The sequence below is a fragment of the Lagenorhynchus albirostris genome, chromosome 10, assembly GCF_949774975.1.
Source record: "Lagenorhynchus albirostris chromosome 10, mLagAlb1.1, whole genome shotgun sequence".
In the NCBI taxonomy this organism is placed as follows: domain Eukaryota; kingdom Metazoa; phylum Chordata; class Mammalia; order Artiodactyla; family Delphinidae; genus Lagenorhynchus; species Lagenorhynchus albirostris.
The window spans coordinates 90,779,765-91,014,380 of NC_083104.1; the positions used below are offsets into that span (position 1 = coordinate 90,779,765).

The window sequence follows — 234,616 nt, forward strand, 5'->3', positions numbered from 1 at the left end:
CGGCGAGGCGCGGAAGATGGCGGCGCGGCCGGGCCCGGGGCGGCCGCGAGGGGCGGCGGCGCTCTGCGGTCGGCTGGGCCGGCGCGGCTAAAGCGGCGCCTGGGCCCGGGCGGCGCGGCCTCCTCCCCGCCCGCCGCCGCCGCCGCCGCCGCCGCCGCGCCCCGCCCCGCGCGCCCGCCCGCGCGCCCGCCCCTCCCCGGGCCGCGGCCGTGCCCCGCGTCGCGCTCCCCCGGGATGGCCCGCGCGCCTCGGCGCTGCCTTACGGAGCATACGGCGGAGCAGCGGCGGCGGCCGCGCTCGGGGGGCGCGCGGCTGCGGCGGCGGCGGCGCCGCGCGTGAGGGGCCGCCTGGGGCCGAGCGGGCGGCGCCAACATGTCGGATACCAAGGTAAAAGTTGCCGTCCGGGTCCGGCCCCTGAACCGACGAGGTGAGGAGCTTTCCGCTCGTTTTCGTTTGTGGTCGGGATGAGGGCGGGGGCAACTTTGGAAACTGCGGGGCCGCGGGGCTGGAGCGGCGGGAGCGGAGCCGGAGCGCCGGGGCGGAGGCGGCGCCCGCACCGGCCGCGGGGACCCGGTGCGCCGGCTCCCAGCTCCGGGCTCGGCCGCCTCCCGGGGGAGTCCCGCGCGGCGCGCGGAGGCGGGCTGCGGGCACGGATGCTCGGCTTGGCAACGTTCGTTTTCCCTTTTGCTTTCAGAACTGGAACTGAACACCAAGTGCGTGGTGGAGATGGAAGGGAATCAAACGGTCCTGCACCCTCCTCCTTCTAACACCAAACAGGGAGAAAGGTAAAGCGGGTGCCGAGAGGGCGGGCAGGAGGGTGCAGCCCCGCTGCCTCCTGCAAGTTTGAGCCAGGAAAATGGGAGTGCTCTTGCCTATTGTTAGGAGGACGGCTTCAAGTTTGTCGCACGCTCCTGTCTGAAGCTGTTGCAAGTCCAAGTTCCTCTCTCTCCTCCCTCTGCCCCCCTCCCCCTTGTCCCCTCCCATCTAGAGCGGCATCAAGGCAGGGCACCCCGGCCTGAACCAGGACCAGTCCGCTGTGTCCCCGGCCGGCTTCGAGGGGGCCGGATGGGACCCTAGAGATGATTAGTCCAATAGCCACATTTTACAGATGAGAAAACTGAGGCCTGAGGCGAGCAAGTGACCACCCCAAGGCCTAGTTCGTGGAACCCAGTGCCCCTGGTTCTTTCCACCACTGCACTGTTTGCTTTACTTGGCAGAATTGTTAAGGAACTTTGTGTGTAAAATGGGGGGTGGGAGGGAACACCTCCGCACAATAAAGCAGAACAGTTTTGTACGATGCAGGCTCAGGCCTGGACCATTTAAGATCTATTTTTTTGTTGGTGCTGAGTTGAGATAATGCCTGAATGTAATGCGCGAATTTCGATTTTCAAGGAAACAAAAGTAGTGCCTGGAGCTGTGTAGACACTGGGGGGATGTTTAAAAGGGGCTGCATTTACTAGATGGCAACATTTGCATTTGAAAAGTGGTAACTGTTGGATCCTTATTAATTCTGCTCTATTCCACGCAACAGTATGGGAAAATGCCCTAAAATAATTTGAATATTTGGCATTTTTTTGGTAAGCCCCTGAGAAGAAAACGGTTGGAATTCATTTAGTATAGCAATGCAGTAGCTTGTAAAAATAGGAAAGAGAAATTAGGGAGATCTGACAAAATTAATTCCTCTCTGACGAGAGTTTGTGTTTCTAAAAGTCACCTGTTGATTGATGTGTTACAATTTAGTGATTTTTTTGTTGTTGTTCTTCAGAGATTTTTTTCACTAAAGAGAGACTCTGAAGTAGGGTTTATTACTTTATTGCTAAAGGAAGCAACTGCCTTCATTCTATAATCATGCGATGTTCAGGCATAGTTTTACTAAATTTGGGGGGGAGAAATTATCAGGAGGTAAGTTTGGGGATTCTTTGCTTTTTGTGCTGAGGCTAGAAATTTTTATCCAATGTGCAAACATTCTGCTTCCTGTAGCAGATTGTTATGGCTATTGTAAATAGCTGAGTTGTATTTAAAATATGTTAAATACTTTTCAGTAATGGATGTATCCTTGAATAATACTTTTAGATACATTTTAGAGATTTATAGGATTTTAGATACATTTATAGCAATGTAGTTGTGTATTTCTTAGTGATAGTAAGTAAATTCATTGAGTAAATTAAGATATTTACAGATTAAATTAGTCACCCACATCACCAACATTTCCCTCCCCCCCCCAACCTGAATATTGTTTGAGAAAAAAATTCTGCTGGGTCAGAGTCTTCAAAGCCGTCTAGGAAACAGGTAGAATGTTAACTCCTTTTATGTAGCTGTGGCTTCTGTTTCCCTTGCTGGTTTGACACCTGCTCCTTGTCACTCTTAACCATCAGGAGTGTTACTGTTAGCTACTATTTAATGAAATGAAGCTTTGTCATTTGTGGGCAGACACAGATTTAGTGTTGTGGAATTTGGATAGAAATTACAACTGTAGACGGTTGGAACTGCTAAATAATCAATTGATCATTTTTAGGGCCACCACTGCGGTTACTAATCAGCATCTTTTAAGTAATGATTTGAAGGGTGACTTTGGGATTTATCCATCTGCTTGCTTCTTGGAATAGCCCCTTATCTGGAACTATAAGAATAGCACTGAAACATGGGTGTTCTCTTGTTCTGACCTCCTGACAGATATGATTCTTTGAGTGGTGGATGGGCCCTTTCTGTGGGATTCTGCCTGGGTACCTGTCATTCAGTTTACAGACAAACTGGGAGGAGTGAACACAGCAGTGCTGCTTGCAGGTTAGGATTACTGTCTATGCAAGGAGGGAGACACCAAATGCATTTTGATTTTCATTAGGCAGTTTGGTTTTATGTTTCTCCAGTGGGTCTTCCCTTAAAGCAACAGTGCACATAAAAATAGAAACAGTTCCTCCCTTGGGTTCTGGGTTGATTAATTGCAATGACGCTTCATGTTATGTTTGCAGTTCATTTCTATCATTTGTTTTGGATAGAGCTCAGAGCAAGGCAAGACTATTATTTTTCTTACCTAGAAGTCCAAGGTTTGAAGTGTAAGAAGTTTTAAATTAATATTGGCAAACCTGTGTCAAATTGAAAATCACTATTTTTTCTGAATATTGCAAGAAATTACTAATGTATTAACCATGGTTGGAATTTTAAGTTACTGGGTGAAAGCTTCCATTCCTACCAGTAAAAACAAACAAGAGTGCATTGGTTTCCAGGAAAAGAAACAGATAGGCTTAGCTTTCATGATTTTCCCCCTTTATGGAATCAAAGCCAAAACTACATGTTAAGGACTAAAAGATCACAGGTCTTCTGAGGTTAAAGATGTTTGTTTTGGTTCTGAAATTCTAAGATTATAATACACCACAGAGGTCCAGGTTAATAGTTGATGTGTTTATCAATCACCATTCTGAAACATTAAGACATATACGAATGTATTTCTTAAAATACCATTGCATTACCATGCAGGAGACATTTATGAAGTTCAGATCATGCTGGTACCATGCTTAGCTCAGGGGATCCAAAGATCACTACAGACCCACTGCCTGTGCCAGAGACTCTCACCTTTGAGAGACGTGGGAAAACAGGGGAAAAAATAATTAAAATATAATGTGGTAGATCATGTAGATTACACTTTTCCCACTATGTATACCGTATCATTTGGAGATTACCTGTTTGCTCTTCTGTCTCCTCTCCTCTCCTTGAGGCTTTGAGATCTGGGAAGGCAGGTACCTTGTCCTGCTACTTTTGTGTCCCATGCTTCCAAACAGCATCTAGCACATAGCAGGCCCTCAGCAAATGTCTGCAGTGTGATGGGTTGCAGTGTGATGGGTGTGCTGAGGAGGGGCTGTGCATGTGACCCGGGGTCCTGGCATCCTGCAAAGACAGGTGGCATTTGTGCCTGTCACGTGGATGCTAAGAGTACAGGTTCACTTTTTCAAGATCGGGAGAAAGTCTTTTGTCAAAGTGAAAGCATACCTGCCTCAAATTACTTATGGGTGATTGTGTGTGCGTGCGTGCAGGACGTGGAATAGGGTGCGGAAGCCAGGCAGTTCATGAAGGGAGAATAGAATGAGAACCCCTAATTTGCCAAATAGGTAATAGGTTTTTTTTTTGCGGTACGCAGCCCTCTCACTGTCGTGGCCTCTCCCGTTACGGAGCACAGGCTCCGGACGCGCAGACTCAGCGGCCATGGCTTACGGGCCCAGCCGCTCCGCGGCATGCGGGATCTTCCCGGCCCGGGGCACGAACCCGCGTCACCTGCATTGGCAGGCGGACTCTCAACCACTGCGCCACCAGGGAAGCCCGGTAAGAGTTTTAAAATCAAAGTAGAAGCAGATGTACAGTGCAAAGCCTTCCTCTCACCCTGGTTGTCATCCCTACTCTTCCCATCCCCTCACCTGTCCAAAAAGTAACCACAGTCATTAACTTCTCATGCATATTTTCAAATACACACACACATTTTATATATATATAGTTCCACAAATATCTTTTCTATAATTAAATACCAGTATATTGACTCCTTCATTTTTTTTTATTTTTTTAATATCCTGTATGGGTGGTAGTAGTGGTTTTAAAAATATACATACCCATGTGTATATGAATCTGATCTTTATAACTTTTAAGAAGTGAAGCTTTATCATGAGAGTATAATGGAACTTGCTTTCTGCAGACGTTTTTGTTCTTATTTTAAATCATTTTAAAGTAAGTGAATTGTAGGGTAAGCATCCAAAGCAATGTGCATATATCAGTATAACCTAGCTAAGTTAAAAGAAAAATTGGACTAAATTTAGGGTTTTAGTAAAAGAGCATCAAAGTTTTAACTTGCCCAATTTTTCCATACTGCAAGGTGGGCAGTGTAGCTTTTAAAGTATATGAGTGTGGGTCAGTGGAAGAAAACTACATCTTGGTCGACTGCATCTATACTTTCTAGTTTATGCATTATATGTTGCAAGTTTTTGATCGTTTCTTCCACCAGGCTGGCTTCCACTGCTATTCCAAAGTCGTCTAGGATGATTCCTTCTGCTCGAGTATATCCGTAGACCGGAAATTTAAAAATTAGTTAAAATCATATAAAATGAAAAAGATCCATCACCTAAGAAGCAGTAATATTCCACATTATCTGATTGACTTTGAGTTTTATTGTGTTTTCTGTGTTGTTACTCTTCTCTCTGGTTCAAATGTTACAAAGTTGATTGTAAGAAAGCAGAGTATTTAGATTTCAGTAATATAGGAGTGAGCATTCTTCATGCACGATATCAGTGGCATTTTAAAGAGTGTCACGGTGGAATATTTTCATTAGCTGTCAACGTTTTCCATTTCTTTGCTTTACAATAAAGATAGATTGTCATCTCTCACTTTAAAAAACAGGACTAAAAGTAATTGTAATGCTGTATAGATAGTAATTTTAAAATTATTTTGTTCACAGTTAAACATACATTTTACATTATGCACTGTTGTGTGTACGTATATGAAGGTTCATGAAAAAATTTACTATGTGCAATGTCTCTGTTATTTTCTACCACCTTCTTTTTTTTTATAAAGGGAACTTTATTTTTATTTATTTATTTTTGGCTGCGTTGGGTCTTCGTTGCTGCGTGGGCTTTCTCTAGTTGTGGCGAGCAGGGGCTACTCTTCATTGCGCCGTATGGGCTTCTTATTGCGGTGGCTTTTCTCATTGTGGAGCACCGGCTCGTGGCGCGCAGTCTTCAGTAGTTGTGGCTCGAGGGCTCTAGAGCGCAGGCTCAGTAGTTGTGGCACATGGGCTTAGTTGCTCCACGGCATGGGGGATCCTCCCGGACCATGGCTTGAACCTGTGTCCCCTGCATTGGCAGGCGGATTCTTAACCACTACGCCACCAGGGAAGCCCTACCTGGTTTTGTTTTAATTCATTTTAGAAATGATGGTTGTGACTTACAGAATTAATTTCACAACCCGCTAAATGGTCACAAGTTTATAATTTGAAAAATACAAGTTTAGTGGTTAAGAGGTTGGGTTCTGCATACATATATTTGTATATATATTTTAAAATCAGTGTAATAGTTTGAAGTGTGAAGTAGTTTTATAATTTATAAAGGCTATGGTTTAAAAAGAAGAATCCTCTTCATTTTTAATCCCAGAGGCAGCCACATATAGTGATTTTAGCTTATTCTTTTGGGATTTCCCTCCATATTTCTGAGTAACATGCTGGTAGTGCTAGTTTTTAATTCGTTCTCTCTGTTTCCTTTCTGTGCCTTATTCTCACCCCATCCCCGAATTCTCCCCATCCCCCATTTTCCCAATATAGTTATATAATGTATCAGTATTTAGTGCTTCCATTATTTAAATGACTGTATAGAACATTATTTACAGTTGAGCCATGTCTCTTCCATGATTTCTCCTATCATACAACACTTTTTGTTTTCCCTGGAGTTAATAAATGTTTTAATTTTTTTCCTTTCTCTCTAATTTGCTTCTTTTTTATGTACTTACCCTTAATTCAACATTTAAATTATCTCTCCCTTGCCCACATCTCCTTTCAAGACATTTGGATATTATCAAGTGCTCTCTTGATTTCATCTTCTTAGAGACATTTCTCCTTGATCCTTCTAACATGTTCCTTTATGAACTGGTAACCTTCTCTGCCTGATGTAGCTGTCATCCTGGGGTTCCTGTCACATCATTCTGAGAATTCCTTTTATTTCTCTTCTGTGTGGAATCTGTTTTTCTGTTTCCTTTTTCTTTCTTGGTTTACTGTCTCAATTTTGTAGAGCATATCCTTTGGTAGCTTCCTGAGAAAGAATGTTTGGGAAGTAAGGGTTTTTAAAACCATGAAAATATCTTCATTCCACCCACTTACCTCGTTAATAGTTTGGATGGGTATCAAATTCTATTTTGAAGATATTGTTGCTTTAATGTCTTCTAGCTTCCAGTGTTTCTCTTGAGAAGTCTAAAGCTATTTGGATTTCTAATCCTTTTGACGTGACCTAGATTTTCCCTTTCTGGAATCCTATAGAATATTTTCTTCCCCATTTTTGTGAAATCACAATGGTGGGCCTTTTGGACCTGGAAACTTGCATCCTTCAGTTCTGAAAAAAAAATTATTGAATTAATTCATTAGCAAACACTTTTTAAAATTTACTCAGTTCTTTTCTGGAACACTTATTTGGACATGGGGTTTCCTGAACTGGTCCTCTAATTACTTTATTTTTCCTTTCTACTTTTTTTTTTTTTTTTTTTTTTTTTTTGCGGTACGCGGGCCTCTCACTGCTGTTGCCTCTCCCGTTGCGGAGCACAGGCTCCGGACGCGCAGGCCCAGCTGCCTTGGCTCACGGGCCCAGCCGCTCTGCGGCATGTGGGATCTTCCTGGACCGGGGCATGAACCCGTGTCCCCTGCATCGGCAGGCGGACCCTCAACCACTGTGTCACCAGGGAAGCCCTCCTTTCTACTTTTTATCTCTTGTTTTTATTCAACCTTCTGGGAGATTTCATCGACTTTATCTTTCAACCCTATGTTTAATTTGTATCATATTTTTCATTTCCAAGAACTCTTATAGTCTTTTTTTGTTTGTTTTTAAAATAGCATCCTATGCTTGTTTTCTGGTTGTGGCATTTTTTGTGTCTTTCTGAGGACACTAATGATAGTTTCCTCTATATAGTCAGTCTTTTTTTTTTTTTTTTTTTTTAGTGCATAGTTTTGTTGGTGTTGGTGTCTGTCTTTTATGTTGAATCTCAAATGTATAGATTTTGGGCTTTCTCTAGGACAAGGACTATATATGATTTATCTTTGTGTTCTTAGGGCCTAGATTCAAGAATGCCCAGCACACAGAAAGCATTTTGTAAATCCTCTTTGTTGTTTTAAAAAAATGAGTTCTGTCAACTCCCTTTTCTTTTTAGCTTCCAACAATAGAAATAAAAGTGCTTTTCTTTTTCTTAAGAGCACGTGTAAATGCTAGAATTAAAGGTAGTAGCTGCCTTATACAACTCTTAGCTACCCACATTAATGAAGATAATCAGTGTAGTCAGTACAAAAGCTGGAAAAATAAGAAAAATCCTGTTTTTGTATCACTATTGCAAAAATTTTAGTTAGGAGATGGTTTTTTTTTGGTCATCATTAATTTTAAAATATGTATGCTTGTTGGGCTGGGGAAATTTTTCAAAATGATACCAAACTGGCCAGTTTATCATCCTACCACTTGGCTTCTTCTGGCAAAATCTAGTTAGAGATAAGTGGATAACTTGGATTGTTTCCAATTTTCAATAAAATTACACATGCTGTGCACTCATATTTTAAAGAAATTTATAGGCCTTCCCTGGTGGCACAGTGGTTAAGAATCTGCCTGCCAGTGTAGGGGACACAGGTTCAAGCCCTGGTCTGGGGAGATCCCACATGCTGTGGAGCAACTAAGCCCGTGTGCCACAACCACTGAGCCTGTACTCTAGAGCCTGCGAGCCACATCTACTGAGCCTATGCACCACAACTACTGAAGCCTGCACGCCTGGAGCCTGTGCTCCACAACCAGAGAAGCCACCACAGTGATAAGCTCGTGCACCGCAGCAAAGAGTAGCCCCTGCTCACTGCAGCTAGAGAAAACCCGCATGTAGCAGCGAAGACCCAACACAGACAAAAATAATTAAAAAAAAAAAAACTTTATAAGAAAAAGTCTTTCACAGATAGTAAGCTTTCTGAAGACATCAAGGTCTCTCAGTTATTCAACGACAGTTACCCTTTCTCAAATCTTCCCTGGAGCTATTTAGAGTTTAAAGGAGTTTGGAGAACATTACTGGCAAATGAAACGGAGAAACCAACAAGACATATAGAAACGCTCAGAAAGAGAACTTTGTACCTTCACAACATAGGAAATGAAGTTTACTAACAACACAGCTGTCAATAAAGGAAGTATGCTAAAATTCACATTAAAACAATCAAGAGTTGATTTATATGGGATTCAAGAGCTATCTTTTCAAAGATTACACAGTATTTCTGGGAATTTAGATTTGCAAATATAAGAAGAAAATATGAGAAATTGTTCCTTGGAAAATTAGTTTATTTGGCATTTTACCACCCGACAACTATGTGGAAACTAAATAAGCATGGGAAAAATGTCAAGTTTTCACATCTCTAAAATTTTATTGTAAAAATGAGTAATTCTTATATTTGATTGTAAGATCTAAGGTTAAAAAAAGAAAAGTAGAGAGGAGAAATTCTTGGAGACTCTCAGAATTAGGTGGACAACCAGTCCAAGCCTCATCTTTTGCTTGAATGCAGTCTTGATTTCATTTTACTACGAGATGAACAATTCAGTGAATCATTGATGAAGCAGTAGAACTGTTTTACCAAATCATTCTTGAAACGAACTTTTCACGTCAAAGCGCAATTGTATCTTTTAAAAAGATTGCTTCCTTAGATACTCTAAAATGTTTTATAAGAAGCATGACAGAAATTTAAAAGGGGTGGTGGTGGCAGGGGGAAGGTGTCATTGTCTGGGCAAACCTAACAAATCCATTATTCTTATTTTTCTCCTTTCTTCATTTTGTCCTTGTCCATATAATATAAATATTTGTAATTACAATTTTGTGTTTTGCTTTCCTCGCATTTATATTTTGTCATGCAACATAGTTTTCATAATTATAATAGAGTAGTTTGTTGAGTTTCATAATTTTAAACCATATTTCTATATTTCTGGACCTGAAAGTTGTTCCTCTTAATGATTGTAAATAACTGAGAGCATCTTCGAGGAACTTTTTAAGAATCCTTTGCTAGTTGCAAGGCATTTCTTCCCAAGCAAGCTTGCTACTACAAAAATACATCTTTGAAATTGCATGACAACATATATTGCACGACATAAATTGCATGACAACATACTCCCTTATATTATAGTGGAGTTAAAGTTGATAAATTTCAGATTTAAGTATGAGCTAGGTCATGGAAAAAATGATTTTGTGTGGACAGTAACAACCCAGGGGTTCTCACACTTAAGAGTGCATCAGGGGACTTCCCTGGTGGTCCAGTGGTTAAGAATCTGTATTCCAATGAAGGGGATGTGGGTTCAATCCCTGGTCAGGGAACTAAGATCTCACATGGCATGGGGCAACTAAGCTCACATGCTGCAACTACTGAGCCCTCCTGCCGCAACTACTGAGCCCATGTGCCACAACTAGAGAAAAAGCCCACATGCCACAATGAAGAGCCCACGTGCTGCAACTAAGATCCGATGCAGCCAAATAAATAAATGTCAAAAAAAAGAAAAAAACAGTCCCACCCAAAAGGTTCTGATCCAGTAGCTTGGCTTGAGAATTTGCATTTCTAACAAGTTCCCAGGTGATGCTGATGCTGTTAGCTCCGGACCAAGCTTTGAGAATCACTGCTTTAGACCAGGACTGTCCAATAGAATTTTCTGTGATGATGGAAATGTTCTACACATCTGCTGTCCAATATGGTAACCACTGGCCATGCATGATTACTGAGCACTTGAAATGTGGCTAGTGCAACCAAAGAACTGAATTTTAATTCATTTTCATTAGTTTAAATTTAAACTGCAGATGGCTACTGTATTGGACAGTAGGGGTCCGGACATGGTTCTAAACTTTGGTTGCACATTAGAATCACCTGGGGGGCTTTAAAAATCGATGCCTGGGTCCTACCCCCAGAGTTTCTGGCTTAATTGGGCTGTAGTGGCACCTTAGGCATTGGGATTTTTAGCCGCTTTCCAGATGTCCCACTTAGGATTGTTGTTTAACAAATCATCCCTAAAGTTAGTGGTCTGAAACCACCATTTTTTAATGCCCCTGGCCTCTGTGGGTCAGGAATTTGGACAAAGTAGATATGACTTGTCTCTGCTTCTCATTGTCTGGGGTCTCATCTTGAAGACTAGAAGTCTGAGGGTGTAGTCATCGGAGGGCTTGACCGGGTTGGATGTCGGAGGTGGTTAACACACGTGGTTGGTAGTTGATTCTCATGTGTAGTGAAGGTTGACAAACACTGATCTAGTTTAATAAAGCAGGTTTTAAAGCCCTGTTTCACAGCTTGTCCTTTGGTTTATTTTACCATCCTGATTGTGATCATGTATGCAAATTCTCATAAGCATTAACGTTCTCAAAACTAAAGTCTGAAAGCCTCATAAAATCAGCCTAAATATTTACCTTATTAAGGCGACTTATGGAACTTTAATAGGGTCTTCGTATTATTATGAAAGTTAAGCCTCACAAATACTCCCCCATTTGAGAAAAGCCTCCTATTCTCTAGCCAGGTGTATTTAATCAAAATACCTCTTCTTATTTGTTTTTACTTAAACTGTGGCAGAGGGGGAAGGAATTACCTCGATTATCTAGATGCAGGGTACTTGCCTATCCTTCAGCTGACTCCTCCACCTGACTTCTTGGGAAGCACAGGTTTCTCAGCTTTCTAATGGCCTGTGGACCACAATTCCCTGCTTCAGGCCCTGGAACTATGTGGCAGTCCCAACCTCAACTCCTGAACCATTGCAGAGCCCTAGGGACCCCATCTGTGTGGAGGCTCAGGACGGTGTGATGACTGGATGGGAAGACTGGATGCTGCAGGGTCCTGCCACTAACGTGGTCTGTATCCTTGAGCTAGCCATGAACACTTCATCATCTGTCAAACTGCGGGCTAAACTAGGTAACCGGTAAGGCTTTTTAAGCTCTAAAATTTAGATTTATCCCAACTATACTTACGTGTAGAGTTGAATCAAATAGAGTAATAGGTAACACTTACAGGGGCTGAAATGGGTTGGGTTGTAATTTACTTCTTGTCAGAGTGTGAGGAAAACTGGGGAGGAAGGGTCACTGTTCTTGGGAGGCTCTGTTTGCCTGCAGTAGCTGATGCGAGAATTGAAGGTGTCAAGTGAAATAAGACAGCCACTAGCTCCAGATAGCTGAAGCCATTATCAGCTAGCCGGGGAGCCTGGGTTCCTTACAGACATTTCTACATGCCTCCTGTTTCAGCTAGGACAGCAGCTTTTATACGTGCCTACAGGGCATTATAAATCTTCTGATTTGGTCCTTTCAATTAGTTTTTATCTTGTACAGTTGTGTTCTTTTGGGGAACCAGTGATTTTTAAGCTGGTCTTGCAGGCATACAGCTGTTTTATGTGATAAGTCTGTATGTATGGGGGTGGAGAAATGACATTTCCAGAGCTGTTAACCTAAAACTTACTTGGGCAGTTTGTTTTGTTTCTGAGGGTTCTGTTATAACCTAACCAAAAGTGTGGTTAATTCCCAATATTTCTTATCTTCAACTGTGAGATGAATTCTGTTTAGTAAGAAAGAGAGAGAGAGAAAGAAAGGGGGAAAGAGAGAAAGGGGGGAGAGAGTGAGAGTGTTTCCTTTCGGGTTTGTGTCTTCTTACCCATTCTTTTGAAAGCAGAGTGGAGTTATTGATTCTCTCTGACCCTTTAGAGTCTGGTCTGTAGGTGTGATGAGCTTTGCTACTGTTAGAAGAGGTGTGAGGAAAGCATCTGTGCGCCGTTGCCTTGAGGGAAGAAGTTGGGAGCCTTGTTTTTTTAAAAGACAGGGAACAGGAAGGAAGGCTTTGAGGAAAGGGAAGCTTTACCCTTTGTTGTTGGCTCTTTGTATTGTCTTGAAGAGACACTCCCTAGATTGTACACCCACCATGAATGACCACAACTATTCATGTATCTCAAGCTGGGAGCCTCAGGGGAAAATCAGAAAGGGCAAAACCATGCTGAACTGCTCAGGCATTCTGTTGCAATATTGAGTGGATTTATCCCCAATTTTGGAAGGGTCATGCAGTAAAGCCTCATGTAGTTTGTTGAGCAGATTAATAAGCCTTTAAATATACTTACAGTTTTGTAGTTTAATAAAAACTACAAAATAAATAATTTTGTAGTTTAATAAAACCAGTCCTCAGAATTGATGCTTTGTGTGCCCACCTATCTATAATCCCAGCTCAGTAGAGAATGTGTCAAGATGTAGAGCTGAACTTGTAACTGCTCTTTTTAAAATTGGATAACAAACTGTTAGCGTTTTTTGTTTTGTTTTGTCTTTTGCTCTCTATCTTTAATGACTTCTATTTAGATTGTTAATTAAAGTTTAGTATTCCCTGTACAAATTGTAACAGGGGATGGTTACATTATCGTGTTAAGAAAGAGCCTTAAAATTACTGTTTCCAGGGTAATGCTTTGAGTAAGGAGGAAGGAGTGTGGTAGGGGAAGCTTATCAAGATAATGGTGTTAAATTTGAGCAGCCTTATCCAGTTTTAAACATCTGCCTTTTTGATCTAGAGTTACTGTAACAAACAGGTAACATTAGCATGGTAATGTAACTAAGTTTGTTTTTGTTTTTGAAGCCTTTAAGTTTAGCTGGCTTTGATAGTTAGCAATAGAATAGTATCCCCCCCACACACACAATGACAACTTAGTCTGCGTTTTTGTGATGAATTATGCAGTGGAAATAATTTTTCCCAATTGTTTTTCTTTTAAATACTGAACAAAGAGTCTTCCTTATTTGTGTGTATAAATGAATTTTTCTGAATGGCAGTGTACATCTTTGCTTTTGTAGTTTGATACATTGAAATAACCTCACCTATCTATTTAAAAGTTAGCCCAGATAAAGTTTAAATGTTCGTAAGTATGTGAATTACTTTGTTTTTTTTTTTTTTTTTGCAGTACATGGGCCTCTCACCGTTGTGGCCTCTCCTGTTGCGGAGCACAGGCTCTGGACTCGTAGGCTCAGCTGCCATGGCTCACGGGTCCAGCCACCCCGCAGCATGTGGGATCTTCCCGGACCGGGGAATGAACCCATGTCCCCTGCATCAGCAGGCAGACTCTCAACCACTGCGCCACCAGGGAATCCCTGAATTACTTTGTATTTGAGCCAGAGCTTTTACTCAATGAAAGGAAATTTTTTATTTGCCTTTCGTATGTTTCTGTGGCCATCCAGTTGGGTGTAAATATCTAGTAGTTTTGTAAAACACTATCAAGTATTGTGACAGAATGATGTAGTGGTCCAGAGCCACTCAGAGGACTTGGGAGACCAACTGCTTATATTTGAAACTGATTATGCAACTGACTAGCTGCAAAATGTCTGGCAAGTCCCTTAACCCTCTGTGCCTGTATTTCCTCATCAGTAAAATGGGAATAATAAAATTACAGACCCATAGCGGTTGTGAGGATTACCTGAAAAACTGGGTTCACCTCTTGGTGGGTGTCAGAGAGGGAGAAGGAGGACTTATTACTAAGTAATAAGGAAAACACCGGGATCTTTCTCAGAGCTGTGGCTCCCCAGCAGCAGAATTGGGGAAGTTTTAAACTAAGGGTACCTGCATATTCATGAAGGGGCTTGAGCCCAGGAGAATTCAGCGTAGAATTGGGGCAAAGGTCAACAGGGCCCAGGCTTTAGTTGATTGAAGTCACAAAAGGTCAACTTCATCATTCTGTCCTCCACCAGGGTGGGGACCTTATTTCCTACAGACTCAAAACTATGTATCAGATGACTGTGTATAGCCCTTGAGGAGGAACTAGGGCTCTGTTTATCGCTGAACTGTGTTTCTTGACTGCTTTCCCTTTGTTCCTGCATCCCCTGGCTTCATTTAAGAGCATTAATTACTGAGACCTGTTCAAGGGCAAGCATTGTAGCCAGGCTTAGATCCCCAAATGGCTTAGGTCAAAATGGCTTCTCTTCTGTCAAGGAAGCCGTGCCTGGTTCACTTCCTCCAGGGACCCCCTACCCCATCTGTTTATAATAGCAGGGTACCTTGCACAGGGCACACATTAAGTGTTGACAATTTAATATTTTTATTAACACGGAACACTTAAAGCTTGTTGACCTACGCTTTGCTTCTCATTCCAAGTTTAATGAATGAAGTTTTTTTTTTTAACACCCAAGAAGAGCAATTAAAGAAGGACGTCTCAAAATTTTTGCTTTTTATTGTTATGAATTTTCTGATTTAAATGTGGACACTTCATGCAGTATGTGGTGACACTTTGTGGTGTTAAATGAGACACTTGCCATGTCTCAGCTGACAGACCACAGGAGCACTGCTCTTTGGAGATGGATGTGTTGAATTTTGTTGAAAGGGAAATTCCTTCTATGACAGGTGTTCACCAGTCTGGTCATTTGGCAGTCATTCATTTGGGCAAAGAATATATGCCCATAAATTGTATGTGAACACATTGGGAAGTGTAATTTTTTGACAAAATTTTGACATGTTTGTAAAAGTATGTTTGGGAGGAATGGGGGGCTGGCGATGGGAGAGTGCACCAAAGCCCTGGGACAAGATCTGAGGGGGAAAACCCGCAGTGCAAAGAGCTTGCCCTGGAATTTGACGCATTGCCAAACTATCTGAATAACAAGAGAGCCTGTTTGGAGACCTGCATAGGGATGGGACCGTAGCCCTAATTGTGCAACTTCAGCGCTGTGTTCCAGGTAGTGGGTGTCCATCCATTGTTTCCTTAGACACAGTACGTTCTCAGTAAATGTCTGTTGTGCTTGATTGTATTTCTGTTAATTGGATATATAGTTACTAGGCTGTAGTTAGTATAGGAGATTTGTAGATGGTCAGTACTACCTAGTCATAGACTGACTTCTGAGGAAATGAACATCTGGAGCTACCGAGACATTGTATTCAGTAATATTGGGTTTCTATGCTTTTTTTTTTTTTTTTTTTTTCTTTCTGAGGAAACTGACTTTATTATCCCAGGTCCCCAGGCTGGTGATTCTTGTTTCCAGTGTTTACCATACTGGGGACATGGACTCAGGGCCTTTCTAAAAACTCAAAATAGACATACAGTTTTTCTTGTATATCTGGTTCTCTGGCGCCCCTTAACTGAATATGCATCATCCTGAACTCTCCTATTTATTTATCTGTTTGTTGGTAATCTTCTGGGTTTTGGTAGTCTTTCACTGACACACTAAAATTCAGAAAATATATTTAGACTATTTCACAGCAATATTCGAGTTTCCTTTGAACTTACTAGTCATTTTCTTAAACATTTTTTGCAAAAAGATATACAAATATGGAAACCTAAATGCATGCAGATTTGTGGGGTTTTTTAATACGGGAGTGATGTACGCCTTCTCAGAAATTTTGGTCAGATTATCCAATTTCCTGTGTGCAGAAATACACGAAAACTAAAGAGGAAGATAAAGAAAAATTCTGATGTACTAAATTCTTTGTACATTTACGTGGATGATCATCAAGCGTGTGCTTTGCTTTTCTCCTTTCTCCCTCTGCGTGTCAGGCACCTCAGCCAACATTCCCAGCCTGTGGGTTTGTAAGTGGGGAAAATACAGGCGTGTTCCTCCCGTTTGCCTCCCCCTCTCTCTGCTGTGTCCTTTGATGTCTTCCAGGCTCTGAGAGTTTGGTGCTGCTGCCCTTGTTCCACCCCTGGAAGTAGAGAACTTGATGGGGCGGTGGGAGGAGGAAGAATTAAAGGAATTGAATTGGCCTGGGCCCTGACCTTCCTGGCCCTCGTCAAAGCCGTCTCAGTGATCTGGAGTCAGCATTAGGCTGAGATTGGGGAGACAGGGTCAGACTACATGTGCCCCATTCCGTAGCTGGAATGTTTTAAAGTATCTGAGGTATGTATTAGGTATCTTCAATTTTCATTTGGGAAGATAAAGCCTTTTTTTGCTTGATTAGTCAACCTTCATGGTTAAATGGCTGTTAATCGGCACGAATCAGAGCCTGTCAGAAAGTGTCATTCCAGGTGGGACACTGAATGCAGAGGAACATTTTAATTTCAGGATTCTGAGACAGGGGATCTAATGACAACATGAAAGTGAAATGATTTCACATCAGTTACACGCTTACAGCAATTTGCCTGCTTCAGTTACTGGTGTGTGTGTGTGATTCTGATCAATTTCAATGCGGTCTTTGACTGAAAGTCTGGATCCTGGATAAGCCTGGCTCTGAAAACTCCTCCCTAAGCCTCTCATTTAGTGAATTCTTTCTAGGGATGTCACTGATAGGTCCTGGTAGGAGTGTTGAGCAGAAATAGGTTATAGCCGTTCAGAAGCCTTGAATCAGTTCCCCTGATCATTCTGGTGCCCTTCCTCCATCCATGTGGCCAAAACCTGTGGCCCTGAGTAAAGACAGAAATAAGTATTGCAGAATGCCAGCTTGTTCACATATGTTTGCCTACAGTGGGCTGCTGTGAACGTGCAAGCAGGTTGGTGGTCCTTGATCTGCTTTGGAGTTGGTTAAGTAGGAGTAATGTGGTATTTGTGGGGGCTACTGAAAACTCGTTAGGATTTGAATGTGTAGAAAACCAAACCAAAGCTATCTCTTTCTGGCATCTCCTCCTTGAGATCACCAAGCCCCTGGGTAGAATGAGGTAATTTTAGAGTATCCTCACTTGTGATGTTTGCAGTGCAAATGCTTGCTAGCCGGAGCCCCGTGGTCCCGTTCTTGAAGCCACCCGCTGCCCTGCTCGTCCCACAGGTGCCCCATGTCATTAGGAAGTAGCGGGCTGCCCTTTTCTGAGCAAGGTGGAATTGAGAGAAGCTGTAGTTTAGGAACTGGTGTGCATTTCGGGGCCTATACACTGGGAAAAAACAATACCGTTCACGTTTCTAGTTTTCTGAAAAGCTGTCTTTCGCGAAAGCTCTTCAGTTGCTTGTGGCTTCTCGCTTGCAGTATGTGGCCCTTTAATAAAGACTTGTGCTTTGACAGCAGGGTATCACATCAGCGCACACAGCCACGTGGCACTGGTGTCCTGACTGTAAGTATGTCCCTGTATGAAAATTGTCAGTGGGGGCAGAGGCCCTGGCCAGTATCTGGTGCCACCTGGTCTGGGGGCTGTTGCGTGGAGGCCAGCCAGGTGGGAACTGCCTAGTATCTCCTACACTCGCTCTGACGGGGGCGGCAGATAACAGGGCTCCTTGCTGTTTTGCACAGTTTAGTGAATGATCTTTGGGGTGTGTCAGTCTTCCGAACTTGAAGCACTTGTTTCTCATTTTGGCCAGGCTCTAGCCTTGACATTGGGCTGGACTTTCGGGAAGAAGCTTGGCATTTTATATTTTAATAAACTGTCCAGTCTTCTTTGTCTCTGTTGGTGGTTGGGGAGCTCTGTGGGTGGTGGAGAGGAGATAGAGCACATGTAGGCATCGTGTGGGTACCTTAGTCCAAGTGCTCTGACCACTTGCCACCTCCACCCCGAAGGTCAGCTGATCCCCTTGGAGGGTGGGCACATCTGGACAGGCCTGCTCTGAAGAGGCCGCCCGGGGCTTCTGGTTACATGGCTCAGGAACCCTAGCTCTGTGAAGAGCTATTCCAGGCTCCTGGTCCTTCTCCACTAGCTTCTAGAGTGTTTTACAGGTTTGAGGCGTGGCTTACTGTGAACATTTTGTTAGTGCATGTGTGCATGCTTGCGTACTTGCTTATTTGTTTATTTAGCTTATCTGCAAGCAGAATGATACTTGTAAAGTGCCTTGTGTTCGTTTACTGACAGTTCATTATAGCTCTGTGAGTTCTGTCATGGAGTGCTGAGTCAATGTTTCCAAATACTTGAGAGGAAGATAATAATAACCAACTTCATGGCCCTGGAGAATTTGTGCAAATGGCTTATTGCCCCTTCTAGATGTAAACTTAGGGCAGAACCCCTGGTTTTATTTATCTTCGGTTTCTTTGTTCCTTTCCCCCAGGAGCCAGCACATGCCTCGTACATAGTAGGCGCCTCCTAGATGTTTATGATTGGATACTGTGAAAGATATGGATGTGCATTTTACAAGAAGAGCTGTGCCTGGTCCATGAGTCTGTGGGTGGAGTGTTTTTATTTGATCCTCAGGCTGTGTCTGTCATGTCATTTGTGGTTTTGCCACTTCTAGTCTGGGCCCTATGAGACCTCTAATTTTTGCATTCTATTATTACAGAGTTATAGGCTCTGCACTGTTATGTGATCTGTTTGTTTGTCTTTGATAATGGCAGTACAAGTGTGGCCCTTGAGCCTTACAACTTTGACTACCACTGCCCGGGGCTGACAAGCAGAGGCCGTAGCTGCTTAGTATCACTTAAGTAAAGGTCGATCCAGCCAAGGGGTCACCCAGACTTTGACAAAGTTCACATTTTTAGTGTCTGCTGCGTAACATATGTGGCAGCCTCAGCAGCAAGCTCTGTACAGGTAACTAGCAGAAGAGAATCCTGTCCTGGGCAAAGTCATGAGCTTAGGTATGTTTCACCCCCTGTAGTGCTAGAGCTTTTGTCTGCCCCAGAGGTGGTATGCGGTCCCAGACTTGGGTGGATCCTAGAGCAAGCTGACTTGGTTGGCACTGATGTGAGTCAATATGAGAAGAGAGGAGGTGCTATGGGGAGAGCCGGGTGGGGGCACAGAACTGAGAGGAAGGGAAGATGCTGGAGTGGTGGGGAGTTGCCCATGCATCTTCCTCCACCTTCATCTGGAGTCCGGTGCCTGTTACCCTGGGTCAGCTCCCTGGTTTTAGGGGCTGCTGGCCCACTTACTCTTTTTTTTTTTTTTTTTTGCGGTACGCGGGCCTCTCACTGTTGTGGCCTCTCCCGTTGAGGAGCACAGGCTCCGGACGCGCAGGCTCAGCGGCCATGGCTCACGGGCCTAGCCGCTCGGCGGCACGTGAGATCCTCCCAGACCGGGGCACGAACCCGTGTCCCCTGCATCGGCAGGCGGACTCCCAACCACTGCGCCACCAGGGAAGCCCAGGCCCACTTACTCTTCTTCCTCCTGGTGGGTGAGGGCACCTCTCATCCTCTGGTTCCTAGGCAATTGGGTCGATACGGCATCTTTTACTTGTTCTCGAGGCAGTGTTTTTGTTGTTGTTTTAATTCTGAAGCACACATACCAAATGGTGCTCCTAAGATTGTCACTCTCCCAGGGATTCTTTGAGGGTGGTGGGCAATTTGTAGCGTATTGTCCAAGAATGCACACTGGAGTGGGAGTCATGTGAGAATGGCACTCTATAGGGATAGCGTTGAATCTGTTTTTATTTATATTTTAAAGTAAACTATTACAGACTTTATTAAGACTATACAGCCGTTGCAGACTTTATTTAATAAGCACGCTATTGACAGGTTACTTTTGATACATCTCACAGTGATTGCCAAACATTCACTAGTAATAGTCCCATGGCTGAGCTTGTTGGGTCCAGAAATCGGAGCAGGAAGGCAGAAGGCTCAGTGGGGAGCCAGCTGAGAGCAGGGGAGACCCCTCCCTGCAGGTCTTACCAGGGGGAGGTGAAAGATACGGGACACTTTACTGGGAATTGTTGCCAATAGTAGTTTGTATGGTAAGGTATTTCTTGACTCTGGAGAGAGCCAGGCATCCAGGCTCCTGTAACCTGCAGGCTTCTAGAAAAGCTTTGGAATTTGGGTAGTTTTCTCCGCTTTAGGCAAGTTCAGTTTTCCAATCCTTGAGCAACTGAGTGTGAGATGGACTCCTGCTGTCTTTCCTTCTTCACAGCACTTTTAAAATGACAAACTAACAAACAAAACAGTTCTACTTTTATTATTAGTATTTTTTAACCCAAGGGTCTGTGTGGCTGACCTTTTGGGAACTCAAGCTAACTTTTGCTTGCCTTAGGACTTCCAAATGCAGGGAAGCAAGAGGCATGTATCATTCTTTCTCTTTTTGAAATCTTAAATAACTTTTTAATATAATTTTGTTTCTAATTATAAAAATGATGCATTCACTGTTAAACAACTTAGAAAATATAGGATATTAGAGAGATGTAAAATAAAATTTGCTCATCATCCTATTAATATTTTGATGCAATTCCCTTTTTCTGTGCATGATATTTTATACTGCTGAACGAAGAACTTATTTCTTAAGGTTATGGAAGCACAGCAATTGCATACTGCGTCTAGGCTGTAACACTATCTAAACTTTTAGAATACTAACTTCGCTCAGCATTAGTCCAAGTCAGAGTTCTCACGGACATTTTGTGTGTGTGTGTGTTGCTTCATCTTTTTAAAAATTAATTAATCAGTTTTATTTTTGGCTGCGTTGGGTCTTCGTTGCTGTGCGCGGGCTTTCTCTAGTTGCAGTGAGCAGGGGCTACTCTTCGTTGTGGTGCGTGGGCTTCTCATTGCGGTGGCTTCTCTTGTTGCCGAGCACGGGCTCTAGGTGCGCAGGCTTCAGTAGTTGTGGCACGCGGGCTCAGTAGTTGTGGTGCACGGGCTTAGTTGCCCTGCAGCATGTGTGATCTTCCCGGGCTAGGGCTCGAACCCGTGTCCCCTGCCTTGGCAGGCGGATTCTTAACCACCATGCCAACAGGGAAGCCCTGTTGCTTTATCTTTAATATCTCTCTTCACCAAAGCTTTCCCCTCCTCAGACTACTTTTTCCTTGAGAAAGTGCTCAGCACCAAAGGGAATAGAATGTCTACTCAGCCAAGCATGGTCTGCGGAATATTTGGAATGTTCCCTCCCTCACTGGTGAGGCAGCCTTAGCGGCACTAGTTCTGGAATCCAGGCTCCCTGGGTGTAAGTCTCAGCACCGGTGCTTACTAGCTGGGTGATCCTGAGCAAGCTACTTAACCTCACCAAGCTATAATTTTCAGCTTGGTTTAAAATAGATAAAGCACTTAAAAATGATTTGTGGCACATGGAAAATACTAAGTGTTAGCTATTTTTATCAGTGCATTGTTTTTAATGCAGTAGTTGCATTGTTATTAATGCACTAGTAGGAACCATAAGACAGGGCTGATGCTAAAGTAGTTTGATGAATAATGACGATAAGAACAAAAATACTTTTAGATAATTTCTCAGTTATTTGATGGGAGGATGCAGTTGTTTAGGCCTGGTCTGTGTGGAAACAATCAAACATTGTACCGTATTTGGATTAGGTCTAGTTTTTATTCATACCCTCCATTTATGTAAATGCTCAAATTGTCACATCTTGACCAATCAGAATCTTCTTAATTGTGTTCTTTCAGCTGCTCTTCAGAACTTTTGAAAGTATTCTTGCTCACTGGCAAAACTATGTTCCAGAATCTTGAATACTTACTGTGTCAAGATATAAATCCATTTAGTGGAAAAGAACATTAGAGACAAAGTCCAGTTGGTGCACCAGGTTATATCTCGTATGTATTAAAGTTGCTATGTTAGGTCACTTTAGAGAGAGTTAAAAATATGCACATGTATAATTTTTATGAGTTGACATTGATAATTTTAATTTTAACCTTGCCTTTATCATACTACTTACCTATTTGAAAGTTTTTAACCCCACGGTTGTACTTCTTTTTAATTTGATGAGCTTGTGATTATTTCTTAAACTAAAATTGTGACTAAAGCTGATGTGCTCTTTATCACCACAAAGAGAAACTGAAAATAAAACAACAAGGTCAATATCAATCCTGATACTAAAGCTACTAAATAAGTAACAAGATTTAACATCACAGATGTCTCCGATGGCTGTGCTCTGAAAACATCTCACTAATGAAGCACAGTTAAATTACTTTGTTTTGAGTCATTTGTAATAATTTTTTTTCCTTCCTGCTTCTAAAAAGAGAATGGAACTTTTGACTCAGTAAAAGCTATGTGAAATTTTGTAAGGACCAGGGAAAGAGTTTCTATGTCTGAACTGAGTTTCTCTCAATAACTGTTGAAATATTGACCAATAAAATGGTCTTTAGATTTGAATCAAATAGAACAAGAGCCTTATTTTTCCCCACCTATGATTTTTAATATTTGAACACTGTTCTCAGCTAGTCAAGTTTTAGATGCTTGTATGTCTAGCCTTAATGGAAACATTATCACCAAATTAAATATGTGGACAGACCATATCTAGAGATTAAACATGACCCAAACTAAAAACTATCAGAGAAAACTAATCCCACATTTTCAGTTGGGACACCTTAGTTTCCTTTGATTTTTTTTTTTTTTTTTATAAACGTTTCAGAATTCTAAAAATATTTATCTGGAACGAAATCAAGTCAACTTTGAAGATCTTCAGATGGTGTTTACCCAAGTCTGTGAAAAATTTGCCAGGCTAGTATCATTTTTGTCCAATACACATTATTACCAAAAAAACAAAAAACAACAAAAACAAAAACCCCCAAACCAAAAAATACCCCAAACTTTAAACTTCTGTGTTTCTTTTCAAGAAAGCAGCATCAGGGTATGCTCAGCTTGACAGCATTCTACTTTTATTTTCTTCCTCCATGTAATAGAGACATTTTCTACTATTTTAATGATTTGATTTACTTCCACTTTATTAATAATGGGCTTCAATACTTATTATCTTTGCTTTTTCTACATTTGAGGGCAATAGGGAATAAGGTACAGTTTCCTGATGTCAACTTCTGAGAACCACAGACAGACTTATTAAAACATCCTTTTAGGCCAGTGAATCATCATAGCTTCTGACAAGTAGGAAAATGGACTTATTTGAACATTATTTGCATTTTGCCTACCATTTTTCAAATGTATTTTATGAGAATGAGTGAGGTGGCTACAATATGAGCAGCTAAAAGAAGAGGAAGAGAGTTAATGGAGCTGGTTTACTCTAAACTGAATGATTAGTTCCTGGATAACATTCTTTAAAATCAACTTTATTGAGGTGTAATTTACCTACAATAAAATGCACCCATTTTAAGTGTACACGTTCTTGCGTTGTAATAACTGCATACATCTGTGTAACCACCACCATTAAGATCCAGAACATTTCCATCATATAGTTCTCTTGGGTCCTCTTGCAGTCATTGGTAATATATAGTTCATATCGTAAAACTTTTTCTCCCCATGTTAATCCACATGCCACTCTTCCTCCTTCTCTGGATCCCACTTTTATTGGTCACAATGTTGAAAGGGAAGCAAAACCCTTTGATGTCTACACCCACTGGTCATATAATTATACTATATGGGATAAATGATTTTCCTTGTGAACTTGAAGTTTACAGTGCAGTAGGAGAGAGGACAGACAGACCTGCAGTCGAAATAATTGACTCAAATGCATAGATGTTAAGATACTTTGGGACTGCCTGAAAACATAAACTTCATCCTACTCATTGCATTGTCATTAATAAGCCAGAACTAATTGGAGAAATCATATTTTGAGTCAAGCATGAGGAAGATTCTAATTGAATGGAAAGATGTAGCGTGGCTGTGTTTATACCTACAACAATGGAGGCTCCAAGGGGAGACGAGGAGAAAGGGCCACAGGGAATTTGTCAGGTCAAATAGACGTTAAGAGTCTTGAGCTCGCTGTGGCTGAGCTGTCTCAGGGTCTCATTCAGGGTACCTGGGAATGACCTCCAGACTCAGGTAAACGTTCATTCAGCTCCCACACCAGCATCAGCTTTTCCCTGAGGGCAGGGCCAGGGTACCACGGCTCCGTCTGGCTCCACCTTCAGCCTCCTGCCTCTTCCTGGCTCTGCGCATCTCTGTAGTCAGTGTCTTCTGTTCGTTGCCTCCATCCCCAGGTGCCTTCACAGATCTTTCCTGTACTCTTCCCCTTTATGGCCTTTGTTATGGCTTACTGCTTGCTTCTCTCCTGTGTCTCGGCCTTTGCAGGAAAAGCCTGACCTCTTACGGCTATTTCAAGCCTGTACTTCAGTTTATTACCATATTTTCTCTGAATCAAAAATGCTATCTGTTGTAAGACTTGTCAGTAGTGAGGTGCCACAAAAGAAGGAAAAACTATTACTAATTGAGCCATTAAACCTTGATTTTAAGATGTGTCCCAATTCCCAAATGTTAAAATGTGGATAAAAAGTAGTATCACCAACTAAACACTGAGCACTCCAGAGCACAGACTGGAACACAGGGCTTGGGGAGGATATCCAAGGTAAAAGGAGAAGAAGAGAAATAGTTTGAAACTAGGAGTAAGATGCCCAGTGTACATTGTAAAGTCCATGTAGTTTCTGGAGGTGGACCTCATATTTGGCTGGAATATTCTAGAAGCCCATGCAAAAAGAAAAGCACTGTGAGTTATATGTCTATAAGAAGACAACAAACCAGTTGCTCAAAAGTAAAATAGCTATTGCTGTTACTAAGCCCTGGATGAAACATCTCCATCTCCTCTTTTTTTTTTTTTTAAATTTTTATTTATTTATTTATTTCTGTTTGGCTGCCTTGGGTCTTTGTTGCTTGGCGCGGACTTTCTTTTTTAGTTGTGGCGAGCGGGGGCTACTCTTCATTGTGGTGCACGGGCTTCTCATTGTGGTGGCTTCTCTTGTTGGGCACGGGCTGTAGGCGTGCAGGCTTCAGTAGTTGTGGCATGCGGGCTCAGTAGTTGTGGTACACGGGCTCAGTAGTTGTGGCTCACGGGCTCTAGAGCGCAGGCTCAGTAGTTGTGGCACATGGGTTTAGTTGCTCCATGGCATGTGGGATCTTCCTGAACCAGGGCTTGAACCTGTGTCCCCTGCATTGGCAGGCGGATTCCAAACCACTGCGCCACCAGGGAAGCCCCGTATCCTCATACAGTGTCATTTAGTGAACAGTATCCTCAACAGCATCTTTACTATCAATGCAATCACGTTTCCCCCTCCACTAGCTTTATTGAGATATAATTGACATAGGACATTGTGTAACTTTAAGGTATACAATGTGTTGATTTGATGCACTTGTATGTTGCAAAAATAATCACCACCTTAGCTTAGCTCACACCTCCATCACGCCACATAATTACCATTTCTTTTTTGTGGTGAGAGCACTTAAGATCTGGTCTCTTAGCAACTTTCAAGTATATGATATAGTAGTACTAACTATAATTGCCATGCTGTGCATTAGATCCCCCAGACTTTAAATGCAGTCACTTTGACTGGACTGTTTTTGTCTGTTTAATTTACAGTAGTTGGTTGGTAAAATATTGTAGTTGCAGTTTGTCTCTCTCGGTCTGACCTAATTAAGGGATAATATAAAGGGCTTAAAATATATGTGGTGCTTGTTAGGCCAATTTTATGGTGATTTCAAGTCCCTAACTTGATTCCTGGGATTTGGTTAGGCTCATGTCTTAACTTGCTTGATTATCTCCGCATCAATTGCTACTTCCCACCTTGGTAATCTCAGCTCCTTATCAGGTCCCCCCGCCACTCCAGCAAAGTCCTGCTCCTTACAGGTCCAGATCTTACGAAGTTGCATGTTGAAATTCTTACATTCTTATCTTCTCCAGTCTGAAATGTCCTTTTAGCCTCCTCTCCACGAACTCATGTTCATTAGTTCTTTTTAGATGATTCAAAAATCCATCCTCCTTTCTCTGACCCTTGTTTTAACTTCAACCCCCCTTAACATTATTTAGATAATTTTAACTATGCTATGAACTTGTTCATTTACTTTTTTATAATTAAAAAACAAAACCCAGATTGTAAGTTCAGCTTTTCTTAGATTCCACATATGTGATATCAGATAATATTTGTCTTTGTCTGGCTTATTGCACTTAACATAATGTCCTCAGGGTCCACCCATGTTGTCACAAATGGCAGGATGTCCTTCTTTTTCATGACTGACTAATATTCCAGACACACACCCACCCACACACACACACACACACACACACCCACCACACCACACGTCATCTTTATCCTTTCATCCATTGACAGGCACTTAGGTTGTTTCCATTTCCATATCTTGGCTATTGTGAACAGTGTTGCAGTAATCATGGGAGCACATATTTCTCCTTGATATCTTGTTATTTCCTTTGGGTATACACTCAGAAGTGGAATTACCTGATCATACGGTAATTCTGTTTTTAATTTTTTGAGGAACCTCCATGTTGTTCTCCATAGTGGCTGTAACAATTTACGTTCCCACCAACAACGTCCAAGGGTTCCCTTTTCTCCACATCCTTGGCAATGCTTGTTATCTCTTTCCTTCTTGATGACAGCCATTCTAACAGGTGTGAGATGATATTTCCTTGTAGTTTTGATATGCATTTCCTTAATGATTAGTGATGTTGGGAATCTATTTATGTACCTGTTGGCCATTGGGATACCTTCTTTGGAAAAAATGTCTATTTCATTCCTCTGCCAATTTTTAAATCAGATGTTTGCTTTTTATTATTGAGTTATATGTATGAGTTCTTTATGTATTTTGGGTATTAACTCCTTATCCCATATATGGTTTGCAAATATTTTCTCCCACTCTATTTTTGTCCTTTTCATTTTGTTGATTGTTTCTTTTGTTGTGAAGAATTTTTTATTTTTAATTTCCATTGACTCATACTCTTTTCTTATGATTCTACCATGTTGGTAACTTTTAACTCCTAACATTTCTCTACTGGTTGGGGAATCACAAATGCCATCCAGAATGAATGCATAATGCAGCTTTTCCTAGACTGACCACAGCCTCTTGGGGAGGGCATGTTAGTTGGTGGGAACTGAGAACTTTTAATTGCACGAGGAAACCTACCATTAGATGTCCCCGACGTTCATATTCATTTTGGGGGTTAATGTGGTGGTTTAATAAGTATAAATTGAAAATGACCTATTTTGCCTGAAGAGGAGTCCCATCTACTTCAGGCGGGGTAGACCTCTGTTTGCTGGGGAGAAAACTACTGATACAAAAGGTGTTAGAATCATCTTATTTTAGGATTGTTTAGTGACTGCCTGTTTCCAGCCAGTTTATTTTTCTAAGAATACATTCTTTCCTCTCCTGCTTTCCAACTCTTGACTTGTATGTGTTCATACAGAGAAACATCTGGTATTCCGAGAATTTTATTTTTGGTGGCAACTGAATATTACTGTACTTGCATTGTATCTAGTTCCCAAGCATAATGGAGCACGGTTAATAAAGAGCAATTTGCAAATGTACATAAAATTCAAGGTTCTGTATGAATATGGCTGAATATCCCATGCATGCTCTATGAACGTAAATGAGAATGTCTCTCTAGAAGCTCTCATGAACTTCAGGCATCATGTCAGTTTTACTCGTCATTGTGTACTTAGCAGAAAGGCTTACAGTAAACATTGAATGAGTGATAAGATGTATATAGCTCCTAAACAGTGACTTGTATGTAGCTTACCAACATATTAATTTTTCATTTAGAAATAAGTAACACAAAACCATTAGCATTGCCAAAATATGTTCATAATTGAATTTTTATCCATTCAAGAAAATAAATAGGGGATGAAGATCAGTTTAGTTGTTGGGGTGAATAAAACCATGACAGTGGGTTAGATGGAGTAAATGAAATTAAAATACAAGAATAAGTCATACACCAAGAATTAATTGAAAGTGTCACATTATACATTCAAGGTGACTGTGAAGCAGTTGAATAAAAGTTTGAAATTTGAAATACTATGAGGGTAGTAGGTGGGAAAAAGTAAATTGCTGTTAGAATATCCAATTGTCTTTGCCTCTCAAAATTCAAATAACAGCTGTACTACATTTATAGAGAATAGTCTTTACTATTTATAGCTTGAGAACCAATGTTAAAAGCAACAAACTATGTATTAGGATATTTATAGACATTTTACTTCACAATTTTAGATACTCAGAATTCTAATGTATCTGGTTTTCACCAGATACAGGGTTAGATGTATGCTGTGCAGAACCCCCCTATGCAAATAGAGGTTTTCTTAAAGAACAGTTGCAAGAAATTTTTCTGCTAAGAGGGGCCAGAGATAACATCTTCCAGGGAACAGTTTTTGCTAAATCCACACTTCAGTGGATTTAGAGTTTAGGTGATGTGATGGATCATCTGGAGATAGTAGATGAAATCAGTATCGCTGAAGATAAATTACAGTTGATTAGAATGGGTGGTGACTTGGTGGGTGCTTTGGTTAAATCCCTCATTGTGCACAAGGTATAATTGTAACTAGATGAAAGCATAGCGGCTTGTTGAGGCAGGTGTCTATTATATAAAAAGCTTTCTATTTCTGTGTCAGGTTATCAGACAGAAGGCTGCTTCAATAGCAGGGTTTGGTGACATTTCATGGTTGAAAATTTTCTCTGTGAGTATTTCCTGGAGGAAGACTGGTGCAAGACTTTAGAGTGTTCTTTAAAAGCTTTTTTGTAAAACTATGGGAGCCATCGTGATGGCCAGTTTCGTGATAGTGTGAACGGGAAGGAAAAAACCTCTACCAGGCTGTTAGATACTCCATACACATCATGTCTTCAAATATTGTGATAACCCTAATACTACCTTCACTAATTATTTCATTTAGGCATAACTTATCTCCCTAATTAGATTGTTAATTTCTTGCATATTGATATCCTGTCTTGGATTTCATGTTCTATCTTGGCTGTTCTTACAGTGCTAGGCAAGAAGTAGATGATGGGTAAGACTCTGCTACTTCATTTGCAAAGGCAGGACCACAAGCAGGTGGCACTCAGCAGGTGGCTGATAGTCTTTGAAAGAGTGTGCACACTCTGGACTTCTATGGACCTTCTTCACAGTGGACCCGTAGAGCAGTGGTTGTAGGCACAGACTCTGGAGCCAGACTGTCTGAGTTCAAATCCCAGCTTTTTCACATACTGCTGTGGGACCCTGGACAAGTTACCTGACCTCTCCATGCCACAGTTTTCTCATTTGTAAATGAGGATGACAGGACCTACTTGAGGTGGATGTAAGGATTACGTGAGTTAATGCTTGAAGAGTGCTTAGAACAGTGCCTGGCAGTGAATCTACAGCAGCTTGCTTTGTTTCTCCTTTACCCTCAAATTGCTGGACCGTAAGATTTAAAGTAATATTTACTTTAAAAAATTGTATTTATGATCTGAAACAGATGGAAGTCATTTCAGGCAAATCTGTACACAAGGATAACAGTCACTATCAGTGGTGTCATCTTTAACTGTAAAAGACAATAGTTGGTTGGTGTGATGAATAAATTTGCATTTATTTAAGCAATTATGTAGATGTGCGAACGCCAAGTTGGTATAAATTAACTGTACAGGTTAATGCATGGAAACAAACTGTACTGATTTGGTATAACCTTTTCCTGGGACTTTGCAAGAAGTCACACTAAACAGGGAATTGCCAGCTTATACATAGCACACAGCCTCTTTGGTTTAATAAACTGTGACTTTGCTTTCAGCTGTTATCACATCCAAATGGCCACATCATTAAGATTAGTTCCACTGGTGTACTGAAGTAAGATGAGATAAATTTTGACCCAGAAATGGGTGCTTTTTGTGTTACAAACAACGAGTGAACGCCTTTTGTTGTGTTTGCTCAAGAAAGGCACTTGTTCAAGTATATTTGTGGAAATTATAGGGAAGATTATTTTAGCCAGATGTCCAGATTGGTGTGCAGGGAGAAAAATCCACATGAAACTTTGTCCAGTCAGTTATTTATATACCTGAGTGGTTCAGAAATGAAAGAAAGCAGAGTGGCTGTTAAATGAATCGGTAGAATAGATCTGTTATTGTAGTTGTGTTTAAATAAAAACAGATGCTAGTCCTGGCTTGGCTGCTGACTACCAGATCCTGGGCAAGTAACTTAACATCTGCAGAAACAGCCCCAGTTTGTAAATTGAGGAGGTTGGACCAGATCATACCTAAGGCTTCATCTGACTCTCGTGTTCAGTGATTCTGAATTTAAAGAATTGTATAAAAGTCCTTGTAAACATGCATGTAATAACCAGTTGAACTTTGGTCATAGAATCAGTATAATTCTACCTGTTGTGAAAATGTCTTAAATGTAATGTAAAGGAAGATATAATATTGCAAAGCAGGCAAAATCAGGTAACTAGAATGAAAACTAAGAAAAGTTTTTCTGAAGAAGCCTAATACTGTATTTTAAATTATGCTGTATATTATACTTAAAATGTAATACTGGTAGCATGTTTAGTAAGCTGCATTTATTGAGCAGCTGTTCCAAACCTGAGGAATGATGGGATTTGTGAAGACCTTAGCCACCCCTCCCCCAAAAAAGGGGGGTAAGATGTTGTCCTTGAACCACAGGAGTTTATTACCTGTTCAAAAATACTGATCTAATTATTTAGTTTTAAGGACTTTTTTCAATTTCAGTTAAATGATACCTATCATAGGGGCTTAAAAATTTTTTTTTTTGCCTTTCCCCCTGGTTATTAAGAGAATAAATGATAAACAAGAAACCTCCCTTTTCCCTTTTACTTCCTAAGGGCAATCATTTTTAAAAGTTTGGATTGTATCCTTTGAGAAAGAGAGGGAATATGGATGTGTATTCAGGCACCTGTGTATGTATGTATATGCATATAATTTTACCTAAATCAGATCATATGAAGCGTTCTCTAAGTTGCTTTTTAATTTAACAGAATAATGCCTTCCTTTCCCTGTGAATGCATATGTGGCTACCTCATTCTTTTTAACTGTTTCTTTTTTAACTACATTTCATTGTATGGATGAATGATAATTTATTTACTCATTCTCCTATTGAGGATATAGCTGGATAAGTTTTCACTATAAACAGTACTCCAGTGAGCATCATTTTTTCTTTTGAGGCCAAAAAATGAGTTTATTTGGGGTTTGTTAGCACTGCAGCCCAGGAGACACAGATCCAAGAAGCACTTGAATTGTGTTCCACCAGACTACAAAATGGGTCAAGTTTATTCCAATGAGCATCATTATATATTTATCTTTGCCTTCTTAATTATTTCTTTAATATAAATTTTTTTGAAATTTATATTAGGTAAAAGGATATGAGCATTTAAAATTTAAATATAGACTGTCAAATTGCTTCTAGAAAAGCTGTATATAAAATATTTTTGGAAGTTTAAAACATTGTTTAAAAACCTATTTTTAAATTTAAAAAAATTGAAGTATAGTTGAGTTACAATATTATATTAGTTTCAGGTGTACAACATAGTGATTCAAAACTTTTATAGATTATACTCTGAAGTTGTCATATAATATTGGCTATATTCCCTTATGCTTAAAAAAATTTTTTTTAAGAAGGAAAGATTTGATGAAAATGAGGCCCTGAATGTTCTACAGCTGATGACTAGATAAATAAAATGTAGTCTAGGGCTTCCCTGGTGGCGCAGTGGTTGAGAGTCCGCCTGCCGATGCAGGGGACGTGGGTTCGTGCCCCGGTCCGGGAAGATCCCACATGCCGCGGAGCGGCTGGGCCCGTGAGCCATGGCCGCTGAGCCTGCGCGTCCGGAGCCTGTGCTCCGCAACGGGAGAGGCCACGACAGTGAGAGGCCCACGTACCGCAAAAAAAAAAAAAAAAAAAAAAAATGTGGTCTATCCATACAATGCAATATTATGTGGCAATAAAGAGAAATGAAGTACTGATGTGTGCTACAACATGCATGAGCCTTTAAAACGTGGTGCTAAGTCAAGGAAGCCCATCATAAAGGACCACGTATTATGTGATTCCATTTATATGAGAAGTCCAGACAGGCAAATCCATAGAGACAAAGTATGATTGGTGGTTGTCTAGGCCTGGGGGGTGGGGGTGTTGGGGGAAATGGGGAGACTGCAAATGGGTAAGGGATTTTCTTTTGGGGTGTTGAGAAGGTTCTATAATTAATTGTGGTGAAGACTGTACAACTCTGTGAGTATATCAAAACCCATTGAATTGTACACTTTAAATGGGTGCATTGTATGGTATATGGATTATATCTCAATAGTTATTTAAAAAAATGAAGTATATGGAGAATTGCATCAGAGCAGACATGGAAAGTAGATTCTGGCAGTGTGGCGCTCCTTTGGTGTGGGTTAGTGATAACCCACATATTTAGTTATTCACAGCCAATAGTATTCTTTTAAGATATTTAAAATTAAAAACTTTCAAGTCCTTCAGTAGGTAGAAGTTTTTCTAGGTGGATGGTTAAGGGATATTTATAATCTAAGTATTTTTTTAATGTTTCTTTTGGATTTGGTTAGGTACAATTAAAAGTGTACTTGAGGATTATTAGAGGAATAAAGATGAATTTCTAAGATGGAGAGATAGCTGTTGCTTGTGATTTTGCAAATGCTCAACTGTTGAATTAATGCTTTTGTTAAAATTCCATGGGAATTTTTCTCATCCAGAAAATAGGGTATAAGAAAGGGATGCGTGTTTGCGTGCATATGTTCTACTATCTGTTGGTCCTAAAGAATGTAAGAAGGTAAATTTGACCAGTGAAATCCATAATTACAGTGCTTTATTTGGTAATCCATTAATAAATTACTTTGTAACATCACATGTATTTGAGTAATTATATTTTTAATCTTCTGTTTCTTTAATCAGAAGTTAGGTTTGCACTCAGATTTGTTCATATCCCCTGTGGTTGTTAGAATTGAATCAGCTTGCTCACAGCCCTTCTTTTCCTTGTACATTAGGAAGCAGAGATTTGTAATTTTGTATTTACAGAGATCAACAGAAAAGATCAGATGACCCACACTCTGAGGCTCTGCCAGATGTAATTTACATTTGAACAAGGATTTACAAAAGAACAAGGATTAAGTTAAACAATTAGAGCAGTATGCTACATACTATATCCTAGGAAAACTATTTGGGTCAATAGTTTTTGTTTTCAACAGGCTCTTGCATTGTGAGTGCCCAATAAACTGGTTGTAATTAATAATTGTCTTAGTGCAAGTCTTTGTTTAGGAAGAAGGGAGCTAGCTAAAATTAGTTTGTGACTGCATTTTGTAGAAGTGTATCATTTTGGTTAATCAGTGAATTTTATTTGGTTAATGTGAATCATTATAAAACCATTATAATGATTACTTTTGAAGTCCACCAGTACTGTATTTGTCATTTCTTAACGGTGTTTAGTTTTGGCCTCCTAGTTTGTCATTCTTTAGGCATCCAAGCCTGAGTTGGCACTCTTTTTCCTCCCTCCCTCCCTCCCTCCCTCCCTTCCTCCCTTCCTTCCTTCCTCCCTCCCTCCCTCCCTCCCTCCCTCCCTCCCTTCCTCCCTCCCTTCCTCCCTCCCTTCCTTCCTCCCTCCCTCCCTCCCTCCCTCCCTCCCTTCCTCCCTCCCTTCCTCCCTCCCTTCCTTCCTCCCTCCCTCCCTTCCTCCCTCCCTCCCTTCCTTCCTTCCTTCCTTCCTTCCTTCCTTCCTTCCTTCCTTCCTTCCTTCCTTCATCGCAGTATTATGACAATCTGTGTTGTGCAGGGTATTTTAAACTGGGGTCAGTGAATCCCCTCCAGTTAGATGTAAAATGGTGTGTTTATGGAGGCATGTGCAATTTCCAAGGGTGAGAGTTCATATCTTTCATCAAAATTTCAAAGATTTCCGCAGCTCTAGAAAATTAAGAACACTGTTGTCAGGTATATTTTATGATTCTGTTTAAAAGCATGTTTTTCTTTTCCTATCCTAACTGGTTTCCTATCCCAACTGCACTAACAACAGAATACATTTAGAGAGCCAAGGTCTCCAGACCTTGGTCACATTGTTGTTTATACAAAAGTGCTGAAATATAACAGCAGCTGCCTGTTATTTCTCTAATCACTCAGTAGCCAGAATTAAAATGTTGTGGCTGGCTTTAACTCATAGCAGGAATACCTTTGTGGTTACTATCATATATATTAAGCAGGACTTTTTCCAAAAGCCATTGGTCACATGCTTTGTCTCACTAGTAATTAACTTATCAATGAGCTATGGCACACTCTGGTGATTTTTCCCTAAAAGATTTATACTTAACAGCAAACCAGGGCATGATAAATTTATCTATGCAAAGTGCCTTTTTGACCCAGAGGAGGTTAATGTAAATTTCTAATGAACTATGATGTATGGTGGTAGGCGAGTTTCAGGACCTCTGTTGAGATGTCATACACCCCCATCTCATCTGGTCTTATTTTTCCTTAAGTCATGTTGTATATTGTACATTTGACTTGTGTATTCATATTGAATATAATATTGTAAAGCAGGAAGCTGTTTATCGTTAGTTGAAAGGTATGTATTAGAGTATGGATTTTGCTTTCAGAGAGCTTATATTCTCTCCTGCACAGCCCTTCTGTACTGTGAAAGAGGACATGTGATTGAATATGTGTCGTTTGGGAACAAAAGCATTTCCCTTCAGTGTTTATGCAGCATAGCTTATGGTACTTTAGAAAATCCACAGTGCTTGGACTTCCCTGGTGGCGCAGTGGTTAAGAATCCACCTGCCAATGCAGGGGACACGGGTTCGAGCCCTGGGCGGGGAAGATCCCACAGGCCGTGGAGCACCTGAGCCCATGAGCCACAACTACTGAAGCCCACGTGTCTAGAGTCCGTGCTCCGCAACAAGAGAAGCCACCGCAATGAGAAGCCCGTGCACCGCAACGAAGAGTTGCCCCTGCTCGGCGCAACTAGAGAAAGCCCGCACACAGCAATGGAGACCCAACACAGCCAAAATTAAATAAATAAATAAATTTATTTTAAGAAAAAAGAAAATCCACAGTGCTTGAGAGGGTGAATTGATTTCTGTCACTGTTTTCAGAAGTTGGGAGACATTTGTCTTTTTGTATTTCTTAGTCCCCGAAGAAAGCAGTACTCTTTTTAAACAGAAATTTGTGAATCTACACCTCTCGCCAAGTGCCAGCACTTGCGGTGTCATAAGAAACCACTTTGCTACTGGATGACAATTTTAGGCCAGGACCCTTTAATAGTGTACTATCGGATGCTTCAGTCTGGTTATTCCAGAACCTCTTCATCTGAGACCAGTGGGAGGGAGCAGGTAATGCAGTTCTGTGATTCATTACAATCCAACGTGACTAGAATAGGATAGAGGCATAAAAAGGGTGTTCTCAGTATCCAGTGATGTTTCTTATGCTGACTTTTTAGTCTTTCCTTGGGCAAGAGTTAAAATTTTTTTTTAAATTTTGTAAAAATATCAAGTTGCAAGAATAGCAAGCTTCCACTTTTTAAGCCTTTGCTGCATTTGCTTAATCATATCTCTGTATATATATAACACATATTTTTATAAATATGTATATAAATTTTATCTTGGGGGAATTCCCTGGTGGTCCAGTGGTTAGGACTCGGCGCTTTCACTGCTGTGGGCGGGGTTCAGTCACTTGTCGGGGAACTAAGATCCTGCAAGCCGTGTGGTGCGACCGAAAAAAAAAATTATTTTTTTAGCTCTTTGAGAGTAGTTTGCATATATCATAGCCCTTTAGCCCTTAATATTTAAGGGTGTATTTTCTAAGATCATAACCCAAATTAGAAAATTTAATCAAATTTTGAAATTTTGAAGTTAAGGAGGAACCTGGAAACAAAATAAAGTAGCTAGCCTTAATTATTATTTGTTATCACATTTTGCTAAAATAAATTTGTTCTTTTTCAGTTGAGCTCTCTAAAACAGAACTATTTACATTTCCTTTATTTAAAAAAAATTTTGGAACATTGCATATGTAACAAAGGAGTATATCATTTATATGTTTGGTTTTAACAGTTAAGAAAAAATTGAAGTACCCTGTATCACTACCCAGTTTGTACTTTTTTTTATGCGGTATGTGGGCCTCTCACTGTTGCGGCCTCTTCCGTTGCGGAGCACAGGCTCCGGACCCACAGGCTCAGCGGCCATGGCTCACGGGCCCAGCCGCTCCGCGGCATGTGGGATCCTCCCAGACCGGGGCACGAACCCGTGTCCCCTGCATCGGCAGGCGGACTCTCAACCACTGCGCCACCAGGGAAGCCCCAGTTTGTACTTTTGAAGCCCCTTGTATGACTTTCCTGACTCCCTTCATTTCCATTGCCCCTGAAAGGAAATTACTCTTCAGACTTTTGTGTACTTCTTTCTCTTAATTTTCTTTATTAACTACATTTACTTCTATGTTTGCCTGGTGTTGATCTTTTTGTAAATGGATTGATTCTCTTTGCAATTTTTCCTCCATTTCATTTGCTCAACTTTTACGGGGGAGAGCTTTATTGAGGCATAGTTTGCATGTAGTAAAATTTACCCATATAGCATACAGTTTGGTGAGCGTTGGTAAATGCATATCATTGTGCAGTCATCTCCACGATCAACTTTTTTTTGGAGATATATTAGTCCATGTTGATGCATGTAGCTGCAGTTTATTCACTTTTGCTGTTGTGCAGTATTCTATTGTGTGAATATACTACAGTTTATCCTTTTGTTGTCAATGGCCATTTGGGTAGTTTCCAGGTTTGGGCTTTTATGAACAATGCTGTTATGCTCATTGCTGGATGTGTGCATGTTAAACTTTACCACATATGTATAAAATTGTTTTCTAAAGGGATTACATCACCATCAGTAGTATAGGATAATGATGCTACTTGTGCTAATGATAGTACTTAATATTATCCAACTTTAAAATTTTTATCAATTTGGAGCGTGTGAAATACTATCTCAGTTGTGATTTTAATTTGCATTTCCTACATAACTAATAAGATGAACATCTTTTCATATATTTATTGGCTATTGATTTGCTTTCTTTTTAAAGTGCTTGCTCATTTTGTGCCCACTTGGCTTATTTTTTGCCTTTTTCTAATTGAGCCCTACGAGTTATTTTCAGACTGTGCATATTACTCTTTTGTCATATACAAATATCTTTTCACCAGCTTGTGGTGTCTCTTTTCACTTGGTTTTAATTGCTTTTGATTATCAGAAGTTCTAATTTTAAAAATACTCAAATCTATTCTTTATTTTTATTTAAGGTTAATATTTTATGTCTTGTTTTAAAATGTCCTTTACTACCTGAGGGCCGTAAAATACTCTTTTGTATTTTCTTCTGTAAATTTTAAAGTTTTACATTTCACATTTAAATCTTTGATTTAAATGCTTGAAATCGATTTTTAAAAATATGGTATGAGGTAGGGATTAATTTTCCCTCTATATAGATAACCTGTTGCCCCAGCACTGTTTATTGACTAGCCCAGCTTTTCCCACTCATCTGTGATACTAGTTCTGTCATATCAGGTTTCCAGATAACCAAGGATCACTTTCTGAGCTCTTGATTCTGTTTCAGAGCTCTGTGTGTCTTTCCCCGAGTACTCTGTCCTCTGTATTACTGATAACCATAGGTCCAGCTTCCTCTCTTTGCTCTGCTTCAGGGTAGCTTGGTCCTTCTTATAGATTTCCATTAAGAAACTGTGTTGTTAGGTCAATCTCCCAAGGCCTTGGAAATAAAAGCAAAAATAAATAAATAGGACCTAATCAAACTATAAGCTTTTGCATAGCAAAGGAAGCCATAAACAAAGTGAAAAGACAACCTATAGACTGGAAGAAAGTATTTGCAAATGATGCAACCAACAAGGGCTTAATTTCTAAAATATACAAAAAGAAATTATGTTGTGATCACCTTAGGTGTATAGCTCAATGTGGAAAGAACTGACATCTTTACAGTACTGAATTTTCTAATCTGAGAATATGGTATATCTCTGTTTCTTCTTTAACAATAGAAAATTTAAATTTAAAAAGTCTTCATAAAGTTCTTACACAGCTTTTGTAAGATTTGCATCTAGGTACTTAAAAAAATTTTTTTTGGCTAAGTGGGTATCTTTTAAAAAACTTTTTATTGCAGTATATAATATGATATGTGCACTTTTCTATATGTATAAATGAACAGCTTGCTGAATTCTAAAGCTAAACACCAGCACCCAGATCAAAACCCAGAACATTAGCCGTTCCCTAGCAGCCATTCTCATCTTCCTTCCCAGTTACTGACGTCCCCCCAAGGGCTGCCACTGTCCTGAGTCCCAAAAGCATGGGTCAGTTTGGCCTGTTTATATACTTGTCATGTAAATGAATCAGAGAGTCTGTGTTCTTCTCTCACTGGCTTCTTTTGCTCAGTGTTATTTTTGTGATCATCTAGTTGTAGATTGTTCATTCTCATCGATGTGTAGTATTCACTTGTGTGAATATACCACAAGTTGTCATTTTAGGTTGCATTTTCTGAGTCATTTTGTTGTAGCTGAGAAGTGCTATTGACTTTAGTATACACAGATTTTTATAGGCAGTAACCTTGCTAAATTCTCATTAATTCTAATATCTCTTTGCAGATTGTTTTGGGCTTTCTTTATACTTGGTCATATTGTTTGCTAATAATGTACTGTTTCAGGTTTTTTTTTTTTCTGATCCTCATATCTTTCATTTCTTTTGATCAAGATAAGAGACAAGCATAAAACAAGCCAGATGCAAAAAAATCATGGGATAAATATTTTATGAATAAATTAGACAGGTTTTCCTTAGATTTTGGAAGAGAAATTGAGCTGGAATTTCTAGTGTATTTTTTAACAACTCTAAGGTTCTGCTACTGTCTAGTGCCTTGTGGTTTGAACAGGGGAGTCTTGTTTGGGAGGAGTGATTCCAGGGCCAGTGGCTTCTTTGCCCTTGGCCTCTGGTTCACATGTGTGCAACTGGAAATGAATCTCTTTCATGGGATCTTGACAGGCTGTCACAATTGGTTAATCTCTTCTTGGTTTACCGGTGCAGTTGGAGAGCCAAAGGTTGTAGGGGCAGTGGTAATCTGTGTTCTAGCATAGAAGTTTGTCACTTAATTGAATGAAATAGATTTGGGGCACACGGCACCCAGAAAGGCACAAGTAGATTCTACTCTCCTGGGTCTGCATCTGTAAGACTCTAGTGTATATGGATTAATTGAAACTCCGAGAAGACAGGGTGAGGTTTTAAAAGAAAGTGAGGGCTTCCCTGGTGGCGCAGTGGTTGAGAGTCCGCCTGCCGATGCAGGGGACACGGGTTCGTGCCCCGGTCTGGGAGGATCCCACATGCCGCGGAGCGGCTGGGCCCGTGAGCCACGGCCGCTGAGCCTGCGCATCCGGAGCCTGTGCTCCGCGGCGGGAGAGGCCACAACAGTGAGAGGCCCGTGTACCGCCAAAAAAAAAAAAAAAAAAGTGAAAGTCACAAAAATCTTGAATCACAGGTTGCCATGTGATTTCTCAGAAGATGACAGTGATAAAGACAGTAAGGCTCACCTATGAAGTCTCAACAGGGAATTTTTATACCTGCCGACTAAAACTGTATAGTAATTATAGCTTGAGATGCTGAGTAGTGAGAAAAGTCTTTAATAAGTATGTGATGATGAGAAAAGCATATTTCTAGCTCGTGCTTCTTTTCTCTTACGTGTTGAGGGTGGATGCAGGAAAGTGATAAGCATCACCCTAATGCTGTTGAAGTTTTCTTAAGTGATCTCCATTTAACCAGTTAACTGGTGCTCACAAATCAACTGATGTCCATGGTGGGTGGAATGTTCATGGACATTCCAGTTGGATCCCCAGGCATTTCCATCCCTCCCAATGGAGTTGTAAGGTACCAAGCATTAATAGTATTTGACCTTAAGTTACGGAATTTAATTAAATATTATGTAAGTCAGTGAAATATGAATGTAAAAAGATGAACTTCCATGAAATGTAGAATCAGTGAAGGTGAGATCTTAAAGTTTGGTTCCCAGATCAGCAGCATCAACATCTTCTGGGAACTGTTAAAAATGCAGATTCTTGGGCCCCACCAGATACCAAACCCTCCTGGTGATTCTGAAGCATGCTAACGTTTGAGAACCACTGTGCTAAAAAATATTGCAGTTGATCTAAGTACAGGAAGGAAGAGGGATTATAAAAGTACAGGAGCCTTCTGCACTCAGATTGTGTTTCAAAGATCTTTTAGTTCTTGATTGTCTTTAAAGAAACAGAAACCAAAAATTGATAACGGGTAATGGTGTAGTTTATGTAGAAAAAACAACCAGAACTCCATTCAGCAGACCATTTTCAAAGAAATGTCCTTTGCCTCACATCTAAAGATTGGTGAATGAATGAACATACGATATAAATTAACATAAAAGTGTTTAGAAGTACTAGTATCAGTTTTTATGATTCTCTGCTTTAATCTGTTGTTTCAACTTACTGTCCAACTGCTGAAGCGAGTCCATACGAGAGGAGAGCTTTGACTGTCTTTGATAAATCTAGTAACCAGGGCTGATAGGCATCCAGTATGTACTGGAAGAGCTGGTCAGCCAGAATTTGTTCTGAAACATACTGTGTCGTTTGATCCTTATCATAACTTTACGAAGCAGGTACCCGTTTTAGAGATTGGTGGGGCTCAAAGTTGAAGGTTACACAGCTAATTAAATGACAGCACCAAAATTTAAATCTAGATTGTTCTGCTGGTGGCATAGTCTAAATATCAGTGAACAGAAATATGTATATTGATATAGAGTACCTTGGCTCTTTGAGAAGAGAACTAGTAATTTGGTATCTATGGCAAGGCGTTCTAATTCTCACCACGGGCTCCCTGTGCCCCAGTGTTTCCAATAATAATGTTCCTAGTGAATAGCCTATACAACCCATATTTTCCTGAATCATACACATAGGGAGTATGGTGAGTTTCTGCTGTATTTCACTCTGAATTGAGAATCAAGGCAAAAAACAAATGTATTAGTTTGCTAGGGCTACTGTGACAAAGTGCCATAGACTGGGTGGCTTAAATAACAGAACTTGCTTTTCTTACAGTGCTGGAGGCCAGAAGTCTGAAATTAAGGTGTGGGTAGGGTTGGTTTCCTCTGAAGCATCTCTCCTTGGCTTGTAGACGGCTGTCCTCTCCCTTTGTCTTCACATGGTCATCCCTCTGTGTGCGTCTGTGTCCTAATCTCCTTTTCTTATAAGGACATCAGTCATATTGGATTAGGGCCCACTGTAATGACCTCATTTTAACTTAAAGACCCCACCTCCAAATCTACACATGTTCTGAGGCACTGGGGGTTAGGACTTCAACATAAGAGTTTGGGGGACACACAAGCCCATAACAACAACTAAGATGCTTTTGGTTAATTAGAGTTTTCCCAGGAGGTCAAGATCTTTTATTTGAGATTTGAATGTCCTTGACTTCTCTCTTTTTTTAAAATATAATTAGACCAGAGTTCACGGAACCAGGCTAATTTGAAATCCAGGTGAGAGCAAACCAGCTTCTTAATGGGTTTTAGGAGAGTAATATATTTGGGTAGCAGAATGGATTCCATCCTTCAAAGACCAATTAAACCTTCTTTGATGATTTAGAATCACATATGTTAATGCTAACCAATTAAAAGTTCGTCATAAAAACTGCTAACTACAGGAATTCTTGTTATGGGGGAAAAAAACTTGTAGGACTTGAAATGTAAATAATCCTGTTTTACATCAGGTTAACTACACAGCCATTACTACAAGTCCCGCCTTCAGCTGCATTTTACATATGTCCCTCCTGTGAGAGCTGCTTCTGAAAACATGTCAGCTTTGTCTGGTAAGGAGAAATGGGAGTTCTCGCTGAATTCTGCTGGTGCATCTTGAAAGAAGGGAAACAGTCATTGGAAGGAAAAAGTATACGTAGTATATGATTGAATTCTGACCCCTAGTTAGGTTTGAATCTTAGGTTCACTAACAGTATTTTCCTCCCATGTGTAAAATCTGTTAAACAGTAATGCTTTCTTCATAGCAAATAATTTCTGTGCCCTCATCTCTCATTACTCAGTGTGATGGTTGTTAGAAATGTAGAATCTCAGCCGCCAACCCCAGGTTTAGTGAATCAAAACCTGTATTTTAATAAGATTCACAGGTAAGCTGTAGGCATATTCAAGTTTAAGAAGCACTGCTTTGGATGGTGATAACAACAGGACTTTAATGGAATTTTTTTAATAAAAGAATGTCCTACAATGTGTTTCGTCTCTGTTTCCGTTCCATTGTTATATCCAGTTGGTCTCGGCAGAATTCTGGAGGATTCTCTGGCTTGTTACCAGCTGCATAACCTTCTTTTTCCTTCCATTTCCTCGTTTATAAAAGAAAATAAGACCTTAGTGTGGAAAGATTAAAGGAGTAAATGTATGTAGGGCTTTTAGAACAGTGCTGGGCACAGTGAGTTCAGAACCCAGCAACTTTTGTTGTTATCATTATTCTTATTAATTATTACTACCAGTCACCACTACCACTACCATAACCAAATCAAACAGCAATTACTTAGTCTAGTAAAGTGCCTACTACAGAAGTAATAAATGTCACAATTATTTTATGAAGAGCAATTCCTACCATGAATACAAATGTCATACCAACCTATCAAATAATTCACCCAAACTTTTAAACCCCTCTTTGAAACAAATACAAAATGACAACAAAATATTTAAAAGCTTGGTGGAGAAAAAGTGTGCATGAACCATCCATTTTTCTGTTGCCTGTCTACCATGAAGAAACTCAAGCTCGGTGTTTTGGTCAGGATTTCTTTGTTTTACAGAAATCGTTGTATCCTCACCAGAAAAGCTCTGAAGGCAACAGTTGTTGGGCACATGTATTTGTTACAACTGGCAATCCAGAAACCTGGGCTCTGGTCCTGTCTGCCACTGACTAGCCGTGCTGACCTGAGCAAATTACATACATGTGAAATGAGATTGAACTCCATCATCGCTAGTGTTCTGATTCTGAGAATCATGTATGTAACATGATTATTACATAACATGTATGTATGTAACATTCCAGTACAGTCTGTATGAGACTCATTTCCATTTCAAATGGTTAGACTCTCAGACCCTGATAGCAAAAGAGTTGAATGATAAGCTTCTGCTAGAATGGCCTTGAGGAGCTATTATAAATAACAAATCAAGTATAACTTATATCTCTTTGTTATGTTATGAAGAAGTATATCATTGCTGCTTTGCTGAATATTGGATTTCAGATGTACTAAAACATCTGTTACTAAGATATGCACCAGAATGTCTTATGTCTTCCTTGCAGGAAATGTTGTTTATAGGTGTCTTCTGTTGTTTTAGTGTTAATACGTAACAGATGCATGGGGAGGGGGAAAGCATCCTAGAGCACCTTTGAGTTTTTCCAAGATTTAAATTTGGTTCTCTTTGAATTTTTATTCTATTGAAACAAATAATGGAGGTCTTAAAGAAGAAGGAATTTGTGCCAACTTGCGTGCATAGCAATTGAGTATGTATTAGAGTTAAATGACTCTTGTCTTTATCATTGTGGGGTTTTTGGCATGCACAACTATAAAATTTCACGTGATTGGTTGACTAAATTGAACTGTTTTTACAGAATGAGTAAATAAAAATTAACTGAGTACATCCTACGTATTAAAACACTGCCTTTGCTGGTTAAAGATGTAGCCTCTACAGGAGTTAGGTTCTAAAGACTTTCAGTTCCAACATAATGGTTCAAGGAAGACCTACACATGGCAAGGAGATGGAGGAAAGAGATTTTTTTTTTTTTTTAGTATGTGGGCCTCTCACTGTTGTGGCCTCTCCCGTTGCGGAGCAGAGGCTCCGGACGCGCAGGCTCCGCGGCCATGGCTCACGGGCCCAGCCGCTCCGCGGCATGTGGGATCTTCCCGGACCGGGGCACGAACCCGTGTCCCCTGCTTTGGCAGGCAGACTCTGAACCACTGCGCCACCAGGGAAGCCCAGAGATTTTTTTTTTTTAAGTACCATATTGAATCCAATTTAGCTCAGAAAACTAAGATACTAGTTTCTGACATTTCGGTGAGACTTAGTTGCCAGATTTCGAAGGAAAGATATTTCAGTTAGTGCATCTTTATTCTTTGAATGGAATTTATTTTAGATCAAGTCATAAGTGTGTGTTTCAAGGCTGCCGTAATAGAATAAGCCCTATTCTTCATTAGGTGAAATGGTAGACTTACGCATTCCCTCATCTTTCAGGGCCAGGGTATATATTCCATCTTCCTGAAGACCTTCATGATTTCTTCTGCTGGGAGCAATGTATCCACCCTCCAAACTTCAGGATCACTTCATCCCTTTCTTATTGCATTGATCACATCTTATGTTATTGTACCATGTTTTTGTATGCTTGTTTTATTATCCTTCCTTCATTCCTTCCTTCCCCCCCATTCCTTCCTTCAACAGGTCTTTGTTGAGCACCTACTATGTGTCAGGCACCCTGCTTCCTGACACATAGTAGGTGTGTCCATTGGATTGCCATCCGTTTAAAAGCAGATAGGCTCTCATCCATTCCTACATTGTACAACTAATAGTCAAAGAAATATCAATGCTTGAGGTGCTGAGTCTATCTCTAGAATTTTCTAATTTCACTTATCAAAAGCCTGAATAAATCACCCCAGTTCTCCACTTAAAGGCACCGTTGCTTCCCATAACTACATGAAGAGACCTTTTGTCACTTTTCCAAACAACACAGTTAGACATACTGCGTCTTCAGGGCTATGGAGTAAGCTCTTGCAAGCTATGCTCAGCAGCTGCAAGAAACATCTACCGGGATGATGGAGTAAGGCAGTCAGAGGTCACTGCTACCTCGGAGGGTAATCCATACTGAGCATGCTTTCACTAGGATTTAGGGCCAGCCTGGAATTACCAGAGACTTCTAATTGCTGTTCTCGACGTTGGATTGTTGGTGGCCAGTGCAAAATCCAGACTCCTTATTCTTTTCCCCTAACAAATTTTCTAGTTGTCGCTATTTGTTTTTTTCCCCCCGAGGGAATGAGAACACATTGAAATGTAACACCTAAATCTGCTTCATAGAAATCCTACTCTGTGTGTCAAAATGAATGATATGTTTTTTAAAATAATACGTTAGTATTGCTCATTAATTTCACTTGTGAATACAATTGAGATTGTTGCCTTGCTGAATTTTAGGAGGTTTGTTAAGTTTCAGGAGCCTCATCTATGAACTAGGGTAATAGTAGTGACATCATGGGATCACTGTGCACAGATGAAACAATATGTGTGAAATACTTGGGATCACTGTGCACGGATGAAACGATATGTATGAAATACTTGGAATCACTGTGCACGGATGAAACAATATGTGTGAAATACTTGGGATCACTGTGCATGGATGAAACAATATGTGTGAAATACTTGGCACCAGGCCTGGCACATCATACTTCAACTTTTTTTTTTTAATTTTTATTTGCCTTTTCTTCTTACAACATAGCTTGGAACTGTGAGGCATAGAACAGTGCATACACTTAAGCCTCTCAAAGATGTGAGGCTCGTGTTTGGGGAGTGGGTGGGGTAGGGGGACATCTCACTGCCTTACTGAAAGTTTAGGGCAATGTGAAATAAGAAAGAATAAGAATTCGCCTGCCAATGCAGGGGACACGGGTTCGAGCCCTGGTCCGGGAAGATCCCACATGCCGCATAACAACTAAGCCCGTGTGTGCAACAACTACTGAGCCTGTGCTTTAGAGCACATGAGCCACAACTACTGAGCCTGCGAGCCACAATTACTGAGCCCGTGCACCTAGAGCCCGCGCTCCGCAACAAGAGAAGCCACCTCAATGAGAAACCCACGCACCGCAATGAAGAGTAGCCCCTATTCGCCGCAACTAGAGAAAGCCTGCGCGCAGCAGCGAAGACCAAACACAGCCAAAAATAAAATAAATAAATTTAGTAAAAAACAAAAGAAATATGTAAATATATTGGCCTTTGCCCAAGTTCCTGATGCAGAGATCCTGAATCCCTTGGAATTTTCTAGGTGATGGGGACATCTTTTGTTGTAATGAGGTGACTCTTGGTGGGCCCCTGGTTGGGGACTGTTCACGAGAAAGACCAAACCATAAATAGAAATTTGGAACCTTCAGCCCCTTTCCCTCTTCTCCTGAATGGTGATTGGAAATGCAGTTAATAATCGATCATGCCTATGTGATGGAGCCGCCATAAAAAAGCCAGAAGTGTGGGGTTCAAAGGGCTCCCAGGTTGGTGAGCAAACATCCCTGTGCCAGGAGGGTGGCGCCTCCCAACTCCACGGGGACAGAAGCTCCCGCACTTGGGACCGTTGTGGACCTCTCCCTATGTACCTCTTCATCTGGCTGTTCATCCATATCTTTTTTTTTCTTTGTTTTTTTTGCGGTACGCGGGCCTCTTACCGTTGTGGCCTCTCCCGCTGCGGAGCACAGGCTCCGGACGCGCAGGCTCAGCGGCCATGGCCCACGGGCCCAGCCGCTCCGCGGCATGTGGGATCTTCCCGGACCAGGGCACGAACCCGTGTCCCCTGCTTTGGCAGGCGGACTCTCAACCACTGCGCCACCAGGGAAGCCCCCATCCATATCTTTTATCATACCCTCTATTACGTAATAAACTGGTACGTGTAAGTGTTTCCCTGAGTTCTGTGAGCTTTTCTGGCAAATGACTGAACCTGAGGAGGAGGGTTGGGAACCTCTGGTGTGTAGATGGTTGTTCAGAAGCACAGGTGATAACCTGGACTTGCAGCTGGCATCTGAGGTGGTGGGGGGCAGCCTTGTGGGACTGAGCCCTTAACGACGGGGTCTGATGCTCACTCCAGGTAGATGGTGTCAGAATTGCTTGGTGGGGAAACTCACAGATCTGGTGTCAGAAGTGCTGTGAGTATGAGAGTAAAGGGCAAACGGTGTGTTTTTTTCTTGACAGGCAATGAAGAGGTAGCCCAGCCCTCTCTCCTCCGCTGGCTGATGAACTGTGCTAATAGTGTCAATTCAACATGGACTTTTACATATGTGATAAGAAGTCGAGATTAGTTATTCATATTCATTTGAGTTGGTTGTGTAGGGTCTTCTGTGTTACTCTCACTGAAGGAAATTTCTGTTTTCATTTTAAAAAACAACCTCTGCACAGTCAGTGCACTAAGATGAAAGGTGGTGAGGTTTAAAAAATAAGAGTCATTGTGGTTTTAAGATCTCTTTAAAGCCAAGTAAAGCAGCAGATTCTGTCTTAACTCAAGAATCGGGTTGGGGCTTCCCTGGTGGCGCAGTGGTTAGGAATCTGTCTGCCAATGCAGGGGAGCCGGGTTCGAGCCCTGGTCTGGGAAGATCCCACATGCCGGGGAGCAACCAAGCCCGTGCGCCACAATTCCTGAAGCCCACATGCCTGGAGCCCGTGCTCCGCAATGGGAGAAGCCATTGCAGTGAGAAGCCTGCGCACCGCAACGAAGAGTAGCACCCGCTCACCACAGCTAGAGAAAGCCTGTGTGCAGCAACGAAGACCCAACGCAGCCAAGGATAGATAAATAAATAAATAAATAAATATATTAAAAAAAAAAGAATCGGTTTGGAAATGAGTAATTTATCTTTTTAAAAGCCTCATTTATACCAATCGGTGTAGTAGAAACCAACTTTTGAATTTTGAAATGAGCCAGTTTTTTGTTATATTACCTGTATAAATCTAAGAAGATAAACATTTTTGTTTACAAGATAGTCTTATAAAACTGTCAAGGGTAGTCTTCCATCTCTCCCCCTTCCCCTCTTCTATAGATTAGGGTGAGAGTCCTGAATTTTGAGAGAATTGAAATGTCTTCTCCTTTTGGGGCTTGGTACTTGGAGGTTCATGGACCTGCTAGGGTAGTAATTCTCCATACCTGGCTACATGTTAAAATCACTTGGGTGCTTTTAAAAAAAATATTCTGCACGGCCCATCCCCAGAGCTTCTGAGCTTCTGATCACTTGATGAGGAGAGAAAGTTACAAGGTCGGGCGCCCTGAGGACCCAGCTTCGGGCAGGATTGTATGCCCAGGTTTCCCTGCACCCACTCCCCCCAGCAGAGTTGCAGCTGAGCCAGGGGTCAGGGGTACTGAATTGCCCTCATTGAGCCCCTGGGGACTTGGGGTTTTTCTGCTTCCTACTGCCTTGGGTCTCAAACTGGCTGTCCTTAGCAGGAAATGTCTGCGAAAGACAGGAGGAGGTTAGCAGGAACCTTTTTTTTTTCCCCTAAAGAGAATAAATGTTTCATCAGCATCTGCTTGTGACATTTATTCAGGAGAGTGACTAATTTAAAAGGAAAGATTACTAAGGCGTTAAAATGCTCATTGTAGAAAATTTGAGAACTGTGGAAAAGCACAAACAAGAAAAGAAAAAAATATCTGCAATCCCACCTCCATGAAGGAGAACCGCTGTTAACGTGTTGGTCTTTTAATGCCCTTTCATCTTGCCCAGGTAAATTAGGAAAATGACAAGAATAGCCAAAATTAAACTTTCATTTATTGAATATTCATTTTGGGCCAACAAATGAAGTTGCTGTTGCCCTTAGAGTGGGAAGAAACCTGTAGTTCGAGGTGTAAAGAAATTTGCTTCAGGTGTTGCAGCTGATAAGCCAATACAGGATCTACCTGGTTGCAAGGTGAGGGGTTCTATTCCCTGGGAGATGGAAATATTTATGTTTGTGTATTGCTTTAAAAAAAATTGGGTCACATTCTACATTGGACATTGGCCGTATTTATGACATGCAGTTAGCACAGGAGTATTATTTTTAGGTGTTGTCTTTCTATTATGACATTACTGGGGAGTCTGTGTTTATGATATTAGAATATTGCCAGAATATCTCATTTGACTTTCTGGCCGCGGAAGCATGTAGCATGGGAAGAGTTCAGGGTTCCTAAATTAGGAATGGGGCGGTGTTCAGCCTCCTTTTTCTCTAGTAAGCAGCTGGCCGATGTTTCTCCCATGACCACCTGCCAGGGAGTGAGAGCCAAAGCCTGGGCTCTGCTCTGACCCCACCGGGGTCACCTAAGGATTTGAAGGAGGCCAGCACCCTTTGGCCATTAGGCAGTCATGACCAAAATATAGCCTCCTTTGTAATTACAATGAAAATCTGTCCTGGATTTTATAAAAAAATTTTTCCCTCTTTTTATTCTTTTCCACTTATATGCTTGTTTCCTCCATTCTTTTGTTTGTTTGTTTGTTTCCTCCATTCTTTAAAAGATAAAATAAAATTGACCCTAAATGGTATAATTTACATGGAACTCAGTTATAAAAAGCAGCTCTTTTTGTTTATAAGAGAAAGTGTAACTCTAAGTCCTGTTTCCGTAGTTACATTGCATGGTAATAAGATAAAAGTCAAACTGAAAGAGAGATCCGCAAGGCACTCCATGCGTTGACTGAGATAAATGTGGTTATAAAGCAGCTGTACCAGGTTTTTAGTCAGGAGCTCGGCAGGCAGGTTGAACTGCCTGAAATCTCCCATTGGACGAAGGGCATTTCTAATGCTTTGTGTTTAAGGTAAAAATGGATCAAGGAAAGTTGGACCGTTCGTTGCTTCTGTGTTGGGGGTTTGTATTTTACCAATACTTAGAAACACGATTTACTAACTTTGTTCCTTTTGGAACTGTACATGGTATTTTCCCCCATGCAGGAAATCAATAATTAAAAGTCTAGGTTGCCAGCTTGATCATTCTGGTTCCTACTCCGTTTTAGCTCCCATTCATTTCATTGTTTTCTTTATTCCAAGAATCCTGGAGACTTTAGGCTGAGTATATATTTTACTGGGTTCAAACTTTTTATTTCTTTTATTCTGCCTATTTAAACGGCATTACCAACAAGGACCTACTGTATAGCACGGGGAACTATACTCAGTATCTTATAATACCCTATAATAGAAAAGAATCTAAAAAAGAATAGAGATATACATACATATATATAACTGAATCACTTTGCTGTACACCTGAAACTAACACATTGTAAATCAACAATATTTCAATAAAAGTTTAAAAAATAAATGGCATTAATTTTTTAAAAAATGTTGTTTAATGTGCTTTTGTGATTAGATTACTTGATGAGACCCGGAGTGGGAGAGGGGTGAGGAAATGGTACATGGTCCAAAAAATCCAATAATAATGTTCTCTATTTGAAGCGTTTATTATTGTTTTTTAACAGTAAAACTAGTGTGAAGTCATCCAAGTTGTTTGATATTTGCTTCATTTTCTAAATTTAATAGGAACTGAAAAAGGGTAGATTCAAGATTAGGTATAAAAATTTCAATAGTGATTAATAGTCTCCACTGTAGAGTTGTAAATTGCCTTTAACTCACTTTTTAATGGACCAGTGCAAATACACTGCTCTGAGAGTTGGTAATTAATGCTCGTTTTCATGACTCTCAGTAGTTTATAGATTAGCTTATGCTGCTTTCCGAGATTCATAGAATCTCTTTCTGTTTGACGTATCACAATTCAGCCTGCTGTGTTCAGTATATAAGAACGTAAAAAACTCTGAAGATGCTTTTGGAACTTGGAGCAGAACTTTAGATAGGCCATTAGTGGGATTTTACCATTCGTGAAGTTTCTGATCTCATCGATTGTCATTTCCTTAAAAATATGCTCGGTAGGAGAATAGTTATTCTAATTCACAAGAAAACAGACCCTGCTTTTTTTAAACATCCCTCTCCCCTAAGCCGGGGAAGGATACCATTTATTATCCATGTCATCAAGTTAAAAGGACATTTTAATAACATAAAATGTCTAAAGGTAAAAAATGGGGTTGGAAAACCTGATTGAATTACTCTCTTAAGAAGAAGACTATAAAATTTCTTCCATCCCCCTCTTTTTTTTTTTTTTTTTTTCCTGTGATTAATTTCAGGAAGTAGCTGCTTGGAGTTAAAACCAGAACTTTTCATCTTTTTCACATAAAATGTATTATATTATAAACCTGGTTTTATTTTCAGGGCAAGGGCCTAATTACTATGGTTCCATTCCTTTTAACTTTCTGTCATTCTTTTAAAGCAATTCTCCCTGTGGCTAATCTTGTTAGTTTTCTGCCCTTTTACTGTGCTTGTGTTACCAGGGATTGCTACTGAAGGTTGTCTTCAGGAGCCCTCCTCTTGTGAACTGTGTATGACATGTGTCTACTGCAGGAAAAACAGCCATTAGAAAAATGATTTTATTGCAGAATCAAATAAGATGGCTTTCCATGAATGAAACTTTTTTTTTTTTGAATGAAACTCTTATGGTCACATCACTTCCTGGTAAGAAAAGCAACCAAATTATGGATGGGGCAAACATTCATGAGAGAAGTTGTGTTCTGTCTTATGTTTCCTAGTTCCTTGATATGAGAAGTGATGGCTTCATTAAGTTTGGCCCCAACATATGGATTCTGATACACAAATTGCTATTATTATTAATACAGGTGACATGGTTAATTTTTAAAGAAACAAAGTCTGTAATTAAAGCAAAACAAAACATTTAAGACAGAAGAAACAGAGCTCTTTTTGTAACCCAAAGACAAAAAATATTTTGGTGCATGGTTTTTGTTTTCAAGGAGGGTGACCTCTGAGCAAATCTGTGAATTCTGTGGTTTGGCCTGGGTCTGGTCAGTACCTCTCTGCCTCCTTTGGGTCATCTCTGCCTAATGTAGGGTGCTTTCACCCTCCTGGTGCCTGCAGATCTTACCTACACTCTTCCTACATCAAAATGGAAAAAGGATGGATGATCTGATTCACTATTTTTCCTCCTTCACAGTCATTGCACTTTCACTGGACCTTTTATTTGAGGTATTTCCTCCCCTTTTAAGACAGCACCATTATTACTAACATTTATCGATCACTTGTTGTACGGCTGTTCCTGTGCTAGGTGTATAACAGTCTTGTAGGGTGGATGAAAGTATATCATTTTATGAGATGAGGGCCATAAATCTCAGTTTAAGCAATTTGTTGGAAGCCACATAGCTCAGGAGTGGAGGTGCTGGGGTTTGAACTCGATTCTCTTCTGACCTGTAGCCTTTTCTCTGAGCTACTTTGATCTCTACCTGTGGGTTGAAAAGTTGCCCTTTGAAAGATACTGCTGTAGTAAACAACAGGGTAGGTTCCGCGATATAGGACTAACATGCTCACTTAGCTGACCCAGTCCATCCCCGGCCTTTCTGGTGGCCCCAGGTCGTCTAGGTACATAGCTTATGGTTTCTGCCACACATGTTACATTTCAGTGGTACTTCCAGACCATAGCTACTTCGTAGCTTCTACCTGTTAATAACATCCAGTATGACTAACAATATTATTGATCATAATAATAGCTAAAACATACAGATAAGAAATTGTTTTATGTACTTTGCACAATCATTTAATCCTCACAAGACTCTGTGAATCCCATTTTCTAAATGAGCGAACCGAGGCTCAGTGGTGGGTGATTTGGGCAAGTCACCCAGCTGGTAAGTGGTGAACCTGGCACTCGGGCCTGGGCATCCTGGCTTCAGTCTGCAGGTTAACTGTTTCTCCACAACATCTTTCATCCTGTGCCTGCAATACCTTGTCTAGCTGTACTTGTGAAGTTTCTAACAAGAAGAATGTATTTGGAATGTATTTTCTTTGTTGTTGAGGGGAGAGAGGGCAAGCCAAAAAATCTTTTACAGATGCTGCAAAATCTTATACTCGCACTGTCTTGGGTTTCCTTTGTTGCCATCACTCGACAACTCTTAAGGTCACCTCCTCCAATCGTATCACTCTTATAGAAGAGGAAACTGAGGCCCAGAAAGATTTAACAGTGTGCCTAAGGTCACAAAGCTTATCTGTTTTATAAAGTAACAATGATATATTGCAGATATTTTTATCTTACCATGAACTGATTTCTTTTCCAGTTCAGTTTTTGGATAACCTTGAGCAAATAAAAAGCTTGACTTTTCCTCTGCTTTACCCCATCGTGGTTTCCCTGGAGCTGGCAAAGATTTTCGAAATGTATATGTTCCGGGACTCGAGAAATAACTTGGTGAAACTAAGCAAGGTCTTCGTGGGATGTTGGAGCTGCTTATTCCAGTCTTCTTCTCTTCCTGTTCTCACAGACTTCCTCCTTGCTTCAACCCAGTTATCCCACTCAAGGCCCCTGGCCTGTACATAGGCTTCCAGAGCTTGCATCGCTTTTCTGGAATTTGTGCCGTAGTGGTCTACGTCACAAGGATGTTTGGGTGACAGTTCCGGTGTGGGCAGACTGGTGGGTCAGGGAACTGTTTCTGGCCCTGGTATGTTGGAAAACAAAAGCAAGGTTCCTAAGTAACCCCAAAATAGATTCATGGACAGGATAGAGAAGCTATTACAGATGTTCCTTATTTCTTAAAAAAAGATCTAAAAACCTTATGAAACTACTTAGGGATTTTTTTAAAAGTGGATTTTGATAGGTTCGCACATTGCTAACTGACTTGTTTATTATTCAGCCATCAGTGTTTTAGTCTGGCTGACTCTGATGTTTAATTGCATTTGTTATATGAACCATTTTGTGATATTTTTCACTTTTACAGAAGACATTCAGGCATACAATAGAGTATGCAATGTTTAGTTAATTTACAAAATATAAGCTTGGTGCCCGATATGGGTTTAAAATTTTAAACAATGTGTATGTCATGACCCCATTTTGGGGAGAGAAATATGTGTGTGTGTGTGTTTGTGTGTGTGTGTGTGTGTGTGTGTGTGTGTGTGTGTGTGGCATATGTCAGAGGTTCTCCAACTTTGTCACACATCAGAATCATCTACAGGTCTCGTTAAGATACAGGTTGCTGGGTCCCACCCATAGCATTTCTTATTCAGTAGGTCTGGGTTGGGGCCTGAGAATTGGCTTTTCTAACAAGTTTCCAGATACTGATGCTCTTAATTGGGGACCACATTGTGAGACCCATTGTGGGAAAGAGAGGCATAGAAAAAAGTCTACAAGTATACTGCACCATAATGTTAACAGTAGTTACCTCATTTCTGGGTAATGGGATTGCAAGGGCTTTTATTTTTATCTTTATGCTTTTCTGTATTTCTCTCCCCCCCCCAATAACTGAGTATTACAGATATCATCAGAAGAAACAGCCTTTAAAAATTTTTTGGAAGTTCTAGTATTTCTATTCTCATGAGCACATGTAGTTTCTGTTCTCCATTGTCTAGTCTTTTACTACTGCCATTATTTTAAAAAAGTTCTGAGAACTCAGTGTTTTGTGTCCCTTGTTTTTATTTTGTCTTCCCAAGATGTGAGCATTTAGAAGGGTATATTTGTCACATGGAGTTCTTATTTCTGTTGTGGTGCTAAACATGAAGTGTTCAGTAGATTCTCAGCAGCTCAGTTAGTTAGAATATCAGATTCTTTTATGCCACATCACTTCTCTTTGAGACCCCACGGGATCCTATTTCATGAATACAGATTGTATTTGATATGCCTTTGATAGAGGAAGTTCTCCTCAGAATCGGAAAGAAGAGTAAAGAATTTATCTAAGGCAACCAAAGTAAGTCAAGACCACAATGACAATCCAACTCTCTTGACCTCAGAATAAATCAACCAGCCACCAACCAAAAAAGCCTCAGCACTGAACTATCACTTCATCATAAAGGCTCTCCATAGTTCACCCCTTTTTTTTTTGGTGCGGTACGCGGGCCTCTCACTGTTGTGGCCTCTCCCGTTGCGGAGCACAGGCTCCGGACGCTCAGGCTCAGCGGCCATGGTTCACGGGCCCAGCCGCTCCGAGGCATGTGGGATCCTCGCGGACCGGGGCACGAACCCGCGTCCCCTGCATCGGCAGTCGGACTCTCAACCACTGTGCCACCAGGGAGGCCCTCACCCCTTACAGTTTTAAAAATAATATGTGCATAACACCAAACATGAAAAACAAAACCTCAAGAATGCAGTGCTTTCCCATGAAAGAATAGCAAGGGTATTATGCATATATGTGAGTTTCATTAATATTTTAGGAAGGACCTCTCTTAATTGAAAATATGTTTAGATGTTGACTAGCTGAGAAACCACAGGACTTAGAATCCAGAGAACTAGTTTCTAGGTCTGTTAAATTTTAGGCATATTACTTAGCCCCTTGGATTAAGCCCTAGCGTGTCAGTGGTAATATTGACCCTCTGAATGCCATGGGTTTTTACTGTGATCAAGTGAGTCAACTCTCAGAAAACCTGGTTAGAAATGTTTTACAGCTCTAAGGCAGTGGTGTGATCTGAGCAGTGATTTCATCAGTGCCCCTTTCTCTTCCCCAACCCTGTGGTCTCCTGTGGAAATTTCCGTGACTCCTGGTCCTTGGGCTGTAGAGGACGTTGAGGCAATGTTTGGCAGGTCCAGCTTCTTCTTGTTCACCTTGCATCCTGCCCAGCCAATTTGGCAGGAGCATGGATTGGCCTTTGTATGACCTCTGAAGTCAGACGGCTTTAGGAAAAGCAAGACCTTTTCTGAAGGGTGTTTTTCCTGATGACACCATCAAGTTCCTTTCCAATTAAGATGTCTCCCGGAAGTTAAAGTAGTTATGGTCTCTATGGAAATCCATAAATCTGTTATATAAAAAAATGATCTGTCACCTGAGGAATTTGTTTGTCACTCCGTTGTTCACTGCCTCTCTTAGGAAGCTAAGGCACTAGGCCTTTGTAACCTCCCTTACAAGTTCTTACTGTTCTTCGCAGTTCCAGCTAAGTTTACACTTAATCTGTCTACTTCCTAAGTAAATACCCCAGAATGGTTTGATGTGTATTGACGAAAATTTCAAAATAACTTGTGAATTCCTAAGAAAGGGGTGATTTTGCTCTGCATTCTGGTTCCCATAGCACCCGGACAAGTTTGGGATACCTCTTAATTCATTTTACCCTTCGAAGAGGAGAAGGATAATACACTTCAGGAATGGTACCATCTTTTTAAGCATTGCAAGCAGACCGTAACCCCATTTATAGTTCCTTTTCTTTGCCTTAAGGGTTAGTGAGTCTCATGTAACAGTCTCCCCACTTGTCAGCTGTCCTTCAACTATATGCCGTTGACTGTTGTCTGTGGTCGTGGGATTGGTACTATCATGAAGGTTGGCTAAGACATGCATGTGTAGTGCTTCATTCCTGCTGGAGAAGGAGGTCAAAAAGGTAAAACCCGGGCTTCCCTGGTGGCGCAGTGGTTGAGCGTCCACCTGCCGATGCAGGGGACAGGGGTTCGTGCCCTGGTCCGCGAAGATCCCACATGCCGCAGAGCGGCTGGGCCCGTGAGCCATGGCCGCTGAGCCTGCGCGTCCGGAGCCTGTGCTCCGCAACGGGAGAGGCCACAACAGTGAGAGGCCCGCGTACCGGGGGAAAAAAAAAAAAAAAAAACCAAAAAGGTAAAACCAGGTGACTGGAATATGGTTTTTAGCCCAAAACATACTTTATTCTAATCTCTACAAAGCAGTTAATGATTTAGAAAATTAATTATGGGCGTCTTGCACCTTTTTCTTGAAGAGCTACTCTGTTTGTTGGAGAAATTCTTTTGAGTTACTGCTTATGACATGAGCTCGTTCTGGAATGCTCACATGATCAAATTATTTGTAATCTTGTGTTTAGCTTTTACATCTATTTATAGTGTCTGTGATCTTACCTTAAATTCTTTGTCAACATTTCCATTGCATACTGGTCTTTCTAAGTTCACCTTTAAAATATTAGTGTGACCCAAATTATTGTGAAGTTGAAGTTTAGGATTTGATGTGACCTCTATTAGGTGTTTTTGCTAATGTCTTCTTAAACATTATAACTTTCTGGATGGTTATCTTATGATGACATTTAACACAGTAGGGGAGGAAAAATAATTCTCCCTCTACCCTCTTGAGTTCATAGCTGAGAACCCTGTAATAAAATATTAACAAGAGAAAAATACACAAGTTTATTAACACGTATACATGAGAAAGACCCAAGCAAAAATGAGTAACTCCCTGAGGGGGCCTAAGCCACCACCTTTAACTATCATCTTCAGCTAAAGACAAAAGAAAGGGGTGTGTGTGTGTGTGTGTGTGTGTGGTGGGGCAGTTACATGAATTTACCAGGAAAAGAACAAGAACAGTATAAACAAGGGTAAGGGTTGTTAGATTGAAGTCCGTGCCATCTCCATTGAGTTTCTTGTGATTTACAGTCATCCTTCTTTTCCTGGTACAGAGAGGGATAATATTACAATGGTTATTTCCTTTATAAATGTAGATGTCCCTTAAAAAAGGGTAACTTCTCTGTTTTCTGAGCTTCTCCAATATCTGCTATTTCTCAAGTAATCCTTACGCCGAAGAAACATATTTTCGGGTGGCATAATCTGCTGTCCTTCAGCACACGTGGCCTTCCTTGGAGCAGGGAAATATTCCTTGCGTTGTACTGTTGTAATAGCAAGATGTCTTGGACAGCATGATACAGAGCAGCAAAGAAGAGGTATTTATAGTGAGGCGCTTACTGCTTTACAGTCTACTTGAATCATACGGATATGGAGGCCTGATTGTACTGTGCCATTTTATATAAGGGACTTGACCATCTGCGGATTCTGGTATCTGTAGGGTGTCCTGGAACCAATCCCCCAAGGATACCAAGGGATGATTGTATATAGCAGCATAAAATGAACCCTGAACTGTCGTTTCCTTTGTGGTCAGTGAAGTAGAACTAATTGTGGCCTCTGTTTCCCAAAGTGTCCTTTGGGGGTGGCCTCTGATATAGCAAGCAAATTGGTGTTGCCAGGTTCTAACTTGTTTCACCAAATCCCCAGGTTTTTAGCTACCTGGACCTACTGTCACCCCCCCCCCCCAGGCTTCCTAAGAGCATCCTGATTCCTGTTATCTATGCTAACTGGTGTGAAAAGATTCCTTTGAACTTCATCCAAGACTGGTTTGGAGCACTTCAAACAGTTTGAAGAATAAGAAACTCCAAGGTGGGGAGGGGCAGTATGGGGGATTAAGACGTACAAACTATTATGTATAAAATAACCTACAAGGATATATTGTACAACACAGGGAATATAGCCAATATTTTATGATAACTATAAATGGAGTATAACCTTTAAACATTGCGAATCACTATATGGTATACCTGTAACTTACATAATATTTTACAGCAACTATACTTCAATTAAAAAAAATGAAACTCCAAGAGTATGTTTACACGAAATACCCAAGCTGTAGAGAAGCATATAATATATACCCGAGTGGTGTTCATTTTGGTTCGTCAAACCATATTTTGCCAAGTCTGAGAGTGAGATGAGTTGGCCCAGCTCAGTCGCTCCCTGATCTTGGTTTATTTTCATCCTTAAACCAGCCTGGGAAGTAGAAACCTCAACTTTGGCAGGAGGTTTACAGCTTTCATACATTGTATTTTATCACAGCCTGCCCTTTTACCCAGTGTACCTAATAGGACGATTCTGAATGGCTTTTCTCTTTAAAGTCTGACTTTCACGTATCACCCGGCTGTCGATTATGAATAGTTAAGGTGTTGTCGCTCCTCTGACAGCGTCTGCCCCCGGGGTGTTTGGGGGCTGGGGCTCCAGCGCTGCAGGGGGGACGCACACTGCTTGTTGATACCGAGAGTCTTCTTGCCTGGGCCAGCCTCCCTTGGATGATCACCACCCTGTTCCTTCTAGGAGAAATCTTGCTTTTTTATTTGTCTCTGAACTCAGTGATTATGAAAGTAGGGAATTATCTAGACTCAGATTGTTTATTGGGGTGAAATATACATAACATACCATTTATCATTTAACTATTCTCAGTGCGGGTGATAGGTACATTCACAGTGTTGTGCAACCATCATCATTTTCAGAACTTTTTCATCATCCCAAACAGAAGCTAGTACCCATTAAACAATACCTTCCTATTTCTCCTTCTCCTGGCTCCTGGTACCTCTAGTCTACTTTATGTCTGTATGAATTTAAGTATTCTTAGTCCCTCATATAAGTGGAATCTTTCAATATTTGTCTTTTTGTTTTTGGTTTATTTCACTCAGCATAATGCCTTCAAGGTTCATCCATGTTGTAGCATGCCTCAGAATTTCCTCCTTAAGGCTGAATAATATTTCCTGTGTGTATATATCTCGTTTTGTTTATCCATTCATCTGTTGATGGACATTTGGGTTGTTTCCGTGTTTTGACTGTTGCCAATAATGCTGCTGTGCACATGGATACACAAATATCTTTTTGGGCCCTTACTTTCGGTTCTTTTGGGTAGATAACCCAGAAGTGGAATTGCTGGATTCTGATTACATTTTAAGGCACCACTTTCAGATCTGACTATAAGGTAGTCTTCCTCTGCATACGCTCTATTTTATTTAAGCATTCTCCAGTTATTGCACACCTATATTGCAAGTAATTTTTACATCAAAGAAAGTTTCAGTCTCCTTCTTCTTAGTCCTCTGCTTTCTCAGTGAGTGTGGAATTGGGGATATTGTCTAGTCAAGAAGCAGCTAGCTAAACTTTGTTTTGAATCCCAGGAAAACCATCTAAATGTGTTCTCAAATACACAAGGAGATAGACAAATTTAGGAACTCATGGAACATTATAAGAACTGAATTTCTTGGCAGGCTTATATTTTAACAAAAGATAAACAATGCTTTTCTTTTCAGAATTAATAGATACTTGGATGTAATGACCACTTCCATTACATGCTTGTCGGACATCTTCACTGTAAGATGAGCAGTTATCCTGAGAATGTCATCAATATGCTTGCCTCTTCGGTGCTATGGGCACAGCAGATCCTCATAAGAGTTGGGTTAGGGGCAGGGTAGAAATAACTGACATCTTTAGTAAATGTCACTATTTATACTACCAAACAGTTTTCCTTCTGATTTGCCTCTCTCCTATCCAAATATTCTCTTTATTTTAAGTAAGTAATTTCCAGAGCAAACTGACAGCTAAGTGTCTCTTTACTAAGTGTCCCTTTTCCCTTCTAAGAGATAACACTGTCTTTGTCATTATTCTCATGGCCACTCTCCATGAATGACTGCAGTTAATTGAACCTATTTCTTTTTTTTTTTTTTTTTTTTCCTGATACACGGACCTCTCATTGTTGGGGCCTCTCCTGCTGCGGAGCACAGGCTCCGGACGCGCAGGCTCAGCGGCCATGGCTCACGGGCCCAGCCGCTCCACAGCATGTGGGATCTTCCCGGACCGGGGCATGAACCCATGTCCCCTGCATTGGCAGGCGGACCCTCAACCACTGCGCCACCAGGGAAGCCTTGAACCTATTTCTTAATTAAGCGTTGAGGTGATGAACTTCACTTGAATGCAGTGGGCACATATGCACACACCATGGACGATCTACCCCTACCCACAGGGATGTGTTGTTTATGTGCTCTCCTAGGTTCAGTGCATGGGAAGTGTTCTGCTTTCTGTCGTGAAACTGTCTCTTTAAAGTGATGGAAAAACCATCTACACGAGATAGAATATAATGTCATCCAGGTGCGTAGCTTTAAGCATCATCTTTATTCTGACCTCTTGTGTATCTAGACTGCCTACTTGCCTTCTCCACTTAGATGTCTCATTGGCCTCTCAAAGTTAGCATGTTTAAAACCAAACTCCTGATTTCCCCCCCAAACTCGCTCTTCTCACAGTCTTACTGTTTTAGTAGAAGGTGATTCCAGTCTTCCTCTTGAACAGTTGGCTTTCTCATTGGTTCCTCTTTTACCCGCACACCTCACATCAGTTCATGAGCACGCTGAAAATTAAAGTTAAAACGATAAATGGTATGTTATGTATATTTCACCACAATAAACAGTCTGAGTATAGATAATTACCTACTTTCATAATCACTGAGTTCTGAGATAAGAGAGCAAGATTTCTCCTAGAAGGATTAACACCAAGATTTCTCCTGGTGATAATCCAGGGGAGGCTGGCCCAGGCAAGAAGACTCTGCTCTAACTTCAGAACACGTCCTGAAGAAGACCTCTTAACATCTCGGTCCCCAGACACACACTTGCCTCAGTGTTTTTGCTCTTGTCAGCCCCTCCAACTTGAATCTTCTCCTCCCAGGTACCTGATGGATGGATTTGAAGTATTTGTTGATTTGTTTTTTCTTTTGGAAAGCACGTTTAGAGGGAGGGGTGAATTTGATTTGATTCTAATATGGAGATCCTGTGTAAAGATAGTACACTTTCTTAAAGAGTATATCCAAATCTATCTCCTGTCTTAGCTATTGTACATCATAAGGTGTAGGGGAGGTCAGTTAACCCATGTTTTATAGGCATTTGTTGCTGTCACTTCTGAAGCAGCCCAGTGTTCATTTCATACCCACCTACAACCAGCAATAAGAGAAAAAAACTGTGCGTGGAACATAATAATTATAGTAAGTGTATTTCCATCTACACGTGGGAGACTTCGCTGCTTAATCTTCTTTGAAGATTCCTTTTTCTCTGGCTTTTGCCCTTTCTGATCCACATCTTCTCAGCTCACAGTGCTGTCCTTCCTATAACTCTTTGTCCTTGTTCTATTCTCTGTAAGGGAGACAAATTTTTTCTTTGGGCAGAGAAAGAATATTTAGTCCAGCCTAAATGCAAGCTTTATTGAAGAGAGTCTGTCCTCAGTAGAAATGTGTTTACTGCTTGTAGACTTTTCATTTCACCTGCCAAGTCCTATTACTCGAGTGACTAAAAAAATCTGCAATTTATTTATAAAAGTACTTTTATCGATTAATCCGAGAAGAAATTTAAACGTTTAAATCAGACAAAAGGACCATGAGGCACACTCACACATTGAACTGTAAATTAACAGCACGGAGAGCATCCTGTGGGCACATAGCATAACTTATTTCAAGTCCAAGACTGGAAGTTTTGCAGAAAACCCCTAAAATGTCTGTTGTAAGCAGCTCTAACAAGCACTGTAGCTAATGGCAGGAAAATATTCCAAATCAAATACAGGTCCTGCTGGAACCTACAGATGTGACTTTTCTAAGCATGTTAATATCTCAAATATTATGTAACTGGAAATATAATCTGCTCACTATGGTATCTTTCAGTTTTAACAGATATTTATTCAGTGATCATGGGGGTTTTTTTCCCAAAAGTTTTAAATAGAATTAATTTTTAAATTCTGGAGTCTTATTTTGAAGTACAAGATTTTTTTTTATTGCAGTACAAGATTGAAGTACAATTTTGAAGTACAAGTACAAGATTTTTGAAGTACAAGATTTTTTGAATCTACAAGATTCAAAGTGTACAAGATTTTTGAAGTACAAGATTTTTTTTTATTGCAGTATAGTTGATTTACAATGTTGTGTTAATTTCTGCTGTACAGCAAAGTGATTCAGTTATACATATATATATGCATTCTTTTTTTAAATATTCTTTTCCATTATGGTTTATCATAGGATATTGAATATGGTTCTCTGTGCTATACAGTAGGAACTTGTTGTTTATCCAGTCTATATATAATAGCTTACATCTGCTAATCCCAATCTCCCACACCATCCCTCCCCCAACCCTCTCCCCCTTCGCAACCACCAGTCTGTTCTCTATGTCCGTGAGTCTGTTTCTGTTTCCTTGATGGATTCATTTGTGTCATATTTTAGATTGCACATATAAGTGATATCATATGGTATTTTTCTTTCTCTTTCTGACTTACTGAAGTGAAAGATTTTTGAGCAACTCCATGTATTAGCTGTTGAAGTAGGTGCAGAAGATATTACAGGATGAGACATGGCTGACCTGACGAGCTTACTGTGTACATACCGGTGACTGTCCTCCTGGAGCTGCTATGCTAGATGACTCTTAGGGAAAGAGTTTTGAGAGTTTTGCCCTTCCTGCCACCTGAGGTCAGACACAAAGACTGCTGGCATATTCCCAGCTGCAATGTTGGTAAAAGGTGACTGGAGAATTGGGGGAAGTTTGGAAAGGGTTAAAGAGCTTTTATGTGAACCTTCAAGTGTAGCTCATGGAGGATTTGGGTCTGCTGCCTTTTTGCTGTCCCTTGTCATTTGTCTAAGTGGTTCATTTGAAAATTTGTGTCCATTAATGCCGTAATTGTGTGAGGAGGGTCACTCCTAATCACCGTATATTGTCTTTCCACAAAAATGAAAAAAACCTAGACTGCCAACTACCAAAAAAATGCAGGGGCTTGCGACTGGCAGCCTCCAAGTCTCTGGAACGAGGAAGATGTCATGGAATTTCCTGTTTTAATTGCAAAGACCAGTTGAGTTCCAGGGGCATTCTTGACCTTACCATGGTTGATGAGTCTCTCCTAATAGAAGTCTCCTGATTCATCCACTTCATTTAAAAAAAAAAATTTTTTTAAGACTTAAGGAGAGTCACTGTTTTTTTTTTTTAAATTTTGAAATATACCATATATACAAAAGTGTATAAAACATACATAAAGACTAATAATAATAAAAATGAACACCCACATACTCTCCATTCAGCTGAAGAAACAGATTACCTGTGCTTAAGAAAAGGAGAGTGGACGGAAGGCAGTATTGCTTTCAAAATAACCTCACTTTCCTGATTTTTGTGTTCATTGTATCCCTTAGCTTTTTTCTTTCTTTCTTTCTTATTTTTAAAAACAGTTTTACATTTAACTGTGCATCCCCAAACAATATTTTGTTTAGTTTTGCCCTTATTGGGGAACTTTACAGAAATGGAACCATACGCAATATATTATTTGGGGACTTGCTTCGTTCTCTCAGCATTTATGTTTTGGAGATTCATCCACATTGATGTGTAGCATTAATAACTGTAGTTCACGTTCTTGCACGGCTACAAAGGATTGCATTGTGCGGATCGCCACCATGTCTTTTTCCATTCTTCAGGTCTGTTTCTTTATTCGTTATTTGGAAAGCAATATGGACCCCAAATTCGGCAAGTCAACTTGCCATTTAAAGCTTCAGAGTTTGGCCCCTTTCTGGTCAAATTCCCTGAGTCTGCGTGGGGAATTTCCAAGTGGTTTGCTTTCATTTGTGGGAATACTGACTGTCCTCATTTCGGGAGACCTTCTAGAGAATGGACTTGCTTTGCCTTCTCCAGGGGTTGTTAGTTCTTAACCTGATTCTCCTAGGTCTGGAATCACAGCCCTGTTTCTGCAGGATCTTGTGTATGTGTCCTTCCCTGTGAAAACCACACTCCCTTTAAGGGCTGATCTTTTGTGGAGGTGGAGGGACAGCTAGAAACCCAGATGCTCTAGCTAGAAGCAGGCTAATCTTCAGAGCACAGGAAGATACTGAGACGTGTTCTTCTTCCTGTGCTCGGCTTTCCAAGGGCATTCTCCTCCCTTCCGCTCCCCTCCCCACCTTGTGTCTCCTCAGGGATTGGCAGGTGTTCTGTTCCGTTGTGCCCCCTACCGGGGGAGCCACTTTAGGGGCACTCCCATTGTTTAGTTTCAGATACCTCTGTGGAAATGACCAAAGCTCTAATAAAAAGCTCAGCAGGTTATATTTGTTTTAAAATTTAGAAACATTTTCTGGAAAGATTGTTCTAAGGAGTTACAGGTGTCATCGTTACGGTCCTATGACACTTTTGAAGGTAGGTCTCAGAGTGAGTAGGTTTTTCCTCTTTCATAAAGTGGAGCCTGTGAGTGTTTTTTTCTATATTAACTGGGTTTTGTTACTTGAGATTTTTTTCAACTTTCCTTGAACTGTGTTCTCCTGAACTGATATTAACGGTTGCCACATAGGGAAAAGTAATTCTGCAGTAAAATAAAGTTAAATCAGTTTCTTTGCTACAGGAGTTCTCAGAGCCTTCAATACACTTTTGTGCTTTGTGAATATTTAAATGGGGAGCTAGTAGAGACAGGAGTTCAAAAACATGTTTGATTATAGAATCCTCCCTCTTAGTGTATCTTGCAGTAATAATCCTCCCCTGAATACTCCTTGGGAAAGGCATCATTAATATATTTTCCATCGTTTACATTGGCTCCTTTTACGTAGATCTCAGGATTGCGGTGGAATCTTCTAGTACCTTAAGATATGTCCATTTGTCTTGAGGGAGGATGTCAACCTTTAAGGGCAAACTTATTTTCAGTTCACTTTTGATTTAGAAAGTGTTATGTATGCAGTGTTTATTGGCCAAATGATCAAATGTGTGTGTGTGTGTGTGAGTGAATAAGAGTAGGTCCAAGAGGGAGTTTTGTAAATTGACGAGAAGAATAAGGTCTCAGCTTTTAAAGGATATTCATTGCCCTGGGAATTATATTCTACGAAAGTAGCAGAGTAACAAAAAGGGCCCAAACCAAAATTATCTTTTTGTAAATGTCTCCAGGCAAAGAAAGATTTTGTGTATGAAAACACTGATGAAAATGATTGATCTTCCCAATGATTGTAAACAAAAAAAGTTTCCTACCTTCCTTCCTCTGTCCCTCCCTCCCTTCCTGTTTGGTGAGTGGGGAGAAGTGAAGATGATGATGCAAAGGACACTGAGTTATCTTTTTTTAAAAGACTTGTTTTATGACAGGTACAAGGTCTGCTGATTTGGGCACATTAGATAGATTTTATTTTGGGCCTTGTCAGGAGTATGTTTTCTTCTGTTGGTTACTGTTCTATATTCTCTTGGCCTTGAACATATAAAAGAGATGGAGACTGAAATGAAAACTGCATCTAATGACACGTCTTCTACCAAAATACTAAAACCAAAAGCAGAGAAGCTAGCTCAATTCTTATACATTTTATTTATTTATTTATTTGTTTCTTTTGTTTGTTTATTTATGGCTGCGTTGGGTCTTCATTGCTGCACGCAGGCTTTCTCTAGTCGCGGTGAGCGGGGGCTGCTCTTCGTTGTGGTGTGCGGGCTCCTCATCGTGGTGGCTTCTCTTGATGTGGAGCATGAGCTCTAGGCATGTAGGCTTCAGTAGTTGTAGCTCACGGGCTTCAGTAGTTGTGGCTCACGGGCTTCAGTAGTTGTGGCTCGCGGGCTTCAGTAGTTGTGGCTCACGGGCTTCAGTAGTTGTGGCTCGCGGGCTTCAGTAGTTGTGGCTCACGGGCTTCAGTAGTTGTGGCTCACGGGCTCTAGAGCGCAGGCTCAGTGGTTGTGGTACACGGGCTTAGTTGCTCCGTGGCATGTGGGATCTCCCCGGACCAGGGATAGAACCCGTGTCCCCTGCATCGGCAGGTGGATTCTTAAGCACTGTGCCACCAGGGAAGCCCAGAGAAGCTCAATTCTGAATAACTGAAAATTGGGTATAATCCTTATCTAAAATATTTATTCTGATAAAAAAAATTTTCAGCTCTCCCTGCTGCTTAGATTTTCCCACCCATAAGTATTTTAATATAAGTAAAATTTCCAGATAACTGACGCTTAACTCCTTCAAACGCCAGACCTTAACCATTTTGCTCTGCTTTCCACTCTGTCTTAAGCAGAGGCAGAGGTGACTGGACGTGATCATGAGCAGCTATTATTGTCCGTGTGATGAAAGGAGCTTGGGTTGCTCTGAGCTTCCCATCTCTTGTCACAGTGTTGGGTTGTCAGGAGACCAATCCCGCTGTCGCCTCCCTTCTTAGCCTTGGATGGTGGCTGTCCTGCCTGCTGTGTGCTGGAAGACTAGATAACAGAGCAGGTCGAATGGGAGTGAGTACGGCAGCCCCAGAATGAACGCCTAGTCAGGAGTAGAGGTGTGGCTGACCCCTTGGGGCTGTCGATCATCTCTTTCTGGTGCTCGTAGGCTTTCGTCTGGATACAGGAGGACTGAGGTCCTTGGGGAAAGGAGTGCTTCCTATCCTTAGTACCGTGTAAAACCTAGATGAGCCCTTTGGAAATTTATAATCTACTTGTTTGTTTCCCAGAACCGAATATGAATCCACCTTGGCTCGGACATTAATATAACTTTTGAAATTCTCCAATGGCCTTATCTCAGGAGCATTAGCTATTCCTTATCTGCACAAGGCTGGCCATGTATGGATACTTGTTGAGGGTGGGTTCATTGTATTCTCTTGTTATACGATGGATGTGGTGTGTGATGTTGCGTGATGCTGTATTATACTATCCCCTCTGCATTTGTATGTGTTTGAAATTTCCCCTAATAAAGCATTTGTAAAAACATAACACTGCATATACATTTGACTGGTTTTCAGACAAACCTCAAAGAGTGGAGTTACTCAGGGAAACATCACTTGTCTCAAATGGTACTAGTAACCTAGTGATGAGAGCCACGGACTTCCTATATCCATTCATTCACTTAACAGATATTTATTAATCTGGTGCTTGACAATGTTCTAGGCACTAAGAACAAGATAGAGGGAAGCCCTTACTTCCATGGATCTTATAACTGTTAGATCCAGGGGAGAAGGTCTGTAGATAAGTAACCAGGTAAAGGAGATGGTTTAAAATGGTGAAAGGTACCGTGAGGAAAAGAGCCAGTAACGCGAGGCAGCCTAGGTGAGGCGGTGCAGGCAGCAGCAGCGCTAACACGGGAGTGAAAGAAGGCTTCCCCGAGGGGAGCAGGCCGTGCGGGGGGAGGGCACCCCAGGCGGAGGGAGCTTCTGTGCAGGTGCCCTGGGATACGAACGCTTTCTTTGGGGGGCGCCTCTCACCTTTAGGAAAGCGGCCCCAGAGAACGTGCAGTCCAGCCAGTTTATCTGACACACATGCCCACTGACACCCAGAATCAATACCTGCAACTCTGAGAGCTGTCGAGTAATCCAGTAAATAAGCCAGTAAACATATCCTTATTAAGAGGACTTTCAAATTAGTCATTAACCAAAACAAAGCAGTCACTTTTCTGCAGTAGTAAAATAAATGTACCCAGTTACATGTATAAAAATAGACTGCCTTTCGGGTATGACCATCATAAATGGCCTTGTGGGATATCTGCATTCTTTTGGGATGTAGTTCTGAGGTTATTTTTTATGCGTGTGTTTGTTTCTTCAGTAAACATGTGTTCTGTCCTGTGTAGCAAGCACTGTGCAAACTGGACAGGACAGACCCAGGACGATTGTGACCCAGCCTCTGCCTGGGGGGCACTCAGAGTGGGAAGAGAGAGGTGTCTGTGATCAGGCCAAATGCTTATCAAGTGCCAGGTGTGGGGTAGGTGGTCGTGAGCAAAGCAGACCCGGGCGCAGTCCTGGTGTAGCTCAGCTTTAAGTGGACAAGACAGACAATAAAGCACAACACTGACAAAGTATGATGGGTGGAAAGGGATGAGGAAAACTGATAGTGAATAGCAAGGGAGTTCAAGATGGGGCAGTCAGGGAAGGCCTCCCTGGGGAGGTGGCAGTCAAGTCTAGTATGAAAAAGAACCAGGGGAGAGGACATTCCTGGCAGAGCAGCATGGGTGGTGGCTCTGAGTCAGAGAAGAGTTTTATGAGTTCATGGTGGTTAGAAAGAAGGAGATGGAAGGTGGGAAAGGTGAACAGAGGCCAGATCCTATAGATGACATTAAGGAATTTGTTGACATTCCAAGTGCGACAGGGAGTTATTGCAGGGTATTAAACCAGGAGAATGGTAGGAAATTTATTTTCAAAAGATCATTCTGGTTGCAAGGTTAGATGTGGTGTTAATGAAATACACCAAAAAGATCCTAATCCTAGTTTTGCCTGGTCTTAATCCTAGCTTTGCCATTTACTTAGTCTTGTAGGCTGTTTACTCATCTGAGAAATGGGGCTAATAAATTCCACCTCTTGTTGTGGGGAGGATTGAGTGAATAAGATAAGGTGTCAAGAATCGTGTAATGGCCAGAATATGGTCAATAACATCATTACCCTCCTTGTGCTCCCTCCTTCTCATAGAGTAAAATACAGGAGGAAAGTGCTCTGGAATCAGTCTCTGGTGGCCTTGGGGACAGCATCACTGGGCCCAGTGGCAGCGCTGTGAGGGGATGGGTCCCGTGTCCAGCTGTGGAGCATTTTGTCTTTCTGTTTGAGGTTGATCTGACCCATTCAAGAACTGGATTAGTAATAATGGCTTTATTAATGGCTTGTTCCAATTGAGATGATGAGTTTAGTCTAACAGATTTCCCCCTTTTTCTCGATACCTTCTGAAGGAGAGAAGTAAGTTGTGAACGCAGTACTACTATTGCTCCTTTACTGATAATTCTCAGAGTTCTATCAGGAGGATCTGCGAACCTTAATGCTTGTTTGTATCTCGCATGCTCATGTAGACTAAAGACACGTTCTTCACTTAATTTTCGTGGACTTTCTTGTTGTCTGGAATCTCTGAACATCTTCCACAAATGAGTTTTTTTTACAGTTCGGAGAACATTTAATTCTCAAGAATTCCATCATAATGGTCTTCACTGGGTTCCTATGTGAGTTTGCCTAGTGGGTAAAAGATTTGTTTTTTTAACCACGTAAATAGTACATGCAAAGAAAATGCTGTTCAGTGGTGTGGGCATAATACATATAATACAGGAAAGCAGCAGCTGTCCTCAGAGAGTCGGTAGTATGATTACAGCCTTGTGTTAATAATCCTAAACTTTCATGAATTGGTCTCAGACTTGTCTGTAGTCGATTCTGCTCTGGGATGGTGACGGCATTGTAGGGAGATTACATGTGGAGAGTGGTTAAGTAGTATTACTTTGTCTCTTGTTTTGTTTTTGAGAGGGTTTATTTGTTTATTCTTGCTTAGCTTAAAAAAATCTTTTTTAATAGAAACTTTTATTAGAGCCATTTGAGGTTCCCAGCAAAACTGAGAGGAAGGTAGAGATTTCCTATATACCCACTGCCTCTACTCATACAGAGCCTCCCCCATGATCAACGTCCTGCACTAGAACAGTACATTTCTTACAGTTGATCAGCCTACACTGACACATCATAATTACCCAAAGTCCGTAGTTTACATTAGGTAGGGTTCGCTCTTGGTGTTGTACATTGTATGTAATTGGACAAATGTATAATGACATATATCCATTATTGTACCATACAGGATATTTTCATTGCCCTAAAAATCCTCTGTGCTCTGCCTATTCATCCCTTCCCATCCTCCCAAACTCAGGCACCTACCCATCTTTTTACTGTGTCCATAGTTTTGCCTTTTCCAGAATGTCATATAGTTGAAATTATACAGTATGGAGCCTTTTCAGGTTGGCTTCTTTCACTTAGTAATATGCAGTTAAGTTTCCTCCATGTCTTTTCCTGGCTTGATAGGTCATTTCTTTTTAGTGCTGTGGTTGGATATAATTTAATATCGATCCATGGTTCCTGCCTTGAATGTTTTTAGATATACCTGGGCTCTAGAATCAAACTGTTCCTAGTTTGCTGTCCACAATGAAGGTTGAATTCTAATTTTCCTGCCTTCATGATTCAACTCAGTGTGACTTTGAAGTTCAGTGGCTCTGCACAGACGTCTTACAGCCCATGTGGGCTGCTGAGTCAGCGTGTCTTGACCTCACAGCCCTCAGGGAGGTGGGTCCTGCAGGCTCTCAAAGTCCACAGGCATCTGGTGTCAGCATCACAGCTGTTTCTATGGCAGATGGAAAGAAGGAGATTATGGGTAAAATAAACAGCTGAAAGTGGGAGCATTCCATTACTAGAAAGTGGTGGAGGCAAGAACAGAACCCCCGCAGTCTGGTTTCTGCATCCCTGCTCTTAGCCACGATGCTGGACTGGCTCTCTTTTTATTTTATTTTTTTAAACATCTTTATTAGAGTATAATTGCTTTACAATGGTGTGTTAGTTTCTGCTTTATAACGAAGTGAATCAGTTATACATATACATATGTCCCCATATCTTTTCCCTCTTGCATCTCCCTCCCTCCCTCCCTCCCTATCCCACACCTCTAGGTGGACACAAAGCACCTAGCTGATCTCCCTCTGCTATGCGGCTCATGCCCACTAGCTATCTATTTTATGTTTGGTAGTGTATATATGTCCATGCCACTCTCTCACTTCGTCCCAGCTTAGACTTCCCCCTCCCCATATCCTCAAGTCCATTCTCTAGTAGGTCTGCATCTTTATTCCCTTCTTGCCCCTAGGTTCTTCTGACCATTTCTTTTTCTTTTTTCTCTTTTTTTAGATTCCTTATATATGTGTTAGCATACAGTATTTGTTTTCCTCTTTCTGACTTACTTCACTCTGTATGACAGGCTCTGGGTCCATCCACCTCACTACAAATAACTCAGTTTCGTTCCTTTCTAATGGCTGAGTAATATTCCATTGTATATATGTGCCACGTCTTCTTTATCCATTCATCTGTTGATGGACACTTAGGTTGCTTCCATGTCCTAGCTATTGTAAATAGAGCTGCAATGAACATTTTGGTACATAACTCTTTTTGAATTATGGTTTTTACCAAATTCATTGATTAGCTCTAATAGTTTTCTGGTAGCATATTTAGGATTCTCTATGTGTAGTATCATGTCATCTGCAATTTGTATTCCTTTTATTTCTTTTTCTTCTCTGATTGCTGTGGCTAAAACCTCCAAAACTATGTTGAATAATAGTGGTGAGACTTGGTGACCTTGTCTTGATCTTAGTGGAAATGCTTTCAGTTTTTCACCATTGAGGATGATGTTGGCTGTGGGTTTGTCATATATGGCCTTTATTATGTTGAGGTAAGTTCCCTCTACGCCTACTTTCTGGAGGGTTTTTATCATAAATGGGTGCTGAATTTTGTCGAAAGCTTTCTCTGCTTCTGTTGAGATGATCATATGTTTTTTCTCCTTCAATTTGTTTATATGGTGTATCACATTGATTGATTAGTGTATACTGAAGAATCCTTGCATTCCTGGGATAAACCCCACTTGATCATAGTGTATGATCCTTTTAATGTGCTGTTGGATTCTGTTTGCTAGTATTTTGTTGAGGATTTTTGCATCTATGTTCATCAGTGATATTGGCCTGTAGTTTTCTTTCTTTGTGACATCTTTGTCTGGTTTTGGTATCAGAGTGATGGTGGCCTTGTAGAATGAGTTTGGGAGTGTTCCTCCCTCTGCTGTATTTTGGAAGAGTTTGAGAAGGGTAGGTGTTAGCTCTTCTCTAAATGTTTGATAGAATTTGCCTGTGAAGCCATCTGGTCCTGGGCTTTTGTTTGTTGGAAGATTTTTAATCACAGTTTCAATTTCAGTGCTTTTGATTGGTCTGTTCATATTTTCTATTTCTTCCTGGTTCAGTCTCGGAAGGCTGTGCATTTCTAAGAATTTGTCCATTTCTTCCAGGTTGTCCATTTTATTGGCATATAGTTGCTTGTAGTAATCTCTCATGATCCTTTGTATTTCTGCAGTGTCAGTTGTTACTTCTCCTTTTTCATTTCTAATTCTATTGATTTGAGTCGTCTCTTTTTTTCTTGATAAATCTGGCTAATGGTTTATCAATTTTGCTTATCTTCTCAAAGAACCAGCTTTTAGTTCTATTGATCTTTGCTATCATTTCCTTCATTTTTCATTTATTTCTGATCTGATCTTTATGATTTCTTTCCTTCTGCTAACTTTGGGGGTTTTTTGTTCTTCTTTCTCTCATTGCTTTAGGTGTAAGGATAGGTTGTTTGAGATGTTTCTTGTTTCTCAAGGTAGGATTGTATTGCTATAAACTTCCCTCTTAGAACTGCTTTTGCTCCATCCCATGGGTTTTGGGTCACTGTGTTTTCATTGTCATTTGTTTCTAGGTATTTTTTGATTACCTCTTTGATTTCTTCAGTGATCTCTTGGTTATTAAGTACTGTATTGTTTACCCTCCATGTATTTGAATTTTTTACAGATTTTTTTTCCTGTAATTGATACCTAGTCTCATAGCGTTGTGGTCGGAAAAGATACTTGATACGATGTCAATTTTTCTTAAATTTACCAAGGCTTGATTTGTGATCTAAGATATGATCAATCCTGGAGAATGTTCCATGAGCACTTGAGAAGAATGTGTATTCTGTTGTTTTTGGATGGAATGTCCTATAAATATCAATTAAGTCCATCTTGTTTAATGTATCATTTAAAGCTTGTGTCTCCTTATTTATTTTCATTTTGGATGATCTGCCCATTGGTGAAAGTGGGGTGTTAAAGTCCCCTACTCTGATTGTGTTACTGTCGATTTCCCCTTTCATGGCTGTTAGTATTTGCCTTACGTAGTGAGGTGCTCCAGTGTTGGGTGCATAAATATTTACAGTTGTTATATCTTCTTCTTAGATTGATCCCTTGATCATTATGTAGTGTCCTTCTCTGTCTCTTGTAATAGTCTTTGTTTTAAAGTCTATTTTGTCTGATATGAGTGTTGCTACTCCAGCTTTGTTTTCATTTCCATTTGCATGGAGTATCTTTTCCCATCCCCTCACTTTCAGTCTGTAAGTGTCCCTAGGTCTGAAGTTGGTCTCTTGTAGACAGCATACATACAGGTCTTGTTTTTGTATCCATTCAGCCAGTCTTTGTCTTTTGGTGGGAGCATTTAATCCATTTACATTTAAGGTAATTATCGATATGTATGTTCCTATTACCATTTTCTTAATTGTTTTGGGTTTATTATTGTAGGTCTTTTCCTTCTCTTGTGTTTCCTGCCTAGGGAAGTTCCTTTAGCATTTGTTGTCAAGCTGGTCTGGTGGTGCTGGATTCTCTTAGCTTTTGCTTGTCTGTAAAGGTTTTAAGTTCTTCATCAAATCTGAATGAGATCCTTGCTGGGTAGAGTAATCTTGGTTGTAGGTTTTTCTCCTTCATCACTTTAAATATGTCCTGCCACTCCTTCTGGCTTGCAGAGTTTCTGCTGAAAGATCAGCTGTTAACCTTATGGGGATTCCCTTATGTGTTATTTGTTGTTTTTTCCCTTGCTGATTTTAATATTTGTATTAAAATTTAATACAAATACAAATTTAATATTTAATTTAATACAAATTTAATATTTGTATTTGTTCTTTGTATTTAATTTTTGATAGTTTAATATGTTTTTTGGTGTGTTTCTCTTTGGATTTATCCAGTATGGGACCCTCTGTGATTCCTGGACTTAATTAACTATTTCCTTTCCCATGTTAGGGAAGTTTTCAACGATAATCTCTTCAAATATTTTCTCAGTCCCTTTCTTTTTCTCTTCTTCTTTTGGGACCCGTATAATTCGAATGTTGGTGCGTTTAATGTTTTCCCAGAGGTCTCTGAGACTGTCCTCAATTCTTTTCATTCTTTTTTCTTTATTCTGCTCTGTAGTAGTTATTTCCAATATTTTATCTTCCAGGTCACTTATCCGTTTCTCTGTCTCAGTTATTCTGCTATTGATCCCTTCTAGAGAATTTTAAATTTCATTTATTGTGTTGTTCATCACTGTTTGTTTGCTCTTTACTTCTTCTAGGTTCTTGTTAAACATTTCTTGTATTTTCTCCATTCTATCTCCAAGATTTTTGATCATCTTTACTATCATTATTCTGAATTCTTCTTCAGGTAGACTGCCTATTTCCTCTTCATTTGTTAGGTCTGGTGGGTTTTTGCCTCGCTCCTTCATGTGCTGTGTGTTTCTCTGTCTTCTCATTTTGCTTAACTTACTGTGTTTGGGGTCTCCTTTTCACAGGCTGCAGGTTCGTAGTTCCCGCTGTTTTTGGTGTCTTCCCCCAGTGGGTAAGGTTGGTTCAGTGGGTGGTGTGGGCTTCCTGGTGGAGGGGACTGGTGCCTGTGTTCTGGTTGATGAGGCTGGATCTTGTCTTTCTGGTGGGCAGGTCCACGTCTGGTGGTGTGTTTTGGGGTGTCTGTGGCCTTATGATTTTAGGTATCCTCTGTGCTAATGGGTGGGGTCGTGTTCCTGTCTTGCTAGTTGTTTGGCATAGGGTGTCCTGCACTGTAGCTTGCTGGTCCTTGAGTGGAGCTGGGTCTTGGCATTGAGATGGATATCTCTGGCAGATTTTTGCCATTTGATATTACGTGGAGCTGGGAGGTCTCTTGTGGACCAGTGTCCTGAACTTGGCTCTCCCACCTCAGTGGCACAGCCCTGACATCTGCCTGGAGCACCAAGAGCCTGTCATCCACATGGCTCAGAATAAAAGGGAGAAAAGAAAGAAAGAAGAATATAAAATAAAATACAAGAAAATAAAGTAAAATAAAATTATTTAAATAAAAATAATAAGGAAAAAAATTTAAGTAAAAAAAAAAAAATCAGACAGAACCCTAGGACAAATGGTAAAAGCAAAGCTATACAGACAAAATCACACACAGAAGCATACACATGCACACTCACAGAAAGAGAAAAAGGGGAAAAAAAAAATATATATATCATTGCTCCCGAAGCTCACCCCCTCTATTTGGGATGATTCGTTGTCTATTCAGGTATTCCAAAGGTGCAGGGTACATCACGTTTATTGTGGATATTTAATCCGCTGCTCCTGAGGCTGCTGGGAGAGATCTCCCTTTCTCTTCTTTGTTTGCACAGCTCCCGGGTTTCACCTTTGGATTCGGACCCCCCTCTGCGTGGAGGTCGCCTGAGGGCGTTTGTTCTTCGCTCAGACAGGACGGGGTTAAAGGAGCAGCTGATCGGGGGCTCTGGCTCACTCAGGCCGAGGGGAGGGAGGGGTATGTATGTGGGGCGAGCCTGCGGCAGCAGAGGCTGCCGTGACATTGCACCAGCCTAAGGCGCTCCGTGCGTTCTCCTGGGGAAGTTGTCCCTGGATCACGGGACCCTGGCAGTGGCGGGCTGCACAGGCTCCCCGGATGGGGGGTGTGGAGAGTGACCTGTGCTCGCACACAGGCTTCTTGGTGGCGGCAGCAGCAGCCTTAGCGTCTCATGCCCGTCTCTGGGGTCCGCGCTGATAGTCGCGACTCGCGCCCGTCTCTGGAACTCCTTTAAGCAGCACTTTTAATCCCCTCTCCTCGCGCATCAGGAAACAAAGAGGGAAGAAAAAGTCTCTTGCCTTGTCGGCAGCTCCAGACGTTTTCCCGGACTCCCTCCTGGCTAGCCGTGGTGCACCAACCCCTTGCAGGCTGTGTTCACGCCGCCAACCCCAGGCCTCTCCCTGGGATCCGGCCGAAGCCCGAGCCTTAGTTCTCAGCCCCTCCCGCCCCGGCGGGTGAGCAGACAAGCCTCTCGGGCTGGTGAGTGCCGGTCAGCACCGATCCTCTGTGCGGGAATCTCTCCGCTTTGCCTTCCACACCCCTGTTGCTGTGCTCTCCTCCGTGGCTCCGAAGCTTCCCCAATCCGCCACCCGCAGTCTCCGCCCGCGAAGGGGCTTCCTAGTGTGTGAAAACCTTTTATCCTTCACAGCTCCCTCCCACTGGTGCAGGTCCCGTCCCTATTCTTTTGTCTCTGTTTATTCTTTTTTCTTTTGCCCTCCCCAGGTACGTGGGGGGTTTCTTGCCTTTTGGGAGGCCTGAGGTCTTTTGCCAGCATTCAGTAGGTGTTCTGTAGGAGTTGTCCCACGTGTAGATGTATTTCTGATGTATCTATGGGTAGGAAGGTGATCTCCGCGTCTTACTCTTCCGCCATCTTGAAGCTCCTCCCTGGACTGGCTCTCATAAAAGGCTGTTATCTGTCTCTACTGTTCAGCTGATACTGCTACTTTCGTGAAGCTGTTGCATGTAGCGTGATGTTTGGTTTTGACTCCCTCATGTAGAAAATGTAAATATTGTTTATGTAATTAAAAGCATGGTATCATAAGTATATGCTATCAAGGTACAGACTGTCACGTAAGTGGAAAATTAATCCTGGAAATACGAGTAAAACCAGATAGTTAAATGTATCGTTCTTCCAAACAGCATATTAATTGGGGTCTTGTCTAGTAGTGGCAGCCGAGAACTGCTCTGAGAATGGCCTCACAGAGGTGCTTAATTCTAGATTTAAAATCAGGCATTGGTGCTTACTGCTGCTTTGCTTTTTTTTTTTTTTTTTGAGAGCTTCGCTGCATGGTACTTTTGAAGACACAGCAAGAAAATTGCCCAAGAACCATGTTTTCTCTGCTCAACTTTGTTTTGGTTCATCTAGTGTGAGTTATTGCCAGGCTCCCCCGTGCCACTGGGAAATGCAGCCGTGGCGTTGAGAGACTGGAGCTCCGTGCAGTGGCCTGGAGGACGCTCCACAGAGACCAGGGGCTTCTCAGAGGCCTGACACCCACAGCTGTAGTTGGCTGTGTTTTCCTTAGGGGGAGCAATTCAGGTATTTTCCTTGACAATATTAGGGAAAGAAAAGCCAGGGAAGCTATTATCAGTGGGTAGTAATTATGTAAAATAATGCCATAGCTTGCTAAACATTCTGTTTGCTTTGTGTACCCATTTTAATTTTGGAAGTATATATATACTGAATGAACATTATTATGTTGGGTTAATAGTTATTGAGGATATGCTCATGTATTCTACTCAAGTTTTGCATTTTACTGTAGCAATGTTTTTTTATTAACCAGTTTATTATGTAGAAATGAAAGTTTCTTACAAAACTTCTACTTGGCTTCTGGGCAGCAATGCTAAAAACAAAACTTTGAGAAGGATCGTTTCATTTTCCTTTTTAATTCCAGTCCATCACGGATGGATACTTTTGTAAATGTCGGAGGAGGGAGGCATTTTACCTCTAAAGGAAGGTGAGACTGGCCTCTAAAGGAAGGTGAGACTGGCCAGGACCTTGGAACAGATTCTTACCTCCTCCAGGACCAGTAACAAACTGGTCTGCCACCATTTGTAACATGGACTGCCTGTCACCAACCCTCAAACTACAATGTAGGGAGTGAGGGGCTGGGTGATATTTCCAGATTTCGTCCAGATAGTAACCACTGTAAAGGGGAAAATCTGTTTCAGTACTTTCAATACTTCTGGCCACCAAATGTGCAGGGGTTTTCCCACACCAACCACTTCTCCAATTCTCTGCAGACACCAGCGGGATGTCCTGCAGTTCAGTCCAATTCTGACACTGTCTGCCTGGAGTTAGCATCACATCCCACAAGTTAAGGGCTCAGTCCCACAAGGCTGCCCCCGCCGCCCCCACCGCCCTTGGATGCCATTTACAGTTCCCAGGTTGTTAGTTTTGCTTTTGACTGCTGGGCTATAAATGTGAGGTTCCCAAAGCCCCCTCCTTGGGTTTGATAATTGGCTACAGTGGCTCACAGAACTCAGGAAAACAGTTTACTTATTAGATTATTGGTTTATTGTAAAAGGGTACAATTCAGGAACAGCCAGGTGGAGAAGATGCGTGGGATGAGGTGTGTGGGAAGTGGTGCAGAGCTTCTGTGCCCTCTCTGGGTACCACACCCTCCCAGCACCTCCAGGTGTTCAGCAGCCCGGAAGCTCTCTGAAACTCATCTGTTAGCATTTTTATGAAGTTTTCATTATGTAGGCATGAGTGATTAAATCATTGGCCTTTGGTTATTGGTTCGGCCTCCAATCCCTCTCCCCGCCTCTGAGGTTGGGGTATTTAGAGTTCAGGCTCAACCTGAATGACATTAAATTTTTTATTAAGAAAAATAATTTTAGCATACAAAATTTTTATTAGAAGTGCATTTGTAGTTATTAGTGTCGTAGTAGAATAAACCTGATATTAGGAGAGATTGGTAACTCACTGATTGGCTGGTTGGGTCCTTTAACCAGAGCTCACTGAATACAAATTATTTGCAAGCCATTTGATGCACACCAAGAGGGCTTCAGTCAGTTTCAAGTAGACTGTCATCACTGTGTGTCCCTGCCTAGTCAGTGGAGATGGTATGGCCTATGTCTTTTTTTTTTTGCAGTATGCGGGCCTCACTGTTGTGGCCTCTCCCGTTGCGGAGCACAGGCTCTGGACGCGCAGGCTCAGCGGCCATGGCTCACGGGCCCAGCCGCTCCGCGGCATGTGGGATCCTCCCGGACCGGGGCACGAACCCGCGTCCCCTGCATCAGCAGGCGGACTCTCAACCACTGCGCCACCAGGGAAGCCCTGGCCTATGTCTTTAAAACTTGAGTCTTGCTGGGTGGCAGAGAGATTGTATATCTGTGCAGGAAAAAAATGATGTTTTTTAAAAATGCAATTTTATTATATTTATACATTCTTACAACCCTAGAACATTTTGGGGGGATCATCAGAGTTGTAAAATAATAAAATTAATTTATAAAACTTGAAGTGATTAGAAAACCTCCAGTGGGAATTCTAAGACTTTGCTCTTACTCACTTTATTTCAGAAGTTTTTTGCTTCTATAATAAAGTTGATACATCTTTATTGCAGAAAAATATTTTTGTAATTAAAAAATTTTTATTACTGCTATTCATATATTTTAAAACGCAGGTTTTTTAAATTGAGGTTTAGTTGATGTATAATATTATATAAATTTCAGGTGTACAACATAGTGATTCACAATTTTTAGAGGTTGTATTTCATTTATAGTTGTTATAAAATATTGGCTATATTCCCTGTGTTGTAAAATATATCCTTGTAGCTTATTTATTTTATACATAGTAGTTTGTACCTCTTAATCCCTACCCCTCTCTTGCCCTTCCCCGCTTTCCCTCTCCCCACTGGTAACCACTCATTTGTTCTCCATATCTGTGACTCTGTTTATTTTTAGTTATATTCACTAGTATGTTTATTTTTTAGATTCCACATATAAGTGATATCATACAGTATTTGTCTTTCTCTGTCTGACTTAACTTCACTCAGCATAATACCCTCCAAGTCCATCCATGTTGTTGCAAATGGCAACATTTCATTCTTTTTTATGGCTGAGTAGCAGTTCATTGTATATATAGCACCACATCTTCTTTATCGATTTGTCTGTTGATGGTCACTTAGGTTGCTTCCTTATCTTGGCAGTTGTAAATAATGCCGTAAGCATTGGGGTGCATGAATCTTTCCGAATTAGTGTTTTTGTTTTTTTTTCAGACATATACCCAGGAGTGGCATTGCTGGGTTATAAGGTAGTACTATTTTTAGTTTTTTGAGAAACCTCCATACTGTTTTCCACAGTGACTGCACCAGTTTAATTCCCACCAACAGTGTTGGAGGGTTCCCTTTTCTCCACACCTTTGCCAGCATTTTTTAATTGTGTTCTTTTTGATGATAGCAGAAAATGTTTTTGACAAAGACTAACAAAACGACACTTTTTTTTTTTTTTTTTAAATCACCTTGTCTCGCTCTTCATTTCAGTGGACTACAGTAGTGAAGCTTTCAAACTGTAAATGTTCTTCGTGGCCTATAGGGCATATCTTACTTGGGTAATGCAGTTCTGTGCTTTGGTACTCAGCTGAGAATTCAAGGTGTTATTTTGGGAAAGGGCCCAAAACTGTTTGCTCCTTTGGGTTCTGTTTCTAATGCTGACCCCTGACCTTTTTTTTTTTTTTTAACATCTTTATTGGAGTATAATCGCTTTACAATGTTGTGTTAGTTTCTGCTGTATAACAAAGTGAATCAGCTGTATGCATATATATATATATCCCCATATCCCCTCCTTCTTGCGTCTCCCTCCCACCCTCGCTATCCCACCCCTCTAGGAGGTCACAAAGCACCAAGCTTATCTCCCTGTGCTATGCGGCTGCTTCTCACTAGCTGTCTGTCTTACATTTAGTAGTGTATATATATCAGTGCTACTCTCTCACTTCATCCCAGCTTCCCCTTCCCCCTCCCCGTGTCCTCAAGTCCATTCTCTACATCTGTGTCTTTATTCCTGCCCTGACCTTTTTTAATGCCAGCTTTCCAAATCCTGAAATGGTACTTCTAGATTCTTCAGCTTCAGACTAGGAAAATAAATGACAAATTTAAAAATACTAGGTCATTTTAAAATAAAGGCTACCTTTAAAATTAAATCATTATCCCTGTGGTCACTTTGTCAGCTGTCGTGGGTGTAGCAGTGCATGGGGCCAGATGTCAAGTGAGATCAGCCCGATGATGTATGCTGAAGTGTTGGCCATTATGCACCTGCTCTTGGCTCTTTGCTAAAAAAAAAAATTAATATCCTAGTTTAGTTCTTATAAGGGTGTTCAACTTCATATATGTTTATCTAATTATTTCCAAGGTTTGTTTTTTCTCTCTATTCTTTTCCTTCCTTTATCATACGTGTTTTCTTAAAAACCTTTTTTTTTTCCCTTAAGGGAAAAAACCCCCTGTTTTAGAAGTGCTGTCATAGCCAGAAATCACTGTGTCATTGACAACATAGTGAGCGTTTTTTCCCTCACGAGTTTACTATTATACATCCCTTTAAGGTATGCCATCCCTGAAGGAAATAGAATGCAAGGCACCTTTCTGGGACTGGGGTCTCCTCCCGGTCCTGGGCTGCCGCTCTGTTGCTCCCAGGTGGTCCTCATTGCTGCCGACCCCTTCAGTCATTCCTGTCTTCCCAGCAAGGACACTCGAGACTCAGAATATTTTGTATTCACTTTTATGCTGGTGTATTCTTTTTTTCCTCTAAAACTCATTTCTGAACATCAAAACATTTTGAACATCTTGAACTTTTTTTTTAAAATAAATAAATTTATTTATTTATTTATTATTGGCTGTGTTGGGTCTTCGTTTCTGTGGGAGGGATTTCTCTAGTTGGCAGAGAGTGGGGGCCACTCTTCATTGCGGTGTGCGGGCCTCTCACTATCGCGGCCTCTCTTGTTGCCAAGCACAGGCTCCAGACACGCAGGCACAGTAGTTGTGGCTCACGGGCCTAGTTGCTCCGCGGCATGTGGGATCTTCCCAGACCAGGGCTTGAACCCGTGTCCCCTGCATTGGCAGGCAGATTCTCAACCACTGCGCCACCAGGGAAGCCCCTTGAACTTTTTTTAAAGAGTATAACACCATCCATATATCCGTTGGTGACGTTCCAACAATGGTCGACATTCAGCTGTCCTTGTTTGAAGAGCGTATTTTAAACATCATGTTTCTCTTCATTTTTATGAACATAAGTTTTCTCTGTTGCCAAAAGAAAGTGCTCTTGTTCTTCAGCTCCCAGTAACTTTTTCCTAGATAAAATTAGTTGGAGCTATGTTAACATTTTGCATTCGTTATCCAGGAGGGCTGTTTGTTGTAGCACCAACAATAGCATGTAACATTTATTGAACAGTAACTATGCGCCAGTGGTGTGTAGCATTATCCTGGCCACTGAATGTGGTCCTGAAGGGGTGCTTTTCTAGCCTCATTTTATTTTTTTAAATTTATTTTTATTTATTTTTTGTATTTTGGCCACGCTGCATGGCATGCAGGATGGTTCCCTAACCAGGAATCGAACCCGGACCTCCACAGTGAAAGCACCAAACCCTAACCACTAGGCAACCAGGGAACTCCCCTTCTTTCCCCATTTTATAAACACAGAAACTGAGGCTCAGAGGGGTTACATAAATGTGCCCCAAGTCAACATGGCTAGCTGATGGCACAGCTAGAGTTGTTTGGCTCCAAATCCTTAAATCATCACCACTATCCTGTCTTACTTCTTGCAGAAATTCCAGCCAAGTGTAGTTATGGTAGAAAGATGTAGTCCAAAATATACACCCTGCCCTGCCAAAATTAAGCCACAAGTCTTTCCACTCCGGTATCAGTTTAGTTCAGTTTTTCTTTTTGAGTTTTATTGAAAATGAGAGCAAGTTAAATGGAGTGGTAAATTTTTAAAAGAAGCAGTTCACACTGAAGGAATATTGGGATGATTGGGTTTTTTAATTGCAGATGCATTTGGAATTTTTAAACTCAACAACATATAAAATATGAAGATAATTGAAGCCATTTGTTCCTTCATTCATCTCATCAGGGCGGCTCCAAGGTCTGCAACGGAAGGACCATAAGAAGTCATTCCACACCACGCAGCGGTGGTTCCATCCTTGCAGATGTAGAGGGGAGGTCAGGTGGTGGGGCACGTCAGTCAACACATTTTACAGAATCTTCCTTCAAATCATCTGTTTGCTCTCTCCTTTCCATCCTACTTTTTCTCTTGCCTTTGCCTCTGTGCCACCTTACACACCACACAGGCTGCGGTCGTTGCCAAGTAGAGGGTCACCAGTACATCTCACTGCTGACTCTGTAGATGGTGTGGCCTCGATCACATGCTCTTAAAACTCATCTGGCCATGTTACACTCATTGCACAAACCATCCATAACAATTGCTTCTGGGAGATGTCAAAGTCTGAGTGGCACTCAGTGCCTCTGTACTTTGGTTGCTGTCTATTATTTCTACTTGATTGTTCTCAATCCCCTCTGTGTACCTGCTGCTCCCTGAGCATACCCTGTACTCTCCAACTTTGTTTCTGCTCTCCTCTGCCTGATGTTTGCTCCCAGCACATCTACATACACATTTTTGTGGCTTTATTCATAGCCCTCTCCAGGGGTGCTCAATTTTCTGCTCCCCCAGGGAAGGTGGTAGTTTGCCATCTTCTTCTGACTCTACACTGCCATGGAGCAGCCATTCCTCTCTTGCATGTAAGAGCCATTCCTCCTTTGAGATTCTCCTACACATTCCTGAAGGACCTCAACACAGAGCTAAGTGATGCCATTAACCACGTGGATGACCCATGTGGACACATGAGCCACATCATTGAACATTCACACAGATTGCTATCCAGGACCCTAGCCTAGGCTCAAAGAGCTTTCACTAAAATCTTCTAGACTCAAAAGAGGCAATGTACTGTAGCTGTTATGAGTGGGGGGAGGGAGGGGAGGGGGCTCTACAGCCAGAGACAACCTGGGCTTGAATCTTAGCGCTGCTGCCAATTTAACTGTGTGACTTTGAGTAAATCATGCCATCTCTGTACCTTACACCCAGTATTTTTCATCTGAAAAAAAATAATAAAGGGAACTTAATAGGGTTATCAAATATGTTAAATGAGTAAAATCAGGTGGAGCTAACAGAAAAATATAGTTAGAGCTCCATAAGTGTTAGTTATTAATTAAAGTGATGATCGTCCATTCCATTTCACAGACACACTGCTATGACCAGCTTAGAGTCTACCGTTCTGAAATACTACACCTCAATCATTGACTGCAACATCTTCTCTTGCTGCCACTACACCATCTTTGCTCTTTCACTTTATCCAGACCACGAGTTTCTTGCTTTCCCCCAGTCTGTCATCCTCCTCCTGACTTGACTTCCTTCTCGATCCAGCCTGTGCTCTATTGGATCTTCCCCTTGGACCGTCTCAGCCTCCGTCCAACCACAGGGATTTGAGTTCTTGGAAAGGACCACCGTCAGAAAAATTCATAGATAGAAAAATCAAAGTCTTCTAGAAAATAGGAGGTTAGGAGGAAAACAATATTAAACATACCTTAAACCCAGTAGATTCCAGAAGACATACTCTTCCAAGCAAACCAGATATATTGGTGTTAAAAGTCTGCTCTGGTTGGTAACATTTCCCCTTAAATGAATCAGCTTCCTATTTAAAAAGGATAACCAACGAAGACCTACTGTATAGCCCAGGGAACTCTGCTAAGTGTTATGGGGCAGCCTGGATGGGAGGGGAGTCTGGGGGAGAATGGATACATGTATATGTATGGCTGAGTCGCTTTGCTGCGCACCTGAAAAATCATAACATTGTTAATCGGCTATACTCCAATATAAAATAAAAAGTTAAAAAAAATGAATCAGCTTCATCAGTGTTCAGAAAATTTTGCTGTAGCTTCATATAAGCTTTATAACCTGCTGACTCTAATACCTCTTTTTAAAGGTTTTAAAACCAGGCTTTGTCATGGAATTTAATGCTTTTGGCATTTGCATTCTTCTTGTGGTTGGTTTCAGAGGCTCTTCAAAATATGTAATCCCATCTGCTTTTTATAACTCATAGAAGTGCTTGTTATATGTTTTAAATATATGAATATGTTCATTTGTTGGTATACAAGTATATAAATGTATCTTCAAACTAAAGTTAATCAACTGTCATTGAATATGAACCTTTATACCCACCTATCCAACCAGATCCCAACCCTGTATCATCCTGTGTCCCACTGTCTCTTTCTGTGGACAAACTACTGAGCTGGGTGACAGAACAGTCCTATGATGCTCTGGTCCTCAAGCGAGCTGTGTACTCCGATGCTTTTTGCACACACGGTTCTCCCTATTGGGTTGCCATTTCTTCACCCTGTCAGCTGGGTGCCTCTATTCAGCCTTCTAGATTTCCCTCTCTGAGAAACTTCTCTTCTTTCCCAGTTCATATTTCCCTCTTTGGGGCGTCTCTGCACATCACAGAACGTGTATAAGTTCCATTTATTGTTGTCTGAAAGGCAGCATGTCTAATTTATTTTTGTACCTCAACAAAGTAGCACACAGTATGTGTTTAAATATTTGTTGACTGAATATAGCTCTTTGTTTCTACCTGTGCTTTGACACTCATCACAGTCCCCTTGATGTTAGTTATTCACGTATGTATCTGTCTCTGTTACAAGGTGTTAAGCTTCTTGAGGTCAGAGATCATGCCTCATTCCTCTAATATTCCTCAGAGCACCTATGATGTGCAGTGTAGGAACTGGTACTCATTAAACGCTTGCTGGTTAACAGGATTACTTGGACTCTGTTGTGCCCCAATGTTTAGCTCTCCAAGTGGGAAGTGAAAATCAAGGGCTTTATAAAGTATATGTCCTTAGAGTAATCTCCAGGAGTCAAATGTCATTTAGCTCTATATCTTTCTGATATAGGTTGTGGCAGTTTCCAACCATCAATCAATGACATCATTAGCACATGGAAGAGAATTTTCTGTTTCAGAAGAAGTCACTGATCATTCATGTCTCTTGAAGCACTGACTGGGGTTAGGGCTTGCGGACATCAGGGTCTTTGGCCATCTAACTTGTAAGTAGCTCACTGTAGTCAGTAGGCTGTAAATAATGGCCAAAAGGCTCCTTGTCCCAGAAATCTTTCAGTGTGAGGTGTGAGGAAAGAACGACAGCTATATAGGATTGCTGTCATTGTAATATGCTATTTATACTGCCTTATTTATTTCACTCTCTTGTTAAGCTTTTCAGGTTTGTACTATCTACTAAATTAAGTACTGACGGTTCATTTCAAGACCTGGCCCAATATAGATCCAGCTTATCTTTACAGCCCCATTTCCGTGTGTGTGTGTCTCCTCTCCTTTCATCAGACTGAACCTGCATTTCTGAACCTAGTTGACCTACGAAGGTTTTGAGGGCTTGACCCTCGTTGGCATCCCTTTGAACTTCTCTGTATGAATGCTGATCTAGAGAAATAATTATTTTAAAACAAGACCTTGGAAACAGTCTACATTTTCTGACAATCCTTGACATCTTCTCTGCTATTAAATGCAAGCAATCTTGCCACCGTGGGAATTCCCAGGTTTGATCCCTGGTTGGGGAACTAAGATCCTACAAGTCACGTGGCATGGCCAAAAAAAAAAATCTTGCCCCCAAATTTTGGAATTGTGGGATTGAGGTGGTGGTGGAAGAAAATCCTCAAATCTAGATTATGTTTAACCCATTACTGTAAAAAATTACTTCTGAGTTCTTATAATGATTTCAGTTCTACATAAATATGTGGCATTGGGGACTGCGATCATGCAAGTAGCATGTGGCATAGCCTCTGCTTTCAAAGGGTTTAGGCCTTAAGGATACACGAGATTCCAATTCAGACAGAATCACTGAAGGCTGCAGGACTTTATGTGTGCTCGTGAGTGTTAAGCTGTTTTGTTGACCATAGGAATCCTGGGGTATCAGGGGTAGTGAAGGCCAAGGAGCTCTCAAACAATGGATGGGAATTGAGAGAGTGGAGCCTTGAGCTGGATGTTGGAGAGGAGAAAATTCTAGCGGGCAGAAGGGGGTGAAAGGCATGGAAATTACATGAGTTGTGTGAGAAGTGCACACAGTGTGGGTGACCTTGAGGAGATCCATCAACTTGCTTGTGCTGGGAGAGGAAGAAACCTTTGGAGTTTTGCAAAGGGATGTTCTTTGTAGTTCATTGGATGTTTGTTAGCCAGGAATATCGCCTCCTTCTCTGAGTGAGCCACGTAGGTATCAGCAATAGGCTGGACCTAACAGAGTTAGATGGAACTCTTTGTTGATAAGACTTTATTGATATAATCAACAAAGGCTGTAACTTAAGAAAAATGTATTTAATATTGATTATGTTTCTGATGGATTTTTATATTATTTATTTTCTTTCATAGATACATGTGTGAGAATTTTTATCTTTACATTGCAATATCACATTAGTTGTTTTTTCCCAAAGGATAGCATGCCATATTTGGTTGTAGTATCAGTATTACTCATGTTGGAAAAATGTTTCTTCACAGGCCCCCCAAAATGATATATAGCCTCTGGGGATTGGGGCAGTAAACTATGGTTTTGAATTAGGATGACTTAGTTGCTTATCACCTAATTCAAACCTCAAGAAATGTTTGTTTACCAATTAATGAAGTACAGTTGTGATCAACTAAATGACCTACTTTTCCTTCTGTAGCCAGGATCCTTGTTCTCAACTAAACGATGAGTAATTTGGGTAGTGGCAGTTTCACTTAGTGGCTCGCCTTTTTCCCATGCATCCCAGTCTCCCTTTATTCTTAACAAACCATCCTTAGAAACACAAAAGAAGGTAGCAGAATTACATTGGCATTCCCATATTATGTGCTATCTTTCTAAGAAAGAGGGATACACTTACAAAGTACTTAAAATGTTGAAATAGGACTGGTTTCCTGATAGGAATAAAGAAAACTGTATTGAAATGTCAATAAGGAAAGGATAGCTCTATTATTGGACAGTGAAGGAGGTCAGTGTACTACTGGCTACAAACCAGCACTTGTTCTGTGCCGCTGGTGACGGTTATTGTACAGTCCTGAAGCACATGAGAACCCTGGAGAAATCCCTGGGATTTCTGTTAGCATGTACCCCCATTAGATTACTTGGTTCATCGCAGCCTAAATGCAAAGCATATATTTTATTAATTTGGCCCATGCTGTTTCATATGGTTGCCTTATCGCAAGCCAAGTCAAGTGGCTTTTCTTTACCCTGTTAAACAAAGCCATGATTTAAATGGCTTTTAAAAAATCAAGCAAGCAAAATAAGAGAAGGCGTGAGGTTTTCATCATTGTTCTACCTGCTCAGAACAGATGCCTTCTAGAGCAGTTGTTCCACTTAAGGACATTTTCTTGGCAGAAACCTCAAGTTTTATGCACAGAGCAAAGACCCATGGCTTTCTTAGAATTAAAAACACTCGTACAATTTTATAACAACATCTATAAATGTTTATCTTGTTATAAAGGACAGATGCACAATGTTGAGACTTGCTTAATAGCAGCCAGAGATACCAGTTTTTCTAGGAAGTTTCTCTCTAAAACCTGAAGACAAAAATCACATTCCTGTTGTGCCTTCCTGGGGTCACAACATAAGGACTCATTTACTTTTTAGCTAATTTATGGAATTTCAAGAAGATAATTTTTTATCTTCATCATTATAAGAAATGTCATGATTTTCTTTCCCTAGATTTAAAGGTTAGAGTTATCTACCTGATTGTGGAATCCATGGAGTTTCTTTCCTTGATTCTGAGCTCTGGGTTTTGTGTGGGGCCCTCAAAGTTCTGTGGGGAGTATTAGACACAATGATGGAGAAAGAGCACCATGCTGTTTTTGCCTGTACCTTTTGGTTTCCATGCCCTCTGCCCTGGAAAATCCATTTCTTATTCTCATAATTCTGTTCCCTGTGAAGAAGGATTAAAGCCACTGGAAAAATTCCCCCATTTCTATTCAACAATAATTTTGCAGTTTCTGAATTGATGATACTGGAGGTTGATTAAGAATAAACCACATCAAGAAGGCCAAGACCCTGTGATAGGATTACACACCATAAAAATCATAGTTCAGCTCAATTTTGTATATGATCAAAACATTTACAAAGCAAGTAAGCCTAACGGTTTGTTACTTTGAAAACTATTTCCTTTTCCGAGTTTTTTCTGGATGCAGTTTCAGTCATTTTTGAATGCAAAAAATGAATGATAGGGCTTCCCTGGTGGCGCAGTGGTTGAGAGTCCGCCTGTCACTGCAGGGGACACGGGTTCGTGCCCCGGTCCGGGAGGATCCCACATGCCGCGGAGCGGCTGGGCCCGTGAGCCATGGCCGCTGGGACTGCGCGTCCGGAGCCTGTGCTCCGCAACGGGAGAGACCACAGCAGTGAGAGGCCCGCGTACCACAAAAAAAAAAAAGAATGATAGAGGATGCGTGTGTTGTTGGTGATAAGGAAGGATATAACTTGCTTTTAAATTTTTATTCAGGGTTGAAATATGTGAAAATTGTCATCTAAACCATGGTTTTTAATTGGGAAAAAATCCCATATTTATTATTTTTCAAAGGAAATATACATATATATTAAGGCGAATTTAACAAAAATTTAAATGTGAAAATTGATTTTGAAGTATTTGACCACATGCAGTATGATTGCAGCATCTTTCTTTATTCTGATGCTCTTTTTGTTGGCTTTTTAAGAATCATTAAAAATACCTCTTAATGACTGGATACATTCTATTAAACCAGGAAAGAAACTGAGGCCCACACTATATTTTTGAACAAATATAAAAGTTTATCACCTCAGGCAGTGAAGTGAATATGGCTCCAGATCTTTGTGAAGTAGAATATCTTTCAGATCACGTAATCAAGATGCTGAGTTTCCCTTGTTTTTTTTCCTTTCATTGCTTCCTTCTGACGTGTGGCTGCTGTGTTGACAACCCGCTCTACTTCTGCTGCTGAATGTTTTGTTTCCATCATTCAGGAAACCTCCCAAGGTAAGCACTGATATGGAATTTGGCATGCATGCTGGCCAGGTGTGCCAAAATCCTCAATTGTATCTATCACAATAACCCGTGTGAAACACCTCTGCTTTTGAGAAGACAAATTGGCATTCTAATGTAAAACTTAAACCGTGAGCGAACGATTAATGTTGGTAATGATATAAGATACGAATGGTCCTCTACATTTACAAAGCACTTTCATACATTATTTCATTCTGGGAATTAATGCTTGGGTCAGAACAAACCTGTTTGGTTACTGTTTCTATTTTATTGATGATGAAATGAGGCTCAGAGAGATGAAATAAAATGTCCCAATTCACAGATTGGGTAAGCGGAGAACTAGATAATATCACCACCTAGAAAATGGAAAAACAAAAACGGTAACATAATGATAGGTTAGTAACTATGGTTATTGACTGCACAAACTATCTTTTCTGGGTCCTACTAAGAATAATTGATATCATCAGAAAAATTCTCCAAACTTTTAGGGTTTCAGCCATCTACCAACTTTATGTGCTTTTTTTGGAATTTCTAGCCAATCACAAAGTCCACTCATTAGAGCTAGCCCCCTTGTTGTGGCCAGCCTTTGATGGCACGTCTGCCAGTGAGAAGCCCAAAAGTTAGAGAGTAGGTAGGAAAAGAAGAAAATGAGAAGCAGGGCATCTGAATGACCAACTCCTAAATAACTGAAGGCTGATTTTATTACTGGTGAGTATTTTATTGGGTATCCAAGGGACACTTGGTGCCAAAAGGAAGGAAAAATGCAACAAGCCCCTGACCAATGATGCTGGTTATAGATTTGTTTTTTGAGATGGGATCAAGTCAGGCTACACCCACACACATTATCTGGTCAGAATCTAAGGCATGTTGGGTGAGGGGAAGAAATCCAGAATAGATTAGGTTTACTTACCTCTGGGATTATGAAGGAAAATCTAACTTAGCTTTTGAAGTATTGAAAGCCACGAAATTGCTAAATGTTAGCCTTTATGTTTATTGAAGGCAGTATAGGAATGGTCCTTGGCACTAAGAGTTCCAGCTCCAAGAAGGAAGGCATACATTGAACAAATAATCCAAAATCTTTTAAGAAAGAGGAAATATATGATGTTTAGAAGTATCAGCACTGGCATCCTGGCCAAATCTGGGGGATTGGAAGGTTCTCCCTGAGCAATTATTGATGTGGATATATCCCTAAAATTTGCAATCAAAAATGTCTCTGCTACTCAGAAAGATGGGAGCTCCCCTTAAGTAGCTCTTCCTTCCCTTGCTGTTGGTTCCTAGAGGTTTCAGAACAGACAGTCAACCTTGTGATATATTTCATTCTTTCCCTACAGAAAAAGGCAATGAAATCCTGAGCAATTCCACATATGGTTACTTAATGAAGGAGAAACAGTGAAATGAAAAAGAGGCACAAAAACACGTTTTCTAAAAAATCGCTAATTGCTTTATACACAGAAAATGTTCTGGTTATTTTCTATCCAGTATCTATAGTATGGTGGTTTCACTAGGTATCCTACTGATAGTTCCTAAGAAGTGTCATGAAATTATCAAAATAAAATGAATGTTAAATCACCACGTTTAAATATGTATGTGCATGCCATAAGACACATCTGGAAAGTGTAAAGATCATCTTGAAATAAAATAAATGACATAATAGAGTCAGATTTTTTAAAAAGACACTAAAATAGATAAGGCCTTTTCTTGCAGAAACTGTAAATATTGAAAGCAAATGGGAAATGGAAAGATATTTTTAATGATTATATAAGCATGAAATTTTATTGATTTAAAACAATGAGATTTTGAACATGAATAATTAGCAAAAGCATCAAAGAAGACAGGTTGTTTCGATTTAACAAATATTCTGGGTAGGGGCCAAGTGCTGCATGAATCAGACCTGATCCTAGCATTCTAAAACGGTTGGGGTAAGGAACATATGCACAATATAAAATCAGTTGTGTTAAAGGCCACAAGAGGAAAATATTTGTGGAACTCATAGGATGAAGAGTCCTGTTCTGACTTCTGCAGAACTGGCAGCTAAGACTGGACAAAATATTAAAAACCTATACTTGTAGACACTGGAAAAATACCAAGTTAATGGACAATTACCAGACCAAGATCTAAGAGGAGGTGGAAATGTAGAGAGGTGAATCTGGTATTTGGGTGTTTGCCATTCAGACAAAAGTAGCTTAAAGGCAGAGCTGTGTTTCTGACAGTCTTGTAGGGTCTAGGGGACCTAGGGGGAAAAAGTTTTGGAATTCAGGGTCTTCCAGAGGTGGAATCCTTGGCAAACTTCTTATGGTTTTGGTTGGCAACATGGTTTGCAACCCAGCCTTGGGTGGGGTGTAAGGGTGAAACAGAAGTAAACCAGTCCTCACATGGATTGCTGTGTGATTGCAAGTTTCTTTGTGTGATCCAGGAAGTCTTGAGCACTAAAAATGGACCAAAATGATCCTAGAATGCAGGTCCCCATCTCACCTGGCAGGAAAGCAAATGTAATCCTGTCTCTAATGATTCTACAAGGCATTTAAATAATATAATGTGCAGCATCCTATCAAAGATAGAGGTGCATTGCAAGGTAAGGCAATGTGAACAAGAACTATGCTAATGTATATATATGGAATCTAAAAAAATGGTACTGATGGACCTAGTGCCAGGGCAGAAATAAAGACGCAGACATAGAGAATGGACTTGAGGACATGGAGAGGAAAGGGAAGCTGGGACTCAGTGAGAGGGTAGCATTGACGTATATACACTACCAAATGTAAAATAGATAGCTAGTGGGAAGCTGCTGCATAGCACAGGGAGATCAGCTTGATGCTTTGTGATGACCTAGAGAGGTGGGGTAGGGAGGGTGGGAGGGAGGCTTAAGAGGGAGGGAATATGGGGATATATGTGTGCATACAGCTGATTCACTTTGTTGTACAGCAGAAACTAACACAACATTGTAAAGCAATTATACTCCAATAAAGATGTAAAAAAGAAAAAAAGAACTAACAGAAATAATAAAGAAGTAGAATCACAGATACTTCAGATATTCAAATTGTTAGGCATGAACTTTAAAATAACTATGCTTATTATATTCAAAGAGATAAAAGACAAGATTTTAAAATGTTAGAGAGGACTGGAAATTATATAAAGTGACAAAACAAATTTGGAAAATTACCTAACAGAAATTCTTACCCTGACAAACCCCAAACCAAAATTAAGAACTTAGGGTTTAGCAGCAGAATAGGTCCAGCTGAAGAGAGAGTTAAATAATTAGAAGATAGGTTAGCAGAAAATATCAAAATGAAGTACAGAGGAGACAAATGGTGCTGGAACAACTGGACATCCACATGCACAGAAATGAACTTAGACCTTATACCCTTCACAAAAATTAACTCAAAATGGATCATAGATCTAAATATAAAATGCAAAACCATAGAACTTCTAGAAAATAACATAAGGGAAATCTTGGAAAACGTGGGGTTGGTGATCAGTTTTTAGATACAACATCGAAAGCCTATCCATAAAAGTAAAATTGATTAATGGGACTTCATTAAAAGTAAAAACTTCGGCTCTGCAAAGACACTGTTTAGAGAATAAAAAGAAAGCTACAGACTAGGAGAAAATATTTGTAAAACTAATCTGATAAAGGACAATTATCCAAAATATACAAAGAACTCTTAAAACTCAACAGTAAGAAAGTGAACTACCCAATGGAAGAAAATGGGCAAAAGACCAGAAAAGACCCTTCATCAAAGAAGATACACAAATGGCAAATACACACATGAAAAAATGCTCAACATCATATGTCACAAGGAAATTACACATTAAAACAACACTGAGATACCACTACACACCTATTAGAATGGCTAAAATCCAGAAATCTGTCAAGACCAAAGCTTGTGAGGATGTGGAACTCTCTGTTGCTGGTGAGAATGGAAAGTGGTGTAGAAAGACAACATGGAAGTTTCCTGTAATGCTGAACATATTCTTATCATACAACCAAGCAATCATACTTCTAGGTATTTACTCAAATGAGTTGAAAATTTCTGTCTATACAGAAACCTGCACATGAGTGTTTACAGCAGCTTCATTCAAAATTGCCAAAAACTGGAAGCATCCAAGATTCCCTTCAGTAAGGGAATGGATAAGCAAACTGTGGTCATGATCCTGATGCTTCTCTCAGGCCTGACCCCAAAGGGAAAGTGCCCACTGGACCTTACAAATCTCTCCACCAACTTGGATTCTCTTGTCATTAATATGTGTTTTCCTAAGGAATATCTTTTCATTATTCTCTGTGTGGGCAGTTATTGAAATTATGTCTAATTATATGATGATGGTAAATAATCATCACCTAACTGCAATATTTACTGTTTCTATTATGTGTAAGGATTTTGTACATTTTACTAAAAAATATTCTAAGGTAGAAGTGCTGATTAGGAGAAAGGAGAGGCTGTCATTTTGAAAATTTGGTTATCACTATTCCTACCCAACTGTTATGAAGGAAAAAAATCTCACATTCTTTATATCCATCCCTGGAACTGTACTCTTATAATGCTGTTTTCATTGTTACAATTAATAATAGCTATCTTTAATTCAGCACTTACAATATGCCAGGTCCACTTTATTTTTTATTTTATCTTTTTTGGCTGTGTCGAGTCTTAGGTTTGGCACACGGGATCTTTGTTGAGGCATGCAGGAACTTTCTCGTTACGGTGCGTGGTCTGCTTGGGTTTCTCTCTAGTTGTGGTGTGCGGGCTTCTCTCTAGTTGTGGCGTGTGGGCTCCAGGGCACGTGGGCTCTGTAGTTTGCAGCACATGGGCTTAGTTGCCCTGCAGCATGTGGGATCTTAGTTCCCCGACCAGGGCTCAAACCTGCGTCCCCTGCATTGGAAGGCAGGCTCTTTACCACTGGACCACCTGAGGAGTCCCTGCCAGATCCACTTTAAATCCAAATTAAAATTCAGTGCATACTTGGATGCCTTCAGAGAGGAAATCAGTAGTTGCCAGGAGGAGCGAGAGGAGAGGAGAGATGAATAAATAGGTGCATTACAGGATTTTTAGGGCAGTGAAACTATTCTGTATGATACTTCAAGGGTGGATTATGACATGATGCATTTATCAAAACTCATAGGACTGTACAGCTCAGAAGAGTGAACCTTAATGTATGGAGTTTAGTTATTAATAATGTATCAATATTGGTTTATCTATTTATAACAAATACAACACATTAATGCAAGTTATTAGTAATGGGAAACTGCCGAGGGGGTGTTCAAGAAGAGGGAGTATATGGAAGCTCTTTGCACTAGCTGCTCAATTTTTCTGTAAACCTAAACTCCTTTAAAAAGTTATTATGAAGAAAAAAAAAAGTTATTATAAAAAAATAAACGTAATTCGTACAGAAGAAAAAAGAAAAGCCATGTGATCATCTCAGTAGATGCAGAAAAAAGCATTTGACAAAGTTCAACACTTATTTATGATATAAACTTGCAGCAAGCTAGTAGTAGACAGAAATCTTAATTAAAGTGGTAAAGGGCATCCATTACACATCTTCAGCTGTCATCGTATTTAACTTTCTATCCAAGATGGGGAATAAGGCAAGGATATTGCTCTAGCTACCTCTATGCAACACTGACTGGAGTTCTTAGCCAGTGTAATTAGGCAAGAAAAAAAAAAAGAAATTCACCAATAAAGATGTAAAAAAAAAAAAAAAGAAATTCAGATTGGGAAGGAGGAAGCAAAAGCATCTTTATTTGTAGATAATAAGGTCATATATTTGAAAAAAATTAAGAAATCTCTAAGTAAACTTCTAGACCTTAACAAATGTCAACGAGGCAAGAAAAAGGTGAAAATACAAATTGTACTTCTTTACACTAGCATGAATAATTAGAAAATAAAAATTTAAAACAACCCAATAAATTACAGTAGCTTCGAGAACATTAAATACTTATGGATATACTTAGTGAAAAATGCACAAGACCTTCTTATTAACATCCCACATACGTTTGGTCATTGGATTGTAGACAGATGTGCCGAGAGATGGAGAAAATATCAACTGTATTCAGAGAATGACATAGCATAGAGATGGACTACTGGTACATGAAGGGGAGTCCTGGGTGACACATCCAGAAGGAGGTTGAGGAAATTCCCTGGCAGTCCAGTTGTTAGGACTCTGCACTTCACTGCCAAGGGCCCAGGTTCAATCCCTGGTCGGCGAACTAAGATCCAACAAGCTATGTGGTGTGGCCAAAAAAAAAAGAAAAAAAGAAGGAGGTTGAAACCAAATCCAACTGTGGAAGACCTTGACGCCAGGGTTGAACCTTGATACATTCAGTGTCTCTGTTGCCTATTTTGAACAAGGCAATGGCATAGTTCAGGCTCCCTTTCAGAAGGTTAATCTGAAAGCAGAGCATAAAATAAATTGGGTTTGGTCAGTGGGTGGGCTCGGGATGGTATTCAATAAAATGTGCCAGGAAGGAGGTAATGAGGGCCTGCACTGGCATGGTGCCATGAGACTGGAGAAGAGGAAGGGAAGAATGATCAAAACATTGCAGAACTAAAGTATCCAGGACTTGGGTGCTTATAGCATGTGGGAGAAGACAATACAGCAAGAGGAGTCAGAGTTCAGGTTTAGAGTGGGTTGAATTGGAAATGATGGCAAAGCATCTGATAGAGATACCTAGCAGGTTGTACAAGGTTTGTAGTCTGCCCTAGAAAGGTCAGGTAAATTCTTGTGGGAAGGAGATAGGAGGTAAAGGAAGAGGTATTGATTATGTTGTCAAGGAAGAAAGGATTAAATGGAATAGAAGACCTGAGAGTAGAGGCTAACACCCTGGGACCCATCCTGCTCTAGGGAATGGAAAGATGGGGAAGAACCAATGAAAACTCAGAAGAGAAAGCAGGTACTCATGTGGTACTGCTGCCCGTGATGGCATTGAGGACACATACGTACACTCGCCAAATTGTGTTTCTTTTGTTCTTAAAAGTTATTTTTTCTAGTGTTGTATTAGGACAGGGAAAAAAACATTCTTCTGGTTGACATTTAAAAGTGAGATTAAACATTTTTTTATATTGCCTGGGTATGTAGCATATTAGAATAGAACGGAAATTTTGCACAAATTTATCCTTGTATAAATTGTTTTGTACTATACATTTGGATTTTTCTCTTTGGTGTTACATTTTGTAAATTTGTACTCCAGAGCGGAGAAACATTTATTTTAGCGTGGGCTGAGTGCACACCTATTAATCTTTTTACCAGTAGCATATTATGCAGTGTTTATTGGAGTGTGTTCTACTTCCCTTAAAAAGAAAAATAAGCTTTAGACAAACATGGAGACACCTGCTTTATGCCTCCTCGTTAGTTTAAAACAAAGAGCCTTGGGACTTCCCTCATGGTGCAGTGGTTAAGAATCCACCTGCCAGTGCAGGGGACACTGGTTCAAGCCTGGTCCGGGAAGATCCCACATGCCACGGAGCAACTAAGCCCATGTGCCACAACTACTGAGCCTGCACTCTAGAGCCCATGAGCCACAACTACTGAGTCCATGTGCTGCAACTACTGAAGCCTGCACGCCTAGAGCCTGTGCTCTGCAACAAGAGAAGCCACCGCAGTAAGAAACCCGTGCACCGCAACGAAGAGTAGGCCCCACTCACTGCAACTAGAGAAAGCCTGCACGCAGCAACGAAGACCCAATGCAGCCAAAAATAAATAAATAAATAAAATAGAGCCTTTGTCTCATAATTTTCAGAGTTGAAATAGGTGTGTTTTTCCTTATTGGTCTGACTGTAGTTTTGAGTCTAAGGTTTTTGTCTTAGAGGTATTGCAGACGGAGGTAAAAAGGGGACATTGCTTGTTTGGTTAGCCACCTTCTTCTCACAAACATTGGATTTTGGCAGAGAGGTGGTACAGAGGGAGAAGACACATGTGTAAGATCTCTATCTAATTATGTGTTACGCATGCTTTATTGATGGAAAACAGGAAAATGTCCCAGTCACCGTAGCTTTGCCTTCAGAAGCCCAGTTCTGGATCTCCCCGATGGCCCTCAGAATATCAGGCATGTTCTAGGACCCTTCACTTTTCCTGCTTTTGTCATTTCTGGCACAAGTGTCTTACTTTCCCCCAGAGCCACACTGAAATACATGCAGAGAAAAACAAATGAATTCTTCCTCCTTTTTCTGTTTTCTTCTTCACCCCTCAGTGTTTACTGAGCACCTTCCATGTGCCACGTGAGCAGTTTGGAGCTGGAAGAAATTTCTGAACTCAGACTGTTCAGACCCTCTTCTTTAAGACCAAGGAGAATGAGGCTTAAGGAATGAATCAGCCAAGACTGTCCAGTGAGAGAGCTTTTTGGCCCCAGTTCTAGGCCTTCTGATTGCCGCTACTATCTGTACATGGTTGTAAAGTGTTTTTTCTATTTGTTGGGTTTTATGCAGTAAAGAAAATGGGAAAGAGTAAGAAGGAAGAGTTTGGGGAAAATGCAAATATCTGCAAGATCACTTTGTTAAGGATCATATCCCTTTTTACTCAGTTTGCTCGTTTTTAAAGTCATGATCATCGTTCTGATATCTCCATAAGCTAGGGTAAGAGCCATCTGAACAATTTGATCTTGTTAATTAAACTCACTTTAAACGTTTTTTATTTTATTTACAAGCATTGTTCGGAACTGCTGAACTTCAAGGTGTTTAATCCCTCTTCTAGTTACATAAATTTGTTGGCAAAATTGTGAGCAGGAGAAAATGACATCATAACAAAATAAAATTGTTACTTTTTGAAGGCAGTTTCCTTTAAAGAGTCATGCTGCCATACCAAAAACCTGCCTTTACAAAAATGACTCAGAAAAAAGTAGCGGGAAGTCTTACTCTGTACAGCCTGGGCCATCTGAAGGGCAGTTTCATTCAGACTTGTTTTACAGTGTGTGACCACCATCATTTTCATCGCTCACTTTGTGCATTTCTGAAAACTAAGTGTTGCCCTCAAACGAGATGAGTTCTAGACCTGCGCTGTCCAATACAGCAGCCTCTTAGCCACATGTGGCTTTCGAGCATGTGCTAGGTGGCTGGTCGAAATTGAGATTTTTGTAAGTTTAAAATACACACCAGACATCAAAGAATTAGTATGAGAAAAAAAAAGATAAATTTTTTAGATGTGTTAGGGTACATTAAAATATGATTAAAATTGTTTTATCTCTTTACTTTTGCATGTGCCTGTAGACACAATTTAAATGACATATGTAGCTTGGATCATCTTTCTGTCAGGCAGCACTGTTTCAGGCCAAACACATGGCTGAGTACGGAATGTCTTTTCGGCATCCGTCCTGAGGCTTTTGTTTATTTCTTTTACCCTGTTAAATACAGCCGCTCTGCTATCACCCCTTACATTTCTGCCTTTATATCTGAGTCCGTGAGTGTTGCAGCTGCATGAATTGAATGGCAACATAGCCTTCCTGCTAAACGTTTTCCCTAGGAAGCATTTTTACTTTATTCATTCAAAGGTCATTAATTAGACAATTATTAATTGAGAACGTTTGCAGGAAGTATTGTGGGGCTCAAGAGGTGATTCAACTAGTGGTTCCTGCTCTCTGGAATTCACAGTGTGGTGAGGAAGATTAAACATATACAGCACTGCAAGTAGTGGAAAATAGATTATGATGAACATCAACGTTCATTGTTGCAATATTTTGTGACTCCGGAGGAAGAAAAGCTTCCTAGCTAAAAGTGGATCTTGAGGAGGGCCTTCCAGTATGGGGAAGGTTTCAAAAGGCAGAAATGTGGTTTAGGAATCAAGATGTATGCCAGGAACAGAAACAAAGTAATTGATGGTAAAGGAAAACTTTCTCTGTTCATAACACATCTGACCCCATAGGTATGGGTTTTCCACACCAAGCAATTCTCTTTGGATACCAACTGGGTAGCCTACAAGTCACTTCAGTTCCAACAGTAACTCCCCAGAGCTGGCACAGACCCCATAGGTAAAGGGCTCAGTCCCACAAGACTGCGCTCCCTCAGACACTAATCGCAAGTAGTGGGTCTCCAGGTTAAACGCTTCTGATTTTGCTACAAATCAGGGCTTTCCAAGACCCCCTCCTCAGGCTTGATAATTTGCTAGAATGGCTTACAAATCTCAGGAAACACTTACTTAGGGTTACTGGTTTATGATAAAGGGTACAGGTGAGCAGTCAGAGGAAGAGGTACGTATGGTGAAGTCCGGAAGTGTCCCGAACACAGGAGCTCCTGTCCTTGTGGAGTCATGTCACCCTCCTGGCACATGGATGTGTTCACCAACCCGGAAGCTCTCTGAACCTTGTCACTGAGTGGATTTTTTTTTTTTTAAACATCTTTATTGGAGTATAATTGCTTTACAATGTTGTGTTTCTGCTGTATAACAAAGTGAATCAGCTATATGTATACATATATCCCCATATCCCCTCCCTCTTGTCTCCCTCCCACCCTCCCTATCCCACCCCTCTAGGTGGTCGCAAAGCACCGAGCTGATCTCCCTGTGCTATGCAGCTGCTTCCCACTAGCTAGCTATTTTACATTTGGTAGTGTATATATGTCAATGTTACTCTCTCACATCATCCCAGCTTACCCTTCCCCCACCCTGTGTCCTCAGGTCCATTCTCTACATCTCTATCTTTATTCCTGTCCTGCCCCTATGTTCATCAGAACCATTTTTTTTTAGATTCCATGTATATGTGTTAGCATATGGTATTTGTTTTTCTCTTTCTGACTTACTTCACTCTGTATGACAGACTCTAGGTCCATCCACCTCACTCCAAATAACTCAATTTCATTTCTTTTTATGGCTGAGTAATATTCCATTGTATATGTGTGCCACATCTTCTTTATCCATTCGTCTGTGGATGGACACTTAGGTTGCTTCCATGTCCTGGCTATTGTAAATTCACTGAGGGAATTTTAGGGAGGCACGATCGATTATTAACTCAGTCTCCAAGCCCTCTCCCATTCCTATAGATGGTGGGAGTGAGGCTGACAGTTCTAGGTTTCTAGTCAAGACTTGTCTTTCTGGCAGCTGGCCCCCATCCTGAGGTTATCTACAGTTCCGCAATAAGTCGCCTTATTTAGAACAAAAGAGGCTTCTATCACCTGGGAGCTTCCAAGGTGATAGAGCTCCTAAATGGAGCTCAGTGTCAGGAATAAAAGACTTCCTATCACTCACAAAAGCCCAAGAGCTTTAGGTGCTCTGTGTCAGGAACCAAACATATATTTCTCATAACATCACAGATGTCTTGGGAAGTGCAAATTTTGGTAGAGTACAGATCATCTCCAGCAGTGAACCCTGTCACCCTTTACAGTTTGATCTGACTGCACAATAAATGTTTGCAACCCCTGGACCACCTCAGGTGCTTCTGTGACCTGGGGCCTTGGAGTCAGCACAGCCTCCTCTACATGCTGGACCACCAGGCCTGGTGGTAGGCAGATGAGGTGAGGCCTTGGTCTGGAAGTTCTGAAGCAGACCCAGAGATTGCTCGTAGTAGGTGATATCAGGGTGACTCAAATTCGATCTGGGTTTAATTTTTTTTCCTTCTTAATGAGCAACATTAATCATTTATTGGAAACAATCTAGGATCATACAGTATATGCTTAGACATCTGCATCTGATCGTTTGGTTTGTTTTTGTCGAAGAAGAAATAGTCTGTGTGTGAAAACATCCCAATTACCTTTTGCATATGCTGTTGGAAGTTATTTGGGTGGCTAGTTTTTCTGAGGAGAAGTAACCAGGGCATGAAAGAACCATGAAAGTAATGCCACAGATTGTGTATTTGTGACACCACCACCCTTGCCCCTCAGCAACCAGTGAAGCAGATTTTAAAGCTGAATGATGAAGGATTAAACGTGGAAGGAATGGAGTATTTGAAAGAGTTGGAATTGAGTTAGTGCTAAATGGAAGCTCTATGCTCTGTCGAAATATTGGTATGGGATTTGGGAGAACTAGTTCCTATTTTCAGGTTTTTGAAACTCTGGAAGGTTTTCAGAGCACTTTTTCGGGGGTGCCTTTGTGCAGGGGGCTGTTTATATTCATAACTTTCAATCCATTCAATGGATGATCAAGCCTCGTTATTTCTTCCTTTAGCAGCTGTCATATTTATATATTTCTTTCTGCAGTAGTTGGGGGTCTTTCAGCTGAAAGTGACAGGAACTCAAACTAAATGAGCCATAAGATAGATGTCTTAGAAGGACTCTCGGAAGCATCAAAGAACTCAAGGGCAGGAAGTGGCTGGCGTTCAAATACAAGTACTTCTTCCTGTCTCCCCATCTCCTTCTCTGTCCCCACGTGTGTCCCTTTCGTTTCTTTCTCTCTCACTGCAGACCAGCTCTGTCTGCTTTTCTGGTCCACATGGTTAGAAACATGGCCTCGACATGTCCCAGATTTTACAGCATTAAGATTTTAGTCATTAAAGAAAGACTGGTTTGACTTTCTTAGTCGCAAATCCAGAAATCCCATCAGGCACCCACTTGAGACCAGTTAACCGTGGTCAAGGGATCGTGGGACTGTGAGTGGTCCAGCCTGAGCCCCTACGTGTGTCTTCCCTGCCTTCCCCTCCCCCACCCCAAGAAATCATATATATAACGTGTGAATTTATATGCCATATAAAAATATAGCAACGACCCATGGGAACCAAATGGCTGGAGTGCAGGTTAGTATAATTCTCCAAAGAAAAGGTGCTGTTTCTAGAATAAATGAGGAATGGGGTTCTGGACTAAAGAAAAGAGTGCCTGTATTCACTACAGCTCCTCTCTGCCCCCACTGAGCCTGGGTATTAGAAGCTTTCACCTTCATCACAATGATTTGCTTACTGGACTCTTTTTCTCCTGTTTTACACCAGTTCAGTCCATCTTCCATGTTGCTGCCACTGTGGTCATTGCAAAGTGAGAATGTGATCCTGTCATCTGCCAACAAGCTAAAGTCCAGCCTTCTTAATAATAAAGCACATAAGTCGTACATGCACTGACCTCAGCCTGTGCCCCCGTTTTTCTCTCTTTCTTCCCCTCCCAACTGCTCTTTGCACACTACTCCCATCACGCCCAGCTCCTTACCTCTGTTGCTTGGCTAGCTCCGCTTTTACCTGGACTGCTTTTCCTACTTGTCTTCTCAGTAATTGTCTTTCAGAATTCAGCTCAGGCTTTGCCTCCTCTGGAAACCTTTCCTGATCCTCGCCCCCACCCCCTGCAGTGTAATTATTCCATCTTTGTATTCCTGCCAAACCCTGTACAGTCAACTGTCTGTGTCCACGGGTCCCACAGCCAACTGCAGACTGAAATTTTCAGGGCCAAAAAAAAAAATTCCAAGGAGTTCCAAAAAGCAAAACTTGAATTTGTCACACTCCAGCAACTGTTTACGTAGCATTTATATTGCATTAGGTTTTGTAAGTAATCCAGAGATGATTTACAGTATATGGGAAGATGTGTATGGCTTGTATGCAAACACTACAACATTTTATGTAAGGGACTTGAGCATCCTTGGATTTTGGTATCCATGGCCGTCCTAGAACCAATCGCCCAGGGGTATCGAGGGAGAACTGTTCTGCGTATTGTACGCTTTCCTTTTCCTGGTTACTTTCCTCTAAAAGAATCTGAGAGCCTGATAACTAGTTGGCTCTTATTTCTGTCCCAATTAGCTCATAATACATACTCAGTAAATGCCTATTAAATGCACGCAAAGGTAAATTAATTCTTTGAAGACACACCGCTTCATGAGCCCTTAGAAATTTGAGCTGCCATATAGAATAGTACTTTCCATGACATAGTTGTTTCCTACAGCTGTGAGGTCCCTGGGATCAGGACCCATGCTGCCTCATTGCTGGTAGATGTGCAACAGATGCTGTCAGTTTGCTTTGAGTCTTTAAGATGCTTGACATCTTTACAGTTGGGCAATATTGACATTATTTGGTGTGCATATATAGGCAACTGTAAAGGAAATGATTGATCACCTTGCAAAAGGATAGCAGTTACTTGACAGCTTTTTAAATGTGAAGTTGGTGTCCATCAATAGAACTCACCAGTAATAAGAATGATCATTCTGGCTGGTGTCCCTTCTTTGATGCCCAGGAGCAGATATGCTCAAATACAGGCTGGAGTTAGCGCTGGCAGAGATGCTTTTGCAAATAGCAGTGATGAAGACAGTTCTGATCACAGAGGCTCTCCTTTCAATTTCAGTCCCGCTTCTCCAAGTTGAATGAAGCGTAACTCTCCTTTTTTTGTGACGCTTCACATCTCTGATATTAGGAGAAAGAGATGAAAAAGGAAAAAATGTTGAAACTTGGCGTTAAAGGGAAAATTTTGACGTGACATGAAATGTAGGACTTTAATTCCTTTTGGTCTGGTTCAGTTCTCATAATACAGTGTGGGGACACATGACCACATTTGGCATATGTCTTTCATGTTAATTGTACTCTTTCAAATGGACAAAATTGAAAAGTAACCACCAACAGGACATTGGCTCGCCGATATTTATAAAACCAGAGAAATAGTGTTTGTAGAGGGATCTCAGGCGCAGTTTCCAAAATCAGTAGTGGCCTGAACAGGCAGTTAAGTTGCAGCTGAGTCTGCAGATGTGAACAGTGGATGAATTGTATCCAGAGAAGAGGATGACAGGATAGCATGAGTGCAGAGAGACACACTCCTTCGTGCAAAGCAAAGCCAGCCCACATAGAGTGGACTTTTCTCCCCCACGGGAAGCCCTTTTGATTCTGGATTTGGGGGCTAGGAAGTACACAGTGTGTTTTGTTTTGATCCTTTTGACACAGAACTCAATGAACTATAGCAACTCTCTTGTCATGGCCATAGGAACCTTTTCGCCTTTTCATTTTTCTTTCTTCATTTGATTCAGCAAATACTGAGCACGTATCTACAGTGTCTATGCCTGTAATGATTAAAGAAATGAATTAGCACAGGCCCTGGCTCGGGAAACCTCCCAGCTTGAGCAGACTGTAACACACTTAGGATGGTGCCTGGTACATAATAAACACTCTATAAATGGCAGCTGTACTGTTAACTGGGGAGAGGATCCCCTCAGTAGATACCATCAAAACTGATAACAGTAGCTGCCGCATACTGAGTTTTACTGTGCACCAAGCATCGTATCAGTAGACACTTGGCTAAAATGCCCACAGTTCTAATTTAATATAAAATATGTGATTACATATGTAGAGTGTGTATTCGAGAGGAGAAGCTATCGACTGAGGCAGCACAGAGGAGGGAAGTCAGGGAAGCATTGGAGGAGGTGACATTTAGGCAGGTCTTGAAGAATGGCCAATGAGGTGAAGAGAAGCAGGGACTGCAGGAAGGGGAGACTTTCTTAGACTTCTACATTTTCTTTTCTTTTTTCCCCCGGACTTCCCACCAGAGGATTTCTTGGTCATTTGTGGAAGCTCTCAGAGCTGAAGAGATGGTTGACTCTTGACATAATATGTAGGTGAATAGGGGAGTTTGCTCCTGTCTTTTGGGAAAGGGGTGGGAATCCAGTAAACACATAAATATTGTCTGTATGGTGACACCTGTCTTGTCACTTCCACAGTTGAGTGGAAACGGGCTTTGACCAAGGACTGTTGTGTTATCTGCTACCCTGCAGCACTGTGGGAGGATTCACACTCACCCGTGTGGGCTATTTTAAGCAGCCATCGTGTGGGATAACACAGATTTACAAGGTTGTTTCAGTGAACGGTCATTCACCATGATGTTGCTTTAAAAAGTAAATTCTCAGAGTATTTTTGTTTGGTGGAATTATGGGCAATAAAATCATTAGGAAAACCAAGGTCTTGACCTCTCAGAATTAATTATGTAGGGCAAAGGGAGTCTCTCTATCTCTTTCTCATGCACATACACACACAATCTGGTCAGATAGATATGAAATTCAGAGTAAGAAGTAGTGTCCTTAAGAAAGGTTTCATAAGGGAGTGACATGTGAGATGATGCTGAAATAGTTTAATAAGGAGAAATTTGAAAGGGAGTAGTCTTTGACTCACTTGGCAAAATCTCTGATGTGTATGTTTGTAGATATTTCTTTGCCTAAAATTAAATTATCTTGAGAAAAGTATTGGGTTAATGACTTTCTGCCTGGAGAGGAGTTGAAGGGTATGAAAATGATTTTGGAAAAAAATGTGCTTCTTAATTTTCAAGAATAATTCTTTTATGTTTTCTCTTTGTGACTAGACCAAAAGTGACTAGAGGACAAAAATGCATGCCTAATGCATATTTGAGTTCCCTGTAGTACCTAAAACTGAGAGGGGGTGGCAACTACGTATTGGTTGAATGCTTTCTGGATGAAATGTTTTATAACTGGAGAACATGTTAGTGAAAGTGTGCAAGTAGAAAGGACGAATGAAAGGATACAGAGGTAAGGCAATTGAAAGTACCTTTACATTTGGTTTTTATGGATCAGGAAAATGATTACAGATCACATTTCTTAGAACACCAATGCCCTCTTATTCTTCAAGGAATATAGAATATGCTTTCTTTCTTTCCTTTTTAAAAATGGCAAGGTGAATTTTGCTGAAATGCCAATGAGATGGGACTTCCTGATAAGAGTGGACTTTCTCTGTGCTGCATCCTGCTCCTAAGTCCTGAGGCTCGTTTGCCTCAGAGTGTATATCACCCAGCACATTTGCCTTATTAAAACCAGCTTGTGATAACTTTACAGGATGTTCAGCAGTTCAGAGATGCAAAGCTAACATTTTTAAGAGTGTGTGGAAGGTGGGACAGATATGTACAGCAAGCTGCAAGGAATTAAGTGCTGGTCTGAATTTTACAAGTTGGAAACCGAGAGAAGGGAATGGGATTCTGAGAAGGTGGAGTTACATTTTATTGAAAACAGTGAAGACAATGACTTTCAGATTTTAAAAACAACTGGGGAGCATCTGTACCTTTGGCTCTTTTTCTAGTTGAAGGATCTTAGGAGCTGTGGGTCTCTTTACAAAAAAAGTTCTCACGATGTTGATTGGCATTGATGAAATATGAAAAATACTTGGTTTCCAAATTTGATTTATTTTTTTGCTCAGTTGTATGCATTAAGAAGTCCCCCGCCCCCACCCTTGCTCTTTGCAGGTCTGCGGGACTAAGCGTTGTGGCGGCACACTCATGGCAAGCATCGGAGAAGCAGGAGACAGGGAGGATAGGCTCAGGACCCAAGTCCCTCAGGTTCCCCTCAGTTGTTGGAAGTAGCATCCAAACTGAGTGTCAAAAGCCACTCCATTCCTCTGCTGTGGTGAGCCACCTCCACCCTCCATCATTACAGATTTCTCTAGACACCTCAGTGTCCCAGATTGTCTCCTATAGAGATGGGCATAAAGATCCTCCGCTGACTTAGAATTGTACTAGCTTAGCAAAACATGGATGTGTATTGAAGAAACTTAAAACGTAGAGGAAAGGGTCACCTTTGTGACCAGAGCCAACATTGCAGCTTGAACATCACTGAGCTAGAAGCCTGGGAGAGAGAAACAGGGTTAATCTTGATTAATGGTGGAACAAATTTTGGGCCTGTTGAGATTGAGAAGAGTGATTCCTTTGAGATCCTGATGGGTGAGATCAAAGCCACCTGTCTGCCAGAAAGGACACTGGACACTGGATCAAGAGAGACAGGAGACCTCTCTATTCATGTCTGACCCTACAGTACCAGCCAGGAGATCTCCCTGGGTCGGGGGTCAGGCCTGTGCCTCTGAGGTGGGAGAGCTGAGTTCAAGACATTGGTCCACCAGAGACCTCCCGGCTCCACGTAGTATCAAACAGTGAAATCTTTCCCAGAGATCCCCATCTCAACACTAAGACCCAGCTCCACTCAACGACCAGCAAGCTACCGTGCTGGACACCCTGTGCCAAACAACTAGCAAGACAGGAACAGAACCCCACCCATTAGCACAGAGGCTGCTTAAAATCATAATAAGGTCACAGACACCCCAAAACACACCATCGGATGTGGTCCTGCCCACCAGAAAGATCCAGCTTCATCCACCAGAACACAGGCACCAGTCCCCTCCACCAGGAAGCCCACACAACCCACTGAACCAACCTTACCCACTGGGGGCAGACACCAAAAACAGCGGGAACTACAAACCTGCAGCCTGTGAAAAGGAGACCCCAAACACAGTAAGTTAAGCAAAATGAGAAGACAGAGAAACACACAGCAGATGAAGGAGCAAGGCAAAAACCCATCAGACCTAACGAATGAAGAGGAAATAGGCAGTCTACCTGAAAAAGAATTCAGAATATTATAGTAACAATGATCCAAAATCTTGGAGATAGAATGGAGAAAATACAAGAAATGTTTAACAAGGACCTAGAAGAGCTAAAGAGCAAACAGACAGTGATGAACAACACAATAAATGAAATTTAAAATTCTCTAGAAGGGATCAATAGCAGAATAACTGAGACAGAAGAACGGATAAGTGACCTGGAAGATAAAATATTGGAAATAACTACTGCAGAGCAGAATAAAGAAAAAAGAATGAAAAGAATTGAGGACAGTCTGAGAGACCTCTGGGACAACATTAAACGGACCAACATTCGAATTATACGGGTCCCAAAAGAAGAAGAGAAAAAGAAAGGGACTGAGAAAATATTTGAAGAGATTATCGTTGAAAACTTCCCTAATATGGGAAAGGAAATAGTTAATCAAGTCCAGGAAGCACAGAGAGTCCCATTCAGGATAAGTCCAAGGAGAAACACACCAAGACACATATTAATCAAACTATCAAAAATTAAATACAAAGAAAAAATATTAAAAGCAGCAAGAGAAAAACAACAAATAGCATACAGGGAAATCCCCATAAGGTTAACAGCTGATCTTTCAGCAGAAGCTCTGCAAGCCAGAAGGGAGTGGCAGGACATATTTAAAGTGATGAAAGGGAAAAACCTACAACCAAGATTACTCTACCCAGCAAGGATCTCATTCAGATTCGACGGAGAACTTAAAACCTTTGCATACAAGCAAAAGCTAAGAGAATTCAGCACCACCAAACCAGCTTTACAATAAATGCTAAAGGAACTTCTCTAGGCAGAAAACACAAGAGAAGAAAAAGGCGTACAATAACAAACCCAAAACAATTAAGAAAATGGTAATAGGAACACACATATTGATAATTACCTTATATGTAAATGGATTAAATGCTCCCACCAAAAGACATAGACTGGCTGAATGGATACAAAAACAAGACCCATATATATGCTGTCTACTAGAGACCCACTTCAGACCGAGGGACACATACAGACTGAAAGTAAGGGGATGGAAAAAGATATTCCATGCAAATGGAAATCAAAAGAAAGCTGGAGTAGCAATTCTCATAGCAGACAAAATAGACTTTAAAATAAAGACTGCTACAAGAGACAAAGAAGGACTCTACATGATGGTCAAGGGATCCATCCAAGAAGAAGATAATAACAATTGTAAATATTTATGCACCCAACATAGGAGCACCTCAATACTTAAGGCAAATGCTAACAGCCATAAAAGGGCAAATCGACAGTAACACAATCATAGTAGGGGACTTTAACACCCCACTTTCACCAATGGACAAATCATCCACAATAAAAATCAATAAGGAAACACAAGCTTTAAATGATACATTAAACAAGGTGGACTTAATTGATATTTATAGGACATTCCATCCAAAAACAACAGAATACATATTCTTCTCAAGTGCTCATGGAACATTCTCCAGGATAGATCATATCTTGGGTCACAAGTCAAGCCTTGGTAAATTTAAGAAAACTGAAATTGTATCAAGTATCTTTTCCAACCACAATGCTATGAGACTAGATATCAATTACAGGAAAAAAACTGTAAAAAATACAAACACATGGAGGCTAAACAGTACACTACTAAGTAACCAAGAGATCACTGAAGAAATCAAACAGGAAATCAAAAAATATCTAGGTACAAATGACAAGGAAAACACGATGACCCAAAACCTATGGGATGCAGCAAAAGCACTTCTAAGAGGGAAGTTTATAGCAATACAATCCTACCTCAAGAAACAAGAAAAAGCTCAAATAAACAACCTAACCATACACCTAAAGCAATTAGGGAAAGAAGAACAAAATAAACCCAAAGTTAGCAGAAGGAAAGAAATCATAAAGATAAGATCAGAAATAAATGAAAAAGAAATGAAGGAAATGATAGCAAAGATCAATAAAGCTAAAAGCTGGTTCTTTGAGTAAATAACCAACATTGATAAACCATTAGCCAGATTTATCAAGAAAAAAAGAGGGAAGACTCAAATCAATAGAATTAGAAATGAAAAAGGAGAAGTAACAACTGACACTGCAGAAATACAAAGGATCATGAGAGATTACTACAAGCAACTCTGTGCCAATAAAATGGACAACCTGGAAGAAATGGACAAATTCTTAGAAAAGCACAACCTTCCGAGACTGAACCAGGAAGAAATAGAAAATATGAACAGACCAATCACAAGCACTGAAATTGAAACTGTGATTAAAAATCTTCCAACAAACAAAAGCCCAGGACCAGATGGCTTCACAGGCATATTCTATCAAAAATTTAGAGAAGAGCTAACACCTATCCTTCTCAAACTCTTCCAAAGTATAGCAGAGGGAGGAACACTCCCCAACTCATTATACAAGACCAGCATCGCCCTGACACCAAAACCAGACAAAGATGTCACAAAGAAAGAAAACTACAGGCCAATATCACTGATGAACATAGATGCAAAAATCCTCAACAAAGGGCTAGCAAACAGAATCCAACAGCATGTTAAAAGGATCATACACTATGATCAAGTGGGGTTTATCCCAGGAATGCAAGGATTCTTCAATATATGCAAATCAATCAATGTGATACACCATATTACCAGATTGAAGGATAAAAACCGCATGGTTATCTCAATGGATGCAGAAAAAGCTTTCAACAAAATTCAACACCCATTTATGATAAAAACCCTCCAGAAAGTAGGCATAGAGGGAACCTACCTCAACATAATAAAGGCCATATATGACAAACCCACAGCCAACATCATTCTCAATGGTGAAAACCTGAAACCATTTCCATTAAGATCAGGAGCTAGACAAGGTTGCCCACTCTCACCACTCTTATTCAACATAGTTTTGGAAGTTTTAGCCACAGCAATCAGAGAAGGAAAAGAAATAAAAGGAATCCAAGTCAGAAAAGAAGCAGTAAAGCTGTCACTGTTTGCAGATGACATAATGCTATATGTAGAGAATCCTAAAGGCTCTACCGGGAAACTACTATAGCTAATCAATGAATTTGGTAAAGTAGCAGGATACAAAATTAATGCACAGAAATCTCCTGCATTCCTGTACACTAATGATGAAACATCTGAAAGAGAAATTAAGGAAACACTGCTATTTACCACTTCAACAAAAAGAATAAAATGCCTAGGAATAAACCTACCTAAGGAGACAAAAGACTTGTATGCAGAAAACTATAAGACACTAATGAAAGCAATTAAAGATGATACAAACAGATGGAGAGATATACCATGTTCTTGGATTGGAAGAATCAACATTATGAAAATGACTATACTACCTAAAGCAATATACAGATTCAATGCAATCCCTATCAAACTATGAATGGCATTTTTCACAGAACTAGAACAAAAAATTTCACAATTTGTTTGGAGCCACAAAAGACCCCGAATAGCCAAAGCAATCTTGAGAAAGAAGAACGGAGCTGAAGGATTCAGGCTCCCTGACTTCAGACTATACTACAAAGCTACAATAATCAAGACAGTCTGGTACTGGGACAAAAACAGAAATATAGATCAGTGGAACAGGATAGAAAGCATAGAGATAAACCCACGGTCATATGGTCACCTTATTTTTGGTATAGGAGGCAAGAATATACAATGGAGAAAAGACAGCCTCTTCAATAAGTGGTGCTGGGAAAACTGGATAGCTACGTGTAAAAGAATGAAATTAGAACACTCCGTAACACCATACACAAAAATAAGCTCAAAATGGATTAAAGACCTAAATGTAAGGCCAGACACTATAAAACTCTTAGAGGAAAACATAGGCAGAACATTCTGTGACATAAATCACAGGAAGATCCTTTCTGACACACCTCCTAGAGAAATGGAAATAAAAACAAATATCAACAAATGAGACCTAATGAAACTTAAAAGCTTTTGCACAACAAAGGAAAACATAAGTCGAAAAGACAACCCTCAGAATGGGAGAAAATATTTGCAAATGAAGCAACTGACAAAGGATTAATGTCCAAAATTTAGAAGCAGCTCATGCAGCTCAATATCAAAAAAACAAACAACTCAATCCAAAAATGGGCAGCACACCTAAATAGACATTTGTCCCGAGAAGACATACAGATTGCCAACAAACACACATGAAAGAATGCTCAACATCGCTAATCATTAGAGAAGTGCAAATCAAAACTACAGTCTCACCTCACACCAGTCAGAATGTCCATCATCAAAGAATCTACGAACAATAAATATTGGAGAGGGTGTGGAGAAAAGGGAACCCTCTTGCACTCTTGGTGGGAATGTAAATTGATACAGCCACTATGGAGAACAGTATGGAGGTCCCTTATTAAAAATAGAACTGCCATACGACCCAGTAATCCCACTCCTGGGCATATACCCTGAGAAAACCATAATTCAAGAAGAGTCATGTACCACAATGTTCATTGCAGCTCTATTTACAATAGCCAGGACATGGAAGCAACCTAAGTGTCCATCCACAGATAAATGGATAAAGAAGATGTGGCACATATATACAATGGAATATTACTCAGCCATAGAAAGAAACGAAATTGAGTTCTTTGTAGTGAGGTGGATGGACCTACAGTCTGTCCTACAGGGTGAAGTAAGTCAGAAAGAGAAAAACAAATACCGTATCCTAACACATATAATTGGAATCTAAAAAAAAAATGGTTCTGATGAACCTAGGGGCAGGACAGGAATAAAGGTGCAGATGTAGAGAATGGATTTGAGGACACGGGGAGGGGCAAGTGTAAGCTGGGACGAAGTGAGAGAGTGGCATGGACTTATATATACTACCAAATGTAAAATAGATAGCTAGTGGGAAGCAGTCGCATAGCACAGGGAGATCAGCTCAGTGCTTTGTGACCCCCAGAGGGGTGGGATAGGGAGGGGGGGAGAGTGACGCAAGAGGATATGTATAGCTGATTCACTTGGTTATACAGCAGAAACTAACACACCATTGTAAAGCAGTGATACTCCAATAAAGATGTGTAAAAAAAAAAAAAGAAGTCCCCCGTCTGCCATAGTCTAATTAAGATACTAGTGACTTCGTAATGAATAGGTGAAATAAACATTTAGGAATTCTAATGAAATTAGTTAGAAGTCTTGAGTAAATATATTTCTCTAGTATAATGTGCTGGCTTTGAAGAAAATCATTTTATTTGAAGTGTTTAGTTTCTAAAGAATAACTCAAGAAAATGGTTTTGTTATCTCTTTTGAAATGTCAATGATTTTGTATTAGAAAATAAGAAAATCATGTCCTCTTTTGTTACAAATCTTTGTGATTAAATTATAATTAAATTTTTAGCCATGAAAAGAAAGATAATAGTTTGTGAATACTAGTTTATAGTACTAAGAAGATTGCAAGGGAAATGATTGGGCTACCTAAGACAAAGAAATTATTTTAAACACCTTTAACACTGTTTTCATAACAGTCATACCAAATAATTATTCTAGCAACAGATAATTGTTCTAATTCTGTGCAAACTACAAATTATACTTGATGTGGCCATTCTTGTTTATCCACATGAACCCTGGAATGATGGTGCTGAAGAGGACTCATCTAGTGACCAAAACTGTATTTGACCCTTGAAGGAATCAAGTTCCCCGAAAATGTGCATCTGAAAGTAATGCAACACTAAAAATCTATCTTGCAGTTTGAACTTCTACGTTTTCATAACAGTTTATCATGTTCATTGCGTGTTCTTATCTGCATTCCAACTTCTTCTCCTGGTATTATGTTTATTTATTGAAAAAATGTTACATACAGTGGCTGCTCTATATGAGGTACTGACCCAGGCACTAGCATGAGACACAAAGCCCCTGCCCCCAACGGGTTCACCTTTGAGTGGAGGTGAGACCCACACCAGTTGAACTAAGCCATAAAACAGGAGCACTTGTGAACTAGTGCCACGGGAGCTATAGAATGTTGTGGAATTTCATAGGAGGAGGGGGATCACTGGTAACCTGCATTAAATAAAAAAATGATAACAAGAATCTTTTCAGTTGCTTTGAGTTTTTAGGGAAATCCTTCAGATATCTGGTCTTCAACTTTCTTACTGATAAATGTTGAGTAAAAGCATAACGTGTACTCCATGACTGGTTTGAGGGAGATGACCATTCTAAAATGCTTGTGATCAAACGTTTTGAAATTTGAGACATAATTCAGTTCAGGGAGAGGCCAGTTTTTGGCAAGAAAAGAACAATTATGTCTGCCAGTACTATCAGGGCCCTTTCTCCTCTGCAGAGTTTTAACATTTGTCTGAATTTGGGAGGGTGAATGCCTAAAATGAAAAATTGTTATCTTCCTTTTTACGAGCAAAAACAACTTTAGACTATTAACCGTCTGTTAGAAATGAAAGTTGGCACAGAATTTGGAATGATTATTACTAAGGGTAGTTTTGGGGTGGATTTCATTTTATTTCAAGTAACATTACTGTGAATGTAAATCTCTAGCTTTCTAAGCTTGTATGCAAAATAGCAAGCTGTTAAATACAGGTTTTAGGTAGGTAGGAAAAATTAACATACAGTGAAATAAATTATTATTTCACTGTATGTAGCAACTACTAAGAGGAATTCATTGAGACTTTAGAGGGAAACAATGAACATACCTCGAAATTGGAAAGTAGCCTCTGTTGGCCATTTAAAGTAAGGAAAGTTGATTTAGGTCAAAAGGAAAGGAAAATGTCCTGGGGTTGAAAGTTAAGTGTTATAAGATGCCATTAAAGGGAGGTTGTAGAATCTCCTTTTCTGGAAATGTTTAAAAACAGGACAGATCTTCATCTCTCAGAAGTGTTGAAGTTCAGTCCTGCCTTGAGGCAGGAAGATTAACTGGATTACGCCTGCCTGTGTGGTCTCTCAAGTCTTTGGAAGAGCCCTTGAATGCAGTAAATATTTCACACTCTGTTGGCAGAAACTATTGTTTCATAGCTGTTCGTTTTAACCTTGGTTGTCATAAGACCAGAGTGAATGTTTGTATAAATAACAAAACTGAATTTGGATTTGACGTTGACGATGTAAGTTGTGTGTGTACCTGAATCAGTTTTAAAAGCATCAAAGTACATGTAGTGCTGAAACTATTCAGAGCATAATTTAGTCTTTTGATGATGTGGAAAGTCTCTTCTTTCTTGCAAGTTCTCAATGACAGTAATCATTTAATAAATAATTACAAAGCAACTACTATGAACATTGCAGGATACAAATATGAATTAGGTATGGTTCCTGCTTTTAAGGATCTTTGTTTACCAGGGGAGATAAAACATATGCACACATCATATACATGATAAGTGAAAAATAAAATAATCGGGATAGGAGTCACACCAAAAAAGGATTAAAGAGTGTTGTGAGAGTTCAGAGAAGAGAAAGCAAATTCCTTTGGGTTTAACCAAGGAATACTTCCTGGAAGAAAAATATATTGAACTGGGCCTTAAGGAGTATGAAGCATTCTGAAGGGTGGAAATAAAGAAAATGACAGAGGTGGAATTGTCCTTAGCAACTCCAAGGTACGGAAAGTTCAGCTGAAGCTTAAGGAAGTTGGGGGACAGGGACATAGGCTGGAAGGGTCTCATATGGCCAGTCTCAAGTGCCGGGTCAAAGTGCTTGGGTTCTGATTGCTCAGTGCTTACGATTCCTTGGCAATGATTAAGCATTAAAGGGTCTCTGTCCCTTTAGGATTGTAATTTACCATTAGAGTTGCAAGCGGGGGAAGGCTGTAACAAGGAACCTGTGAAAGTCACTTCTGAGTCACCTGAGCCAGTTTGCTTGAGGAGTATGCTGAGAAACACTAGTTTCAAGGCATGTTAATAGGTGTTACTCTCCTCACCAGAAGTAATTGAGAAATAAGAAAGTTACACAGGGCTTCCCTGGTGGCGCAGTGGTTGAGAGTCCGCCTGCCGATGCAGGGGACACAGGTTCGTGCCCCGGTCTGGGAAGATCCCACATGCTGCGGAGCGGTTGGGCCTGTGAGCTGTGGCCGCTGAGCCTGCGCGTCCGGAGCCAGTGCTCCGCAACGGGAGAGGCCATAACAGTGAGAGACCCGCGTACCGCAAAAAAAAAAAAGTTACACAATTAAATGGGTTTATTTGCTGGAGGACTTTTCAGAGACTTTAATATTGAGAATCGCATAGAAAATCTTAAGCAGGGTAAAATATGTACCATTTCTGGATGATGTAATCTCTATTTCATGGACTGTCTCATGAAACTGCTGTTCCTTGGTGTGCACTTTGGGGAACGTTGCCCGACGCATTTGCTAATGATGGCTGGAACATGAGTGGTGGTCATATGCATGGAAAACGTTAGATGTGTGTCCTTATGGAGGCAGCATCAGCCATTCCTAGTACATAGCAGGCATTCAGTAACTACTGCAGAAAACTAAAGCATGCGAGAGTGAATTATTGATTTTTTTAAAAAAATCTTATTCAATTTTTTTTTTTTTGGTGGTACGCAGGCCTCTCACTGTTGTGGCCTCTCGTGCTGCGGAGCACAGGCTCCGGACGCGCAGGCTCAGTGGCCGTGGCTCACGGGCCCAGCTGCTCCACGGCATATGGGATCTTCCTGAACCGGGGCACGAACCCGTGTTCCCTGCATTGGCAGGCGGATTCTCAACCACTGCGCCACCAGGGAAGCCCCCGAATTATTGATTTATTAACAATACTTGGCCCAAGACTGGGATTCCAAGATTTCCGGGAACGTGGGGAGTTTTGACAAAGTTTTGGCTATGCTAGAAATGGTAGCATCATGGAAAGTTAGAAGGAACTGGTTTAAATGAAAGTTGATCACTTTAGTGTTTCTTGTGAAGCCACGGAAGGTCTGGCTGGAGAGTTTCAGCAGATGCTGGAACCATAGACTTGGGAGAGAAGCCATTATTCTTTCTCACTAAATGTATCATTAAAAAATTTTGGCTAAGATATCTCCTTGTTTGAATTATGGATAAGTAGCAATTTCTATATGCAACTGAGTCTAATACAAGAAAATAACCATCAATTTAGTCTGAAAGAAACTTCAGGGTTAATAAAGCATCAAGCCTATGGTGTTTTTTCGCTTTTTTGGTTGTTTTTTTTTAATAAGACAGTATCAGGCACCCTCATCTTCATCAGTGAGTTTTTTTTCAGTCTGATTTACTCATGGAAGTTAATTAATTTTTAAGTTTAACGTTTTGTTCTTTCATTCAGGTATTTGCGTTTGATTATTGCTTTTGGTCCATGGATGAATCTAACACTACAAAATATGCTGGTAAGTTGGCTCTCTCTCTGCACTTGACGGTTGGGCCTCTGGCCCCTTCTTCCGTTATGTCTGTTTTCTTTAATTATTCTGGAGCTCTGATTTTCCCATAAAATTCGCACTCATTCTTTCCAGTTCTGGCATGTGGGCTTTGAAGTCAGTAAGATTTGGTTTTAGGATCTGGTTCAGCCATTTACTTGCTGAGAAGCCTCGGACAGGTTTTTTCCCAAACTCATTAAGCTTCAGGTTCTTTACCTGTAAAGGGGGTATGAAGTGTCCTCAGAGGTGTTCCAAGGATTAGAGATAACGAGGAACCACCTCAGGCCGTCAGCGGAAGCTGTTGTGGTTCTTACACGAAGAGGAGGTTTAATGTGCCTGTGCCTTCCCTTGCCTCTAACTTTCAGGGAAGGCACTGCTCCGCTTAAGCAAGCAAAGCGCAGATGCTGTTGGTTTCCAGGGCCCCCGCGCATCCTGAGTGTTCTAAAGTGGTCAGTGGTGATATGAACTAAAACTGTACGTTCCTCGGGGAAACATTGCCTCAAGGCCCCACATTTTGGTATTGTTCCTTCCTTGAGGCATTTTATCCCCACTCCATTAAATACAGAAGACTGCTCATTTTATTTGTGATCACAGGTGAATCTTCACCTTTCCTAGGAGTTAAAATTACTTTAGCTCAAGAGGGAAGCATTTGTTTTAGTGGAGGAAGTCTTTGTTCCTTCCCTTCTGACTGTGACCCCTTTTTCTTAGATATATAGTCTTAATGAGCATTTTCGCCTTATTTCTACTTATAAGAATGTCAGCTGAATGACTTTACCATTACGAAAGAGAGAAAGAAATATTGAAAGAAAGAGAAAGGAAGGAAGGAAGGAAGAAAGAAAAACAGTGAGGGGGTGATGGAGAGGATGTAGATCTTAAAAGATTAGAGGGTAAAAGAAGTTACTTGCTTATAGGAAGTTTTGTTTATTGATAGCCTTTTCCTTGCTGCATAAAGCAAATCTGTTGAGAAATTATTTGATGTATAGTTTTTTCAAAAGTTAATGGCTGGAGCTAGGAAGATTCCTTCCATTGCTCACATTGGGTAAATTAGCCTTTCTTTCCAAACATCATTCCTGCAACTTCAGCAATGTATTTTATTAATGTGAGTAAATAGTTCTTCATATTGGTTGTAATTAATTTGTCTTTTTATCCGTCCTTTGGGAGTCTATATAATAAATTCTACAGAGTCTAGGAGAGTCGGCCTTGACTGTTAGCACAGTATAATTTTGTGCTGGGTGTGTGCTTTTGGATTTAAATAAACAAAAGTAAAACACTTCATACTGTGGCAGAACCAGATGAGGACAAATGCTATGGCTATACAAAGTCCAGTCTCTCCCTCTGTTCAGTTGATATTATTCAGGATATAGTCAGGTATAGCTCCCCGTATTAGAACTCTTACACAATTGTCAGATACTTCAGAGGACTCCTCGTCCCTTATAGATAAAAATCTGTACTCTTTGGCTGACATTTAAGATCCTTTATTTTATAACCCCATCTACCTTCCCCACCCTCTGCTCCCTGACTCCCCACCACCCCTTCTATGCTCCAGCCCAGTGTTTCTTTTTATTCAACCTAGGAAGCCAGAAAGTCTCAGAATAGTTCCTTAAGTATTCATGAAACTTCTACTGTGTGTGCAGCCTCGGAAGCCCTTGAGAAATTATAACCTAAGTTGGAAAGCAGAAGAATGCATGACAAACAACAGTGAACATTTTGAGATATTTAAACTCTAAATTTTACAGGTTTTAAGTACTACAGAAAACCCAAGGAGAGGCAAAATGTGGAAAGACTGAAGTTGCCTGGGAAGGCATCATAGAGGAGATGGGACTGAAACTGGACATAAAAGTTTAGCATAGATTTAGCCGCGGGGCAGTATGGAGGGCATCCAGACGAGAGGAAGCAATACAGTGTCAAGGAAAGCACACGGACTCTGAACTCCACCCTGGGTTTAAGTCTCAGGAAGCTTGCTTTGGTTCTCTTAGACAATTTAATCTCTCTGAGTTACAATTTCTTTCCTGTAAAATGGGAAACATGGCAGTGATAATACCTATCTTACATGTTGTTATAAGGGTTCAGTAGGTAACTTAATGAGCTGACCAGTGGAAGGTGCCCATAAATGATAACTTCGTTTGGCTTTTCTGTAAGTGAGGATGCAGAAGTAGGAGTGAGCATGGTGTATAACACTGGTCTGAGCAAAAGATGCATTTTGGGGGGGAATCAGTGGGAGACCTACTTTTACATGTTAAGTGAGGCCAAATAATAAGAAAGTTTAAAAGCTAGACTAAGAAATGTAGATGATATGGGGAAAAATAGGGGAGGGGCTATTGGAGTAATGGGGCTAAAATAATGCTTTAGGAAGGTTGTTTTTCTCTTTCTTTTCCGTATCTCTACAATCACATCCTCCATTACTGCCCATAGAGACCATTCTAGCTTTCTGCAGTGTATCACTCATACCTCTGAATGTAGGACAAACTTTTTTTTTTTTACTAGAGAGAATTTTATTAAGCACAGATGATAAAACTAAAATGTGAAACTCGATTTCTGTAGCTCTTCATTACAAATAGTATGTGCCAAAGTATTTTAAAAGATAAAAATGATTTTTTAACATTTTGATAGCTTAAACTTTACTAAATTTTAGCTTGCGTGATCACATCGAATACCATGTTTCTGGTATTAACCCTGAAATAGGGTTCTCTTGGTCGATGGAGCAGAGTCTGTTTACAAAAGGTGAGGAGACAGTTTCTTACTCTTTAGGTATCGCCGTTATTGTACCAATTCTGTGACCACCTCAGCAAAAAGTAAAATTCTTGCTTATTATTCTTTCAGGGTTTTTTGCACTCATTGTAAATAATTTGCCTAGTGAATATATCACTAGTAGATTAGTTGATTGGTTTCTATACTAATATGATTTCCTTTCTCTTTTTTTAAATTTAATTTTTATTTTATATTGGAGTATAGTTTGATTTCCCTTCTCTTTAAAAAAAAAGCAATTCCTTCTTAATTGTGAATAGAAACATTAAGATAGAAGTATTCATTCTCTGATGGGACATAGAAGAAACGGAGAAGGGGAAGCACATAGTTCCTGAAACTGACCTATTTGTCAGACTCCATGAATAATGGCATCATTGATACTGAATCAGAGCTCTTGAGGCAGCTCTCAAAACTTGGGGGGCAGAGAGGAGGAGGGAGAGGGGAGAGAGACAGATGAGTGCATGGATTGAAAGAGCAAAGAGAGGCTCTCAGTTTCATGGGGTGTGTCAAATGTTAAATTCTCAATTATGTTTTATGTTACTCTACTCATTAAAAGCTATAGCAAGCAAGAGCTTCCACTCTCAGACTGATTTAGAAACCCATAATTCTATAGTAGGTGTAATGGCACTGCATTGGGTTGGGTGGAGTGGTGGAAGCATGTGGGCTTTTTAATTGAACTGCCTGGGTTCCAGTCCTGCCTCCCCCACCTTTTATCTATGTAAGGTCTGGTGAGTTTTGTTTCCTCTTAGGTTAAATAAGGCTGATAATAGTTCTGATCTCGTAGGGTTGATTTGAGGACTAAATGACCTGTTCATGTAAAGTACTTAAACCACAGGAAATGCTCACTTAATATTTATCACGGGGCTTCCCTGGTGGCGCAGTGGTTAAGAATCCGCCTGCCAAGGCAGGGGACATGGGTTCAAGCCCTGGTCCGGGAAGATCCCACATGCCGCGGAGCAACTAAGCCCCTCCGCCACAACTACTGAGCCTACGCTCTAGAGCCCGGGAGCCACGCCCGTGTGCCACAGCTACTGAGCCTGCACTCTAGAGCCTGTGCTCCGCAGCAAGAGAAGCCACTGCAATGAGAAGCCCACGCCCCGCAGCGAAGAGTAGCCCCTGCTCGCCGCAACTAGAGAAAGCCTGCATGCAGCAACGAAGACCCAATGCAGCCAAAAATAAATAAATAACTAAATTTAAGAAATATTTATCATCATCTTTATCACTGTCACGTTGTAGCAGTAGTAAGGATAGTAGCATCAGTCCTTTGGAGAGAAAATGCATTGTGTGTGCTGGTATTTATGAGACCTGGTTTTGTCACAAACTGCTAAACTTTGGGGATGTCTGTTTCTTCATCTGTGGAAGGAGAATGTATTGCCTAGAATGATCTCAGATCTCTTCCAGCTCTCAGATTAAACATGAATCAGACATTTTATGCTGGCCACACAGCTGTTGCAGTGGACTTTTCAGAGTCAGATCAAAGGCTTGTTTGTTAAGCCATTTGAATTGCATTGAATCATGCTTTGAGACATTTCACAATTTAAATATATTATCTCTTATTACCACCTTTTGGTTAGCAAGTCTGCGCATAATTCTGAATCTTTAAGCAAAAACCCTTGTGCCAGGGCTAAGAAAAAGCAGAAGTAACCTGCAAAATTAGGCACCCACAGCATGGGATTTCTACATAAATCCGTTTCCTCTCCCCAAGCCCATATATACATACACATAAACATAAATCAGGGGCTTCCCTGGTGGCGCAGTGGTTGAGAGTCTGCCTGCCGATGCGGGGGACTCGGGTTCGTGTCCTGGTCCGGGAGGATGCCACATGCTGCGGAGCAGCTGGGCCCGTGAGCCATGGCCGCTGAGCCTGCGCGTCAGGAGCCTGTGCTCCGCAACGGGAGAGGCCACAACAGTGAGAGGCCCACTAAAAAACAAACAAACAAAAAAACCCGTAGATCAACATTTAGGATTATAATGTTATTATAGTGAATACTGATAAACTTGAGAGCATCATAACAGATAATAGGCCTTTTAAAATGTTTAAATCACTACTAATTTCATTTAAGGCCTTCTCGATAATAAATCAATACATTTTTTATCACTGTCTAAAATGTGTCATGTTGGTTAAATAACAATGACTTCCAGTAACCTTGGTTTTGCTTTTCTTCCTAGCAGGAGAATATTTTTCATAAACCTGTTTTTCTATAAATCTTCATACCAAAAATAAAAATCAGTCTAGTGGTGGCATATCTGGGTATCTATATGGACAAGAACATTTCCTGACCTGAGAGATTCTAAACTGTTGACTTACAAATTATATGACAGTTCTCACCATATGGTATGTCGCTCAGATTTGCTGAAACCTGTGTTTTCAGGCATTGTAATACCCTGCAATTCAGGAGAAACGTTCTACGCCTGATTCTTGTTCTGCTAACGTTGCTTTGTACCGTGAAGGGACAGCTGAGTGCCTCCTAGCTATGGCTATTGCCGTGGGGAGAATAGCCATGTTTGATTCTGTTCCTATGATGGGAGCGTTTATGGGCTCAGAGGTAGAAATGGTTTCTGTTTCATATTGTTTAACTGTGCATCAAAATTTACATTCTAAAAGTTGACAGTAGCCAAAATAGAACCAGTTTTTTAAGCAGACTTCCAAAATATTTGTTAGAGCATATTGTATTGATTCATTATTTTACTATTCAAGTGTATATGAAGACCTCAGCAAGTGTCTTGTGTAGAATAAATACTCAGTAATTGTTAGCTGTTAAGTTTATCAAAACTGTGGAAGTTTTCCCTGTGGTTATGAGAAGCAGTAGTAGTTGACTATGTGAAAAGTTTGTTAGAGATTCACTATAAATGGTGCATGCCATCTTAAAAGACATTTATGAAACACTGACTGCAGAATCCTTCTAGATTTTTCTTTCTCTTTTACAGTCTTACAAATTCTTACCCATACCTAACCTGACAGTCCTGTAGGGGCTCACCTTTATCCAGTTGTTCCTCAGCATCCAGACTAGTTTTCTTAGAACCAGCAACTCTCTTTTTGCATTTGTTAGTTATGTAATTACAGAGAAGTGTAACTGACACAAACCAGTTCAGGAGCAAACACAACTGACCCTTTGTGAGAACCTAACTCAGCTGGTGGGAGTCCAGAGAGTTGTCTACCAGTTGGGTGATTTAGTGTGCAGTAAGCATGCGTCAGTGTATTTTACAGATGGAAGAGAGAATGTTAATTGAGAGAATCGGGTAAGGGAAGGTCAGTTAAGAAAAATTTCTCTGAGATAAAGTAAGCTAGGCTGACACTGTTAAATTTTTTACAAGAGTGTGTGTGTATGCTTCTCTTTCTTCTCACCTCTACTCCCAGATTTTTTAATCCCATCCAGCCCTGCCTTCTTCCACTTTCCTTTCTTTGTCGACATCTATTCCTTAGAGTATTTCTTGGCGCCCAGAGACATCACTTAACTTAGTTAAGTGTGTTTAGAGGGGTGGATAATAATAACAACAATAGACAATAGAGTTCTGAGCACTAGTTTCCCAGCACTGTGCTCATCCCTTTATCTGCAGCAGGTCATTTAATTGTCAAAACACCAAATTGGTAGAAACTGATATTGCCCCCGTTTTACAGATGAGGAAACTGAGGTTCAGAGAGGCCCTGCTACTTGTAAGAGAGCTGAAAGCAGTGGTAAATGTGGATTTGGGTCAATGACAGTTATGTGTGAAGATTTTATAGATTCTACTGCAATCCCAGGCTCTCCTCTCTTCTCTCTCGTCCCAACAAGAGGCTGTGCCTAGGGAATCATGTTATTGGAGTACTCTGGCTTGGAACCTAGCCAGGAATAATACTATTAACATTCTCCCTCCTGTCAGAAGTTCTCCAGAGTCCTGAATGCCTGTGTTTGGTTTGGGCTTTGTTCTCACCTCCCCTCAAGTGCTGTCAATCTTGTGCACCCCACAGTCCAGAAGAGATATTGAGTCAGGTCTGCCTCTGTGTCACAGAAACACAGTGGCAAACACTGTCGAGCAGGTAGAGGTGTTGTTATATGTGAAAGTACCTTCCTGAATCACTCCAAAATGCATTCTCTGTGAGACAGTCCTCACAGCTCTTTCATCCGGGGCCCCGACGCCTGACCCCTCCTCTGTGACTCAGCCACTTTATACGGCAACAAAGAAAGGAGCTGAGGTTCACTGCCAGCTCATGACTGGCCCCAGCGCTGTCAGGGGGTGGAAACATCCATCTGGGCGAGTCACCCAGGCCGTGCTGCAAGGAAAACTCCTGAGGACTGCAGTGCTGATAGCTCCCAGATGCCACTGTGGAAAATGGCCCCATGTCTACCTTTACCCTCCAGGCCCAGGTTCTCAGGGTCGTTTTACCAAGCCCCTTAATGGCAATCTTCTATAGTTTATTAAAACTTAAATCTCCTATCATCACGTCAAGCCTTTAAAGCCCTAGTTCCTTTATCTAAGCTCTGTAGTTTTTGGTCATTTAACTTAAACCGGGTTTAAAGTCACCACATGTGACAGTTTCTGAGAGTTGCACTGTTTGAGGGAGAGATTACCTGAAACCTCGTCCAGGTTCGGCATTCCTCGCCCCTTCAGGTATGTGTGAGGTGCCTGACTGGCCTTGCACTGTCCAGGTGCTCGGATTTAGAGCTGGGCCACCTGCCAAGTCCAGACTCATCACAGTCGCTAGTGCTGTCAGCCCGGTTAGGAGTGGAAAAACACCCTCCCAGACGCGCATGCCCAGGAACTCCAGATCATAAATATTGAGCTTAACCTTTTTTTTTTTTCACTCTTAACTCCAGTGAAAAAAGAGATGGGGAAAAGAAGGAAAACTGGGGATTCTGTTTAAAATGATAGAATCGGGTTAAAATCCCGGCTGCTCTTCCACGCCGCTACCTTAGAAATATTCTGTGCACATGTCACGTCCAGTCTTGTATCTCCGTATTTAGTGCTTTGATCAGCCATGATCTATGTGAGACTGCCTTGGTTCATGCAGATTGTGAATAAAACAAGGTTATGCCCTCTTATTTTGTTCTCCCATTTCCTAGAGCATAGCCCACTGTGATGTTTCACCCTGTTCCTCGTAAGCAGTCAAGTGTCAGCATATGCATGATATGCACTTTCCCTCCCATCCCTAGTTTCTCTTCTGTGCTTTGCTATCAGAGCCCTGCTGCAGTGAGAGAATTACCTTGGTTACTGAGCTCCCAATGCACACGCCTGGTAGCTTTGAGGCCATTGCTGCTATTCCCAGGAGGGACAGGTTACACACAAGTGTGGAGACTCAGGGTGTTAGCTTTTCAGAGAGCTCTATCATGTGTGACTCAGGGTTGGGTGGGTCAGGTCTGTGACTTTGCTTGCAGAAATTCCATATAGGAACCTTCTCTACTGTTCTGACATTGTGTTGTGGTTGCTTTGGGCATGCCTGGGTTTTAAGACTTGTCCACACAGCTATAGGAGTCTAATCATAAACCCCACAGAGGAAATTGGCATCTTTGTCATGGTTATGAACAAGTGAGACCCTGTGGGTTCCCCGTGCCAGGCACGTGGAGCTGACTTCTGTAGAGTGGCCATCTCCCCTCTGGCAGGGGTCCTGCGGAAAAGTCACAGGGTCTTGGGTTGGACTGTGTTGTGCCTTTGTGTGGTTTGTCTGGGATAGAAACAGATTCTCATAGGTCCTCTTGCTCCCCTCAGGACTTCTGAGCTTGCCCTTCCGTTTCCCTTCTGGGCTGGTACGTATTTCCCTAGACAAGTGGCACTTCGTCCCATTTGAGTGTGAACTGGAGTCGGGAAACATTTAGGGTAGGGATAGTGCATCTTTTATGGATTCCCTGATTCCCACTCTCCAGCATAAATAGCTCTGTGTGTGTGTGTGTGTGTGTGTGTGTGTGTGTGTGTGTGTGTGAACTAAGCTTCTAAAAGCAGTTGACAAATTGCTTTTTTTCTATGCCGAAAAAAGGGACTGCTGAGTTTAAAAAATAAAAAGGAACAAAGTAAAAAGAAACAAATAAACAAACAAAAACACCTTCAGTCTTTTGGATAAACCAGACTCTCCTTAATAGACTGTATAAGGGTCTTTGATGGTTAATATTTTCTGTCCATCACAGAGTGAAGTGTAGCCACTGTTCATGTTTCATGGAAAACTGGTTATGCTGAGGAGGACAGAAGACCGTATAGAGTCTACAGGGCATTTTTCGGCTTTGGTTGACAGTCTTCACTTTTTTCAAATAATCATTTGTTTTACCAGTGGTGGCTGAAAGTCAGCAAACCAAAGAATTGATTAAGTATAACCCCAGCCAGGGATTCATAGAGCTACAAAGGCACCAGAATAAAAAAATAAGGGGAGCTCTATAGAGTCTGTTTGCATTCAGTTTTATTGATATGATTTATTTAGTTGTTTTTTTCCCTCTACCTTTCTGAGATATCTTAATGTTATAAAAAAATGGTAAATATTTTTCCTCCACTGGACAACATGGGTTGGTGTATTCTGGCCCAGATAATAATTAATGATACTGTTCCTTCTTCCTCTTCTCATCATGACCCCCCCTACACATACACACACATTCACACACACACCCCCCTTCTTTCTGTCACGTGTGAGTATACCACCATTACATTTGGTCAGTGGAATTTTAAAGGTGGGACCACTAGAGGTGCTAGAGAAGTAGCAATAAATGATTCCTTTAATTTTTTTTTCTAAGAGTAAGTGTCTTTTATCTTTAAAATTGGATTGCCTCACAGAATTGTTGCAAAGATAGAGGAACTATTGAAGGAAAAATAATTAGATGATTACTTCCTTTTCTGCACCAAAATTAATTATAGTTGATTAAAGATTTAAGAGATGGTATTAATTATGGATATTAGCTAAAATATATTCTAGACTTTTAATGGCCACGCACTGTGGCAAGTGCTTTACTGTACTGCCTTATCTAATCATACCAGCAACCCAGTAAGAGAGCAACTATTATTCCTGTTTTACTAGTGAAGGAGATCTTGCCCAAGATTACATAGCTGATAAGAAGTAGAATTCAGATCTGGATATAAAACTGGAAAAACCAAAAACAAAACTAGAAGAAAGTATGGGTGAATAACTATGTAATTTGGGGTAATAATAATCCAGAATGATTTTGGAAGCATAACCTACACCATATAGATGAAAATCATAAAGGAAAAGATGAGAGATTTGAATATGAAAGACCAAAAGCTTTTGTATGACAAAGAACAACATAAGACTGAAAGGTAAATGACAGATTGGGGAAAAATATGTACAATATATAATAGACCAAAGGTTAATATCCTTAATATATGATGGATATTTTAAAATTAATACTTAATCAATTACTAAACCAATTGATTTATAAAAATAAACATAGCACCCAAATAGTCAGTTTACTGAAGAGTAAATACAAATGGACAATAACCTAAGGAAAGGAAAATTTAAATTTAACAACACAAAAGGCTTTTTTTTTTTTTTCTGTTAGTCAAAGCCAGGAAGAATGATAATAGCCAGTGTTGTTGAAGGTGTAGAAAAGATTCATGCATTGCTAGGAGAGTTAGTGATTTGATTTTTTTTGGAGTTTTGCCTAGTAAAGTCAATAGAAAAGTGTACAAAGATAAATGTGTAAGAATAAATATTGCAGAAAAAAAGAAAAAGGAAATAATCTAAGTATCTATAATAGGTTGTATCAGTTAATAAATTGCATGTTAAGTAGACAGTGGAAATTAAGCAGAGCTATTAAAAATGTTAATGTTGATGAATCTTTGTAGAGGTGGGAAAGTATTCATTATTTCTTAAAAGATAATAAATTCCCCTTGAGACATGAAGTCGTAGACAAAATGGATTCCATTCTCTCTAGAATCCAGTCTTGCTTAGATTTGTAAAAATACATGAACTTTACAATATAATTCTTTGTATTTTCCCTTTTATAAATTGTGTTTTGGGATAGCTATTTAAAGATGGAAAGGAGAAAAATTCTTTCCAGAAACACAATATAATTGTCTTCTACTTTTTCATATTCCATTTTGTGTTTCCCAGAATGTTTTCCTTTCCTAGTTATAACTAAAACTTTATTAAATACAGTAAATCTCAATTATATTCTGTCTGTCAAATGTAACCGTAAATATCTAACTAAAAGAACTTGACTTTTTGGAAAGCATATTTGTACATTTAGTGGAAATCAAAGAGACTGGTTTATTTTTTTCAGTCGTATATATTTTGTTTCAATGTCTAGGAGGTAACTATGGATGTCAGTAAAAGTGTAATATGTAATTTTTATCAAAGTTATTCGATTAGTTGTTACATATTATGTTGACACGTCTGTTCACACCCCAGGGCCTTATTTAACAAAGACTATTGTAGTCTTGAGGGGCTCATTAGAATTTTAAAAACAGCCATACTTTATCCAAAGTGTAAACCCTACAATTAACTTTTTAAGTTCAACCAACAATATTTTGATGCCTCCGTCATCACTAATGAGGAAAGGGACGCCCAATTAAATACACATTAGTCTAAAAACAGTAGTGTCACCAGAGCAATTCAGTAAATAAGAGTGTGTACTGTGTGCCAGGTACTCTGCTAAGATGCAACAGCTCCTGTTTTCAAAGGAGTTCACAACTCAGTGGTAGAGACAGACATGGGGGAAAAAAAAGAAATACTGCAGTGTGTTGAGTTCTGGGAGTTTGTTTTTTAAAAAAAAACAAACATACCACGGAGACCAGAGGTGGGAATAACTGATTCCCAGTGTCATGAAGCCTGAATCACTGATTATGGATGGGCCTCAGTCCATCTGGGAGTCAACACCCACAGGCCCTGCCACTCGCTGGTGGCCCCATCTTGGGCAAATGACTTACTCTTTCAGAGTGCTGCCCTCACCACCACCCCATCTCCTTATTGATCACAGTCCATATCAAGGCATTGCAAGGATTCAGCAGTATAGAATACGGAAAGTGCACTGCAAACGGGGCAGTTGACAAAAAAAATACTTTTTTTCTTCTTAGCAGCATACATAATAAAAGTATACAAGTTAAATAGGTTAATTCGTATCCTATTTAGTATCTGCAATAATTTGGAAACAGGCCAAGCTGAAATTCATTCTTGTATTTTTTATATCCTGGAGCATTCTTTGATCATTTTTTGTTTTTAGTGCAATTTTAGTATACCCACCCTGGCTGGTGATGGTGTTGGGTTTTTCACCTGACACATCATAAACCTATTTCACGTAGCTCTGTAGCATTCATTCTTGTTTTTTTTCAGTTAATGATCTTTGGTTTTAAAAGATGATTCCTACCAAGGAAAAAGAAGACTTGTGATTTGCCCTTGCAAAAACATTGAGAAAATAATTCCTCATAATTCCAGCCTACTCAGCATCAGAAGCAGAAACCAGAAAGTAATCCATTTCACTACCTGATAAAAGAACAGATATAAATCCTTGATTGGTTAATGACTTCAGGCTCTGTGAAGCCAGGGTGAAAGGCTCTTTGACCACAGTGCTTCTCTGCAGTTGAGTCCTTCCATCAACTCAAGCTCTTGCTTTTTTCCAAGTTACGAAATATGAATCAAAATCATGAATTACAGTCAGGATGTTGGACCTAGCCGTCTTAAAGCATCTTGTCCCCATCCTCACCCTACTCCCTTTATGGGGGCTGGTTAACCAGTGTGGAAGATCAAACGAGATTGCTCCATTCATCTCTTTGTGCCAAGAAAGTGGTGTTTTTTCAGTGCCTTTGATGGCATTTGGGTCCTGGCTGAGGACCACCATCAATTCTCACAAGCCTGAGCACAGGCTGTGTTTAATTCCCCATCATCTGCACTACAGGGCTTAGGTCCAGATTTAAGCCTGTGTTTTGGCATAGGCCTTGGGAATACACGTGGAATAAGGAAGGTCCTTTGAGAAAACACGTGAGAAAAGAATATCGATGTGTATCAAAGATCAGCAACAGGATGGGTCAGATATTTTCTTAGCACAAGACTCTATCATACTTAACTATAACATAAAAGCATCTTTTTATTGGACTATAGTTGATTTACAATGTTGTATTAGTTTCAGGTGTACAGCAAAGTGATTCCGTTATACATATACATATATCTATTCTTTTTCAGATTCCTTTCCCATATAGGTTACTACAGAGTATTGAGTAGAGTTCCCTGTGCTATACAACAGGTTCTATTAGTTATCTATTTTATATATTGTAGTGTGTATATGTCAGTTCCAATCTCCCTATTTATCCCTCACCCCCCTTTATCCCCTGGTAACCATAAGTTCGTTTTCTACATCTGTGACTCTACTTCTGTTTTGCAAATAAGTTCATTTATACCCCCTTTTTTAGATTCCACATATAAGTGATAATCATGATACTTGTCTTTCTGCATCTGACTTACTTCACTCAGTATGACAATCTCTAGGTCCATCCATGTTGCTGCAAGTGGCATTATTTTGTTCTTTTTTATGGCTGAGTAATATTCCATTGTATATATGTACCACATCTTCTTTAGCCATTCGTCTGTCAGTGGGTATTTAGGTTGCTTCCATGTCCTGGCTATTGTAAATAGTGCTGTAGTGAACATTGTGATGCATCTTTTTGAATTATGGTTTCTCTGGGTATATGCCCAGGAGTGGGATTGCTGGGTCATATGGAAGTTCTGTTTTTAGTTTTTTTAAGGAACCTCCATACTGTTCTCCGTAGTGGCTGTACCAATTTACATTCCCACCACATAAAAGCATTTCTGAAAGTGTGTCTTCAGTGGATAAGAATTTTGGCAATACTTTATTATCCTCCGAGTTTATGTGTGTGTGCACATACACACATATCTTTAGGTAGTCTTCACAACAAACCGTATTTTTAGGAAGCCTCTTACAGTTACACCCTTTTTAAAAAATCCACATATTTCACTAACATGTTTTAAATGCCTCTTTGGTAGAAGTCCATAGTTGAGAAATAATGTTATATAAATTTGATATATTTTCTTCTGATCCAGTTTTTTCTTTTTTTTACTTTAACACACATAGATATTATACATACTATTTGACATAAATTTTTACATTATATGTACAGTCTGAACATGACTTTTTTTTTAAACTCAACAATGTTTCTGAATTCTACATTGTTTACACACATAGATTTGTTTTGCTTGTTTTTTTAAACATGGTGTGTAATATTCCATCATATAAAATACATTTTACTTATCTACTCCCTTACTAATGGACATTTAACTTGATTCCAGCTTTCAGTATTATAAATAATGCTGCCATGAACATCCTTTTACAGGGGTCTCTTGTGGGAGTGAGTCTCTAGGGCAGATGCCTCACAGTGGGTCAGAGAGCCTGGGCATATTCCTTTTTCTTGGTGCTGTGAGGTTTTCCTTGGAACAGCTGCATTTGTTTATTCTCCCACCAGCAGCTTATGAAAATACCTATTTCTTCAATCCCGCTATATTTGATACTGTCAAGGTTGCTTTTTTTTTTTTGCCAACCTAATGATTGGAAATATTATTTCTTTTTCTTTTAAATTAAATTGATCAATTAATTTATTTTTGGCTGTGTCGGGTCTTCGTTGCTGAGCCTGGGCTTTCTTTTCAGTTGCGGCGAGCGGGGGCTACTCTTTGTTGCGGTGCACAGGCCTCTCATTGCAGTGGCTTCTCTTGCGGAGCACAGGCTCTAGGTGCACGGGCTTCAGTAGTTGTGGCACATGGACTCAGTAGTTGTGGCTCGTGGGCTCTAGAGTGCGGGCTCAGTAGTTGTGGTGCACGGGCTTAGTTGCTCTGCGGCATGTGGGATCTTCCCGGACCAGGGCTCGAACTCTTGTCTCCTGCATTGGCAGGCGGATTCTTAACCACTGCGCCACCAGGGAAGCCCAGAAATATTATTACTTGTTTCATGTTTACACTTTTAAGAGTCCCATTCTGCAACCATGATATGTCATAATATAACAAGAGACTGCTAAAATCAGATGCATCAAAGAAAAACATACCCAAAAGCTTATGTTCTATTGCTTTATTTCCAAACGTAAAAGGAATTGTCATTTGGATAAAAAGATTAAAGTGACTCATTCTTGGACAAACATTTATTAAGCATTTTGTACTAGGCACTAGGATTACAAAGATAAACAGATTATAGTCTGACATCCATCAGGGGCTTCTCATTCCAGTAGAGGAAAGAGGTACTTAAAGCAGTAGTTTCTGCACAGAGGAAGGAGAAAATCACTTTAATTGTCTTAATGGTGGGGACTGAATGTTAGAAAGGCAACAATTTCAAAGGGTAGTAAATGCCTCGTTAAGCGTTTAAAAAGATTTTCCCACCTTAATCTTTAGCTGGGCACTACCGTAGTATAGATGGTACATGACAGCACTCCCCCAAGAGCCACAGTGAGCTGTAGACAGGCTCACAGACGGGAACCTGTCCCCAGATCCCCTCTGGGAATACAGGTGAGAGGTGCCTGTGCTCAGCACATCCCCTCCACCAGCGGTGAACAGCTGCTCAGCGTCTGGCATGGACTTAGCACCGTGCTGGGGGCAGAGGTGCACACACATACCAAGATGGGGATGATGAGGTTCCTGCTCGTCGGAAGCTCAGAGTCCACATGGGGAGATAAGACAATCTGTGTTGAATGACACTTTCATACTAACTCAGGAAAAGAAACTAAACCAAATTCAAATGATGCTTCCATACGGCCCACAGACAATGGACAGGAAACTTGAAGGCCTAGAGAAATGTCTTAGAGGGAAACAGTGGGTAGAATCATGAACGGATCCAGGTACTGAGCTATAGTGTAGAAGAGTAGATAAGCAAAATTGAATACAATAAGTTCTTTAATCCACAGCCCTACACATAGTAGATATGCAATACACTTAACATCTTTTTGGATTGAGAGAATGTGTTAATGACTGGGGCTCGGTTATTACTACAAATATGTCAAGAAAAATCAGTCTTTTTAGTTTTTTTGTTTGTTTTGTTTTTTAGGTCAAGAAGTGGTTTTCAAGTGCCTTGGGGAAGGAATTCTTGAGAAAGCCTTTCAGGGGTATAATGCTTGCATTTTTGCATATGGACAGACAGGTAAGTAGCCACTTACAGTCAGAGATATTAAATGTGCATTTCTTAAAACATAGATATAGAAAACACTTCGGGAAACCATAGAAAAACGCTTCTGACTTCACGGGTTTGGCTGAATTAGATGATCAAAAGTAATCTTCATTTTGAAGGTTTGACAGTTGTGGTAACTGAGTAATTTTAGTGTTAATGAGCAAAGCTAGTTTTAAACTATTAAGTGTCATTTTCCTAAATTATAGTTTTAACCTGTATTTGAACTAAGAAAATAATTACCAGTTTCTCGGTATAAATGTTATAGTGAAAAACTGTAGAAAAACTCTTAGTATCATCCTCTTAGTATCATCTAGAGGACTTCACCAGGATATTAAACAAAAACAGGCTAGTGGCTCAGCCATTAGCCCTCTGAGCCACTATCATTTCAATTATAAAGTTGGAATAAATCAATAAATCATAACAATACTGCCTATTGTCACATCACAGGACAATTAGGGGAATATATGTCAAAGCACTTTCACAAATGTGAAATATTGATATTTTGTGGGTAAAATACTGTTAATGTTACTTGATGGTGATATTTGATATTTACCATGTGTACTTTTAAAGATTACATATTTGTAGTGCTTACATTTGTACGTATCCATCTGTAAGAGAGGTGCCCTCTGGGTCTCACAGTGAAAGTCAAACTGGAGGCCGTGAGTATAATAGAAAGAATAGTAGCCTTGGTGTCCAAGGGACTGGCCTTTGGGGGCCAAATTGTCCGCTTCTGCTGTGTGACCTCGGCTGCTGTGTATGAAACACTTGTGTAGCTGAAGCATTACAGTTTGCTTCCTCTTCCATCCTCCTTTCTTTCTGCTTGCCCTTCTCCAGGCTCAGGAAAATCCTTCTCCATGATGGGCAATGCTGAGCAGCGGGGCCTCATTCCAAGGCTCTGCTGTGCTTTATTTCAAAGGATCTCTCTGGAGCAAAATGAGTCACAGACCTTTAAAGTTGAAGTATCCTATATGGAAATTTATAATGAGAAAGTTCGGGATCTTTTAGACCCCAAAGGGTAAGTTAGTGGTTGAAATTAACCTTGTCGTAGGGGTAATAATTTTAAGTGATCCTGAAGTTAAAGTTGCAGGTGAGTGTATGTAATTGTGCCCTTGGTCGGTACTCTAGTGTCAGTTCATTTACTGAGAAATCATCAGCTTCTCAAAGCCGGTTGGTATATCTGGTATTCATAGTTTATCCTATATTCGTGTATAAAGTTGCTTACATATGCCATTTAAAAGGATGTTTTTACTATTTTGTTATTTTTGCCACTATGGTTTATTCATAAAAATTGAGTTAAAAATGACACATTGGTCCTTCCATTTATGTTGGAAAGTAGCACCTCTAAATTGGAGGCAAAGTGGTTGAAGGTTTCAAATGACCCAGCCTAAGCAAGTCATTCTTTTCCAGGGATGTACGCTGGAATCACTTGGGAGGCTTTTTAAGGATACACTGGCCTGAGCCCCCGCTCTAGTGCTTATGATTCAGTAGACCCAGGGAGAAACCCAGGCATCTGTATTTTTTAAAAGCTAGGTGATAAAAACCAGATGAGTTTGTTTCGTAGAGGAAGGAGAGGGCCATTTACCTTTTTATTAATTAAAATTTTTATTGATTTAAAAATAATATATATAAAAATTTAGAAAGTAGGTAAATGTAAGAAGAAATAAAAATGACCTATAATTCCATCACTCAGAAATAACTGCTGTTAACGCTTTGGTGCATTTTGATCCTGTGTTTCAAATCTATGGGGTGGATGTGTGGTATGCGTGTTTAGGTTCTTCTCTAAATACAATTCAATATCCTGAATTTTTTATATAACATGATGAAAATATTTTTAAATGTTTTTAGCAGCTGTATAATCAAGGGTATAATTAGAGGCATAAGATAAAAATTATAGATGGAAAGGAAGTGACCCAACCATCAGAAATAGTTTTAGTTATTAACTGTTTAACGCATATGAAAGAACGTTTACAATATATGTAAGGTTTAAAGAATAATAAAATCAATGACTGTCCTATTCACCGTTTGGCTTAATAAATGGAACATGACTGATATTTTTGAAGCCACCTGTGTACTCCTCTTTGATACTGTTTCAACTCCTACCATTCCTACTATTACGAATTTTTTTTTTTTACTATTACAAGTTTTATGTTTCTCATTATCTTCCTCCTCTTTAAGAGTTTACACATAATTTTGCACAATTTTTAACTGTGTGTAAGTGGCGTCATAATACATGTGTCCTTCGGTGACTTGCTACTTTTCCCCTCAATGATTCATTCGTTCTGATATATGAAGTAATAACTTATTGATTTTTACTGCTCTTTAGTATTCCACTGTATAATTATACCATAATTTATTTATTCTGTCTCCTGTCATTTGTGTGGTTTCCACTTTTTACCACTACTGTGCTGCTCTGAGCATTCTTGTACTACATTCCTCCTGGTGTACAAATGCAGGAGTTTCTAGGGAATACATCCAGAAGTGGAATTGTGGGTCAGAAGCTACAGCATCTTCAACTTTGGTACTGCAAACCTGTTTTCCGAAACGGTTGTACCAGTTTACACTCCCACCAGCAGTGTACAAGAATCCCAGATGTTAGACACCATCAGAAGCACTTGATATTGTGCTAGATTTATTTTTTCTTGCTCATGAATAGCATTAAAGAATCTCTGGTTGTGCCAACAGACTGAGCCGAGTTCTGAATCCTTGGGCATCAAAGCAGCTCTCTTGAAACTGTGCACTTGGTCTGCCCTTGTTTAGAGTACGGCAGAATTGCTTGTTGTCACATTGCATTCTTCATCCTTAAAATAATGTTAGTAAGACCTACTTTGTGGAATTGTGAGGTTAAGATTCAGTGAGATAACCGAGAGATTCTTAGGGAACAATGTCGAGACTTCGCGAAGTGCTCATTCTTAGTTTCTTTTTTCCATACTTGAGTGATGCCAAGCATTGGCCCTTGATTTGAAAAGTGATTAGTATCTGATGAAAAAGGTGACGTATACAATATGGCTATAATATATATTATAGCTTTGCTTTTCATCTCAATTATCTATTGATAAGCTCTTCACATGGGTCCCAAACCAGGATTGCCATTTAAAAATTCAAAAGAGCCCTAAAATCTTCACCAGCAGAGCCAATTCTAAATATAGGATAAATATCAGTAATTACAAACAGCTACTATACTATAACATTACTTTCTGTATAAAATGGTCAGCACAGAAGCAGCTTAAATCAATGCTGCTGATCTGAAAAGGTAAATTAAAACACTTTAATATTGTTCACTACTTGCTCAAAACCTTAAGACATTACTTACTGAGAATATGCTTATTTATAGAATAGCCTGAAGGTTAAATTCAATTCTGGCATGTTCTTTGCTTCATTTCCTTTTTTTCCCTCCTCCCACATGAAATTGAAGTTCATCTACTAAAGCAAGTTGGCCTAACGTAGTATTCTGTGTACTGGCTGTTTAGTTTGGGAGTAGAGATAGAATTTTTTAAATAGTACGTTACTTTAAATAGAAATCAGAGTATAAAAGACATTCCTCATAAGGAATGCTGTTTTGCTAATCCAAATAAAATGGCTTTTAGAATACTTTTTGATTGTTAAAAAAAAATTCCTTTGAAATTGCAATCTTAGTTTCTGAGTACTTTTAAAAGTACTTTCTTTTTAGAAAGAAAAGCTCAAGTTGGGTCTGACTCATTCATTCCTTTTTCCTTTCTCTCAAAGGAGTAGACAGTCTCTTAAAGTTCGAGAGCATAAAGTTTTGGGACCGTATGTAGATGGTTTATCCCAACTGGCTGTCACTAGTTTTGAGGTAAGTGCCATTAAAAAGAAAGTCATTTAAAAACTGACAGTAACTTGAAGTATAAGGTAATATTGAATATATTTTTATGTGAATGCTTTGTAGCATATTGATGCCGTTCATGGTCTCAGAAACCCAGTATTAACCACCCCAAACAGAAGGAAAGGGCTTTAATCACACTCTTCAGCCTGCTTGGTTGTGAGGGGTTTGCCGTATTGTTGGGAGGCCCAGTGTTTTGAGATTGCTGAATATTTTCACTCATAGCACTCTGCTGAAACAGTTCTCCCTGAAGTTTCCAGTGATGTCCTTCTGGACAAATGTAAACAGTATTTGGTAGTTATTTCAACCCTTTCTCTTTGACAGGGTCTCCTGCCTTAGTTTCCATTACTTTTCACTCTTCGGGTTCTTCTATTTTTCTGAATCGATCCTTCCACCATTAACCCGTTTCCTTTTCCTACTCCTTGACTTTTATGCTTTCTCATGTCCTGGCTCTATGTTTTGTCCCTATTTTTATTGTCATTACTTTGGAAATCCCATAAAAGAAACTGCTGTCCGTTGCTGAAGAATACCGATAAATAAATGAATGAGCAAATATATCCTTCCACTTAGAAGTACCATCTATGTGTTGTGTTTATCTTTGCATCATTTCAGACTCAGTAGGACTAAAATTAATCTGCGAGATAACTCTCTCCAGCCATTTAAACATAGACAGTTCTGTTATTGCTTAGATCAGAAATAAAGTGCAGTCATTACTTTGAAAACACTGAGATCCTGAAATGAATGAAGACCCCTCTGGCATGAAGATGCTAAGTCAGCACTTCTGCTAAGGTGCCTGGCTCGTAGCTCAGTGTTATAAGGATCAGTGTCTGTCTCCTCCTGTTACTCATTAGTAAGAGCTGAGGAATTTGTGATTTGCATTCAGCTCTGCCTCTTATTAGGTGTGGGAAGAGTTATTTGACCTCCATGAACTTCAGTGTCCTTGTGTGTAAAATCAGGAAAATACTTATTTTATAAAGTTCATTCATCAAAAATTGTTTAAGAGCCATAGGTTCTGGGTGTCCTAAAGCAGGTGTACAGAGACGAAGAAGGAAAGTTTCCTGTCCTGGGAGAGCCACGGTGTTGGAGGAGGGAGGCAAATAATCAAGCAGTAGAGAGCTTTGCAGGAGAGTTAGAATAAAACAAGGTAACTACCGTTATTGCGTATCTGGAATGCTCAATAAATATTAGCTCTTTTCTCCTTAGTAACTTGCAAAGGGAAGAATAGGTACTTAACAGAGGAAGAAGACGATTGCAGGATGGAAAGAATGGGGGAGCAGTGGAGTCAAGATGGTGGTGTGGGAAGACGCGGAGTTAGCGTCTCCCCACAACTTGGGTGCCTGTGTGCCACTGGTGGGGGACTCTGACACACAAGGAGATGAGAGGAACCCCAAAGTGAACCAGTAGGATGTAGGGGGACTGAGGGGGGAGGAGAAGTGGAGGCCAGACAGGATCGGCACCCCTGAGGCTGGGGAGATCAGGAGAGGCAGGCAGGAGGAGCCATCCAGGAGGAGTGGGAGAGGAGTAGAGGGCGATTGCCCCTCCCACTCGGGCACAGGGAGCCTGCTGGGCTCCCAGGTGAGGTCCCCTGCCCTCTGAGACCAGGGGTGGGGGGCACGCCTGGGACCCTTCTGTTCCTTGAGCCTAAGCCCCACCCCCACCCCCGCCAACTCCCAGGGCCTTTTCCAGCCCTGTGGGTCCTGAGCATTGGCCCCACCCACCACCCAAACCTTGCCCTTGCTTAGGCCCCACCCTCCACAGCCAAGGCCTTCCTCCCCCCACCCCGCCGCCCCTCTTTTTTTTTGCCGCCCTAGGTGGCTTGCGGGATCTTGGTTCACAAGCCTAGGTTCAGGCCAAAGCTCCTGTGGTGGGAGCTCCAAATCCAAACCACTGGACTAACAGAGAACCCCAGACCCCAGGGAATATTCATTGGAGTGAGGTCTCATGGAGTTCCTCATCTCAGCACCAAGACCCAGCTCTACCCAATAGCCTACAAACTCCAGTGTTGGAAGCCTCAGGCCAAACAACCAGTAAGACAAGAACACAATCCCACTCATAAAGAGAAAAAACCAAAACCAAAATGAGACGGCAAAAAAATATGTCACAGATGAAGAAGCAAGGTAAAAACCTACAAGACCAAATACATGAAGAGAAAATATGCAATCTACCTGAAAAAGAATTCAGAGTAACGATAGTAAAGATGATCCAGAATCTTGGAAATAAAATGGAGGCACAGATTGAGAAAATACAAGAAATGTTTAACAAAGATCTAGAAGAACTAAAGAACAAACAAACAGAGATGAACAACACAATAACTGAAATGAAAAATACACTAGAAGGAATCGATAACAGAACAACTGAGGTAAAAGAACGAATAAGTGACCTGGAAGACAAAACGGTGGAAATAACTGCCGAGGAGCAGAATAAAGAAAAAAGAATGAAAAGAATTGAGGACAGTCTCAGAGAGCTCTGGGACAACACTAGACGCAGCAACATTTGAATTACAGGGATCCCAGAAGAAGAAAAGAAAAAGAAAGGGACTGAGAAAATATTTGAAGAGATTATAGTTGAAAACTTCCCTAGCATGGGAAAGGAAATGGTCACCCAAGTCCAGGAAACACAGAGAGTCCCATATAGGATAAACCCTAGGAAAAACACCAAGACACATATTAATCAAACTAACAAAAATTAAATTCAAAGAAAAAATATTAAAAGCAGCAAGGGAAAAACAAAAAATAACGTACAAAGGACTCCCCATAAGGTTCCAGCTGATATTTCAGTGGAAACTCTCCAGGCCAGAAGGGAGTGGCAGGATATACTTAGAGGGATGAAAGGGAAGAACCTACAACCAAGATTACTCTGCCCAGCAAGGATCTCATTCAGATTTGATGGAGAAGTCAAAAGCTTTTCAGACAAGCAAAAGCTAAGAGAATTCAACACCACCACACCAGCTTTACAACAAATGTTAAAGAAACTTCTCTAAGCAGGAAACACAAGAGAAGAAAAAGACCCACAAAAACAAACCCAAAACAATTAAGAAAATGGTAATAGGAGCATGGTACTGATAATAACCTTGAATGTAAATGGATTAAATACCCCAACCAAAAGACACAGACTGGCTGAATGGATACAAAAACAAGACCCATATATATGCTGTCTGCAAAAGACCCACTTCGGACCTAGGGACACATATAGACTGAAAGTGAAGGGATGGAAAAGGATATTCCATGCAAATGGAAATCAGAAGAAAACTGGAGTAGCAATACTCGTATCAGATAAAGTAGACTTCAAAATAAAGACTGTTACAAGAGGTAAGGAGGGACACTACATAATAATCAAAGGATCAATCCAAGAAGAAGATATAACAGTTATAAATGTTTATGCACCCAACATAGGAGCACCTCAATACATAAGGCAAATGCTAACAACCATGAAAGGAGAAATCGACAGTAACACAATAATAGAAGGGGACTTTAACACTCCACTTATACCAATGGACAGATCATCCAAACAGAAAATAAAGAAACACAAGCTTTAAACAACACAATAGACCAGATAGATCTAATTGATGTTTATAGAACATTCCACCCAAAAGTGGTAGAATACACTTTCTTCTAAAGTGCACATGGAACATTCTCCAGGACAGATCACATCTTGGGTCACAAATCAAGCCTCGGAAAATTTAAGAAAATTGAAATCGTATCAGGCATCTTTTCCAACCACAATGCTATGAGATTGGAAATCGATTAAAGGAAAAAAACTGTAAGAAGCACAAATACATGGAGGCTAAACAGTGCACTACTAAATAACCAAGAGATTACTGAAGAAATCAAAGAAGAAAGTAAAAAATTCATAGAAACAAATGACAATGAAAACACGCCAACCCAAAACCTATGGGACGCAGCAAAAGCAGTTCTAAGAGGGAGGTTTAGAGCAATACAGTTTCACCGCAAGAAATAAGAAAAATCTCAAATAAGCAATCTAACCCTACACTTAAAACAACTAGAGAAAGAAGAACAAAGAAACCCAAAGTCAGTAGAAGGAAAGAAATCATGAAGATCAGAGCAGAATTAAATGAAACAGAAACGAAGAAAACAATAGCAAAGATCAATAAAACTAAAAGCTGGTTCTTTGAGAAGATAAACAAAATTGATAAACCCTTAGCCAGACTCATTAAGAAAAAAAGGGAGAGGACACAAATCAATAAAATTAGACATGAAAAGGGAGAAATCACAACTGACACTGCAGAAATACAGAGGATGATAAGAGACTACTACAAACAACTATATGCCAATAAAATGGACAACCACGAAGAAATGGACAAAGTCTTGGAAAGGTACAATTTTCCAAGACTGAACCAGTAAGAATTAGAAAATATAAACAGACCTATCACAAGTAATTAAATTGAAACTGTAATTAAAAATCTTCCAACAAACAAAAGTCCAGGACCAGATGGCTTCACAGGCAAATTCTGTCAAACATTTAGAGAAGGGCTAACACCAGTCCTTCTCAAACTCTTCCAAAAAATTTCAGAGGGAGAAACACTTCCAAATTCATTCTACAAAGCCACTATCACCCTGATACTAAAACCAGAAAAAGATGTCACAAAAAAAGAAAATTACAGACCAGTATCACTGATGAACATAGATGCAAAAATCCTGAACAAAATACTAGCAAACAGAATCCAACAGCACATTAAAAGGATCATAAACCGTGATCAACTGGGATTTATCCCAGGGATTCAAGGATTGTTCAGTATACGCAAATCAATACAACAATTAACAAGTTAAGGAATAAAAACCATATGATCATCTCAATAGATGCAGAAAAAGCTTTTGACAAAATTCAACACCCGTTTATGATAAAAACTCTCCAGAAAATGGGCATAGAGGGAACCTCCCTCAACATAGTAAAGGCCATATATGACAAACCCACAGCAAACATCATACTCAATGGTGAAAAACTGAAAGCATTTCCACTAAGATCAGGAACAAGACAAGGATGTCCACTCTCGCCACTCTTATTCAACATAGTTTGGAAGTCCTAGCCTCAGCAGTCAGAGAAGAAAAAGAAAAGGAATACAAATTGGAAAAGAAGAAGTAAAACTGTCACTGCCGATGACACGATAGTATACATAGAAAATCCTAAAGGTGCCACCAGAAAACTACTAGAACTAATCAATGAATTTGGTAAGGTTGCAGGATACAAAATTAATGCACAGAAATCTCTGGCATTCCTATACACCAACAACAAAAAATCAGAGAAATTAAGGAAACACTCTCATTTACCATTGCAACAAAAAGAATAAAATACTTAGGAATAAACCTGCTTAAGGAGGCAAAAGGCTTATACTCAGAAAACTATAAAACACTGATGAAAGAAATCGAAGATGACATAAACAGATGGAGAAATATACCATGTTCTTGGGTTAGAAGAATCAGTATCGTGGAAATGACTGTACTACCCAAAGCAATCTACAGATTCAATGTAATCCCTATCAAACTACCAATAGCATTCTTCACAGAATTAGAACAAAAAATTTTACAATTCATATGGAAACAGAAAAGACCCCGAATAGCCAAAGCAAACTTGAGAAAGAAAAATGGAGTTGGAGGAATCAGGCTCCCTGACTTCAAATTATACCACAAAGCTACAGTAATCAAGACAGTATGGTACTGGCACAGAAACAGAAATATAGATCAATGGATCAGGATAGAAAGCCCAGAGGTAAACCCACGCACATATGGGCACTTAATTTACGACAAAGGAGGCAAGAACATACAATGGAGAAAAGACAGCCTCTTCAATAAGTGGTGCTGGGAAAACTACCGTTACATGTAAAAGAATGAATTTAGAACACTCCCTAACACCATACAGAAAAATAAACTCCAAATGGATTAAAGACTTAAATGTAAGATCAGACACTATAAAACTCTTAGAAGAAAACATAAGAAAACACTCTTTGACATAAACCACAGCAAGATCTTTTGTGACCCACTTCCTAGAGTAATGGAAATAAAAACAAAAACAAATGGGACTTAATTAAACTTAAAAGCTTTTGCACAACAAAGGAAACCATAAACAAGACAAAAAGACAGCCCTCAGAATGGGAGAATATATTTGCAAATGAAACAATAGACAACAGATTAGTCTACAAAATATACAAACAGCTCATGGAGCTCAATATCAAAAAAACAAACAATCCAGTTAAAAAATGGGCGGAAGACCTAAATAGACATTTCACCAAGGAAGACATACATATGGCCAAGAGGCACATGAAAAGATGCTCAGCATCACTAATCATTAGAGAAATGCAAATCAAAACTGCAATGAGTTATCACCTCACACCACTTAGAATGGCCATTATCAAAAAATCCAGAAACAGTAAATGCTGGAAAGGGTGTGGTGAAAAGGGAACCCTCCTGCACTGTTGGTGGGAATGTAAATTGATACAACCACTATGGAAAACGGTATGGAGGTTCCTTAAAAAAATAAAAATAGAATTACCATATGACCCAGCTATCCCACTACTGGACATATACCCTGAGAAAACCACAATTCAAAAAGAGACATGTACTACAATGTTCATTGCAGCACTATTTACAGTAGCCAGGACATGGAAGCAAGCTAAGTGTCCATCGACAGATGAATGGATAAAGAAGATGTGGCACATATATACAGTCGAATATTACTCAGCCATAAAAAGAAACGAAAACTGTAGTTATCTGTAGTGAGGTGGATGGCCCTAGAATCTGTCCTACAGAGTGAAGTAAGTCAGAAAGAGAAAAACAAATACCGTACGCTAATGCATATATATGGAATTAAAAAAAGAAAACAAAAAACTGGTAGTGATGAACCTAGTTGCAGGGCAGGAATAAAGAAGTAGACCTAGAAAATGGACTTGAGTACATAGGGTGGGAGGGCAAAGCTGGGGTGAAGTGAGAGTAGCATCGATGTATATACACTACCGAATGTAAAATAGTTGGCTGGTGGGAAGCAGCCGCATAGCACAGGGAGATCAGCTCGGTGCTTGGTGATGACCTAGAGGGATGGGATAGGGAGGGTGGGAGGGAGGCTCAAGAGGGAGGGGATATGGGGACATGTGTATGCATATGGCTGATTCGCTTTGTTGTGCAACAGAAACTAACAGTATTGTGAAGCAATTATACTCCAATAAAGATCTATTAAAAAAATAAAATAAAATAAAACGTCTGTTGAGCACAGGGAATTCTACTCAATACTCTGTAATGACCTCTATGGGGAAAGAATCTAAAAAATGAGCGGATGTATGTATATGTATAACCAAATCACTTTTCTGTACAGCAAAAGCTAACACAACATTGTAAATCCAACTATACTCCAATAGAAATTTTTAAAAATAAATAAAAAGAATGGGGGAAACATTTCATCCACTAGAAAGCACTGAGGGAGTGGAAGCTCGAAACAGGCTCTGTGGAGGAGAAGCAGGAGGTTTATATGGAAGGGTGGTGACAGATGCGTCATAATTAACACATATGCTTGATGGGCAGGATGCTGTTCTTGGGTTTTTTGCTTCTAATATTTTCCCTCTGCTTTTCCTCTAGGATATCGAGTCATTGATGTCTGAGGGAAATAAGTCTCGGACGGTAGCTGCGACCAACATGAATGAAGAGAGTAGCCGCTCCCATGCTGTGTTCAACATCATCATCACACAGACGCTGTATGACCTACAGTCTGGGGTGAGGGATCGGGTGGAACCTTCGGTAGCAGTGAAAGAGCTCTACCTTCATGAGTGAACTGTTTCATGACTGGATTCAGTTCCTGAGAACTTTATGCCAGCTCTTCTACTTACTAGATGAGCTACTTTGCTTACATCATTTAATTTGTTAGGTCTTACTTTATATATAACATTTTTTTAAAAATTGGATTCCTTGTATAAACTCCCTAAAGAACGTGATGATGTCACCGTACAGCTTTTACTATGTATCCTTTCATACTGAAATTCCCCTAAAAACAACTGGGTTTACTTCATAGTCATTAAGGGATGTTAAAGAGGAAACCGCAACATTTAGCCTAAAGAAAGCTTTTTCAAAAAAAGAAGGATTTGACCTGAATACGGAGGAATCCTCATGTCCTGGTATGTTCTCATAGGTGCATAAAAGCTCCAGCTTTCTGACTGTATTCTGGAAAGCCCAGTGCACTTGCTTCCCAACTACAAAACAAAATGCCACACTGCTACGCCAACCTAAATTTTGCCCGTGAAACTGCTAGTCCAAGAACTCTTCTTACAATTTAAGATCTTCTTGAGGAGTATGCCTTGTTATAGCGGGATGGCTTTCGTTGTGGTGCTGAGATATATGTAGATGTCTGTGTGGTTTCTGCACTCATGTGTGTCGTTTCTCTCGTTTCTCACGACTAGAATTCGGGAGAGAAAGTGAGCAAGGTCAGCTTGGTGGACCTGGCGGGTAGCGAGAGAGTGTCTAAAACGGGAGCCGCGGGAGAGCGACTGAAAGAAGGCAGCAACATTAACAAGTAAGAGGCTGGTGCAACTCCCGCGTTAAACTGGAACACCCCACCCAGCTTCTCGTGTGCCTGGGGGACTTGTCGCATTACCAGGGGTCAGATGGCTCTGATCACAGATGGTTCAGAGTCTGTGTAGCCTTAATGAACTGGGTTGAAGAAAAACATTCACCTGCCTCTATTGAGATGCATGAGGTTTAGTAAAATGCCTCAAACATTGTACAAACACCCAGCGTATCACTGTATAATATCGTCTTAGGTGAACACAAGTTGCAATTTTGCAAATCAAATCATATCTTAAATTTAACTCGAGGAGCTTGTTCTGAAGAGAAAATCTGCTTCGAATCCCTTTGTAAGGCTAATACGGTTTAAACATCAATATCTCCCCCCAAAAAGTAACATTTATTGACGAACTGCCATCCTGAAATCTCACTCTGCCTGAGTGCCTGCAGCATGCCCAGGGGTGTGGTGAAGGCTGGAGGAGAGCCGAGGTGCAGGGTGTGTAGGAGTTGGCCCGGTGGCCGAGGAGATGAAGGCAATTCACTCAGAGGGTACAGCAAAGGCACAGTAAATGCCCATAATGTGCTTAGAACAAAGCCTGGCACATAGTATACACTGATTAAATATTAATGGTTGTAGCTATTATTTTTATAAGCTGTATAAACAGCGTGAGTAGAAAGTAGCTTAGTTTGTACTTGAGTTTTTCTGTTGAGACATAATAACTTGGGGTTTTGTTTAGGACAGAAGGTGACAAGAGGTAATATAGTCAGGAACACGTTTGTGCAGCTTGCATTTCAAAATGGTACCGGCACATTGTAATTTTACAAAAGTTTACAAAAGTTTAAAATTAGCAGGGAAATATCACCCCCTCTATCAGATGGACAGAGCCGTGCTCACTGCACAGACTGCTGCTTTACGGGGTTAACTTCCAGTCATTCTGTCTCCTGCTCTAATAACAAAGGATTTTGCTCTATTTCATGACAAAGCATTATAGGAGCCCAGGCGGGCATACAGCTCTGCATTCCAAAATGAGTGCAAGAACCAGGATGGGGAAGCAGAAATGAGGGTGTGAGGATGCAGGTACCAAAGAAAAGAGTGTCACCCCTCCTAGACATTTGTTTACTGGTGCTAAGCCGTGCCAGCCCTTTGCCTGTATCTACACTTGTGGGAAGCCACTGGGAATTCTGTGCTGTGAATTTATGGAAATTTTGAGTATGGCTGGCCTTCATGTGTAACAATCACTAGTTTCTTTTAACCTCTTACTATATGCCAGGCACTGTTCTGAATGCTCTATATATAATAACTCACATCAGCATCGTGAGATGGGTCTATTATACCCATTTTACAGATGAGGAAAGCAAGGCAGAGAGCACTGGAATAATATATCCAGGGTCACAAAACTCTAAGCGTGGATCTTAGATTTGGTTGTAGGCAGTTTGGCTCGAGAGCCCAGGCTCACCCCACTGCTGTAAGTGGGGTGCCCAAGTGTTCTGTTTGCCGGAAAGAGTCCTGATTGATGCTTTTGTCCCAGAGGAAATATTAATAGTGCCCCCTTCAATTTGGACACTAAATTATGTAGTGTCTCAAACTGGACTACCCGAAGGCCACAGGATAACATGATTTAGGTACTCCAGCTACTGGCTCTTTTCCATTATGACTTAATGGATTGAATAGCATTCTCTTAGCTTCCTATCATCTTTCCTTAGTTATATACTGGCTCTTTCACAAATGGATGTATGTATTCCTTACTGCTAGTCTGTGAGATATCTACATTTTTATGGTTCTTTTTAGTTTTGGGAGCACTTTCATATGCATTATTTCATGTGAGGTTCATTATATGTATCTTTTTCTCTGTTTAAAGATGAGGTTGGAGATATTTAAGTAGTATGAATAAAAGCTGAGCAGACGTTTATTAAGCCTCTGCTATGTGTCTGGCACTGGCTTGGATGTGGGGATGCAAGAGGAACTTAGATATTGTTGTAGACAGAATATTGCTTGCCTGTCCTCCAAATATGTCCGGGTCCTAATTCCCAAAACGTGCACATTTTACCTCACAAAGGGATTTTGCAGATGTGATTAAGTTAAAGATTTTGAGATGAGAAGATGATTCGGGTGGGTCTGATGTAATCAGAAAGCGCCTTATAAGTGAAAGAAGGAAGTGGCAGAGCCAGCGTCAGGGTGATGTGGGTGAGAAAGACCTCACAGTCCATTGCTCGCGTGAGGATGGAGGAAGGGGCCATGGGCCAAGAGACGTGGGCACCTGGAAAAGGCGAGGAAACGGTTCTCCCCTCGAGCCTCCCGAAGGCACGTAGCACTGTCGGCACCTTGGTTTTAGCTCAGGGAAGCACATTCTGGACTTCTGGCCTCCAGAACTGTAAGATGATACAGTTGTGTTGTTTTAGGCCACTGTGTCTCTGGTTACTTGTTACAGCATGATTGCTGCCCTCGAGGAGCACATAGGTTAGGATACAGTAAGTTACTTCATTCGAAAAAGCAAAAGGAGGTGGGGGGATTTTCTCAAGCAGGTGATGTTGAGAAGTGCTACGTCACCCAGCATTGAAGCATGTTTTTATAGGACACATTGACTAGCCTGTGGATGTTTGCCAAGTTGGTCTTGTGCTTTTCCCAAAATAACTGGCTCGAAGGGAGTGGAGCCGTCTCTGAACCCTTTCCCTTGAACCTTAATCCAGGCCTTTTTTCTTTACCCCACACATCTCTCTCAGCTCCCTGAGTTGGTGCATAAGTGCCGGCAGCCCACTGTGGGTCCAGGTCTCCACCAGGTGTCCTCCAAGTTCTCAGCATGGTCATTGGTACTTAGTCACTGAATTGATGGGACATCTTCTCACAGTAGGACCATGCCGTGGTCTGCACAGCTGTCTTAGAGACCTTTGTAGAAGGAGAGGCCCATAGTCCTTTACCTGCAGTTCCAAAATCCAAAGTGCTCTGAAAACCAAGTGCTTTTCTGATTTTCTTCATAGCTCACTTGTTGGTGAACCCTCACCTGAACTCTGATGAGGTCTTTATCTTCATTTATGGTCTTTATTTACTCATTTAGTGTGGCCATTCATAAGTTTAGCTGCAGAAACGTTCATGAATTTTACTATGGGCTGCTGTCCCAGATCCCACCAGTGGTCATGGGTAAGTGTATGCACTGAACTTCCTCAAATCCAAAATATTCTGAATTTCAAAACACATGTGGCCCCGAGGATATCCAATAAGAGATAAATGGACCTGCACTTTTTTGTTCCGTTTAGCAAATATGTGTTGAACACCGACTGGGCATAAGAAGAAAGGGGTGAGTAAGATCAGACCCTGGCCTCAGGAAGTTCAAGGTCCAGTGGGGAAGGAGACCTTTGGAGGAGTGATATTAATACGTTAACTGCCATAGAAACTTACACACGGTGCGGTGGGGACATGGGTGACAACACAGCTGGCAGGTTTGCGGGAGGCTTCCCAGAGGAGACGCGGGAGCTTCTTAGTTACAGAAACTAGGGGTGTGACCTTTCCGTGCCTCTGTTTCCTCACCTGTAAAATGTGGATGAGCAAACACTGTGAGTAAGGCTGTTGTGAGGATTAAATTAGTGACTACTTGTAGCATGCTTAGAACAGGCCTATCCCTAGTAAGCTCTATGTTAAGTGTGTATTCGTAAAATAAATAGTGTATTGAAACTGCTGCCTGATAGTTCCACAAATGGTTTTTTTAAGCCTTAAAATCAGTGCCCAGTGGAGGGCTAAAATTAAAGAAATCTCTGACATGTTTCCTAAGCTTTCTCTCAGCCTCCTACTGGGGCTTCTTTATATGGAACATTAATAATCCTCTTAAGCAGACCTGACAGGGACTTCACACGGACATTAGTGTCTGCTTAATGGGCTATGGATTTAGGGGCTTCATCTCTCCTTAAGCTCTTAAGAGCTTTACAGCACACGTTATTCCTTCACGCGGAGAGCTAAGGCACTGTATGGCTGTACCGCCAAGGCCTGTTCCGGACTGGGGAGGGATAGGTCAACTGTAGACCATCTTCAGAGGGGACGCATCTGGGAATCCGTCTGCTGCTCCTCTGTCTACTGAGGGCGGAAGGACGAAGCCTTTTTCTGCTCCTGGAGACTGGTTGGTTCAACTTCTCTGAGAACTCACTTAGATCATGGAACACTCTCTAATACCCCTAGGAATGTCATTGAAAACGGTTCTGTTCTATTCTCAGCAATGGCCAACCATTAAATGCCAACAGTATTCATCTAATGAGTATCTTCCCCAGTCTCCTTTCCATTTCAATCACTGTGGTTAATAATAAAGTATATACTAAACATATCCAAAAATGGGCTCTGCTGAACACTTGTTTGAGGGATATTAATATATGTTACTCCTAGGATTCTGTCATATAATTTGTTTTTGTTTTTGTTTTTGTTTTTGCGGTACGCGGGCCTCTCACTGCTGTGGCCTCTCCCGTTGCGGAGCACAGGCTCCGGACGCGCAGGCTCAGCGGCCATGGCTCACGGGCCCAGCCGCTCCGCGGCACGTGGGATCCTCCCGGACCGGGGCACGAACCCGCGTCCCCTGCATCGGCAGGCGGACTCTCAACCACTGCGCCACCAGGGAAGCCCCTATAATTTGTTTTAATAACTTATAAGCACAGTGTTTCTAACGTTTCATGTGACTCAATCCTTTCTTTCTTCTTGAGCACCCTCCATGACTCTTGTTCGTTTCCCCTCGGAAACCTCATTTCAGTGGGTTTTGCCTGCAGAACTAAACGTGAACTTGTACCAGGGGAGAATAAAAGTGGCCTGCCTTCTGTCCATTATTCAGGGGCGGGTGGGGGTCCTTGTTAATTTACCACTTGTGCATTGCAGGGTCCACATATGTGAAGAAAGAAATCTGAATAAATGTCTCTGTATTTAACACAAGAGACCCACGGGGACAGAGCAAAAATTCGCTCCTGAGGATGCAGTAGCCACATCTTTTGGGACATGTGCCATTGTTACTTCAGTGTTTCCCAAAACATTCTTGTGAAATACTAGTTCCTCAAGTGGCTCTGGGGAGAAAAAGACCCCTGGATAAATAATTTTGAGGAAGGCTACTTATAAAGCCTTCCTTGGGGGATTCCCAGTGCTAAAAGCGCTCAGAAATCCTGTAGTCATGAATCCCGTATAACTTCATGATTCCCTGAGCTTACTTGATGACAGAATTCTAGGTATAACATATATTAATGTCTCCAGAACAAATGTGCAAAAGAACGTTTTTTTTCGGGGGGGGGGAAATGTTCGTATATGCTTTTTTATTACACCACAGCAATTGAAATGGAAATGAGATTAGGAATGACACTCATTAGATGAACATATGAGTTTAATGATTCGCATTAGTCACTGGAAAACAGTGGTGAGTGGAAATGAGGCCCATACTGTAGATATAACTGTTTTCTTTCCTCTCCTGTCATGTGATGGTGCTGTCCTTTCACCATAATTTTCCACATAAATTGCCACTTTGCATTTCTCCTTTCCTGTAAGGAGTGGGGACTTCCTGGGGAAGAGGGCTAAACTCAGTTCCACTAACTTCATCATCTTTTGACTAATTCTGTAAAAGCCAAGGATTGCATTATGCTGTAAGCAACAGAAACCACTGCAATGACAACCAAGTGATGAGTTCATCTTTCTCGCTTAACAAGAAGTCAGAGGCAGGCCCAGCACCTCAGAAATGCTATGAGGCACACAGCTGTATGTACTAACCTTAGTGTGTGTTCATGCGGTTCTCATGACCTCAAGACAGCTCTACCATTCCAGGCATTGTATCCATATCTGTGTTCCAAACAAGATGGGGAAATGACCACCGGCTTCTGTCAGCTGACTATGTACCTTTTCTATCAGGAGAACCATAGCCTGCTCGGAAGCCCCTCCCAGGAATATCTCCCTATATCTCATTGGCCAGAACTGTGTTTCATGGCTTCTCCGAGCTGCAGAGGACTCTGTAGAGATTTTAGCTCGGTTCATCCTTCCCAGCAAAATCAGGTGTCCGTTAGCAAGTAAGAAAGGGGAAAATGGATATTGGGCCAGCACCCACAGAGTGTACCCAAACCGGCCTTGAATTAGTCCTTTGTAGAAAGAGGTTCGTCTTCTGTTCTTCACTGTATTCTAGACTCAGCGTAGTAACTTGGCAAATATTGACTGCGTGCTTTCTGTAAGCCGGGCGTAGCAGTCTCTGCTGCCACGGTGGTCACAGTCTAAGTAGAAAGAGCAGTGCATACACGGCTGACTCTGATAAAGTTTAATAAGTCCTACAGTTATGATCTTAGAAAAAGATCACTGGAAACGTAGGTAAAATAGATTTGAAATCCATCCTAGACATTATAGATAACTCACATCACATCATATCTACTCCTAAGAGAAGGAATCTGGTGATTGGAGTTTCAAGGGAAACTAGGTAGGTTTAAGGAAGGTATAGAAAAGCAAAAAAAAAAAAAAGTTGAATTATGACAATTTTTTAAATTGGGGTATAGTTGCTTTACAATGTTGTGTTGGTTTCTGCTGTACAGTGAAGTGAATCAGCTGTATGTATACATATAAATGACAATTTCTTTTTCAGCAAGCCACTTTTATTTTGATCCTCCTGAGTTTTATTTTTGATCCTCCTGAGTTTTATTTACTCTCTTTCTGATCCCGAATTCTCCCTTGTTATAGTTGGCTGTCTGTTTTTTTTGTTCTTTTTTTGTTTTTTTGCGGTACGCGGGCCTCTCACTGTTGTAGCCTCTCCCGTTGCGGAGCACAGGCTCCGGACGCGCAGGCTCAGCGGACCGGCGCATGAACCCGTGTCCCCTGCATCGGCAGGCGGACTCTCAACCACTGCGCCACCAGGGAAGCCCCTGGCTGTCTGTTTATAGATGTTATCCCCTGGCCTAAGTCTTCCTTCCTCCGCAGCCAGCCCCTCCCCCTTCTCCTCCCGACCCCCCCCCCCCCGCCCCCCGCCAGGACTCGTGGTGAGAGATTTAACCATTAGGAACTTCCTCACTGTCTCCACCTCCAGCAGGTTCAGGAAAGGAGCGGTGCTTTCCTAGAATGAGAATGATTCCTGGAGTAATGTTTTCAGCCCCTAAAATTGGCAAAACACTCCCACCCCATTCTGACACCCATGAGCTGCCTGTTTGCCTCCAGGCTGAAACAGCAGGGCTAGCAGCGTCCATAATTTGTTATTTTGTTATATTTTTAAGGTCCCTGGAAATAAAATTCCTATTAAAGTATGTAAGCCTGGTGTTCAGCTTTCAGACGTTGAACTTTCAAATGGTTTTTAGCATCCTAGATGCCCTTGGATCACTGCAGGGGGGAACCCAGAAAGGGGGGGGGGTGGCATGGACCCCTTGTCACTGGATAACCTGGTGACCTCTCCGACATCACCGAGTCCCACTCATTCTGCAGTTTATTTCTTTTTGTTCCAAGAGGACCATATTAGGTTCGGATGAAGTTCTTGTTTTGACTGTATGCACACCGTTAGGTAAAGAGCATGGCTTCTACAAGTGTTAAGCTTCTCTAACTGAATCAGTTATAGAGCTGTAGGACCACTGTTAACCTCAGAATTGCCGATACTGACCCTTGAGTCGCTGAGCTCTTTGTAGTTGGTATGAATTAAAGTAATATCTGCTGCATTTGGGTATGAAAAATTGGGGATAGTCCAAAGAGTTGCTTCCAAATGAAAATTTCATTTCAATAGTAGCAAAATATGAAAAATGCCCAGTATTCTATATCTAAAGCAGAAATGTGTTTTTGCCTTATATTGAACTCCTTTTTCCCTCTTCTTCATATATATCACATGCCATTTTTCTTAAAATTTCTTTTAAAGTGTACAATTCGGTAGCTTTATGATATTCATAGAGCTGTGTAACCATTACCACAAACTAATTTTAAAACATTTTCATCATCCCCAAAAGAAACCTGGTGTCCAGATCATTCCCCCTTCCCCCCACCTCCCCAGCCCCGGGCAACCACGACTGCCATCTCTATAGGTTTGCCTCTTCTGGATGTTTCATATATAAATGGAATCAAACAGTATATGGCTGTATCAGTTTCCTAGTGTTATAACAGATTACCACAAACTGGAAGGGTTAAAACAACAGTACTATATTTTCTCACAGTTCTGAAAGCCAGAGGTCCAAAATCAAGGGATTAGCAGGGTTGGTTCCTTCTTGGGGACTCAGAGGGAAAACCTCTTCCATGCCTCTCTCCTACCTTCTAGTGGTTGCCGGCACTCCTTGGCTTGTGGATGCATCACTCCAGTCTCTGCCTCCATTTGCACCAGTTGTTTTCCCCTGTGTGTCTTTGTGTCTTCTCATGGCTTTATTTTAAGTACACCAGTCATTGGATCAGAGCCCTCCCTAAGCCAGTATGATCTCATCTTAACTATTTACATCTGCAAGGTCCTTATTTCCAAATGAGGTCACATCTAAGGTTCCGGTGGACATAATTTGGGGGTGGGGAGTGGGCACTATACAACCCAGGCCAGTGGCTTTTTGTGTTTGTCTTCTTTCTCTTATAAGTTTTCAAGGTTCATCCATGTTGTAGCATGTTTCAGAACTTCATTCCTCTCATATGGCTGAATAATACTCCTTCGCAAGGACATGCCACATTTTATTCTTCCCTTCATCATTCGGTGGACCTTTGGGCTGGTTCCACATTTTGGCTGTTGTGAATATTGCTGCTATGAAAAATTGTTATACAAGTTTTTGTTTGGACATATGTTTTCATTTCTCTTGGGGTGGATTTGTTTAACTTTTAAATTTGTCAATTATGATACACATATTTATGTCACTTGGCAGTAATGGCCGTTGGTTATTAAAATTCTGACTCATTTTTGCCTCTTGGAATTGCTTTGTGTTTCAATGACTTTTCCAGTGACTCACCTTTGGAGAATTATATTGTGTGGTGGGAAATATGCTTTTACTCCTTTCAACTTATTTAATGGAAATCTATTGTTAACATTAGAAAGAAAGCTATGTAGTCTTTCAGTTGCTAAGCTCTAGTCACATGCTGATTTGTGTCCTTCCTTGTCTTTTATAAATACGTAGTAGCTTTTAATTTTTTAATCATTTACAAAGGGTTTTGTCTTTATGATATCATGTAACCTTCCTTGCAGTCCCGGGAGATGTCCTGAGACTGCTCTTTTCTGGCTGCTAAACTTGGAATTCAGTTGATTTCTTTTAAAAGAGCAATTGGTACTTAACTAGGATACAAGGATGTCCTTCATCCCTCAATACCACAAATCTGTTGTTTCTATGGTGATGTTTTCTCCAAGTGCAGAGAACATGTATTAACCACCACGGGACACTCATTAGCCTAGACTAGTGGTTCTCAAACTCTACCTGCATCAGAATCACCTGGAAGACTTGTGAAAGCTCAGGTTCCTGAGTCCCACCATGAATGTTTGATTCAGTAGGTCTGTGGCGGGGCCTGAGAATGTGCATTTCTAACAAGGCTGCAAGTTGTGCTGGTGCTGCTGGTCCCAGGACCACTTCTGAGGCTCATAGGCCTGGCACCTGAATGTATGTATCACTTTGGGTATTGTTCAGCCAGGGCTTCTCAAAATTTAATGCGCATGTGAATCACCTGGAGATGCCTTTAACTGGTTCTGATTCAGCAGGCCTGGGAAGGCTTCCAAGATTCTGCTTGGGTAGTTCTTTGTTAAACTGTAGCAACTCCACATTGAAATAAGCTTGCCAGCTTTAAGCAGATGAACAGGATGTACCTTGTAACTGTAGTGGAAGGGTGCTTTGCAAGTTACATTGTTACTCTGGGAAAATCAGAGGCCAGAGTGGTCCAAGTTAGACTCAAAGAGTAAATGGTTGAGACTTTAAACATAATATTTGAAGTAAGTTATAATTCTCTAGTGCGATCTTTTTGTTTTGTTTTGTTTTTTGTTTTGTTTTCGCGGTACGTGGGCCTCTCACTGCTGTGGCCTCTCCCGTTGTGGAGCACAGGCTCTGGACGCGCAGGCCCAGCGGCCACGGCTCACGGGCCCAGCCGCTCCGTGGCATGTGGGATCTTCCCAGACCAGGACACGAACCCGTGTCCCCTGCATCGGCAGTCGGACTCTCAACCACTGCGCCACCAGGGAAGCCCTCTAGTGCGATCTTTTAAATGTATGTTTCCAAGTTCTGAAATGTATGTTTCACAGGTTCTGTGATTGATCGGAATAGACTCTACAGGGATTCTACATTCATTCTTTTAAATTAATGGGGTTACTTTTTGTTTTCCTTTTTTTCAGTTTCTTGACGAATGTAGACTTGATGATATCAGCTTTAGGGACTTTTATTTTTTTTTATTTTTTATTTTTTTGCGGTACGCAGGCCTCTCACCGTTGTGGCCTCTCCCGCTGCGGAGCAGAGGCTCTGGACGCGCAGGCTCAGCGGCCATGGCTCACGGGCCTAGCCGCTCTGCGGCATGTGGGATCTTCCCGGGCCGGGACACGAACCTGCGTCCCCTGCATCGGCAGGCGGACTCTCAACCACTGCACCACCAGGGAAGCCCGGGACTTATAATTTTATACTTATTATCTAGAAGGATTATTATTTTACGAAAACTAAATAAATACTCCATAAAACTAATTTTTAAATTTTTCTCTTGGCAGATCACTTACAACCTTGGGGTTGGTTATCTCATCGCTGGCTGACCAGGCAGCTGGCAAGGGTAAAAACAAATTTGTGCCTTATCGCGATTCAGTCCTCACTTGGCTTCTTAAGGTAATTCATTGTTCTCGTGTTCTTTTCCAACTAGAAATTGGCTGTTTCAGTGGTGACAGCTGAGAAGTGTGTGCAAAATACTACACAACGAACTCCTGACAATACTGTTATCCTGATTCCTAAACATGCAGGATGAAAACTCATTCCTGTTGCCTTTTTTCCATTAATAATGCTGTTTGACAGGCATTGTGCATTGATGTGAATAGAGAGAGACCACTTTCATCTGTCATAAACTTACTTGTGAAATACAAACCCATTTCCACACTGAGTTTTCTTCAGCACGAAGGTCATCCGTGCACGTGTGCTGCTTCCCTCATGCGTTGTGCGTGGAATGGGCCTTGTTTCCTAAGATGCTATTTGAAATATTTTGCAGGACAATCTGGGGGGCAACAGCCAGACCTCTATGATCGCCACCATTAGCCCAGCAGCAGACAACTACGAAGAGACCCTCTCCACACTAAGATATGCCGATCGAGCCAAAAGGATCGTTAACCATGCCGTTGTGAATGAGGATCCCAATGCAAAAGTCATCCGGGAACTGCGGGAGGAAGTGGAGAAACTGCGAGAGCAACTCTCGCAGGCTGAGGTATGGTCAGCCCGGTTCTCCCTGTGATCCAAGCTCCCCGGCTCGTGGTGTCTGAGTGGCGAGGCGAGGTCGAGCTCACTTGCACTTCCGGGTCGCCTCATGTGGTTCAGTAGTTCTGAGTTGATGGGCATCTTCTCCGTGCTAAGCACTGTGAAGACACAGGCGTATAATGCAAGGCTCCTTCCCATGAACTGACAGTCAAGGAAGCAGACAATTGAAAGAGAGGTGCTGCTATTGCCTGTTTGCCTCAGTCAATCAGGTGGCCCTTGAGCCCAGATCTCTTCCAATGTGAAATCCTAAGACCCAAATATGCTGCTTTGATTAACATTGTAGATTACATTCCCACGCAGCCTTGCCATTTTCAGAGAAGTTAGTTCTATATCATCTCCTAATTAAGTCGTGGAGGACAAGGTGGTCAAGAATAGTTAGCATTAGGAAAAATTCAGAAATCTCCTTTTATCTTTTTTTATCAGTTCCTGACAGGGAGCAAAATCATTTTGCATTGTTACCATCTTTCCTTGGCTTTACCCAGACTTTAATAACCATAACCCTTTCCAAATAGCTGTTGCCAGAGAGGCACTGTCTCACTGAAATAGTAACAGGACTGAGATGAAGGTCAAATGCCTTAACTTCAGTCACATGCTTCCACATGCCAGGGTTCAGATGTGTACCTAAGGCTTCTAAGTTCACATTCCTTCATACCACTGTCTTCTGACCCCACAAAGAAAAGAAAGTCAAAGCCAGGGATCTGAATATTCCATCTGTTGGTGATCACGGAGTTGCATTATAACTATTTGTTTACATGTCTTTCTCGTCTTCTTGGCCACGGGCTCCTAAAGTGCAAGAGGCGTGTTTTATTAATTTTTTTTCGCTAACCCTTAGTACAACATTGATACTGGAAAGCACTTAGCACAATGACTTGCCCACGGTAAGTGCTCGATAAATGTTGCTCTTTTTGTGATTATCATCATAATCATCACTGAGTGCATCTCGCATAATTTTTTAAAAATCGATGCCAAGAAGGGTAGCAGAACACCTGAAAACTCAAAATGCTGATAAACTTTGATGAGAGTCATGATCCTAGGAGGAGAGTATAACAGCTCTGGAATTTGTCTGTAGGTGGATGATCTCCATCCTCCCTCTTTTCTGTGAATCTGCATTTCCACTGTGACCATGTAATCTAGGGCGGGTAGCTGGAACAATGCCTGGCCAAAGGGTGGAGCAGAGGAACCACAGCAGGTTCATGTAGAATTTTCATGTGTGTCCCCTTGGACCCAGCACTAAATATCACTCCCAGGCTCTGTTAACAGAGTGAGACTCAAGCATCCTGAGCCGGCCTCCACATCATCGCCACTTCAGCTTCCTGTCTGAGCTCTGCCATCTTTCTTGGTCATAGGGTTATACTCTGCAGAAGCTCATGTGACTATAGGGTGTCAAAAAAGCATATGTGGTGGCCAAGTAAAGGCCCCCCAAATTTCTTAAGTTGCATATAGCTATATTTAGACCCCTTAATTATTCTCACTGAGCAAACACAGAGGGAAATGACTGCCTTTTTAAGCAGAAGTCCTATTTCCAAGTGAGTAATAAATATGCTAAGTTTATTACCATCAATAAGAAAAGTAGTTCAAATGGCCCAGACTCAAATTTTAAAATAAATGAGAAGAATTGCCACCTTTCCTGGTAGGTTAATATAACTGGAATGTGTTTATAAGTGATGTGTGTTGATCTCTGTCTTATTGAAAAAGAAGTCTACTTAAGTAATTTGTTCTCATACTTTTCTATTTTGAAGATGAACTTTAGCATCTTTTAGGTCTTTAAATGTGAAATTTAAGTACGATGGGTAAAATTACTCTGGGATGATTTGTATCAATTTAATTCAGGGCACTGGAATTTCTCTTTCTCCCTCAAAGAGTAGCAGCCATTTACTCTTTCACTTCATTTGATTAATAAAGGTCTAAAACCCCCTGACAGTGTGTGGCTTAATTGCTTCCAACAGACAGTTGATAACCGCTTAGGAAGGACAATAAGGGATTGTCTTGTACACAAGGGTGGAAAAAATTAGAAAATCAGATTTCTCTGCTTTCATTTTAAAGGCTATGAAGGCCCCTGAACTGAAAGAGAAGCTCGAAGAGTCTGAAAAGCTGATAAGAGAACTAACAGTGACTTGGGAAGAGAAGCTGAGGAAAACAGAAGAAATTGCACAGGTAGCTTGATAACTTGGGCCTAAAATATTGTGATTTTTTTTTAATTTTATTTTTTAATTGAAGTAGAGTTGATTTACAATTCTGTGCCAATCTCTGCGGTACAGCAGAGTGACTCAGTTATACACATGTAGACATTCTTTTTATATATATATTTTTTCTTTTCCATTGTGTTTTATTCCAGGATATTGAATATATTTCCCTGTGCTATAGTGATTCTCTTTCATTTGCTCTCTTTTCTGTATAGCCACTTATCATCCTCAAAACGTCCTTTAAGGACCTCTTTCTACTGAACTAGAGCCTGCAAAGATCCTCTTTAGACACTGGCTTCATTGTTTTTTATTAACTACCGTTTGGTCCCTGTATTTGCTAGAAGTGTTGCAGAGCACTGAATTTGTACAGGCATGGTTCAGGAAACATCTTTAATACGTTCTGCTTTTCACATTTAACCAGAAACCTGTTCTGTGGTTTTAGATCACCTGGCAAAGCATGCAGCTACCTGATTGGCAGAGAATTTACAACATGCAGCATATCAGTAGTTTTTTCAGTGTGCTTGATTCTTCAGCTTGTTAGCAAATGCTGTTATGAACTTTACTTGAGAAAATAAAAAGCAAGGACTAATCGTGTGAGTGTGTGTGTATGAGAGAGATGAACCTCTACACTGTACATTTCATGAACAGTTTAATCTCATTGACCACTTGTAAGTATTGGACCATCCCAATCAGGTAGCTTGAAATCAGTAACTGGAACCTAGTCCAGCCTGCTGCTTATATGTCTTGTAGATATCACAAACATATACCTAACTTTCTATAACTCCTACATTGCTTTATTTTTCTTCATAGCCCATATCACCTTTGGAAATTCTGTATTTTACTTGTCTGTTTTGTCATGGTCTCTCTCCTTCCATTAGAATATAAGTTTTCATGAAAGGAGTAGCTTTGTTTTGTTTGCTTTTATATGCTCAGCCCTAGATCTGTACCTAACACATAAATATGTCTTGAATAACTTGAATGAATTTGAGGCCCTCTGCAAAAGGGACCCAGCCTGCTCTTCCAGCCCCATCTCCCACTACTTTCCCACATTGACTTTCCCACCTGAAATCATCCAGTGCGCCCAGAGTCTTTACTGTACTTTCCTCTGCCCTTCCCCTAGAACACTCTGCCCTTATCTTGCTGCTCTCCCATTTCTTCCTACTGAAATTCTTCTTGTGCTTCAAGAACCATCTCAAATGCATTCTCTTCCTGAAGCCTTTACTGGACTCTTAACCCATCATGATTTCCCTCCTTTGAAGCCCCGCAGCACATTGTTCCTCTCCAATGGCACAGGGCTCTCCTCTTTTACTTCTAGTTGTGTGGTCTTATCACCTCCACTGGACAGGAAGCCCTTAAGGGCAGGATGGTGCCTGGTTCATCCTTGGTGCCCCTAAAACACTGACACAAGAAGTCATGCGTTTTAGGATCTCACTAAACTTGGTGGAGCTGATTAGAATGTGTAATTTCACTGGCCTTGTCCCCAGAAATAGTGCCTTAAGCTTTCCACGGATACATCTCACGACTAGAGCAACAAATAGAGCTTCCCTGCTTTTGTCTGTGTCTGTGCACAGGAGAGGCAACGACAACTTGAAAGTATGGGGATTTCCCTGGAGACGTCTGGTATCAAGGTGGGGGATGACAAGTGCTACCTAGTCAACCTGAATGCAGACCCTGCTCTCAACGAACTTCTGGTTTATTATTTAAAGGTAAGAGAGTATGTTAATAGATAGTTGCAATCCCGATTCCGTCACGTACGATTCCCACTTGAGTCTGGGTGCCTGTCCCCATGATTTTGCTTTTTGTATCCAGCTTAGCTCTCATTAAAAGTAAGAGGATTGGTAGTTCAGTCAAGTTACCGTTAGGAGTGAAAACCAGCTCTATTGCATTGTACTGGGGCTGTGCAGTTGGGCTGATTTCCATCAGAGGGGCACAAGTGAGCAATGGAAGGTGTCGCAGTGATCCCTGGCTGTGGTGACAGGATTCTGAGAGGCTCTGGAGAGTCACCATTATGCTTCTGAGTAATTCTAAGGAGATCTCGAGATCATCACTAGCCTAAAGCAGACTCTTGTGGAAGATTAGACAGCTAGGGTTCTTCCATCTCCATCCCTCCCAAGCCTGTATGCTCAGGACATAACTCTTGGTCCTATGATCACCTTCAGGTGTGGAGATGGGCGTGGCCTTTTGGGTTCGGGGCTTCGGCCTCAGGGTACTGCCACTGACCAGGCTGCAGGGCTCAGTGCAGCAGTTCTCAGACTGCTTCGTTAAGGATTCTGAGCTGCCTCGTGAATATACAGAAGGCAGTGGAGAATAAGCTACAAGTGAAGAAAGGAACCTCAGGCTTCTGTCATCCTTTTGATTCTACTTTTTCCAGAAACAAATATGGCACAAATAGCCCCTGACTTACTGAGAGTCCACTAATGGACTTAAGATCTATTCATTTAGGAAATGATGAAGGGGTAAGGAATTGTTTCTGAAATCTTAATTTTGAAAGACCAAGTCTCTTTCAGTTTCTCTGTTGAATAGGGAAGTATTATTATCACAGTGACTGCATGGTTTTTAGAGCAACAGAACAAACAAAGAGGATGAGCAGTGGGCAGTCACCAAGGGTCACAGTCCTCACATGTCTGAGGTTTGAGGTACTTAAAAATCATGCTCATCTGTATATTGTATAATCCACAGGCTTCAGTACTCTGTAATTTGGTATTAGAAACTCAGCTATTTTTTAAATCACTTTAAAAGTTACATATTTGAAAATATGACTTTCCATGAAACTATTTTCAATGATTCTTGAATTTATAGAGCTGTTTTCAAAGCACTTTCACCGGTAAGTCAGGTGATCCTTGAGAAAGAATCCTGCTCATTAGATCATATTAATAATATTGTTCTGGTTCTGCAAAAAAAAAAAGAAAAAAGAAACTGAGGCTCAGAGAGTGAAATGCCTTGCCCACGGTTACATAGACAGTAAGTCGTCAAGTTAAAACCGGAGCGCAAGGTATTCTGCTATCAAGTCTGACTTCTTTACGTTCTAAAATAATAGCTAATCACTGTTGATCAGGGTTTGGTTTTTTTTCTTTATAGTGTTTAATCATACTTTACATTTAGTGTATTAAGGTAAGCTTTTGACCTACAGTGCGCCAGATCTCACATTTTCCATCTGATTCATCTAATGTTGTCATGCATGTGCTGTTGGGTTATTCGAACTGATTGTGATGAACTTTTGCTGAGTTACTTGTAAGGGTAGGTTTTTCTTTCTTTAATGATCTGTTGCCAGGACCATACCAGGGTAGGTGCAGATACCTCTCAGGACATCCAGCTCTTTGGGATAGGAATTCAGCCTGAGCACTGTGAGATTGATATTGCTTCTGATGGAGAGGTCACCCTCACTCCAAAAGAAAATGCAAGGTAAGAAATGTCCCTTAAAGGTAAGGAGCAGCTCCTTAACATAGCTCAAGTGCCTTGTTTTTAGGAGTAGACTGACCCTTTCTGTCTGTTTGCTTAGTTATATCAGAGTTAAGGCTACACTGGCTTTTGCTTTCTGCTTGTAGAGAGCTGTGTAAGCAAGATTTCAAGCACCAGCTTCAGGGTGGCTGATTCTGCCTTGAGGGCTGGGTGATCTCAGATAAGATACTTCTTTTATCTAATCTGCAATTCCCTCATATGATAAATGAGGCTAATAGTAGACAAAACATATAAATCACTTGGCTCAGTGCCTGACACACATAACTATTGAATAAAGTTATTTGTTATTACCGAGTGTAATGCATTGTATGAAAAGCAGTTAATCAGATAACTCCGTTATATGAAAAATTCCTAAACTAGGCTATAATATGTAAAAATTTGAGAATTGACAGGATAATATATTTACTTTTTAATTTCTACTAAATGATGTCTTGAATTATTTTATAATCACGTGTAAAATGAAGTCCTAAAACAGTATTCCTTAACTCACATAATTCAGAACACACATTTTTATGAAGAAAACTATATTCATTTCAAATTATTCTGTTAATATCACCCATATACATTTCTAAGTGATGAAAAACGGAGACTAGCAATAGTAGCATACATGATTCATGAATTTTGTAGGCCTTCTGTTATAGTGATAGATTGTTAAGATATTTAATGGTGAAATGATACCATTCCTTAATTTTTACTTATTCCAAGTTCAAATAGATTTTAGCTTTATGCTGTATCCCCCTATTAGAAGCTCTGGATTTTTTTTACATACTTTTTTTTAAATTGACAGAATTATGTGTGTATACACACACACACACACACACACACACACACACACACACACACACATACACAGCATGATAATTTGATCATATTCTCTTTTAACACTACATCTGAAAATGATTTTATTCAGTAGATTTCCTCATACCTGATTTTACTTCCATGTCTTTTTATCCTACTTTTCGTCCTTCCCCACCCTGTCCAATCTCCTCCTTTCCTATAACCTCAGGGCAATGGTTCATTCATTCAGTATACTTCCTCTAGGCTCTGTACTGGGAATGCCCAAGTATAGTAACTCAAAGCCTGGTGGAGGAGAATATATAGAAACAATTGTTATTATACAGGAAAATAAGTGCTCCTTCTAAAGTGATCTTTATAACCTTCAAATCTGATCACTATAAAAGTGTGTGGGGTTTGCAGGACTGGAGGTAGGGAGAGCTGTTAGGATATTATTACGATATTGTTGTGGGAACACAGCAGTAGCAAAAGAAGTGAAGAACAAAATGTATTTCAGAATTACTTGAGAGTCAGCGACGTTTAAGCGATGTGCTTGGGGACAGGATGGGAACTCACTTAGTAAAAGAAAAGAAGTGAGCAATATTAGATTTCTGTCTTAGGAGACGAGATAAACAGTGGCACTACTAAATCAAAATAAGAAATACAAGAGGAAGAACAGGTTTGGAGGATGATAGGCAATGAGTGGTAATGAGTTCACTTTGGAATACTTTGAGTTTGAGGTGTCCTTGGGATATCAATGTGAAGATTTCCAGTTGCACATTGGATTTAGGGCAGGAGAACTACCCTAAAGATACAGACTGGGCATAATCAGTGTTGCCTGTCTTGAAAGTGGGTCTAGAGTGAATAGTGGAAGGGTTAAACCAATGTTTATGGGATGGTTTGAAGATAAACCATGAAGTAGGGTGAGACAAGGGAGTCAGAGAGGCACAGAGGCAACAGCAGGATACAGTGATGGAATCTAAGGGAAGAGAATATTTAAGAAAGAGGTCAAAGTAGAAGCTAAAGAGCTTCTATTGGACATAGCAGTTAGGAGGACATTGACAACCATGGAATGTTTAAGTACCATGCAGTTGTGGGTATGGAAGGAAAAAATGCAAAGGAAGAAGAATAGGAGGTGAGGAAGCAGGCCGAATCTTGGTTGTGCAGATGGAAATGGGATTGGAGACACAGCAAAAGAGGGGCATGGCGTGAAGGGATAGTCAGTATTTCCTCAGATCTGTCCTCAAGTCCACCGGTTCTCTCTTGTCATGATTTACCTGCTGCTTAACCACATTCTACTGAGTTTTAATTTCAGCGTCTCTGTTTTTCATTTGTAGAAGTTTAGGAAGTCCTTTTTTAGACAAATGCCTGGTCTCTATTGGTAGAGGCTTGTTTTTACTCCATTGTATGCTTTAGTAATTTTATTTTTACTTATTTTATTGCCTTTATTTGGAAATTCTGTTCTCTGAAGTTGCTGGGGCTTCGATCCAACTATTTGTTGTATCTGCTGATAACTTTGCTTCCTAAAGCAGTTCATGATTTTTTAGATGTGCTCCTCTTCAGCAGTTTATCTGTAGGAGTCTTGTGGCTTGGGTGAGGCTACATAAATTCCTGCAAAGAGATTTTATATTTGCTTCTTCCAAGTACCCCAGGCATGTGTTCAAGTAGAAGTGACTTTTTATGCTAATTTCTTGGCTTGGGTATGTTACCAAACCAGGCAGTTTCCATAACTTTTTCTTTTTTATATTATTGTAATAAGAGTGTACTATAAACGGCAAAGTGATATGTTCATATGTATGTTCAGGTGTGTGTGTGTGTGTGTGTGTGTGTGTGTGTGTGTGTGTGTGTGTGTGTGTGTGTAAGCACCTAGATAGGGGTCCTCGAAAGATACAGATGATCACAAAAGTAATCAGTAAGTAAGAGAGATGAAGCTTATTACATTTCTCTCTGATTTGCTCTGGAACTATTTTTAGTTTTATTTTAGAATAACGCTGCTCAATAGAACTTTCTGAGATAGTGGAAAAGTTCTATATCTGCTAAGACCATTTTGGTAGCCACTATTGAGATAGTGTTCTTGAGAATTAACATACGGCCAGTGAGAATGAGGAACTGAATTTTTTAAATTATAATTCAGAGTTTAAAATAATAAAGGACACTGAGTGACACATTTCTACTCTTGATCATACTGCCTTTCCTAGAATTTCCGGAGGGCTTTTTAGATGCCTTAATAAACAATGGGGAAATATATTTCTTAAAAACTGACTATTGAGAAGGCAGATAGCAGAAGCAAGAAGAACTACAATCCTGCAGCCTATGGAACAAAAACCACATTCACAGAAAGATAGCCAAGATGAAAAGGCAGAGGGCTATGTACCAGATCAAGGAACAAGATAAAACCCCAGAAAAACAACTAAATGAAGTGGAGATAGGCAACCTTCCAGAAAAAGAATTCAGAATAATGATAGTGAAGATGATCCAGGACCTCGGAAAAAGTATGGAGGCAAAATCGAGAAGATGCAAGAAATGTTTAACAAAGACCTAGAAGAATTAAAGAACAAACAAACAGAGATGAACAATACAATAACTGAAATGAAAACTACACTAGAAGGAATCAATAGCAGAATAACTGAGGCAGAAGAACGGATAAGTGACCTGGAAGACAGAATGGTGGAATTCACTGCTGTGGAACAGAATAAAGAAAAGAGAATGAAAAGAAATGAAGACAGCCTAAGAGACCTGTGGGACGATATTAAATGCAACAACATTCACAGAAGGAGAAGGAGAACATTCCAGAAGGAGAAGAGAGAGAGAGAAAGGACCCGAGAAAATATTTGAAGAGATTATAGTCGAAAACTTCCATAACATGGGAAAGGAAATAGCCACCCAAGTCCAGGAGGTGCAGCAAGTCCCATACAGGATAAACCCAAGGAGAAACACGCTGAGACACATAGTAATCAAATTGGCAAAAATTAAAGACAAAGAAAAATTATTGAAAGCAGCAAGGGAGAACTGACAAATAACATACAAGGGAACTCCCATAAGGTTAACAGCTGATTTCTCAGCAGAAACTCTACAAGCCAGAAGGGAGTGGCATGATATACTTAAAGTGATGAAAGGGAAGACCCTACAACCAAGATTACTCTACCCAGGAAGGATCTCATTCAGATTCAATGGAGAAATCAAAAGCTTTACAGACAAGCAAAAGCTAAGAGAATTCAGCACCACCAAACCAGCTCTACAGCAAATGCTAAAGGAAGTTCTCTAAGTGGGAAACACAAGAGAAGAAAAGGACCTACAAAAACAAACCCAAAACAATTAAGAAAATGGTCATGGGAACATATATATTGATAATTACCTTAAATGGATTAAATGCTCCAACCAAAAGACAGAGGCTTGCTGAATGGATACAAAAACAAGACCCATCTATATGCTGTCTACAAGAGACCCACTTCAGACCTGAGGACACATACACACTGAAAGTGAGGGGATGGAAAAAGATATTCCATGCAAATGGAAATCAAAAGAAAGCTGGAGTAGAAATACTCATATCGGATAAAATAGACTTTAAAATAAAGAATGTTACAAGAGACAAGGAAGGAACTACGTAATGATCAAGGGATCAATCCAAGAAGAAGATATAACAATTATAAATATATATGCACCCAACATAGGAGCACCTCAATACATAAGGCAACTGCTAACAGCTATAAAGAGGAAATAAACAGTAACACAATAATAGTGGGGGACTTTAACACCTCACTTACACCAATGGACAGATCATCCAAAATGAAAATAAAAACAAAAAAAACCTGACTATTGAATGTCTGTGTTTTAGGTAGAAGAGATAAGTATTCTATAAAACTTTTTTTAAAAACTCATCTTTTTGGCAAAAGTATGTATGTATGTACATATTTATATATGTATAGTGTTAACAAACAAATTTTGAGTAAATTTGAAGATGTAATTGTATTAAATGATTTGTGAATTGGGCAGCATCTCATCAGGGGTTACACAACATGGAAGGCTTTTATAGTAGGGAAGGTGGGACAAGGAAAGGAAGTCATCAGCAGGGAACAAAAATGAAAGTTCATTGGAGGAAAGTAAAAGTTAGGTGACAACAGTTTCTCATTAACTGAGCTGTGGTGTTTTTTAATTGGCTGGGCTTGTTGCTGGGCGCAGAGGAAGTCTTCCTTCCTCCTGCTGGGGTAGTAAAGTAGTTGCACTTCCTGTTGGGGGTGCAAGGTAGGTCTCTTCCTGTTGGGGTAACTGACATCTTCCTTTTTGGGATAATTGACGATGAGTGTTGGGGTATGAGAGTTCCCTTTTCAGGCCTCTTGACTCCAACTTTAGTTGAGGTTTCCTTTTATTAATTTTCACAATAGATGTACATATACATATATATTCTGATCTCATTTTCCATTTTTGCAGATGAATACATCAGTTCATATTTCCAAATAAATGGGAAACAGACTTTTGAAACTTGAGTCACAATGTTGAGAGTCATTTTGAGAATAAAGGGAGCATGTTAGTGTAAAACATACACACCAAAGCTTTACCGTGTTTGTGTACGACAGATTAAAAACATTTAAGATGGTATTTCCAGGGTATTTTTTATCAATAAAAACTTAGCCACCAGACTTGAAATATTACTACAGAAGAGTGATTATTTTCATCTGTGAATTTTCCTTATTCCATAACTTTGAGCTTAAAAGTCCCCCTAAAGATTAGGAGCCAGATAATGAGAGTATATGAGAAAAGTAACTTATGGAAAAATTAAAACTCAAAATGATACTCATTATTTTTCTCCATCAAACTTCACTTGACAGCCCGTATAGCAAATTAAACTTTAATTAATTGATTAACTATCCCCCTAATGTTTTGTTTTGCTTTTATTGTTTTGTTTTTATTTAAAAAAATTTTTTAACATCTTTATTGGAATATATTTGCTTTACAGTGGTGTGTTAGTTTCTGCTGTACAAAAAGTGAATCAGCTTTATGTATACATATATCCCCATATATCCTCCCTCTTGCATCTCCCTCCCACCCTCCCTATTCCACCCCTGTAGGTGGACACAAAGCACGAAGCTGATCTCCCTGTGCTATGCATCTGCTTCCCACTAGCTATCTATTTTACGTTTGGTAGTGTATATATGTCCATGCCACTCTCTCACTTCTTCCCAGTTTACCCTTCCCCCTCCACGTGTCCTCAAGTCCATTCTCTACGTCCGCATCTTTATTCCTGTCCTGCCCCTAGGTTCTTCAGAACCATTTGTTTTAGATTCCATATATATGTGTTAGCATATGGTATTTGTTTTTCTCTTTCTGACTTACTTCACTCTGTATGACAGTCTCTAGGTCCATCCATCTCACTACAAATAACTGAATTTCGTTTCTTTTTATCGCTGAGTAATATTCCATTGTATATATGTGCCACATCTTCTTTATCCATTCATCTGTCAGTGGACACTTAGGTTGCTTCCATGTCCTGGCTATTGTAAATAGAGCTGCAGTGAACATTGTGGTACATGACTCTTTGAATTATGGTTTTCTCAGGGTATACGCCCAGTAGTAGGATTGCTGGGTCCTATGGTAGTTCTATTTTTAGTTTTTTAAGGAACCTCCATACTGACTGCATCAATTTACATTCCCACCAACAGTGCAAGAGGGTTCCCGTTTCTCCACACCCTCTCCAGCATTTATTCTTTGTAGATTTTTTGATGACAGCCATTCTGACTGGTGTGAGATGATATCTCATTGTGGTTTTGATTTGCATTTCTCTAATGATTAATGATGTTGAGCAGTCTTTCATGTGTTTGTTGGCAGTCTGTATATCTTCTTTGGAGAAATGTCTGTTTAGGTCTTCTGCCCATTTTTGGATTGGGTTGTTTGTTTTTTTGTTATGAGCTGCCTGAGCTGCTTGTAAATTTTGGACATTAATCCCTTGTCAGTTGCTTCATTTGCAAATATTTTCTCCCATTCTGAGGGTTGTCTTTTCGTCTTGTTTATGGTTTCCTTTGCTGTGCAAAAGCTTTTAAGTTTCATTAGGTCCCATTTGTTGATTTTTGTTTTTATTTCCATTTCTCTAGGAGGTGGGTCAGAAAGGATCTTGCTGTGATTTATGTCATAGAGTGTTCTGCCTGTGTTTTCCTCTAAGAGTTTTATAGTGTCTGGCCTGACATTTAGGTCTTTAATCCATTTTGACTTTATTTTTCTGTATGATGTTAGGGAGTATTGTTTTTAAATGCCAGCAAAATCTCTTTTTTAGGTAAAGGAAACATTTATGAGAAGACTAAAATTGTCCATGCTAAAATTTCTGGAGGACTTCTCCTTGCCCCCTAAAAAAACTCACAGTGACAGTGCTTTACCTGTATCAAAGGATCGGTTGTTGAGATCTTCTAATAAGCAGCAAATCCTACAAAATCTTTTATAGTGACTTATTTAGGCTACTGACGTCACAGCCCCTTGATAGCCAATAAGCTGTAGCAAAGTTACAATGTGAGGAAAGCTGCACTGTTGAAAGACCACCTGCAAACGTCCACTGGACAGTTGCTTCTTCAAGATTTGTTTCAGGCAAGTCCAGGATACATAGACCAACATAAACCCACAGACACAATGTACATCATTATGGTATAATATATACAGTATAACAAAGACTATCAGAATTTTCTTCCCCACCTCTAATTTCGTTTGTTTTTATTGAAGTGTAACTGACTTACAGTATTATATTAGTTTCAGGTATACAGCATATTGATATTACATAATGGTCACCACTGTAGTTACTATATGTCACTATAACTGGGAGTTTGTACCTCTTAATCCCTCTTAAACTTTTTCACCCATCCCCTCACCTCCTTCCCCTTGATTGATTTTACCATTTGGTTGGTAGCTGTTTAGGATTTAAACCTGGTATTCTTTTTATGTTTTCCCTGAGTTTTTATTATGGGAAATTTCAAACATAAGAGTAGGAAGAATGGTATAACAAGCCTCCGTACAGCCATCATCCAGCTTCAAAAACGACAGCTCACAGACAGTTTTATTTTTTATTTGTACGTTCTCCACATCACCTCCTCCCTCCCCTCTGGGTTATTTTAAACATATTCCAGATATTGTAACTTTGCATCCATAAATATCTCCACTTGTATCTCTAAAAGACCAGTATCCTTAAACACAGCTTCCGTACCATCACACCTAAAATAGTAAACAATAATTCCTTACTAATCATACATTGAGGCGGTGTTCAAATTTCCCTAGTTGTCTTATAAAGGTTCTTTTTCAGTTGTTTCGTGAAATCAGGCTCCAAATAAGATTTAACCATTGTCATTGATTGTTATGTCCCTTGGGACTCTTTTAGCCCATGGGTCCCCCTCCTTTGCTCCCTCACTTTTTTTTCCTTGCATTTTATTTGCTGCAGACACCTAGTTGCTTCCCATAGTCAGCATTTTGCTCATTGCATCCCATGGCATCATTTAACATCTTCCGCTGCCCTCTCTATTTCCTAAATTGGTTTTAGATATAGAGGCTTGATCAGGTTCAACTCAAATATGGACAAGAATGTTCCATAGGCATTGTTGCCCATCTCCATCAGGAGCACATCATGTCCAGTTGTCTGTCTTTGAGGGATATCAGCATCCCTTGATCATTTTTGCCTAGATCGTGTATTTTGATAGTGTTTACAATTCTGTTATTCCTTCTTTAGGTATTAGTCGAATATACCTATTAAGAGAAAGTTCCCCCAGTTATCTCTTTGGCTCCTGGGTCTAGGTTTATTGCTCTTTACCATCCAGCTGATGTAGCCCCCCTGGTGTTCCTTCAGGTCCTGTGTAAACGGCACCCTCGTGTGCAGCACCACCCAGCTGTGGCACGGGGACAGAATCCTGTGGGGAAATAACCACTTCTTCAGGTAACAGCTTGTGTTCACTAGTATGTTCACTCATACACCTTTTCCCTTATCTGAGTGTAAAACACGTTGATTTTCTCTAATGGTGAAAAACCCCACAGAATTAATTTACCTAAGAGGAAACGGCGAGATTGGTTGAAAGACTTTGAAAAAGAAACGGGCCCCCCAGAGCATGACCTGGATGCAGCCAGTGAGGCTTCCTCGGAACCAGACTATAACTATGAATTTGCACAGATGGAAGTTATCATGAAAACGCTGAATAGTAATGGTAAGACCCTTAGGCATTTACTTTCTTACTCTACTCTTCAAATAAACCTGAGGAGAATTTGAGCATGGCTAGAGAATTGTCAGTCTGATCTCTGGTGTATCAAGTTGGGGATTCTGTTGCAGGAATAAAGATTTTGACCTTTTTGTTTATCTCTATCTCTGGATTTTTAGCTTCAAAGTCCCCACTTTTTAATTATAAAAATGAAGTATGAAGAAAAGGCCAGATGGAAAAACAAGTGTAATGTATTACCCTGAAGAGTATAGAATAACAACGAAAAAGAACATCATTAAGATTAGGGATTAACATTAGCTACTGGGGCTTTTGACAGCACAGCACAGGGAAGACCACAGTTGGAACTCAAACTTCATCCCACTCTGTTACTTGCTTACCAAGTTGGGAGGAATCTCGACAGACATTCCAAAGTGATGCTCAGACATCAGAATCACATTAATGGGTCATTTAATAACATAGCTGAGCAACAAGTCTCTCCTGTGAGTGATTTTTTGAAAGCCCACATAGATGCAGGGTGTGACTGGAGGGTGCAGCTCCAAACTCCAGGTGGAGGAATGCCCATCAGAAGAGGTCACAGAATTCTAGACATCTCTGTGCTCTAACTCTGTGGCATATCCAGGTGGTATCCATTTAATCATGTATCATCCCACATCACAGATTTCTAATTGTCTCCAATTGCTACCGTCTTAACATATACTTAATATTTATATATATATAAATATTTATATATATATGACCCCCCTCAATAACCAGTGAGTATTTAGCACTCACTAAATACTCATTTGTTAATTTCTCCAAGCTTTCTTAGCCACAGCAGTTCATCATCAGTGGTCTGGCTCATGGTGTTAACATGAGTATCCGTTTGTGTTCCAGATCAGGCCTTGCTCTCCAGTGTTGATTTTATCCATTTAAAAGTAATGTTTCCCCATCCTTATGCTTTACTCAATCCCACTGCTAAACGGAGCTCCGCTGTGGGGCACACAGATGTGCTCTGTTATGATGCTGAAATGCTGGTGGCCGGACAGAGTTCACGCCCTTCACCTCTACTGCTAGGTGGCTTCCCGGTCATGAGCCTGTCTGCCTGGTGGCCATCCCCTTGGTGGTCCTATTTGAAGATTCTCTTCCCTCTCATGTGGTTTCAGACGGAGCTCCTCCACAAACACTGGGATGAAGGTTAACTGATTGGCTTTAGCATGAGGGAGCTTGGCTGGTGTTTAGCAGTGCTGCTTGTCAGTGCTTGTGCTACATGCTTTGGCCAAATCTAACTAACATGATGGGGAAGAAGCTGAGGTTTTCTGCCTGGCCTTTTCTGCCTGAGGTGCCCTGAATTCTTGATGGAGGGATGCTCGCTTTTCAATTATGACCCTTTCCTCCCCATGTCCCAACTCCATTGCCTTCCAGTGGTTAAAATCCAGTGGCTGTTCTTTTCCCCGTGTATCCAACAGCACAAAAGTGTCACTAGTATTATTGCTCCTCATACTAACGACTGTTTGTTGACAGCACAGCAGTTCAGGACGTAGTACTTCTGGGTAAATAGTCACCTGCATTATCCCAGTAATAGACTAGAATAATGGATTTTCAAATCTCTAGAATAAATAATGATCTGAAACCCAATTCATTTTTTTTTTTTTTTTTTGCGGTATGTGGGCCTCTCGCTGCTGTGGCCTCTCCCATTGCGGAGCACAGGCTCCGGACACGCAGGCTCAGCAGCGATGGCTCACGGGCCCAGCTGCTCCACGGCATGTGGGATCTTCCCGGACCGGGGCACGAATCCATGTCCCCTGCATCAGCAGGCGGACTCTTAACCACTGCGCCACCAGGGAAGCCTCCCAATTCATTTGAATTAAGAATAAAAGCAAACCTAGTATCTGTAGACCATAATATGTTCTTCCTGAGGCTTCAGAATAGGAATCAGACATTTAACTGTTTTCACAGAGTCAATGGCAGCTCTAAAGTAAAGAGCAATTAAGGGGCTGGTGAAGGGTCATAGAGCTTATTCCATCTGGGATTAAAAGGTTCTCTTTTTCCCCCAAAGGATCTACTTTCCTTTGATTTAGTGCCTTGGGCATCTTGATATGAATTAATTCTAATTCTGTGGGTCACATAAATTCCCTTCAACCTCTACACCATTACCCTCTCTCTTTTCCATTCTCGGGACAGATAAGGAAGTTTGAGCTCATTGCGGAGTTACATACCAGGCAGAGAATAAACTAAGGAAGAAGAGAGGATACTATGCCCAAAAGAAAGGGGGTCCTTTCTCTCCTCCTAAAACACTTACCTCTTTGGTTTCTTGGCCTCAGGCTCTAGGCTTACTGAGTTTTAAAACAGTTCATACAAGAGGAAGAAAGAAGATAGGGAGAAAAAGGAAACTGTTAACATTCTCTTGTAAAGTGGGTTGGTGGTTTGAGAACAGACCAGATCATCTTCTATGCCATATCCTAGAGTCAGAGTGACTTGCTGATTAGGATGACCTCTTTAAGAATATGTTGTATAGTGATAAAGGCTTAAAAGAGGTTAATTAATTCGAAAAGAAAGTGTTATCAAATATGTCTAAGAGAAAAGTGTTTCCAGACTTGTGTTGGGATCAGAGGAGAAAAAGAAACCTCAGTCTCTGTACCTCTACCAGGTTTGTGTGTAGCATAGCCAGACCCAGAGTCTCCAGGCAAGGCTTCCCGGGCTGGTCTGTGGCAGGCTTGGGGAGGGATGCTTTGAGTTGCTCTCTCTTGCCTATCTGCATGGTGATTTGTGGCCACTGAGAAAGCCTGGTGAGTAGTAGGGTTGCTGTGTCGTGGCAGCTGCTAAAGCAGTTTAAAAAGGCCTCAGTCACATTACCTCTGCATTGACATGGAACCCCCTACCTCAGCCATCTGGGGTCATGTGTGTTTCTACTTACCACTGACCAACAAGCAGAAATAAGAATTAAACATCTTATTCAGTGTCCTTTAGCAAAAACCCTAGGATATGATTTTATAAAAAAATTGGTGTGTTTCCCAGTTTTCTCTCTCTGAAAAAGATTCATAAACACTCAGTTAGGGCCCTAAAAATGGTTGGTGAGGACCCTGTCCTTTCTTTTTTAAACCTAGAGCCTAAATAGAGAAAAAATATATGTATACTGTTTGAGAAATACGTATATTTTTTAATTCCAAGAGAACTTTTCTTCTCTAGCCCTTACATGTAAGATTTCTTTAAACTCCCTCAAAAAAGATCACCATATTATTCTCTTCTTCCCCCCCCCCCCCAGAAGTTCTAGGGCTATGTTAGAAGTTCTAATCCTTTGGAGTATGTCAGTTTTCACTCTGTGGAAAAAGTCTTACCCACCCATGGTCTGCCTTTGTGTAAAAGGGTTTTTTTTTAGGAGTCCATTTTCCATTGGCCTTTCAAGTTAACATATTTCAAGGACTCTGTGTCAGGACTCTATGAAGAAAAGTATTCAGCTTTGAAAAAATAATGAATTTGAGAATTTTATATCAGCAAAGAACAGTATTTTTTTTTTAAATCTACTCTTTAACAGAGTACTAATTCTGAGGAAAACATTGGAGGTAAGAGTACAGTTTATTACTAAGTTTATTTCCTACCCCAGACAATTAGCTCTGATCTGAGTTCAGAACCCAGTTCTGTTGCTTATTAGTTGTGCAATCTTAGGTCAGCTACTTAACCTTTCTGAGTCCCAGTTTGTCTCATCTTTGAAATGGAAATGCCATCCACCCTTAAGTTTGTTGCAAGGTTTTCATGAGATGATGCATGCAAAGCGTATAGTGCCTCTACCTGAGATATAGCCAGCAGCCAGTAGAATTATTATTGCTGCTGTGGTTGTCATTTTTCTTAAAACAACTCACCTATACTCTGTGTATCTAGTGATTTTTTAAAAGTACTTTCTACTCTGTTTTGTATTATTTAACCCTGTTTTTAAAGTTAACATGCTATTTTCTTTTCCTCTTCTCATATAGAAAACTACTAAAATTTACCTGCTGATTTCACAAATTGGTAGGGTCTTCTGGTAAAGTCAGTCAATAGCTATCATGAGGTGATGTAAAAATTCCTCTTCATTTCCTTCTCTTATCCTGGAAATTAAAATGAGAGTCAATATATAGAAATACGACACGAGCAGCACTGAATAATAAGCAAGTGTGTGAATCTCAGGCTAGTCTGAGAATACGAACACATCTCCTAGGTCCCATGTACTTCAGGGAAATATTTACCATTATGGTGATTTCTTTGTTTACCATCCAGATTGTCTAACATACTGTTTCCCTAGAGACAGCATGACTTTCTCTTTTGTGCATGTGGTCAGTGCCTTCCTTAATCTTTCTCCATTACATCCAGGCCATTGGTTGTTACCAAGCTAATGTCCTGCCATAGCCAATGAGCTCGTTAGGACCGAGTCCTGCCTACACCACAGCCACCACTCGTCACAGTCGTGGCCCCTTTCAGCAAGACCCATTAGTATTTCTAATACCTGTTCACCCACCTGTGTGTTGGTGATCTCTCAATCTGCAAACACAAAAAATCAGAAATAGTTGCAAGTGAATTGCTTTCTTGACTATTAACACCTGAGAAATTGCCAGACCATATACTCAATCAGTGTTTTCAAACACATGCTGTGATCTGTAATTTTCCTCTCACATTAGAGAAATTCAGAAGTAATAAATTTGTGGCTAAAATCAGAAATACAGACCCTTTGCCATGTGCTGAAACCAATGCTAGAAGAGCGTTAAAAAGTGACTATCAGAAAAATCAAATCTCATGTGGCTCTGTCTTTGAAGTTGTCTTAGCTTTCATTGAGTTTTTCTTCTCGGTGGATAGAATCCCAACCCCCTTTCCCCTGTCATCTGCTTTTCGCAATTGAGTGGTCTATCTAAACATTAGGATGAGCTCATCAAATTGAAGAAAGTCACATAGTAGACGTGGGGAATGTTTCCCCCCAGGGCATTGATCTAAAATGTTAAGGAAAAGGAAGTGGAGAGGATTTCATCCCACCGGGCCTCTCAGGCCGCTCACAGGCAGCACATTTAAAGGCTCGATTCTGGGGGCGGGGATGGTTTTCGCCCTCAGGAACACCCACAGGCTCCCTGTTGTAGCCACCGCTGAAGGCACCTCGCCTTGTCTCTTGGCTCACCAGACCCAGTTCAAAATGTGGTTCAGGTCCTGGAGAAACAGTACCTGGAAGAAAAGAGGAGCGCCCTTGAGGAGCAGCGGCTCATGTACGAGCGCGAACTGGAGCAGCTCCGCCAGCAGCTGTCCCCAGAGAGGCGGCCCCAGAGCAGCGGCCCTGACCGCCTGGCCTATAGCAGCCAGACAGCTCAGCAGAAAGTGACCCAGTGGGCAGAGGAGAGGTACGAAGGGGAACGGGGGTGGAGGGGCCCAGAGTCAAGGCCTCGGGGTCCTGGGCGAGGCGGTCGTGAGGCACGTCAAAGCGGGACAGACCTGGCAAAGAGGGAAATCTTACTCCCGTGTCTGGATTGTTAGCACTTGCCTTTCCTTTCAGAGATGTTATTTATCCTAAGTATGTTTACTGTGATGTTAGTTGTTAAAGATTACACCTGCCCCCTTACCCTTTAATAAAAACGGTACCAAGAGTTAGAATACCACGGTCTGGTCTGAAAGTAGAGAACATTTGAATAGTTCTTCAGCATAAAACCATTTCTTGTTTTTTATTTCTCTTATGTTGGAACCCATTTAAATACAATTTTAATGTTAAGAAGTCTACTAAATGTGAATTTTTTTTTACCTTGTGACTTTATTTATATCAGAACTGAGGTAGTGGTGGAGGAAACGGTAACAAAAACAACCACAATAAGTATTGCTGAGTTCTGTTGGGGTCTTACCACAGTCTAGGAATGCTGCTTATTTTATTTAATGCTCCCAGCGGCACCAAGCCGTGGGAACTATTCGTTCTGTCTTGTAGCTTGGACAATCATTTTAAATACCTTCCCTCAGTCACCCATTAAGTAAATGAAAAGGCCAGGGTTTGAACCCGGGTCTGTTGATAGCCCATTATCCTGTGTTGTAATAAAAATAATGGCGCCTGACGTGTCTTGAGCATTTATCACGTGCTGACACTCCAAGCAGTCGAAAATCCGAGTATAACTTTACAGTAGGTTCTTGATATCTGCATTCCACATCCACAGATTCAACCAACCATGGATTACAGTGAAAAAAATCTGTATCTCCGTGGGCCTACGCAGTTCAAACCCATGTTGTTCAAGGGTCAGCTGTACCCTTTATTTCATTCAGTGGGTAATTTTTGCATATCCTATGATGGACCATGCACTTTAGGTGTAGTGACAAGCAAAAAAGACATGGTCCCTGCCCTGGGGGTGCTTACAGCTTCGTAGAGGAGACGGACATTATTGGTCAAATAATTACACAAATAAATGAAAAATTGTAACTATGATGAAGGCTACTGAGGCAAAAGATGTGGGGCTGGGAAAACATATAATAGGGTTCGGACCCAGTTAGGCTGTTAGAGAAGCTTTTATCAGGAAGTGCTATTGTGTAGAGTTGAGAAACGAATTTCTGCTGCCACAGAAGTCCCTACTTCTCACCTTTTACCAACTGAAGAAATCACGTAAAACACTTTCTCCTTACTGGCTCCAGATCTTCCCCACCCCAAAGCACACAGAAGTCGTAATCATTTCTTTTTCCTAAAGGATTGCTTTATTGGGTTTTGTGTATACATGTGCATTACCATATCAAACTCTAGTTGTTTTCAAATGTTATAATTTAAAACATGGTTTGAAGTTAAGTCACCCCACGTGTTTGCTCTTCATCTGTGGTTACCAGTGGAGAGCTCACGGAAACCTGGTGGGAAGAGAGGAGGATAAGAGGTGAATTGGCAAAAATAGCTTGAAAAACAATTGTTTGAGAGGAGTTTTCTGCTACTTTCTAACAACATGACTCACTTGGAAACGGGACTGCCATTTTCTTTTGGACATTCTCATGTCCTTTTCTGCTGTGCCACAGGGATGAACTCTTCCGCCAAAGCCTGGCAAAACTGCGGGAGCAGCTGGTCAAAGCTAACACCTTGGTGAGGGAGGCTAACTTCTTAGCCGAGGAGATGAGCAGACTCACCGACTACCAGGTGACTCTGCAGATCCCTGCTGCAAACCTCAGTGCCAATAGAAAGGTAAGAATGTTCTCAAAGAAGATGAGAGCGAGAGGTACAACAGTAGATGCTGTAAGTGGAACGTAAACCTGGCGTCCACAGAACATCCGTGAGGAGACCCTGACGTGAGCCGGAGGGTCTGTTCTTTTTAAGACGTCCTTTAGAGATCTTGGGTATATATGCCTTTGGGTATTTTATGATCGGAATATGAGAATTTGGGGGGCTAAAAGCCTTGCTAATATAAATTCTTTATTTAAAACAGTGAAACTGGGGAATTCCCTGGTAGTCCAATGGTTAGGACTCGGTGCTTTCACTGCTGTGGTCCCGGGTTCAATCTTTGTCTGGGGAACTAAGATCCTACAAGCCACTGGTATGGCCAAAAAATGAATGAATGAATGAATGAATGAATAAATAAAACATTGAAACTAGAAATATATATAAGTAATTCCTCCTGCTTTTCTCTTTCATATAAATGCCTCCTGAAATGGGGGCATGTGTGTATATTTTGTGATAGTACCATTCTGAGAGTGAATTCTTCGAGAAAGGAAGACTCATATGATACCTGTTTTTCATACACAGCAGGATTCTTTGCAGCCATTGGGAAGTTTCCTGTCATTTCAACTTGAAATTTTCATTTAAGGAGAAACTTTGGAAGAAATAATTTTTCATCCATTCATTTTTCCCTCCAGCAAGCGAGCTAGAAACGAGTCAGAGAGTATCTCGTCAGTCTTCTTGTATTTTAATCTTTTGACCAAGTAGTTCTCCTTTGAGAAATTTATTCTAAATCTGTACTTATAGACGTGTTCATAAACATTTATGTGCTTTTGTACCAGGACACTTATCACAGTGGCCTGTGTAATAGCAAAAATTTGAAGCAGCCATGATGTTGACCAAGAGAATAATTAGTCAAGTGAGTGGTACATCCCTATAATGGATGGCCGTGTTGCTATGAAAAATCATGTTTATGAAGAATATTTAACCACACAAGAAGGTGAACTGTGGAGAGAGAATTGGGATAGGAAATTTGTATATTTGTTTGGTTCTGACTGTGATAAAAATAAACTGTGTGTGCATGGGTATACAAAGAAGATTGAAAATAAACCAGAATACTCCCTAGGTGATAGGGTTTCATCTTCTTTTGTATACATTATGTGTTTTTTCTTTTCAAACTTTCTACTTTATGATAATACATATTGCTTCAGCAATCCAAAAGAGTTATAACAAGATGCATTATGTTTGTTTTTTGTTTTTGTTTTCCTTCATTCTGCAGAGAGGAGCCATAGTGAGCGAGCCAGCTATTCAAGTGAGGAGGAAAGGAAAGAGCACCCAAGTGTGGACCATCGAGAAGCTGGAGAATAAATTAATCGATATGCGAGACCTTTATCAAGAATGGAAGGAGAAGGTTCCTGAGGTAAGAGGGACAAAATGTAAAGGAGCTTTGGTTGTGCTAAAAGGACAAGAATACAAGTGATTTAATCGTCATAACACACATATGTGCGTCAGTGAATATCTGTCATGCTACTTGGGACATTCATATTAGAAATGTAAAGTGAAGGTGACCTTGAGAGGATCAGTTGGATCGGTCATAAAACATGTGATCCCCACACAGATAGGAACTAAATGAAGAGAACACATAGCATGTTCTTATTGGGTTGCTAGTACATTTCAAGTGAAGTGAAGTAAGACAAAGTGAACTTGTGCTGTTTCGTCGATGCTGTTAACAATCAGCTTAAATGGAGCCAGTGTGGATTTTGTATTCATTAGCATGTGTTCGTGCTCCCCTAGCTGTGTTCATGGCTAGGTAGATGCTAAGAATAATTCTAGAAAGCATGATCCATTTTTTCTACATTAGTAATGGAAAAAAAGATTCAGTGAAGGAAATGAGGCAAAGCACAGGGAATGAAACCTTGCAGGTGGGGTGTGATAGGGAAGACGGGGTGTGATAGGTGGGGCTGTAACCAAAGAAGAGCTCTCCCTGCCCTTATGTCACTTAACAAGCCCCTCCCATGGGATAGTTCTGTTTTATTCGTGTGACATGATTCTATTTTTACTTCTTTTTAATTTATTTGGATAAGTGCTTTTTTAAAATTAATTAATTAATTTATTTATGGCTGTGTTGGGTCTTCGTTTCTGTGCGAGGGTTTTCTTTAGTTGTGGCAAACGGGGGCCACTCTTCATCGCGGTGCGCGGGCCTCTCACTACCGCGGCCTCTCGTTGCGGAGCACAGGCTCCAGACGCGCAGGCTCAGTAATCGTGGCTCACCAGCCCAGTCGCTCCGCGGCATGTGGGATCCACCCAGACCAGGGCGTGAACCCGCGTCCCCTGCATTGGCAGGCGGACTCCCAACCACTGCGCCACCAGGGAAGCCCAGTGCTTTCTTTTTAAAACATTTAAAAATGCTGGTTTTAAATAGTATTGTTTAAGTTGATGTTTTGTTTCCTACTCGCCTTCCCCCCGCCTCTCCTACCATTCAGACAAAGCGACTCTACGGGAAACGAGGTGACCCTTTCTATGAAGCCCAAGAGAATCACAACCTAATTGGCGTGGCTAATGTGTTCTTGGAGTGTCTGTTCTGTGATGTGAAACTTCTGTATGCAGTTCCTATCATCAGCCAGCAGGGGGAGGTAAGGACAAGCCAGCCTCTGAGAAAATGGCCATGGTTCAAGTTTGGTTTTTTTTTCCATCTTTATTGGAGTATAATTATTTTACAATGTTGTGTTAATTTCTGCTGTACAACGAAGTGAATCAGCTATATGTATAGATGTACCACCAATATCCCCTCCCTCTTGAGCCTCCCTCCCACCCTCCCTATCCCACCCCTCTAGGTCATCACAAAGCACCGAGCTCAAGTTCATTTTTTATTTTTTAGTTCGATTTAAGTTCTGTTCTTGAGGTAGATCAAGAAACTAGGGTGAAGCATCAGGATCACATTCTTCTTTCTCTACTAATATCAAAAGAAACTATCAAAATTAAGGCATGGTTTTAAAAGATTATTAGAACATGTTTTTTATTTGTGGTTCACAAGTATTTTCTTTGTTTTAATCAAATTCGAAAGCTTTTGGAAACCAGATTCAGCTCTGTGCCCCATATTGATTTCTCTTTGAATCTCTCACCTCTGTAGTACACTTTAACTCCTTCCTGGCCCTAAGTGGTCTTTACAACATACAACTTGGGAGGATTATTTTGAAATTCTAAAATATTCAAAGAAAACAAGCTTAAGCATCCCACTGTTACCTCCTCTTTTTAAAAAAAATGCCCCCTCATATTTCATTGATTTCATTATATTGGCCTTCTGTCAGCCTGAAACATTTCAGAAAATGTTCAAGTTCAAACTTTTTTATATTATCCACTTCATCAACTGATGTTTTCATTTTAAATTTAGTAACATCCTTATTTCCTAGCTTATCCTTCAATAACATGCAAACTTGGAAATACTAAGTTATTTTTTGTGATTCTTAGAGCAGACTGAGAATAGGGTGCCATTCTGCCCAGAGGGAACCCAGAAAATAGACCCTAGATTCCCAGTTGTGATGTGTAAGTGCACAGCTCACATTCCACATGTAGTAACCCACCTGTGGACATTATGCTCTAGGAAAATAGTGGGCTAAGTTGCTTTTTCCCATGTTAAAAATGGGCACAACTCCTGTGGCAAAGAGATCTAGTGGCTGAGTCCCTAGTCAGGGTTTCTTAAGCTAGGGTTCATGTGGGCTTTGAGTATTTCGTTAATCCCCTGAAATTATACTAAAAATGTATTAGGGTCTCAAAAAACGTTAGGGAAAAAAAGCTTAAGAGCCACTGTCTTCCAACGTTTTCTCATATTTCCTTTCTTCCCCTTATCTTGCTCCTTCCTCCATATTTGTCTCACTTGTCAAATACCGTCAACTAATTTCTCTCAGGTCCTGGGTGTCAGGGCCAATTGCTCTGTGGAAGTTAGATCTGAGCTACCTTTAAAAATAAGCCTCACTATGTAAGATGGCACAGCAGTGCCAGAGCATGTGTCCCCTTCACAAGTCCGTTCATTACGACCTAAAACTGTGTTGCCAAAGAAAACTTGGCCAGTTACCACACTCTGAGAATGCAAAGGTCAGGGTCATTCCTATCCTTAAATCAGTTCTGTGAAACCAGCTATAAGAGAGACACTGCTAAACTAGCACCAGTGCAGAGAACCACCAGGATAATCTGGAAACTTAAGTTCCCCGTGCCCCCCCCCTTTTTTTTTTAGAAAAAACAGTCTCAAAGAAACTATTTCCTTATAACTTGGTGACTTTGTCGCTCCTCCTGGAGTAGGTCTCACCCCCTCACCCTTCTCCCAGCCCTAGGGTCACTTCCATTCTCATTCTCTGCTCCCAAGAAGGTAAGGGAGAGGCTCCATGAGCCCAGTGGCCATGACTGTTTGGTTTATTGTTGTAAACACAGCACTTAGTACAGTTCCCAGCACACACTCAACTCTCAGTAAATATTTGTTGAGTGGATAAATTTATCTCCTAACAACCTGCACCTATCTCTATTAGAGCAGCTAGTGTACACTGGGTTTTTATTTACTTATATGTTTGTTTATTTATTTATTTATTGGCTGCTTTGGGTCTTTGTTGCTGCGCACAGACTTTCTCTAGTTGCGGCGAGCGGGAGCTACACTTCGTTGCGGTGCGTGGGCTTCTCATTGCGGTGGCTTCTCTTGTTGCAGAGCACGGGCTCTAGAGCGCGTGGGCTTCAGTAGTTGCAGCACATGGGCTCAGTGGTTGTGGCTCACGGGCTCTAGAGCACAGGCTCAGTAGTCGTGGCACACGGGCTTAGTTGCTCCGTGGCATGTGGGATCTTCCTGGACCAGGGCTCGAACCCATGTCCCTTGCATTGGCAGGCAGATTCTTAACCACTGCGCCACCAGGGAAGCCCTCTACACTGCGTTTTTAATTCTGCGTCTTTCCCCACTTGACTGTGAGTGCCCAGACAGCAAAGCCTGTGTCTTTTTATCGTGGTGTTCCCATGATGCCAGGTATTTGATCAAATGAGTAAATGAATGAATATGTGAATGAGGGAAACAGATAACTCCAGGTAGAATGTGATAGCTGCCTTTGTGCTGTTTATGGGCTATCCTGTAGAAGACGGGTAAGAATGAAGATGACTCCGGGAGGCAAGGTACAAAGGCAAATTTGGCTCAAAGTAAGGCAGGGTGATTACAGGGCAGGCGATGGAGTGGGCTGGCTCTGGAAGTACTGAGAGCTTCCCATTGCTGGAGGTGGCCCAGCAATAACAGTGGAGCTGCTCGCCGGAGATGTTGTAGCATGCTTTCCACCTCAGGTCAGTATTGTCCACGGGATGTCTTTTAACCCCACGACACTCTGGTTCCTTGACCCAGGTTGCCGGGCGTCTCCATGTGGAAGTGATGCGAGTTACAGGCGCCGTCCCGGAACGCGTGGTGGAGGATGACTCCTCGGAGAACTCCAGTGAAAGCGGGAGTCTTGAAGTCGTAGACAGCAGCGGGGAAATCATTCACCGAGTCAAAAAACTGACATGCCGGGTGAGAGGGCAGGGCTGGGAAGGCTCAGATAAATGCCCTTTTCAATTCAAAACAATTTTGTGGAAAATCTTAGGACTTTTTCATAGAACATGGTAAAAGTTAAACTTTCTGTCAATAAATACAATAACAGACAGTACTTTTCCCAGAAGTGCAGCACACTTTCTGATGACAGTTGTATGAAATTTCAGAAGTCTGTGTATGTGGCATGCAAGGAGTGCATATTGTTTAGTGAATCATGCTTTTCTAGTAAAGGTCACAGCGGTGTCAGAAACTCAGTCATTAGGAAAGTTTGAGAGGGGTGTGTGCATTTGTCACCATGCTCACATACTGTAGTTATGGAACTATGGTACACATTTCATTACAAGTAGGTAACCCTTAATGAAATATTTTCAGTTGTCAAATGGATGACTGATTTATTTATTTCATCACCCACTCTTAAATTTGAGGTAGCTGGATATGAAAAGAATGCATAGTTTGTTTTCTTTATGAGAGTTATATTTGCATTTTTTTCTCTCTCCAGGTAAAAATTAAAGAGGCAACTGGGCTGCCCTTAAACCTCTCAAATTTCGTCTTCTGTCAATACACATTCTGGGACCAGTGTGAATCCACAGTGGCTGCCCCAGTAGTGGACCCAGAGGTGCCTTCCCCACAGTCCAAGGATGCCCAGTATACTGTGACCTTCTCTCACTGTAAGGTACAAATGCCATTACAAAATGAGCTACTTGGGAGACAACCGGCCACGGCTCAGTTCAAAAGTCTACTTGTAACTTAGAGTTTTTTCCCATATGAATGTTTCATAAACATAATAGGTTTATTGAGCTTTTTAACCTCAAAACATACTTTAATACAAATTCAGATCATTTGAAAGTGTTTAAAATAAAATCTGGGGACTTCCCTAGTGGCACAGTGGTTAAGAATCCGCCTGCTAATGCCGGGGACATGGGTTCGAGCCCTGGTCCAGGAAGATCCCACATGCTGTGGAGCAACTAAGCCCATGTGCCACAACTACTGAGCCCACACGCCACAACTACTGAAGCCCATGCACCTGGAGCCCATGCTCTGCAACAAGAGAAGCCACTGCAATAAGAACCCGAGGCACCACAATGAAGAGTATCCCCCGCTCGCCGCAACTAGAGAAAGCCCACACGCAGCAACGAAGACCCAATGCAGCCAAAAAATAAATAAAATTTAAAATAAATAAATAAATAAAATAAAATAAACTCTGAAAGACCTCTACCTGAAATCTGTGATGACCAGTGACAATTTGCTGCATATTATGTGTGTGCAAACACATACACATAAATGGCCAGAGATACACACTCTTACCGTCACGCATGCATAACTTTAAAAAGTTTTTTACAAAAATGTGATCACATTTTACAGATTGCAGAATTGCCTTTTATTATTTTAATATACGTGAGCATCTAACCATATAAGTTGCTGTAGATATTTTTCATTCTTTTGAATTCTAAGCATAGCATTCTAAAGTCCCACATGAGCTTTTAAAGATCATACAAAATGAGAGAGGCGAATATTTGGTGAATATTGGCTGGACCTATTTTGTGACATCAGCTACTCTTCCTGTCTTTCATATCAGACTGCCAACCAGTCATTTCTGACAGCCAGACTCTAGCCTCTGTGTAATTTTGTTTTTCTTTGGGCAATTCTCAAGAGATATTCAAGACCCCTTCTTTTCGAAATGGTGCCTATTCTTTCTGGTTCTACAGTTAGAAGACAAATCCATATCACCACCTATAAAATTTCCCATATGTAAAGTCTGTCAAGGTTTTTTTTTTGAAAGGCTAGATTTCTCTTTTTTTAAGATATTTATTTATTTGGTTGCACCAGGTCTTAGTTGTGGTAGGCGGGCTTCTTAGTTGCGGCACACAGGCTCCTTAGTAGTGGCATGCATGTGGGGTCGAGTTCCCTGACCAGGGATCGAACCCAGGCCCCCTGCATTGGGAGCATGGAGTCTTATCCACTGTGCCACTGGGGAAGTCCCTGTCAAGTTTTTATTTATTTGTTTTTTAAAGATCTTTTTGATGTGGACCATTCTTAAAGTCTTTATTGAATTTATTACAATATTGCTTCTGTTTTATGTTTTGGTTTTTTGGCCCCAAGGCATGTGGGATCTTAGCTCCCCGACCAGGGATCGGACCCGCACCCCCTGCATTGGAAGGTGAAGTCTTAACCACAGGACTGCCAGGGAAGTCCCCTGTCAAGTCTTTATTTTGATGAGAATAGCCCACTTTTTATTTTTACCTGTATTCACCAAGTCTGTTTCTTAATTCTTTATTAATCTTTTGTTGTTGTTGTTGTCGTTATGGTTCTTTGAATACTCTTTTAAATATTCCCCATCTTTCTTTGGATCCAAAAAGCTGCTTATTTAGAAGGATGAAACCTGGATTTTAAGTACATCCTAGTTAACAACTGGTTTAATAGATGCTAGTCTCAGAGGCTTTGGACTCGCTGTGTGACCTTGGGTTTTTGTTTTTTTGTGTGTGTGGTACGCGGGCCTCTCACTGCTGTGGCCTCTCCCGTTGCGGAGCACAGGCTCCGGACGCACAGGCTTAGCGGCCATGGCTCACGGGCCCAGCCACTCCGCGACATGTGGGATCTTCCCAGACCGGGGCACGAACCCGCGTCCCCTGCATCGGCAGGTGGACTCTCAACCACTGCGCCACCAGGGAAGCCCAACCTTGGGGTCTTTTTGGGGTTTTTTTTAACCTCTAAAATGCGTAGTTTGTGCTAATTGGTCATGAAGTTTATTTTCCTTTTAAAATTCTGGCTCTGTCTCCAAATAAAATAAGAAGTTAGGTAGTATAAGTTTAAACCAATACAGCGCAGCCCTTTCGAGAAATTAGAGTCACCTGAGATTCCACTAATGGGAAGGAAGTCCGCATGGTTCCTTGCCTGCTGCTTTGTTCCAAGTGATGCCTCCCTGCTCCGTCTATTCAGCACCCGTCTCCTCATGCTCATCTGTTTGTATTTCACTCCAACAAAGAGTTGGAGTGGGAGGGTTTAAGAGTAAGAGTGCAGAATCTTGGAGATAATCGTATAAAATTTAATTCTGTTTTGGTCTTCTAAGCCATAGCAAGGAACAATCAGAAGTTCCTTTTTTTTTTTTTTTTTTTGCTGTGCTGATTGGTCTGTTCTGTCTGAAAGTCAGAGTGGTCCCAGGGAAAAGAGAGTGAACCAGGAGGAAGGGTGGACAGATTTAGCTCTGCAGCCAACAAGCAGTGCGATGTGGGGCTCCTGCTTTCCTCAGTGTCCTCATTTATTAAAGAAAGGAGTTCAGGGCTTCCCTGGTGGCGCAGTGGTTGAGAGTCCACCTGCCAATGCAGGGGACACGGGTTCGTGCCCCGGTCCGGGAGGATCCCACATGCCGCGGAGCGGCTGGGCCCGTGAGCCACGGCCGCTGAGCCTGCACGTCTGGAGCCTGTGCTCCGCAACGGGGGAGGCCACAACAGTGAGAGGCCCACACACCGCCAAAAAAAAAAAAAAAAAAGGAGTTCAGTTAACTTACCTCAGAATATCACTTCCCATCTAATATTCTGGTTTCTTTGCGGTTTTCTGTGAAACAGCAGCAATGGTTTTAAGGTTGGGATCAGGCTAGTGTGCTCTGAAATGACTCTGTATACAGCTGAAAGTTAAAAAGGAAATTTCACAGATTCCTTTCTGCCTAACTCCTGTCACCCTTTCCTCTCCCCCGCGTATCCCAGGACTACGTGGTGAGTGTAACGGAAGAATTCCTGGAGTTCATTTCAGATGGAGCATTGGCCATCGAAGTGTGGGGCCACCGGTGCACCGGGAACGGCAGCTCTGTCTGGGAAGTCGATTCCCTTCATGCTAAGACAAGAACGTTGCATGACAGGTTTGTGCTTGGCTGAGGGCTTTAGACGCAGGGTCAAGGCTCACCCTTGGACAGTGGTTGAAGAACAAGGACTCTCTGAGCCTGTTTCCTCCTTTGTGAATGGGAGTGGTGAAAGGAACTACCAGGCCCTGGAAAGATTCGATGGGGAAAGGAAAGTCTTTTCAACAAATGAGACTGAAACATCTGTGTACCTTTATGGAAGAAAACAACCTTGATCTTAATTCACAGGAGACACAACACTTAATTTGAGATGGAGCATGACTTTAAATGTAAAAGATAAAACTATAAAGCTTATAGAAGAAAACAGAAGGGTATCTTCTTTTAAAGTTGACCATTTGCCTCTTCCGTGACCCAGCAATCCCACTCCTAGGTATTTACCCAAGAAAAATGAAAACATAAGTCCATAAGCAGCCTGGTACATGAATGTTTATGGCAGTTCTATTCATGATATCCCCCAAACTGTAAACAACCCGATGTCCTGCAGTGTGAGAATGTTTGATAAACAAATTGCGTTATTAGTCATATAATAGAATATTACTCAACAATAAAAAAGGACTCTGTCCCACTCTTCCATATTGTGTATGAATCTCACAAACATTGTTCTTAATCAAAGGAGCCAGACCTAGAAGAGTACACTACCGCATGATTCCATCTCTATGAAATTCTAGAGCAGGTAAAACTAGTCTGTGAGGTTACACAGCTGCTGCAGGTGGTGTGGGGATTGAGTGGGAAGGGGCCTGAGCAGACCTGCTGTGGTGATGGCGGGTGTATGCACAGGTGTATGCACAGGTGTATGCATTTGTCACCATCCCTCCAAGTCTACGCCTGAGATCGGGACAGTTCACTGCATATAAGGTATATATCAATAAAATAAATGAAAAGAACCCATACCACAGGATTGTGTTGAGTGTTAAACAAGAAAATAATCTATGTGACACACATAGCACAGTGCCTCACGGATAGTAAGTGCTCAGGGACTGGGGCCTTCTTCCTGTTGCTAATAATGTCCCGGACAGTGACATGGTCGTTGGTTGGAACGTGTTTCTGCAGGTGGAACGAGGTTACTCGCAGAATAGAGATGTGGATCTCCATACTAGAGCTGAATGAGCTGGGGGAGTACGCCGCTGTGGAGCTTCACCAGGCAAAAGATGTCAACACAGGGGGTGTCTTTCAACTCAGACAGGTACTAGGTTTGTCTTTGCTTGTTTTGTGTTTTCTCTCTGTCCCACTCTTACAGTTTCTGGAATTTTCTAGTTATTTGCCTCTCTGTTCCCTAATTCTTTCCCCTTCCTTGATCCTCTTCCCCCATCCATCCCTCCCCATCCCCATTCCTGGCCCCCCATTTCCGCATCACACCCCCGCCCCTGCAGGGTCATTCCCGGAGAGTGCAAGTCACAGTGAAGCCTGTCCAGCGTTCTGGGACACTGCCACTCATGGTCGAAGCTATCTTGTCCATCTCCATTGGCTGCGTGACCGCCAGGTCCACCAAGCTCCAGAGAGGGCTGGACAGTTACCAGGTGAGACCAACAGATTGCAAACAGTATTTAACAAAGATTGGTTAGTGTAGAATTAAGGTGGTCAGTGATCTGTGACGGAGACCTGTTCAGGAATATAACTGAACTCCTTGCCTTAAGCACGTATTGGCCTCCGCCACCCCATCCATATTTCCGTCCGTTGCCTTTTTGCTAGGTTTAAATTACTGTGTTGGCTTAGTGCCAATTAATAATAATTTTATTTATAAACACACATCAATGCTACAGTGCTCATTTACTTTAGGCAGGATTTATTTTATATCTGGCCCAAATTATGTTGGGTGTTTGATATTGCTGGCTTTGGCCTGATCCACTTTTATTAATAGAAAGTTGCCCCCATACACTGGCATACTTAACCAGCTCTCTGAAAGCTTTACTTTTTAATTGAAAGTTGTCCTCATGATCATTTTTTGTTCATTAAATTTCCTTTTGCTAAACCTTCTTTTCTCACTTAAAAAAAAAAATTAAAAGATGGAACCAGCTAAGAATTCATCTTATTTACCAGTCACAATAAACTGTAAGATCAGGAACTTGTCCCCAGGGGCCTGAAAGAACGCATGTGCCTCACCAAGTCCCCACTTTACTATCAGATGTAATTAGGGACTGGGAAGAATCAGACCATTGAATTCCGGTTCTCTCACTGCCACACATGAGAGGGAACACACTCCCTGTCATGATGGGGAGAAAACTTTTCTCTGTAGAGTCTGGGCGTAAGCCCAGCCTATCTTGAGAAGGGTTCATCTTCCATCTCAGTTTCCTTTTGGCTTCATGGCAACAAAGACTTTACTGAAACATTGGCTTGGACTGTTGGGCCGTAAGGCAGGCACAGCTGTGTCAGACACTGCCTTCCTCATCCCAGGCCAGAACTGCCTCCGACTCAAGGCCTGGGAAGAGTATGAATGGAGTTGTGCGGCTGGAGTCTGCTGTTTCTAGGGAGGCTTCTCCACCAGACTTTTCGCTGTATGTGGAGGGGAAGTTGGGTTGTCCCCGACTTGGCCATCAGCCCCGGGGGCAACTGCAGGGCCTGGTAGAGAGCACAGACTTGGAGTGAGGAGACCTGGGTTCTTAAGTTTTGTTTGACTTAACTGAGTAATTTAAACTTCGAGTTCCCCTTTTCTTTCCTCTGAAATGATGAGGTAGACGTAATAATTCTCTGAGGTCCCTTTCTGCCATAAAATTTTGTGGCTTAATAAATCTCTGATCTTAGATAAAACTTTGAATCTGTGTGTGTGAATTATGACCTATGAACATGGATCACCAACTGGCTGACTATTCCTGTTTGATGAACATTGCAAGGATTGATCATTTGCACTTTTAAAAACAGCTATACCTCTTGAGTTAAAACTGATTTTTGTCAAAATTTGAGCTCTCAGATATCTGCCTTCCCCCAGTGCTGAATGCTCTTCTTATAGTATCTGTCATGCAAATTTAAACTGTGACTGTTTTAAAGCTTTTATTTTTCTTTGCTGCCATGCTCAAGGTCATGTCCAGTACCATTTTTGTTGTTGACATAGTACTTCAGAATCATTTTGATGCGGGCCTCCCTGGTGGCGCAGTGGTTGAGAGTCCGCCTGCCGATGCAGGGGACGCGGGTTCGTGCCCCGGTCTGGGAAGATCCCACATGCTGCGGAGCGGCTGGGCCCGTGAGCCGTGGCCGCTGAGCCTGCGCGTCCGGAGCCTGTGCTCCGCGACGGGAGAGGCCACAACAGTGAGAGGCCCGCATACCGCAAAAAAAAAAAAAAAGAATTATTTTGATGCAGTAGCTTGAGCCAATCCAGAATATGCTGATGTCACAACAGTTCTACATCGTGAAAGCTCAAGCTAGTTTTTGATGAATAGAAGTATCTTCTTAGCCTAAAAGATAATGATAAATTAGAGCTGTTTGTACTTTATTCATTAATAGGAGGAATTAATTTGAGAAAAATTATTTCAGTAGTGGGCTTACTACTGAAGTTAGAGTTATCCAAATGAAAATGATGGTTACCAAACTAAAACTAAAGTTTATTTTAAAGTCTACACAGAGAATAATCTTAACAGTATTTTTAAAGCACTTTTAAAAGGCAGTATATTTTGAAGTATACTTAGATATGAAAATAATGTAATTATATTTTTTAAGGCATTTGAAAAAAAAGTTTGTCTTTTGTCTGACTAGGCCACTCCAGTTCCTTTTTTAATATTAACCCTCCAATAACCATAGAAAAATGAAAGAAGGTTGTTACATGACCCAGTATTCATTTTGAGTAGAACCTGCCTCCATAGAGAGGATATTCTCTACAAATGGGGATTTCTTTATTCTTGTTTCTTTCTTTTTTTCTTTTTTCGGCTGCACAGCTTGTGGGATTTTAGTTCCCCGACTAAGGATTGAACCCAGGCCCTCGGCAGTGAGAGCACAGAGTCCCAACCACTGGACCGCCAGGGAGTTCCCTCTTTATTCTTGTTTCTAAGGAAAATTGTCTCAACTAAAACCCTTTTTTTTAATTCCCACACGATGATTTTGTTTTGCAAATGTTTTGCCAAAATGTTTAGTTTATGTAATTATTGTAAAATGGTGCCATGGGTTTAGGACAGTTCTGATTTTTCTCACCTGATTGGCATGGATACTGACATATCCAACAGTGGATAATGATAGAGCCATGTATTCAAAATAGTGGGCTGTGCTCTTACTGCGGTGGTACAGTATACAGAACCTTCTACAGTCTTCCCTCGGTATCTGGGGGGATTGGTTCCAGAACCCTCCCCCACTTGGATACTAAAATCTGAGAATGTTCAAGTCTCTTATATAAAATGGCCTAGTACACTCGGCCCTCCGATCAGGAAAGTTCTGTGGTTGGTTGAATCTGCAGATGTGGAACCTGCAGATAAGGAGGGCTGACTGTACGTGGAGTCTTAGCTTCCCGGTGGGTCTTCCCCTGTGATGATTTCACAGTGACAGTGGTGTGGTGCAGGGACAAGGGCGCAGACCTGGCCTCCAGTCCTGACCCCGCCACTATCTGTGTGAACCTTGGTTTCAGTCATTTCATCCTTCAGGCCTTAGCTGCCTCACAGCTAAAACCAGGAGGTGGACCAAGAGACTCCCTCAAGTCCTTTCTAGTTCTGCCCATTCTAAATCTCAGTCAAATAGCTCACCCAGAAACAAATAGCGACTGTTTGCATAACGGTGCCATAAGGCCTGACCCAGCGGGGTTGTATCCAACCCCCAGCTAAGAGAATCTGAGAGCATTCCCATTTTTAAATGACTGCTTTCTCTATTAAAGAAAAAAATTAAATCTTAAATTCTTTAAGTAATTATGGACAAGTGAATTACATCCGCTTTTTGAGATTCGGTTAAATGTTTTATTATGCCGATGTTGTGTGTGCTATCCATTGTAATGTGTGTGTTAAGCTTAAAGACTTATTTTCCTTATGTGCTGTTTGAGAAAAAAAAAAAATGCATGTCCTTTGTGTTTATTTTTTCCCTCCCAGAGAGATGATGAGGATGGTGATGATATGGATAGTTATCAGGTATTCCTGCTGCTGTCAATCCTGTGGCATGGGGCACAGCTGCTGCTAATGGCCAGCATCGCAAAGCCGAGGGCAGGGAGGAGGAAAGGAGGACCGGGGAGCAAGAATAGGCAGTTTCCACTCGCTTTTGATTTGCTTTCAGTGTAATCAGGGATACAATACTATTTCCATAGATTTCCCTGTCAGTTCACAATTTATAAGCAGATACTGCACTTTTGCTACGCCATCTCAAATTGCTGGCTCGTAAAGCCTTTCTAAATAAGACCCCTCTCGCTGTATTAAATTGGTGATCTTAAGAATTGTAGTTATCATCCATAATCTTTAAGTAGACCTGTCTTTCCTATGTGAACCTGCAGTTAGCTCCTTATATCTAAGAGAGTAGTACTGTTCTAACGTGCCATTGTATTTTTAAAGACTTTTGCCGGTTAGGAAAACTGACGACACTTTAAGCCCATGGTTTTGTTTAGCCAGTTTTCTTCTCTCTTTAAGGCCAATCTTATTCATAACCTGGAGAATTTAGCTCTGAGCTTTAATCTCTTTTTGGAAATCTAGGGGAGAAAAAATATGTGCAGAGGTGAAGTTTTACCTAGTCAGGGCTGACTGGCCTACTGTCCATGGAACGTGGGATAACAGTAATGGTCAAGGTGGCAAACCAAGATGAACTTTCCTGGGTTGGTTCCCAGTCTTTGTACTGATTCTCTACATAAATTTTAAAAGCATGTTTTCCTGGTGTGCCTTCCTATAAGTAAAATGTGGGTCCATTGTAGGTAAAGCCTCAGAAGTTCTCAGGTGTCTGCTCTTAATGTAACGTCTTAAGGGTTAGGCCGGAATTAGGCAAGTCAAAGAGCATCCTGAATAGAATTGGTAGGTGGCTTTCCCACCTCATAATTCTACTAAGAAAGAAAACAAGCAAGTAAAAACACATGGTAGGGGAGATACCAGTATCCCCTTGGATCTCAGCAACGCCATTAACTAACGTCCTGTGGCTGTCTGTGCGCTTGCTGCCACGTGGTTCACAGTTGAGTCCAGCGGCTGCTTCTGGGAGTTCTCAGCATGGCTGACTGCATGTTGGCTTCTTGCATGGGAAGTTTTCGGTTAGCCTCATGGTAGCGGTTGGAGGTAAAACCTTTGCAGCAAGTTTGAAAAGTTCTCCACTGATCTATTCTTTGCCTTTCAGAAAATACATCTTATCCAGCCATCGAGCTCTGAATGATGAAAATGCCTGTCGTTTTCCATTCCATTTGCTGCTTTGTGATTCGGGCTGTGTTTCTGGTGTCCTGCTTAGAATCACAAACCCTTCAAACGAATAGCTACAACTTACATACATGCACGCCCATACCATATAAGACTCATCCAACAGCTGGTGTAGTTTGAGCTTCTCTTGCTTTTAAGTATAATTATCTTTTTGGAAATCCAGGGGCTCTGATTTCTGAGTCATGGGATCCTCAGTCAGCATGCAGTGTTCCTGAGGGCTCTTTGCTTTCTTGCATATTAATCACACGGCAATGTTCAATGGCCTTTCCTAATGAAAAGTTTCCTAATCAATTTAAACATCTTTTTTTTTTTTAAGAAAAGAAATAGTTATCTGTGTACTCTACAGGAAAATGTTTTCCCTCCCTGATGCCAGGAAGAAGACTTAAACTGTGTGAGAGAGAGGTGGTCTGATGCCCTCATTAAACGGCGAGAATACCTAGATGAACAGATTAAAAAAGTCAGCAATAAAAAAGGTATGTGAGGGCTCCCCTGGTGGCGCAGTGGTTGGGAGTCCGCCTGCCGATGCAGGGGACGCGGGTTCGTGCCCCGGTCCGGGAGGATCCCACGTGCCGCGGAGCAGCTGGGCCCGTGAGCCATGGCCGCTGGGCCTGCGCGTCCGGAGCCTGTGCTCCGCAACGGGAGAGGCCACAACGGTGAGAGGCCCGCGTACCGCAAAAAAAAAAAAAAAAAAAAAAAGGTATGTGAGATTAAACTCTTGGCTGGGAGTAGTTTTTTCACTTCTAAACAGTAGTGGTAGGCTGTTTTCCTCCCTTAGCTGGACTGCTGTGTCTTAGCTTTTTGACCCCCATGACAATTATAGATATTAGTGAATCATTAGTGTACAGTGTTTAAGCAGGCTCTGAATTTGAAAGTAATGTTTCATTACTTGAGTTAACTGACATTAAACGTTAAATTCAGATTTTGTTTTGATGAATTCAAATGCCATCAATATCGACATCTCCCCATGAGGTGTTCCAGGCTCAGAACCTGGGACTGACAGCAGCTAAAGGGTCACTTGTGAAGCCACGACACTTGGCAGGTGGGCTGTGGCTACCATTGGGCGGTAGCCATGCTCTTGGCTCCTTCTGGGTGGCCTGAAGCCGGCCTGCAGGTCCACTCGCCACCACCCAGCTCCGAGGATTCAGTTTGCTTACGCTGGCAATGGCCACTTGGATTCTAGAGCAGAAATCTGCTCTTAAAACCCTGGTTTCAGGCTTCCCTGGTGATGCAGTGGTTGAGAATCCGCCTGCCAATACAGGGGACACAGGTTCGTGCCCTGGTCCGGGAAGATCCCACATGCCGCAGAGCAGCTAAGCCCGTGCACCACAACTACTGAGCCCGCGCACCTAGAGCCTGTGCTCCACAACAAGAGAAGCCACTGCAATGAGAAGGCCATGCAGCTCAACGAAGACCCAACACGGGCAAAAATAAATAAGTAAAAATGAGTTAAAAACAAAAAATAAAACCCCAGTTTCTCATCCTGAGTGAACGATTCACTCAGTGTGGTTGGTTCTCCACCGAAGGACATGTTCTGAATGTGAATCCGCTTCATGCAGAAGTCGGCGAAAGTCCTTCCCCAATAAAACATCTTGCCTCCGCGTTCTGCTCTTGGCCTCAGTGTGTGTATGTGTGTACTCAACCTGCTAATGAAAACTCACTTTGCCTGTGCCCAGGTAACTCCAGAGTTGAACTAGGCTAAGAGGATTGCAAAATAGATCAAATAAAATCCCTTTCATAACGAGCATGAAGGAAAACAAGTTAGTTTTGCAGAGTGCAATATATGGTGTTTTTTAATCCTCTATCCTTATAAAATGATGTGTGGTTTTATAAAGCAATGTCACATCCATTATTGCACTTGATCCTTCTGACAGGTGCCTGAAGTAGACATGACTTGTATTAACCCTATTTGACAAATTAGGAAGCTAAGACTCATCTGTTGAACGACCTTCCAAAATTACAGAACTAGAAAAATAACCCAAGTCTTCTAATCCCTGTTCCAATGCTCTTTCCACTCTTCCTGGGTTTATGATCTGCTAGGCTAGTGTCCTAGCCTCTCTGAGCTTGTCTGGGTGCTCCGTCTTAAACTTCAAAGCCTCAATTCCCTATTTGGGACACCGTGGATGTTTAAGGCACTTGTGGGTACCACTGAGTGCAAATAGATTTAAATTTAGAAACTGTCCTTTCTCCCTCTTGGCGCTCATGTCCTCGTTTTGTCCCACAGAGAAGACAGAGGATGACGTAGAGCGGGAAGCCCGTCTGGTGGAGCAGTGGGTGGGGCTGACGGAGGAGAGGAATGCCGTGCTGGTGCCTGCGCCGGGCAGCGGGATCCCCGGGGCGCCTGCCGACTGGTGAGTCCGCCCTTCCTTCTGGGCAGGCCTGACGATGGTGCCGTGGTCTGTGGCGGGTCATGCAAGTGACCTGCCAGGACTGTCACAGAAAATGTTAAGTACTGTGAGCTGTCCAGGGAAGGGCCACCCAGCCCTAGTACTCCCCTCCGTCTTCTTGCCCACTGCAACCATCTTCCACTCACAGGAAGCCAGCGAGCACTTATCACTGGCCAGGAGTCAGACAGACAGCCCTCCAGCCCTTGGCATGAGCACCTTGGACATGATTACCTGATCTCCAGACATTCTCATATCTTGGGTCGAAAGAAGGGTGTTTCCAGAGCATACTTGAAAAGGGCAGAAAATATGTCTTCTTATTTGCCCTCCTGCCTGTTTATTTTGACTCAACAGAGAGTCAGCACTTAAGCACTACATCCACAATGATCAGTCAGTCAATGGATTGATCAGTCAGTCCTAATGCCCAGAAGAAACAGCATGGGATCCTGGGCTCTGGAGGCAAATCGATCCTGTCCCCTGTTCCTCCTCTAACCCTTCTTCCCATCACTAGAATTATTCTCAGAAAGGCTTCAAATAATCTGTGTTTCAATTAATTACATGTAATTCATATGACTATAATTCTTTATATAAGTCACATAATTCCCATGATTTGTGTTAAGAAGGCTGACAAGATCTGTGAAAATATCTCATTTGTAGAACCTGTATCTGACTCCACAGTGGTTCTCTTCTGCTTTCATGCCTCTGTCGTGTTTGGTTATTTAACAAGATGTAAAACACATATTTTGTTATGATTAAATATTGTTATTAAATTTAGGATCCCACCACCTGGAATGGAAACCCACATACCTGTTCTCTTCCTTGATTTGAACGGTAAGTTTGAACCTGACATTCCAAGGCTTATCACATTGCATTAGGTTTGTAATCTAATCAGACCTGCAGTATTTTGATCATTAAATCACTTGCCTAATCACGCACATGCCATATTTAGGTGACATTTTTACTCCAACCAAATATATAAAGCCATGACATGTCGAATCACTAGAAGACAGATGTGGAAATTTATTCTTAAAAAGACAGCACTTGAGAGATTGAGAATTGCATACAAAGGCATGAGAGCAGTTATTGCTCTGAAACAGTAATGGACATGGAAATTACTTGAGAAGGTAATCACCCTTAGAGATCTGAATCTTTATGCATTGCAGGTGCCCAGGAATCTGCATTTCTGACTGGTGCCCTTTGCTCCCCACCCCACCCCCATTTGTTTTGTTTCTAGAACACGATCATCTGTAACCCTGCATGAAGGGTTGTCCTTTACTGTAAAAATTAGATTGAACCTGGGCGAATACAGAACAAGGGTTTTCAATGTGTTTTAGCAGTAAAATCCATTTTCAGTATGAACTTGTGAATGGAACCCCATGTGTGGAATACGGAAGCAGAGTTGCTGAGTTTGGGGATGGGCAGGCTCTGGCAGGCCTTTCTGCAGGGCCCCTGGGATCCTCAAAGCACAGCCTGAAAACCTGTCTTCTGGAGGGAAGACCAGTAATGGATGAATGGAAGACACAGGAGGTTGGCTTTGGCTCTTCATATGAACAGTTTTTTTAAAAACCTAGAAATAGACCGTTGCCTCATGAAGTGGTGAGTTCCCCATTATTGGAGGTTCTCCATTGTACAAGCAAAGACTGGATGACTATATACAGAGATTTGTGAAGGGTGAATCCTACACTGGGTAGGACATTGGAAAAAGATGGGCTTCACATTTCTCCCAAGTGCTCAGAACTTTGTTTCTAAATTGATAATTTAACCATCCAAATCTCTACACTTGATCTGAGCCAAAAGGCCGAGAAGCGATAACCACTCACATCTCTAATTTAGTGTAAGTTATGTAAGTAGGACCACAAACTTAACACTACGTTAAAGGAGGAATTGACAGAAAGCAGCAAAATTCTAAGGTGTGTTTATGTAGTGAAAATATTTGCTCCCAGGACTACATATAGAATATATTCAGTCCATTTATAGGAGAGTCACAAAGGCACCTTTTTGGCTCCTGGAGTTGTTTCTGTAAAGGATAGAAGCTGTTTTAGTTAGTGGAGTTGCTGTTTCAACTGCAGGAATGAAAAACTCAATAAAATTGCATTACATGTAAACTTCATCTGTAAAAAGCATATTTAAAAATTTTGGATGCTTGCTTAAAAAATCTGTTTCCCCCACTTTTGCTTCTGTGCCCTGGACTTGGTCAGCGGATGACCTCAGTGCCAATGAGCAGCTTGTGGGCCCCCATGCATCGGGCGTGAACTCCATCCTCCCCAAGGAGCATGGCAGCCAGTTTTTCTACCTGCCCATCATAAAGCACAGTGATGAGGAGGTAACTGACCTTTAAGAAACTCTTAAAGGGCTTCAGATTAATGCACATGGCTGTGGGCCTCTCTGCCCATTAAACTGCTGTGGTCTGGACTTTGGGAAAGAAGACTGGGAACTTTAAAAAATAGAATGTGTGTGTTGTCAAAAAGGCAAGGAGGGACTTACCTGGTGGTCCAGTGGGTAAGACTCCATGCTTCCAATGCAGGGGGCCTGGGTTCGATACCTGGTTGGCGAACTAGATCCCGCATGCATGCCGCAACTAAGAAGCCCATGTGCCACAGCTAAAGATCCCGCGTGCTGCAACTAAAGATCCCGCATGCTGCAACTAAGACCCCTCCTCGCAGCCAAAATAAATAATAAATAAATATATTTTTTAAAAAGGCGAGGAAAAACCTCTGTGATTCAATGTAGAGTGGCATTTATTTTCTTTCTAGTGCATGACATAAAACTGCTCCACCTGAGTTGTCTTGTTTCCATGTCCCCATCCTTCCCCCATCCCTAGGTTTCTGCCACAGCCTCCTGGGACTCTTCGGTGCATGACTCCGTTCACTTGAATAGGGTCACCCCACAAAATGAACGGATTTACCTGATAGTGAAGACCACAGTCCAGCTCAGCCACCCGGCTGCTATGGAGCTGGTGTTACGGAAACGGATTGCAGCCAATATTTACAACAAACAGGTAGTAACGGGGCCCGATTGTGCCGTTTCATACATGAGCACAGAGTTTTTTCCTTCTCTCTATCACAAAGTAGTGTTTTGGGGTGTTAATACAGTGGCTGTGCAAATCGCTACCAGGTTATAATCTGATTCTCATTTATCCAAGATAACAGGGCATGAGGATAGCAGGGGTAAATGTCATCCACCAAAGGACTTTTCCACCTTGACCGATTTGCGGCCCATAATCTTAGGAGGCAGTGGAGTTATGACATTTTATTGTTTGAAAAAGGTTAAGCGCCTGGTCCAAGAGGGTTAGTGACAAAACCAGGACAAAGGTAGGCTCCAAATAAATCTCTATCCTAGTGCTTCCCCCGATCTCATCTCAGAGGTGCTGTCAGCAAAACTTACCCTCTGAGTTGACTTCTGACTGTGCCAGGATAGATTCATTAAACCCTGACAAGATCAAGTAGAAAGACGGCAAGTGGGAAAAAGGAGCAACCACAGAAAAACCCTGGATCGGCTGCAAATCCTGCGGTCTAATCCCTAAATAACAGCTGGACGTTATTGTCCTTCAGGATTGGAGACAAGGATTTTTCCATTCAGTTTTTTTCTGTTTTACTAAGTGTTGTGTGTATATCAAAAACAGAGTAATTGATGATGCTGTTACAATTTGTAAAATACTAAATAACTTCTATTTTCCACATCGCTTAATTCAGCTTTCCTTTTCTACCAGAGTTTCACCCAGAGTTTAAAGAGGAGAATATCACTGAAGAATATATTTTATTCCTGTGGTGTAACCTATGAAATAGTATCCAACATACCAAAGGTAAAGTATGTATTACTTTTTAAAAATATCGAAATGTGAGTATTGGAGAATGCGTTAAATCTCAAAACTTTTAAATCGTTTTCTCACCACCGTTTTGAGAAAAACGTTGTTCAGGTAAAAGTATTCTAATTGCCTTCTTGTCTCGTTAGGCAACAGAGGAGATTGAGGACCGGGAGACTCTGGCTCTCCTGGCAGCGAGGAGTGAGAACGAAGGCACAGCAGACGGGGAGACGTACATCGAGAAGTATACGCGAGGCGTGCTGCAGGTGGAGAACATCCTGAGCCTGGAACGGCTCCGGCAGGCAAGTAACTGCAGCATCTGGACCAGAGGGTGAGATCACCAGCCTTCACCCCAAATGGACAAAGATGAATGTATTTCCCAAACACCTTCTCTCTCAATCTATCAGAGAAGAAAAACTGGTAGAGAGTAGCCCTCTCATTAGACAAAATAGTTACTTTGACAAAATAGTAACACAAATTCAAATGACTACCTTTTATTGAATACCGCCTAAGTAATATTGGTACATTATTTCATTTAATCTTCAAGATAACCCTACAAGGTAAATACTGTCATAATTCCCATTTGTAAATGAGAAAACTGAGGCTGACAGAAGTTAGCCAACCTGCCCAAGGTGACCCAGCTAAGAAGGGGTACAAAGTTGGATGTAAACCCAGAAAGCTTGACTCCAAAGCCCACGTGCTTAACCACATATTCTCTCCCTAATTTTTGGACCCAGATTAACTTCTGTGGCAAAAGCAGGATATTCAGGTGAAAATAATCCACTAGGTAGTGGAACTGCACAGGAGATGTCATTCAGTCGAGGCAGTAGCTGAAGTTATGGAAAGTGTGCTTTGAACAACAAGAGGACTAAGATTGGCGTTTGTCAGAAGAATCTTCCTTTAGTCCCACCTAAACTGCTGCACGAGTGAAACACAAGCAGCATAAAAGTTGATTGTAATTTCCCAAGTGAGATATATAGTTAGTGGTATTTCATCCATGTTTTCTCTGCCCACCTATATAAAAGTCCACAACATAAATGTCTTTAGTTCTGAAGTTTTCCTGGTTTTAGTTATGAGGAATGCTTTTGATAAATTAAGCAAAAAAAAAAAAAAAAAAAGGATACAATACGATTACAGTTTTGTAAATATGGGGGGAGAGGGAGTGCAGGATTGAAATGATCTTTATTTCTATACTTTCTAAATCCTCCGCAATAAACATATATTACTTTTGTCATCAGAGGAAGAAAAATAAATGTCCTTTTCAAATTTGCAGGCAGTCACGGTCAAAGAAGCGCTTTCCACCAAAGCTCGGCACCTGCGGCGAAGCCTCAGCACACCAAATGTTCATAATGTGAGCTCACCCGCGAGGGGCTGCCGCCCGCGTGACGCATCTCAGGGTTTGGGGTGCAGCAAGTCAGGGGACCTCCGGTCGGGGTTTACAGGTGGGGATAGAACATTCGGCACCAGTGTGGGCATCCCAAGGTGCCAGGCCCACTCCTCTTTTCTAGTGAAGCTTCCAGAGAGCCCTTACGTGTCACGTGCCTGGGCTCTTAGTGGAATCTTGCAAATTTCTCTCCATAAAGTTATGTCCTTGAAAGACGTTTTTTGAGATGTAAATAGAATGTAGTTGGTTTAGGGATGGTCGAGTCAGGTAGAAACCTGCTGGCAGAGCTGCTGAGTGCTGCTCTTGAGCCTGTCTACGTACCCCCTTCTAGCTGCCCCAGTGGATCTTACTGTGCTGCCCATCAGGGTGATAGGGCACCAGACTCCTCCGTAGAGACCCTTCCATAGCGCCTGGTCTTTATTTTGATTACCTTCCTCAACCATTCCATAGAGGAAATCCAACTGACAGAAGCTACGTCCACTGGAGGGGAGCGTTGTCATGGGAAGAAAGGACAGAGCAGTACGCGGACCACTGCAAAGTAGCCTCTTTCCAGGAGCAGCAGAAAGTCAGATCCTCTCAAGGAAAACTGTTACTTGCCTTCCCGTTCTCAAGAATTGTCAGATAATGATTAAACACACAGTAAACGCTTATGAAAGCTGTCTTAACAGTAGTCCGAAAAGCAAATCCCTACAATCACTTTCATGCAGATTACTTCTGACCACAGTTCAGTTCTTAAAATTGATAATAGGAGACTCATATAGTTGTAAATTGAAAAAAGTCTTCTAATTAATTTAGGCGTCAAAGAAGAGATCATAATGGAAATTAGGATGTATTTAGAACTGAATGATAATAAAAAATGGTACATATATCAACAGTTGAGGGATGCAGTTAAAGTGGTACTTAGAGGGAAATCCTTGGCCCTAAGTTTCCTGTTATTCCATTTATACTGCAGAATACTAGATGGTAGAGAAAATGAAAGAGCTAGAGCTATTGTTAGGAAATTTATAGATCTTATATTATAAATGTTATTAAAATATTAATTATATTAAAAATAATGAGGAAAACATATATTTTTAAAAGTAAGGAAACACCACCTATGAAGTATTCTACCCCTCCAAAAAAATTGAACCTAAGTGTGGTCAAGACTGTAGATCTAACTACTAATATTTACAGGGGACAGAGGAAAATGTTAAGTGATACCACAGGGATTCATTTAACAAAATCCAGACTGTGGGAAACGTTACAGGAAAAAAATGATCTAGAGAAAAGGGAAAGCTTGTAAATTAAAAATGACTTACAAGATATATCATCCAGTTGCAGTATATTAACTATCTTGATCCTGATTCAAAATTAACTGTGATAATGTTTATAGACATTTGACCACTAATGGGACATCTGATGCTATTTAGGAATCACTTAATTTTTTTAAGATGTGATAATGGTATTATGGTTTTAAAAAGGGCGTAGGAATTTCTTATCTTTTAGAGATTCATAAAGAAATATTTATGGATAAAAATATTTTAAGTTAGAAAAAGAAAATCAGAATATTTTTAAAGAGGGTAATGATAAATATTAGAGCAGAATTATAATAAATTCAAATAAATAAGGAAATAATAAATATTAGAAGAAAGAAAGAGGGAAGGAGAAGGTCATAACAGCCTTCAACTGTATTTGTGATATTTTATTTAGTTAGTTACGTTAAATATATAAACCACATTGATAAAACCATTCATCCCTTACAGGTCTCTTCTAGTCGACCAGACCTTTCTGGCTTTGACGATGATGATAAGGTGTGTACCCATGGGCATGGCCAGGTTATTAGTAGAATCTGAGTCTGGAAAGTTAGGATATATTGGTGTTTTTAAGATCTCTGGACTTCCCACCTTAACCTGATGCAGATCATTGTCTCTACATGTCCATTTCCAAGTTCAAATACTGGATGTGAAATTGCTGTGCACTCTGAGTGTTACATTGTTACTTAGCATGACACCTTCCATATCAGGATCATATGACACATAATTGAATAAATATCTGTGTGTTTATGGGTCTAACTCTAAATGACCTAAGAAGGTATTACATCCACCACAGCAAAATCAAAATTATTTCAAATGCGGAAAATTAGGACCTTGAAATTAAGGACATTTTACAGTGTTCTCATATTCAAATATTTCTTTAACATATATTGTATGTAAATTACTATTCTAGGGACAGTAGATGATTCAAAAAGTATAAACACAGATTATGTCTTCAAGAAGTTTAAAATCTTGTCCTTGGAGATAGACATCTCCTGAGAAGTTGGAGTAGGATTAACTAAGTTTATATGATATAAAGGAGGAGGTTTCTCCCTTTACTATACCAATATCTTATGCCAGCTTGAAACTTTTAAATCTCAAGTATATGTAGAGTAATCGTACCACCAGGTTTGCCTGGGGAAGTTCAAGCTTATGCCTACTACCCAGGAAAAATATCGGTGGAACTGTTTTACTCTCAAAAGTGTTGTTGTTTGGTCTTTAAATTATTTATTCACTCCAGGTATACCTTGGGTATGATAGCACTTGTCATATTGTTCAGTACTTTTCTACATGTTAGATCTATTTAATAATAAAAATGAATGAAGAGCACATACTGCCATTAAAAAATAGAAAACAACCCTCAAATCAGGCTTCATTTCTCTCTCTCTCTCTCTCTCTCTCTCTCTCTCTTTGGTGCACTGCCTGGCACATGGGATCTTAGTTCCCTGACCAGGCATCAAACCTGTATCCCCTGCATTGGGAGTGCAGAGTCTTAACCACTGGACCACCAGGGAAGTCCCCATTTCTTAAGTCCCATTTTAGAGGGACTTAATTACGGTTAACCCATGTTTCTACCTTGTAGGGTTGGCCAGAGAACCAGTTAGACATGTCTGACTACAGCCCCAGTTACCAGGATGTATCGTGTTATGGAACTTTGCCCAGGGATTCACCTCGAAGGAGTAAAGAAGGTAGTAGTGAGATTTTTTCCGTGTTATTTCTTTATAATTTCTTAGGAAAGGCATGGGGGGAAATTTTTTTATAGATGACATATAATATGGTAGGAAACTGAAATTCTAGTTTGCTGGATGATCCAAAACTGTCTTCTTGAATAGAACATATCCTGTTCACTTTTTTGTTTTGCTTTGTATACATTATATCATCCAATTAATAATAGGCTTTTTGTGCAACACTTGTAATTTTCAAATCACATTTCATGTATCATTTCCTGATTTTGAAGTCAGTTTTGAGACACACATATCTTATTACGTTACGGTTAGATTTCATTCTTTACCAAAAGAATATCCACCTCCGTCATGTTTTTGTGCTGGAATCAAAGTATATTTTAGGAGAACATGTCTCTGGTCCCTAAGGAAATTTCAAAACTGATACCAGAAATGAATTTGATGACAACATTATTACCTAAATATAATATATAATCTCCCAATGCCCTGAAGGGAACAGCATTCTTAGGATATGTAAATCGGCTCTGTTACCTTACTTATCCCTTATATTTTACCTACTGTGTGCCATTGTACCAGTGAATTGAGGAGAAAATATAGAAGGAGAAAGAGAAGCCCAAAAAGGTAAGAAATGAGTAAAAGCAAGAAAGAAGAATCGTCCTTCTTAGTCATATGGAGCAGGGTGGCTTGAGGGAAAAGTGACTTGCAAGAAGACTTACACAGTGCTCACTCACTGGGTATGTATTGAGCCTGTCCTTGCTGTATGCAGTGACAGATGCCGAGATCTTAAAATCCAACTGTGGACATGTACATAGAAAATAATAAGTTAGGAAATGATAAAATGCCAAAATGCATGTATAGTTTATAAGGGCTCTGAGAATTCGGAGAGAGAGAGAATCAGCATGGGGGCTTCCCTGGTGGCGCAGTGGTTGAGAATCCGCCTGCCAGTGCAGAGGACACGGGTTCGAGCCCTGGTCCGGGAAGATCCCACATGCCGCAGAGCAGCTAAGCCCATGCGCCACAACTACTGAGCCTGTGCTCTAGAGCCCGTGAGCCACAACTGATGAGCCTGCATGCCACAACTACTGAAGCCCATGTGCCTAGAGCCCGTGCTCTGCAACAAGAGAAGCCCCCGCTCGCCGCAACTAGAGAAAGCCCACACGCAGCAACAAAGACCCAACGCAGCCATAAATAAATAAACAAACTAATAAATAAAAAGTTTTTAAAAAAAGAAAATCAGCATGAGTTGAAATTGGTCTGTTAAGTAATGCTTAAGCTGGATCTTGAAAAGAAGGTAGAAAATTTGGTTTCTGATTTCTTTGCTGCTGTCCAGCCCTTTGATGACTCTTTGTAACTTTGTAGATACATCTGCATTTTTGCCTACCTCCGTTTTATGCTCAGCCAAGTACAGTCATCTCTGAGGATCCACGGGGGACTGGTTCCAGGAGCCCCCGTGTATACCAAAACACCCCGAGACTATGGAGTGCCGACTGTAGATTTATTGAGAAAAAGGAAAAGCAGAGAGAGCATTTCATTCAGAAAGCATAGCATGAACAGCATATAAGTGGACCCACGCAGTTCAAACCTGAGATGTTCAAGGGTCAACTGTACTCACATACTAATCTCTTTGTTACGCCAGATATTCCTCTGGCTCGGTCACTGCCTCGCTTCTTGTGTGTTGGTGCCCTGTGCCCGTCAACCCATGCCTTTTGTCTTCCCCAGGTTGTACGTCAGAGAATCCTCATGCCTTAACAGTCAGCCCTTTTAAAGCATTCTCACCTCAGCCACCAAAGTTTTTCAAGCCCTTAATGCCTGTAAAAGAAGAGTATAAGAAAAGGATGGCGCTTGAAGCAAGGCCTCTTCTAAGCCAGGAGGTAAATGCTTGACTTGTCTGTACCATGTACAATAGAATGGACGTGTTATGCCTGTGGAGAAGGAACGCTGTGCATTAACAAAGTCAGATGCCACGTGTTGACATGTGTGGGCTATCACTCCATGGTTCCTGTTCTGGAGTAAACATCTCTTTCTCAAGCACACAGGGTCATGGTAGAGTGTTTTGTTTGTTGTTACTGCTGTTGTTTTCTTTGTGTTTATGGCTTTTTTCAGAGTATTTATTTCAAGTGAGAAAGAGATGTCTCCTAGGTGTTTTGAAAATATGAAAGGCATTTTTTTTGATTTGATAAATTTGGTTATGCTATTTGCCATAGAATTTGTGTAGTCTTGTCAGATTTCATCAGTAGTTTGACTCAAGCCTGCACAGTTGTTGGCTGCACTACTCACATGTAATACAAGTGTTTGCATTGCTTTTCTAACGTGCACGTACTTAACGTGTATGTCGGCCGTCGTTGTCTTCTGTGTGTGATGCATCTGTGTGTCTTAACCTTTGCAGAGCATGTCTCCACCTCAGGCACATAACCCTGGCTGCATTGTGCCCTCGGGAAGCAATGGCAGCAGCATGCCTGTAGAACACAATAGCAAACGTGGGAAGAAGATTGTAAGTCCTGGAACCATTTCTGTCCTATTGCCTGGTGGTGGGTTTAAGGCCCTTTCACAGACAGTCATCCAAATACTTAAGAAGAAATTAAGATCTGTATTGAGTCTTGGCTTTTTTTTTTAAAACACGTGATCATCGGTAATGAAATTTTGCATGGTTGTGGCCGTGACCTGTGATTTTTCTAAGTGTTCCTTCTATTTATTTACTTATTATTATTTTGCTTAGTGTAAAGGAAAAAGCCACTTTTAATGATTCTTATCTTTAAAAAGCGTAACACAGAGATCACTTTAACTAATAATGAATCTTTCTAATGAGCCTGTGCATATTGCCCAGATTCTGAAGTTAATCTACATAGAGGAATTGCACTTACTTGGAGTAAGTATTCTTTCGTTTAGCTGTGGGTGTTTGAGAGCTTTTTTTGTGTTGCCTGATGCTATTGTCAAGATTACCCTGTAGTTTGTAGCCTCTCCACCATCCATCACTGCCCATCCTCATCATCTGTACCTCTCAGGTAGCCTCTTTTAATTTGCTGGCAAACTAGATTCCAGCTCCCTCGGTGTCAGTCCTGCTTTCAGGAGGGCTTACCTGTATTTTACCACTGGTAGGTTGAAACTCTACCTGAAAAACCTCATTCCCTAGCACTGGGTCTTCACATTTCAAATTGGAGAGTTTTTAAAACGCTATGTACCAGGCACTTGGGATCATAAGCGATACCTCAGTTCAAAAATGCAAGTGTGTATTCCCATGCCTGGAAAGAATTCTCTGATGCTGTGTCTCAGCTTTCCCTCTCCTGTGGTTTCCTACGCTTTCCCTCTCCTGTGGTTTCCTACGCTTTGGGTGCAGCTTGGAGCTGGAGTGGGCTGCTTGGTGTTCACACCCGCATGCAGTCTGCTCTGTGGGCAGAGTGTGGGCCCTTTCCTTTCCCAGCTGCACCATGTCAGACTCATTCCGAAGGGTCATCAGCATGAGGTCTTTTAACCTCTAGGTTCTAGAACATGCTGCAAATGCACACTGTGTGAAGCTGACTGGAACTTGACCCGGACATGTAGCTGGCCAGGCTCCTGCATGCTTGGAGCACTAGGGGATCTTAAGAAATGACCTTCTCACTCTTCCTGTCCATGGAGGAAAGAAGGAAAGGCATCATCTCCCCCACACTGTCTCTGTGTCCTCCCTGTCCTTCTCTCCCAAAGTCCCCCTCGCCCCCCAGTCCCTGCTGGAGAAGAGCCTACACGCCAACAGCTGCCCCTCACCCCCCCCAATCTTAGTGAGCTCTTCAGTCACATACGTGACCTCCCCCTGCTTAATTAATAAAGGCTTCAGCATGGGCTAAAAAGGCCAGGTGGCTAATCTATTACCCCTTCCATTCTCTGGCTTGTTGGTTCTGTCTGTTTATTGACGTGGTACCCATCACCATGCTGCACGGGCACTAAATTTTAACCTATTTTAACAGTACCTTTTGGTAGAGCACACCGTCAAGGGACTGCTGGATGGCCCTTCTGGGGCTGCCCAGCAGCTAGTCTCACTGTTCACAATTTGCATTATAGTTATTTTCTTTACTTTCCTTTTATTATTTTAAAATAAAACCCATCTCAGGACTTTTAGCTAGCAGAGGGTAGAATGGAACCAGATTCTCTTGGAAAAACCCAGGAAGTTTTGAGCAGCAGTTAGATTCTGTGTGATCAGACACAACATGAAACCCACTAAGCAGGGTTTGATGGAACCATTTTTCTTGCTGCGATCTTACTTGAGAGACCTGCCTCTACTCTCCTTAGAAATCTAGCGCACTGCACACTCTTCATCTCTGAAACTATTGAACTGTCTGATTTATTGCAGATAGCAGCTTTTCCAGGATGTTTTGGTAGATTATAAGAATATTACTTGCTTGATCTGAGGTTCTAGTCTCTCTTTTGGAAGATTTCATTTTATTTCTCTTCTTACAAATGGGTATAAACTGCTTTATTCCTGTGTTCCCTATTCACTTTCTTTCCTTTTCCACTCTTGGAAACTTAGAGGGCGAATCAATGGTTCAGTCTGATCAAAGGAGTTTGCAATCATTTTTGAGAAGTGATATTGGGACATTGTTCCTTTTATTTTGCAGCCCATCTAGTTACCAAAGAAACCTATCGTTTCACATAAAATACAGTAAATATAGCTGTGCTTAACTTTTTTTTTTTTTTTGGGCTTAAAACTACACACATTTATTCTCATGTAGCTCTGCGGCAGATGTCTGAAAAGAGTCTTTTTTTGTTTTTTCCTTTGTTGTCTCATCAATTTGGGAAGATAGATAAATACACTTTGTGTCTTCTGTGAATAAGATAAAAGCAACAGTATGCCTTTGGAGTCTCTCTTTTTAAGTCATGATGCAGACAGAAGAGCAGAAAGAAAGTCAGTTCTCCCTCTCTTGGGTCTTGCATAGACAGCATATGGTTTTTGTCTCTCGTTTTACAGAAGAGGAAACACGAGACTTGTTGAGTGATTTGCCCAAGGTCTCACACTTAACGAGAGCATCAGAACAAAAACCCCATCCCTTGGCAGAATTGGGCTGACTCCAGAGGCTCCCAAAGATAGTGCAGTTTCATTACCTGCTGCTGCTGTTTCTAAAAAGGGGCTGCCCTCCCCTTAGTACCATGGACAGAAGTACTGGAGACCCTTGGCTGATGGAGTCTTTTTGAAAACAGACCGTCTCTCTGAGGGACAACTGATTAGAGTGGGAGTGAAAATGACTTTAATCAGGTGAAAGTCACTCAGTAGGTCACTGTTTTTTTGGGTATTTTTAATTTTTAAAAAATTTATTTATTTTATTTTTGGCTGCGTTGGGTCTGCATTGCTGTGCACGGGCTTTCTCTAGTTGTGGTGAGCGGGGGCTACTCTTCGTTGCGGAGTGTGGGCTTCTCATTGCGGTGGCTTTTCTTGTTGCAGAGCACGGGCTCTAGGCGCGTGGGCTTCAGTAGTTGTGGCTTGCGGGCTCAGTAGTTGTGGCTCGCGGGCTCAGTAGTTGTGGCTCGCGGGCTCTAGAGCACAGGCTCAGCAGTTGTGGCTCACGGGCTTAGTTGCTCTGCAGCATGTGGGATCTTCCCAGACCAGGGCTTGAACCCGTGTCCCCTGCATTGGCAGGAGGACTCTTAACCACTGCGCCACCAGGGAAGTCCAGAAGGTCACTGTTTTAATGTGGGTTTTGATTCCTTCTTAAAATCAAAGTGTTTTGTCTATAGGTAAATATCAGCTGCATAAACTAAATCTCAAAAATCAAATCATGAATATTGTAGCTGTAGAGAAGCTTGAGAACTTGACTCCATGTCCCACTTTTAGGAAGAGTTTTCATTCTTTTTGTCCTTAAGACACAGTAGGAAGGTTCTTAGTTTAGTCTCCTTTAAAGTAAAATGATAAATAATGTTTCTGGTATAAAATGTTTATCTAATATATAAAATAGATAAACAGCAAGGTCCTACTGTATAGCACAGGGAACTATATTCAATACCTTGGGATAACCTATAGTGGAAAAGAATCTGAAAAAGAGTATATACTGTATAACTGAATCACTTTGCTGTACAACAGAAACTAACAGAACGTTGTAAATCAACTACACTTCAATTAAAAAATAAATAAAATGGGGCTTCCCTGGTGGCGCAGTGGTTGAGAATCCACCTGCCAGTGCAGGGGACACGGGTTCAAGTCCTGGTCCAGGAAGATCCCACATGCCGTGGAGCAACTAAGCCCGTGCGCCACAACTACTGAGCCTGTGCTCTAGAGCCTGCGAGCCACAACTACTGAAGCCCTAGAGCCCGTGCTCTGCAACAAGAGAAGCCACTGCAGTGAGAAGACCACGCACCGCAACAAAGAGTAGCCCCCGCTCGCCATGTGCAGCAATGAAGACCCAACACAGCCAAAAATAAATAAATTTATTTTTAGAAAAAAAAATTTTTTTAAATAATAATAAATAAAAGGTACAGAACCAAGCGATACTGTCTCCCCCCATCCCCCCCAAAAAAGTCTAACCAAATTCCCTTAAAATGCAATTTAAGCCAAGTAAGTCCTCTTTTCTCCTTGGAAGGCATAACTTCATAAACTTTCCATCTCCGTTTACATGTTGGAACATGATTCATCTCTACTCAGTTTTCTTTCTTCTGGAACTAGTTGTCCCCACTCCTTTAGCCTTTCTCTTTCGGTCACTGCCCTAACCTTAACCCCACCCCAAGTGCATAACTAGGTACTGATCCCTATTTGTTTTTGTAGACTCTTCAGTTTTACTAAGGTCATTCTAATCCTTTAGTGTATACCTATTTCTACACATTAAACTCATGCTTGAACATTTCCCTCAGCAAAGTTGTATTTTAGGATGACAGACCTGTCCTCAGTGTTAGGAAGAAGTAACTTCAGGCATAAAAGGAGGCCCCAAATTATAAATTCTCATCTTCAAATTTGGTTTTCCTTGCAACAGCTAACTTTTTAGTAATTAATTGCATCAGAGACTCTTGGGCTTGGGGATTATGTTTCTTTGCCAGCTTAAATTAGAAGGAAATATAAGAGAAACAAACACCTGAAATCCAATTTTGAGTCTAAACAAGTCAGGTAGAGAATCTAGAAAATATAGTGCAGGTTACTGATTCCGACAGTTCTGTCCAATTTTTGCTCCTTTACTAAACGTTTCCTCTCAACATTAGGGAGAGATCTCTCTACCCCACCCCCTTTTTAACAGTGCTATTTAATTAGAATACAGCTAAAGATAAGACAGAGAGGTTAGTGTTGCCAAAAATTTTGTTTTGCTGATTTCTGGAATTTTATCACTGATATTTGATAGTCACCTTTAATTAATAGACAAGGAATTAAGACTACTGTTGCTTTTAACTAATTTATATTCAAGCTATTTTAAAATCTAAAAAGAGTATTAAGCTATTTTTTAGGTATTTAGCATCTTATGAGATAGAAAAGAAAATATTGCTGTAAAATTCAGCAGATGAAATTTATGTTCATTCGTAAACTCCCATCTGCTCTATCCGTGGAGCGTGCTTTTCCTCACCCTCCCCAATCCTTCTTTCTCACCTCTTCTCTCTCTTTTTCTCTTTCTCTCTCGAAATGAGTAACGTTAATGTTTTGGTTCCAGGTCTTTACAGTTACTCTGTTGTTATACTGATGGAAATTTCATCCACCCAGCAGTGTCCAGGGTTATCCTTCGAGCAAGGACCACAGTCGTAACTCCCCAAGGGTAGGGACCATGCCTGTCTTTGCTCAGCATTGGTATTCCCAGTTCTTAGGACAATGACTGGCATGTAGAGGATGCTTGATGAATATTGTTGAATGAAAGTCAGGTTTTAAAAGAGAAAAGGAATAGTTGCAATGTCATCAGATGTATATGAGGTTAATTAGAAATGACTAGATAGTAATATCATTTATTTTTATTTGAAAATAAAATGCCCATGTGTTTTATATTGTTTTCCACCAAATTTAAAAGAATCATGCACTCAGGGAGAGAGATTGGAAGATGATAACAGCCACTCTTGCATATTTACCAATCTTTATAAACAGAATCCTAATGCTATTTGACAAAAGAGATTTTCATTTAACTCTCACTATCTTCCTCACTTTCTAGTCAAATCCTCTTCCATGCTTCTAAAAAATGCTAGAAAATAGTAATTGTCAGATTAATTCAGTATTTTACAGACTTACAATATTTAGTGTAATACTGAGAATGGATGTTGAAATCGCGTTCTTTTCCCTTTTGCCATTGGGGAATCTTTATTTACGGCCCTTCCTCCCCATAAAATAGCTCAGAAACGTTTTGCAAATCATCGTGTTTATCTGCACTTTGCTCCCCAAGGTGAGGATTGTAAGAACATATGAAACAGCAGCTCTTCTCTGCCTCTGGCTGTCCCTCTACTCATTTAATTAGAAAAGAGAACATCTCCAACTGAAAACTAATCATGAGGAACTAATTAAAAGTCTACTGCACTTCCTTCCATCCTTTCCTTTAAACCAGGGGAGGAAAGGTTTCTAATTATTAGTGAGTGAGCACAGAAGAAATAAATCTTTTCATCTTGGATGGTAATGGGTTCATGCTCACAGATCTCTGAGGATAATGTACCTTTGTCCAGGACAGTTGACAAGGTTTAACCAAACTCAGAAAACAAAAACAAAAAACACTAGAAACATGTGAAGGTGAATGCCTTTAACAGTAAAGTGTTTACAGCCTGTCTCAACAATGCAGTTGCTGTAAGAAGCTCGTGGCTGACTTTTGCTTCATTTCTGTAGGACTCTGAAGAGGAGGAAAACGATCTAGAAGCTCTTAACCGGAAGCTGATAAGTTCACAGCCTTACGTACCTGTGGAGTTTGCCGACTTCAGCGTTTACAATGCCAGCTTGGAGAACAGAGAGTGGTTTTCTTCTAAAGTCGATTTGACAAACTCAAAGGTCCTGGAGAAAGAAGTGTCCTGCAGCCCCACCACCAGCAGCATCACCAGTGGCTACTTTTCCCACAGTGCCTCCAATGCCACCCTGTCTGACATGGTGGTCCCTTCTAGTGACAGCTCAGATCAGCTGGCCCTTCAGACAAAGGATGCAGACTCCAGTGAGCATCCCGGAGCATCACTTGTGCATGACTTCAGACCATCCTCAAACAAAGAGTTGACAGAACTAGAAAGAGGCTTGGTAAAGGATAAGATAACTATGGTGCCACTCAAGGAAAACAGTGCCTTAGCCAAAGGGAGCCCATCATCCCAAAGCATCCCTGAGAAAAACTCCAAAACCTGCTGTAGGACCAGCTCATGTTCAGAACAAGATGCCTGCTCCAGCAAAAATGGCCAGCCGGCCAGGGAATTCTGCCCCAGGGAGGTGACCATAGAACACACCACAAACATCCTCGAGGACCATTCTTTCACAGAGTTTATGGGTGTGTCAGATGGGAGAGATTTTGATGGTTTGACAGATCCTTCTGCTGGAGAACTTCCGAGTAGGAGGAACCTACCAAATACAATGGACAGTAAGAGTGTCTCAGATGGGCCACAGGACCCTGGCCAGCTGTGTTCCTCAGCAAAGAGTGACCAGGTGATAAATTCCAGGGGCAGTCTTTCGGGTCCTGTGCTATCAATGGGCGCACCTAATTGTGCCCCAACTGCCAGAGGCCCTTCATCACAGTGACTTAGTAGGAGAGATTCATTCAGATGTTTCTGACAGGGACAATGGGCCCACTTGGGAACCAAGTTCACATGCTGCCCAGCTGGCTGACTATGGCGGAGCAAGTCTGCTGTCATAGTTTCCGAGTGGGGTTATGACATATGTAGGACCAGCATATGGGTTCATGTTGAATTAAGTGTTCACCTCGTTAAGGATCAGTCAATCTCGTGTTCACTCCCCGAGATGTTTAATTACGGGCTCTCCCAAGGTATCCTGGTAGCATCTACCATATTTCATCACATCTGTGATTTCTTTGATTATTAGATACGCTATTATTTTATGTATCATTAAAGCAAATACTTCCAATTAAACTATATCATATCAGCAGTTTCAGAGATGTTAAAAAGCACAGGGTGGTGGTGAGGGAGAGATGCATCACAGATTTGATAAAATACATCCATTTGGTGCCCATAGGATAAGAAATGCTTTGGGGAAGCATAGGTGAATTCCCTGAGCAATTTAAGTGTGGGCTTTGGAAGTTACCCAGGTTGGTTTATTACAGTGTTTAATTTTCGTATTGGAACAAAGTGGGTTTTTGCTAATATTCCTAAGGAAAATAGTGAATTATATAATTAAGAGTACCACCATCTCTTCCCATTCAGTGTCACTGTTTTGATCCCACACCCCAGCCATAGCTGTGTAAGGAGTATGGGAGCGCCAGTCTTAGCAAAACAAAAAGCTGACAGAATTAGAAAGCAGCTCAGTGAAGGAGCAGATAATCAGCGTGCCGTGCCGTCTGTCTCTCTGGGTTTTTTTTGTTTTGTTTTGTTTTTAACATCTTTATTGGAGTATAATTGCTTTACAATGGTGTGTTAGTTTCTGCTTTATAACAAAGTGAATCAGTTATACATATACATATGTTCCCATATCTCTTCCCTCTTGCGTCTCCCTCCCTGTTTTGCTGAGGAAGTTATCATCCCAGTTCGCTGGCTTCTTCCCCCAAGTCTTCCATACTAGCCCTTAAAATTTCAGTGTGTGGTCATTTATACAGCATATTCACAAATAAACTGCAAAAAACAAATAGTGGGGTCTCTTACAACTCAGAAACGACTTCTTTCCCCAACATAAGAATAAAATAAAGTTACTCATTACTGTTCTTGCAAGCTGAACAGTCATTTGTTTAAAAGTCTTCAGCTTCCTTTACACTGATTTTAAGCAGAATCTGCTTTGCTGGCCTACATGAGCCTTTTAGTCCTTCTTCCAAGAAGTCCAGGAAGAATGTGGTCCAGGGGTTAATTCTTCACCCTGGAACAGTGCTTCTCAAACCTAAATGTGCAATAGACCCACTGGGGGGTGTTGGGAGAAGATGCCTCTTAAAAATACGAATTCCCAGGAGTCGCTGCCCTGCACACCTAAGGTTTTGCTTCAGTCCCCGTTGGAGCGGGGCGAGGGGTGGTGTGGGGATAAGGTTTTCACAAACCCCTCTGCTGAAGGGATACAGGGTAGGGTGTCTGAGGGCTGCCCTGTTAGAAGCACGGCCTGGCCCGCAGAAGGGGGAAGAGGGGCAGCAAACTCCCCCTCACCCCTGCCTTGTTTCGTTGCCTGGATTATTTAGAACCCAGTAACAGGAACACTACCTGATTTTTGCTTTCGAAAGTTTCCAGAATAGAATAGTGTGTCCCTGCCAAAGGTCTTGGTTTAAAAGTGGAGTTTACAAAAAACGTTTGTTGTATCAGGGTAATGTGGGACTATGGTGGGTTTTTTCTTTTTTTAAAAATTGCTTTCGTATTTTTGTTATCTTGGTTTTAATTTGTTTTGACAGTGTTAAAAGTCTGAGCACTTTTTAAGCACTCAGGTTTGACTTCTGTTCTCACCCTGGTATGACTTAGAGTGTAGACCCAGCAATAACATTTTTTTTTTTTTACTTTAACTTTAGGTCTTGCTGTCTGTCATTACTTTTCTTAGAATCTTCAGCCTTGGAGCTGGGTTCGTCCCTTGTGTAGAGTACATTCTAGAACTGGATCCCGTAGTCAGCCAGATCCTGCAGGTCCCTCTAGGAAGAGCCCCTCGTGGGGGATGGTCTCCGTGGGTGGGGAGGGCGGGGACAGGAGCCTGCACTCACCAGCCTCTGTGTTCCAGGGGAGCACGACCGCTCCGTGAGAGGCAGCAAGCCAGAGCACCAGCCCATCTTTAAAACGTGCTGCGGCCCAGCCGGACCTCACACCAGCGCAGAGAAGCCGTGGCTTCGGGAGCCACCTCCTTTCCCCTCCCGAGCCGGCAGAAGCCGCGCTTTGTCACTCGGCTGCATCGGCAGCCTCTGCTTTCTTCCAGAGAACCGAAAATCCCGGCTTAATGAAGTGGCAGTATTTTTGTGTGCACTCACTACACACCCACACTGTGTAGAAACCTCCACAGAGTCAAACAAACTTTATTCTTGTACAATTTTAATCAGTTCTTACTGTAGAATCTGGAGTCAACGCTCTAATTTTTTTTATAAATAGTATATGTTATGTATATGAAATGGTATCTATAGTATGTCTGGAGACAGACAAGTCCGCACACTAAAAGGGGGAGAAAAGTGGTTTGTAGAAAATCGGAAGGTACTGGACTTCGTTCCAAAGCAGCTTGGGCGATCTCTCAGAACAGGAGCAGATGAAAAAGATTGTGTTGCCTAAGAATGAGGTTGTAAATCCCTCTTTGCAGCAAAGGTTACAGAATGCCGTTCTTTATAACCAAAGAACTTACATAAGACTGAATGTTTTTGCTGTCCACTCTTGTCTTATGTGTACATACGTGTTTGACTGCAAGTTCGGTGCCATACGCCCCTTGGCTCCCAGGCCACGTGCTGCCGTTCTCTGTCCTGTTTCGTAAGCACACTGAAAAATCTCACAGCTCCGTTCTTTGGTCTTCCACCTGGCCCGCCGCCTGCTGACTTGCCGTGGAATTGGAACCGTTGACAGTGACTGGGGCTCTGACCCCAGCGTTTCTGGTCCCTTGGTCCAGGCCATCCAGGCAGGTGGGATGCAGAGAGCAGTATTACTGTAAAACAACACAGGGACAAACCAAGAGTTGGGTTGCGGGGAGGGGGTGTTGATTTTCGTCTCTTTGTGGTTTTGTTGTGGTGTGGTTTTGCCATTGTTGTTTTACTTCAATTTTGGAAAATGCTGAAGAGATGAAATGAGCTGTAAAGTTCACAGGTGCCCACTTCACCGTGTTCGCAGGAGATGATTGAATACAGATGACCCTGCTGTCCGTGTCTTCATTTGTAAAATTCTGTTACCGATGGAGACGCTGAAGGATTATGTGTGTGGAAGTTTTTACAAAAGTACTTTCTGTACCTATTGTGTAGATGCCTGTACAGTTGGTCCGGATGTACAGCAATAAATGTGTCGTGGGAGCGAGAGAGTGTGTACAGCCTGCTGTACCTTTTCCCTTTAAGTTCTTAGCATCAGTAAATGAGTAAGATATTGGAGATTTTAATGCAAAGCTGCTGTTTGTGATTTTTGTGTATAGTGAGCTGACTGTAGTATTTTACTATTGTCTGTTTAAAAAAAAGAAAAACTGTAATTTATGTCCCTTTCAACTTTATTGTATTTAATTGGTACAGATTGTGTGTGTGTGTTTTAGAATACAGACTGTCTAATTCCGATTTTAAAACAGCTGTTGTGTGTCTTTAATTACTCTGCCACTAGTTTCAGATCAATTTTCCATATTTGTTCATATGCATGTCCCTGTAGCTTAAACAATAATAGTAACAGCAAACATTCACTGAGGGTTTACTGTGTACTACGCACTGTTCCCAACTTTTGATATAGATTTCGCTTAATCCTCACAGCAGCGGATGCCATAGGTTCTGTTGTTATTAAGTGTTGGACGAAAGGAAAACGAAGGTGAAGTGGTTGGTGACAGGCAGCAGGCGGCAGAGCCAGGATTCAGCCCACGCTTCCGTCAGTGTCTCCTGGTGTTCTGTCTGGTGACGCGTCATGGAGGGATAGGCCTCTTAAGGGAGGACCGGGCGCCTTCAGAGAGCGGAAGGCGGTGGTGAGTGTCCCAAGTCCAGACTGACTGACATTAGCGGGGAGCACCTACAGCAGACAGGCTGAGGTGGGTTACACGTGGTCATGACAATCAAGAACTTCTTTAGAGGAAGGAGCAGGGCCTGCCACCCTGGAAACAGTGGCTTAAGGTAGCTTAATGTGAAAGAGTTATCGAAAAATGGTTTTCCAGAATCTTTTCAGAAAAGATTCACAAGAGCCTTTCTGATGTGGTCAGGAACTAGGTCTAGCCTGTTCTCGAAAGAGAGTGACTTACATAGACTTCCAGGAAAAAGTAGGTGGGGGAAAAACCCAGATTATTTGAATTTTATGGAATGGGAGTTGGGGCAGGAAAGCAGCTATTTAATGTTTAAATAAATCATGACAACCACAAATATAGTTTAAGACAAAATGAGCAAATTGTTATTCCCTTTACTAGTATGAGATCAGTGGTATTTGGTCATGGGCATTGTCATTTGTCATTGACTATGGGAGAGCACACTGGTTTTAGAACATACTGGATAGTTAAATATAGGCGTGTGTTTACCAGTTAATTTCCAAAGTACGGTATTACTGCTGTCATCGCATTTGTTTATCATTATTTGGACACACAGTTTATCATAGCAAAAATTTAGCCGTGTGTTTCTAGGGTAGAAAAACTGTTCATAAAAAATACCTTCAGGGTAGGTAAGGGCCAGATACGATCTTCCAAAAATCCTTCTCTAGCCAATACTTATTTTGAAAGTTACAATATTCAAGCTTTAGAACTATGTTGGAGAGAAAAAAGATAACTAGTTACATGATTAATCTTTAAAAAGTAAAGCTTTCCAGTCATGTAAATTTGAAGTCTTGAAAGAAGATGTAATGGAATAAGAGTTTTTGCTTTCTTTTCTAGACCAAGAGCTAACAATAGAAAAGGATGCTACCAGTACACAACCACGTAGAGAGATTTTTGTTTTCAGCCTTGAACTTACTGCACTAACACTAGGACAGGTGTCTTTCTGTAGTATTGCGCCTACCTCCTAAATTAGAAAACAGCAACAGGAAGTCAGTCTGTAATTCGTAGCAGTTTGTCTCAGGTTTTCTCCTAACCTGGGGGAAAGGCAGTCTGTTCTCATGCCCAGACATCTGGGGGTGGACAGCATCCTGCTGGCGGGGGAACCTGGAATATGGAAGACTCCTCGAGAATGCCAGGAGACAAGTTCTCCCCTTTAATACATTATGAACTGGAGCTGACAGGAGTGGAAAAATCCCAGAGTCTTCTATTTAACCTGCTTGTCATTTGTTTCTAATCCCCTGAGCTGAGGGGAAAGATAATTGTAGATTTGAGGGCCACTTAATGGTCTTTTTTTTTTCTCGGACACTGTGAGTTAATTTAAGTTGAAATAAAACTCAGTCTTCATCTTTCTGAGGTTCTGGGACACACACTCACCGCTGTGTATTTTTGGAAAAACAAGTTATTCTCTCCTTTGTGAGGGGTGCCTGTATCATTGCATTCAGTTAGAAGACTGTAGCTCGAGAAGATGCTTGGAGTGCCTCAGTCACTGTAATCTGAGCCCAGTTGGCAACAGCCGCCATCTTTGAGCTGATTATTGTAGGTTTCTCGTTGCCAGATTGTGTCCCTGAGAAAGGAACTCTCGAATCTTTGTGGGACCCTATTTATGAAGACATTGAGAGGCTGATTAATAGAACAATGAATGTTTCACAAAGAAAAAGGTAAGTCAGAATTGGAGTCTGTGAAAGAAGATCAACTCAGAAAGGGGTCCAGTTTGGTTTGGGGAAGAGTAGTACAAACCAACTTGACCCTTTCACGATACCTAAAACGCTGGTAACTATTTACATTTTAAAACCAGAAGACACTGGTGTTTATAACAACTTTATCTGCCTGAACCAAATCATATAGAGATGTTCTTAGGTTTCTTTGTTATTGTTTGTCTTTTCTTAGTCTAGCGTGCCACACCTTCATGTAATTGAGTAGTCCGCTTGTTGAATCAGCATAATCTTTACCAAGCATATATACCAACCACAGATAAGCCACTTAGAAACAAGCTACTTAGAAACACCAGAGTTAAAATACTTAGTCACAGCAAAAGCCAAGAAAAGAGCAATTCACCAAGAATGATGATTTAAGATCTAACCTCAGTACCACTGGCATCCAGGGGTGTCTTAATGATGATATGAGAATGCCAAGTCACCAACGTTTATTTCCTGGTCCTTTTATGTGTAGCGGTATATATGTGTGAGAAAGCCAGTGCATTAATATTAGTTACCTATTGCAAAATAAACTACCCTTAAACGCAGCAGCTTAAAGCAACAGTAAACATTTATTATCTCACAATTTCTGCAGGTCCAGAATTCCGGCGTGGACAGTTCTAGGCAGTTCTGCCTCCAGCTGCTCATGAGGCTGCAGTCAGGATATCAGCCAGAGCCACAGTTATCTGAAGGCTTGACTGGAGCTGGGAGGACCCACTTTGCGGGTGGTTCCGTCACACAGCTGGTGAGCTGGTGCTTCCTTGCCATGCAGACCTCTCTGTGCTGCTTGAGTGTCCTCGTGACATGATGGTTGGCTTCCCCCGGGTGAGCGGCTCTGGAGAGTAAACGCAAGCCACAAAGCCTTGTATGACCTCATCTCAGACGTCACACTTTGTCACTTCCACCATGTTCTATTCATTAGAAGTGAGTCAGGAATGCAGGGGAGGGAATTGGGCTCTTCCTTTTGAAAAGAGAACATCTAAGAATTTGTAGACATATTTTAAAACGACTGTAATTTGTTAGGAGTTATAGGGCTGAGGCCATGGGCCAAAGCAAAGCTAACTGGAACCTATGAGTGAAGGTAGAAATCCAACTCAAACAGTAAGGTCAAAAGGAAAGCCACATTTCCATGGAATAAAAAGTGAAAATACTAGGATTATCTGAATATGTGAGTTATAGCCAATAATCATACTGCACTAATATTTCTGGTAGAGGCAAATGATTGGGAACTATTAACTATGCTTCTATTTATAGTTATATTTTCACTTTTGATTCTTTTCAGATTTGCTTCATTAGAGGTACGATGAATAGATTTGATGGCTTCACGCAAAATAGAAAATGAAACTTAGGAAATTCAAACACATCATTTCTTATTAAGGCAAGCAATATTAATGATTAGCTTTAGAAATAAAACTGCCAACAAAAGAAGAGTTATGAATATAGGATTTTTTTTAATGAAGACACTGACAAAGGATTATTTTACTATTAAAATGTCATACACATCCAAATGTTTGGAAATATGCAAAAGGGTTGGTTCAAGGCTCTCGAAGCTTGTAAAATAAAACTCTAAATCCAAAAGAGGATGACTGGAAAGAACTTTTAAATAAAGGGATTTTTACAAAAAGTTTAAAAGAGAAAAACAGGTTAAAAAATAAAGTAAAAGTAGGCGAACAAAAAATGGTGCAGATATGTAGAAAAGGATTCCTGGGTTGTTTCTTCCTGTTTAAAATTAGACTCGGGGGGCTTCCCCGGTGGCATAGTGGTTGAGAATCCGCCTGCCAATGCTGGGCACATGGGTTCAAGCCCTGGTCCAGGAAGATCCCCCATGCTGTGGAGCAGCTAAGCCCGTGCACCACAACTACTGAGCCTGCGGTCTAGAACCTGCGAGCCACAACTACTGAAGCCAGCGCGCCACAACTACTGAAGCCAGCGCGCCACAACTACTGAAGCCAGCGTGCCTAGAGCCCGTGCTCTGCAACAAGAGAAGCTACCACAATGAGAAGCCCGTGCACTGCAACGAAGAGTAGCCCCCGCTCGCCGCAACTAGAGAAAAGCCAGCGCGCAGCAACGAAGATCCAACGCAGCCAAAAATAAAATAAATATGGGCTTCCCTGGTGGCGCAGTGGTTGAGAGTCTGCCTGCCGATGCAGGGGACATGGGTTCGTGCCCCGGTCTGGGAAGATCCCACATGCCACGGAGCGGCTGGGCCCGTGAGCCATGGCCGCTGAGTCTGCGCGTCCGGAGCCTGTGCTCTGCAACGGGAGAGGCCATAACAGTGAGAGGCCCGCGTACCGCAAAGAAAAAATAAATATAAATATAAATAAATAAAAATAAAATAAATTTTAAAAGAATTAGACTCAGGTAAATATTCAGTCAATTCAAACTCAGCGTTGGGGCGCTCTTCCCCTCTCTGTTCCTCCTCGCCTCCCAGGATGGGTCTAGAAGGCACCTTTAGTTGTCCCCGTCAGCCAGGAGAGGTGCCCGTAATCTGTTGCCCTCTGCTGCCTCCTGCTGACCCCGGTTGAGGAGTAGCTTTTCTCATCTCATTTTTGGGCACAGACTTCTGTCTTCATCCACCACTGATGTCAGAGATGGTCTGTCCTCTGAGAAACTTTTTGAGGACAGTTGCTCCCAGCAAACCTGGCAAGCATCCTCTGCTGACCAGCTTTCCCTGCTGGCCTCGCACTGGTACTTGTGAGGCTCAGCTCTTCCTGCCGCAGATCTGGGCTGTCTGCAGTGCAGCCCCTGCCGTGGCACTCCGTACAGGAGTGCCCATGCGTGGCAAACCCTGGACAGTCACGGTGACTTAATTCTCAGCTGTTAATTCTTCTGCATCATTCATGGTGTCTCTCAAGAACTTATCCGTGCCACAAGAGGGACAAGGTGGATGCTTTCTGGAGCCCATCCCTTCCCTCCATCCCACCAAAGCAAGGCTGGGAGGATGCCGACAGGGAGAAGCAGACCTCAGCCTAGGCAGTCTCAAATTCCCTCTCAAGCTGTCTTAGCTTCTAATGGTTTTCCCAACATCTTATCCCAAAGACATGGTGGACTAGGTCTCCTCTTACAGACCAGGAAGCATCCCCACCATGGTCTCAACCTCTGAATGTCTCTATCTCTTCTCTCATCCCCTTTATTTTTTTTATTTTTTATTTTTTTGCGGTACACGGGCCTCTCACTGCTGTGGCCTCTCCCGTTGCGAGCACAGGCTCCGGACGCGCAGGCTCAACGGCCATGGCTCACGGGCCCAGCCGCTCTGCGGCATGTGGGATCTTCCCGGACCGGGACACGAACCCGCGTCCCTTGCATCGGCAGGCGGACTCTCAACCACTGCACCACCAGGGAAGCCCTCATCCCCTTTCTTGATTCCATCTTTCTCCTTCCCTTCCTGTCTCACAGGAACCACCTTTATACCATAGAGCCGGTCTCTCTATACTCTGACTCTTAACAAAATGCTCAGACTTCCAAACTTTGCTTGAATATGTAAAGGAAGGCTCTGGAATCAAAGCAACCCTTTTCTCATTCAACAAAACATGGCTCTCAAGGTTACTTATTACCTAGGTGAGGTCTGAAAGCTAAGCTGTGCTCAAGATAGTACCCACCACTCTGTGACGGAAGATGTGGAACTGACACAAAGAGAGTAACATGATTTGTAGGCAAAATAATACATCTGTTTAATATTAACAAATACCCCATTGCATCATTATTGGGTGTACAGGATTTCGTATGCACTGTCTCCTGAAATCATTTCAACAACGCTGTGAGGTAGATACTGTCATTACCCCCTCTTTGTAGATGAAAAGCACAGTCTTAGTTTAAGGATTATCAAGATCATAAGGGCCAGAAAATGATGGAGCTGAGCTTCAAATCCAGCAAGATGATCATAATCGGTCTGTCAGTCTCAAAATCCTGTTCAGAAGAACTGTATAGTGGTTGCAGCTGTTACGCTTGACTCTTCGTTTCTTTGGATTTCTAGCAGAGAAGGGAAAGCTGCAGGCAGAGGCATTCCTCCTTTCTCCTAGCTCAGAGACTCTGCTGTCCGTACTGCCTTCATTTGGGGATCTCCAGCCTCTAAGGAAATGAAATATAGCCCTTAACTAAAGGTTGGGGCATCCGTGATATGGATTCTGTAAAGGGATAGGTTGGATCATTCTTCAAAAAATAAAAAACCAACAACTTAAAAAAAACTTGAAGTGACAAACTTATTCTAGTTTAAAATCGCTCAAGGTCAGACAGCAGATGAAGGGCAGCTCCAGGCCTGACGTCTGTTTGATGCCAAAGCCCCCCTCTTTCTATCGAACCAGGTTAATCCTGCTGACCTGACTCCAAGCACCTTTCCAGGTCTACTTCTCACTGGTCATACCCTTGCTCCAGGATCCCTGTACTATGTTTAACATCTACCCGAACCATGCTTATCTGTATCTTCAAGACTCATGCTCTCCCATCAAGAGGCCAATGGAATAGTTCCAAAATTCTGAGAGAAAGTCAATCAGTACTTCAGTTTCTGGTTTGTTAATAATTCAAGAATGAGGGCAAATAATATTTTAGGCAGAGACAAAGACTTTACCACCTATCCCACTAAAAGACTATTAAAAGAAGTAGTTCAAGAAGAAGAAAACTAAATGCAGATGGAAGGAATAAAAGCCAAGAAAGAGTGGTGAGCAAAGAAATCAGTCGATATATGGTTAAATCTAAACAAGCATCAACAGAACAAAACTTGTGTATAAGTGTGAAAATGACGTGGGACAAAAATATGGTCAACAGTCGAGAGGATGAGGGATTGGACTAGAAAGCATTCTATAGTGTCGTTCTGGAAGAGGAGAGAGGCTGATCAATTTCAGACGATTCGTGTTAAAATGGAAGGAAGGAAGAAAGGAAGTGTTACAGCTTCATAACCAACAGAAAGGGAGGAAAGGCAGGGACAACAAAACCATTAACCATTAGTAGGCAAGAAAGGAAGGGGAAGGCAACATAGAAAAAAACAGGGTAGGACTTCCCTGGCAGTCCAGTGGTTAAGACTCCGCGCTTCCACTGCAGGGGGAATGTGTTCGATCCCTGGTCGGGGAACTAAGATCCTGTAAGCTGCGAGGCACGGCCAAAAAAAAAAACCAAAAAACAGGGTGGACAGAATGAACAAAATAAGAAGATAAAAGCCAATCTAGGGCTTCCCTGGTGGCGCAGCGGTTGACGGTATGCCTGCCGATGCAGGGGACACGGGTTCGTGCCCCGGTCCGGGAGGATCCCACATGCCGCGGAGTGGCTGGGCCCGTGAGCCATGGCCGCTGAGTCTGCGCGTCCGGAGCCTGTGCTCCGCAACGGGAGAGGCCGCAGCAGTGAGAGGCCCAAGTACCGCAAAAAAAAAAAAAAAAAAAAGGCAAATCTAAGTAAATCCATAACCACAATACTCATAACTAGTCTAAACTTACCAATGCTGTCAATGAAAACAAAGAACACATCCCAAATAGGGTAAAACTCACTGGAATTTGAGTCAGGAGATATCTGTTCTATTACTGTCACAAAGTTGTGACTTTGAGTATATAGCCTAAGCACTCTGGACTTCAGTTTCCTATAATGAAACACAACAGTAACAATAAAAATTTATTAAATGAACGAATTAGTAACAAATGGAAAAAATGCTTCACAATCTGACAAACCATCACAAAGAGCAAGGTTATTATCTAAAGTACAAATATATAAAACAACACAAGTATTGAGAGAAAATCAGCTTTTGGCCAAGAGAGCACTTATTGGCAAGACTCGCTGATGAAGTCTCCCCAGGGATTAGCTCCATCCAGGCTGAGTCCCAGAGCAGGTCCCGGAGATAACAGCTGTCACCTGCCAGGACCACTCTCCACCCCTCAGGAAGCACGGATCTTCATTTCTGTAGACAATAAAGCCCCAACACAATGGATACTTACAAAGTTGAAAAAGTCACTCATGCGTTAGTTGTGGGACTGGCTTAGCAGAACTTTATAATTCGTTTCAACCTGTGAAATCTGATTTTTTGGTTCTCAACTCCATGCCTGTGTCAACCTTTCAGGAGAAAAGGACACTGTGCAGGAAAACTAGTTTTCTTTATTTACAGCATCTAGCGGAGTGCTCTGTAGACGGTTGGCATCTGTTATAATATTTCCTGATCAATCAATTTCCTTCCAATTTTATTGAGTTATAATTGATATACAGTACTGTCTAAGTTTAAGGTGTACGGCATGATTTGACTTACATACTCATGAAATGATTATCACAATAAGTTTAGTGAACATCCATCATCCCATATAGATACAAAAATAAAGAAATAGAAAAAAAATTTGTGTGTGTGATGACAGCTCTTAGGATTTACTCTCTTAACTTTCATATGTAACATACAGCCATGTTATCTATATTTATCATGTTGTACACTACATCCCTAGGACTTATTTATCTTATAACTGGAAGTTTAGGGTGTCCTTTGACCACCTTAATCCAATTCCCCCTCCCTCCATTCCCCCACCCCCTAGTGACCACAAATCTGATCGCTTTTTCTATGAGTTTGTATGTATATTTGTTTTTGAAGTATGATTGACCTACAATACTATGTTAGTTCCTGTTACACAATATAGTGATTTTTTTCTGTACATGTTGAAATGGTCACCACCGTAAGTCTGCTTACAATATGTCACCATACAGAGATATTACTTAGTTATTGACTATATTCCCCACACTGTACATGTCATACCCTGGACCCACATATTTTGCAACTGGAAGTTTGTCCCTCTTAATCTCCTCCATCTATTTCTTTCTTCCCCCCCACCTCCCTCCCTTCCGGCAACCACCTGTTTGTTCTCTGTTATATAAAACTCTGTTTCTGTTTTGTTATATTCATTTGTTTTATGTTTTAGATTACACTTGAAATTGAAATCATACCATATTTGTCTTTCTCTGTCACTGCTTAATCAACTTCAAAGAGAAAGATATATTTCTCAATAATTAAGCCTGGAGTGAGATATTCAGTGTAAATTTACTTTCCTAAGAAAAAAAGGGACTTCCCTGGCAGGCCAGTGGTTAAGACTCTGCGCTCCCAATGCAGGGGGCATGGGTTTGAACCCTGGTCGGGGAACTAGATCCCACAAACCGCGAGGTGCAGCCAAAAAAAAAAAAAGAAAGAAAGAAAAAGGAACTATTGAAAGCTGCTTAGGCTGCATTCACTTCTCTGCTCCTGTTCAGCCTGCCCACTCCCTAATTTTTCAGGCCCTTTGCCCTGTTACTTACTATGGAGTAGTATTCTGATGTCATAATAATAATACATGACTTTTTGTTAAGTCAATAAGCATAGCTGACTTTTATAAATATCAACTACCATCCCAGGGGCTGAGTCTTTCCAATCATTACTTGCGAATGATTTTCATCACTCCCTAGGACGTAATCCTTTAAAAGCCCCAATTTAGCTCAGTACTCCTAACCTCATTTTAGAATAAAATAGGCCAATGGTATTGCCAGCCTGACATGTCCTACCTAGCCATATTCACTTTTTTTTTTTTTTTGCAGTATGCGGGCCTCTCACTGTTGTGGCCTCTCCCGTTGCGGACCACAGGCTCTGGACGCGCAGGCCCAGTGGCCATGGCTCACGGGCCCAAGCCGCTCTGCGGCATGTGGGATCCTCCCGGACCAGGGCACGAACCCACGTCCCCTGCATCGGCAGGCGGACTCTCAACCACTGCACCACCAGGGAAGCCCCATATTCACTTTTAAAAAAGGTGAACTGGCCTCTCTAAATAAATTAAGAGGGTGTTTAACAATAATGTAAGCAAATCAATGCAAGCGATTTTTAAGAATCTTACTTTGTAATGTACACATGTTGGGAATATATCTTAATTGCTTAGGCCTTTCCTCTGGAAGTATTCCCAAGCCTTGAAAAACTGGGATGCTTAGATCTGCTGATGATTCTTCCTAAGAACCAAGCAGCATTTAGGTCTCTGGGAAATAGTTTTGCATTTGACACAGGATGGAGATACGTTGTTGGATGGTCCTGTTTGATGGGTTAGACTGAGATTTTCTTCTTGGAATGTGGACAGGACACTGAAGGATGAGAAAAGTGGGGTAAGAGGTAAGAGGAGATGAGACTCTGGAACATCCTCTCGCCCCCCAGGTTATCTTCCCTTGGAAAGATGGATACGGAACTCCACACTAGATTTTGGTTTTGTGCAAGGAACATTTAACTGGATGTTGCCACTCCAGGGATAAGAAAGAAAGGGAAAGAAGGCCGAAGATGTGGGAAAGAGAAGGGGAGTCATTCTCAGAAGCAGGCAAGAGGACAAGTGCATTCCTAGATTCAACCCTAGAGATTCTATAGATCTGGTTGGGGCCCTGACAATCCATGTTTTAAATGCTTCCCATCTGCTGCTGATGCCAGATTTGGGGACTACTGTGGAAAAGCAAAGTTTGTGCCTAAAACTAACCAGGATCTAATTCTTTTAGCTTTGACATTGGGGAAAAAAAAGGGAGGGATGGGGCCTGAGGATGTTTAAAGTCAGTTGGTTAGGATACTTTCCTTTATTCTCGCCTTGTTCTCTCTCCCCCTATCAAGAAAACTGTTTCGTATTCATTGCCTGGCAGGGGGTGAGGGTGGGGAGAATAAGCCAGGGTGAAAAGGAATAACCTTCCAAAAACCTAAGATCCTTAGGGGAATTGGATACACAGGAAAGATATTTGAGAGCTGGAGGGTGAGGCCATGCCCAGAAAAAGATTAAAAAAATAAATAAATAAAAGATTGAGAAAGATTGTCTAGGCAGAGGGTATTTAGAGAGGGGAGGGGAACAGAGAGGACACAGGTGCCTGGAGTCCTCCAGAGGAACTACGTGCCCTTCCCACCTGAGACAGTAGGATTCAATGGCAAAAAGCCTCAGGCTTCACTCCCCAAAGCAGAGGCCTGGAGTGCAAGGAGACCCTGGAGAGGGAAGGGCTACACCGTGCATCTCAGCCCAGGAGGACCAGGAGGAATGCAAAGGCCTGGACTGAAGGGGGCAGAGGGCCAGGAAGGCGAGGTGCCTTGGCAACAATTTGCAGGCACAGGGAACATCAAGAAACATATCCCTCCCCACAGCGTGACGTGCACCCTAGGAAAGACTCGAGGAAGAGGTGGGGTGCTGAGACCTGACTTGACATCGTTTATGTTTCTGCTACCTCTAAAAAATGGGGTTTTGGAACAAATTCTGCTGAGTTAAAGAAATAGGAATTTACATTTCTTGAATACCTGAGTCATGGACACTCATGTCTGCTCATGTCAAGACATGTCTGCTGCACTAGAAGCTAGTCAAATGAATAACGGCAGCATCCCATGATAAACCACGGAACAGCCCGGGTAGGTATGGGGTAGGGATGGTGTGCTTGCAGTTGAGTTTCCTCCATTTCTGGTCAATAGCCAGGATATCTTCATTCTAAGCTAACCACGGGAAGAGTTGTAAATTACTCCAGCATGCATGCAGCTCTCTCTAATTCTAATCCAAGACATTCTGAAATAGTGCCAAGAAGCAGGGTGGCCAGATTTAGCAAAGAAGTTGTCCCGTGCATTAGTTGCATAACTGGGGACGTTCTTATACTCAAAAATTATTCGTTGCTTTTCTGAAACGCACATTTAGCTGGGTGTCTTCTAGGTTGTCTGGCAACCCTACGAACAGGGGAACTCACAGGTGAGGGGGCCCAATAAGACATCTCCCACTGTCCCCGACCTGTTTAGCAGAGCCCTTACTCCACTCCAGAAACCCTGCCAAGGCCCTGGCTGAGAAGCAGCTGGACAAACCTCGGTGAGAAGAGGCTGGAATGTCAGTGGGCTGAGCAGCTTCCGTAAACATCTCAGACTCCGCTCCCTGCACCCGCCCATTGGCTGTGGGAAGTTCTAGAATGGTGCCTGGCTTAAAGAAAGGAACACAGGTTTTGAAATTAGATGTGAGTTCAGAGCCCATCATGTCAACTACCAAGTGTGTGACCTTGAGTAAACTCCTTAACCCTTCTCTTTTAGACAACTCCCTAAAAGACGTTTTAAGGATGAAAAAGAATGAAAAAGAGTGCATGTAAAGCACACAGCAAAGTGCATGGCTCACAGTAGATACCCCTTAGTGCTATTTTTTTTTAATAAATTTATTTCTGGCTGCATTGGGCCTTCACTGCCGTGTGCAGGCTTTCTCTAGTTGCAGCAAGCGGGGCTACTTCTCGTTGTGGTGCGTGGGCTTCTCATCGTTGCGGAGCACGGGCTCTAGGCTCGCAGGCTTCAGTAGTTGTGGCGCACGGGCTTAGTTGCTCTGTGGCATGAGGGATCTTTCCAGACCAGGGCTTGAACCGGTGTCCCCTGCATTGGCAGGCGGATTCTTAACCACTGCGCCACCAGGGAAGTCCCCCCTTAGTGCTATTATTTCATGCAATTAATTACTAGATAAGAGTGTGGGAAACTTTAAATCATATTCCTTGGTCTCTTCCTCTCCTCTGGAAGATCCTACTTGGATATTGCAATTACTTGGGGACACAATTTGTCCCGTTGCAAACTCAGGGCTATGTATCTCTGTCTAGAGTTTACATTTTACAGTATTTTCTTTTACCCTGTTCTTTTATACTAAAGAATTTATTTACATCTAAACAAAGGGCTAGGGAATTCCTTGGCAGTCCAGCAGTTAGGACTCTGTGCTTTCACTGCAGGGGGCCTGGGTTCGATCCCTGGTTGGGGAACTGGGATCCCACAAGCCGTGTGGCCATAAATAAATAAATTAATAAATAAATAAATAAATTAAATGGTTAATTTAAAAAAAAATAAAGGAGTAGCATACTCAACTCATTTCTTAGTTGAACATCCTGATCACAATTCCACTGAGCCCAGGGTATGGGGACAAAGCTGGTTTAGGTGAATTGTTTAAAGAATATAAACTTACAGCCATTTATGCAATACATATTTCCAAAAGGAAATTTATCTGCGTTAAGTATTTATTCAAAACACTTAAAGTAAAAGTATAACCATTTCTACTTGTCCCTAAACGGCAGGCCCTATGTCGTCATCAAGTTTCTATCTGCCGAACATATGGCTAAGAATGTAGTAAATATTTGTTGCATAGTATTCCAAAGGTCTGGTTTTAAAGGATATATCCTCCTCCTGTAGTTCCTATTTTGGTATAATCCCTGAGGGAAAGCACTATCTTCATTCGATTACATAAAAGTGATTTTTTTCTGTTTACTTCTGACACAGCAAGTAGTACATGGTCTAAGGTAAACTGTGTTTAAAAAGAAAGGGGGGATTAAAAGTGTTTTAATAATAAAAGATTATTTTAACAAACTAAAGTATTTTTGAAATACACAGAAAAATAATTCCATCACGTAAAAGTGGTTGAGGGAAATTACAAATTGAAATAACGAACCTCTGAATATGCATTCAGCCATCTAGTAAACATTTATCCAATTTGCACCTGGTACTCTGGGTATAAAATGTTAGGAAACCATGATGTGGCAATAACGAGGGTCTTTTCTTTCTAATGTATTATTTATTAGTCCTTCATTATTTACGACGTTAGTAAGTGATACTCTGCACGTCTGTAGCACCATTCCTGCAAAGTACCCCTCATCCCTCCTTCGTTTATTTTACAGCGTGTGAATTTGGATCAACAAGGAGCCAGTCTAGACTCAGGAGACTGAGTTACGAAGGGTCAATCCACCAAAGGTGAGTTCAGGTCGGCTGCGGACCTGGCAGAAGTTTTGACTGAGTTTTCAGGAATTGCTCATCGTGACTATTTGTCAGAATTTAAAATTTGCTCTTCCTTTCTCTCCTCAGCCCTCCCTTCTTCTCTCTTATGTCACCCCTTAAACATTTCCCCTTTCTTTTTCCATATTGCTGGCATGGGTAGGAAGTTGTCAGTGAAAGTTGCTGAAAAAAATCTAAACAAATGATCTTGTCTTGTTTCGACTTGATGTAGAACTGGCTGCTGTACTTTTATTTTCCTTAGTTTGAATTTAGGACAGAAAGCTTCTAAGACCTATTGCATTTTTTTTTTCTCCATCTCAGTCTTTAAGACTTTTCAAAAAATCCCATTCTAAAGTTAACGATGGAGCAAATGAAGGGGAAAAGTCAGCTCCTTTTTGTTAGTAAACTCAAAGCAAACCTTGAGAAAAGGAAGAGGCTGTTATCTGAGGAAGCGTAGCTGCAAAGGGTAGGCCCAGATGATGAGTTAAGGAGAGGCATGGTCACAAGGGCCAGCAGTGAAAAGAGAAAAATGGCTTTTCCTTCTTAACTGTCTACTCCTAGTGGCCTTTTGCAGGTCTGCGTCCTCACCACCTGTTTGCAGAGTAACTGCCGTTCTGCATGGCTCCATCTAATCTGGGAGAGACAAGGGATTATACTCCAATGTGAGCAGGCACGGAGCTAAGGTCATTGATCTCTGCACCTCAGCTGGAAGATATGGGCCTAAAAGCAGGTGCTTCTTATAGTAAGTGCTTAGTTACTGCTGCCTCGCAGAAGGGGCAAGATTTTATGACCACACAAGTGAAAAAGAGCTGGTTTAACTATTACTAATTTAAAGCATCTAAGTTGGGGCTTGGATTTAATCGTGGCTGGTAGAAGCTGTGCGTTGCTTGGTTAGGGCCTCTGCGGAGACTTTTGGCGTGCCTTGATGTTTTAATTCTGAATCTAAACCTTTGTGGGCAGAGGTAGCTTTCTCTAACCGGAGGTGGTCTGTTTAACAGGCTTTGCTCCATGTCTGCAGAGTTGCCTTTGTTTGGCAACACTGCCTATTTAATATTACACGTAGAATAGTATAACTTCACTCATATTTGCTTTGGAGAATATTTGTAGAGTTCTTTTTGTTTTTTGGTTTTGAAGAACCATGTTTGTGGTGACTCATGATATGCTGTTGTCCTTATAATGGACCCAAACAAGGTGAGATAGTTTGAAGACAGGCCGTGGGTTATAGGTACTGGGTTTAAAATCATCTTGTTAACCGTTATGTTTGGTTAGTTGCTCTGTTAAATCAGCTCTGCTATCTGCAATAACAGACACTCAAAAAGTACTAAATCCAGAATTTCATTTCAGGTAATAGTCTAGCTTCCTTTGGAAGAAGAAGCTAATGAGAATTAAAAATGTTTAATTCCATTTCTGCTCACATTGTGGTAAAGGTGAAATGTACCAAATGTTAAATAAGAGGGGGGAAAATCTACATGCACTATAAGCTGCAGGTTCATCAACTCTTACTTAAATTGTTGATTGGAGACTAATAAAGAACAGGGATTCCTAAGCCTGCTCTTTACAGAAACTTTGGTTAACTTCAATACGTTGATGTCTTGATGTGTAAGTGCTCATATGAACAAATGTGTTTATATTTGGCCTATAGGAGGGGAGGTATGTGTGAGCCTTTTAAAAACGATTTTTCATTTCTTGTGTTTCACAACTTTCTAGGCCTTCCCTATTGTAAGAGTTAAGAGCTATAGGTGTGCTGTGGAAAGAATACTTTTGATGACCAATGTCAGGGAAGGAATTTTTACTCTAAAGATCCATTACTATTTAATTTTTTTCCAGAAGTAATTTTTGGAGAAAATACTGTATCTGAATTTTGTCTTGACTTCATAGCACCTGCGTAGGAGGTCAGGCTATTAGTAGGTAGTCTATTTAATTGCTTTTATAACTTGTTAAGTAGAAAGCTGCCGTCATTCGTGTCCTGACAGTTTAGGAAAGTGAAAAAATCTATAGATTTTACTCCAAGTTGCCTGACTTCTTATCCAACATTTTAGATATTAGTTGCTAACCCAGTACCAAGAATATTCCCCCTCAAGAGTTCCTACCTTAACATTGGTTTTGTGAGTGTTTGGAAAAGAGAAAAGCCACAGCAATTCTAAGGAAGTAGTTTGATATTTCTTTTCAGAACTTCTCTCTGCTCACAGCTTCTGGGATGGTGAGATGGTCTATTCTCCATCCATGTCTTTTGTTTCTTGTGAATTAATTCTAAAAGAAAATTTGTATAAATAAAGAGGGATAGTTGGGAATTAGCAAAGTGCTCTTTAAAGTGCTCAAGTGTATTTCATAACTGATGTTTAGTTTCAGACTGTTAACATTTCAGATGTGCTTTATGAATTCTACAGCATGGTTAATTCTTAAAACAGTGCTTCTCAGATGTCCTGTGCATAGGAATCACCTGGCGATCTTGTTGAAATGCAGATTCTGATTAAGTAGGCCTGGGATGATCTTTATTCTAACAAGCTCCCAAGGACTGGTGCTGCTAGCCCCTGAGTAGCGAGGGGCCAAAAGACACCCTTTAAGCTAAGTAGGTTGTACCTTTCTGGTGGTGGTGGGGTGACGTGTGCAGTAGGGTTGTTAACATGTTAATTAGTAGAATGCTCTTGAAAAGAAGTCTTAATAAGTTAGGGTCTAATAAATTCCAGCATTCTCTACAAATGCTTTTAAAAAATGAAAATGCTTGGTCTCACTGTGAGCAAATTGAATTTTGCAAACGTTATAGTTTTACATAGATGGGAACCTTAATGATGAGGCCAGTTTTCTAATGAAACTGAGGAATTATATTAAGAAAAATAAACTAAGCCATTAGATTTATTGTATGGGATGAATTCAATAGCAGGTGTTTCGAATCTAGAAAGTAGAATTTGGGAGTAATTATTAGTGTTACGTGCTAGGGGTTAATAAGAGCATAATACAGTAAACTTTAAGAGAATTCAGTAAAATGATAAAGTATAATGCACTATGCAGACAGAGCTTGTTTTAATGTTTTGTACACTGACATATATACTAAATGCTGAGATTAGAAATCAACACATAGTAGGTTCAACACAGTAGGTGTTAATGTTTAGATTATGTTTGTAAATTGTTTATAAATATCTATATCCTCCTTTAGCCTTGATCTCAATTGTTTATGTTT

General features: G+C 41.1%; 1 protein-coding gene across 1 annotated transcript; it reads left to right on the forward strand.

The window, feature by feature from the left end:
• The first annotated feature begins 315 nt into the window (after window positions 1–315).
• Window positions 316–215,746, forward strand: KIF13A (kinesin family member 13A). Its single transcript, XM_060163623.1, is given in 40 exon segments — window positions 316–427; window positions 695–785; window positions 89,475–89,487; window positions 116,860–116,920; window positions 132,640–132,732; window positions 133,594–133,774; window positions 136,483–136,570; window positions 144,178–144,312; window positions 144,993–145,105; window positions 155,697–155,808; window positions 156,182–156,394; window positions 158,488–158,598; window positions 160,199–160,333; window positions 161,899–162,029; window positions 170,674–170,760; window positions 170,859–171,025; window positions 176,157–176,370; window positions 178,001–178,163; window positions 179,413–179,553; window positions 180,617–180,766; window positions 183,499–183,660; window positions 184,181–184,354; window positions 187,383–187,534; window positions 188,585–188,717; window positions 188,905–189,051; window positions 192,529–192,567; window positions 194,195–194,294; window positions 196,043–196,169; window positions 196,978–197,033; window positions 198,401–198,525; window positions 199,024–199,200; window positions 199,912–200,004; window positions 200,154–200,310; window positions 201,282–201,355; window positions 203,131–203,178; window positions 204,263–204,368; window positions 206,082–206,233; window positions 206,749–206,853; window positions 213,100–213,897; window positions 213,899–215,746. Coding segments are annotated over 40 exon segments (5,580 nt in total). The 5' UTR covers window positions 316–372; the 3' UTR covers window positions 214,100–215,746.
• Window positions 215,747–234,616: the final 18,870 nt, after the last annotated feature.